This window comes from Eptesicus fuscus, chromosome 25 (genome assembly GCF_027574615.1).
Source record: "Eptesicus fuscus isolate TK198812 chromosome 25, DD_ASM_mEF_20220401, whole genome shotgun sequence".
Taxonomy (NCBI): Eukaryota; Metazoa; Chordata; class Mammalia; order Chiroptera; family Vespertilionidae; genus Eptesicus; species Eptesicus fuscus.
Genome location: NC_072497.1, coordinates 8,101,724 through 8,388,623, shown reverse-complemented (window position 1 = coordinate 8,388,623; position 286,900 = coordinate 8,101,724). Strand labels below are relative to the sequence as shown.

General features: G+C 47.6%; 5 protein-coding genes and 2 long non-coding RNA genes across 9 annotated transcripts; 4 read left to right on the top strand and 3 right to left on the bottom strand.

Moving 5' to 3' along the window:
* Window positions 1-7,161: 7,161 nt before the first annotated feature.
* FAM174B (family with sequence similarity 174 member B) lies at window positions 7,162-24,551 on the bottom strand. Its single transcript, XM_028132601.2, has 3 exons — window positions 23,953-24,551; window positions 14,321-14,452; window positions 7,162-7,802 (listed from the first exon to the last, which is right to left on the bottom strand). The coding sequence occupies exons 1-3, from the start codon at window positions 24,267-24,269 to the stop codon at window positions 7,799-7,801; spliced, it is 453 nt and encodes a 150-aa protein (XP_027988402.2). The 5' UTR covers window positions 24,270-24,551; the 3' UTR covers window positions 7,162-7,798.
* A 19,382-nt stretch (window positions 24,552-43,933) lies between these two features.
* On the top strand, window positions 43,934-44,469 carry LOC129148350 (60S ribosomal protein L23a-like). Its single transcript, XM_054713314.1, has one exon. It carries the CDS (start codon window positions 43,934-43,936, stop codon window positions 44,402-44,404), a length of 471 nt encoding a protein of 156 aa, XP_054569289.1. The 3' UTR covers window positions 44,405-44,469.
* A 23,931-nt stretch (window positions 44,470-68,400) lies between these two features.
* On the bottom strand, window positions 68,401-100,333 carry LOC114228044 (uncharacterized). Its single transcript, XM_054713182.1, has 6 exons — window positions 100,133-100,333; window positions 99,788-99,971; window positions 94,852-94,936; window positions 87,661-87,807; window positions 86,611-86,750; window positions 68,401-68,607 (listed from the first exon to the last, which is right to left on the bottom strand). The coding sequence occupies exons 1-5, from the start codon at window positions 100,331-100,333 to the stop codon at window positions 86,702-86,704; spliced, it is 666 nt and encodes a 221-aa protein (XP_054569157.1). The 3' UTR covers window positions 68,401-68,607; window positions 86,611-86,701.
* A 29-nt stretch (window positions 100,334-100,362) lies between these two features.
* LOC114228043 (uncharacterized) lies at window positions 100,363-115,493 on the top strand. 3 transcript variants are annotated; one of them, XR_008555416.1, is made up of 5 exons: window positions 100,363-100,760; window positions 103,123-103,191; window positions 103,755-103,838; window positions 109,627-109,695; window positions 115,117-115,493. It is a non-coding gene; the product is annotated as an uncharacterized LOC114228043 (long non-coding RNA). The 3 variants fall into 3 exon arrangements; XR_003614127.2 differs by lacking the exon at window positions 100,363-100,760 and adding an exon at window positions 101,088-101,108; XR_008555417.1 differs by lacking the exon at window positions 100,363-100,760 and adding an exon at window positions 102,096-102,119.
* A 2,236-nt stretch (window positions 115,494-117,729) lies between these two features.
* CHD2 (chromodomain helicase DNA binding protein 2) lies at window positions 117,730-204,571 on the top strand. Its single transcript, XM_008156467.3, has 39 exons — window positions 117,730-118,250; window positions 118,597-118,729; window positions 135,148-135,379; window positions 138,831-138,917; window positions 140,568-140,629; window positions 146,275-146,382; window positions 149,238-149,378; window positions 149,700-149,833; window positions 150,997-151,222; window positions 152,181-152,281; window positions 152,405-152,449; window positions 152,619-152,797; window positions 153,694-153,818; window positions 155,817-156,033; window positions 158,030-158,119; window positions 158,967-159,157; window positions 162,701-162,889; window positions 164,191-164,353; window positions 165,078-165,230; window positions 166,773-166,844; window positions 170,921-171,070; window positions 172,046-172,194; window positions 173,474-173,570; window positions 174,019-174,111; window positions 176,694-176,864; window positions 177,801-177,976; window positions 179,561-179,602; window positions 180,497-180,636; window positions 182,554-182,692; window positions 183,186-183,336; window positions 184,477-184,599; window positions 186,529-186,657; window positions 187,464-187,604; window positions 189,354-189,488; window positions 193,124-193,302; window positions 194,327-194,426; window positions 197,265-197,478; window positions 199,948-200,188; window positions 203,530-204,571. The coding sequence occupies exons 2-39, from the start codon at window positions 118,668-118,670 to the stop codon at window positions 203,861-203,863; spliced, it is 5,481 nt and encodes a 1,826-aa protein (XP_008154689.2). The 5' UTR covers window positions 117,730-118,250; window positions 118,597-118,667; the 3' UTR covers window positions 203,864-204,571.
* Window positions 204,572-213,642: 9,071 nt separating this feature from the next.
* RGMA (repulsive guidance molecule BMP co-receptor a) lies at window positions 213,643-241,708 on the bottom strand. Its single transcript, XM_028132579.2, has 4 exons — window positions 241,590-241,708; window positions 231,016-231,131; window positions 220,287-220,801; window positions 213,643-214,915 (listed from the first exon to the last, which is right to left on the bottom strand). The coding sequence occupies exons 1-4, from the start codon at window positions 241,601-241,603 to the stop codon at window positions 214,196-214,198; spliced, it is 1,365 nt and encodes a 454-aa protein (XP_027988380.1). The 5' UTR covers window positions 241,604-241,708; the 3' UTR covers window positions 213,643-214,195.
* LOC129148363 (uncharacterized) lies at window positions 235,274-239,856 on the top strand. The gene is made up of 3 exons (XR_008555427.1): window positions 235,274-235,350; window positions 238,386-238,477; window positions 239,574-239,856. It is a non-coding gene; the product is annotated as an uncharacterized LOC129148363 (long non-coding RNA).
* Window positions 241,709-286,900: the final 45,192 nt, after the last annotated feature.

The window sequence follows — 286,900 nt, the reverse complement described above, 5'->3', positions numbered from 1 at the left end:
TGAAAATCCAGTGTATTGGGAAATTGAACTTAATCTTCCCCATGAAGTCATTTCTGGCCAGAAGAAAAATTAAAGCTTCTGGGTAATGAAATGGTAGAGGGTCTTCATTCATCTGGCCAAACATATAAGGTACAAGTGACAGTGGATGAAGGAGGAAAACATATAATCCTGCCTAATAATAGACAAATATGCAAATTTACCATACCTCCGACACACCACAAGCCACGCCCACCATCCAATCCGAGCAAGTATGCAAATTAACCCAACCAAGATGGCTACAGCCACAGAGAGCAAGGTTTCCTAGGTAACAGAGGAAGCCAAGCTTTCCGCCTGCCCTTGCCAGGCCTAAGCCTCCACTCAAGCTACAAAGTTTCAATTATACAAGGTAAACAAATTCAAACAGAAATGGCAGCAGAACGGAGCTTGAGAGAGCAGGCCAGGGTTGCCGGCGGCAACAGGGGAAGCAAAGCTTTCCACACACCCTGGCCGGGGCCCATCCGCTTAAGCTACAAAGTTTCAATTATAACCCCAACAGAAATGGCTGCCGGCCGCGGAGGGAGCCCCAGGCTTGGCTCCGCTCCAGGCTACAAAGCTTCAATTGTAGAAGGAAAATAAATTCCAGATACCAGGGCCTCCGCTTGGGTTGCCAGGGGGCGTGGCTGGCCTGCAAACCACCACAGGCCCCTCACTCAGGCTGCCCCATGCCCCAAGGGAACCCCACCCTGATCAGGGACACCCTTCAGGGCAAACCAGCTGGCCCCCACCCCTGTACCAGGCCTCTATCCTATCTAATAAAAGAGTAATATGCAGATTGATCATCACTGCAACACATAATATAGCTGCCCCCATGTGGTCAAAGATTCTGCCCCCATGTGGACACAAGATGGCCACCACAAGATGGCCAGCAGGAGAGGGCAGTTGGGAGGTACCCGGCCTGCAAGGGAGGGCAGTTGAGAAGGACAAGGCCTGCAAGGGAGGGCAGTTGAGAGGGACCAGGCCTGCAAGGGTGGGCAGTGGGAGGTGATCAACCCTGTAGGAGAGGGCAGTTAGGGGTGACCAGGCCGGCAGAGGAGGGAAGTTGGGGGCAAACAGGCTGGCAGTGGAGTGGTTAGGGGGTGATCAGGCTGGCAGGCAGAAGCGGTTAGGGGCAATCAGGAAGGCAGGCAGGCAAGCAGTTGGGAGCCAGCAGTCCTGGATTGTGAGAGGGATGTCCGACTGCCCGTTTAGGCCCGATCCCACCAAGATCAGGCCTAAACGGGCAGTTGGACATCCCTCGAGGGGTCCCAGATTGGAGAGGGTACAGGCTGGGCTGAGGGACAACCCCCCTCCATGCACAAATTTCGTGCACCGGGCCTCTAGTTAGCTTAATAAAAAATTATGATAATACATGTAAAGGGTTTTTTGGTTGGCTGGGATACTTGTTCTCCTCAGACCCTTCTTTATCTAGTTTTAAACATTTTCTGTTTCTAATAGGTGTAACTGGTTTAATATTGTTGCTTTTGTTCCTGGTATGTAAATGTTATACTAGATGCAGAAAAACGAAACTTAAAGCGCAAAAAGACTCATGTGATGGTGGCTCAAAAATTAGAAATGATCCAGAATACTTTTTAACAAGGACATTTAGGATCTGACTGCCTCCCATTTACCCGCCTTTTATTTTGAATAATAATTAAATTTTAAATGCCAGCTAAGGTTATGGTCTTGCCCCATCCCCAGTGGTCCACCCTGTTCAGCAAGACAAATGCTGACACCGAGACTTCCTAGGAATGAGCCTTCCTAGCACCATGGGACTCCATTATCCAACCAAAAGCTTGGTCATCAATGCCACCATGTGCACCTTATCTCACTCAGATGACACACAGACATACCAGGAAACCAGAGCTTGCGGGGAAGCCAATCAGTTCAACCTGGAGAAGCCTGACCATGAAACAGCAGCACATTTTGAGACGCTTTACAAGCAGAGGCACGCCCAGGACTCTGTGGACCAAGGGCTCGGGGAGCAGTGCTGGGCAGGGCTCGTGACAACCACCTGGAATGTGGGTGTCCACTTAGTTCCCCACAATCCTGCAGATAAACCTTGTTTTCACAGGCTGTGTGCCGTGTGCACTGCGTCGACTGATAAATAAAAACCACAAGGCTGTTTCAAAACGCCGGCAATGCCAGGCCCAAGGTGAGCGTTGGTTCCCACCTGTCGCCCTGTCCCTGCAAGCAGCCTGGGGTCTCATTGGGGCATACTCTTTTTCTGCAGTGGGGGGGGGGGGGGGGTTGCAGCAGACATCTCCAGGCCACCGGAGCTCGCTCACCCCTCACCCTCAAAGGATGAAATCATTTAATTACTTAAGATAAGACTTAACCCTGATACCTTAATGGAAGCTGCGAATGCATGGCTCTGCTCCAGGAAGAGGTGTGCGGGGAGCCCGGGAGAGAAGGATAAGGATGCCGCCTCTGTGGGGTCCAGGGGCGACCCCTTTGCTTCCCTCTCCACCCCGGTCTCTCCCATCTCCTCCTCTTCTCTTTCCGAAAATGTCCCCATCTCTTGAAACGGCTGTGATTGCTCAAGTCTCAAATAAGTAGCAAGTTTGCAACACTGATACACCCCAGCCCCCACGTCCTGCTCTTCCGGGTCGTTTTCTCTGCATTCTATTAAAATTCTACCCAAACAAAGGAATCCCACTGAAGGGGGCCCAATTCCCTTTTGGGGATAAGGTGCCAATGTCTTTACAAAAAGTCATTTTGCAACAACCTCCCCAATCTCCCCCCATGCCCACACAGTGTGAGAATGGCCATATAATCAATACTTTTCTGGACAGAAAATGGAGAAAGGGGTAAAGATGGCGGGGCGCAGGAGGACGCTGAGCCCCCCTCCGTGAGCAGAACCAAGTCCCCGAGCACAGGGAGCCGTCACCCCGAGAGACAGCAGCGCGGAGTGAGGCTCCGACCACAAACGAGGGAAGAGACCACAGAGAAGCTGGGCCCCGGGCGCCCGGAGCGGCGGGAACTGGGCCTGAGGAGGCGGCCGTCCCCTCCGCCTCCATGGCGGCCGCCCTCTCCTGGGCCGCGGCCTACCTGCAGGGTCCCCTCGGCTGTCCCCGCCACACGGCCTGGAGCCTCGGGCCTCGGAGCACAGGGAGCAGGCGGAACCACAGGCGTCACCACAGCCGCGGCCTCACAGACCAGAGCCCTCCTGTCAGGCTCGTGCCCAGGAGCCTAGAGCGCATGCTCAGCTCCTGTGGCTGGCTGTGCGCCCCAGAGCGCATGCTCGGCTCCTCCTCTCAGGCTCACGCCCACCGCCCAGAGCGCATGCTCGGCTGCCTGCGGCTCCCAAAACCACCTATAACGCAGAGCCACGTGAAGGTAGCTTCTAGGTAGATCACTTTCAATGCAACAAACCAGAGAAAGGCTGCACAGAGAAGACCGGGGAGCCAGCAGGACTCTCCAGGGTTAGAGGGGCTGGTGATCTCCGTGGTTTACGTCCCTTCCACCTCCTTAGGGTGGGCGAGAGCCTGCAAGGTCGCTGCAGTGTGTTTCTGGACACATCGCTGGAGCCCATCTCAGCTGGGACAGAGAGAGCCAGCAGGGCCAACGAGGCATTACTAGGTACACCTGGTCTCCCCACCTGGAGCTGCTCCTGTTCTGCTTAGGCACCAACCGGTCTGTCAAAACCAACCCGCACAGAGCCGGTTTCTATATAAGGCCGCTTTTCCAAGACAGCTATTTTGTCTAATTCATATAAACAAACATAGAAAGTCAAACAAAATTAAAAGGCAGAAGAACATCTCTAGAAGGAATAAGAAAAATCCCCGGGGGGCGAGGGGAGGCGTACCCAAAGAAAACAAATCATTTGCCTGATAAAAGAATTCAAAAAATGGTCATAAGGATCCTCACACCAAACTTGGGGAGTGGAATAGAAGAACTTAGGGAGAATGTCAACAAAGAATTAGGAAGTATAAGAAAGAAACAAGCAGATCAGAAGAATACACGATAATTGAAATGAAAAACACAGAAATCAGCAATAGATTCGCTAATACAGATCAGTGCAGTGTGGAAGTCAACCAATCAGAAAAACAAAAAAATTAAAAATAAAAAACACACAGTGATTTATGGGACCTCTGGGTTAACATCAAGCACTCAAGTATTTGCATTATAAGGATCCCAGAAGGAGAAGAAAGAAAAACAAAGAAATTTTATTTAAGTAATGGCTGAAAACTTTCCTGACCTGGGAAAGGAAACAGACATCCAGGTCCAGGAAGCATAGTTCCAAACAAGATGAGCCCAGAGAGACCCACAGCAAGACAAAAGTTAAAGATAGAGGCATTCTGGAAGGAAGCATGCGAAAAATTAGTTACACAAAAAGGAAACCCTATGATACTGCCATCTGATTCCTCATCAGCAACTTTCCAGGCCAGAAGCGAGGGGCAGGACCTCTTTAAAGAATTCTTCATTTCCTTGAATGGACCCTGCTAACTTCTCCCTTGGAACAGACTCCAGAAGAGCCAGGTATGGTGAGTGGAAGCACCCCAACTGCTCCAGGGCTTTTACTCAGGTCTGTTTCCTGGTCCTTGGGCCACACTCTGGAAAAGCCTGTGGGAAACATCCCTGCTTCAGCGTCATCTTGCCAAGATGGAAGAGAGCCCAGGACCAGGCAGATTGGGTCAATAACTGGAAAAGGAGAATACAGCATAGAACCTCTGAGCAGGCGCTGTTTTCATCCAACGACAAAGTTCTTGATCAATTTTTTTTTAAGAGAGAGCATACAAAGTCGCAAGGAAGCTTGCAACCTAGAATAATTTACCCAGCAAGGAATTGAAGGAGAGCGTTTCCCAGACAAGCAAAAACCAAAGGACTTCATCATCACCATTAAACCAGATTTACAAGAAATATTAAAGGGTCTCCTTTAAGTAGAAAAGGAAAGGCCATAACCAGAAATAAGAAAACATGAGGGGAAAAAACTCACAGATACAGCCAAATATTCAATAAAGACAGCAAATCACACATTCAAAAAGCTACTACGATGGTTAAAAGAAAAAAGTATCAAGCTCAACTCAAACTACAATAAGTACTGAGGAGATAGACAACACAGAAAGATCTAAAATATGACATCAATAACATAAAGCATGTATAGGAGAGTAAAAATGTAGTCCTTACAGAATATATTCAAATTTAAATATCCATCAGCTTAAAACAGAGCGCTATAAAGAATGATATACATAAACCTACAAAAAATACACGAAGAGAAAGGAACCTAAACAAAACATTATAAAGAAAAACAGCAAACCACAAGGCAAGAGATCCAGAGAAGAATGGCACAGAGAACAACTGTAAAAACAAGTCAAAAACCAGGAGGAGCCCCCTGGGCCACGTTAGACGGCAGAGAGCAGGAGCAGCTCCTGGGGGAGGGTATGGCAGGCCTCACCCACCGGCTTCTCCATAATGTCCAAGGACCCCATGTTAGAATGGAGCCAATGAGCTTTTCTTTCTGGAGCTTGCTCACTGCCCATAAACACAGCCTGATCTTACCAGTTCCCGCTCCTGGAAAGCTGAAGCCTAGCCAGGTAGGAGGCAGTGATTAGCCAGCCGTTTTTGACACAATTGGTTCTTTATTCTTTGGAGATACCCCAAGACTCTCCAAACACAATGAGGATTCAATATTTAGCAACCAAAGAGGAAATGATTTATTTTTTATTTTTTAATATATATATTTTATTAATTTCAGAGAGGGAGAGAGAGATAGAAACATCAATGATGAGAATCATTGATCAGCTGCCTCCTGCACGCCTTGAGCCCACAACCTGGGCATGTGCATGTGCCCTTGACCGGAGTCAAACCCAGGACCCTTCAGTCTGCAGGCCGATGCTCTAGCCACTGAGCCAAACCAGCTAGGGCTTGGGAAGTGATTTAGATAGACCTGAAAATGTATGTGGAATAACAGCTTGTCTTTCCCCGCCCCCCACCCCCCTCCAAGGGCCATTTCATTTCTAAGCTTTCCTCTAAACCATCAGGTCCAGGCACATCCCACTGGGCCCCACCCCCACCTCTTCCAGTCTTGTGCCCTCATCCCCGATCACCAAAAGGCATCTTGCTGGCCTCCATCTCAAAAACATCCAAACCAATGCACTCATGGTTCACGCTGAAGGTTTTTTGTTGTTGATGTTTTTGCTTGTTTGTTTGATTTAAGAGCCTATAGCGTTGAAGCTCCACAATTTGGAAGGTCATTCTCCGCTGCGTCTGCCAGGCCTGGAGGTGAGCACCGGGCAGGCTGAGCCGGTCTTTATGTGTAAGGCAGAGGACCCAGCTTTCCCGCAGGTCATTCTGCGGGGCCTGTGGAAAAGGCAAGTGTGAGCGGCAGTTCCAGTTCAAAGGTCAGAGGGCGCACAGCTGCCATTTAGTCACCAAGTCTGGCGCATGGAGACACTGTGGCGGGGAGAGATAAAGCAGGCCCATCCCGCTGGCAAACAGGACAGAAAAAAAGGAAAAGGAAAGTCAACAAAGGAAATAAAATCAGGGAGGAGCAGGCATGGTGCATTCCATTCAGCAAGTTCTCTTCCCATAGTGGTCTCCCCACGGGTCCCCCCCTTTCCTGCAGAAGCCAATGTGCCTTCTATATAAGGCCAGGGCTTCAGTCCTGGAAACTGAAGAATCTGAAAAAGGGCTGAGCTGGGAAAGGCTAGAGTTTTCATCCAAGGCAATGGTGCAGACAATTAGCAGGCAAATACACAAACCCTGCAGGAAAGAGCTTTTTTTTTAAAGTACAAAACACGTTTGCAGGGAGAACAGAGTCCCCGGGCCCCAAAGGCACTGCCAGTCCGACTTTAGAAGGAGCATCCACCCTGGGAAACAGTGAAACGGGAACCCCCGATCAACCTGAGAAGTCAACCCAAGTCCCTGCTTCCAGAAGCTACCCGAACCCCTGACCCATACCTGTGGCACCCCGAGTCAGTGGGTTTCTAGTCCAGCTTTCTCAGCCAACCAAACCACCATGCGTTTAAATGACCACAGAGATACTTTAAAATTAGATGTGTGAGACCGACAATGTAAGAACTATGACAGGGCAGAGACACACAGGATGTTACTAACCAAAGGCTACCTCTCGTGCATTCTTTTTCCTTCAGACAAGAAATTATTTTTTTAAAAAAAGAAAAAGAAAAAAAATTATTTTAGCGGTACACACATATACACATATATTTTTTCCCTGATATTCAACATCCTTTATGAACTAGGCATGCCCAGTTCTGCTGAACCCTTTAAACAAAAGAAGAAAAAGAAAAGGAGCCACAAACACGTACTAATATACACTTCTGCTACGGGCTGACCAGCTCCAAGGACTTGCACTCTGAACTCTCACACAGCCATTCCCAACGTAAGGCCAGCACCTGACCAAACCCAAAAGTCCAAAGGGTTAGACATCTCGAACGTCCCAGATGCAGGAGAGCAGAATGTCAGAAATCCTCACTACACAGGTGGAGGTCCTTCTTGAGGTTCTTCATAACTTCTGATCTCTCCTACTTTTGTCGACAGTTGCTTTAAGTCAATGTGTTTCTACCCTGTGCCCCTTGGCAAGGCAGAAGCCCTCTTGCGGCGGAGAAAGGGAACATTTTAAAGTGGTGTCCAGAGGATGGGAGAGGTGGTTCTCCTGCGATGACATTCTGAGCAGACGTTCGACACACACAAATGTGCCCGAGTTTCATAAATAACGTTTGTTTTGGTTTCAACACCTCGGACAAGACGGCTTCCAGATCCTTCCCGCCCAGGCGCAGCTGACCAGCTTTCCACAGGATGCCAACACGCTGGAAAACAGGCTTTACCTAAAAGAAGAGGAAGAGTGAGTCAGTGCCTTCCTGCAGAGCCCCAGGCCCATTCTGACTCCTCTCTAAACAGTCTCCATCCTGTTGTCACACTCCCCAACCACAGGACCTTTGAACGTGCTGCTGTCTGCAAGGCGCACTCCATTCCTCCAAGTAAGGCCTCCCCTTCCCTCAGATCCCAGCTCAGCATCCTTTCTTAGTTCCCCACACGGACCCCCTAGCCCACAACCTCTTTTCTCTTTGTATTCCTCCTTCCTAGTACTTCTAGAGCTGTTTATGCCAGAGCTCAGCAAAAAATATAAATGCTGGGTTTTCTCTCCTTTTTTTTACGCACCTAGATTCTTAAGCAGCACTATAAACTGCATGTGTATGTAGGCAAGAACTGAATAAGTCAGACTCACTTAGCAGTAAATTTCATTGCCACACAGACTTCCTGTTCGCATAGGCTCGCTCCTTACAGACATAAAGCTCAAATGGTTTTAAGATGTGTGATACCGCAACTGAGAACTGCCCCCCAAGTGCCAATATTGCTTTTCAAACAAAATTGCCCCGGAAGGTAGGGGAGGGTGGGGGTAAGGGAGATGCATATAGGCCTAACCAATGGACACAGACAACAGCGGGGTGAGGGCATGAGTAGGGGGGGGTGATGAGGAGGCTAATGGGGGGATAAGGACATGTATGTAATAACTTAATCAATAAAGAAATTTAAAATAAAATAAAATACATTTAATGGGGAAAAAATTGCCCCGTGAGATGCCCACTTTTAACACACGCGCTCAGCCTTCTGCAAGGAGCAGGGCTGGCAGAGCTTTATTCCAACTGGTTTGGGGGTGCCCCTGATGCTGCTGCAGGCCCAGGTCGGATGCCCCAGCATCTGCGGGGAGTCTCCGACTCCTTCCAGGCCTCAGAAGCTCACGCTATCCATCGCCTCTACAGTCCACACACTAATGTTCTGAAGAGTTTCGTTCCCATCCTCAGAAAATGAGGTTGGCACAAGGGCCTTCGAGCCCAACCACTCAAGAGTGTGCTTTGCACCTGAACCCCGGGCCTCAGTCAAGGAATAAGCAAGTCAAGTCTGTTTTCTCCTACTCCCAGCCTAGTCTCCAGGGTCCCCTTGTCACCGACAGCCACCAAATGCCCTTTGTTCCAAAGACAAGATGCCAGGCATGGCCTCCAGTGATGCAATGGAAATCTTATAGTTTCTAATTAAATTCCCACACGCAGCTCAATCCACAAGAGGTGGGAGGCAGGCGATTGGAGAATACGTACCTGCACCCCCACAGGCCACATTTTTTCCTCCTGGGGGGAGGCAGGGCTGGCAGGAGCAGCGTGTTCTCGAGGCACCGTACCTTTGGGCAGCACTTGTCACCCTGCCGATGCCACCGACCAGACAAGCGGGAGAACAGCGGCATCTGCCTTGAATTAGGGGACGCCCAGAGGGTGTCACAAAAGTCTCCTGTAATAAGCCAGGGATGCAGATGGACCCAAAGCATCGGCCACAACTGTATGGGAGGCCAATCAAGCTCAAAACACGTGCAACCAGGATTCGGTCATCTTTTGAAATAAATATGGAGCCATTTCAAAACCTCCAGGTTCTCTCTGTACTCTGCATAGCCACCGTTTCTTCTTTTTTAATTAGCTTTTTAAAATATATTTTTATTGATTTCAGAGAGAAAGGGAGAGGAGGAGAGAGAGAGAGAGAAGCATCAATGATGAGAGAGAATCGTGGATCGGCTGCCTCCTGCACGCCCCCTACTGGGGATGGAGCCTGCAACCCGGGCATGTGCCCTGACCGGGAATTGAACCGTGACCTCCTGGTTCATAGGTTGATGCTCAAACACTGGGCCACACCAACTGGGCATAATTAGCCTTCTTAAGTAGAATTGGAATCTCATTTTTACAGGTCCCCCCACCACCAGCAGCACTCTGGCCCTACACTTTGGAGGTCTTATCCCATGGATTATAACATCCCAGGGATGGGAGCCTAAAAAGGAGGCTGCTGCAGCCTCGCCTGCCTGCCTTCTCTCCATTTCCTGCCTGGCTGAGGCTGCCGGAGCTAAGTCTCGAGATATCATCAGGACTACACGCGTATAACGGCAAGAGCCAGGTACTGCCTGGCTGCCCTGGCACCAAAAACATGACCTTCCTCTTCAAATTCACTCATGAAATCACCCAAGGTTACAATCCAGCCACATCCGATTTAAATGTACTATTTCCCAGATAAAAGACAAGAGCTGTGAACACATGATCACGTGTAGACAAGGAAGGTCTCAAAACCACTAAACTGAACATAAAACTGCCCCTGAAATTCGTGTTCTTTTCAAAAAATTGACCTGAAAAGTTGTTCGTGGAGTGAATGCTGTTCAGATGAAAGATGTTCCAAAACAGCATATGTTACATGGTCCTATTTCTGTAGAAAAGAAAATTCCACGTAGGTACTCACACACACTCTAGTGGTTGTTGTGAAGCAGTGAGATTACAGGTAATTTTATTTCCGCTTTTTCTTATCTGGAATACCTATACCACAGACTACACCTGTGATAAGGAAGGCCTCTAAGCCAGTGGTTCTCAACCTTTCTAATGCCGCGACCCTTTAATATAGTTCCTCATGTTGTGGGGACCCCCAACCATAAAATTATTTTCGTTGCTACTTCATAGCAACGGAAATCTTATCAGTTTCTAATTAAATTCCCACAGGCAGCTCTATCCACAAGAGGATAACTCTATCCACAGTTATTTTGCTACTGTTATGAATCGTAATGTAAATATCTGCGTTTTCCGATGGTCTTAGGCTCTACAGCAGGGTCGCCTAAGACCATCAGAAAACACAGATATTTGCTGAAACCGGTTTGGCTCAGTGGATAGAGCATCGGCCTGCGGACTCAAGGGTCCCGGGTTCGATTCTGGTCAAGGCATGTACCTTGGTTGCGGGCACATCCCCAGTAGGGGGTGTGCAAGAGGCAGCTGATCGATGTTTCTCTCTCATCGATGTTTCTAACTCTCTATCCCTCTCTCTTCCTCTCTGTAAAAAATCAATAAAATATATTTTTAAAAAAAAAGAAAACACAGATATTTACATTACGATTCATAACAGTAGCAAAATTACAGTTATGAAGTAGCAACGAAAATAATTTTATGGTTGGGGGTCACCACACATGAGGAGCTGTATTAAAGGGTCGCGGCATTAGGAAGGTTGAGAACCACTGCTAAGCAGTCTCTCTAAATGGTCAGTTGTCTTTGAGCCTGAGCACTAGAGCGGTCTTGTGTCTAAGTGATTCACTTCAAGTTCACTGACATCTGGCTATTACTTCAACCAGGAACAGCACAGACTTCTAACGTGAACTACTTGAAGTCCACTTCTTCCCAACACCAGGGAGGCAGGGTAGTGCCCAGCCATGATAAGGAAAGCCTGTGGGAGGCAGCTAGAGTAGATAAAGTTACAGAATAAACATTCCAGGAAAGACGGCTGAGAATGAATGACTAAATATTCAACAGAAGTTAGGGAAAAGAACAGAACACACCCAAAGAAAGCTTAAGGAAGAGAAGCAGAAATCAATTGAAAATGGCAATATATTAAAGAGGATCAAAGAAGCTGCAGTTTGTTCTCTGTATAGATGAATAAAATTAAACTTCCAGCAAGCTGGATTAAGAGAAAGGAGAAAAGGCAATTGTAATCAATGTTAAGGATATAAAGGGACCATGACCACACGTTACAAAGATTAAAAAGATGAGAATAAGAAAATGTTGTGTGCCCAGCCGGTGTGGCTCAGTGGTTGAGCGTCAACCCACACACCAAGAGGTCACTGGTTCCATTCCCAGTCAGGGCACATGCCAAGGCTGTGGGCTCAGTTCCTAGTAGGGACGTACAGGAGACAGCAGGTGGATGTTTCTCTCTCATCGATGTTTCCATCTCTCTCTCCCTCTCCTTCCTCTCTCTCTCTAAAAATCAATAAAACAAAATAAAAACTTATTTTTTAAAAAAGAAAGAAAACATTGTGAACAACTTTAGGACAACACATTTGAAAACTTAGATGAAAGAACAAAATCCAACCCATCAGAACTGACCCAAGAAAAAATAAAGACTAGATAGTCCTATAACTGTTCAAAGAACTGAACATCAACAGTTTTTTTAAATCTTTCCACAAAGAATGTATCAGGCTATTCCTGGCAAAGATAACCAAATAGCATAGCAGTTTTTATTTATTTCAGAAAGAGGAGAGGGGGAGAAACATCAATGATGAGAGAGAATCACTAATCAGCTGTCTCCTGCACGTGCCCCACAGGGGATTGAGCCCGAAACCTGAGCAAGTGCCCTGACTGGAATCTAACCATGAACTCCTAGTTCATGGGCCAATGCTCAACCACTGAGCCACACCAGCCAGGCTAGACTGACTACCAGTCTTTAGACGACAATACTACTTGTATCCATGTACTCAAGAAAGGGCCCCCTTTTCCAACTTACACTCAAGAAAGAGCCTGCATATAGAATTTCTGGACAGACTGATTACTTTATTTCTTTGTTGAGGATTTTTTCTTACTTAGTGAGATCTCAGGCTACCACAAAAATGGCTCAGTGTATCACAGTGCCCACAAAGTGGTTTTGGTCACCAAATATGGATGAAATTATTTTATTCAGTGGCTCAGAATCAAAACAGCACGTTGGTCCACTTAAACCATCAAGTGCTCTTATTGTACCCTACCCACTGGCCTGCGGGTGCAGCAGACCCTTTTTATTGTGACTAATGAGGAGGACACAGTTTTCTTCACATTATGAGTTATTTCTATGCATTGAATGTGCAGATAAAATGGCTTAGCAATAAAATCAGTACAATCACTAAAATGGCTTAGCAATAAAATCAGCACAATCACTAACTTTCTTACGTGTATATTATTTTGTAGTATAAATATTACTTATTCTTCTCAAAGGATGCTGCTCTTCACCAAAAATGTAAGTTCTAGCTAATGATTTGTTCCCCTCTCTGCTATCTATAACCAATCGGTGCTTTGTTTCTGTTTCCTAGGTGGGATTCATTGACAAACTATTTCCAATATCAGTAATGTATGTGAATATGGTAATACAGTCGTTTTTTTAGACATAGAGTCTAAGAAAATAGTATTTTTAAAGCAGATATGTCTCAAAATATAAAATACCTGAGAATACCGAATAAAAACGTGTAATACATTTATGGACAAATTTCTGAAAGTACTGAAAGACATTTTTGAAAATATCTAAAAAAAAAAAAGGAAAGTCATTTCATGTTCATGAACTGGAAAAGTCAACATAAAAGGGCTGATTTTCCCTAAACTGATCAATCGAGTCCATACAGCTCTAAACAGAATCCCACACATTGTTTTGCTGAGTCAGGAGGGCCAAGGGCTAAGTAGTGCCAGGGAGAAGGCAGGGAGGTGTGGGCGACTTCCCTGCCAGGTGTGGGAAAGCTGTGTGTGATGGTCAATTCCCTGTGTCCACGTGACTAGGTCACACGGTGCCCAGATATCTGCTCGCACAGTACTCCGGGCATGCCTCGGAGGGTGTTCTGGGTGAGATGAACAACTACATCCACAGCCCTAGGAAGGCAGACTGCCCTCCCCACTGCAGGCAGGCCTCGCCTAATCCGCTGGAGGCCTGAATGGAGCAAAAGGCTGAGTGAGGAGAATTCGCTCTCTCTACCTGACTATTTTTTGAGGTGGGACATTGGTCTTCTCCTGCCCTAGGACTGGAACTTACACCTTGGGCTCTCCTGGTTCTTGGGCCTCCATAATAAATCTCTTTCTATATATAGATATAAGATTATTGTCTCTGTTTCTCTGGAAAGCCCTGGGGGAAGCGGGGCTCAAGATTGGGTCCAGCCTGGATTTATGTCTCACCTTTGCCACTGATAACTGAGACCTAGGGCAAGCAACATCCCCTCCCTAGACCCCTGAGCACTCATGTCTAGACTACATTCACCCCCAGCTCCCACTCTGAGAATCCTACATAGCTGAAGTCTATCTCCAAAGGATCCGAAAACCATACTGTACCCCTGAAGTCACCACATCATTCCGACTTTGCTACAGGCCGCCTTGAGGACGCGCACCTGGCTTGGGATCTCATCAGTGAAGTCCATGCAAGGAGTAGCCCCCATTCCCACCCCATGCTCTCGGGAATCCATTTAAGAGGCTGAGAAATCTCCATTTGTGTTCACGGTGACTGGCAGATGGGACTGCTCAAACCAAGCCCCGCACAGCCAGCACATGGCCAACTTCCTGTCTGAAATTCAATCCTCCCTCACCTCCTGACTTTTCAGTGCTCACATTTGGGGAAAGTGAGGAATAACCATTTATCTGTAAGGATTCCCTGTTGGCTTTCTGGGTGCCATGTAGAGATCAGAGCAGCTCCCCCCATAAGCAGCACATCCCACGGTCAAACACTTGAACAGAGAACAAGGACGCACGCCTGGCCTTGTGGGGTTTTCAAAGGTGAACCCTCTCACCGCCCAAGCCCGGGAGCCCAGGGCAGCTGCCGTCCCCACCCGCACCTGTATTTGATGTCAAATACTGTGGAGTCTTCATCCTCATCATCCTCTTCATTCAGCGGGGCCATTTCCACGCGCTCAGCCGGGGTGGTGATGATGTCATACTTGCGGGTCTTCTTCAACCTCTTTCCGGACCTGAAAGAGAGGGGCATTCCTGAGGACCCCACCATCCCGAGGCAAACCACGCCCTGTCCCCAGCCTGGGTCCCAGGCCCTGGCGGATACCCCGGCTCCTGCACTTTCAGCCATGGGACCTCGGTAACCCTTGTGGTCCTCACCCACAAAACAGCGATGATCAGAGCTGCCCTGAGCACTGGAAAACCCAGGAACCAAGAGGAATAAAAGGAAATCCATGATGCACAAAAGACCAAAATGTTCAGTGAGGGCGGGATGCAGCTCTGCACTTGCACGGGCATGAAGCACCCCATTCCCTCGCCCCTCATCCCCTGCCCGGCCCTGTGGCATTGGAAGGTCACTGCTCCAAGCACAGAGGGCACAAGCTGGCATTAAGAGGACTGCCCTATGGGCCATCGGGTGGGATTTGGGTCAGAGCCTGGCCACTTTCTACCCGTGTGGTGATGGGCAAGTGAGTTCAACTCCCTAAGCCTCCCTCTCCGCATAAATAAAATGGGATAAGAATAATATGTGTCCCTCACAGGCGAGGGGGATGACATGAGATGATGCATGTAACAGGCCTACACACAGGAGGCTCTTTGCAAGATGACTGTGAGTAAATGTAACCAGCAGACAGAAGAGCTGCAGCCTCTCCGATACGGCCGGGACTTGTAAAAAGGAGTCAATATTGGCTCCATCAGGAGGATTTATGAGGCTGCTGAGTGACAGCACTAAGCTTTTACCTCTGAAAGCATAGAGGACCACTGCAGGCCACAGGGAACGTGCTGAGACCAGGCCTGCGTCCTCCAGCGTCAGTCTCTCTGCATGAAGGAGGCAGCGTTTATCGGGGAATGGCTGAGCGCTCAGGATGCCACTGGGAACACTGCTGCCGTTATGACTGCTGATGCCCTTTGCATTCATTTCTCCACTATCTGGACTCTTTCCCAAATGCCTTGCCTTCTCTGGTGTCCTGCCTTTTCTTTTTTTTTCTTTCTTTCTTTTTTTAATATATTTTCATTGATTTCAGAGAGGAAAGGAGAGGGAGAGAGAGATAGAAACACCAATGAAGAGAGAGAATCATTGATCGGCTGTCTCCTGCATGCCCCCTACTGGGGATCGAGCCCACAACCCGTGCATGTGCCCTTGACCAGAATCGAACCCGGGACCCTTCAGTCCACAGGCCGACAGCTCTATCCACTGAGCCAAACCAGCCAGGGCCTGCCTTTTCAAGTCTAGTCAATATGGCCCCATGCCACAATTCTCCTCCCCTGGAACAAGGTCTCATTGCCCCAGGAGGCCTCAACAAAGTGATGGCAACGGGCGGTTTTCAGTAAGTGTCCTCGTGGCCTTCACAGGAACAGGCCAGACCAGCGATGTTCTAGAAGAGACAACGGGTCCCTCCGCTGGAGCCAAAACACACATTTCTAACAAGTCAGGGGAGAAGTTCAGCATTCTTTTATTCCGAAACGCAATCCTAAAGCCAGGGGGTTGTTTACTCAAAGGCCCGCTCAACAGCTGGTGAGCCGCAGGTTCCCAGGGAGCGCTGGCAGGCACCGTCCACGCAGACAGAGGCGAAGGGAGCGGCGCTCAGCTGACCAACCGGAGAGAGGCCTTCCTTCCTCGCCCTCCCCACAGAGAGAAACAAAACTAAACAAGCCCATCAGGGTTGTGACTGGAAGTCCAATTTGGGGGTGTGGTGGTCAGATCCACAGACGGCACGTCTAGAGATCGGGGTTCAGATCTCGGCTCTGCAATTCCTTTGTCTCAGTTCCTCTGAGCAAGTCACTCACCCCGACCTCTATCCAACACGGCTCCATGAACACAGGTGTCTGTGACCTCCCAGGTGCCCCCAGCAGCGTCACCACCCCTCCCCCCTGTCCTGGAGCTGCCCCTCCACACCATGCTGGGGCCCCTCCACACCATGCTGGGGCCCCTCTGCTCCAACACCAGCACCCAGTCAAGCGAAATGACTCCCACAAACCCCAGAGCCCCATAAGCACAGAAACCAGTGAAGCGGGCAGGTGTGGCATAAACATTAGGACAAACACGGTGACGTTGGCCATCTGGCAGCCAACTCCCCGTCCTGGAGGCCAGGAGATACGAAGGGCGGTGCCACAAACCCAGCTTCCGCACCTGACTGTCACGTGGGGCAGAGAGAGGCCGAGCGTTTCCAGATAGTTCCACTTGTCAAGAAAAGCAGGCGACTCCCAATTTTTAAGTGTTCTCAGCTACCTTGCTAAAATCCCTGTGCAGATCAAAACAAAACCATAAAAACTTATCTGGGGGCCATCGGTTTGCAGCCTCTGACTCCGTTTCCTGGCCATGGTGTATTGGTCATGCGTGCCAAGCCTGAGTGCCATTGAATAATTCAGCTACAGCCATGAGGCCGGAGAGAGGGGCTGATACACAAGTTCAGCCAAGGTCCCCGCCGCTATTTATACACCCTAGGTGGTTCCCTCCCCTCTTGGGCACTGTCTGTCCCCTCGGGATTAGCAAAGGGCTACCTCGCTGATTGACCCCAACACCTGTGTCTAGCACACAACACACAGTGTGCCCAGTAGGGCTCATGCTTCATGTAGGATCACACAACACACAGTGTGCCCAGTAGGGCTCATGCTTCATGTAGGATCACACAACACACAGTGTGCCCAGTAGGGCTCATGCTTCATGTAGGATCACACAACACACAGTGTGCCCAGTAGGGCTCATGCTTCATGTAGGATCACACAACACACAGTGTGCCCAGTAGGGCTCATGCTTCATGTAGGATCACACAACACACAGTGTGCCCAGTAGGGCTCATGCTTCATGTAGGATCACACAACACACAGTGTGCCCAGTAGGGCTCATGCTTCATGTAGGATCACACAACACACAGTGTGCCCGGTAGGGCTCATACTTCATGTAGGATCACACAACACACAGTGTGCTCAGTAGAGCTCATGCTTCATGTAGGATCACACAACACACAGTATGCCCAGTAGGGCTCATGCTTCATGTAGGATCACACAACACACAGTGTGCTCAGTAGGGCTCATGCTTCATGTAGGATCACACAACACACAGTGTGCTCAGTAGAGCTCATGCTTCATGTAGGATCACACAACACGGGCCAGGCAGCCACGTAAAGCTCAATTACAAGGCATAGGGCTTTCCTCCATACCCCGGCAGCCCCCACCTGCTCCCACCCGTTTCTCTTTTCCTCTCTCAGCGCCTGAGGGCCAGACTACCTCTCGTTCTTCTAAGATGAAATGATCATACCCGGGGTTGACCTGTTTGAGGAGCCACATGAGATGTGGCAATAGCAATGCCCGAGACCTGTTCCTCCAGCTCTCAAGTGTGTTTGCCAAGGGCTGGTCCACTTCGCTGTGTGTGCGCTGCCAGCTGAGGAAAGCCAGGCTTGGAGCGAAGAAGGCAGCCTCTAGGGGCAGTGGCAAGATGACCAAGGGACTCTCTGGTGGACCCAGGGGACCCGACACAGCCTGGAAACCGTGGTCTCACTGTGCTTTGGGGCACACGGCAAAAGTGATCCGTTCGGCATCTACTTGTCCCTGGCACCGGTCAGTTCTTGCCACCACTACCCCCACTTCAGGGCTAGTTACTTCTCAGAGGAAGCTCCCAAATTGTCCACCTCAAGCCCAGATGTCCAGCTGCATGGCTAGCTTTTCCCCCAATTCAAATCTTAGTCAAACAACCAAAAATGACCTCCTTAAGAAATGGCCTCCTGATGTCAAACCAACTCCACAGTTCCTCTCAAAGTCACAGAAAGGGACTGAGTCTTCCAACCATGGCTCTGCCCAAAGCTCCAATTTATTAAAATAATACTAATATGCTAATGAGCAATAACAAAAAACGCTTCAGAATGGTAACTTTCCCCAAATCTTAACAGTATTAAGCTTTTATATTTTCTCCTGACTTTTATTATTTGTTTTAACTTATCTTCACTGTTGAAAGTATTACAGATGTCCCTTTTTCTTCCCCCATTGACTCTCTCCACCCCCCACCTGCTCCACCCCCAGGCCTTCACCACACTATTGTCTGTGTCCAGGGGCTATACATATATGCATATATTAACTCTTATTCTTATTACAAATGTCAGTACACAGACAACTTGGGGAAAATTTGGGAGTTCCAGGCTAAGCAGGAAAGTTTTCGTTCCTTTTCAAAGACCTGGCCGAGTAAAATGACGAGGCTTCCGTGCTTCCAACATCTGCAGGACACCGTGGCGTGCATCTTTGCCACCGATGCATGTGCGACAGCTGGCCAATGTCGGCTCAGCTAGAATCTGTGTTCCTCTCCATTCGCCAGGAAGCACCAAAACAAACCCTCCTTTCGGATCAGAGATTTTACAGAGCTTTTGAAATAAGAGGTGGCTGGGCATGGAGCCAACAGAGATCTGGGAGAAACGTGGCGGGAGCCGGAGAGCTGGGAGGCTCGCCAAGACGGGGAAAGGTTCCCCAGGAGGATAGGAAAGTTGTGGTTTCAGGTGGTGACTTGTCTCCTCCGTCTTTGTAAGACACCGGAAAGCCGAGTTCCATCCCCGCAGATCTCAGAGGGTAAAGTTAGACCTAAGAGGCCAAAGGTACTGAGTACAGCGGCCACTGGCGAATGTGCTGTTCCTGAATCCATGCTACCCCAGCAGATGCTCTGACATAAAAAACTGGAGGGATCAGCCCTGGCCAGTGTTGCTCAGTAGTTAGAACGTTGGCCCATACACTGAAGGGTCTCGGGTTCGATTCCTGGTCAATGGCACGTACCTGGGTGGCAGGTTTGATCCCCGGCCCCAATAGGGGATCATACGGAAGGCAATCAATTGATGTGTCTCTCTCACATCGATGTTTCTCTCTCTCTCTCCTCTGTCTCTCTTCCCCTCCCTCACTCCTTTCCACTCTCTCTGAAAATCATTGGAAAAAACCTCCTCAGATGAGGATTAACAACATCAACAACAAAATGGGGGAATGGAAATTTTCTACTCACTAGACACAGCCTCTTAGTTGCTTCCCTTCCAGCTCTCAGAAGCATGTCAAGGAACGACATGAGGGCTGGGGGAACGACATGGCTTCACTGTGAACTGGGCAGAACTGCACGTACAAAACGCACACGTACACAGGCATACTCTGGCCAGAAGGGCACTCTGCCTTCAAACTGCTGTCCCTCCTTCCCATTTTGTCTCATCTTAAAGTAGTTTTCCGTAATGATTAAAATAGAGGAAAAAGGTCTAAATGATTCTGCAGATGGATTAACCCTTTGCACTCACTTGCTTTTTTCTCGATTCCTTTATTCTACTCGGGATTTAATTTTTTAAACACCCCAGATTTTACAAAGCGCGGCAGTAGAATAAAAAACTGGAGTTTCTTTTCATACAAACTTATTTATTTGGATTTTTTTATATTTCAAATTATTGATACATTCAATAACCGTCACACTCGACATCCGAGTGCAAAAGGTTAATAAGTATGGGGAGAGATGAGACGGCTACTCAGCCTCATCAGAAACTGGGGAGATGCAAAACAAAGCAACGAGATACCCAATCACACTCATTGTGTTGGAAAACCTTAGCAAGTCTGATGATACTAATGTGTTGAACATGATGGGGGAACCTGAGAACCCACCCACAGGCACTGCAGATGGGAGGGTAAAATAGTGTAGACTCAAGCGCATCAAGCATGTGTACCCCGGGACCTGGAAATCCCACTCATAGGTGAACACGACGATGCTCTTATACAGGACTTCAGGGGCACACATCCAGGGATGCAGCAGGGAGCTGAGTGTACAGACGGGGAGAAATAATGAATAGATGTCCGTTTTAAGGAAATTCAATGTGGAAATGTATCATGAATAATAAAGATGTCATAAATAATCTACACATGCACATGTACCATGCATACACGTACATAGATTTCTTTGCACATTCACATACATAATTTATTTAAACAAACTATCCTAAACATGTGGTTTATAACCTGTTCCATTCAACAATATATAGTATTGTAGCAACACCATCGTTTTTAACAGCCATATAGTATTCCAGTGTAGGGATTACCATAATTTCTTTAACCAATGCCCAATTGCTGCAAACTTAGGTCTATTTAAACCTTTTGCCATCAAACACAACTGCTCTGAATTCCATTGCCCATGTATCCTTGCTTCCTCTCCTAATTAATACATTTAGTAGCAAAGACTCTGTATCACAGTGAAAAATGTGTGTGCCTTAGGAATGGAATTGCTTGGTTAAAATTTTTTTTCCCACTGCAATACACATTCTTTGCTTCTAATTTTAACAGTTTCCTTGGATCCACATTTTTTCTGTTGTCTGGCAAAGTGACTCCTTCAGGGAAAACAGACAAATAGGCCAGGACTGCCACTTTATAAACAAAAATGCTACACCCTTCCTCCCTTATCTACATCGTTACGAAAAGGAAAGTCCGCCATTCAAACAAATTGCTACCTCACAGGTTTCTGGCATCAGCATCTAGTTAGAGAGGACATTCTGAGAAGCATCAGCAAATGCAAACTACTTAGAAGTTCAACATTCATTTGCTAAAAATATCTTTATGAGATGGCAGCTTGTGCCTGGAGCCACAGTAGGTGTTAGAGAGACCAACGATGAAGGCCCAGGCCTGCCCTTGGGAGCCCTCAGCCTCCTGTGGCAAAGGGACATGTTAGTGACACTCCTGACTCCGCAGGAAACCCAAATCTCCAGTGTGCTCTGGGAGCACTGGTGGGCCCTGGAAGGGGAGGGTTCTCGCAGGAGGCAACGCCGGAGAGCAAACAGCAAGGAGCTGGCGAAGGGGACCCCAGGCAGAGGGTCAGAGTGGGGCAGGACACGCAGGCCTGAAGGGCTGGAACAGCGGGCAGAAGCAAGAAGGGACTCCGGAGGGAGGCAAGGCCCTGGTCATGAACAGCCAGCTCGCCCACATGCTAAGCAGAGGGGCGGTGGTGGGAGTAGGGACAAGGCTGGTGGCAGAAGACAAGGGCTGCGGCTCAGAGACAAAGTAGGGATTCGGGGCGGGCAGAAGCGCTGGCAGGTGGAGAAGTTTCCGGGGGTGGAAGGGCTGGGGCACAGGTGAGACAGCCTCAGGGTGACGGGGCGGAATGGCCAGGAGTGGTAACTGCCTGCTAAGAAGCTGGGGCGGGGGGCAGGTGAGAGGGATGCCCAGCCAGTGCGCAGGCCTTCTGGAACCTGTGGACTGAGCCTGCAGCGGACCAAAGGGGGAAAGGTCACGCCCAGACCACGAAGCAGTGTGATGGGGCACAGCAATGCCTTAGCCACAGACGTGTAGAGTGTTCTAGAATCGCACAGGTGACTCACGCCCTACCCGGAGATACAACTGTCTCTGTGCCAAGGAGCCCATGGGGACTGGGTAGCAGCCAGGCCCTTCCCAGCTGCAAATGCCATGAGTTCCTGTCTCCATCTGAACCCAGTTCCTGTCTACATCCTGTCCACCTGGTAGCTCACCCCAAGACTACCTTCTCGGGAAGAGAAGGCAGATCATGTCCATCACTGGCTTCTCTGTGGAGCCGGAACCTTCTCCCAACACTCCGCACCCAAGCCAATGAGGACCCATCCCGGCCCGGCCTGAATGCTGCTCTCCCTCCCCTCTCCCGCTCCGGGCCCTCACATCTGGCCGCATGCTGCTTGCTTTTCGCTCCCACTCCTGGATAACAAGGAGCAGACGGGCAAAATAGTTCAAATGCCTTTCTGAAAAGGCCACCGCCTTCTGGGCTCAGCGGCCTGTTTGCAGCTAAACGTTTCCAACCTCCAGGCTCAGAGTTGCTCTAGGCATCAACGTTCACTCCACCTGAACCATCAGGGAATCAGGCTGACGGAGCGTCACTGGATGCCAGGCCGGAGGGCTATGGAGACACTGGGCTGTCTCTAAGTACGGGGGGAGCTGGACACTACACCCAGCCCCCCAGCCCAGCAGGAGAAGGGTTGTATGGAGGCTGCACGAAGGCTAGGACTGGAGGAGGCCAGAAAAGGAAGCCAGGGCCTCAGGTGGTTCAGCCATAAAGTATTCCAGTGTAAGGATTATCATCTGGGAAGAACCATGGGGCCGGGCCTTGTTGGCTGCGTGAAGCAGAAATGGCCGGCCCAGGAGTGGAAACGCACAAGCCAGCACCATGGAGTGTAGGAAAAGGAGCAAATGACAGAGAGGAGGCTCGGGATGGCTGATGGCCGCAAGGCGCGCTGGCTTCAGTTTGTTAAGGGCCCCGCGTGCAATGCCCAGGTGATGGCTGCAGGGAGGTTTGTCAGCAGAGGCATGGGCAGTGGGGAAGGCCGGAGTCCAGAGGGGCCCAGCACTGTGAGGAACATGGCCAAAGCCAGGGCACAGGATGGTGGGGTGGACGGGGGGCCACAGTTCCCCCTTTTCCATTTTCTTAGGTCACTGCCACGTAATCCTACAGATCCACAAGGAAACACCTTGACTCAAAGTCACACCACAACTGCAAACCTATAGTAACGCCCCCTCCGGGTCTGGTTTCTGCTCCTGCTGCTGAAAATGCTCCCCAGGGGAGGGCAAGCCCCTGGCCCCAAACCTCCAACAGCTGATCAAACACCCAGCACACTGTGTACACTGGAAGGGGAGGGACTGGCCGTGAGTAATGATACACACACATACACACCCACATTACCCAGCAGCCTGCCCGAGTAACAGGACACATTTGCTTCCTTTCCTTCAAAGACAGGGTTTCCAGGCACGGGGGGGAAATATGCCCCTTGCCTCCACTGCTGCCTTCTCCATCTGCCTACTCCAGGCACCTGGACATCCTTCCCAACTTCCCAGATACTTTCTCCTTGAACTTGAGCAACCTACAAAAGCCTCTCCAAGATCTCTTATGCCCATGGAATCTGAACCAACTCCGTCAGGTAGGAGCACAGTAAAGTCGTCCAAATCCCGCACAAACAGAAAGTACCAAGGCCACCAGGAGTCACCAAGCATCCTTGGGGCGCAAAGCGCACCCCCAACAGGCCTCCTGCAGACATCCCCATATGCTAGATACTGCTTCCTTCAGTGACACAAGGAAGGAAAAGGGAAAAAAAAGGCAGGTTGGGGGTGCGGGAGCCGCAGAGGAAAGAAAGGATAGAAGATTGAAGTCAGACAGACCTGGCTGCAAATTCTACCTCCACCCCTGAGTTTACTTGGATAAGCCACCGTGCCTGGCAGGAGAATTTATCCTCATCTGTGAAACGGGTATAAAAATAAATTCCTTGTAAGATTATCAAAAATCGGAGCGCTGTTGTTGGTGCTCTGCATTCACAGAGTTGAAGGGAATTCAATATTTATATTATATGTATATAGTTAAGAGAGGAGAAATTTCCTAAGATGTTACCAGGGAAACCAGGCGAGCGCACCACCGCGGGGCGGCGTAGGGAGCGGGGTAGGAGCACAGCGGGCGCCCAGGTGGAGCCGAGCCCGCATTCGGAGCATCTGTGCGCGCAGGTGGCGCGGACGCGGTCACGGCCAATAGGAGGTGCAGGGGGACCCGCGGGGGAAGGGAAGGGGCGACGGGACCCACCTGAAGACGCGCAGCAGCAGGCAGGCGATGAGGAAGGCGGTGAAGGCGCACGCCACGATCACGGCCGCCTTCAGCGTGGGCAGGTCGCGGAGCAGGCTGGAGAAGCGGGTCACCAGCGCGTCGCCGCTGCTGTTGGAGCTGCCGCCGCCGCCTGTAACCGTCGCCTCCCCAGACCCGGTCCGGGTGGTGTTCACAGGCCGGGAGCCGGGCGGCGGGTGCTGGGGCTGCGGCACCGCGACCACCGGGGCTAGGCTCGCGCGGGCAGCGGGCGCGGCCAGGAGCGCGAGCAGCAGCGGCAGCAGCGGCGCGGCGCGCATGGTGCAGGCGGGCGGGGCAGGGCGCGCAGCGGAGCCCGGGTCCCGCACCCGCGCCGAGGCCTGCACCCCAGACTCCCGCTGCCGAGGCGGCTGCGCGGTGTTTGGCAGGAAACTGCGGCGCCCGGAAGAGCCCGCGCCGCCGCCGCTGCCGCCACTAACACGTTGCACGGAGCCATTCGACGGGCCGCGGCCCCACGTGGGCGGGGCAGGCCACCAGCCGGGGTGCGGGCTGCGCCCCGCTCGCTCACGCGCGGCCCCGATCACGCTGAGGACCTAGAATCCCTGGAAGAAGTAATGGCGGCCAGGCTAACATTTAATCCTACAGCCCCTTTAGGAGACAAGTATTTCTATTGTTCTCATTTAGTAGCTGATGTAGGACCCCGAGAGCCAGGCTAAGAATCCAAGACTATGTGATCTGGAGGTAAGTAAGCCCCACTCCACAGGTGGGACTCCGACGCCTGTAGTGAAGTGGGGTGCACCACGCCCTATGCATTGCACATTTCGGTATCTCCCCGTTTTCCCTCTTTCTGTCAAAAGTTCTTGCCGGGACCGGTTTCGCTCAGTGGATAGAGCGTCGGCCTGGGGAACTGAAGGGTCCCAGGTTCGATTCCAGTCAAGGGCATGTACCTTGGTTGCGGACACATCCCCAGTAGGGGGTGTGCAAGAGGCAGCTGATGATGTTTCTCTCTCAATGTTTCTAACTCTCTATCCCTCTCTCTTCCTCTCTGTAAAAAATCAATAAAATATATTTTTTTAAAAAGTTCTTCATCTCATGGCTTCAGGCATTTTGCACCTCTGCTTATGAACTGGGCTGGGCTGTGCATTTCGGCATTCATAACTTCGCTGTGGACAGCAGCTGGGGCGATGACTAGTCTCCCACCCAGGCTGAAGTTTCAGACCCCAGGGAGTAACTGCTTGGCTGACTCCTGTGCAAGCTAAATGGTAAGTGAAGGTTCTAGTGTGAGGCCCAAGGTGGGATCTGAGGGCGAACAGAGTGCTTTCCTGGAGCACTTTCTATGCACACTGAGGGCGGCAGGTTCCACCTTTCACTGGCTTCTGATGGGACCCTCCAATGGTGGAGTGGGTAAGCAGATAAACACACATGACAAGGACTCACTGACCTTAAACAGCTCACTCCTGGATCTGCTCAAGAAAAAGGCAGATAATAAAGATTGTAGAGTGTATTGGTTAGCTACAACGCGTAACAAATTACCCCACAACTTCACAGCTTAAAACAGCACACATACATTATCTCACAGTTGGTGTGGGTCGGGAACCTGACCATAGCTTAGCTGGCCCTCTGCTTCAGGGACTCTCACACGGGTGCAATCAAGGTGCCAGCTGGGGCTGAGGTCTCACCTGAATACTCGAATGGGGAAGGGCCTGCTTCCATGCCCAATCAGTGGCTGATGGCCAGACTCGGCTGCCCACAGGCTATTGGCCATAGGTCCTTACCATGTGGGTTTTTCTGACATGGCAGCTTGCCTCATCAAAAGGGGAAAATCTATAAGGTAAAAGAGAGTCAGCTAGCAAGAAAGAAGTCCTTATCTTATGAAACCCAATCACAGACATGACATCCCAACACCTTTGCTATATATAGGGTGTCCCCAAAAAAATGTATACACACTTTTAACCGCTGATAGCTCAATTGGTATTTCTTTCTTTTCAGATTTAATCCATTGAAGTTAATAATTATTCAAAGTGTGTATACATTTTGGGGGGACACCCTGTATATTCTCTTGGTTAGAGACAAGTCATAGATCTTGTCCACACTCAGGAGAGGGAATTGACAAAGCTGTGACTATCAGGAAGAGGGGATTCTTCCAGCAGCTAAGTAGGTGGTGACCACTATAGGTACTACATTTTTATTTCATGAAATGAACAATAATCAGGTTATCAGAAGTCATCACCCAGGAAGTGCTACCTAAAATGCACATTGCTTATTTGAGCATGCTCTGGTGGTGAGAAATTTGGACAAGTCACATGATTCAAGTCTCTTCCAACTCGAAAATACCACTTCCTGGCATGTCAACAATGTCGCTTTGGTATAGAGCCAGCTTTTTCTGTCATCATGATATAATTTACAAAATAAATTCCTAATGAACCATCTCAGATGTCCATGATTTTGCAGCACTGGCCTCTAAGGCATAAACCTCCCATCAGAGGTTCATGTGTTTGTCCTTATCAGAAATTCTTATGTGGTAGAGCAAAGAGGTACTGGGTTTGAGAGCCTCTCAGTCAAGATGAGAGAGAGGTTTGAGCACTGACTGAGTGGCCTTGGCCAAGGACTTAACCACCAAATTCAAGTTGTGTTTTTTTATGTCTAAAATGAGGAGTCACATTTAGCTCAAAAAGGTCACTGGAAGCAGCCATAAGAAGAGAGAAAATATGAGTTAGTACGCTAACCCTTCTTTTGCCACAATTCAAGGATCGGCATAGATTTGTTTGACTATATAACAGACTTAACACCACGAATACAGAAAGCATAAAGGTTGGATTTTTTTAGAAAAGTGAAATTTTAGAATCTTTCACCCTAGCCGGTTTGGCTCAGTAGATAGAGCATCAGTCCTGACTGAAGGGTTGCGGGTTTGATTCTGATACAGGGCATGTACCTCAGTTGCAGGCTGATCCCCAGCCCTAGTCTGAGCCCATGAATGAAGCAACCAATTGGATGTCTCTCTCTGTGTCTCTCCCCCTCCCTTCCACTCTCTCTAAAAATCAATGGGAAAAGATCCTTGGATGAGTATTTTTTTAAAAATAAAAATAGAATCTTTCATTCTTCCTGATTATCCGATCTTCAAATCATCACAACAAAGGACTTACTTACAAAATGCCCTTTAGAGTTCCTTAGACATTTTGATTCAACCAACCATAAACATGACCTTTTTAAACATGGAACAATGATGACAGGCAACAGAAACCCACTCTGGCTGATTTCAGAAAAGGGGAATTTATTGAAGCATGTTGGGCTGCTGCTAAAATCAACTGGCAGTTCTGAAAACGTGGCCTGTGGACTCCTGGAGTGCCTGAGCCACTTTCCGGAAACCCGCTAACTCCAAACTAGTTCCGTAATTACACTAAGATGTTATTTGGCATTTTCACTGATTTAACATGTGCACGGATGGTGCAAACGCAATGGTGATAAAACCTGATGGTACCCTAGCATAAATCAAGATAAGCTAGACTCATAGTAATTGGGTTCTTCACAACCATGCGCTACAGGGAAAAAGAAAGCCAGTTTCACTTTAGAATGTCACTGATCTATCCATGACATTATTTAAATCTTGACCCTTGAGAGCAGATCACGTTAATATTTTATGTGATGAAATGGTAAGTATGAATAAATCACGTCTGCTGCACGCTGAAGCACGATGATTGTCTCAAGAAAAAGCACCTGGGAAAGCTGAACTTCCCACATTTTTCAGGAACACCATTTTTAATCTGAAGTTTTTTCAACTTCAGACCTGGCTTTCGGGAGGCCTTTTCTCAAACATGAACAAGGTGAGCCTGTCACTTCAGAAATGACAGCTAACAGTATTGTAGCCAATGATGACAATCCAAACCTGCAAGTGAAATTTTGAATTTTTAGACAACTTGTCCATTTAGATGCTTTCTGCCATGAGCTGCCCTGCTGCTCATACTTCAAGACTTTTCTGATGAGCTTGGTGGTGATACTAAAAAGTGTAGGGTTTGGATACTGGATAATGAATTTGGAAGAGCTACGTCAGTCAGCACACCCATGTCCCCAAATGGCCAGTGCGCAATGTTACAAAATCTGGTATGGATAAAAGATCCATTCAAAATGCAAGAAAAACCAATGGATTTAGATGGAACAGAGTACAAAAGTTAATTGGTATGGTTCCAGATTTCACATTGCAACTAATGTTTAAGAAATGACTACTTTAACATTGAAATTGGGTCTCAAAAGAACTGTTGGTCCAGAAAGAAACTCACTACAGACTGATTCATTTGCCTGTCCGCATAACTATTATTGCTCGTCTAACATTCAGTTCTTATATCTCTAGTGACACATGATCTCGCTCATCTAGGGGAAATGATGAACAACATAGACTGAGGAACAAGAACAGAACCAGAAACAAGGAGGCATCGATCGGACTATCGGGCCTCAGAGGGAGGATAGGGGAGGTTGGGAGGAGGGGGGAGAGATCAACCAAAGGACTTGTGTGCATGCATATGAGCCTATCCAATGGTTAAGTTCAACAGGGGGTTGGGGCATCCGTGGGGAGGGGTGTGGGATGGGAATGGGGGGATGAGGACAAATATGTGACACCTTAATCAATAAAGAAATTAAAAAAAAAAAAGAAATGACTACTTTAGCCAAGCCAGTGTGGCTCAGTGATGGAGGGAGGGAGGGAGGGTGAAAGAGGGAAGGAAGGAGGGAAGATAAGGGAGTCAGAGAACATGAGTGAGAGGGGAGACTGAGCATCCTCTGAAGAGAACATCCTGCATCTTAGCATCAGCCCCTTCCAAAGGATGCAGCCCCATCCTCAGCTTGCTCCCATCAGCTCTCCTGGGGAGCTGACAGAGTACCAGCTGCAGCTCATTTTATTCCCCGCTGGAAATGAGGGTACTGTCATATGATATTCATGCCTATTTTTATAAATAATTCATCTTTCTTTGCACAGAAGTAAAACAGCCTGAAGCTAGAACATTTAAAAGGAACGTTGGTGCTGATTCATAAAATAATAATGTGCCGGTTTGCCAGGCGATTTGTGCAAGTCCCAGAGCTGAAACACACCGAGTTCTGGGTCTATTTTTAGCCTGGGGAGGGCCTCCCAGTGTCGTTCTCAGTTCACACTTGATAAAGGGCCGCGTTATGCTTTCTCTGAAACTGGGCTTTCCCAGATCAGTTACGTTCACACAGGGAACTCTAAAAGATGGCTTGGCAAGTACGCGTATTTACAAAGTCCAAGCCCCCGGTACACAAACGCTTATTTTAACTCTACAAAAAATAAAGTGTAAACAAAAGGATAATGGAGCCTGATCAGCCGCTGTGGGAAACAGGGCCACATTGTTGACATTGATGTGACTTCCCCAAGCCTGACAGGGAGACTTCTTTGACAGGAGGACAGCAATTCCAGAGCTGGGAGGGCTTAAAAACAATTGTTAAACAATAAGATTTGGGCCTCGGTGTTATTATGGGTCCCCAGTCCCCCCAATATCATGTGCTATTTTTTTTTGAAATCTTCATTTCATCACCTGTGATGATTTCTAAGATAGTCTGATTGCTCTTGTCAGTTTGTCTGCAAAAGGACGCACAGCAAACTCCTAATTTTGGTTCCACATACAGGGGAACCAACCAGTCTGCCAGGGACTAAGGTTCCTCCCAGGACATGGGAAGTTCAGTGCTAAACCAGAAAGCCCCAGGAAAACCAGGACCATTGGTCATCATACCTATGGGGAGGCACTCTGGGACGGGGCAGGGGCACAAGATAATGACTATACCCTTTCACATATTTGGAATTTATAAAAAATATGATGTTATTAATTTTTTAGAGAGAGAGGAAAGGAGAGAGAGAGAGATGGAAACATCAATGGGAGAGAAACATTGATCAGCTGCCTCCTGCACGCCCCCTACTGGGGATCAAGCTCACAACCTGGGCATGTGTCCCGACTGGGAATCAAACCTGGGACCTCTTGGTTCATGGGTCAATGCTCAACCACTGAGCCAGACCGGCCGGGCTTTATTTGGAATACTGAACCATGTGAGTTTATTACCTTTTCGAAAAATTTGATTAAAAATGTTCTGCCAATATGAGATGGGAGGACTATTTACATTAGTGGATCTCTAAGAATGACAAACAATAGTTTATTCGACCTGAGCAACAATAACATCATTACATTTAAGTGCTGCTTTGTTTATTCATTTGTTGCTGAAATATATCCTCCAAAAGACTTGACAATCACCAAAAGAACTAAAAATTTTGCCAATTTCTTTAACACTCATTCTCCCAACACCGGAAGGTAACTGGGGCTCAGGATTTTGTTCCGGATCAACAATTAGGGAAAAGAGAGGCCTCGTGAGGTTATCTGACCTGCGCAGGGTGGGACGTGAGTGAGTGACGGGCCTTCTCTCCCCGGGACAGGCCTCTCCTTCGCTGGCCTCCTTCACATCTGCTTAACATTGTCCAACCATGGAAACAGCGGGCTGTTGCCAGAGAGAAATATTTCTATCAAAGTTTCTCAAGTGTCCCCTAGGAGAGCCCGCCAACAACGAGGGATGACATAATAGTGGCTGATGGAACCCTCCCAGCCAATCACACTGCAGCAAAGGGTGCCACCCACAGAGCAAGTTTTACGGGCTTTTAATAGGACACAAAGTCCTCAAGTGCATCATGGGAGGAGGGCCCCAACCTCTGAGCGAAGGCTGGCCCATCTGTTGAGTTCCTTTTTGTCTAATACACATCAAAGTCACATTCATTCTTTTTCTTCTCAAAATGAAGATTTTGAGAGGCAAAGACCAGCTGGGCAGAACTAAAGGGGTACAGACTTCTTTCTCTAGCAAGGCTGAGGGTGAGGATGGGGGCAGCTCACCCTCCAGGGCTGTCTGTACAGTGATAGCCGCCGTGAGGCCCACTCCAGCCTGCCTGATGAGAACACACCAGCTGTCGTCTGAGTGTTTCCATCGGGGCCTGCAGTTCCAAGAGGAGTCACCCCATGTCCAGAGGCTCCCCCTCCATGCCTGTCCCGCTGTGACTCCCACGGTGGGTGTCACCAGCTTCAGAGAAGGCCTGAGTTAGGTTTTGCATTTGCACAAATTCCTGCTTAAATTCCCAGGCAGAGCTTTTTGTCTTTTTTGTTTTTTTAATGTATTTTATTGATTTCAGAGAGGAAGGGAGAGGGAGAGAGAGAGAGAAAGAGCAATGATGAGAGAGAATAATCGATTGGCTGCCTCCCATATGCCCGCCCCACCCCACCCCACAGGGATCGAGCCCACAACCGTGACCTCTTGGTTCCTGGGTTGATGCTCAAGCGCTGAGCCACACGTGGCTGGGCCCAGGCAGAGCTTTTGAAGGACGGAGACACAGGAAGAAGGTCTGAGATGGCCCCAGGTGGCACCTTCTCTCCTGCCCCCAGTGTGAGTTCCAAACCTGTGCGCCTCTGTGGCTGCCTCCTAGCCTAGCCCCTCCCCAGACCCTCGAATCTCCACATCCCTCCCTAGTCCTCTTCCTCTCTCCTTGCTCTGCTTCCATCTCAGGGATGTTCCTCCCATTCAAGACCATGCCCTGCTCCTTAGTCTGGATCGGTCCTCTGTCTCCTCTAAGGCTTTTGTCCCATGAATCGCCTCCACTTTCTGCTGTACCTCCAATCCTCTACTGGATACTTCCCATTCTGGTCTCTCATCACTTAACAAAATCCCCTCAACTTGGTATGTCGCCAAGAACTGAAAGTTGCCCAGAATGAGGGATGACTTTGACTCCTAAAACCACAGAGTCCTGGGCACCAGGGGCGTTTGGTCACCTAATGGCATTGCTCACATTTGGAATTAACTGTCTTTCTGACCAGACTGGAGAGAAGAAATTTTGCCTTGCTCATGTTCACATTCCCAACAGCTAACCTAATGTCAGGGACATATATGTCCATTTTCAAAAGTATTTGCTAAATGTGTTCATTGAGATAGCAATTAATTTAGCTCTTAGCGAAAGAGCTAAAGGCCACGGTTCAAATCCTGTTCCCCCTCCTGCATGACCTTGGGCGAGTTATTACTTTCATTTACATATTTATTTGTTTGTCCCTGAATGATTTCAGGCAAATTTCTTGGCCTCGAAGAGCCTCTATTTACTCATTTATAAAATGGAGATGATAATATCCACTTCATAGAGAACATTAAATGAGTGTGAAGTAGTTAACACAACACCTGGCATATAATAAGCTGTCAATAAATGTTAGATGCTAATATTATTTGTTATTATTAAAGAGTCAGCACAGTGCATTCAGTAGGGATCGGGTCCCTTCCCCCATGAAATAAATTAATACAGGTGGCCTTACACCAGAGAGAAAGCTTCCCCTAAAACAGCAGCTACACATTAGACTCCCCAAGGAGACTTTTACGAAGACTGATACCCCATCCCCGACCCATTAATCCAAACCTCCAGAGATGGTCCTGCATCAGCTCCTTAAAGGGCTCCCCTGGTGATTCTCATAGGCAACTGGGGGTGAGAACCTCTGCCTCAGGGCACTGGGCTAGCTGCTCTTCAGCTCTTAATTGCTGCACTGGGTCCTTCCCAACATCCCTAACTTAGCTCCTGTCAACATCAATTCCCTTTGCCCCCCTCCCTCCCTTTGTCTTCAGGGAAACAACTGGAGAACTCCAACCGCTCCAGGTTGGTACCATCCTTCCCAAAGCCCTTACCCAGGCCCCTGCTGCTCCCTTCCCTCCAGGATCTTCACAGCCTGATATTCCCTCGGGAATCTGAAGAAATGAAAAAGAGGCCGCTTCAGCTGTGTCTTCCTAAAGGGACAGATGGTTGTATTTTCCAGCCAGTGTTTCTCAAACTGGGCTCCACACACATCTCCCTGGAGATCCAGGAGTTCTGCAGGAGAATCATTTTGTTTGTGTTTTCCGTTTCCTGGTCATCTAAAGTATGACGAGTGTACATTCTCTGGTCACACCTTTATAAGAGACCTACTGCGCCCTAACCGGTGTGGCTCAGTGGATAGAGCGTCGGTCTGTGGACTGAAAGGTCCCAGGTTCGATTCTGGTCAAGAGCATGTACCTTGGTTGCGGGCACATCCCCGGTGGGGGGCGTGCAGGAGGCAGCTGGTCGATGTTTCTCTCTCATCGATGTTTCTAACTCTCTATTCCTCTCCCTTCCTCTCTGTAAAAAAAAATCAATAAAATATAAGAGACCTACTGCAAGATTGGAACGCCCAGGGTTGTGTTTCATGACATAAAGGCAGTGCACGTATACGGATTTTTGAAGTCCAAATAGAGAGACCACAGCGGGAAACGGAGTCCTCCCATGGCACAAGGCAGTAGAAGCAAAACACTCCAAGTGACCAGCCAATAGCCACTGGAGTTCAATTAACGACAGAAATACATGCAGTTTGTGGGTCCTGTCTTAGCACAGTTGGCAACAGTTTTGTAGCAGTAAATTGTAAGAGGAACGACATGAAGATACATATTATTTTCAACTGCAGACAACACATAAGGTTTCATTTTTCTCATGTAAAGAAGAATCCGGAGGTGGGTGATAGCTGGATAGCTGACACTGGTTCAGCAGCTCAGGGTGTTAGGGACTGAGGACTCTGGGCGTGTGGCCCAGGGGTTGAGCATCAACCTATGAACAAGGAGGCCATGGTTTGATTCCCGGTCAGGACACATGCCCGGGTTATGGGCTCAATCCCCAGAAGGCAGCCAATCAATGATTCTCTCTCATTGATGCTTCTCTCTCTCTCTCCCTCTCCCTTCCTCTCTGGAATCAATAAAAATATTTTTTTACAAAAACAGAAATAAAAGTGATCTCATAAGTTAATTCACTTTAAGATCCTAAGAACTGATCACTTTATCCTCCTGTCTCCTCAGCAGAGACTATTCAGAGAGGGCAATTCTTAAGAAATGAATCTGTACTGAGTGAAATTTCTGAATTCTGGGAGAAATTTTTATTACCTTAGCACAGAGCCCTAAAGCAATGGGGCCAACAGAGTACATTGTAAGGCTGATTTCTGGAGGGCTGGGATCTGCCACCAGCCCACAACTCTTCAAGGTGGCATTGTGAGTTTGTTTCCATCTCCCTTCTTCTAAATTGAACATATCGCCCTAGCCAGTTTGCCTCAGTGGATAGAGCGTCGGCCTGTGGACTGAAAGGTCCCACATTTGATTCTGGTCAAGGGTACATACCTGGGTTGCTGGCTCAAGCCCCAGTAGGGGGCATGCAGGAGGCAGCCAATCGATGATTCTCTCTCATGATTTATGTTTCTATCACTCTCACCCTCTCCCTTCCTCTCTGAAATCAATAAAAATATATTTTTAAAAAATTGTAATAATAAAAATAAATTGAACATATCAACATGAAAAAGCATACCACCTGCTAGCTCACCCCCACAATGAAGACAGCTCCTTGCAGCCTGGCCTCAGATGAGCATCAAAGTGAAATATTTATGTTCTGAGCTTTGCTCTCCCACCCAGCTGGAAAGAGTTCCATTTCCTGCCCCGCCACTACCGCCACGGGCAGAAGCCAACCTCTACCACTGCCCCCCTCTCTGCCTCTATGGCCACAACTGCCATCATCTTTCCAAGCAATACATGAACTTTTAATTCAAAATCCCGTTCTGGGTGACTGGCTCACTGGGAAACATTCAGAGGTTGCCAATGACTCACCCAATAAATTCGAGGCCCAGCAATTGACTTGCAGTCAGTGGCGCCTGACAGCTGCTCGGTGGCTGGAGGTGAAAGGAAGCCAAATTCAACGTTGGTTTATAACAGCTAAGTGCTCTTGGTCCATCTCATCTGAGCTGTTGGAGTGAAAAGCGGTCCATTAGCAGTATTCCTGGCTGCAGCCTGGCTCCAACAGGCCGAACTGAAGGTCAGCGGTGAGCAGAGGGAAGGACGTTTCATCATCTGAATATAAAAGAGCCCAGCCAGCCCGTTTAGCCTGGTGGATAGAGCGTCAGCCTGTGGACGGAAGGGTCCAGCTTCAATTCTGGTCAATGGCATGCACCTAGGTTACAGGACTGGGGTGCGTGTGGGAGGCAATCAATTGATGTGCCTCTCTCACCTCGATGTTTCTCTCTCTGTCTCTCCCCCTCCCTTCCTCTCGCTCAAAAAAAAAAAAAATAAAATAAAAAGCCCAGCCGATCATGTACACATCTTTATCTAGCATATTCTAACATGCTGGAAGACATTAAGAGTCACTACAAGACTACTGCCTTAAAGAAAAGAAAAAAAGAAAGGGAAAAAAAAAGACTTCTGCCTTCAAATTTTAATAATCTTGTGAGTAATATAGAAAATTACACAGAACAACGGGAGACAGTACAACTAAGTAGCCATATACCTAGCTGGCATTCATCGCTGTCTGGGAGAAAGTTTTGATAGGCCTAAATTCTACATGTGATCAAATGCCAACACCCACACAGAATCCTTCTCTGGTGACGTATCTTGGTACTCACTTTCTGCCTGACCCTTCCAAGGACTGACAGGGGCCTCCTGCCCTCCTGCTCTGGGACAGGAGTCAGCCCTCCCCTCATCTGATCCCTCCTGTAGGAGATGAAGATGAGAGGAGTCACGGTGGCCTCTGAGGGTGTCTCCAATGGGGTGGGAGCTGAGTCAAGTCCTCTCTCCAGCTCCTGGCTTCTGGAATCCAGTGTTATTTTGAGCAGCTGCCCCTGGGTGCATCATCAGGAGCAAGGACCTAACAAAATCATCCAGGATCAAAGGCAAGACGCTTTGCCTGGTGCCGCCAGACCCAGACTACATCCCAAGTGTTTAATCCCCACTCCAGAAGGTTAGGATCAGACTGCTCCGTCTGGACCGCTCAGCCTCATTTCTGTTACTGGGAACAATGTCGAAATCTTGCAGCTCAGAGGTCTAACAACTGCCACACACTGTTCCTGGACTCATTCTTCTCTCCCCTTGTTCCAAGCCTTCTGAGCGAGCAAATGAGGGCTTCCAGCCATATGTGATTGAGGTACCTAGCCAAACTGACCAGAAAAGGGTGGAAGCAAACAAAATCAAAGCTAAAATTTGAATTTAGCTAAAGGAATTGTACATCAAGGAATGCCCAATTTTTTCCACCGAAGAAAGCCAAAGGTAGATGTTAGGAAAATTAACTTAGGCATTTTTCATGCATCAGGGGCTCTATGTTAGCTAAAAGCGGGGTGGCACTGCCCAGCCAGCGTGGCTCAGTGGTTAAGAATCTCTCTCTTCCTTCCTCTCTGAAATCAATAAAAATATTTTTTAAAAACAAAGGAGGGTGGCATTGTCTTTAGAGACATTAAATGCTGAGAGAAGTCAGAACAGCCTGGCATGGATGAATGACAATGACCATGAATCCGGCTGCCTCCATGTTCAGCCACCTTGCCTTTGAACACCATGCTGAAACGCAACCCAAAGATAACAATTTCATATAAAAAACCATTACTAAGCACAACCACTGTACCAGTTAAGACACTTGGTGCAAGCAACCAAAACTACCTCTCTTAAGCAAAATGGGAATCTGTTGGAAGGATACAGAATGACTCGCAGGATGGAATGTAGAGTTGAACCTCTGCTCCTAGGAAGGTAAAAACCAGACCCGCTCTAGGAGTCTGGGAAGCTGGGCTGATGAACAAGTTCATCAGCGTCCCACTGTTGGGATAAATATGGCACTAAGATTTCCCCACAGTTCACTCCTACTCAGGATTAAGAAGAGCATACTCCCTGAGAGCTAACACCAGCTGTCAACCGAAGTGCCTTCCAGAGGCCCTGCCCTTCACTGCCATCTACGGTCCCTCTAAGAACTAAGGGAGAGGGAGAGGATGTGGCTGTGGCCTGCTAGTGCCCAGTGCACCTGGGAACCACTATAGCACATGGGCTGGTGATCCTGCCCCTCTCAGGAGCTTCCTGTCACATAGCAGCTATCACCAAGTTGTTGCCTGCCGCTTCTTTCGATTCAACACTCCCATCCCCACTATCCCCCAACCCCATGGTCCTCCGTCCAACCATGACCATGGCCTTCTCCTGGTCAGCTCCACCATTATCATCTTGAGGGCTCAGTGTAGCCACAGGAAAGGAAGTCAGCCATAGAGTCAACAGGGGGGCGAGGCTGTTGTGGGCACCTGTGCATGCAGGACCAGAACGCCATCACTGTCCTTCCTGTTAAGAGTCCTGTATATGCACATATGTATGGTTCATATAATTATTTACACACATACTTACGTATATTCACATATTTTAACTGTATAGAAATATTTAGTGCTGCTTATGGGGTTCAATGCTGGGTGGAGAAAAGTTACCAAGAGGACTAAAGAAGGTTGACCAGGAAAAGTAAATCATACTCTCTCTCTCTCTGGTCTTCCCAATTCTCTCCTTCCCTCCTTTCCTCCTCCCCTTCTCTTCCCCTCCTCCTCTCCTCTCCCCTCCTTCCCTTCCCTCATCCCCTCCCCTCCTCTCATCTTCTTCCTCCTCCTCCTCCTCCTTCTTCTCTTTCTCTGTATCTCTATCTTTCAATCTCGCTAGCCCGCCTCTGCCTCCCCACCCCCTGCCTCTGTTTCTTTATAGATCCCAAGTCATTTTATGACTTTTCCTCTATAGTTATATACACAAGCCTTTATATACACAAGCAATCTATCACCATGTCACCATTGTTATCAATTCCATTATCATTGTTCTTTAGGTTGCCAGTTGAAAATCTTTACGTAAAACCAATGTTTGCAAATTCTCACGTGTTCTCATTGACTTCCACTGCCACCTCAGAGCTAGGGTCCAACAGAGGGAAATACTGCTGCCGTATGTAGTAAAAACCACAGTTGGAAACGTCTACATCCTTAAAAGAATATGCTCCCTTTGACGACGATTTATGAGGATACGATTCTCCCACTGAGCATCTGCAAGAAAAGGTGGTCAAACAGGCAATCAATTAGAAAGAGTGCTTCATGTTAAAGTGTATTTATGTTTTATTAACCACCTTTTTTGATTGATTGGCTTTTGTTTTATTGGGTTTTCTCAGTGACCCGGTGTAAATCGACTACGTAATCCTTCACACTTGTAACCATTTGTCCAGGTATTCAGTGCAGAGCGCCTGGACGCCCTCTGGGCAGTGCCTGCTGAGAAACTCTCACTTCTCAGCTCCCTCCCTTTGTTCGTGGTCACTGTGTGCTGACTTGTCCTACACTCCTCCACCCCTTAACAGCTCCCTTGAGTCATGATACAGCCCTCTGAGGACTGGCCTTGCCCTCCTCCTCGGCCATTAAGTCACATTTACTCCTTGAATAATATCTGCTTCTGCCCTCTTCCTGCCCCAGGTTTCTGCCCAGCACAGGCTCTGCCCCCATTTGCCCTGAGGTCCATGCATTTATTCGTCAGATGCTCAGAGCAGAGTACTCAAACGTTACTCCTTCTTTAAGATCATGTTAGCATTGTGCTAGTAGCTAGTAGCCGATGATCTTTTTGGTTCTGGCCTTTCTAGGCAAAGATGCCCAGTCTTTCTGTTTGTGTTTGTTTGTTTTTAGTCCAATATTGTAGGCACTTGGCGTGCCTGTGATCTGTGAGGTGCATTCCTGCCCTAGACTATCAGATGTGCAAGAGCAACACGTCCCGGCAATCTGTCCCTGAAATAACCTCCTCAAAACTCAGGTCAAATAGCACCTGCTGAGGCTTCACAACATCCAAAATCTACACTGAGTGGCCAGATTATTATGATCTCTGAACGCATAGTAATCTGGCCACTCAGTGTATATCCTATATAATAAAAGGCTAATATGCAAATTGTCCTCTCGACCAGGAGTTCGACCAGCAGGCAGGCCAGCCAACCGACCATGTCCCCTCCCCCTCGCCAGGCTGGCCGGACCCCACTCATGCATGAATTCATGCACCGGGCCTCTCACATATATATATTTATATATACACTGAGTGGCCAGATTACTATGCGTTCAGAGATCATAATAATCTGGCCACTCAGTGTATATCTTAAGGGATGTGACCCTATTCCCGACCAAGAAAAACCAGAGCCTGGAAAACCGTATTAGCAGCACACTTATGTAGAAAGTTTTACCAAACAGGATTTATCCTTATATGAGGTGTGCTTTGATATGATCTATTCTATTTCATTTGTAAAAACTGGTTGCCCCCATTCAATTGATTTCACTACTGGGTTGTATCCCATAATTTTTAAAAGTACTGCTTCCATCAGTCCTGGCTGAGGAATTAAACTAGATAATGCCCCCATTTGACAGGTGAGAAACTGAGTGGGAAAACACTGAAGACCTGGGCCTGAGTCCCTGCTCTTTGACTGCCCTGCTGACCCGTAAAGGACAAATCACTTAGCCTCACTGGGACTCACTTTGCATCTCATATCAAGGTGCTGTCTGCTCTATCCTATACAGGTGTACCGGTTAATAATGCACACTTGGTGTACCGGTTAATAATGCACACTTGGTGTACCGGTTAATAATGCACATTTGGTACACAGGTCTCTTAGAGGGATCTAATGAAATGAAAACTGTAAGAGCACTTTAAAAATATTCAAGTACCATTCAAGTGTAAGAAGGTAGGGTGTCAGTCATTGAGAAGAAGTGACAAAATAATCTGCTAGTTTCCACATGCTGTTTCCCTACTACTCAGCTTAGTTGCTTATGGAAGACAGCCAGGACCTAGCGTCTGAAACCAAGAAGAGGAAGGAAATGAGAAAGCCTGATAAAGAGATAGAATAGAGCACATCCTGAGATAAGCATCGTTTTATTGGCCAGCAATTTACAACCAGGGCCAGCAACCTGGAGCCAGTGGCTCAGTGTTTTATATTCCAAGAGGCATCAAAAAATCCATACAAGTATTGTATGGATTTTTTGATGCCTCTTGGAATATATATATATATATATATATATACACACACACACACATATATATATATATATATATATATACACACACACACACATACATATATATATACACACGTACATACAGACTATATATATGCTGACACACATATATAGTATTATATGCAATACATAACATACATATAGCTTATACTCTAGAACATACTAGATAACATATAGTATATGGTTTAATATGATATATGTGCTAGTATACAGTGTATGCTAGTATATACTACTCATATACTAGTATAGTATATTACATATGGTAGTATATAGTGTATGCTAGTATATACTATTAATATGTAGTATATAGCATAATATTATATATGTTAGTATATATACATTCCAAACCCTGTGTATGCTATTAATATGTAGTATATAGTATAATATTAAACATATGCTACTATGTATTATATATACATTACAAACACTATATATGTAATATACATCCTAGTTCTCAGAGGCTTTGTTGCCAAGTTTCCTCACAGTGCTACTGATGCTAAGCTGATAGATCCCTCTCCTCACGATTCTGGAGCTCTCAAGAGGCCGTCACTTTGTCAGGGTGAGTGTGCCCAGCATAAACAGGAGGCGACTTGGCACATGCTCCATAATATTTGATCTGACTCCTGCCATCGATCAAAGAACACTTCTACTGGGCCAGATGATTCAGAATCTATAAGCCATTAGCCACCATTGACATAAGCCTCTGAGAAGCGATTCCTATCCCAACAAGACTTCTAGCTGAATTTCCCTTTACTCTGGAGATTTCGACTCCAAAGCCTGCGGGAGCCAGGTGTATTCCACAAATGGGGAGAGAGGGGCACGCTCCTCACTGGGCACGCCGCCCCATCTAAAAGGGCCAGGTCTTCCAGTGTTCCTAAAGGAGGGAAAAATCTGGATTTTTACATGAAATTCCCTGATGCCTCAATGGTTGCTCAATTTAAAAGAAAAAGACAAATAGACCTAAGAAAACTGCAAGTTCTACCTGAGAACATCCAGTTAATGGCCTCTACTTTTTTTCAAAAAAAGCATTAATTAGCCCTAGCTGGTTTGGCTCAGTGGATAGAGCATCGGCCTACAGATTGAAGGGTCCCAGGTTCGATTCCAGTCAAGGGCACATGCCTAGATTGTGAGCTCAATCCCCAGTGTGGGGTGTGCAGGAGGCAGCCGATCAATGATTCTCTCTCATCATTGAAGAAGTTTCTCTCTCTCTCTCCCTCTCCCTTCCCCTCTAAAATCAATACAATACATTTTTTAAAAGCGTAATTGTTTTCTATTACAATAGCTCATTAAAAGGTAAAAATGCAAATGAAAAGTCAAATTCATCTGGCGTTCTGCTCTTGACTTTCAGGCTGTCTTTGCCCAGGTTCTTTAAAGAACAAAGCCTGAGCCATAACTGGTTTGGCTCAGTGGATAGAGCGTCGGCCTACGGACTGAAGGGTCCCAGGTTCGATTCCAGTCAGGGGCATGTACCTTGGTTGCGGACACATCCCCAGTAGGAGGTGTGCAGGAGGCAGCTGATCAATGTTTTTCTCTCATCAGTGTTTCTGACTCCTATCCCTCTCCCTTTATCTCTGTAAAAAATCAATAAAATATATTTAAAAAAAAAAAGAAGAAGAAGAAGAACAAAGCCTGAGGCAAGGATTAAGGATTTTCACTGTATTTGGGGCATGCTGTCCCTGGGTGAGGAAAAAGAAGGGGCTGGAGAAAGGAGGGAAGCTGTACGAAGTTCACAACAAGCCACAATGAGACACACAGGTCATCTGCCAGGTGGACTCGCTCCACATGTGGGGCGAAACTGGCCCTCAGAGAGCAAGCAGTCCATGGGAAAAGGAAAGAACGGAGCTTAACCTGCCAACTCCAGGGCGGAGAAAGGGTGAGAAAAGAGAGGCGGCTGGAGTACAGGCGGGGCCTGCGTGGGTGACTTATTGCTTTGGGCCATCAATGCCTCCCTCACCTCACCCTAGTCCCGGCCCTGGTCAGCTCACCCCTGCTCCTGTTTCCCGTTAGTCAATGTTCGCCCCACAGGGTGAACCTCACCTCAACTTGCAGTTCCCAGATCCCATAACCACAGAGGTGCTTCTGTGTGTTCACGAGAACCAGAAACCCCAGGCATGTGGCCGGGCTGCATGCCAGCGGGGAGGAGGGCACAGCACTCTCTGAGCAGTGACTGGCTGGCCCACTGGTGTCTGCAATATGGTCCAGGTTGTGGTTGGTGGCTTTAAAAAAAAAAAAAAAGAGGCCACTGAGGAATCTAGGCTGGTACAGATAGTCTGTGTGGCTGCAGGGACATATCCAAAGAACAGCTATATTAAGAACCATCTAGTTAGATGAAACATTACAAAAGAAAGGAGGCACAAATTCCAGTATCAAAAATGAGGGAGGGACACGACTGCAGATCCTGCAGACAGTGAAAGGTATTTTATGAGCAATTCTTTGCCAAAAAGTACAACTTAGATGAAACAGGCAAATTCCTTGAACAAACTACTGTCATAACGATCCCTCTGTAAGGTGTAAATGTCTAACCACTATGTTGTACACCAAAACTAACATAATATTGTGTCAACTTCAGTTAAAATGTAAATTTTTAAAATACTACTAAGCTGACACAGCCCAAGGCTATAGAACAAATCTGAAACTTCCATTACAAACTGAGGGAAAATGCCATAGTTTACACATCTACACACTTCCTCACTTTCTCACTACCATTCGAGTCAGGACATTCATAAATTCACAAAGCCTCATAATTTAAAGTCAAATAGCAGTGTTCTTTAAGCCAGGGTCTTGGCAGAGAGACTCAAATGGAAGCTTACCCTCCAGGCTTAATATAAATACAGAAAGAGGGTTATAAAACCAGTCAGAGGAGTTGGGGGGGGAGGGCGGGGTAAGGGTGAGGCAAATCTGGAGAAGAATCTGAGAATAGTAGAACCATACCCTATTGCTCCAGAAAGCTTAATCCAGAAAAACAATGCAACGGCAGATGGTTGCCAGCTATTTTACATCAGAGGCAGACTCAGGCGCCTCCAGGGGTCAGAGACCCACTAAGACAACAGGCAGTGAGATGCTAAGGGCTGATGAGCCCCTTGCAACTTCCAGGCTCCATCTGGTTTTGCATCAGCGTATGTGCTCAGCATCTCCAGATTTTCTGGATTACTCTTTGAAATCTCCCATTGTTTAACCGTTGGCTCAAGTTTAAGGGGGGAGAAAATACTGTGTGAGCCAAACAAAACACAACAGCAAGCCAGATACAGCCTGCAATCTACCAATTTGTGGCCTTGACTTTGTGTTTTGGTCTTAGGAGGTGGAGTGCAAAGAGAGGAGGCTGGGAGGTGTGTGTGTTTTGTTTGTATGTTTGTTTGTTTGTTTGGTTGTTTTGGCTTTTTCCTACTTTTGGAAGATCAAGCTCTGGTTTCTTTTTCATGACCTCTGGGGGATGGGGACTTCAAAACAAAGAGAAACAGTCACCGTCAGACATTCCGGCTCTTTCTCCATCCTGCACCCAGGATCCAGCAGATAAGATGCTAAATCCTAAGATTTGAAGAGGTTGGGTTTCTTCTCTCCCCTTCAGGCTGCTGCCAACTCGCTGTCCTGCCTTCAGTTTTTGAAACACTCTGGTGATTTTGTTCACTGCTGTTTCCATATGGCTGCACTGCATGGGGTGCGGAGCGAGGGAGGGAACACTGAGGTTTCATTTTCCTGGGAGAAGATGTTATTCTGTGTCAGGAAACAAGATGAAAAGCAAACATGCCTTGAGATTCCTGGAAAGAAAGCAGATTCATTGTGGCCTCTGAGCCCGGGCAGCGGTGTGCTGAGCTCCTGGGCTTGTCAGCCATGGCCACCTGGTCAGGTCCAGTGAGCAAACCCAAGGCAGCTGCGCCTTCTCAAGGACACACTTCAAAGGCGCACAGCACGCTGCGCATGATGCCTGGCACTAATGAGCCAGCTCCCACCAGCACCCAGGCTCCCAGCGGCAGGAGAACTTCCCAGCATCACCCTGAAGCATGGTGACTGCAGAGCAATCCTTGAGATGAAAGCACTCAGGAGGGCGGGCAGCAGGCAGTGGGTGCATCCCCCCGACCTGCAGAGATGGGCGAGCACTCAGAAACGCAAGGGGCTGCCTTTTTACGAAGATGGTGCCGAAAGCTAAGAAGGAAGCCCCTGCCCCTCCCAAAGCCAAAGCCAAAGCAAAGGCTTTGAAGGCAAAGAAAGCAGTGCTGAAAGGCGTCCACAGCCACACAAAAAAGAAGATCCGCACGTCACCCACCTTCCGACGGCCAAAGACACTAAGGCTCCGGAGGCAGCCTAAATATCCTCGGAAGAGCGCACCCAGGAGAAACAAGCTTGACCACTATGCCATCATCAAGTTCCCCCTGACTACCGAGTCAGCCATGAAGAAGATAGAAGACAATAATACACTTGTGTTCATTGTGGATGTCAAGACCAACAAGCACCAGATCAAACAGGCTGTGAAGAAGCTCTATGACATTGATGTGGCCAAGGTCAACACCCTGATCAGGCCTGATGGCGAGAAGAAGGCATATGTTCGACTGGCTCCTGACTATGATGTTTTGGATGTTGCCAACAAAATTGGAATCATCTAAACTGAGTCCAGCTGCCTAATTCTAAATATAAAAATTTTACACTGAAAAAAAAAAAAGAAAAGAAACGCAAGGGGCTAAGAACACCGACAGAATGCAGAAGGATGCTGACAACTATCCTCACAGCCTCTCTCCAATGCACTTGGATCAGCTCAGCCAAGACCCCCAGGGACCCAGCCCCACTTCCTAAGGAGCTGTCTACCTCCTTTGTGGGTCCCCATCAAGGCCACTCAAGCCACCATTTCCAGGAAGCTTGCAGCAAGGGCTCTTCAACAGTGGCTCACACAGAAAGCAGAGGGTTTCCAAGGCGTCCTGCTGCACTCTGGGACTCCCGGGCTGGCTTCCTCTCCTCCGGGTCCACGGAGGGAGAGGCTGGACAGGCGCCAGGGCTTTAACAAACCCCAACCACGCTGCACCTTGGGAGAAAGGAGTCGGGCATGGCTTTCCAGGAAAGGCCAGCAGGGAGTTGAGGGGTTTCTTTCGAGGACTTGGGGATATCAAGAAAGGAAAGAAACAAAGATCCCCATCTACAGCGCCTGCCCAATTGATTCCCTGGGAGCCAACTGTCCTCAAAATTAGGAAGCCTTTATCCCTGAGATGATGTTCTCTTGAAAAATGAGATAGACTCCTCAGGGCCTCCTTAATGTTCCAGGAAAGGAAGAATTCAAAGAGGAAATAAGCAAAGACGTTTTCCTACTCTTCTAAAGGTCTACCCAAATTCTGGAAGAAGTTCCGCCAGAGATCAGTGTTTATAATGGGAAAAGTCTCCAAGTCATGGCAAGTAATCATACCTCGCATTGACAGTGTCTGGTGATGTTCTAAGATGTATGCGCTCTTTGTATCCCTGCAGCAATCCTATGCGGTAGGTCCTTCCACAGCTCCCCATTTGCTAATGAGGAAACCGGAGCACAGAGAGGTTCAGTGACTTGCCCACAGTCACACAGCTAATAAGCGGCAGAGCTGAGATTTGAACCTAGACCATCCAAGTCTATATGCACCGCTGACTCTTGCGATTTGATGCTATAAGTAATAATAACAAAGACACAAAGAACATGTTCTAATGAACAGAGTATTCTCAATTTTTTTATTTATCCCACAAATATTTTTGTTTAGCACTCACCAAATGCAGGTCCCAGAGGTAGAGTGCTGAGCGAGTGACTCCCAGGACCTGACCTCACAGTTCTCGAATACAGCAGCAGACAGACCAAGTCAAGGCTCCTAAAATTAAATCGGTAAGGGTAGCGGTAAGTGCCATAAACAAACACAGGGGTCATCGCTCTCTGAAATAAATATCATTTTCCTCCTTTAACAAATAAGAAAACTTAGATTTCAGGGTGAGATGCAGTATGGCAAAAAGAACCCACAGAATTTCTAATTGTATTTATTTTTGAGCAGCTATTCAATATAGCCCTATCATTTGACATTCAAAAGATACTAAAGGGTATGTGCAAAAAGCCTCCTTTAGCCCCCTCAACCCCAGCCTCCCAGCTCCCCTCTGCAAGGCAATCGATGTTGGGTCTCCTATTTCCTGGGTCCCCTCCGGAGACACTGGTAAGTCATCCAATAGACACACATTGTCTTTCTCTACACAAGTTACGGCACAATGAACACACTGTTCTGCTCCGGGGGCTTTTGTCTCTAACCAATACACACTGAGCTTCCTCATTTTCTCAAGCCTGCATGGCAGCTCATGGCACGGACGTGTAACTCTGACTAACTCCTGTTTCAGCCCGTCTCCTACTGGTGGTCATTTAGGCGAGTTCCAAACTAGCACAGTGATGCAGGGACCCGCTAAACGGACAAGCCATTTTTCACACACGTGAGTGTGTCTGTGTGACAACCTCCTGGAAGTGGGATTACTGGGTACATGGCCATGCATATTTGGAATTTTGATGGATAATAACCGTCTTGTCCACCACTGGGATGTCCCCAGTTTGCACTCACCCAGCAGTGGGTGGGCATGCCTGTTTGACCAAACCCCAAACACAGTGGAAACACACTGCTTGGAGAATCAAAGGACCAGGGCTCCTTCTGCCCCTCAACCATGGGGGGCCAACTGCAGGCCTCTCAACCTCTGAGCCCCACGGACCTCCTGGGAAAACCGGGCTTAGTAGTGCTCCCCCATGTGTGTTCCTGAGGCATCCGACCCACAGCCCTTTGGAGTCGAGGTGGGAGGCACTGGAGCTCCCCAGGAGAGCAGCTCACAAGAGATGTCCCCAAGGCCAACATCGCCTGCACAGAGCCAGGGCCACACAGGACACCTCAAAGCAGACTCCAGTGAAACGGCTCAGGCTCTGCAGCCAGACAGGCCATGCGCAAGCTGTGTGACCTTGGGCAAGCTGTGTGACCTTGGCAAGCTGCTTACTCTCTCCCAGGGAACGCCGAGAAGTCCCGTTCTTCAAGCATCAATGGAATCCGCTCCCAGGCTGCATCCTGGTGGGCAGATGGAATGTGCAAGATCCACAGTGTTGCATTCTAGCTCATTTCTAGAAATTTAAAAAACACCAATGTCCCAGCCAGGGTGTGGTGGCACTTGAGACAAATTAAGGAAGATACTAGTACAGACTCTCGGTTGAGAGCTGGTGGCTGGAAATGCGTCAAGGCTGTAAGACAAACTCTAACACCGAGGCAGGATGTAAGACAGCAGTGAGAGGGAAAGAATAACGCTAATGATGTGGGGGCTACTATCCATGCCATGCCCAAACCTGTGGACCGCGCTCTGGCTGACTGCCAACCGCAGTGTCATCTGTGCCTGAGGGCGCTCTCAAAGCTGCAGATCTGCAGGCCCTGCAGGAATCAGCGCCCACCAGCCTCAACCGGCCACTGGCACCTGTAGTATAAATACCCCAGCACCCTCACCCTTCAGGTGGGATCATTCTCTATCCCAGCCCACGTTTCCCACAGGATCGAGCCCCAGCCGCCCAGGGTGGGAGCTGGCTTCGCAACACCGCTCTCTGGCTGCCCGTGTGCCCGTGTCTCGTTTCCCCCAGCTCTTCACTGTGGCTCAGGATTTGCTCCTGGGGGACCTCTGTGTGCCAGGCACCGAGCTAGAGGCGTCACACACATGGAGCAGATCTGACATAGCATCTATCACGTAAGGCCTGCCCACGCACACAGGGAACGGCCAGGCCTGTTTCACACAAAGGCCCACGATGACAAAGGGAGAGTGAGCCAATTCCGAGGCCAAGCCAGGTGAACAGTGTGACTGAGCAGGTCTTTTTCAGGTCACGCTTGCTCCGACACAGAAACAAAGCCAACGGAGGGAGAACCAGGTCTCCAAGTCTGGTGCAGGCCCATTGTCTGGGGCTGTGTGCCCTTAAGAGGGCACAGTCCCCGGAGAAATCATATGCCCATAGTAGGCGGGGTTTAGTTGGCTCCACTTTTTTATTTTTACTTTATTTGTTGAAAGTATTACATATGTCCCCCTTCTCCCCCCATTGACCCCTTCTAGCCTGTCCCTGCCCCCCACCCCAGGCCTTGAGTCTGCTCCACTTTTGCAAATCTACCCCTTGTTCCAGAGTTGGCCTGAATTCACCCCACAGGTTCGGGAGTCCTGATCACCTCTCTCGGGAAAGGCAGAAGGGAGCCCTAGGTGAGTGTGGGAGCTGGATCATTGGCATCGCGAGCACAGAGAAGGCACGGAAAATCACTGCCTAAGCCACGAGCTCCGATTGCTGCTGTCCTTCTGGGCAGGAGGAAAACAGGCCATGCGCTGTGGCTTCTTGCAACAAAAAAAAACCCCATTCCTTAATGAGGTTTATTTAATTTAGGGCAGTGGGAAGCTTTTGGGTTATTAGGCCGGAAATGAAGGCTTGTGTTTCATTTAACTGCCCACTTGACAAAAGACACTTTGCTTTTGTAAATTAAGGAATTATTTTCAAGTGCTAGAGGCCACTGGATGACCTTGAGTAAAGCCTCAAACGTGCTCAGGTTTGGGTGCCCACTCCGTAAACTTAACAGATTTGGGCAAACAACCCCAAAGCCTTTATCTGGCTTAGCAATCTACAGTTCTGTTCACCTCACTCCCTTCCTTCCACAGAGGTTCCTTCAAAACCCATCTCCCAGACGTATTCAGTGGAAAAAGCAAGATATGAAACAGTATTATAAAATATTATCTTTAGTTTTAAAAACAAGGTGGGGCCAAAACCGGTTTGGCTCAGTGGACAGAGCGTCAGCCTGCGGACTCAAGGGTCCCAGGTTCAATTCCGGTCAAGGGCATGTACCTTGGTTGCGGGCACATCCCCCATGGGAGGTGTGCAGGAGGCAGCTGATCGATGTTTCTCTCTCATCGATGTTTCTAACTCTCTAACCCTCTCCCTTCCTCTCTGTAAAAAATCAGTAAAATATATTTTTAAAAATAATAAAAAATAAAAACAAGGTGGGCATTAAGAATGTGTCTCTGGCTCTGACCAGTTTGGCTCAGTGGATAGAGCGTCGTCCTGCAGACTCAAGGGTCCCAGGTTTGATTCCGGCCAAGGGCATGTACCTTGGTTGCAGGCACATACCCAGTGGGCAGTGTGCAGGAGGCAGCTGATCGATGTTTCTCTCTCATCGATGTTTCTGTCTCTCTATCCCTCTCCCTTCCTCTCTGTAAAAAATCAATAAAATATTTAATAAAAAAAAAGAACGTGTCTCTGAATTTTATATGCAAGAGAAACTGTGAAAGTGGGTATAGAAAGTACTTATCTGTGGGAGGAGGGACAGGTACTGGTAGTTGGGGTAACTTTTTGTTGCATATTTGTCCATACAGTGACTGTGTTATGTATTCAAATAATTACACCAAAAGAAAATGAAACAAATCCACATCTTAATTTCATCTTTCTCTCTAACCTTCAGCGTCTTCGGGGACTGCTGGGGACCACACATCTCCTGCCTACTTGGGATCCCCCCCGAAGTTCCCCATAGAGGGTCCCATCTACAAACAAGGAAGTTCAAGAAAGACAGCAAAATCTTCCCTGTGCATCCATGAAAAAATAATCACCTCTACCGGTTCCGTAGGTTAAGGCGCCGTGCGTGCATCATCCAAGGTCTTCTGGCTGAGTTAACACCCATCATCACTTCGGCAGGAAGCTCGTGGGGCCCGCAGAGGGGCAGCCCGGCATCGTGAAGGCTTTACAACTCATGCTCGTAAAACGTGATAGGAAAATTCATCTTTGAGGTTTACGGCCCACAACATCCTCGATGTCTCTTTTATGGATGCTTTTCAAGTTCTCTGCTGAGTGGTGAGTGGTTGACCTGTGCAAAAGTGGGGCTGAGCATCTTCCTGAATGGAAAGAAGAGGGGACGCTGCCTCCCCAGAAGGGGTCTCCCAGGCCCCCCTCCTCAGCCCCTCCGAATGGCTGAGGGACCTTCTACAGCAGCTCTCACCCCCCGTGAAGAGTTTCTTAGCAGCATCACATCTGGCAGCCCTGGTACCATCTGAGATAGCATCCTCAGCCCTGGTCTCTGCCCTTCCTTCTGGGCCAGCCTGTCCCTTCCTCTCTGCGCTCCTGCCCCATCAGCCGGCCCTCCCCAGCTCAAGCCTCCTCGGTGAGCCGGCCTGTTTCTGCTGCTCTCCGACTGCCCTGCGCAGATACTATCTCTTCCTTTAGGGACTGTTCCTGCACAGTAAACAAATCTCGTGGCAAAGATCCAAGAGCAATCATCCTGCACAGTAACCACCGGCTCCTTGAAAGGAAAAGGCCCCGTGTCCTGCCCTGACCTCTCTCCTCCCAAACTTCCTGGCTTCTCGGTGAACCTAGAGCACTATTTCAAAATACTTCTTGCTCTTTCAAATTGCAAAGGCTGAACACATTTACTTTTTTATTATTTATTGTTGACAGTATTACAGATGCCCCTTAGTCCCCCCCTTCTTCGCCCCCCTCCACCCAGCCCCAAGGATGAACACATTCAATGAAGTTCAAGATGACCCATTTCCTCCAAGCATCGCTCCATGTTTTCAGTAACAATGACACTTTGCCTCTTTATGAAGCTCACTGGCTTCTATGTTTCAAAGAGGAAGCTGAGCCCTGGCTGGGTAGCTCAGCTGGTTAGAGCATTGTCCTGATGCACCAAGGTTGCGGGTTTGATGCCTGGTCAGGAGACATACTAGAATCAGCCCTATCCGGTTTGGCTCAATGGATAAAGCGTCGGCCTGCGGACTGAAGGGTCCCGGGTTCGATTCTGGTCAAAGGCACATGCCCAGGTTGTAGGCTCAATCCCCAGTAGGGGGAGTGCAGGAGGCAGCCGATCAATGATACTCTCTCATCACTGATGTTTCAATCTCTCTCTCCCTCTCCCTCTCCCTTCCTCTCTTTAAAATCAGTAAAAACAAGAAGAATCAACCAATGAGTACATAAATGGGTGGAACAACAAATCAATCCCTCTCCCTCTCTAAAAATCAATCAATAAAAAATTTTTTTAAAATAAAAATTAAGCCGAAACCAGTTTGGCTCAGTGGATAGAGCATCAGCCTGTGGACTCAAGGGTCCCAGGTTCGATTCCGGTCAAGGGCATGTACCTTGGTTGCGGGCACATCCCCAGTAGGGGGTGTGCAAGAGGCAGCTGATCGATGTTTCTCTCTCATCGATGTTTCTAACTCTCTATCCCTCTCTCTTCCTCTCTGTAAAAAATCAATAAAATATATTTTTTAAAATAATAAATAAATAAATTTTAAAAAAATAAAAATTAAGAAAAAGAAGCTGAGCTGGGCAGGTGGGACAGTCTGGGTGTCATCCATGTGTCTTAATTAGTGTTCCCTAACAGGAGGAACCCTGGCATGGCTGTCATCCTCTGAAAGAATGATTGTGGGCCAAGAGCCCTGAATGGCTCCCAAAGACCCAGGGTGATGCTGGTGACACTTGGGAATTAACGGCTTAGTGAACCCCCGTGACAGTCTTAGACTCCAGCACTGAGAGGGACCCTAGAAACCACTTAGGGGAGGGCTCAAAGTGGGCTCCTCTCTACTAAAGATGTGGGGACAGGATATGTGCCATTTGGGTAAAAGAGGGTGTTGAGGAAGGGGACTGAATCCCTCTGTGGCCACATCAACTTAAGAGCCTCCCTGGTTAACTGCTCTAAGCACTGGGCTTCTCTTCACGTGGCCACTGGTTTGAGCACTTTGCATGCCAGCAACTGTGCTGAGCTTCACAGGTCTACCTTGTGGATTCCTCCCGCCAACCTGTTCACCCAACAGGTGGAGACACTGGCTCAGGGTGGCTGTGAGTCACCATAGCTAGCAGAAGAGGGTGCTGGGAGTCTCCCTCAGGCTGCACACGCCGGAACCCTAGCCCTTCACCACCAGGCCATGCAGCACAAGCTGTTAACAGAATATTCTGTGGCTTAAAAAATAAGTAAAAACCAACTTCTCAAGGAAACACAAATCAAAACCACAGTAAGAGACCACTTAGCTATTTCTTAAAAAGAAAACAATGTGTTGTGACGATGTGGAGAAATTGGGACCCTCCTGCACTGATTCAGAGACGTAAAAGGCCACCCCTTTCCACTCAGGTCTTTCTCCTGCCTAGAAGCAAATCCATCTCCACTTTGGCTCTCTGGTGCCATCTCGTGTTATTTTTTAAGCAGCCACAAAGTTTTTTTTGGCGGGGGAGGATGTTGTTTTTTGCTTCTGATAACATTTTTCTTAAGAACTTTTTTTTTAGAGAGCGAGGGGAAGGGAGATGGAGAGAGCGTGTTCGAGAGAACATCGACTTGCTGTTCCACGCATTCATGCATTAATTGGTCGATTCTTGTATGTGCCCTGACCAGGTATCGAACCTACATTGGGATGACACTCCAACCAACTGAGCTACTTGGCCAGTGCCTGCCATTATTTTTTAAAGGACAAAACAGTTTTCAAAGTTTTACTATAGAAGAATTTCTACTAAATTCTATACTGATATATTATTACATTAATAATAGTATTCTTGGAGAAAAGCAACTTAATCCATTGTTCTAGTAGCGAGGGACCTAGGCTTTTTCCTGAACATATTCATAAATATTTCAAAAATAATCTTAAGTGTAGAAGTTGGTTTTATTCACCTTACCTTTAGCACTGCCTTTGACAGCGAAACTATCTGTGAGATAAAAAGAAAAATACTTTTTGTGTTTAAAGTTTTATCAGACCTACAAGAGAAGCAGTGTAAGTAAAATACATTATAAACCAGTCTTTACCCGCTGTCTTCACACACAGCAAGTGGGTCCAACATAAACAGTTGCAAGTAGAATTATCTTGTTAATATAAACGTAAATGTAGTCCAGCAACATCCCACGCTGCTAATGACTGAATCTATGCCTGTGGATCTACTAGTGATCTATGGGGTGGGTTATATTGCTAAAGCCCAAATTGTTATCTCAAAGGGGAAGACGAGGGAATAAAGTACATGGAATTTCGAAGAGCAATCAATCATTTGGTTAATCTAGTAAATCTAATATCAGGATTTTAAGGCAGCACTTCAGAAGTTTTCATCAAACCCTTCTTTCTTTCCAAACCTTTCTTGCTCGTGTGGAATCACAAATCTTTCTTCACTCCACACAAAAATAAAGAAATGGAAGTTGCTTCTGGGAAATTACAGCTCAGGTTATGCATGTATTGAAAGGGCTTTAAAGTATCTGCTCTACTCACAGGAGGCCTTGAGCTAAGGGAGACTCGCAGGACTCAGAGACGCGTTGTCCCTTTTCCACAGGGAGCCCGCGGGAGTACAAACAAAACGGAAGTAACAGGACCCTGGGAAAGGAAAGGAAACTGGGGCCTTTCACATCTGTAGCCGATCTCTCCGCCAAAGGATTCATTTACAAAAGCCAGTCTCTACAACTTGAAGTAGAGACAGTTTCAGAAGGAAAACAGAACACATCCATAACGAGAAGCAAAGCAGGTGGAGGCCTCATTTAAAAAAATAAAATAAAATTATTTTCTTTAAATACGTATCACATTTCCCCAAAACACACGTGGTGCCATTCCTGAAGTAAAGGTCAGGCAGCCCCGTGTAAAGCCTGCCCGTGTCGCTGCTTGTGTGGTTTGTGCAGCTTCAGCAGCAGCCCCGGGTCCTGGGGCCTCGTGGAGGTTACTAATACCTGCCTCAGGGGATGGAAATGGGGACACGTGATGCACCCTAGGACAGAGCCTGCCCCAATCAGGTGGTCAGTAAATGACGGGTGCCTTCTTCATGACGATGATGACAATGACAATTACACAAATCTGCCCCCTCTTCCAACTGGCAGTCACATTCACTACTAACAACAGCTAACATCCAATGAGCACTTACTATGTGCCACGAATGTACATTAAATTATCTCACTTAAGTCACTTTACACCAGTGGTTCTCAACCTTTCTAATGCCGCGACCCTTTAATACAGTTCCTCATGTTGTCGTGACCCACAGGTTGAGAATCACTAGCAGGGTCGCCTAAGACCATCGGAAAACACAGATATTTACATTATGATTCATAATAGTAGCAAAATTACAGTTATGAAGTAGCAACGAAAATAATTTTATGGTTGGGGGTCACCACAACATGAGGAACTGTATTAAAGGGTCGCGGCATTAGAAAGGTTGAGAACCACTGCTTTACACTGTGAATTAAGTAAGGTCATTTCCTTACCCTTACAGGTAAGGAAACAGGTTCAGAGAGATTGGGCAATGTACTAGTCAGGGTAAGTTAACAGCTATCACCAACAACACTAAAACCTCAGGGCCTCAACATGGTAAAGGCCTACCTGTCTTCCATGTCCTTGTTGGCAGAGGGCATGAGAGAAAGGACTCATCCAGCAATCATTCAGGGACCCAGGCTCCTTCTATATTGTGGCTCCACCACTTCCTATGCCAGAGTCCACTGGATCCTCTGGAGCTAGCTAGCAGGAGAGGAGGAGAGGGTGAAAATAACCATGACTCTTACCTCCTTCAATTTAAAGAGACATGTGACACTTCTGCTCATACTCAACTAGCTAAAACTAGTCTCTTGGTTCGGAATGCAAGGGGCTGGGAAATACTGGTGTTCCCAGGAACAAGGTGGATATTAGCAAGCAACAACAGTTTTTACCACAATGAACTTGCCTAAGGTCACCTAGCCAGTAAGCATGGAAGTGAAATGTGAACGCAGGCAGTCTGACTCCAGCTCCTGATTTAATCAATGTTATCTAGGGAGGGAAGTGTGAAGGTTTTAAAACAGAGCCAAAAAACTTTTATCATTGCCCTAACTGGTTTGGCTCAGTGGATAGAGCGTCGACCTGCAGACTCAAGGGTCCCAGGTTCGATTCCGGTCAACAGCATGTACCTTGGTTGCGAGCACATCCCCAGTAGGAGGTGTGCAGAAGGCAGCTGATCGATGTTTCTCTCTCATCGATGTTTCTAACTCTCTCTCCCTCTCCCTCCTCTCTGTAAAAAATCAATAAAATATATATTTTTTAAAAAAAAACTTTTATCATTCTTCCAATCAAGAGGTGAGATCAAGGTTGAATCTAGGCTTTGTTAGTCCTTGACACAGACTACAGAAGAAATGACACTATGACATGTCCAGGCTCTTAAGACACTAGCAGCTTTTACTTCCTATTTCTTGAGATCCTCACTTTGGAATCCAGCTTCCATGCTATCAGAAAGCCCAAGCATGTCTACATGGGGAGACCACATGGAACAGCCACGGTTGGAGAGGTCCCAGTCATCAACTGTATCACCCACCAGACACGGGAGTGAAGATGCTTCCAGACGATTCCAGCCCCTGCAGTCAAGTCATCCCGATTTTAGTCTTCCCAGCTGATGCCCAGACATCATGGAGCAGAGACAATGTCACGACTGTGCCCAGTCTGAATTTCTGACCCCCACACTCTGTGAACATAAGAAAATGGTTCGTTTATGCCACAAGTTTTTGGGTGGCTTGTTATGCAGCAGTAGCAACTACAAAAAGGAACTTAGTTAAGAATTCCATGTCACTTAGATCCTGTTACTTTGGGGGGGGGGGGTACTTTCAAAAACTCTTTATACCATTCTTTTTATTTTCTTTCTATTCGATATTTTCCCAATTTCCCACAATAAAAATGCAAATTTTAAGTGATTCATCCTCTGCTGGTCACTAAACCTCACTGACTTCTGTGTGACCTTGTCCCTTGACTTTACTGGGAAAATGAGACTCCCAAGTTCATATGGTGAAGCTGATGGCCCTGCAGATCCCAGAGGTTTTTGATACTTGTTCCAGGAAGGAGCAAGCCCGGGACGCTGGCCACCTCCCCTAACTGTCCTCTCTGAAGCACAGCCAGCTTCTGAACGAGGAGGGGATGAGCAGGGACCTGGGTCTCTTACAACGTTCCAGGACTGGCTCAGCTCTACATACACACGCAGCAGCATCACTAGGAAGGGGGCAGGGATTATGGGGCAAATAGGCCCTAGGTACCCTCCCAGGCACTGAACTTTAACAAAGAAAGTTAAATGTCAAATGAAGTTTTACTGAAAGAAAAATACATAATCTTGAGCCACCTGAAATTGCCAACATTCAGTCATGTCTGACCAACAGCACAACAAAAAATGGCAACTTCGTATGGTTCAGCCTAGTCACAGAAAGACATTTTTCAAGCTCTTACTAAGTGTTGGGGACGGTGCTAGACATATATTATGAACATAATTAACCCTCCAGGCCTCCTAAGAAGGGTATCTCCATGCCCACTTCACAGATGAGGAACGCACTGGAAGAGGTTAGGGTTGCATTGGATGAGAACTTGAAGATCAGTCATCTGGTCATAAATTCACAAATGTGGAAATGACCGAAGAGATCAGGAGACCCTCTCCCCTTAAAGACGAGATGACCATGGCCTGCACAGGTCTGACTCACTGGCGATGGGAATGACAGTGCATCGGGCAGTGACATCAAAGAGTTCTCAGCAGACCGCTGAGTAGCCTGCATGTTTCTCCCTATGTCAGTGCAGGCTTCAAGGGGACACTACCAGCCACAGCACAGAACGTGGGAATTCCTTTCAAGGATACCTCCACCAGGGTCTCCCTGCAGTAGAATCAAAGACCCATTGATTATCAGCAATAAATTCAGTAGTGCAAGTGAGTTCCCAAGCCTGGCTGGCTGACTATGAGTGCATGAAACCCAGAGTGTATAAAATAAACATGGTTTCCTGTTGTATATTTTTAAATGAAAACATATAGATGTTCAATGCAATTTCACCATAGGTTAGTTATTTGGGGCTAGCCCAAGTATTGATATGTTTTTTTTTTTGATATGTTTTATCTGAGGAAATACGGCCCAAATCCTAAAATCTGATGGCAAAAATGAACAATCACTTCCTTAGATTTCATATGCTTACACTCTAGTAAATATAGCTTGTGAACCTTTATTTTTGAAGCACTAAAATAACTATATTATCAAGGAAGAGGTTAGCAATATCCCAAATGGAAGAAAATATGTAACAGTGTAGCTTCTGTGGCTGAAGGTGATGAGGCCAGAGACCAGCCTATTCAGTGTCCTCCTCCCTCCTTTCAGATTTCCTGGGATTCTCGGGGGGACTCTTGGGGCTCCAATGTCAAGTTCAAAATTAATCTACAGTTTCAAGATCCAACACTAGAGGGCCCAAGGCTGAGCCTTGGCTGAATGCTAGAGTCATTTTTCTTTTTGTGCCCAGCATGACAAAGATTCCTGTTGCAAACTACTTTTTTAAAGAGCCCATTTTCAGATCAAATGTTTAACTCTTTTGAAAATGTAGGCCTCCATTGAAGCAGAAGTTGTAATGTGTCCTGGAAAATTAAACAACTTAGGAACACCATACTTCAGTCAGATCAGGCTTCTGCAAACCTCACACCAGAAAACAGCTAAATAAATAGTCGATAAGAAGGCCATACATTTGGGCCTTAATGAGACACAAAGCATACGTAAGCTTAGAAAGCAATAAGAAACGTAATAAAATAATTGTATTACATCTTTAAACATAATGAAACCATCTCATTAAGCCTAAATTAATTTAAAGGTCAACAATGCATAATTTACATAGGCTCATAAAACTGCATTATGTAAATGATAATTAAATCAATAGCCCCTTCTTTTTCTTTTTATCTCTACCTATTAACTCTGTAAACACTAGAACACTGGTGTATTTTATGGGATAGTAACAAGTTGAAAGGATACCATGTTCTCCTGAGGCTGTATCTCTGATAAAAATAACCCAAACCCCACAGACACCTAATTGGCCAACATTTTTTCAAACTCCACAGTGTTGTCTCCCAGGAAATCAGCACTGCAGGGGAGGAATGATGGAAAAGACTCTACAGGAGTGATAAGAAAGAGCCCAAGAGAAACACGCCCGTTTCCGAGTATGGCTGGGAACTGCCCTGGACATATATTTTCAGTACTAGGGAGCTGAGCTACATGCGTCCCTAGGGAGAAAGAGACCCTGATTCATTAAGCATCATCTAGATTTGTTGGAATATAGATGTGAACAAAACACATAAAAATGCCTGTCTTCGCCCTAGCCGGTGTGGCTCAGTGGATAGAGCGTCGGCCTGCAGACTCAAGGGTCCCGGGTTTGATTCCAGTCAAGGGCACATGCCCAGGTTGCAGGCTTGCAGGAGGCAGCCAATCAATGATTCTCTCTCATCGTTGAAGTTTCTATCACTCCCTTCCTCTCTGAAATCAATAAAAATATATATATTTTTTAATGTGTGTCTTCATGGAACTTACTTTTGAGTACATAAAATAAACATTGTTTCCTGTTGTATATTTTTTAATACAAATATACAGATGTTCAATGCAATTTCACCATGGGTTAGTTATTTGGGGCTAGCCAAGTATTGATATGTTTTATCTGAGGAAATACTGCCAAAATCCTAAAATCTGATGGCAAAAATGAACAGTCACTTTCTTAGGTTTCATATGCTTACACTCTAGTGCGAGGAAAGACAGTCAATTAACAAGTTGGTTGTGAGCAGGAAGGAGATGAAGTACATCAGCAGGGATGGAAAAAGACTGTAAGAGGAGGGAGGGGTGTAAGAATTTATGATTTTAATTGGCTGGGGAAGCCTACTCCAGGCAGAGAGAATAGAAAGGTGAAAGGCCCTGAGACAAATGCAAAGAATAGGAAGAGGATCCGTGTGGCAAGAACACGGTGATTAGAATGGAACATTGTTGGACACCAAGCCAGAGGGGAAAGACAGAGTGGGGGTGGGCACAATGGTGGGCAACAGAGCGGACTGCAAGGATCTGGATTTTCATTCCGAGGGAGATAGATGGGTTGCCAGTGGCTTGTAAAGAAAGGAATAGCATCATCAGACTTAATATTCTCATAGGATTACTCCAGCTAAGAAAAAGGCCAACAACCCAACTGAAAAATAGGCAAAGCATATGAATAGCTACTTCACTAAAATTAAATACGTACAAGAAAAATGCAGTTTGAACCCCATTGAGATGCCATTTCTCACCTACCAGATTGGCAAAAACCCAAAAGTTTGACAAAACACTCTTTGTTTGTGGGGAAATGGCCTCACATACATTGCTGGGGGGAATGGGAATCAATAGGAGATCTTTGAGTGGCAATTTAAAATGACAAATCCATATACCCAGCAATTCTACATCTACAAATTATCCTACAGATAACTCACATGTGCAAAATGGCATTAATGTAAGGCTAGTCAATGCGACTTTTGTGACAGCAAAGTCCTGAAAACAACTCTAAAGGCCACCAATAGGGAATGGTTGAACACACTGGCACATCCATAAAATGGAATACCTTACACTTTAAAAAGACTGAGGAAGTGTTTTATGAGTTGATATAAGACAATTTCAAGATATATTAAGGAAAAGGGAAAGGTGCATAACAATGTGTAGGATGTATTTTTGTGTGTACATCATATATTCTTTTGTGTAAAGAAAAAAATGAAAGGAGTCCTGGCAAGCGTGGCTCACTGGTTAGAGTATCAACCTGTGGACCGAAGAGTCTCTGGTTTGCTTCCCGGTCAAGGGCATGTACCTGGGTTGCAGGTTCATTCCCTGGCCCCCAATCAGGGCGAGAGAGAGAGAGAGAGAGAGAGAGAGAAGAAATAGGTGCGGGGTGGGGGCAAGGATAGGAAGGATTTCCTCATAGAGCTTTTGCATTTTTCAGGCTTGAACCATATATTTCTATCACCTTTAAATTTTAACAAATCATTTTTTAAAAGAAAGGTCTTTAGAGGAAGGGTTATTTTAGGACTCTCTGGCTCCAAGATGACAACTGTAATGAGATAGACTCTTCATGAACCCACCAGGGCTTAAAAAAAAGGGGGGGGGGGGGAATGTCAGAGATTCCCATGGGCACTAGGAGATTCTTTCATTCAGACCCACACACACAGGTCCCACTGCCTTTCCCCATTATGCTCCAGGGGCTCATTCAGAGCTCAGACTCAAGCACCAGTGACATCTGGTAACATAGGTAACCGTGGGCAACCGGGCTTCTCACATGGTTGTCATAGCAACCGTGATGTTCCTACAGTTGGGTTTTCATCCTGAAGTAATGATCAGGCCTTGTGGTGGGCTCCTCCACATTTGCAGTTACTTACATCAGTGACAATTATGAATGAGCCTAAATTAGATGCAATTTCGACTGAACTGTTCAAGAGAGGCTGTGAATTGAGTCAGATTTACATGTCCTTCCATCAAGACTGGCAAATCTTTTGAGCTGTATGCCTGGTGCAGTTCAGGGACGGGGTGACCCCTGCACTGCAGCCATCAAAAGCCAATGGACGGCCAACGGCCTGCCATGTTTCAACCCAAGATGGGCAGTCCCTTTGCCACCCACCTTACAGCCCGTTCCCACTACAAGTAGTAGGGGCAGACCCCAAAGGCTATTGGTTTCAACCAGGAGGTCCCTGATAAAGTCATTTCATTCAACATCATTTCGTTATATCATTGATGAGATGCTGTAAGAACTTAACCCTTTGCACTCGCTTGCTTTTTTCTCGATTCCTTTATTCTACTCGGGATTTAATTTTTTAAATACCCCAGATTTTACAAAGCGCAGCAGTAGAATAAAAAACTGGAGTTTCTTTTCATACAAACTTATTTGGATTTTTTTATATTTCAAATTATTGATACATTCAAAGAGTAATTTTAATCTTGACATCCGAGTGCAAAAGGTTAACTCTTGTTTATAGCAATTAGCCTATGGGAATATTGACTTTGCTATTGTACATTATTTTGCTTGAAGCTGAAGAAATTAAGAGACAATGTTAACTGAGGACCCACTGTATACAGAGCAAAACTTTCTGGTTTATCAGCCCTGGTAAAAACCACAGTCCTATACAATTAGTCCCACTTGACACTGGAGAAACCTCACGCTGCCCAGAGTCCCTCCACTGGGAAGTGATGGTGCCAGGATTCATAACCACCTCTCAGAGCTGCTTCCACTCCTGCCACCTCAGTCAAAGGCAAAGGACGAACATTTTTTGTTTTTTGGAAAGTGACAATGAGTTTCATGAAATCCATATGCTTTACCACCAGGACATTAGGGCATCTCGGCGCCAGGACATTAGAAAGGACTTATGGGATTTGGGCTTGTGTTGAGCGCTCCTAGGGAGAATTCAAGGAAGTAGGGCTTTGCTCTGGATTCGATGCTGTCAGGAAGCCTGCACTTGAACAGCCTCTGAGAAGAACAGGGGATAAAGTCCAGGCTTTGTCCTTAAACGCATGTGAGTGGGGCTTTTTCAGGTCACGCCCTGAGTACTGCATCGATCTGATAACTATACTGTGGGTAAGATTCGGTTATTCTAAAAAAATCCCTGAGGTGGTCAAAGAATCTGACCGTTGGTTAATGTTTACTGAGAGTCAAGAGACTTAACCAACTGCATTTAATTTAATTTAGGTCTTCCTTGCTCGTGTATTGATTCCCTTCTGTGCCAGGAGTACAGTGAGCGATCTCACTAAGGACCCTCACTGAGAATGGGCCCAGGGGTATAATAGCATCAGTCACCACTAGATGGCGACAATGGTGCTAAGTAATTGGTTATTCAGCCGGGTCCTCAGAACTGAGCACTCTTTCTCAGTACTCAGGCATTCATTCAACAAATACTCAATGCCTGCTGTGTGCCTGGCACCACGGTTAGGATACAAGGATCAGCCAAGGAAGAGACGGTCCCTTTCCGTGGACCTTATGGTCTAGGACTGAAATGGACAAAGAACCATACCAATAACATACCATGCCTTAGTGTAAGTTCCGTGGGAGTGCAAAAAATGAAGGTGCCACGGCCCAAGAAGAAAAGGAGTTGGGAGGTGGTGGGTGGGAAAGGAGGGCTCAGGCAAAGGGAAGAGCCTGTTGAAGGCTCCCAGGCGAGTGGGAGGCGAGTGTCTGAAGTTCAAGAGTAGGGACCAGCAGCCTCAGGAGCCAGGCTCACTGGCGATTTGGGCTGGACCTAAAGCCCAGCAGGAGGTCGCTGAGGGTTTTTAACCTTCCAGGAGGGAGAGCTGGTGGCTAGATTTGACTTGCATTTGATAAGGTCAACTTTGCATTTGGACAGGGAGCCAAGGGGAGGCAGGACGATCAGTGAGCTAACTACCGCTGGAATCAAGGGAGGGAGGATGTGTCTTGGGTCCAGGTAGGGGCAAGGGAGATGAAGGGGAAAGACTGAGCAGCAGGGGAAAGTACCAGAGCTCGCCGGCTAGGGGTGGCCCAGGAAAGGGGAATGCCCGAGCTGGCCCCCAGGAGTCTGCTCAGACGGGACAGCAGATGGGAGGGAAACTGAAGGGGCGCAGGGACCTAAAATGGTGAGTGGGCCCTAACCGGTTTGGCTCAGTGGATAGAGCGACGGCCTGCAGACTGAAGGGTCCCAGGTTCGATTCCGATCAAGGGCATGTACCTTGGTTGTGGGCACATCCCCAGTAGGGGGTGTGCAGGAGGCAGCTGATCGATGTTTCTCTCTCATCGATGTTTCTAGCTCTCTATCCCTCTCCCTTCCTCTCTGTAAAAAAAAATAAAACTATATATATATATAAAATAAAACGGTGAGTGGGTAGCAGAGCCAGTCAAGCTCACTTGCAAGGGTTTTGAGATATCCAGGTGGAAATGCCCAGAAGGTAAAGGAACCTTTGAGTCTACAGTTCAAACGTAGAAGCACGTCTGTCTGCTGAGCAGGAATTCGGGTGAGAAGCAAGCAAGGCCCCCTGGAGAAGACCAAACGCTGGGGCCCTGGGACCAGCAACAGATCAACTAGGGATACGCCAAAGGGGGGCACTCAGAGTACTCTAACCAGGGGCAGAGCTCAGGGGAGAGACTAGGGAAGGTTTCAAGAAAATCAAAGCACACACACAAAAAAACAACAACAACAAAAAAAACCTGGAATATAATAGGATTAAAAGAAGCATATGATTCCGTTCCCTTCCTGGCAAATTGCTCCCACTTTTCCCGGAGCTCCCTCTAATGGCCCCCAACCCTTCAGGGGCTCCGTGGACACTTTGGCCCCAAAACCTGAGTGCTGGCATTCCCAGCACCTATCACACAATAGCCTTTGGCTTCGATATTTTGCAAAGACAGGGACTTAGCCTGGTAGGTCAGCTGCTCTGAAGGAGGATTTTTGACATGTCACACATTTCCCTTGTCCTTTCTTGTTTCAGTTTAGGCAAACTCGACTTAACTATTCTTTTTATTTCCCCCTCTCCCCCTTTCTTTTAATAGGGATTCACAGACCAACGTCCTGGGTTCAAATCCCAGCTCCCTCCTTTACAAACTGAGAGCCCTGGGCAATTATTTACCTCTCTACACTCTGACTTTTAAACAGGGCTGCTCTGCACCTGATATAAAAATGATAAAGCAAACGTGGCCAAATGTTAACAAGTGGTGCATCTAAGCTAAGGCGTGGTGCGGGCCCGGGATTTGCATTTCCATTTCCCAGGAGCCCCCTGCCGGAGGCTGCAGATGCGCAGGGTCCTTTGAGAAGTTCAAGGCCTGGTGGGAACTTAGATGCCCGAGAGTCAATGCCAGTTCTGCCACGGGAGCAAAGGGCTCTCTCTGGGCTTCAGTTTTCTTCTAATAAACGCAACACCTTCCGTCTCCGAGGCTGTTGTGCTGGCTGAACGGGATAAGCCATGTGCATGGGGCTTCGTCACGTGTGAGGACACGTGGGGAGGAGGGGAGGGGAGGGGAGAGGACGGGGGCGGGGCCTGGACCGCGTCCCCAGCCCCACCCGGGGCCGGCGGCGTCGCCGCAACGCGCTGGGGGGCAGGGGCAGACCGTCGAGGCTGGGGGCTCCTGGTAGAGACACCTATCACACGTACCAAAATCCCCTCCGTGCACGTGGGAGGCGGCTCACGTTTCCATCGCCCGTACAGACTCACGGCGAGCACAACCGGAAACGTGGGCGCGCCGGCCGGGGCGGGCCGAGCTACGGCGCAGACGCGCTGCAGGGCGCTGACGTGCGGCGGCCGCGGGTGGAAATGGCGGCGGGGCGGGCGGGCGGGGCCGGAAGTGGCCGGCCGCTAGGGGGCAGCTGCGCGTCTGCAGGCTGGGGCCGGCTGGAACCGGTCTGGCCGGAAGTTGGGGCGGCGGGGAGCGGGGGGGGGGGAGCCTGGGCTTCCGCAGAGACGCGTCACGTGGCCCGGCGGGAAGTAAACAACAAGATGGCGGCGGCGAAGGGTGCGGTTCGGGGCGGCAATCGGGGGGACAGGGCGGAAGGCGTGCTGGAGAATTGCTAGGCTGCCATCTTTGTGCAAACTTGGGGGCCCCCCCGGCCGCTCCTGGGCCGAGGAGCGAGCAGACACCGCCCGTGCCAGGCGGATCGGGCCCTGGGGATCCCCCAGGGTCCCCGCGGCGCGTTGCCAGCAGCCGCCGGCCTGTTTCTCGGTGCCCATTGTATTTTGTCCCCCCGTTTGCTGCGCCTCGCTAACCAGAACCAGGAACGCCTTTCTCTGGGCGGTTTCCTTTTAAGGGAGAGAGAAGGTGCAGCAGAGCTTGCCCTGGAGTCCCAGTTTGATTGAAATGCATTCTTTTTTTTTTTGCTGCAGTTTGGTTTACCATTTCCTGCCTTTGTTCGGAGGGTTAGAGCAGCCTCCCTCCAGATTAGGGGGGGTGGGGGTGGGAACACACACCCTGAATTACGTCGGCCTTAAAGTCGCTCCCCCGCCCTGCCCGAGTGTTTGCTGGAATCGGTTCGCCTTATACACAGGAGCTGCTCTGGGGCAAAGGTGTGACCAAGTCCGAAGTTCTTTTATTTTATATCACCACCACAGTTGTTTTTCAGAAAGGAAAATGTAGGTGATTGTGTAATGCTGGAAACAAGAAAGAATTGTGTTCTGCCGAAACCGGTTTGGCTCAGTGGATAGAGCTACGGCCTGCGGACTCAAGGGTCCCGGGTTCGATTCCGGTCAAGGGCATGGACCTTGGTGGCGGGCACATCCCCAGTAGGGGGTGTGCAGAAGGCAGCTGATCGATGTTTCTAACTATCCCTCTCTCTTCCTCTCTGTAAAAAATCAATAAAACATATTTTAAAAAAAAGAATTGTGTTCTTTTTTATGTTCCAAAGATCCAGCACAAGATTAAACACACACACACACTTAAAAAAAAAAAAAAAATGAATGGAAAATGTCTCCTATTACAGTCTTTCCCACCACTGCTTGATCCTATTCCGGTCACCCATAGGGGAGTTGGGGCTCAATAGACTCATCTCTCTTATCTGGCCCCACCCTATACTATCAGCCTCCTCAAAATCCTCGTATAGTTCCTGCTACTCCTGGCTTTTCACTGTTTTTATAGTTGTTGTTGGTTTGTCCTATTTTGTTCTTTTAAAAATTCACAGTGCCCTCTTGCTCCTTGCCTTTGTATATGTACTTCCCCCACACACACACTATTCTTTTCCTATTTCACCAGCGTAGTCTTCATTCAAAGTCACTTCCTCTTTGAAGCCCTCCTGTTTTTCCCATACCTTACTCAGATAAACTTAACTTGATGTTCCCATGGCCCTGTGATCAAACTTGTGAGCTGTCATTTATTACAATTTTACATGTTAGACCACCTGACAAAAATCAGTACTCTTCATAGAAGGGGATTTTTACTTTATCAGAATTTTTACTCTTCCCAGAAGTTATGCCTGACACATAGCAGGCATTCAATAAAGAATTGTTGCATGAATGTATGAATGACCAAGTTAAGAGTAAGCGCTCATACCCGAACCGGTTTGGCTCAGTGGATAGAGCGTAAGCCTGCAGACTCAAGGGTCCCAGGTTCGATTCAGGTCAAGGGCATGTACCTTGGTTGTGGGCACATACCCAGTGGGGAGTGTGCAGGAAGCAGCTGATCGACGTATCTAATTCTCATCGATGTTTCTAACTATCCCTCTCCTTTCCTCTCTGTAAAAAATCAATTTTTTTTATTTTTCAAAAAAAAGAGCGCTCATGCTACTATTTTGATGAGCTGCACATAGTGGTCATCTGTTACTTATTTGGGGCAACATATTTGTATGCTGTGTGTGCCAGTCACATTCCCATCTCAGCCTGGCTCCTTGAATTGGAAGCTTTTGGTGGTGTTTACCACTGTCATGCAGGCAAAGAAACCTAATTACATATGCCCTCCTTAAGGCCTTAAAAGTACAATTATATTTAAAGGTTAAAAATAGTTAAATTTCTGATAAATAATATTTTAGTGCAACTATGTCCCAAATATCACTTATACTAAAAAATTACTCATCGTTGATCAGAAATTCCAATTTCTCCAGATGCCCTGTATTTTATCTGACACCCCTACCTCAAAGGCTGAATTCCCAAACCCAACTTCCTGCACTGAGACCAAGGCATGCTTGGAAAATTTTATGAACTATATATTTTTATCATGTTTACTAAATAAACAGGCAACCAAAATCCCCCAGCTCTGCTTACTAATACTTTTACACGTATTTAAACACTTTGGTTTCTCCCAGAACTCTTCTATTATATTTTAGCCATCAGAGTTAGGTTCTCATTTACAGTAATGTAGCCTCTTAGCCACTTAACAGTAGAATTGGCTCAGAGGGAAAATTCAGGTGAGGTAACTCCATCTGAATTCTCTCTACTTTTTTTAAAAATATATTTTACTGATTTTTTACAGAGAGAAGGGAGAGGGATAGAGAGCTAGAAACATCAAGGAGAGAGAAACATCGACCAGCTACCTCCTGCAAACCCCCTACTGGGGATGTGCCCGCAACCAATGTACATGCCCTTGACCGGAATTGAACCTGGGACCTTTCAGTCCACAGACCAACACTCTATCCACTGAGCCAAACCGGTTTCGACTGAATTCTCTATATTGTATTCACTATTTCCTTTCCATCTCCATTCTGCAGATATTCTCCCCAGGAACAGTAGGCTCCTCTCGGTCACTGAAACCGAAGAGCTATCGAAACGGGACTGCCTGCACTAGTCTAGCTAGCAGCCATTAAATGTTATAAACTAGGCTTTCTTTCTTTTTTTAATATATATTTTTATTGATGTCAGAGAGGAAGGGAGAGGGAGAGAGAGAGAGAAACATCGATGATGAGAGAGAATCATTGATCGGCTGCCTCCTGCACGCCCCCTATTGGGGATCGAGCCCACAACCTGGGCATGTCCCCTTGGCCGGAATTGAACCAGGGACCCCTCAGTCTGCAGGCAGATGCTCTATCCACTGAGCCAAACCGGCTAGGTCTAAACTAGGCTTTCCACAAGACTTATTTTTTATTAATCCTCACCTGAGAATATTTTCCCACTGACTTTTATAGAGAATGGAAGGCAGCGGGAGAGATAGAGAGAGAGAAACCTAGATGTGAAAGACACACACCGATTGGTTGCCTCCTGCACAGCCCCGGCCAGGGTCTGCATCCTACATGCCCTTGATGGGAATCACACCTGGGACCCTTCAGTCCACGATCCAGCGCTCTATTCGCTGAGCCAAACCAGCTAGGGCTCCACAAGACTTGTATAAGTTGGAACCATCATCTGATCTGAAAGGGGGCATTTTCAGATCTCAGGTTCTTAGCTCTGGGAAATGACCCCAGAGGCCAAAAATGCAGGCACCAACTGCAAACGTTTTTGTTTCAAAGGCACAGTTCTCCCGACATGAAAGCTGCAGCTTCAAAGCAGATGACAACTCTACATAACATTGTGCTTTGTTACTTGTAATTAGTTTTCCCTGCGGTTCTAGAAAGTACAATAATATCACAAATGACATCCCATCTTTGACATCCGATCTTGAAAATTACAGGCTCAATGCTGTCCTGGCTGTCTAGATTCCTGCAAAACATGTGCTTAGTTCTCAGATACCACAGCTCTGCCTTCTGAAAAGCGGGAAATTACTAAGTGGTGATTGGAATGTGAGAGAATTTACATGGAGGATGTAAAAAGAGGGTTGAAGTGGAGTGTAATGTGGCTTAAATATAGCCAAGAAGCACAGTGATAACAGCTCAGTAGGAAAGTGGAAAATCAATTTGCCTGGGCCCTGATAGGACTGGAATCCCACCTCCATATTTCATGACAGTTCCATTCTGAAACCCATGGTAGTGTCTGCACTCAGCCTGAGTAGAGCAGGAGGGGATGGGTGTGCCTGACTGCAGTTTACAAAAAAGGGAAAAGAAACTGCCACAGAGCAAACCATCAGAGGAAGAACGGAGAGAAGGACAATCTTTTATCTTTTGAAGTGGACTGAAGAGAGATTTAATGTGTCAGGAGCTTTATTTCGGGACAACCAGTATTTTTCATCCAGCAGTTTGCAGTAAACATTGCTTGGTAAGGGGAGTAATTGCGGAGCCACGGAGTGAAGTAGAATATAGCCTAGATGTTTACATTGCAGAAACCAGGAGAATTTTGTTATTTCTTCCTTCAGAAAAGTAAGATAGCAATAAACAACCGCTTAACTTGTAAACCATAAAAGCTTCTAACATGAAGAAAAGTTCTTTGACAACTAAGAAACAGGAAAAAATGCATAGATTATTCTACTGTATAAACTGACCTATAACAAATCTGATGCATGCTGAACCCATCCTGTGGCCTCTTAAACTGGTTAATAATGCGGGTTGACTCTCAACCGGTTAAAAATGCGGATTTTGTAATCAAAGAAAACACGATAATTTTAAGAGAAACATCAAAAGTGCTTTATTCAAAGTAATGTCCATTGCTAGCTACACATTTCCCCCATCTTTCAGGTAACTTGTGGATACCATCCCAATAGAACTTTCCTTGTTTTGAGGCAGACCATTCAGAGACCCAATTTTCCACTTCTTCGTATGTTTTGAAGGGCTGCTCAGAAAGTGCGTGTGCCATCGATCAGAACGAGTGGTCATCTGAAGGAGCAATACAACAAAATAGCATACATATCAAATGGCATAAATATCAACATATGTGTAACTCCATCTATTGAAAAAAAAACACCCCGCATTATTAACCGGTACACCTAGTATTTTCCTAATTATAGAGGAGGCCTGCCTTGGGAATTGACTTCAAAGTTAATTTTATTTCCTCTCCAATGGTAAAATGGAGACCCCAGCTTCACATTTCTATTTAATAGGGTGACCAGAGCAGGAGATTTGGGCAGAAAATGCGTGGGTGCCTTTAAGAGGAACCTCTGTAATTTTCCGGGGCCTCCTCGGGCTGGCTGAGGGCTGGGCGCAGCGGAGTGCGGCTGCGCAGTGGGCTTGCGCATCTCGTTGCCTGGTTACCGCCGCCTCAACCTCTCCTGCACACAGCCCTTTTGTTCCCAAGATGGCTTCCCAGTCCTGTCTTAATGCGTCAGGAACAAAGCCCTTTGAACGCCCTGGAGCTTAGCAGAAAGCAAGAGTTGTACGGCTGGCTTTGAGAGTGTCAATGTCGCTATCCATTTACTTTGATAACTTTACAAAAGTCCTTTTGGTGAGGTTGCCTGGATGGGAGAAACATCAGAGAGGGCTTCAGGGCGTGTAAGCCATGGTCTCTTTCTAGCCTTTCCGTGGCAGAGCTTTTGGCTACATTCACGATAAGCATTCTGGGTTTTCCTGTTAAAATAGCTCAGAAGGAAGTCTTGAGATTTTAACTGGACTATAAAACCATGTAATTATGTGGAACGCAATTAGGTAATAGCACCTGCAAGTCCTCGCCCCTTTAGAAAGTACCTGATTCTCCTATTTCCCCACGTTAACCTTATGGTGTCATTATGATTATCATAAGATTGCAAACTCCTCTGGGCATAGGCACTGTATTTTATTCAACTTTGTATCCCAGAAGTGTTTCTGCCTGTCACAAACATTTTTTAAAATGTCACTGTATAGTACAAATTGACTAGTGAGGCTTTTTACACTGCCAAGCTCTGTGCTATGAAGCACATACCCCCACCCATTCTCTCTGCCATTTTACAGGCGGGGAAACTAAGGCACCAGGAGGTTCGGTAAGTGCCGGAAGCACAGCTAGCAGACGGAGCTGAGATTCACACTCGGTCAGGACAGCCTGTGCCGGGCTGCCAAAGAGCTCTCCTGCGTCTATAAATACCGCCGAGTACGGACCGCAGAGAACGCGATGTCTTCTCTTTGCAGCCCTCCCTGGGAGGGGCGTGGACGACTCCTTCCCAGAAATAGTTCCGCTTTGTTAGGAATAGACGTGCCGCATTTGCATCCCCCCAGGCGCCAATTAGATGCTTACCGTACCCTGAGCTGAAAGCCCTACACCAAGCCAACCTTCATGGCAGGTGTTGGGGGAATCGAATTAAAAACAAAATCGCCTGCCAACCTAAAAAAACCTCGCCACAAAAGTGGAAGAGAAAGAAAGCAGTTTTGTTATTGAATAGGCATTACGTCGAAATATGATGTGCAAAGACAGTTGGCCCTTATGGCCAAGCAGACACGCCACCTTGTTACCTTACATGTCATCGAGATAAATAACTCGTCCTCAGTTAAGAGGACTTGCCAGCGCCATTTATCACCCTAGTTCATTCTAAATTCACCTTGGTAATTGCTAGCTGGTTATCTGTTAGCTAACTAGTTTATCCGAAGAAAAGCTAAACTGGTATTTTTATAACTTGGAACCAAAGTTAGACTCCTACTCTCCCACAGACACTGAGAAATAGGGATGTTACCTTCCTTGGTGATTCCATTTCAAAGAGGTGGCTCCCAGGTCACAGAGAAAGAAATCCCTGGGTGGTTAAGCTGTGAGGAAGCTTCCTTAGCTTTAGAAAAGCCTTCCCGAAGGGGCAGAGAAAAAATCTGCATCACAAATTTTCTAAAGTAAATGCTGAAAGAAAGGGATGGGGTGTGTCTCTTTCCCTTTCTGAACTGCGGGCATTTGTTTATTTATTTAGATCTGTATTTACCGGAGGCAGGAGAGTACACGACTCAGGCCAGCTCTTTCATCAGAGTCTGCTTGCAGTCAAATGTTCACCTCACTGGACCATCCTTTCCACAGCCAAAGAGTACGAAGCCGGAATTGTATTACCAAGGGTGGAGGGTAATATTTTCTATTCGGATTCAAATTCTTACTTCGTGGTTTCTTTGAAATTACACCTAATTCCTAGCAGATGCTGAGCGAATTTTCATCCTGCACCAGACCATCAGAATGCATCTCAAACTGCCAAAGGGACCAATGGCTTTGATGGTCTTTTTTTTTTAAATACATTTTATTGATTTTTTTACAGAGAGGAAGGGAGAGGGATAGAGAGTTAGAAACATCGATGAGAGAGATACATCGATCAGCCGCCCCCTGCACACCCCCTACTGGGTATGTGCCCGAAACCAAGGCACATGCCCTTGATCGGAATCGAACCTGGGACCCTTGAGTCCAGGCTGATGCTCTATCCACTGAGCCAAACCGGTTAGGGCTTGATGGTCTTTTCAGTTCAGTCTTCAGTCTTCTCTCCTCACTTTTCATTGCACAGCCTTAGAGTTGCCTGACAGGAAAGACCTCTTCCCTCCACTGTCCTTCGCTTCTTTGACAAAAGGCTTGGCCTGCTGGTGGCCTCCGTGACTCAGCCTGGACCACCTTCCTCCAGTTTGTGCTTGCTTGGCTCAACTAGCAAGACAGCTCAGCTACACTTTCCTTCTGGATCCTTCCCTGACCCTCCTCCCTGATCACTCGCCTCTTTCTAATTTGGTCTTCTCTTCGCTCCCAGGCCACTTGGTCATTTTCCCTGGATGACACACACGACTCATCATGTTTAAGGTACTAGTTCATAAATTTCTTGAGAACAAAGATTTTTTTTAAAGAAAAATCTTGGTAGTCCTAACCCGTTTGGCTCAATGGATAGAGCGTTGGCCTGCAGACTCAAGGGTCCCAGGTTCGATTCCAGTCAAGTGCATGTACCTTGGTTGCGGGCACATCCCCAGTAGGGGGTGTGCAGGAGGCAGCTGATGGATGTTTCTCTCTCATCGATGTTTCTAACTATCTATCCCTCTCCCTTCCTCTCTGTAAAAAATCAATAAAATATATTTTAAAAAAAGAAAAATATTTGTATTCCCAGCACCTTACATCAGGGTGCCTAGGTGAGGAGATCTGAGATCTCAAAGTGGTGATCCGCAGGCCTCATCCAGCTCACCAAACTATTTTGGTTGGCTCTTTTTAAAATGTTGTTTTAAATTTCAGGTCACATTTTGAAATCTGGATTTACCTAAAAATCAGGGTCATTGACTTCTCTTGAAGAATAAGATGCCGGCCCCTCTCCCTCCCCCGCCCGCCCCAAGTTCCACATGGCATCAGGTGCCTGGTGCAGAGATGTGCCACTTAGATGGGACACCAGCTCTCCACTTTACCGCAGTCTCTGCCACTCCCTATTGCTTCCCCATTGAGGCTAGGTATGTATGAGGTGTCATTTATATTGAGTGTGCACTGATATTCATCTTGGAGTAAAATAGTTCTCAATATCAAAAGAGAGCAAGCAAGACGGTGTAAAGAAGCCTCTTTCAAGAATAATGGGAGAGCCCATTTCTTGGTGGGAATGAAAAGTTGTCTATGCCGAAACCGGTTTGGCTCAGTGGATAGAGCGTCGGTCTGCAGACTGAAAGGTCCCAGGTTCGATTCCGGTCAAGGGCATGTACATTGGTTGCGGGCACATCCCCAGTGGGGGATGTGCAGGAGGCAGCTGGTCAATGTTTTTCTCTCATCGATGTTTCTAGCTTTCTATCCCTCTCCCTTCCTCTCTGTAAAAAATCAATAAAATATATTTTAATGAAAAGTTGTCTATGTGTTTACTAGTATTATGCACACAAAATGCGTTTATCTCCATTTTTCTTAAATCCACTAGCTCTGCTTATTAGGGTATCTTACTGGCCCCATGGATAGTTGAGATTTTGACCCTTTAGATACTCAAAAGCTGTTTGAGGAAAGGAGGAAGGAAAGAAAAACAAGTTCAGCTAAAGATTAAGATTCTAAACTTTTAAATCCAGCTACTTAAAGAGACTTCGCAAATCATCACCTGTAGCCAGTCCTCAATTTTATCCTGAACATCTAACATTCGCTAAGGAAACTCACTGGCAAACAGGCCGTGTGTGATGTAAAACAGGCTCATTCAGAGCACTACCACTTAACTTGTGGTTAGCTGTGAGAAATCAAAGCTTCCATTATTGCCATTTCCCTAGCATGCTGCAATAATTGTGCCCGGTCTAACAAACCAGAGAAATACTTAATCTTTGCAGGTTTTCAGTAGCTTCAAAAGGGCAAATGCAAATATTTTGATACCCGATTTGGTTTTAAGGATACTAACAAGCAAAGAAAGACAGTCAGCCCTGACCAGTTTTGCTCAGTGGATAGAGCGTCCGCCTGCGGAATCAAGGGTCCCAGGTTTGATTCCGGTCAAGGGCGTGACCCTTGGTTTCGGGCACATACCCACTGGGGAGTGTGCAGGAGGCAGCTGATCGAAGTTTCTCTCTCATCGATGTTTCTGGCTCTCTATCCTTCTCCCTTCCTCTCTGTAAAAAATATATTTTTTAAAAAAAGACAGTCACTCTGCTAAATGACAGCATAGGTTTTAGAGGAAAGAGACATGCCCTTCGTAACTTTCTAATTCAGACTCGACATGAATTTCCATCCATGGGATAGAGTCACCCCGTATGTCTCAAGAAACCAGCCAAAGCCACACCAGTTTCATCTTCCTGAAGAAATTGAAAGGCCATTGAGCTGATTGCTATCCATTAAAATAAAGGCATTTACTGCCATTTTATTAAGCACCCTACTTAATCTCCATGTCCTGTGCATAGTCCCTCTTCTTTCAGTATCAAGTGCCATCATCTTTATTCCAAGTCACAGTGACTTGGAATCTATTCAGGGCTGTCACGTAATGTGACAAGAAGAACACTCTGCTGTGTGCTCTTCATTTGAGTTCTAACCCTCCACCCCCCCCCCATTGGAGTTAGATCCTGAATCTACACAGGCGTTTTTTCCTTTCCTTCCCATATTTATTTTCCCACATCTTCCTTTAAACACCTAAACATGTAAGTACATAGGAGGCAGGCAACGAAACCTGAGTAGAAAATGTGTTGTACATGATACACGAGCAGACAGGCAGGGAAGCGTGTCGCCTGCCTCTCAAGCTATTGGACTGAGACATAGTTATGAAAAGCAAAAGCTCCCACAGTCCAGGCCAATCTCCCAGTCCCGTTTCCCAAGAAGTTTAAAAATCGCTGAAACCAAGGAAGGGCACCATACCACGTACAGGACAATTGAAGGTGTGGGAGGGGTGGTTATTATTAACACGCTGCTTTAGAAATCAGAGTGTGAAAGACACATGCAGACTGAATGAGATGCACACACGTCTACATTCAGCTATGGGAAATGATCGGTCAAAATGTCCATTTCTACAAGACGCGAGTAAAATAAAATCTAGGGTTGTACCCAGTCCGACCGCAGGTGTAGGCAGACCGGAGGGGTCAGCTGAGTGTTCCAGGTCAGCCACACAGCCGCAAGGAAAAGGCCCCCAGGCTTTAGGCCTCTTTCTGTGTGTAGACAGTAAATGCAAATCCTTTGTCCCCACAGACCAATTCTAAGCAGTGACTGTGGCTACAGCTGCCGCAGGAGGAAAACCCTCCCCAGATTGCCAGGTCTATACCCAGTTTTCGAAAATTGGTTATGCTGAAAGGGAAAAGACCATTTGACGTTGCCTCTGTTATTGACACCAAGAGGCGCTCCTCAGACCGTGCAGAGGGGAAACAATGAGTCATTCATGCTGTCAGCCCAGGTGGCGCGTGGATTCCAGACGGAGGAGGCTGCAGAGTTAACCCCTGAGGCCTCCCTCCTCTCGCCACCGAGGCTCAGGCAGCCTCTGGGGGAAGCGGGCAGCCGCAGCGCAGGCCCGAGCTGGAGGGGAAGGTGAAATGGTAACCACGGCAGTGCCTCCCAAGGCCCAGTCCCTAGGGGCCTCTGAGCTGTTTGTCGCCGTGTGATTGGCTCCAGGAGAGGGTGGAGGAGTGGAAACACTGCCCAGGATATATTTAGTTGAAGTGCAGCTGGGCAAGCGCTTAAACAAGGGAGCTTTTGTCCTTGGGGCTGAAGTGTTTTTCCTAACTCCACAGGGCGAGAGACCTAAGCCACGTAGGGTACGGATTTCCCCACCCCCACCCTCACCCCCCACTCTATTTCTCTTCTTGGGGGAAAGCTTAGAATTTTCTGGGATTTGTTCGATAAGAAGAAACCGAGCAACCTGGATGGCAAGTTGACACAAAAATGTAAAGCGCACATCCTTCCTTGCAAATGACACCGTTAAGGCATTCAGATCGTTTCTTAACACCTTGCATTCTGATAATTAATTTTCTGTTGGTTCAAGCAGGAAGTGGGGTCTTTTCAAGCATCTTTAGTTGGACACATTTATGGAGTTAAAAACATAATTAAGCTTTATACGCGGCCAGAACTCTGCTTCACTTGAGTTGATTCGCATTTTCCGGCAATGAAAGCTTTACTTCTGCTCTGATGGGCGCAGCTTCTTTGCAACGGATTACTGCTGAGCCATGTAATGGCTCCTGGTCCCCTCTCCTCGGGAAACCACAGAGAACTGCCACCTGGTTGCAAGGCCCTCCAGCCCGTTATGCTGGATCTTCGGGGCACATTGTCTACTATTAGGAAGTAGCTCGGGAAAAACCTTGCATGAAAATTTCATTGGAAGTTATGAACCAAAGGCAAAAAGTCCTGGCCAAGAAGTCCATGGCTTTGGTAAGACTAGAATACCAGACTATGTGAGTCAAGGTTCTAACAAAGAAACCAACAGCATAGATGGATGGATAAATACAATTATTTTAACGAGTCGGCTCATGTACTTATGGAGGCCATCAGGCCCAAAATCTGCTGAGTGAAATGACAGACCGGTGCATGAATTCTGAAGGTCATGTGTGGCATAGTTCCCTCTTGCTCAGAGGAGGTCAGTCTTCATACTATTCGGCCCTACACCTGATGGGTATCTTACACGTACAAGAGCACTTACCACATCACCACTACTGGGTACATATGATTATCCTCAACCTAGTCCTAAGGAAGAGGAGGTTTCAAGAGTGGAAGAAGCCCTAACCAGTTTGGCTCAGTGGATAGAGCGTTGGCCTGCAGACTGAAGGGTCCCAGGTTCGATTCCGATCAATGGGCATGTTCGATTCCGAGCAAGGTTGCAGGCATATCCCCAGTAGGGGGTGTTCAGGAGGCAGCTGATTGATGTCTCTAACTCTCTATCCCTCTCCCTCCCTCTCTGTAAAAAATCCACAAAATAGCCCTAGCCGGTTTGGCTCAGTGGATAGAGCATCGGCCTGCAAACTGGAGGGTCCCAGGTTTGATTCCGGTCAAGGGCACATGCCCAGGTTGTGGGCTCGATCCCCAGTGGGGGAGTTGCAGGAGGCAGCTGATCAATGATTCCCTCTCATCATGGATGTTTCTATCTCCCTCTCCCTCTTCCTTCCTCTCTGAAATCAATAAAAAAAATCAATCAATCAATCAATCAACACAAAAAGTTTTAAAAAAATCAACAAAATATATTAAAAAAAAAAAAAAGAGTTGAAGAAACTTGGCTGTGGCCACACAACTGAATTTGAACCCAACATCATTTTCTTTGATTCCAAACAGGTTTTTGCTCACTTCTTTCTAATTTTATTACGAGAATGAAAGAAAACATTTTGGTCTAAAGTAAACAATGGAAAACATTCTAGAATGGGAGTTGGGAGACTGGGTTTTAATTTCTCACTGTCACTAAGGAATAGTCCCCCTGGGGGCAAGTCCCTGTCTGGACCACAGTTCCTTGCTATTAAAAATAAAAAGTGCGGCAAAGACCTTATCCAGCTCAAAAAATTGCTGTACACAAGGTACCATTCTAAGTATATTATATGTATTAACTTCTTTACAGATTATAAAAGCCCTATGATTTAGGTACTATTATTATGCCCATTTAACAGGTGAATAGACTGAGTCACAAAACTAGTGAATGGTATAGTTATGATTTATACCCAGGCAGTCTGGCTCCAGGATCCATGCTTTTACTAAGCTAGACAACATTTACTGAAAGCCTAATTTTAGCAACAACCTTATGACATCATTAGTAGCGGTATTCTCTCCCCCATACCCCCCTCCACCCCCGCTTCTTTTTGAATGAAAAAAAAAACTAAGGCTTAGAAAATGTCATGTCCCAAGTCTCACAGCCAGTCAATGGTGGAGCCAGGATGGGAAGCCCAGATGGCTTGTCATCAAAATGTAAGGTCAAGGTGTCAGAGTCCTAGCCAGTGACATCACAGCTTGCCAACCCTTGCCAAAGGTGCCATTGCCCTGACATGGCCACACCTTCCATTGCCAGCTGCAACCTGGCTGTGTTTTCCCCTTTCTTTTCCTCCCCTCTGACTAAACCAGGAGCCTGGAAACCTGAAATTAGGGCTGTTAATGCCCAAGGGAACCTGCCTCCCCAGCAGCCCCTCAATATCTGCTATAAGCTGGTCTCCAACCCTCAACATTCAGGCCCAATGTTAAGTTAATTAATTACCTGGGACTCTCATGTCAGTCGGAGAAAGCAGCTTTGGCCCTGCTGGCGTGGTTCAGTAGTTGAACTTCGACCTATGAACCAGGAGGTCAGGTCAAGGCACATGCCCAGGTTGTGGGCTCAATCCCCAGTAGGGGCGTGCAGAAGGCAGCTGATCCATGATTCTCTCTCATCAGTGATGTTTCCATCTCTCTCCCCTTCTCCCTTCCACTGTGAAATCAATAAAGATATATTTTTATTTTTTAAAAAAGAGGAACTTGGGCAGCCTGAATACTATAGTTCTGATGGTGTTGCTTTAAGAGTGTGGTTTTGTTTCTACTTTTTCTAGGTAAAAGTAATTTTTTAAATAGAAAATATACACATGATAACAAGTCAACTAACACAAAAAGCGTATTTTATCTAGTGATTATGATCCTTCATCTTACCCCTGCCCCTGTCTCTATCTCCTGAAACAGTCTCTTTCTGTCCACACAGCCAAAGATATTCTTGCATATAGAACCATAGAGGTATACACAGGGTGTCCCGAAAAATGTAAACACACTTTGAATAATTATTAATTCCAATGGGTTAAATATGAAAAGAAAGAAACATCAACTGAGCTATCAACTCAAGTGTATATTAAACATTTTGGGGGGACGTCCTATATTTTTAACCACACGATGGGCACCACACTGTTTTTCTATTTATTTTCATTTCTGATTAACAACGAAGCTTGGAAATTACTCGGCAATACCTACAGCACGCTCGCGCTTTTTAAAGGAACCGCGTGCATTTCTGTTGTAGGGCAGTGTCACAATGTAGCTCGCCGGTCCCCTATAATGCCTGATCAGGCTGCTTCAAACCGGAAGCTCTGACAAGCTGGCATAATGAATCTGCGTGTGTTTTTGTTGCAAAGCTCTGTAGGCCCCTCTGAGATCTCTTATGTCACAGGTATGGGGGAGGGAGGGAGCCGAGTTTATGGCAGTACACCCCCCCCCCCCCCCCCCCCCCCCCCCCGCCTTTCTCCTTTCCAGGCCAGCACGGCATAGATTACTGCTGGAGTTTCCTCCATGGAATGGCTGCAGTCAGAAGAGAATCCTATGGCTACGTGGAGAACAGCTCAAAAAAAAAAAAAAAAGCATCCACATGGCAGCTTGGGTAGCAGCAGCAGTAAAAACACACCTCGAGCTTTTCCAAATATGCCTGGGCAAATACGCCACTGTCATCTTTTCCAGAAGGACCTGCAGTCCCAGGGGCTGGGCTGGTTCTGTGACTCATGCAGCTGGAGGCACTGCTGCTAATTCAGGGCCATGTGGACCAACAGACAGAAAACGAAGGGGCTGGGGCTCTCCAAGGCTACCTACCATGGGCGTTTCTCTTGTGAGAAGACCTGGGCCACTTAATCCAGCTCAGTTCTCATCTTCTCTGCCCCGAGATCAAAGCTTTCAGGGCAGCTAGTGGTTCCTGGGAGAAAAGCCCACAGATGGGCATCCGCCTCTGTCTGGCTTTGTCTGCCAGCCCTGGCTGGGCCCCTAATGAAATCCCTTCCAAAGGAGATGCCAACACTGACCAACACTGAGCCCCCCGCTCCCCCTCCTCCCCTCACCCCAATGCACTCTGCCAGGATGGACGAGAAACCTTTTTCATATTGAGGCCATTGTCCCAGCCTTCCTCTTAACCAAAATTGGTTGAAAGTGACAAGTCATTGATTCCACACACACACCCCCCTCCCCCGCCGGCCACACACACACATTTTATTGTGAAAATTGCCAAACATACCGGAAAGTTTGAAAGAACTATGCAGTGAAGTCACCTATATTCCACTTAAAGTCTATAATTAACATTTTCCTAGATTTCCTTTCCTTATAGTATTTCATCTCTCCAAGCCACTGATGTTTGAAGGCTTCTTAAAAGCCTGAGTTCCCAGGCTTGTGGTTGAGTATCGACCTATGAACCAGGAGGTCGGGGCACAAGCCTGGGTTGTGGGCTCGATACCCAGTGTGGGATAGGGAGAAACATTGATCAGAGCTGCCTCCCGCACCAGGGATCAAACTCACAACCTGGGTATATGCCCTGACCAGGAATCGAACCAGCAACCTTTTGGTACACAGGAAGACGCTCAACCAACTGAGTCACAATGGCCAGAAAAAGAAAAAAAATTTAAAACCATGAAACATTATACCTCTTTTCAGGTTTACATTTGCAGGATAAACTAATCCAGTTGTTTTTTTTTAAGGCATGTCATTATCATTATCATTATGACAGGTTGTAAATTCCATTCCCATGTACTCGGATTGATGTAAGGTATTTAAAGCTCTCCATTCCCAAAGGTGAAATTTAACTTAACATTGCAGCGACTATTTTGCAAGTAATGCTGATTTCCCTTAACACATTTATCCCAATTGGCCAAATCATAGTTCACAAATGTCCTCTTGGCTGACTTGAAAGATTTCCTGTGTACCATGGAAAGGAGGGGGGATTATTATAGTCAGGTTCAAGTCCAGCGCTATTTCTTCATAGCTGTGGGACTTGTCCCTCCTTCATCTGTAAAATGGGGATAAAATACCACTTTGGGATTGTACAGAGGAGGAGAGATGACATCTGTAATTGTTAACCTCCACCTCTTCCTCTTTCCCATTCTCATTCTTTTTCTATGCTCTGCGAAATGAGAATTTCTTCTTTTGTCTTTTTCCTTGTTTTCTTTTCTCTTCCTCCTTTTTCTTCCTCTTATTTCCCTTTTTTTTTCTTTCTTATTCCTCTTACTGAAGGAAACACTGCTGAAGCCCCAATAAATACAATAGTCTGTCCTCTTTCCCTTAATGACAAGGCATACTCTCCAGACCTTACTAGGCCACCCATCCAGGCTAGCAATTGGCAATGGGCAATTTGTCAACTGTTGTACTGGGATCTTAATCTATATTTTTTAGTTTAATAAAATCTCCAATTTTCCACCCTGTATTCCAGCAGGTCTGTGGGTTTCCTTTCTTTCTTTCTTTTTTTTAAATTATTTTTAGTGATTTTAGAGAGGCAGGGGAGGGATAGAAGTAAACATCAATGATAAGAAAGAATCACTGACTGGCTGCCTTCTGCATGCCCCACACTGGGGATTGAGCCCCCAACCCAGGCAACCATGACTTCCTTGTTCATAGGTGGACACTCAACCATTGAGCCATGCCAGCCTGGTTGTGGATTTCCTTTCTTTATGGAATTTTGTAGCAAAGTCCCCTTCAACCAGCTGGGAGAACTTAGTTTTATTTTTAAATATATTTTTATTGATTTTAGAGAGGAAGGGAGAGTGAGAGAGAGAGAGAAACATCAATGATGAGAGTGAATCATTGATTGGCTGCCTCCTGCACGCCCCCCCACAGGGGATTGAGCCCGCAACCCAGGCATGTGCCCTGACCTGGAATTGAACTTGGGACCCTTCAGTCCACAGGCCGAAGATCTATCCACTGAGCCAAACTGGTGAGGGCCAGCTGGGAGAAGTCTGCTCACTGAGCCTGTTCCTTCTCGGGACCTTATTTAAACCTCCGTCTCCAAGTCTGTGTTTTCACACTGGACCAGCCTTTCCTGTTTGCCTTTTTCCCAACAACATCCGACATCCAACTAATTCCACCGTGAATTTCAGAAGCAAAAACAGGTCCTTTATTCAATAGTTCCTTCTCGTCCTCAAGCTTGTCCCAGCTTTGCACTTTGTATGGCATGGTGTCTGTACCTTCTGGAACAGTCCTGACCTGTCTAATGTTGTGCAATGCAGAGAATGCGCTGTCTCATAATCGTAAGTTGCTGGCAAAAAGAAACAAACAACAAAAAAACCAAGAGCTGCATTTCAGGAACTTCATTTAGTGACATCTACTCCCTTTGGTAGTTTGCCACCTGGTAATGAAAATAAATGGCTATGGTGTGTGTGTGTGTGTGTGTGTATGTAGTTGGTGAAGACAATCAATATACCAACTCAGGTGCCAGTTTCAACTGATGTCATTCATTTATGAAACTGCAGAAAATGAAAAAATTCACTGGTGAACACAACTTATTACCATAAAAACTTTGTTCCCTATTTCTCATATAGAGAAGAATAAAGCAAAATAAAACTGTGTTTCATGATAAAGGAATTGTTGTAGGTTTCAGACTCCTAACATATAGGAAAACAAACCTCGTCTCTTACAAATGAACAATCCCTATGTTACAATTTTTATTTTTGGCGATAACTAAAACCTTGAGACTGTCTATATGTTTCCTTCCTTGCTGTTGAGGTCTTTAAGTCAATTTAACTATTAAGATTACATGTGGAGTCCTAGCTGGTTTGGCTCAGTGGATAGAGCATCGGCCTGTGGACCAAAGGGTACCAAGTTCGATTCTGACCAAGGGCACATGCCCAGGTTGCAGGCTCGGTCCCCAGTAGGAGGTGTGCAGGAGGCAACCCATCAATGATTCTCTCTCATCATTGATGTTTTTTTCTCTCTTGAAAAAAAAATTACATGTGGATACACAGGAATTAAAAGGGAATTTTTCATTTCTCTATATAAAGTTTCACTAAAGAATGTCATCAATTATCTTGTTTTTCCCCTATAAATAAATAGATGTATATTTAGGCAGAGTAGCAAACTATGATATAAAATATACTAGTAAGTGATATGCTTTAAAATACACCAGTCAGCATTAAAGCAGTCTCCAGAGTCAGTGATTTTAACTTTCACTCTCAGGGTATTTGAGCACCAAATTACATTATTTTCTATTCACATATTTTTGAATACTCATTATGTGCCAAAATTATGCTAAGCACTATGGGGAAATGCAAAGAAATATGAAACAGTCCCTTCTCTTGAAGAGTTTTCTACATTCAGGAAGATGAGTCACCCATGAAATCACCTGAAAACAACTCAAGACATGCCTATGACAAATAAGATTAGATACACACTGTGCACTATCACAATGCTAACAAAATCCATGCGCATGTTGGTACAAAAGAGTATAGTTAGTAATTCTCCCTTCTACACCTCACCTAGCTCCTTTACCAAAGGCAATCTCTGATATGAATTCCTTATGTAGCCTCCCAGTTGTGTTATAAACATTCATAATCTATATATATAAAAGCCTAACCTTTTGCACTTGGATGTCGAGTGTGACTCAACACAGTTAGCATCAGTAGCAGCTCGTATGTTGAATTGTATTGAACGTATCAATAATTTGAAATATAAAAAAATAAAAAAAATCCAAATAAATAAGTTTGTATGAAAAGAAACTCCAGTTTTTTATTCTACTGCCTTGCTTTGTAAAATCTGGGGTATTTAAAAAATTAAATCCCGAGTAGAATAAAGGAATCGAGAAAAAAGCAAGCGAGTGCAAAGAGCTAAGTGACCCGACCCGAGGGTTACAACCAGTTGACCGGTCACTATGATGATGCACTGACCACCAGGGGGCAGATACTCAATGTAGGGGTTGCCCCCTGGTGGTCAGTGCACTCCAGCAGGAACCTCCCACAGTCCCTCTCCCTCCACCCCCCACCGCAGGCCAAGGCCTCTCTCACCCCCCTGGCCAGCCAGCCCCAATCAGCCCCAATTGGGACAGGGCAAGATGGCCCCGATTGGCCCTAATCACCGGCCAGGGGCCAGGCCGAGGGACCCCACCCATGCACGAATTCATGCACTGGGTCTCTAGTCATATATAAGCTTATGAATATATATACATCTATTTATTTATACAAATTCTACCCACATTCCCACATTTTATTTTTTAAAAAATATTTTTATTGACTTCAGAGAGGAAGGGAGAGGGAGATGGAAACATCAATGATGAGAGAGAATTATCAATTGGCTGCCTCCTGCACATCCCCCACTGGGGATCAAGCCCACAACCCTGGCATGTGCCCTGACCAGAAATTGAACTGTGACCTCCTAGTTCATAGGTCAACACTCAACCACTAAGCAATGCGGCCTGGCCACATTCCCACATTTTAAAAGAAGATACACCTAAAACAACTAGTCATTGTTTAGCAGTCGTAAGAAATGATCACATAGCAGGGACTCAGTAAGTATAGTACTTGAATAACTAAATGAATGAACCAGTCCCCTCCCTTTGTTCAGATATTTCAGTTTCTTGCTATTCTAAATAATGCTGTGCGAAACACTGTAATCATTCAGCCTTCCTTAGGTGGATTGCCAGAAGAGGAATTACTAAGTCAAGGCTTTAGGTATTGCCAAATTGCTTTCCAACAGGCTACTTACTCCTGTCAGCACCATCATGGGTAGCGTTATTTTTTTCTATTTTCGCCAGTTTGTTAGGTGGAAAATGCAATCTCATTGTGTTCATGCTCCAGTTTGCATTCTTTGAATTACATTGTACATTTTTTCAAATGTTTGCCAGCCATTCATATAACCTGTTTTTGAGAATTGTCTGGTAGAGTCCTTGTGCATTTAAAATTAACTATTTGGGGTTTTCTTACTGAATGTTATGACTTCTTTAAATAATAAGACTATAAGTTCTATTTCATATTATTATTAAATAGTTGCCCTCATTAGTGTTTGCCTTTTGAGGTTTGATTTAATTCACTTATTTATGGCCCAGAAGATGTAAAAAGATGTACATTTTAAAAATCTGCACAGTTCTCTCCACTGAGTCATCCATAATTCTTTTCATTGCTTTTGAGGCTAGAATAACCTACTTATTGCATCTTTTTAAGAACTGTGTAGATATAGAAGTCCACCTTATGCTTATAGCCTGTCAACAGGAAATTTTTCTAAGCATTTTTTATTGTTTAAATATTTTTTTTATTGATTTCAGAAAGGAAGGCAGAGGGAGAGAGAGAGAGAAACACCCATGATGAGAGAGAATAATTGATTGGCCACCTCCTGCACATCCCCTACTGGGGATTGAGCCCACCACCCAGGCATGTGCTCTGACCAGGACTCAAACCTTGACCGCCTGGTTCATAGATCAGTGCTTAACTACTGAGCACACTGGCTGGGCCTAAGCACTTACTTATATAGGTAGGCTGAGAACTCATCCCATCTTTGGATTTGAGGTATGTGGATTTAGGAAAACCTCTTGGAAGGACTTTTATTGCGAACTTCCAAGTGGGAAGCAAATTATCTGAAGTTGTCAAATGCCATTTTCTTTCTCTTCTCTTTCCCCAATATGCAGAGTGGAAAATTGCTAAAGACTTGGTCCCTAGCCTCTCAATTAGTTTATTTCAAATCCTTTATTCACACAGTTCATTAAGAATGGCCCTAGCCTGTTTGGCTCAGTGGATAGAGCATCGGCCTGTGGACTGAAGGGTCCCAGGTTAGATTCTGGTCAAGGGCATGTACTTGGTTGCGGGCACATTCCCAGTAGGAGGTATGCAGGAGGCAGCTGATTGATGTTTCTCTCTCATCAATGTTTCTAATTCTCTATCTCTCTCCCTTCCTCTCTGTAAAAAATCAATAAAATATATCTTTTTAAAAATGAGTCCAATCATATCAGTCAGGATTCTTCAGAGAAATAGGACCAATAGGAAACATCCATTCATTCTTTCTTTCTATCTATCTATCAACCTATCTATCTCTCACTCAGAATTCCTTCTTTTCTTAGAAACCTCCATTTTTGCTCTAAAGAGCTTCCCCTGACTTGGTGAGGCATTATTGAGAATAATCTTCTTTATTTAAAGTTAACTATAAATGTTTATCACATCTACAAAATACGTTCACAGCAACATCTATCCTGGTGTTTGACCACAGCCTCACCAAGTTGCCACATGAAATTAACCTTCACGTTGATCTTCTCATGGGATTGGGTTTCTTTCCTATATCACATATCCAGGGAGGCACCCGTCATCTCTTTATTTAAAGGTCCCTCTCAGCCCATGCTTTCATGACCCTAAGCTTGTCTGAGCATGGAGTCTAAGGATGGCAGTCTCAGGCTGGCTATGTTGACTCCTATCTGCGCATGCCCTCAAGCACTGATAGACAGATTTGAAAAAAATTTAAAAGACCTACAAGAATCCATTTTGTTTTTCTTTTCTATACCATTTGCTTTGCTAAGAATTCTGAGTTAGACCAATGTGAGTCCTTATGACTACTGTTAAGATTGCGAGATCTGTTGGGTAAATCTTTAGCAAATTTCCACATACTTTAGAGTACAAAGGGCCGGTGCTCCATCTTCCTAGATTCCCCCCAAAGAGATTATGCCATTTTGCATTGCATGAAGGCGCCTGTTTGTACATAGCCATACCAACGGTGTAAATATTGTCAACCTTTGGGGATTTTGACAATCTGTTATGACAAAGATCTCATCTCATTTACTTATTACTTTTCATCTCATTTATTGAGTTACTCTGAGCATCTTTTCGTATACGTAAGGGCCATTTATATCCTCCCTCTCCCCTGAATTAAATGTATGCCCTTTAAGGGGATAGCTGGGGGCATAACCCTTGGGACAGAAACATGACAAGGGGTATTCAAGAGAAGAACCTGGAGCACAACCTGGTTAGCACAAAGTTACCCCAATGTCAGTCCTAGCCTTCCCGGAGTTACCAGAACAATCTTTTCCTGACCCTCCTAAGTCAGCTTAGCCAATGGGAGGCCCTCTCTGCCTACTCAGAAGCTTCCACACCCACCTCTCCCCTCTGGACTTTGTGCATCTCTAGCTGCCGATCCATAGGAAAACCTCCCTGCATGCCCCATCACAACAGTACCAGCAGGACACTCACACCCACATCCGGCTCTCAAGTTGGCTCAGGGCCCACATTACACACAGCTCCTCCGGCATAGATAGAAATCACTTCTAACCTGGTTTGGTTTGGTTTTGACTCCACCCTCTTGTGTGGACTTACCTCATCTCTCTGAACTGCCAAAACATCACCTTCGTTCCACCTCCCACCTCTCTCCTTCTCTCTCTTCCCTCCAATAATAATAACAGCTCTTTCATGGCACTTTAAGACATACCAGGTACTCTCCTAAGGCTTTTTACATATTTACTCATGAATGCTCATAGCAACCCAACGAGGTAGCCATTGTTACCTGCATTTTAAACAAGAGGAAACATAGACACAGAAGGTTAAGCAGCTTCTCCAGGTCGTGTAGCTAGTAAGTGACACAGCCTCAGTTCGGAGCCCTGCAGTCTGGCTCCAGACCCACGCTCTCAACTCCTCTATGATCCCGCCTCTCAGATAACTTGCCCTGAGCTGCACATAGCCATGCTGCTAGGGCCCAACACACTGGGCTAATAACAAGCCCCTTCCAGGCCAGGGAAAAACAGCAGCATGAGAATCACAGCCAGTCATCTGCTAACTAGAACTTCTCCAACGGCAGGCATGTCCCAACCTCCTGAGCAGCCTTAATGTTCTCAACGATGACCAGAGGAACCACAAAATCCCGAAGGGCTTCGTGAACTCTTAAAAAGCAGACACACGATAGCACAACAATGTGAATGTACTTACTGTCACTGAATTGTACATTTCAAAATGATTCTGGTGGTATCCCTGCTGGCTCCGTGGTTGAGTGTCCACCTATGAACCAGGAGGTCACGGTTCAATTCCAGGTCAGGGCATCTGTATCTGTAGTATTTGCCACTAAATATCTGAACAAAAAGAACGGGAGAGTTCCTTAATTGTTCTACGGTGAGATTGAGGAAAAAGAAGGGTTAAAGGGTTCTTTTTAAGTAGCTTTCTTCCCGAAGTTTTATTTTACATTGAGTGGCCCGATTATTATGATCTCTGAATGCATAATAATCTGGCCATTCCGTGTATATATATATACATACATGCCCGGGTTGTGGGCTCCATTACCAGTAGGGGGTGGGTGTGCAGGAGGCAGCCAATCAAGGATTCTCTCTCTCTCTCTCTCATCAGTGATGTTTCTTTCTATCTCTATCTCCTTCTCCCTTTCTCTCTGAAATCAATAAAAAAAATATTTTAAAAAAGGCTTCAGGTGGTAGATTTTGTTATGTGTTGTCACAATTTTTAAAAAGCAGATACAATTTCATAGGAAGCATTTCTGGCATATATGTATTTTAGTGTGTCACATGCACCTTCCTCATCCCCATCACCTACATAACCTTTGGGGGGACGTGTTCTATTTTTCCTTACCCTCTGTGCAGATCCTGGGAAAATTATCTATCTCAAGCATCCAGTTACCACATGAAGCATGATTCTGAAGACCAGGCCACCCTCTGTGTAATTCTGGTTCAGAGGCAGCCTCAATGCTCACAGATAGCACCACGAATGTTCAATTGCCCCATTACACGTGGGAGCCAATTTCTCCTTCATTTGAGCCTTCGGACTGACTCACCCTCAGCCTTGTCGTCAGTCCCACCAGCTTGGTACGTGTGCCCTTTTGACTTCATGACAGCCTGCTTCTTCCAAAGCTTTTTTTCTTTCTTACGCTGCTGATTCTCAGCACCACACTTTCAGTCCTACAGGGAAGCTGCTCACCCTCCCCGCCCCCAACTTCTTCTATTCTACTTCCTCCTCAGGTATTTAAATGCCTACCCTCTGCTCTCAGCAACCAACACCAAACAGGTCTTTCTTGTCTCCAAGGCTCTCTTCGACTTCCTCTTTGGAAATAAATTTGGCTGCAGATCTTGTTCATGAATGCTGCACTCGTGGTCTGTGTCTGTAGTATTTGCCACTAAATATCTGAACAAAAAGAACGGGAGAGTTCAATTGTTCTACAGTGAGACTGAGGGAAAAAAAAGGGTTAAAGGGCTCTTTTTAAGTAGCTTTCTTCCCAAAGTTTTATTTTACACTGAGTGGCCCGATTATTATGATCTCTGAATGAATAATAATCTGGCCATTCCATATATATATATACATATATCACACACACATACACATACATATATATACATATATACATGTATATGTGTGTGTGTGTATATGTATATATACATGTATATATACACACATACACACACACACACACACACACACATTTATTTATTTATTTATTTATTAGAGGCCTGGTGCATGAATTCGTGCATGGGTGGGGTCCGGCCAGCCTGGCCAGGGGGAGGGGACATGGGCGGTTGGCTGGCCTGCCTGCTGGTCGAACTCCTGGTCAAGGGGACAATTTGCATATTAGCCTTTTATTATATAGGATATACACTGAGTGGCTAGATTATTATGTGTTCAGAGATCATAATAATCTGGCCACTCAGTGTATATAATAGTGGGATAGAAAGTCAACTGTGTGCTAAAGCAAACCCTGCCCTGGCTGGTTTGCACAGTGGTTAGAGCATCAGGCCAGCAGATGGAAGGGTCCTGGGTTCGATTCGTGGTCAAGAGCACATACCCTGGTTACAGGTTTGATCCCGGCCCCGACCTAAGTGGGAGGCAACCAATTGATATCTCTCTCTCTCACATCAATGTTTCTGTCTCTCTCCTCCTCTTCCCTCTCTTCCACTCTCTCTAAAAAGCCAATGGAAAAAATATCCTCAAGTGAGGATAAAAAAATAATAATAATAAAGCAAACCCCTTTCCTATTCTTATTCATTTAAATAAACAGACTGAACTGGATACTTCTGGCAAAGAAAGGGTTAACATTGCAGCCCTGTAGCATTTCAGAACAGCAGTAAAACCTTGCCTGCTGAGTTTAATTCTTGTCCAACCTTGCAGTTTTTTCTTCTAGCCTTCAGGCTTCCCTTCTTGCCTCTTCTCCCTGAGCAACAATCTTCCTTGTAGCCCTGCCCATATTTCCTGGACTTTACTTATCTTCCCATTCTGAGCACACTGGAAAATGTTAGCTCCTAGAATTCAACCCTTCTCTCTTCCTTTTATCCTTTTAAATCATGTCGGAAGGAGGAGCTGGCTAACGCCATCGACTACACCCTTAAATGTGGTCATGTCACACGTGCTTTCTGACCTTCAAGCCTGAGGCGATCGGTGATGGAAAGCGATTTCCCAACTTGATCAGTTGTGTTCATTTTTTAAAATGCTATATACAGCACTCAATATGAAGTATAGCTTGTCCCATAGCTTTCGAGCAAAACTGATTATCTATCATATAGTTTGCTGGTTTTATCTTCTTGTCTCAGGCTAGCTTTACACTGATGCTTCTTCTTTTTATTCCCATTTGAATAGCTGCTATGCCAACACATAACTTAAAAAAGTATGACTCTTCAAAAGCATAGTGTAGTGAGACTGATGAGTAACAGCCCAGCTACTCCCCTACCTCTGCTCATCCATGTCCTCACAGTTCAGGGTAAGTTCTCGTCTCCAAGAAACTCCTCCAGGCAAATCCCCGACCCACTCTGATCTTTCCCATTTCTGGACTTCACAGAGTCTTTATCATTGAACCCCAATGAGATCCTTGATCATATTTTGCTTTGGATTAGCCACGATCGTTTCATAAATGCCAATCCCGCACCCAACTTAGAGGCAGATTCTCAAGGTCAAGGTTGTTAGCGCCTATTTGTGTTGTATTCTCAGTGCTCCCCCAAGGTAGGGGGCTGCCTTGGTGGCCAGAAGAGGAAAGCAGAAAGGGCTGAGGGGCGCTGGGACTTCAAGGTAAAAGGACAGAACACCTGCTCTCAACGTGTCCAAAAGTCTAATTGGGCAAATAAGTGCGATAGCATCATCTTTAGTTATAATTACAGGAACCTGCTCTGGTTGGAACTCAGAAAAGGGGCCTATTGAAAGAATATGAGGGAGCACATGTGATCAAAGGGAAGTCTCAAGGGCAGATTCCAAAAAGACAAGAACTTGGAGGCTTGGGGAGTGGGTTGAACTATCTCCTGAGAACATTATTTCTGCAACAAATCAGTGACAGCTTTTCCCAGTCTTTTTTTTTTTTTTTTTAATAACATAGTCTTAGAAGCATCTTTTACTTGTTTTAATTTACTTTACATAATATAATAAGCTCCGTGTCCATACTCTGTTTTTGTTTTTAATCCTGACCCAAGGATATTTTTTCTTTTTTTAAAAAATATATTTTATTGATTGTTTACAGAGAGGAAAGGAGAGGGATAGAGAATTAGAAACATCGATGAGAGAGAAACATCAATCAGCTGCCTCCTGCACACTCCCTACTGGGAATGTGCCCGCAACCAAGGTACATGCCCTTGACTGGAATCGAACCTGGGACCCTTCAGTCTGCAGGCCGAAGCTCTATCCACTGAGCCAAACCGGTTAGGGCCCAAGGATATTTTTCCATTGATTTTTAGAGAGACTAGAAGGGAGGGGGAGAGACACACAGAGAGAAACATGGATGTGAGAAAGACACATAGATCGGCTGCCTCCCGCACGCAACCTGACCAGGACAGGGGATGGAGCCCACAACCAAGGTAGTACGTGCCCTTGACTGGAATCAAACCTGGAACCGCCGAAACCGGTTTGGCTCAGTGGATAGAGCGTCGGCCTGCGGACTGAAGGGTCCCGGGTTCGATTCCGGTCAAGGGCATGTACCTTGGTTGCGGGCACATCCCCAGTGGGGGGTGTGCAGGAGGCAGCGGATCGATGTTTCTCTCTCATCGATGTTTCTAACTCTCTATCCCTCTCTCTTCCTCACTGTGATAAATCAATAAAATATATTTTAAAAAAAACAAAAAAACCTGGAACCCTTCAGTCTGTGGAGTGGACAGTGTATCCACTGAGCAAAACTGGCTAGGACTTCCCAGTCTTTTTAATTCTCTGCTCAAGATTCAACTGAGAGGGAGTTCCACTTCCACTATGGCTGACTAAGTACACAATACAAAAGACAACACACGATGTTTGTGGAGAATGAACAAAAGCAGGCCCATTTTGAAAGGGGGTCAAAATTTGGAGAAAAAAACTAACTCAAGGTGAGTTTCCTTGCGGGGAAGGTTGGCCTGAGTAAAGGCTGTCGCCATTGTGCAGCATGGAGTGTCTTCAAGTCTAGTAGAACGCCTGCCATCTTTTCGGTCTAAGCAACCAAGGCAACTATGGCCATTAGGAATGAAGGAGGAGTCTCAGAGCAGAGAAAACCAGAGAAGGTGAGAGTCATGATGTTTTACTGAAGAGGAGGTTCAGAAACTGGCTGGGATCAGATGACCAGGGAATGGCCAAGTGCAGGTTGGGACCCAAAGCTGATGATGCGATGGCTCGTGGGCTTTGTTTGTGATTATACTGCCCCTACCCACCGTCTTCCTAGCGTCTACACCAAGTAAGGAGAAAAAACACGTAAAGGAATCATTCTCCTGCTCACTAAAACGATAAGAACTCAATTAAAATACCAAGGAGTTCTCAGGATGGAGACACTTCTGGTTGGCTGGTTAGGGACTGTTGCGTAACATGCCAAACATGCCAGAGACGCCATCGGAGTGCCAGGGGCAAGATCTATTTTTGACCACCAACATTCAGGGTGTGTCCTACTTTTAAGGAGCGCTAATAAACAGAAACCTGCATTTATACTAAAAGTACATTCAGTGGTGATGAGCTACTTTGGCTAAATCATGTTGAAGCTCATTCCATAGCAAGTTCTCCTAATTTGTCCAAAGGGATTTGATTTACAGTTGGAGGGGACTTGGATGGCCTGCTGGGTAGTTTTAATGCAGCAAATCTTTAACCAGCTGTTATTTGAGCCTCCATAACTGTGCAGTGGGGAACAAAGTTGAAGGCCAAGTCTCTACGTCCAGTAAAGCCACATGGAGTCTACTTAGGGACATGTGATCCATATACCAACAGACAAATATTAACTTATGATAAGAGCCAACTGAACACTGAATAGCACAGCCATTAAGTCACAGACATTCCAAGGAGGGAAAGCAATCACTCTGAAGGCGAGAAAACAACAGTTGGTATGAAATGGTTCTACCCACTTGGAGATTATAGGTCCTAAGAGCCATAACAGGTGAGTAGTCAGTGTGAGAGAAACAGGAGATGGATGGTCAGTTTTTTTAGGGGAGAGCAGGTATCCTGAAGACATAGCTTTAGAAGGACTGGATCAGTCTGTCTGATAATGAACATGTCCTGATTCTGCAATCTTTCAGCCAACAGATAATACAGAAGCACACTCTAAATCCATCTTAGCCCTAGCCAGTTTGGCTTAGAGGATAGAGCATCGACCTGCGGACTAAAGGGTCCCAGGTTCGATTCCAGTCAAGGGCACATGCCTGGGATCCCCAGGAGGCAGCCAATCAATAATTCTCTCTCATCACTGATGTTTCTATCTCTCCCTCTTCCTCTCCCTCTCTGAAATTAATAAAAATATATTAAAAAAATAAATAAATGCATCTTAGTAGTGTGTTTCTTGTAATAAAACCTGGAATGTCTTTGGAAGTGCACTTGGAAAACTTAGTTATATTAGCTGCTTTCAGACAGGGGTGCTGGAAGGACGTGACAGGTTTTTCACTATATACGATTTGAATTTTGAATCATGTCCACTATTAATTTTTTTTTAAATCAGAGGATAAAATACAAGTGTGCTGAACAACATAAATGAGTTAGGAACAAATGGTTTAAGAGCACTACCATCATCACAGGATGCTCCATCACAAAATAAGCAAACTCGTGCAATTTTTAAAGAAACAGGTTTATTAGGCATAATTGACATGCCAAGCTTTACATATTTAGAGTGTAGTGTACAATTTGATAAGTTTTGATGTACATTTGCATCTGTGAAGCCATAGAACAATAAAGATAATGGACATATTTACTACTTTTTAAAGTTTCCTCATGCCCTTTGAAATCACTCCCACCTCTCCCTACCCTCTCTCCCATTCTCAGGTCACCAAAGTGTTAGTCATTTTTCTATTAGTTTGCATTTACTAGAACTTCATATAAATGGGATAATAAATTCTGCACTCTTTTGTCTGGCTTCTTTCACTCAAGCAAAATTATTTTTGAGATTAATGATATTGAGCCTCTTTTCATGAGCTTATTTGCTGTCTGTATATTTTCCTTGGTCAACTGACTCTGAAATTTTTGCCCATTAAAAAAATTGGGTTATTTATTTTTTATTATTTTAAAATATATTTTATTGATTTTTTTTTTTTGAGAGAGAGAGAGAAAGGAGAGGGATAAAGAGTTAGAAACATTGATGAGAGACAAATATTGATCAGCTGCCTCTTGCACAACTCCCACTGGGGATGTGCCCGTAACCAAGGTACATGCCCTTGACCGGATTCAAACCTGGGACCTTTCAGTCTGCAGGCTGTCGCTCTATCCATTGAGCCAAACCAGTTAGGGCTATTTATTATTATTGAATGTTCAGCATTCATTACATATTCTGGTACAAGTCCTGTGTCAGATGTGTGATTTACAAATACTCTGTCCCAATTTGTGGCTTTTTCTATTTTCCTAACAATTTCAAGGAAGAGACTTTGTAATATTTATGAAGTCACGATCTTCACTTTTTCCCCTTCTATGGCGCATGTTCTCTTCCCTCTGGTACTCTGTCTTGCTATCTCCAGCCACCTTGCCTTGTCTGGACTCCCAGTTCCATCTCCTCAATTCAGGGAGATTGCTAGACTTTCCCTACTTACCCCTTTGCCCCCGCCCTGCGGAACTGAAGCTTGGAAACACAATCCAGGAAGTAAGCTGGGCAACAGCAGTGCTTAGCTCATGCTTCCTGTACTCAAGCATTATGGGCCTTCGTCTCCTGATCTCTAATGTCTTAAAAACGCTTGCTTCTTGTACTTGGTCTGTTTCGCTTTGTTTTGTGTGGACATGTAAATCTAGTTCCTGATAGCACATCTTGGCTGGGAAGCACAAGTCCCCTTATATTTCCTTGTGAAATTTAATAAAATTAGAGTTTCTGAGTAAAAGAGAAAGAGCATTTCCAATGCAAGGTGGGCTAGTGGACAACCATCTGGCTTCAAGAGGGAAATCTGAGTTCAGATGCTAAGGCCAAACCTGAGAAAGGATGCAGTCCTACCTTGAATGGGGTCTGTGGACCCCCAAATTATACGATGCCTTTTCCTGAGATGCCTAAACATTACATTAGAACTCAAAGGCTTTGCCTGGCCAGCATAGCTCAGTGGTTGAGCGTCGACCTATGAACCAGGAGGTCACAGTTTGATTCCTGGTCAGGGCACATGCCTGGGTTGTGGGCTCATTCCCCAGTGTGGGGCCTGCAGGAGGCAGCGGATGGATGATTCTCTTTCATCATTGATGTTTTTTTCTCTCTCCCCCTCTCCTTTCCTCTTTAAAATCAATAAAAATATATATATATTTTTTAAAAAAGAACTCCAAGGCTTGGATAATGCAAAAATGATTATTCACCACTACTCTAAGAAAATCAAATTTCAAATTATAGAGGGATTTAACTTAACATTTCCTTCTGAGTTTATGACATAAAAAAAGAAAGGAAATCTATGTTTAGTGCAGTTTGGGGATGGAGCAAAATGAGTGGCATGCATACCATCTGCCATCTTCTCTTGGAACTCGTGTGTGGATATACACATAGCTGCCTCCTTTGTGTCCTTCCTGCTTCGACTTAAATGTCACCTCCTCAGAGAGGCCTTCCCTGCCCATTCATCTGAAATTAGGCTCCCATCACCATGACACTTGTCACTACGTGGTATTTTCTGATTGGTGGATTCCTGCCCCATTAGAATGTAAGCTCCAGGCAGCCAAATGAATGATTCTCGCTCATCATTGATGTTTCTCTCTCTCTCTCTCTCTGAAATCAATAAAAAAAAATTTTTTTTTAAAAAAAGAATGTAAGCTCCATAAGAATAGGTACCCCAGTCCATGCAGTATCTGGAGTTTCTAGAACAGTACCTGGTACATGGAAGAAGCTCCATAACTGTGCTTGGAGATAATATTTTGAGTATCAGATGAGCTTCAATCCTGTTTGCGGTGCACCCTGGGAAAAAGAAAGAAAGATTGCCACTCGTGAAGGAGCAGGGTGTGGGCAGAAATGAGGCAGTCTGTGTAAGTCACTCAGAGTCTGAGCAGCAAGAGAAGCTGCAAAGAGCAGGAGGAGAGCTGCAGGAATCCGTAAAGGCCTGTATTTGAAAACTGCATCAAGGGACGCGAGTCAAGGTCATCCCTGAGCCTCTGTGATGAGCAGGGTTGACTCTCTAAAGGAGCGCGCCCCCCCCCCCCCCCCCCCCCCCCCCCCCCCCCCCCCCCCGCAAAGGTGGATACGAAGGAAGGGAAACTGGGAGGAAGGCAGACCCGCTGGGGTCTCCGCCTCTTCTTTAATTACTACCAGAGGCCAGGAGGGCAGAAAAGGGGGAACAGGCCTGGGAGCTGCGGGGAAGCAGGGTGAACGGCAGGAAGCCCTGGTCTGCGGTGCGTGAGGCCATGTCACATCGGGAGTGGAAGCTGCTCCCCCGTTTTATTTTTTGCTCCCCTATTTTATGTACCAGGAATCCTTATCATCAACCAGGGACATTTCAGGTCCCCGTTACATCCCTGGGGGTACTGAGTGTTATGTGACTTTTATTTCATAAAGAAAAAAACGAAGTTAAAAGGGGACAAATGCAGCTGACACAGATGATTAAAAAGTGGCGGTGGGATGGGGGTGGTAGGGAGTTATTTTCCTTTCCAATCGTGTCAGCTTTCAGTTCAGCAGATGATTTGAGTTTACATTTTTTTCTATTCTCTTTCATTAAAAAAAAAAAAAGGTAATATATTCACATAGTTCAAAATTCAAAAGTCACAAAGGGGTATAGCGTGAAAAGTGCTCTTAGACCCATTCTATTCTCCACCTCTCTCTGAGGTCTCCTTGGAGATGACCAGTGTCAACAGATCCTAGAATCGGTCCAGAAATATTCTCTTGGACACAATGAAACGGGACCAGAAGTACTGAGAGCACATGCAGCGGCTTTTCCACTAAGTGAGCCAAGGCTGAGGGCTCTTGCTCTTCATTTTTCACCGGGAAAGAAGCAGCAGTATTAGGACCCAGCAGGACTGGGGGAGGGAGGGATCTCCTCTTGGTTCATTGGCCGATCACTTAGCTCGGAAAGGAACTGTGTAGGGCACAGCATGTGGTCTGCCAGGTGTCAGGTGCTTTTAATCCAAGACAAAGCTAGTCTAGCTTTAAAGAGTGATGGCTAGCCTGGCCGGTGTGGTTCAGCGGTTGAGCATCGACCTATGAACCAGGTGGTCACGGTTCGCTTCCCGGTCAGGGCACATGCCCGGATTGCGGGTTCCATCCCCAGTGGGAGGCGTGCAGGAGGCAGCCCATCAATGATTCTCTCTCATCATCGATGTCTCTATCTCTCTCTCCCTCTCCCTTTCTCTCTGAAATCAATAAAAATGTATTTTTTTTAAAAAGAGTTATGGCTAAAGACACAAAATAGATATGGCAAAAGAAGTCATGACTGTCATGTGTGACAGAGAATCAAGTTTCAATGTAGCAGTTAAGGGCCTTCTCTACAGAGGTCCTTGTGTGGGGGTGTAAGCTTAGGAGAAGGAAGATGTTTTATGGAAGCCGCCCAAGGTGTATGTGTATTAAGGGGGTGTCACTCCACAGCTGAACCGCCGAAGACGGTCCACAATCAAAGAAGGAACAAAATAAGAGAGCTAGATGGTTCTCGGTTGGCATGCCGGGAGACTGACAATCACAGGATGGGGCCCAGGTCTGGGAATTAAGTTAGAAAGGGTCTGACATTGCCCATTGGAGGGAGGGCCCATTCTGAAGGCGGAAGACTTCAAAGAAGTAGGCGAGGAAGGAGATGGCAAATCAGGCAGCATCACACACCAGAAGACCCAAGTGAATCTATTTGGGGGCGAGGGACCATCTTCAAAAAAAGAAACTGGGCCCTAGCTAGGTTGGCTCGGTGGATAGAGCGTCAGCCTATGGACTAAAGGGTCCTGGGTTCGATTCGGGCCAAGGGCACATGCCGGGGTTGCGGGCTTGATCCCTCTACCCCCAGTAGGGGGTGTGCAGGAGGCAGCCGGTCAATGATTCTCTCTCATCATTGATGTTTCTCTCTTTCTCCCTCTCCTTTCCTCTCTGAAATCAATGAAAAAAAAAGTATATTAAAAAAAAACACACACACAACAAAGAAAAAAAAAAAAAGAATATGGTTCCTTAAACGTTAAAAAAAAAAAAAAAGGAAAAGAAACTGGGAGGGCAGGAGGGAATGGGTCTGGAGCCCAACTAACTACCTGGGCTCAATCCTGGTTCCAATACTTGTGAGCAGTGTGAACGTGGGCAAATTAAGCTCCTGTGTGTCCGTGTCCTGATAGAGATAATACACAGAGATAATAACAGTCCCCCATAGGGGTGTTGTGTGCCCAACTGAGCTACTCTACCATGAGGGCTTAGAACAATGCCTGGCTCATAGTGAACGCCATGCTACCTACTACCTTTTTTAAAAAATATATTTTTATTGATTTTTTACAGAGAGGAAGGGAGGGGATAGAGAGCTAGAAACATCGATGAGAGAGAAACATCGATCAGCTGCCTCCTGCACACTCCCTACTGGGGATGTGCCCGCAACCAAGGTACATGCCCTTGACCGGAATCGAACCTGGGACCCTTGAGTCTGAAGGCTGACACTCTATCCACTGAGCCAAACCGATTAGGGATTAGCCCCTACTACCTTTCACACATGGCGGACGGATCCCGGGGATTCTCGTGTTTTTCTATTACACAGCGTTTTACAAAGTCTCATACTTTAAAAAGATATTAGCTTGTAGGAACATGTCATAAATAACTTCAAAATGCAATGGGTATTTAATTTTAAGGCGTGCCTTAAACATTTACGTTAAAACGTTTTATTTTGTTTTGTACTCGTTCAATAGAAACTTATCTGGCCACTGGGTCAAGCTAGCAATGAAACCACTGGTCCGCAATTAAAAAAGGCCTGTCCAGGCCTGTTTTGCTGATATGGAAGTTCTTGGAGGTAAATCCGGAAAGGGCAGAATCACAGACGGACTCCAGGTGGTGGTAGGAGGGGGTAGAGGGCGTGAAGAATGGCACAGCAAGCACACACCAGGAAGAATGAGGGGAAAAGGGCTCAGGGTGGGCTGTTTCGGGGAAAAACAGCCTCTTTGCTGGTCTACCTGTTCCCGATGGTGTCAGGCGGGGAATGACTCTTAGAAGTGAAATGGAGAAAGTTCAGTTTCAGCTAAAGAAACATCCTTTTGTGCGCCCAACGAGAGCACAAATGACATTGCTAAGGAGCGTGGCCAGGGGACACAGAAGGTACCTAAGATCTATGTCGGGGGCATTGGGTCCCAGTCCTTGCTCTGCCCTAAGCAGTTGATGCCATATGGAGCCAAGTCAATGAACAATGGTGTCCTTTTAAAAAGAAGGGGCCAAACCCTGGCTGGTTTGCTCAGTGGATAGTGCGTCAGAGTGAAGGGTCCTGGCAGACTGAAGGGTCCCGGGTTCGATTCCCGGTCAAGAGCACATGCCCAGGTTGTGGGCTCCATCCCCAGTTGGGGTGTGTGTGGGTGTGTGTGTGTGCAGGAGGCAGCCGATTCATGATTCTCTCTCATCATTGATGTTTCTATCTCTCCCTTCCTCTCTGAAATCCAATAAAAATAATAAAAAAATAAAAATAAATGAAAAGCAGGGGCCAGAAATAGTTCCTAGGCCCTAGAACTGTGGTCAGCAAACCGCGGCTCACGAGCCACATGCGGCTCTTTGGCCCCCTGAGTGTGGCTCTTCCACAAAATACCACGGCCTGGGCGAGTCTATGTTGAAGAAGTGGCGTTAGAAGAAGTTTAAGTTTAAAAAATTGGGCTCTCAAAAGAAATTTCAATCGTTGTGCTGTTGATATTTGGCTCTGTGGACTAATGAGTTTGCCAACCACTGGGCTATAAGCATTACACATCCTTGGATTTTCACCCAGGTGTAGGGTCTCAAGAGAACTTAAGCCATTCACCTAGTCTCAAGACCCCTCCCCTCCAAAAAAAAAAATCTGTCAAAACGAAGAGTAGCTGGGGGTGCCTTTCTGAAAATGCTAACAGTGGGGGGGGGGGGGGGGGGGGGGGGGCGGGAGAGACACCTCTTTTTCTTTTCCCATTCAATTCAGAGGGAAATTTAGGTTTTCAGGTATTCCTGTGGTTTGCGTAGAGGCGCTTCCAGGTCCAAGTAGAAAGAAGTAATGAAAAAAAACAAAACAAAAACAGAGGATATTAAAGGAAAAAAACTCTTGTTTTGCCCGATTCTCTGAGAGAAGAAGATGGGGCAGACAAGACCGTGATAATTCAGGCTTCAAACCGCCCAGGTGACAAATATTGCCTAGACCGGTGGTTCTCAACCTTTCTAATGCCTCGACCCTCATGTGGTGGTGACCCCCAACCACAAAATTACTTTCGTTGCTACTTCCTAACTAGAACTTTGCTACTGTTAATGAATCGTCATGTAAATAAATATCTGTGTTTTCCGATGGTCTTTAGGCGACCCTGCCAGCGGTTCTCAAACCTGTGGGCCGCGGCTACAGGGTGGCCTGGGGCCCAACCAGGACGATGGGATCCTGACCCATGAAGGGCTCAGGACACCCTAACAGGCCGCCTCCTCTGAATGGGCAGCAGGAAGCTCACACACCCTCCAGTTCAAGCATCTCAAGTCAGAGGGGACCCTGAGGGACGGCCTGGCTGTTCAGAAGAAAAACCTCGGGTCCTATCCGTCGCTGAGGAGAGATGGCTGCTTGCCTTAGGACTAAGGAACCTGCGTCGTCGTGTTTGCTTGTCATCCTGTCAGTCATTTTTCCATTTCTAAAAAAAAAAAAAAAAAAAAGAATGCAAAAACCTGAATTCAGAAGCACCGAATCCTGAGCATTTTCCAGAGGCGAAGCCCTTATCTCCAGGTCACTGCACCAGTAATTCTGGCCTGGACACCGCGCTAGAATCCCCCCCAAGTCAGCCCTGAGGGGTCCGCACTGCGGGGCGCAGAGCAACTGTTTCCAACCAAAGGTTTCATCGCCCGCCAATCGCTGGCCCCGGCCGCTTCAGAAAAACCATAAACCCCTACGGGTAGTGAATGACACTAAGGCAAGCCTATCGGCGTGGAGAAAGTGGAAGGGGTGGGGTCAGAGCTAACCAATAGTATTGAAGCAGTTGTTGTTAAGGGGAAGAGAGACGCCCGCGAGCGTGCGTGAGGACGCTTGGGGGGGGAGAAGGGGGGCGTGCCCAGGAAGCGGGCTGAGCCAATGGCCGCGGTGGGCGGGCGGCGGCGCGCGTGCGCGCTGGGATCTGGGGCTGCGGGCGGGAGGCGGGCGGGTGGAGGAGGGGAGCGGGCAGGAACGCCGCGGAGCTGCTGCCGCCGCCGCAGCCGCCGCCGCAGCGAAGAGGCCATGTTGTGTGGTGTGTGGGGCGGGGGGGAGGAGGAGGAGGGAGTAAAGCCGAGAGAGGAGACGGGAGAGAGACACCACACACACACGGCACAAGATGGCCGGAGAGGCAGCAGCACCCCGAGCTGTCAGGCGTTCCGCCGCGGCCGCGGGACCCGCCGGCTGGCCGGGGAGCTGCGCCCGGGCGGCCCGCAGGCCCGCGGGGGCGAAGCGGCGGCGGCCGAGGCGAGATCGGCCGCGCGCCGCGGGTCGGATCCCCGCGGCGGAGGCGCCCGAAACGGCCGGGGCCCACGACGCCGAAAGTGCCGCTGCGGCAGCGGCCGCGGAGGCTCCCCGGGGTCCCGGCGGCTCGACCCGGCGCGGGCGACCAGGCCCTGCGCGGGAAGCGTGTGCGGGCGACCTGGAGGTGCCGGCGGCTTGCGCTCGGACCGGGTAAGGAGCTCCCCGGCCCCCTTTATTGTCCTTTGTCCTTGGGAGGAAAAGCAAAATGTCCTTGAACGTGCGAGCAGGAGGGGGTGGCGGGCTGGGCCTCTCGGCCGGCTCCTCTGCAAACCCTGCCGGCCTCGTCGGCTGGCCCCCCGAGCGGGCAGCGCCGCCGGGTCCAGGGCCGGGGATGCGGGGGGGGGGGGACCCCGCTGCAGACCCTGCGGTGGGCGGGGGGCGGCCTGGCTGCCCGGCCCGGCCCCGCCGGGAAAGGGGCGGCGGCGGCGGCGGGGAACCGCAGGCGGGAGCCCGAAGGGGGGACCGCGCGAGGAGAGCTGAACCCCCCTTTCCGTTCCGGTGAGTTTTATTTGGATGTTGAGGGTAAAAAAGAATCCCTTTTTCAGGGTCTCCCTACGGGAGAGCTTTTTTTTCACCTCTTTCCGGTAAGGTGGGAACTCATCTTGACGATCGAGTTTAAAAGAACAATGGAAACCCTGGCTACGTTGAAAGAAAAATAAAACTTGTGTGTGTGTGTTTTTTTTTTTCTTCTTCTTCTCCCTTTTGGGTGTTGGCTCTTAACTCTTTCAAAGCCGATTTTGAAAACGGCTGCAGTGATACCCGATGAGAAGGGACTTAATCGTTTAATGAAAAAACCTCGATGACGTTAAGGTTGTCTTTTTAAAAAGGCAAGTTGGAGGAGGAGTGCGTCTGGCATTTCAAAAATGGGAAAGACAAGTTTTCTGTCATGTCAGGGCTGTTTCATGGAAATAGATTTTAATGCCGGGGCTACGGCGATGACGTCTGGTGAATAGAGTTGCCTTTGCCGAGTTTATCCGGCTTTCTGATATTTGGAGAATGATTAAACACACCGTTTTGGTACTTTTGGAAAAGGTCATCAAGGAGCCGTTATCTGTAACTTCTCACACCTGAAATGCTAGAACGGACTTGAGTCAGTTCCCAGACTTTTTAAAAGTTTAAGTTCATCATTTTACGATTTTTAAAAAAATAATAATAAAGTCTGGATCATCACAAGCCGCGGTCGACAAAACTTTTTACAAAGGGATATTTGGACACCGAATCTCCTTTTGAAGTTACTTTCTCGCAGTGTAAATATTAAAGTAGGATTGCTCTCTGGTAATGGACGGAGAAGAGGAGCCATATTTGTTGCATTTGTTGCATGCATGAAAATCTAGATATTCTTAAAAACGGAACAGTGTTTTAATATGTTATCGGCTTCAGAAATTTTGCAGTCCTCTGCCTGTGGATTTGGAAAAATGTTTGAGAGGGAATTTTAAGTTTTTGGTTTGCACAAAACCGCAAGTGCAAAAACCTTTGTGTATTTTGGAATATATTTGTCTTCATTCTGCGGTATGTGTGTTGTAAAGTGCAGATTTTGCCTAAAAATACTGTTGGTAAATTACTCAAATTTACCCAGTACTTGTAAGATCAGAGATACTGCTGTAATCGACCGCATTCCGGAAGGTATTTTTGTCGGTAAAATTGTTTTATTTCCGAATAGCATTCATCTAGTGCTACATATTACATCAGTTGCGCATATCTTGATTTTACAGACTCTGTTGTTTAGATACCAGTTTTGTGTTTTTTTCAAATGAACGTTTTTGAAATTTTTGGATGCTGAAAGTGGTTTTAAATGAATATTCTGAATCTGGTATTTCAGAATCCTTTTTGAATAGTGAAATGCAAAATAATTGTTGGCAGTTTCTACCTCATAAGATCATTTTACAAGAGTAATGGGGGAAGGGAGAGACAAAGTGTTCAAGACCCTGGTTTGAAATGGAATAAATGTCATAGATACTACATGTTTGAAACTTGCTTAAAAGACAAAGCTAGTATCCCACTTGGTGAGATCAAATAACTTGTAATTTAAAATTTAAAGTAACCAGTGGCCATTTTAAACTTCACTAATTTCTCCTAGAAGAGTACATTTTTAATTACTCATAATTTTAAAAGGCATTCTTAGATGATAAGGAAAATGTTAATATTGGAGTCTTTGAAAATGGTAAAGTTTTCATTTTTTGTTGTATTGCCTGTCATCAAAAGAAGAAAAACAAAAACAAGGTCATAATCTTAAATCTGTCCAAAGATGTAAATCTTCAGTATTTTTTTATTTCAATGCCTTAGTCACAAGTATTAGTCTATGCATCCAAAAGGTGAGGAAAACAAAAGACTGATAGATGCTAAGATAAGAAATAAGCCACCTAAAATGTACAGGTAGTGTGTGGATGAGCTGTCTCTTACATTTATCCATAGATTATTGAATATTTTTTCTCATTGTTTCATCATACTGAAACTTAGGCCAAGAAATGTTTAAAAATCAAAACATTGATATCTTCCTTTTTTTTTTTTAAAGGTGACTTACAAGATTAAAATAAAATTTGGTTGATGATGGTTCTGAACAAATACAGCTCTTTTATTTGAGGTAAGACTGGGTAAATTTTTATTACTTTGACATAAAAATAAGCTTATTAGGTTTTGTTTTTATTCTTTGAGAATTTATATTTCCAGCAAGTAGTGATTATGAACATGAGTAAATATCTGGAAAAAATTTACAAAGCCTTTAAATCTTTTCATTGGGTAGAAAGTATATATGCATAGCCATTGTAACTCAACGGTACTATAGTTTGAATCACTGAAAGGTCCTTTACGCCTTTGTTTAATTTTGGGAACAAAAAAAGACTAATTATATTTTGAGGAAAACCATGAACCAAAGATACACTTTTTCTTTTTAGGTCCCTAATACACTGTGAAAACAGTTTTAATCTTTTCAATATGTAAATAAATAAATTTATTGGAAAATTTGAGCTAGTTATTATTTCTACTAATAGATTTTAGGGAAAACATTTTAAAAATCAAATTTTGTGAGCATAGATTTTAGTTTTTGTTTCTTTTACATAATAAAAAGTTTTAAAACACTTCTCCCTACTTGCTGTTGGCTGTTACATCAATAAATTGCTTAGAATATTTCTTTTTCCCCCCCAAAAGAAACCATTTTGAAGACTGAGACCATGGAGTTTTATATCTGAGGATAAAGGAAATCTTTGCAGAAGTCTGTATTTTATATAGCAAGTAAGTAAATGTTTTTACCCACCATCTGAAATTTAGTGCCTACCACAATTTGAGTAGGAAAATATCAGTAAACTTTGTCAATGAAACAAACGGTAGACTTTCTTTATCTTGAAAAGATGAGAAAAAGCCCATCAGATGCCATTTCTTTACATCAGAGCTCTTTTGTATTAACATTGTAATAGTTGACACATGTAGTTTCTATGAGAACAGTAAGACATTAAGTACTTTCCAATAAAATGGTGCTCCAGGTTAAATCAGTAGTTGAGTCATCAGAATTATCTTTACGATCTTAAGTGTACATTCCTTTTGACGATACGGATCACGTTTTCGAAATGGCCTAGAATTTTGCATTTGCAGATCTTCGGGTTCTTAAAAGAACTATATTTCTAAAACTAAATAGAAAATTTCATATTCTAGTTGCTACTTAATGGATTTTAAATAGTCGCTTTACCCATTTTCATGAGTTTTCAAACAAATACAAAATGACTTATTTTACAGAAAACTAGAATAAAGCATCCAAAGAGACCTCCATAGCTTAATAATTATTTTTAAGTCGTAAAATGAAGAAGTAATTTTCAATAAGCATACAATAATTTTACATCTTAAAACTAGATATGTGAGTGAAAACAAAATGTCCACTGATAATTTTCAGAAAGTATTCTTTATTCATAAGTTAATACTGAATGTGAAAATTAATGTCAAACTGATATTAGTAAGGGTTTGACAGAGAAAATATAATAATAAATATCTTGAGGAATGCTAAGAATTGCCAAATAAGCATTATAAGGTCAAGTTTACCTTTGTCCTTGAAATTTATGTGGAAAATCTTTTTCTCTCTTGGTATTTGCTTAGTCTATTGATTCAAATAGGTAACAAAAATAATATTTTTATTGCCTTTGCTTTAGTTTAATTTTTCCTTACCAGTCCTTTGCAATTTGATCAAATTTGTGTTTATCGTATGTGAAAGAAAACGGAATGTTACACCTTTATCTATAGTGTTTTAAAGGGAAAACACGCCACGCAAAATATTCAAACATGTTTAACCCCAAGCTTCTTTTTTTTAGTAACATTTTGCTCAACAGCTTTTATTTTATTTACTTATTTTTATATATTTTTATTAATTTCAGATAGGAAGGGAGAGGGAGAAAGAGATGGAAACATCAATGATGAAAGAGAATCATTGATGGGCTGCCTCCTGCACGCCCCCTACTGGGGATCGAACCTGCAACCCAGGCATGTGCCCTTGACTGGAATCGAACCCGGGACCCTTCAGTCTGCAGGCCTACACTCCATCCACTGAGCCAAACCAGCTAGGGCTACCCCAAGCTTCTTTAACACAAATGCCGATGTTAGTTTCCTCTCTATGCAAATGATTGTCATTCAGATGTGGTTGGCACTTATAAAATTTGAGAATTGGGCATCTTAAGACAAATGTATGTGAAGTGTGACGTAAGCTTAAGTATAAATTGGCAATAAATTTATAATGGCCGACCATAGGTGTAATTTAACCCATAAAATAAATGAACGGTTTAAGGTTAGAAATGTTAAATGAAGATTTTTATTTTTTTAGTATTTATAGAAAAATCTAAACGATGTAGTAACTTCTACTCCCGTCTAATGGAATACAAAGCTCCCTTTATCACCCACAAGATAAAGGATTATAATAGATTACATTTTAAGAAGGTTTTCATGTACTTCAGCTGACCTTCATGATAGTGCTTATATTGTTTTGTTATTTGGGGCTTGAACCAAGCTTGTATAATGGGCAATAATCAGTTTGATGGACAAAAATAATGGGCACATGAAGGCAAATATAAATGTAGATACTATTATTTTAAATTACTATATTTCATTAGGAAAGTAAATTATTTAGTTAATTAAATGCTATTTTCTGCTTAGCGGATCAAAGTAGTAAATGTTAAATATTCACTTTTCATTGAGCATTTTTAACCAATTCTTGAATCAAAAAATCACCCGATCAAATTGGTGATTAGTTTGGATTTACGTTTGTTATCATGGTAATAGCTGTTTAAAAAATTACATGAAGTTCCACAGAAGTGAAAGAAGCCATGCTTATAGTTAATTACAAGTTTTTTGAAAACCATGGCATAACACTTAGAGGCTAGATTATGAGAAATAGATAATTTTGAATATAAACATTTTTTCAAGGTTAGTTTACTGTTTCTCAGTTTCTTAATTATTAACATACCGGGACTTGGACAACAAATGAATTTACTCTTTCTCCTGTCTGTTTTAATTCTTTGTTGAGAGGCATAATGTAAGAGGCAAAAGATAATTTGAGGACATCTCCATCTTCTGCATTAATGAAAGGTAGAGGTGTGTGATAGAGTGGAAAATACAACTGAGATTCAGCAGTCAAGAGACCCGGCTTCTAATGTAAATTAGCTCTGTAATGTTGGCATCTTATTCAGTGTACACCTAGCTAGTACGAAGTATTTGGATTTTCCAATCTCTTTAAGATAACCATTTAGCTCTTAAATTCTGCTATAAAAATAATAGGAGTGTCTACTTCTCTTACAAAAAGTGGAGAATAGTTTTTAATTTTTGCATCGCAAATTATGTAGTTCTATGGTGAAACTGTTTGAATAAGACCAGATCCGTGCAATCGTGTACCCGGCATTCTTAATTTTAGGAATTTCCAGATATTAATAAACAGTATATACGAAGACATTGGAAAATTAATCTTAATTTGTTTTTAAACAATTAAGATTTAGGATGCTGTAGTAAAAAGCATTATTTGGAGTTTTAAAAATGATTATTTGATTAAATATATTTAAACTTTGGGCCCTGGTTGGGTAGCTTAGTTGGTTAGAGCACCGTTCCAATAGCCAGTTTCAGGTTCGATCTCTAGGCAGGACACATACAGAAAGCAACCAACGAATGCATAAATAAGTGGGACAACAAATCGATATTTCTCTCTTTCTCTCTCCTCCCTCCCTCCCTCTCTACATTAAAAAAAGTTTATTTTATCTAATGAAACATTGGGATTATAAATGATAATGCCTGGCAGAATTAACTTAAGAAATTTCTATATTTAGATATCATAGTTTTACCAGCTACCTTTCCAGATTGAGTGGCTTAATTCAAACTTGATTTTCACATTGGCTGTTTTTTTCTGAGTGTAAATTAACCATTACAATTTAAATGATTATTTTTACATAGCATTTACGTAGCATTTTTCCTTATAACAATTTGATAGTTGATTTAAACATAGTATAAAGCTAGATAGTTTTGTTTTTTGAAAAACAATCCTATGCTTTTGAAACTAAGCCATTTATATGAAATGAAATATTTCCCAAACAATAAATTATATAATGTGTACTATATAGTAATCATAATAATTTTAACTTAGATTATCATGTTAGATATTTTGCTTAACTTGAATGGTTTGTGAGTTGTCTTATGGTAGTTCTCTAATGACTATCACTACCTTATTTTTGTGGAAGATACTTCATATTTCATAGTGTTCTCAGATCTTATTCTTAGTTTAAATGTTAATTGTTTGAAGGGTTTTAAAAGGTGACAAGCTCAAATATAAGAAAAGCACAAATGGACTAATGATGATAATATAAGACTTGACCAAAACTGTCTTTGCCTTTTATTATAAAAGGCCCAGGTAGCAAAATGGTTATTTACATGGCACCTATAATTTCGTATTCAATGAGAATCTATAATACTGCAAAATATTAAAGATAGGTAGGAACATGAGCAAAATTATCAACTTGTGTAGTCTGCTTCCCCTTCAAAGGAAGGTGCAAAGCACTACGTAAATTTTTGGGAAGGAGCCAGTATGATGGATTATGTTTGTGTTAGCACAAAGTGAGATCCCAGTCCTTTTCTATATTTAGTGGAGGCTAAACCCAGAGGTACATACTTATATTGGTAGGTAGCTTTTTGTATAAGCACATTATCAGACCAATGTGACATTTCTTTCACCAGTATTCTTTAAATCAGTTACACCCTTCTCTTAGGGGTTATATAAGTTTATTTTACTTGGTTGATTTAAAATTTGTCTTTATTCAGAAAATCCTCTCTTCCTTATAAAGTCTTGACTAAATTGGAAGCTTAAAAATAAATAATTCCGTTTCCTGTAAATTGCTTTGTTACCCAGTGGGAAGGATATTTTGGCACCTTACTCTTAGAGGTAATTTTGAAGCCGTCTTTTGCTGTATTGATTGATTAGTCAAAATGACTAAAGGGATTTAGACTTGGTAAGAAAATCAGGAACTTGCTTCATAATTGGAAAATTTGAAATCATAGCCTGGAAAAGCATGTGGGTAGCTAAGTTTAACTTAAATCCTAAACTGTGCTTGGGCTTTCTAAAAATTTTTAAATTGCTATACTTTAATGCTGAACTTCTAAACAGCTTTTTTTGGGTAGGTCAACATATTGTGATTATTATAATCATACTTTGGAGCAGGAGTGGCTGAAAATAGTATTTAACCTGTATTCAGAAGATAAACATAGGAAACAACTCTTCCATGTTTAGTTTATGATAGTCTTAACTAGTGAAAAGCATGGATATGATAATTTTGTTATCAAGTATGTATTTTAGAAATGATTTGAGTTGAGTAGATCAGTACAATTAGTAAAAATAGTTTGAAATTGTGCCTAAGGATTCCTTTCCAACACTTTACCTTAGAATAGTATATACGTGATAATGTGGTAAGTACATGATAATCCTACCTTATAATAGACAAATATGCAAATTGACTGCACCTTCGCTACGCCCACCAACCAAGCCACGCCCACCAACCAATCAGGATGAGTATGCAAATTACCCCAACAAAGATGGCGGCTAATTTGCATACCAAGACATCATAGAAAGAAGCCAAGAGATGCTGAAGGGAGCAAAGCTGTGGAGAAGCAAGCAAGCCAGGGGAAGAAGGGCGGAGCGGAGGCGGGGCCGGGGGAGCAGGAAGGAGAGCGGGGCAGGCTGGTGGAGAAGGCGGGCTGGGGGACAAGGGAGGAGCGGAGGCGGGGCGGGGTAGAGTGCAGCAGGAAACCCTATTGCAGGATTTTTCCTGCAACAGGAACGCTAGTTTAAAATAATATCCTATATAATAAAAGCCCAGTGACCAAATGGTGGAACGACGAGAACGACCGGTCGACCGCTCACTATGACACACACTGACCACCAGGGGGCAGACGCTCAACGTAGGAGCTGCCCCCTGGTGGTGGGTGCTCTCCCACAATGGGAGTGCTGCTCGGCTGACCAGGATGAGCGGCGCTCCCACAGTGGACCCATCCCCGCAAGCCACGCCTCCTACTAGTGCATGAATCCCATGCACCGGGCCTCTAGCGACATTTTATAAAGTGAGAAAACAAGACCTTGTAGGTAGGTAATGCAAGTTTTCCTTTAGAACTTGTAAATGTAGACAAATGAAAGACCAGAAGATAAAATAATTTTGTTATATTAAGTAGTGATGTTGGCTCTACTAAACAACTGTGTCTCAACTCTTGCTGTCCATTTGCTCTACCTGGGGGAGGCCAAATTTTTGCCTTCTCTGTTGGAGTTCTTGGAGACTGAGATTTAGACATTCACGTTTTTTTATGGTAACTCATTTTACAGGTGAGCCTCTGTACAGCCAAATTTAAGATCCTCTGCAGTAAAACCTTTTATCTTCTACTTGTTTATATACATACACGTGTCTTGGTCTTCTGGCGAGTGATCCTTACAAGATGTTTCTGAATAAATCATGGCATATTAATACTATTACTTTTTTTTTTTTCTACGCATAAAATTATATTCTTTTTGTTTTTGCAGAAATGTGAATCCTGAGACTGAATCTCTAAAGGGCCTGTACAACGTAATAGATGTTGGTGGAAGCATTTAGTAAGTTTACTCAATTTACATGTTTTGCCTGTTTTTAATTTTAAATACGACTTCGGAAATTTTGAGTACCTGAGTCAGAATTATAAAAATACATAGGGATTTAGTGACGCTCAAAGCAACACAAAAAAATAAAACCAGCATGATTAGATGTGTGTGAAGTTTATTATTTAAATTTTGCTTATTAATTTATTCTAACCTATAATTTCCTACTTTCTCCACTTAAACTGAGGCAAGATGTACAATGCAGAAAAACCCATATTTGAACATGCTTCTAACCACCTTAGATTTGGGTGTTGGTAAACTCCCCCAATTTTTTAAAAATAAAGTTTTATTGGAACATAGCTCTGCTCTTTCATTTATACATTATCTGTGTCTGCTTTCCCACTACAACTGCAGAGTTGAGAATAGTTGTAGTTAATGGTCACAAACCCTAAAATATTTACTCTCTTGTCCTAGATCCATCTCAATTGTCAACTTGACCCTATGTATGTAGAAATCAGAAGCCCTTGGTTTCTCTAATAGATTTCAGTGTAGTAATGCTAATAAATTAAGTAATCCTGAACTTCCCTTTTATGAAAGCCTAATAATAATTTCTTCTGACATTGGGGTTATGCTCTGATATTAGAAGACTTGGTTACAAGTACTATGGAGCAGTTTTTCCAACTCCCAACCTGAGAAATAGTGGGAAACGAGTTAGTGGTGAGGCTGTGCAACTGAATTTGGATGAATCTCAAAAGGATTTATTACTGAAAAAATTTTACATATGATGATTACATACTAACTGTTTCTTAAATACACTGATTTTTGAATCACATTTGGAAATTAGATTCTAGATAAATTTTTTATTCTAATTACTATTTCAACTTCCATTGTATAAGTTGCCATTAAGGCCTGCAAAATCATGTCCTTTTTTTTTTTTTTATGCAAGTGGTGAGGGCAGAGATGAAAACTTTGCTAATATAGTACAATTATTGACCTTGTCTTATCAAATATTTTGAAGAGATTAATTGCCTGGCATATAGTGGATGCTCAATAAATACATGTTGATTTATTATTATATGAAGTGTCTATTAAACATTTATCAACTAGTGTTTGGGGCCTAATATAAAACACTGAAATTCATTATTGAAACATTAGTTTTAATACTTTTATTAATTTTTTTTAGTATGCCTGAAAGCTAAGACCTTGGACTCAGTAACAATTAAAACTGATAAGAAACTACAACTCTCAATCTCTTAAGCAGGTGTAGTCGACTATTAAACTAATAGGGGCAATGGGGAAGATTTCATTTGATTGCAAGACTTTAAGATGATTCAGTTATCATAATTAACAGTTCTGGTCTTTCTCAGATCATTTTGTAGTTAGTTTTCATGCCCACTTTATTCAGACCCAGACTTGTAAAAATATATATATATTTTTATTGATTTCAGAGAGGGAGGGAGAGAAACATCAATGATGAGAGGATCATTGATCGGCTGCCTCCTGCATGCCCCCTACTGGGGATCGAGCTTGCAACCCTGGCATGTGCCCTTGACTGGAATTGAACCCAGGGCCCTTCTGATAAAGTATCAGTCCCAAGGCCGACGCTCTATCCACTGAGCCAAACCTGCCTAGGGCAAGACCCAGACTTGTTAATATACTGTAATCCTATAAAGGATTTGAGCTCTTACTGAAGAGTGAGACAAAATATGTGAATATTCTATTAAATGTTTTCATATTAAAGACCAATACAAACAATATTGAAATCAAGCCATAAGCACCAAGAGCAAAACCTTAATTAATTACATTATGGGAAATATCAGTTCTGGATTATAATTTTATTTCCATCTGTTCCTTTGGTTTTGCAATAAGTGTTCCAGTTTTAAGATGATTTAGTATATTGTGGCATTATTAGAGTCCCCTGTTTTTAAAATTAAGAATCATTAATCACTTCTTTGTTTTTCTTCCTGTACCCCACGTTTTTGTTGCGCTTAGAAATTGGAGTTTGTTGCCGAAACCGGTTTGGCTCAGTGGATAGAGCGTCGGCCTGCGGACTCAAGGGTCCCGGGTTCGATTCCGGTCAAGGGCATGTACTTTAATTGCGGGCACATCCCCAGTGGGGGGTGTGCAGGATGCAGCTGATCGATGTTTCTCTCATCGATGTTTCTAACTCTCTATCCCTCTCTCTTCCTCTCTGTAAAAAATCAATAAAATATATTTAAAAAAAAAAAAGCACAGAAATTGGAGTTTGTTGGGAAGTAGAGATAAGGAGATTGCTTATTTTGGGGGAACACCTCTTAAACTCAATTCTGTAATGAGCCATTTACTTGCAATTGAGTTAATGCCTTATTTTACAATGTCTCAGTGTTTTTGGAACAAATTTACTGAATCAGAATTGAAACAGAAGATTTCCTTAATTTTATGTTGTTTTTTTTTTTGGATGTATAGGATTTGTGAATTTTAAGAGGAAGCAATTACTTTCTATTCTCTTAACATAGTAGCCTTTACTTTTGCTTGTGGGATTACCTTAGAACAAGCAATTTTCCATAAAAAGAAGACATAAACTAGTGAACATCATAGTGGAAAAGCCTAACTTTCCATAGTATGAGCTTGAAGCTTACCTTTTATGTGAAATAAAAGATTTGGGTCTCTTTGATGTTATTCTGGATCAAACCATCATCACTCCAGTATGTCTACAGCCATTTACACGTTACTGGAGAGACATAGAGTAGTAGGCTTTGATATCAAAACTCAGTTTTTTTGTACTGATGTTATTTTAGTGCAACACTAAATTGTCTTTTAAAGCAGAAAGTGTGTTAAGTAATTGACTCCATGATTCTATGAATTCTTCAGAGATTTCATTACTATTGAAATATAAGTTATATATGAATTTAGTAAGGTTAGTTTGTAGGTCCCCAAGTACTGCGATTATCGTGGTATATCAGAGTAATAGCTAACATTTATTGAGGTCTTTCTATATGCCAGATAATATAAATGCTATAAAGATGCTATCTCATTTAAGCCTCACTACTGCTACATGAGGTAGGTACTGCTATAACTCTTTCACAAATGAGCTGGATTTTGTTATCAAGAATATTTCTAGGCTCAAAGAACTCATGCCTGCTTTCTTTGTAATTTTTCAACATAACCGTGCTAATTAGCAATTTTAGGTTTTGTAAGAATTTGGAATTCCATGAAAATGAATGGCTTACTCCTAAATCCCCTACTTTTCTTTTAGGTGCTTTGATGCTTGACTGAGCATTTATACTTATTAAAAAGATTCTTTCTTTTGGCTTTTGATTGACTTTAAGGAGTACAGATTGATCATGGTTTTTAATGTTATAGAAGTGTCTGCTTTCTCTTAGCACTCTTTTTTTTTTAATTCCCAGCCCCCCCCCTTTTTTTTACCATCTTAAATATATGACACTATATGTGACAGAATGACCAATATGTTAGTTTTTTCTAATTTATTTTTATCACACAAGCTAGTGATTTTGAGTAATTTTGGAATGATTTTAATCTCATTAGGCTTGGTTTTTTTAATTTAAAGAATAATGTGCTTTAAAAGGAAATTTTATATGAAGTCCTGGATAAATTTACCTCTTATTCTGAGGCAGAAGAATATAGAGCATTGATTTATCATTTCATGTACTCAGTTGAATAAATTGCACCTATTGACATTGAAATGATTGTAACTTGATATCAATGCTTTAGTTTCATTGTTCATCGTCATAGTATATACTTCCCCAACTTCATTTAGAGCTTGATTTTGCATCAAAACAATAGAGATTGGGGGAAAATTGGTTTATAATTAACTCTGCAAGAGGAATGAAGGTATTTTTATAGTTCTATATAGAAGTGTATATCCCTTAATATAAAGGGATGAACAATTCAGATGGAAGATATTTTACTGATGTGGGGAATGAATGAGTTTCAGGCTGGAGAGAAATTGGCAAAATAAGGAGAAATACTTTTATTACTGATTCTTGACACTCATTTTGAGTAGTTTTCTAAAATATAGATGATAGTGTTTCTTGGTTAACTAAATAGTTTATTAAGTAGAATTTTTAATTGTATCCTCGAGGCCTGATGCACGAAATTCGTGCAAGGGGCTTGGCTTTGTCCAGAAGGATGTCCGGTCTAATTAGCATATTATGCTTTTATTATTATAGATTATTATAGATAGTATACAACAAATTCTAATTATAGTTTAGGATACAAGGTATTAACTACCTAATGAGCAAAAATGCTATTATATTTAATAACTTCTTAGTCACCCAGACTTTATAAATTTAGTTTGAGAGCTGCATAATTTACAGAGAAGACCAGGGCTAAAACTTATATTTGCAATTATATTGATCCTGATTCATCAGGATTATTTATTTAATGTTAAAATCACCTGGCTTCCCACTTATCCCTTTCATTCAAAGTAGTTGAGTAATATATTTGTCATTCTCTGAGAAACATTTGATATTTTGGCAGTGGGAGTATTTTATTTGTATATAATTTGCAATCTGATAGCATTTAATGGCAAATATCAAATAAGCCAAGCTGACACTTTGCCTTTTTTATCTTTTTTTACCCTAGTGGCTACGTATTTCCAGCATTCTCAGATATGTAGCTAAAGATAGTGGCATTTTTATTGTCTATTTGTGATATCCTAAGCAAAATTAACATCTGTTGGACTGGAAAACTATTGCTGTGATTGATCCACTGCTTTGTTTTCTTTTATCCCCTAGGATTCTTTTACATAATTAGTTTTTTTTGTGTGTGTGTGTGTGTGTTTGTGTTTTGTCTTTTTTGAAGAAGACTGGCAAGTTCTTCATTGAGATTTAAAATCCATATTGTTGCTGTAATTTAGCTTTCTGGGATTTTTGAATTTGAATTTTTGTCTTCTACAGACACTAAAACAGTATCACATTTAATTAGTAAAAATTTATCTCTTTACCGCTACTTTTTTTTACCGCTACTTTTTGAAAATATATATATTTTTATTGATTTCAGAGAGGAAGGGAGAGGGGGAGAGAGAAATAGAAACATCAATGATGAGAGGGGATCATTGGTTGCCTTCTGCACGTCCCCCACTGGGGATTGAAGCTGCAACCTGGGCATGTGCCCTGACCTGGAATCGAACCATGGCCTGATTCATGCTTAACCACTGAGCTAAGCTGGCCAGGCTACTGCTACTTTTTTTATGGTTACATGTGTATCTGTGATAGTAAAAGAACTTTGTTACCTGTGTACAGTCTTTGATTCTCTCATTGACAGTTGTGTGTGTAGTACATACAACTTTAAACGAGAGTTTCATAGTTTAAAGCTGCTACAAAATTAAAGCTTTGTGTATGGTAAGACTGTCTTCAAGGTGGGTGGATGTTCTCTGTTTGAAGGAATAAGATTATTGGTATTCCAACAGCGTTTTTTTCTTTTAATGTTTTCATCAAGCACCCAGTCAGCTTGAAGAGTCTCAAATGGACCCTACCACTGAGAAATCAAGATGGCAGTCCACTATGGGGAATAGAGGAAAATGGATTAATACAAGAGTGCTGTGATAACATACAACCAAGACAGGGTTCTTTTAACATGGATTTCATGAAAGGAATGAAGACAATAGGTTTCTTACCAACACAGATGGACAGTGGATTTGACTTTCTAAAGACTTTTTGTATCATTCAACAAGTCCATTTTTGACATTTGGAGATGAAAGATGGCACCTTAACAGAGATGATAGTTTGTACGTCTGGAATTTTTTTCAGTTTGATTTGTATGAATATGACCTTGTGAAATGTTAACTTTAATAAAATTTCTAACACTTTAAAATTTCTCAGTTTGGGCTTTTTTTTTTTTTTTTTTTAATGCTGAAGAGTCATTACATTAAGTGTTCAGTTATCGCCGGAAATAACAATTTGGTCTTTACAGTTGTCCAGCAGTGAAGTGTATTGAATAAAGCTGGTAAAATGGCAATGGTGTGCTGGAAAATATTTTACTTCGTTGATTAAGATTTATTTCCACAAGTTGTGGAAATTTATTTGTGCTTTAAGAAATAGGCGTTCGATTAAATGCCGTTTTATGCTTTCTCAAATATCTTGCAAAATTACCAACCAATAGGTAATAATAGAATCTTTAACTTGCCACATGATTTTAATGAACGTTTAAAACAAAATGCATTTTGTCTCAAAATTCAGGATGAGTGATACAGTATTTTTCTGAGTTTTGTGTTGATGAGAAGGTCTTTTTAATCTGCACTTGATATTGAAAATAAAACATCTTGCAATAGAATAGTCACCTGAACAAAACAGATGCCTCTTACTGTCTTTAATGTTAGGGGAAGAAATGTTGGATTTATTAGGGAAATGTCCTTTAAGATATTCATAAAAGGCCTTACAATTTTGGTGGCAATATTGTCTATAATATACTTTATGTAAATATAAAATAGGAATATTCTCTATTTTTCTTATTCTCTACATTTAGGAATTTAGAATAAATCACACCATGTCACAAAAAACTTATATTTGATTTCCATGTGAATACTGGCATTTCATTGATAATCAACTGATACTAAGTTTATAAATGGGTGGTAGGCTTTATTTTGATAAACCAAATCTATTGTTGATATTTTTCCATTACACATGGAAAGTTCAGCTTGATGTGTTTTTGTGTGTGTGTGAGAGAAAATAGCTAATCATACTGTGGTTTGTGATTAATGTCAAATACTATAGCACACATATCCATTATCAGTACATGTGCAGTGTTCGAAGTGATTGGTTTGCATATATCAAAAGTGGAATTTTGGATTTGGATTTTGGTACAAATTTACCTTTTGTAGAAAGCGTGGAATTGAAACTGGGTTTTGATTATGGCTTTTACGTTGACCTAGATGCAACTTGTTGCTTTTGTTGGGTATAAAGCGCAAGTGGATGTCATCCGTGAGGAAAGGATGTTGTTCTGGAAGATTATAATGTCAAGTAGGGAAAGTTTATTTGATTTCTTTTTTTTTTGATGTGTGAATATTTTCTTGGGTGCTTTTTGAGAGAAAAAGTCTTGAACCATTTGTTTTTGGCATTAGTATTAATTTTGTTTTCCATAGATGTTATGGTTTTGATATTAGGAGAATTTGCCCTGTGGCATTCATTACTTTGACACCTTGCTGTCAGATGTGTCCTATTAACTATTGTCAAAAATCTGAACATACTTAGACATCGATTTGAGATACAAGGGGAGAGTTGGGGATATATGTGTTGTGTTGGTTTTGGAGGTCCAGTTTCTTGGATTTGTTATTTGAAAGGACAATGGTAGTTCCATATTCTTGAGTTTAATAACTTTGTTTACCTGAATCAATGTGGGAAGTAAATATATTGTGATTTTGAGATTTGGGGAGGGGGTGTAAAGTTTGCAAGGTTATAGAATGGGTTAAAGAATTTTGTGAAAGTACAAAGAAAAATTGAGATTCTCAAATAAAAACTAGTTGCGTTAATTTTTGCTCTAATGCAACCGAACACTAGGGAGGCGCTCTTGAGTTGTACCCCTTTCGTCCAGTTGGGATGGAAAATGCCCCCTAATTTGGTCTTTAGATAATTTTAGCCTTCATAAAGAAGTCAAACTTGAAGTTAATTTATGAAATTGAGATTTTGCTTTTATTTAGAAACCATTTTACCCTGGGTGGGGTTAATTTTTAAAAAAGACTAATATGAAGATGAGCTTAAAATTTTCCAAGAATTATCCCTTTTTCAAAATGGCTTTATAAAACACCACTTCCTGTCCAGAAAGGAAGTTATTTTAGCTCAAGGACTGAACTATTTAGCAGATCTTTAGACAAAAGGAAGCAAATTACATTTCTTTCTGGCTTAAAAAGGGTGCTTGAGCCAGAGGGGGTTAAGAAACCCTCCCCCCTTCCCCTGATGGGGTGGTCTGGAGGGGCAGGGAGGTGTGGGGATGTGGGGTCCTCAGGCTCCCTGGGATGGAAGATCTTTTTTTTTCTTTTTTTTTTTTTTTGGTGGAGATGAAGGGGTGGGTCTATGGTACATCACCTGAGTTGTGGGGTAAATGTAGAGAGTGTCAATCAAAGGCAGAGCTCTCAGAGCTGGGAAGGAGGCTCTAGATGGCGGCTGTGCCTTAGAGAGAGCGCGCGCTGCTCCCTGCCTTCGCCTCACTTTACGCAACTTTCCCCAACTTTCGGGCCGCCTCAGGGGGCCCCCGCAGCCCCCTGCCTCTCCTAGAGACCGACGGGGGTCGATTCGAACCCCTTTTAGGGGGAAAAGCAGCTTTTTGGGGCTTTCTTTTCGTGCCTTGTTGGAAAGAAGCAGCCGTACTGAGAGCCCAGGTCGTTGTTTTTTCCAGCTTAGAAGCCATGGCGCACCTCCATTTTTGTGCGCTCTCCTAATGAGGTTTTTTTCCTTCCGCACCCGCTTCGGGATTAATTGTGGCTTTATTTTTTTTGACCAGTTAACAGATTGGAGGGTTGTTTTATTTATTTTTCGTTTTTTCACGGAGAATTTTGTTTTTATTTTTAATTGTTTGCGATCTGATCTATTTCTACTTACTAGATAGGACTCTTGCTTTGGACCTACTACATGGATCAGGTAAGTTCATGATCATTAGTGATAATTTAAAAGATTTATAGGTGAAAGTTGGCTTTATTTTCTGTAAATAGGAGAAATTCCTGGATGACGCAATAAGATAAAGAGCTTGTTATTTGTATCCAGTGTGTTACTTTGAGAAACTTTCCGTATTGATAAGAGATGATTCCCCCTGTTCCGTGTGTCCTGTTTTTTTTTTTTTTTTAAAAGGTAAAAGTAGAAATATGTTGTTTTTCGGTGCTTACCGCTGTTGTATTATAACAATATCGTTACATGGTCAGGACTTTGTTCCTGCTAATAAAACCATCGATAGAAGCTGGGACCTTACCTTTCTTTCAACTTTTGACAGTAAATACCTGGGCACAGGACTTCAAAGCAAACACAGATTTCCCCTCCCCCTTAATATTTAAGAATTAAAAGATGATGAGAAATAAGGACAAAAGCCAAGAGGAGGACAGTTCGCCACACAGCAATGCATCGAGGTATGGAGCTCTCAACTTTCTTCCTTTTTTCTTTTTTTTTGGGGGGGAAACCTCAGCTTACATTGTTCACCTTGACAGGCCAGGGTAGCTGTCTGTGTTGTTTTAAGTATTTTACTAATTTGGATTCGTTTTTTAAAGCGTGACCTTGAGATTGCTAATATGCCACACCCTAATTTTTTGGTAGCAATTTATGAAAGTTGAGTTGACTTAAGGCCTCTTACAGCAGGCTAAAGGTAAGGTACCTACATTCAAGGGGGACTTTGCTGTAAACTGCAGTTTTTCTGTCAATAAATTTCAGGTTTTAGGTTTTTTCGGGCTGTAGAAAAATGACCTTGTCGGTTTAGCCATTGCTGCATTGCACCATTTTACATACAAGGCAGATTTTTTTCTTTGAAAGAAACTAGGATACCCAAACTTGTAACCGAAGGCCATAGAGGAGCCTTGTGGTAGTAAATTATAGTAAATAGACATTTGAGAAAGTTATATGAATGAAAAAATGTACATTTTAAAGTGAATTTGCAAAAAGGACCCTTTGACTGATGCCTCTCAGTTTATATTTTTATTTCATTCTACATTTCTTTTGATACCTTTGACATTTTAAGACATTTTGATAGGATTTATCAAAACCTTTAGTCGATGGTTACAGTTCCTGCATTTATGAAATTAAATCTGATCCCAGAAATCCAGGAGTACTCTTTTAATATACGCCTGCTTTGTGATTGTTGCTGAGATTAAAATTGTATATTTTACTTGTAAAATATTTTAAGGTTTACATTTGTATGCTTATATTCAGACAATGCTCTTTCTGGTTGGTAGGTTTAGTAGTATATTATCCTGGCACTTTAGTTATAGCTGCTTTACATTTATTGATTTATTTCAACAGTGTCTCCTGGAATGCTTTATCTTCTGAAGCTTACACATGTACTGTTCAAATCATGATTTGTTTCACATTTTTGGAGTACCTTATTAGTGACTAAGTAATAAAGCTTCTGAGATGTTTTGTATGATCTGTATATTAATTTTAAAAGTACATGCATGCATTTCTTGATGTGTGTTGTTATAAATTGCCATTTTACCAATTTGAAATCATGTAGTTAATAAGGATGTGATTGATTATATGATTGTTCTTTCTACTTTTGCTTTTACTTTTGTAATCTTATATAAATAATACGCTTTTCTTTACAATCAGGGTAGTGAATATGAAAGTTTTTAACGTGGTTTATTACAAATGATGAATTTTACTTGTTTCGTTAGACCTCGCATATTTTGACCCTTGCTTTCACAAATACCTTTCCACATTCTTTTGCAAATTGAGTTGTCACCTAGTTTGGGCTGTGTCTTTTGAACTGAAATGCCCTTGTAATTACCTAGGTTAGATTTAGGACAGAAAACTTCTCCATTAATCCCACACTGATTTTTTTTTTCTGAAAAGTAGTAGTGATTTGAAGAAACAGGAATCCACACAAATACTTGACAAATTACTAAAGATTCAGTACCTATAATTGATAGTCCCTTGAGTATGATTTGCATAGTCTCACCTGGGGTTTGGCTTTCTTATGCAAGGTTTGTGGTTAACCTTGATCAAACTCTGCTTTCTAATTTAAAAAAGTCAAGCAGTGTTGTTATTCTTTTAATAATTTACTTCACCTGGAAATCTACTTTGAAGTTGTCCTGCATTTGCCTACTGTCAGTGGGGTGGGGGGCTGTCCTTTTAAATGCATTTTGTCAAGTACATTTTGACTCGTGTACTTGAATGCCCACAGATATTTGCAAGACTCCTTGATGAGACCATGGAGACTTAAATCTACTTGCATTACAGATACCCTAAATTGAATACCTTGACACATGTACATAATTATGACATCACTTCCTTTTCAAATTGTAAAGCTCCAGGATTCAGTGGTGTTTTATTGGAGTAGGTTATTTTAAAGGAGGCTGTCCCTAACTCTCACTTGGTTCCTTAATCCATCAGAATTTTCCCCACGAGGGACCTGATTCCATGTCACAAAGTCTGCTCTTCAGGGAATGCTGCAAAAACCACTTTTGCAGGAGAGGCAGGGAGAAGTTTGCAGGGTCAAGTCAACTTTGGTCTGAGAATTCCTTTAGGAGCTGAAGGGATTGAGTGCACGTTCCCTCTTTTTGGAAAGAATGCAGTACTTAACCAGTCATTATGTAACTTATTCTTCCCAGGTTAATATTTAAGCATAACGTTACACTTTGTATAGCATGACTTTGGAAGAGTCAAAAGTTCCCTTGCAAAAATAAGATTTTAACAGTATTGGGTACCTGTAAAGTTTCTACATACTTAAAACAAAGTTGCAGTGGTGGACCTGTATAGAAATGCACACCACAGACCTGTGCAAATAATAGACATTTTGGGGTAACTCAGTAATATCCAAGGATGGAAGCAGGAGCACAAGGGAGCCAGAATGGAAGTGTGTGTGCACAGAGTTCTGTGTTCTAGGGCTCCTCCGCCTTTGCAATTTATCTTGCACAACCGAGACCGTTTATTAAGTTTATCTCCAAATCGTCTGCCTTCGAACCAGATTTATTTTGATAAGCCGGGGTGTGGTGAAAACCATCTGCTTTCTAATCAGCTTTTAAGCAGTTAGCCTAAAACCCTGGGGATGTTTAGATAATGGTAAATGCAATTGCTTGTGGACTGTAAAAGTCAGTTTTTTAAGTGGCAGCCATTTTATGACACTGATAATTCTTACGGATCGGGAGTTTTGAGGAGATTGCAAATAAAGCGGATGGAAACCTGAAATACCAAAACCTCCCTTTCTCCCCCCCTTCTCCTCTTTCGGTTCTCCGGTGCTAAAATAAAGGGCATCTCGGTACTTAGCGCTGACAGCAGCTCTGTGAGCCCCTGGCATCTTGGTGCAGGTCCAGCTCAGTCACAAAATGGCTGTTCCTTTGTGCCGCAGCGCTGACAGACATACTGCATTGCACTGTGTACTCGCCAAACAGCAGGAAGTTGCCGTGCCGAGTTCAAAGGCCGGCCGGCGCCGGCGCCGAGAGCTGATTGGCTGAGCGCACGCCTGGTAACAGCAGGTCAACAGCGTCGGCCCCGCCTCCCGACGTCAGGCGTGCCGCCAGCCGATTTGCGCGGGCGTCGTGACGTCAGCCGCGTGCGCAGCCCGGGCGCTTTTTTACGCCGGGCGCGTGGAGGGCGGGAGGGGAAAGGGAAAGGGAGCGGCGCTCTGGCCGGGACTTTCCGGTGGGCGGCCACTTCCCTGAATGCTCTCGCTGCGGGCGGTTTTCCGCCCTCCTCCCCGCGGCCCACACCCCGCAGCTGGCATCCCTCTGCCCTTCCCTGCGAAAGGTTTTCCTCTTTTAGAAACAGCTTTTGTTTTGGTGAAAGTCAGAGGCCGGAGAAAGTAAAGCCCTAGTAGGAAACCTTCCGGCCGAGTTGACCATTTTTTCGCTTTCTTTTCCGCTATCCTAGCGGGCCTTATCCCCCCACCCCCTTGTCCCCCTTTTTTCTGTTCAGTGTGATTAGTGGGTTTAATTTTGTTACCATTGTCCCCAAAACCATTTCGCGGTCCGAGGAGGCCTTTTTATTTCAATTGAAAACGTCTTAGCACGTGTTCGTGCGGTTTGAACACATGGCCCTTAAACAAAGGGACGATTATTTGAACCTGTCCCCGTGCATTTTTTCTTGGTACCACACACTTCCTGAATTGGCATTTGATGGAAAAAAGCTCAGGTCAGTATGTGCAAAGTGATTTGCTTTCAAGATATACTTAAGTAGAAAAATAGCAGGAATTCTCACCTAACTGTAAGTATTAGGTTGACTTAAGAGTGACTACAGCATTAGGGCACCCATTATTATGCAAACAGATGTTAGGAAACCAAGTGTTAAACACGTGCTAAAGAAAAGAGACCCCCAAATTTAGCTTACAGTGCAGTCACTTGGCAAAAAATGTTGGAAAACATCTCAAGGAAATGTTAATTCAGTCCCCATTCAGGGAATTTTTATTCAGTCCCGATAAATGTGAAAATAACTCCGGTGATAATCGTGGTCTGCCTTGTTTGGGAAGATTTCTGGTTAAAAATAAATCTCAGTTCACCAACGAATGACATACAGGCACAAGTAATGAATTTAAGCATGAAGGCAAGACTATATTAGTGTTTTTCTGTTGTACCGGACGATAGGATTTTTCCTTTGTCATTGGAGTATTTCTTTTCTTTCTTTTTTTTTTTGAGCGTGACAGGAGTGAAGTTTCATGTAGTTGGCCACAGGTCAGCAATTTTTTCAGTAAAATATCTTCAAAAGAGATGTGGCCCTGCTGAGTGTAGGTAGAATGTTTACCTGGGCGTATATTAAGTTTCTGAATTAAGTTTCTAAAAGGTAAAATTCATTCTAGTAGGTTTTATAGGTTCTCACCGTTGTGGTACTTAGGCAGAATTCTTTGGATATTTTATGGAAAATGTAGGCAGAACTGGGTTTTCAGACTTGCTCATCAAAGGTCCTGTAAGTGATTTTTAAAACTTCACAGTCAAGTAAATTATAAGGCATTTAGTAGCCTTAGTGACAAGTTCTGTAGAACGTGATCATTAACTGGTGTTTCCAACCTCTTAAAAAGTGCATGTGCAGCAACAAGAGCCAAGGTTTTTAAAAATGTCTTATTGAGATTTGTTTGAACATTTTCATGTTTGCTAAATTCCCTTTCGTATTTCCTTACGTTTCTTAACTCGGGATAGAATTAAGTAGCGTTGCAGTCCTTTTCCGGGATCTAAACTATTCTGCTGAACAGGTGTCGTTACTAAGTGAGTTAAAATGCATCTGATAATATAGCAATTTATCCATGAACTGTATGCATGCCACTTGGGCCAGTTACTTACCGTTTTAAAGAACCAGCGTATTGGGTCTGGTTATCGAACCTTCTGTGTTTCCTTCCCGTGTTCGCCCTGGAAAAGTGTTGGCAAATCTCTCCTCTCTCCCTCTTTTGGACTCTTGCTTTGAAGACCAGCAGCTTCCGGAATCTGGAAGTTTAAGTTGCATTTTGCCTGACAGTATCTGAATCTTACATTTTTAACAATTAGTGCCGCCCCTCCCGCACCCTCCCCCCCCCCCGCCCCTACAGCAATCCCCTCACATTTGTGATTCATCTTGAGGCCACCTGAGATTTCCGAACTCCTGTCATTTCTCCCATAAAACGTAGCACAATAAACTTGTTCCTGATATAAAAATTGAGTAAGTGCTCTGGGAGACATCCAGTCAATATATTTATTTTTAACCCTTAGAATTCAATTGGCTTTCTTGAAAGTGGGGGTGGGGGTGGGGTGGGGTTTACTTGAGCAAAGAAACTGTTGTGTTTTTTTTTTTTTTGGTGGCGGTTTCATCGCTTGGTGTTCTCATTAACACAGACCACGCAGGTGAGTGTGTTATTTTTGTAAACACCTACGTTATTTTGTATACTAACACAAATAACTATGTTGGCTTACTTCTGCTGGGTGCTTAGCTCTGAGCCATTTCCTCCTGCATCCCAGCCTGAGCGGGCTTTGAAGTCAAGTTTGAAGTCGGCAAAATTGACTCATCAAATGCCAGGGTTGTAGCACGTTGTTTATATGTCTGTTAGGCCCTTCCCCCCCCTATCCGGTCTAAACTTGAATGGGTAGGGCACGAGAAAAAGCTATGCTGTCTACCTTCGTAGTTTATGAGGTGCGGGACAGGGCATTGCTTTGTGAAATAAATCCTGGAGAATGGAGGTGTATGGAAGCCATCATGCTGCATTTCTTTCTTTCTGTTTAAAGATATTTTTACTGATTTCAGAGAGGGGAAGGGTGGGGGGAGAGAAAGAAACATCCATGATAAGAGAAAATCGGCTGCATGCCCCACCCTGGGATCAAGCCTGCAACCTGGGCATGTGCCCGACTCAGGGAATCGAACCACTGAGCCACGCCGGCCGGGCCATGGTACATTTCTTAAACAGTTCCAATGTAGCATGTTACCGTTAACACGTTTGGCGAGGAGACACCATTTTTGGGTATTTCTTCGCCATCTTCTGGACTTGACTTCATACTGAAAGGGTTTAAATTCTCTTTCCTGGAGAGTCCCCATGGCTGGGGGATGGTGTGATCACCTGGTCTTCGTGGGTGAATGTTGTAGAATGGCCCCGGGGGAGGCATCGTGCTAAGGATAGCCCCGATTTTATACGTGGGATCCAGTTCTCCTGAGTTGTCTCCGAATTGGTGATGTGTTGAACTGTTCCTCGGTGCCCGGCAGGAGCCGTGTACATCATGGACACCAGTGCAGTGTGTGCTTCAGTACTGAAAGCTTTCACCCCGATTTAGGCCAATGGCGCACTCTGTTGCTGGACTTGGAATTCGCTCTTCTCTAAAACGTGGATGATCATCTTCCTTAGTTTATTCCGATCAAATAATATGCCTATGAAATGCTGAAACAAAGAGCGGGGCCCGGTCCATAGAAGGAGCTCCATGATTTCAGATGATTAGCAATGTTGTTTTATTCCCTGTGCTTCATCTTCGTTCTTAGCCTTTTGCACTTTTTTTTTAACTCCTCACCTGAGGATATGTTTATTTATTTTATTTTTTAAAATTGATTTCAGAGAAGGAGAGGGAGAGGGAGAGAGAGAGAAACATCAATGATGACAGAAAATCATGGATCGGCTGCCTCTTGCACGCCCCCTACTGGGGATCGAGCCCGAAACCCGAGCATGTGCCCTTGGCTGGAATCGAACCCAGGACCCTTCAACCCACAGGCCCCACGCTCAGTCCTCTGAGCCAAACCAGCTAGGGCACCTTGTATCTTGTATTTATTTTTTTAAAATATATTTTATTGATTTTTTTACAGAGAGGAAGGGAGAGGGAGAGAGAGTTTGAAACATCGATGAGAGAGAAACATAGATCAGCTTCCTCCTGCACCCTCCCTACTGGGGATGTGCCCGCAACCAAGGTACATGCCCTTGACCGGAATCGAACCTGGGACCCTTCAGTCCGCAGGCCGATGCTCTATCTACTGAGCCAAACCGGTTAGGGCTAGGGCACCTTTTACACCTTCTAAGCACCTTTATGAGAGCCAGGCTGCCCTGCGGGCAGTGATTGGTGTCCTGGCTTCCCACAAGGGTCTGGTCACGCCGGTTAAGATGCTTTTAGGGGCAACTCCTCTTTTAGTTAATTGAAACTGCGGGAGTTTTGCAGTCAGTCCTCTCCTAGAATTTTTTTTTTTTTTTTTTTTTCTGGAGGGAGCCTATGATTCTGTCTGGACTGGGGCAGCCTCTTGTTCGGAGTCGGTCTCATTCTGAGCAAATTCCCCTCCCCCCTCTGGAGCTAGTAATGACTGCCCTGGCGGAGGCGCCTCCTTTCCCTGCAGGCTGTGCAAGGGTGAGTAATGAATGCCAAGGTGCGGTGCTATTCGAGGATAAATAACAGCGATGATGTTTATTGCCCATGTTGATATTGGCCGCAGCCTGCTCTTAGTAACCAGTCTCCCCCTGAGCACTGCCCATTTGACGTCGCATAATGCCCAAAGTCCTATTACGTTAGAACTGTATAGTCTCAATATTTGTGTTTTCGGATTCCTCTACTTCCTTCATTTGCTTTATGGTTAACGAGTCAGTTGTGTTAGTTAGAGAGAGACTCATCAGGCCCAGAATAGAGTCACTTGTGCGAAAGCCCCACACCAGCAAACCAAGACCTAATACCTAACCAGTTACACTTGCAACGTTCCCCAGGAATGTGACTTGGCCAGCCGGCCTGGAATTTCCTGGTTAGCACCGGAGGCAGTCGCCTGATGGACCCTTCATTTCCCCTTGGGAGGAGGGGGGCGGTCCTTGTTTGACACAACCGATTTCCGGCTGATAAATTTCTTTTCTTGCCCCCCTTTCCGCCTCTCAAAGCTTTCTATTTTATACAACCCTTTAGAGCACCTCTCCACTCGCCTGCTGGGAAGCTGCCCGATTCCTGAATTGTTCAGTAAAGCCAATTAGGTCTTTAATTTGTTTTGTTAATCCTCACCTGAGGATTGTTTTTCATTGATTTTTTTTTTTTTTTAGAGAGAGGGGAAGAAAGGGAGGAAAGGAGAGAGACACATTGATTGGTTGCCTCCCACGTGTGCTCTGATGGGAGGGGATCAAGCCTGCAACCTAGATACGTGCCCTGACCAGGAATCGAACCCGCTACCCTTAGGTGTGTGGGACCAACACTCGCCCTGGAGCTACACCGGCTGGGGCTAGATGTTTAGATTTTACTTGGTTGGGTTTTCATTTAACAATGGAATTATTTTTCCCCTTGGACTTTGCCTCTGATTTGTTTTGTTGGAAACTTAGTTTGCAAATAGGCATTGTGTTACTTCTCACCTTTATTAGCTTTTTTTGGTTTTAATATCAGACCTTGAAGAGTTTGTAAAAATACCAATGGCCGGGCGGGGGGGAGGGGCAGGGGGTTGAGTTAGGGTAAAAGCTCACCCTGTGTTTCAAATTTGCATGTGTTTCCATCCGTATGCATGTGTGTCCATGGGTTTGAATCTTCTGATGCAGCATTGCTTGTTCTTATACTGTTTCCCAACTCGTGGTCTTTCCATTGCTTGTCCCATCTTCTCACTTCCCTTTTTAGGGCAGTTCTGTTCACAGCAGCTTGGGCTTGGAGGTCTGTATGGGGCTGCAGCAGTGCGTGTGGCTACGCTGTGGAGCCCTCAGCGTGGTGTTTGGTGAACTGGAACCAGCATTAAAAAAAAAAAGGCAGGAGGCTAGGATATGAAAATGAACCTCAGGGTTTTGCATCTCGTTGGGTGGCTAAGCCCAGCTGTGCCTGGAATGACGGCACTCTTTCGATTTGGAGTGACAGTAGCATTTGGTGAACAGTTTCTAGGAATATACCAGAGAAGATTTACATTTTATTGAGTGCTGACTGTATCAGCCGCGTTTGAAGAGATGTTTAAATGTAGATTTTACTTAATGGGGGTTAGTGTAGCAGAGTTGCTTAGTGACCTCCTTAGGGGTAACCAGTTCTCCAAATGAACTGTCAGGGAGCACGCTTCCTTTGCAGGCCTGTGGGTGGCCCTGCACCCCACTGAGCTCCTTTGTATACCCCCTTCAGTTGACTTGTATACTCAACAAGAATTTGTAGCCACTTCTCACCTTTATTAGCTACTTCTCACCTTTGTTGATTCGGCTTGTGCTGGTATTCCTGCATTTCAAATACACACCAAACCAACAGCAGAAATTGAGTGTGAGCGATGTTTCCGTGAAAACGAAGTTGATTTGCTTTGGGAAGATTCCATAATAGCTGTCATTAAAGTGCCGACTATGCGTGAGCCCGGGACTGGAGTCCTTTATTTGTGCTCCTTAGAGTAATCCTCACAGGCCTGTGAGGTATGATTATCATTCCTACTGTGTAGATGAGAAAACCGAGGCACAAGGTAGAGTAAGTGGTAGAATCGTAGTCAAACACTGGCGTTTTGGCTACACTTAAACATCTTTTCAAAAGTTGCTGTCAGATTAGAGGGATTAGAGGAAAGTATATAGGTCTAGAATATTCACAATTATCTTTTTTTGTTTGTTGTTTTTGTTAATCCTTTCCCTAGGATATCCCCCCAGCAACCCAGGTACCTGCCCTTGACCGGGAATTCTAACCCAGAACTGTTTGGTGCGTGGGCAGACGCTGAGTCAGTCACCCCAGGCAGGGCTGTCCTCTGCTTATCTTAACATTCCTTTTAAAGAAACCAGAAACTCAAAATCACCTCATTGTAAGTGTGAGTGATGCCAGAACACAGTGCTGTTCAAAAGGCTGTGATTTCACATCAGAAGTGGTTCCCACGGGGTGGTTTGGGAGGCAGCGTGGGGGTGGTTTGCCCAAAAGCGGGTGGGCAGGAGCGGGTGACCCAGGGACCTCAAAAGAGCTCTGCCCTTGTGCACTGTGACTCCCCTTGATGAAGATTGGACTTTGCCTCTGATTTGTTTTGTCGAAACTTAGTTTGCAAATAGGCATTGTGTTAGAATCACTTAAAAACAAAAAAAAAAGACTAGCACCTACCTGATTAGATTTTAGGGCTTTAGCAGTAGGTGTGTCCAGGTGGGTCCTTTGCTTGCTAGCATTGGGACTATGGTGTGCCCTTCAGGGAAATGGCTCTTGAATGTGTGGTGTGTCTCTTCCGAAGTTAGAATTAAGTAAAATAATATATCTGAAGCAGTGAATTTTCAACTAAGGACATCCCCTATCCTCCCGCTCCCCCGCCCCCCCCCCTTGACTTTTGGCTGGAGATATTTTTGTTTGGGTCTGGGATGCAACTGGCATCAAGTGGGTAGAGGCTAGGGATGCTTCGGAGCATCCTACAATCCTACAACGCCCAGCACAACCCCTCACAGCAAAGGATTTCTAGTATCTAGCCCTTGAGACGCTGGTCCAGAGCATGCAGCCAGGTGCTTGCCACAGAGAGTGTTGGTTGTTATTGAGAAAGTTGTCTTTTAACCTCGCCTTTCGTTTTTCTTTTCTGTGGCGTGATCCTGGGACCCCACTTCCTTCCTGCGACACGGCGGACTTAAGTGCTATTTGCTGCTATTGAGGTTAGCAGCCACGCCTTTTCAATCTCCTTTGACCTCCAGAGTTGCTGTGTTACAAAGTCTAAAGAATACAGCTTATTGGGCTGAAAGGAATTCTTGGTCAAGGATTAAACTGGTCCCATCTCTCCCTGGGGTTCTAAAGGGATGGGATTAAAGGGAGAGTAGTGGGTGCAAAGCTTTTTACGTTCTTACCTGGTAGAAAGCTGGCCTCGTGTTCTGTATGACCCTTAGTCCATTGCCAGACCTGGATTGGGTAGGTATTTGTTCCTTATCCGGGCTTCTTGCTATAATTCATTTTTCCCTAATGATATCCACGCTTGGGGGCCATGTTTGATGCGCCCTAAGTAGCATGATAAAGGTAAGATGACTACTGTCTAGCACCGGTTGGGAATTTTACAAACGTACTTCATAAAGGTAGGTTTTTTCCTCCACTGGATTTTCTTTCCCACTGGATTTCTCAATCTGATGGCCCTTGGCCGTTATCCCCTGGAACTGTAAGCAGCATTTTCATACATGTGCCTTTTTCTGGGAAGAGGATCCATAGGTGGTGTTACCAGTGTCGGAGTAACTTCCAGAAGAACTGTCAAATCCTAGGAAGGTCTGCTCTTGAATACTGATCATTCTGTAATGTTAAAAACAGCTCTTGCCCTAGCTGGTTTGGCTCAGCGGATAGAGCATCGGATCCGAGGACTGAAAGGTCCCGGGTTCAGTTCTGATCAGGGGCACGTGCCTGGGTTGTGGGCTCGATCCCCAGTATTGGGAGCGTGCAGGAGGCAGCCAAGATCTTTCTCTCTCATCGATGTTTCTCTCTCTCTTCCTCTCTGAAATCAATAAAGATATTAAAAAAATAAAACAAAAAACCAGCTCTTTTCTGCCCGGCTGGTGTGGCTCAGTGGTTGAGCATCAGCCTGTGAATCAGGAGGTCATGGTTTGATTCCGTCAGTCTGAAATCAATTAAAAAATATATACCCCCAAAACATAATAGTTTTGAAATTATCATTTATAGATCTAATTCACTCCTAGCCAGTCATTGTTCATGGCATAGTACGAATATTTCACTTTTTTTCGTTTTCACACACAAACGTTGAGTATTTTTTTTTTTTAATCTTAGGATTTCAGAACTTTGAACAATTTTATACGTCCTGCCCCTTTCCCAAGTTTGGTAATTTATTTAGATTACATACCACAGTTTCTTCTTTTTTTTAATCCTTGAGAGAGGAAAAGACAGAGAGAAACATCAGTGTGAGAGAAACATCAATTGGTTGCCTCCTGCATGAGTCCTGACCAGGCTGTGCCTGGGAGGAGCCTGCAACCGAGGTATGTGCCCTTGACCAGAACTGAACCCGGACGCTTTTGGTTCGAAGGTCACCACTCTATCCCCTGGGCCAAACCAGCGAGGGCTATACCCATAGTTTGGATTGCATGATTCATATGGATATTTTGAGGTTTACTGGATAATATCAAGGTGCTTTTCAAAGCTCCTAGTGATTATTTTTTCAATAATGGTATATGAGTACTATTTTCCTTTCTTACCATCATTTAATATTATCAGGCTCTTAAAATTTCTGCAAAGCAAATGAGTGTAAAGTATTGTTGTAATATACAGATCCCAAATTACCGATGAGGTTTAATTACCTTTCCATAAATTTATTGGCCATTTCATTTCTGTAGTTGCATGCCCATTTCCTTTGCCCAATTATCTGTTGTTTTTTTCTTTGATATGTTATTCTAATGTTGTATGTATTAGTATACATTTTTTGTTGTGTGTACATTGAGATTTCTTTTCTCTGTCCTTGTCTTTTAACCTCATTTATATGGTTTAGTGTTCAGAATCATAGGCCTTGAGGCAGAGGTGGAGATAAAGATCTTTGACATAGATGTGTGATTAGAAGGAATTGTTCTGCATCTGCCTTTGGGTGCATTAATAATCTGTTGAACTGAAGAATGTGCAAATGATTCGGGACAGCAATACCAATGTAGAGGTTGAGTGGTGTGTATTCCACACTCCAGACTGGGGGTGGGGATGATGACATCACACACACACTTGGGCTACGCCTCTGCTGTAAAATGAGGGTGATTATGTCTTCTTTGTTGAAGGATTAAAGGAGAGTTTTGCATGGATCTGATACATAAGTGCTCCAAAAATATTAGCTGCTCTACCAGCGATAGAGCTTTTAGTCTGGAAATAAGCTTTATGCAATCACAGTGTAGATTGCTTTGTGCTTTTACCTGGTTTTGCTTGCACCAGCAACAAAAACTAGCCCTGCCAAGCTGTTCAGCCATTTTGTTAAGTTTAGGGAAAAAAAAAAACACACCCTTCCTGCGCCGAAATGGCAGCTCTTGGGTGGGGAACCCACAGGCCTGCTCTGCAAGTGCAGTGTTGCCGTGCTGCCCCCTGGTGGCCATTTGGGAAGTGGCGATGAAAAAGTAAAAAAAACGGAACAATAGCTATTCATGAATGCTGGTGGCATTCAAAGTCTGTTTGTAAGAAATACTTAAATCACTCCATTTGCCAGCTTCAAAAAGGACTTCGAAATGATACCAACTTGTTTTTATTCACAAATGAACACAGTGCTAACGTTTTTCCATAAGCATTCATTTTTCTGTCGGAATCTAAAATGCCAGTTTGGACTTGAATCCCTTTCATTTGTTTTTGCGTTATATTTCCCTTGTATTGATTGTTCAATAAAATTTTACAAAACTTGTTTCCAACTTAGATTTTAAGTAATTCTTAGGTACTTTTTTTCCTTTAAAAATTTTTTTTACTTTTCCATTACAGTTTACATTCAATATTATTTTGTGTAAGTTTCGGGTTCAGGCACTTATTTTTCATGAGGATTCTGTGTGTATGGTGGATAATTCCTGACAATTCCATTTTTTAAGTTGCCTTATAACTATTCATGCCACCAACGGGCACTAGCGGGGAAGAACTTGTTATTAGGAGGGGAATCCGGGCCGGGATGTGAAATGCTAAACTCTCTGATGTGTGGGCAGTGAGGCTTCGGCGTTTACGGAGTGCTGCTTTCATAGCTGTCATGGGATGCCCTCATGACCTACAGGTAGAGTTCGGCACAGGTTACAAGGTGGCACAGGCCTGAGATGGGCTAGGCTGAGACCCAAGCCCTGGATGCCAGCCAGCCTTCCTCTTTCCTGGTGCCTGGTGCCCACCTTCTCTTTGGTCACAGGTGCTTTTACTGTGTAGAGCAGGGGTCCTCAAACTTTTTAAACAGGGGGCCAGTTCACCGTCCCTCAGACCGTTGGAGGGCCGGACTATAGTTAAAAAAAACTATGAACAAATTCCTATGCACACTGCACATATCTTATTTTGAAGTAAAAAAAACAAAACGGCAAAAACACCCACATGTGGCCCGCGGGCCGTAGTTTGAGGACACCTGGTGTAGAGGACCAAGGACTCAGTAGGTATAAGGAGGCCTTGGCAATACTGAGTCGCTGTTACGGAGAAGCCTGACGGGGCATAACAGGGATAAGATCTATTGCCCAAGTCTCTAAGGTTTTGTGCCCTGGTTGTAAAATAGAATATGCTCTTTAGAGCCAGACTTGGGGTGGAATCCCTGCCTCCTGGGGAGTAACCAAAATCATATCTATAAAGCACTTAGAGAAATGCCTGGTACCTATTAGCGATCATGCCGTTAATAAATGGCTTTTTACTTCTCCCTTTTGCAAAATAGAGACCTCCCCCTCCCCCTTTATTTTATTTTTTTAAATATATTTTTTAATTGATTTTTTTACAGAGAGGAAGGGAGAGGGAGAGAGAGTTAGAAACATCGATGAGAGAGAAACATCGATCAGCTGCCTCCTGCACACCCCCTACTGGGGATGTGCCCACAACCAAGGTACAAGCCCTTGACCGGAATCGAACCTGGGACCCTTGAGTCCGCAGGCTGACGCTCTATCCACTGAGCCAGACCAGTCAGGGCCCCCTCCCCTTTTATTGTCATTGCTTCCTCATCTTAGCAGAATGGCCCCTGTACTGTGTGCTGCTTACTATGACTCCCAAGGGATTTTTGTGGTCAATTCTACTTACCCTCCTGTTTTGACTTTTTGGGGTTTCATGCTCTGTCTTTTATCTCCTGCCTGCTAGACGCAGGGAGCTGTCTGTTAACATTTTTGTAGGTTCTGCCTCCCTTTCCCTGCTCCTTCTCTCCTGAATGGAAAGATCGTTTTTAAGCAGCGGAGTTGGGTGACCTGTGCACCCCCATTTCTTTCTCTGCCAAGTCTGTCCCCTTTATTTCTTTTTAAAGTGTCTTCGCTCCTCCCCGCATGTTCCTGAATTGCCTTCTCAAGCTTTCTCACGGTGGGAATTGCCTTCCAGGCCCCAAGGTTGATAATCTTCCCAGAGCCTTTCCTTCTGATTTTGTGGCTTGTGCTGTCCCCTGTCTTAGGTTGCCTCCTTAAGCAGTGTTTATTTTGTTGTTGTTGTTTAATCCTCACCCAAGGATATTTTTCAACTGATTTTTAGGGAGAGTGGAAGAGAGAGAGAAAGACAGAGAAACATCAATGTGAGAGAAACACATCGGTTGGTTGCCTCCTGAACGCCCCCCAGTCAGGGCCGGGGCCGGGGAGGAGCCTGCAACCAAGGTACTTGCCCTTGACCGGAATCAAACCCGGGACCCTTTGGTCCGCAGGCCAACGTTCTAGCCACTGAGCCAAACTGGGTAGGGCCCTGAGGAATGTTTAGAATGAGGAAGGGCAGGGATGTGTGGTGGCCAGTAGCAGTCTGCATTGCCTTAGGCCTTCCCCATAGCATCTGTATGTTCTTTGTGTTTATTTTCTTCTGTGAGGCCTCCTCCTGCGGGAGGTCCTCTGGTGTGGGGTTAATGTGTATGTTTTTAGGGCGCTGCCATGCATCTGATGAGCACCTGTTGTTGAGGACATTGATTGGAAAGTCACAGCCACACTGCAGTCCTACTTCTTGGGTAACCCTGCCTGGGTTTGTTTTTTGCTGTGTTGCATTTCCCTCTGTTTTTGTCTTGAAGAGGGAGGGATGATACTAAATAAATAAAACTTAGTGGATTCAGATAGATCGACCTGTTTCACCTGGGAGAATTACTTAAGTACTTCTGAGCTTCAGATTTTTTTCTTTTCATCTGAATGAAGGAGAAAATAATATTCTCCTTCTGAGTTTTTGTCAGAGAAACTAATCTATATAAAACGAGAGGCTCAGTGCATGAAATTCATGCATGGGTAGGGTCCCTAGGCCTGACCGGTGATCAGGGCTGATCTGTGGGGTGATCATGGGGTCCCCGCTGACACCTTCCTTGGCTGGCCTGGGGCCTGTGGGCTGGGGGCAGCTCCTGCATTGAGTGTCTGCCCCCTGGTGGTCAGTGTGCGTCATAGTGACCAATCATTCTGCCATTCGGTCGATTTGCATATTGGGCTTTTATTATATAGAACTAGTGGCCCAGTGCGCAATATCGAGCTCAGTAGGCCGCCCGTCGCTCCTTCCACGGGAGCTGGCAGGAGGGAGCCGTCTGCGCCCGCAGGAGCCAGGAGGGAGCCATGAGTTTGGGGAGTTGGGAGGGAATCGCCACTGGCGCCCGCAGGGGGGCGTCGGGGGCGGAGACCTAGAGGTGCTCCATGCGCGAGCAGCCTCAGTCGTTACTGGGACACCGTAATGGACAGTTGGCTTATTACCTCTTTACATATATAGATAGCTGGAATATACAAGCACTCAGGAAATGGTAGCCAATAAGGATGTTGAGAATGATACTAAAGATGTTACTTGCAATATAAGAATACAGAAGGAAATTTGGATTTTGTATCAATTGACTAGCCACTGTCCAGTCATTTTACTGCTAGGGTTTTTTAAAACAGATTTATGTGGCTGTTCTTAAGTCTTTTTAAATCTACGTGTATTTTTTCCTTATTAAGTAATTCAGCATCTGAAGAAGCCTCGGGTTCCGACTCAGGCAGCCAGTCGGAGAGCGAGCAGGGCAGCGACCCAGGAAGTGGGCATGGCAGCGAGTCGAACAGCAGCTCCGAGTCTTCGGAGAGTCCGTCGGAATCTGAGAGTGAATCGGCCGGGTCCAAGTCCCAGCCGGTCCTTCCCGAAGCCAAAGAGAAGCCAGCCTCCAAGAAGGAGCGGATAGCCGACGTGAAGAAGGTATCTCCTTTGCTGTACTTTGCCAGTCGCCTGCAGCTGGGGCCAGCTAGCAGCCTTCCTTTCCCAAGGAAACTCCTTAGGCATCTCGATAAGGAAGCCACAGCCCCCTTTTCTAATAACATGCTGCCCCTCGATATAAATGGGGACTGCTTTCTGCTCTACTTGCTGATCACAGGCTATCCTATATAATAAAAGCCCAGCTACCATAACGGCGGTACGACCAGAACGACTGCTCGACCACTCCCTATGAGATGCGTTGACCAACTCTCGGTCCCTTCCCCTGGTCTGCAGGCTCCAATTGCAGCATGGCGAACGGGGAACCATGGCGAACCGGGTGGGGGGCGGCAGGGCGGGACTGGGGACTGGCAAGCGGGCAGAAGATGGCCATGATCACAGGCTAGGCCTAGGGACCCTACCTGCGCGCGATTTCCTGCGCTGGGCCTCTAGTTAAAGGAAATAATTACATAAGCTATCAAATTATAGGGAAAAAGCACAAATTTCTATAATTTTGGTTTTTAACATTTTAAAAATGTGGTTAAGCCCCGCTGGTATAGCTTAACCTGTGAACCAGAAGGTCACGGTTCAACTCCCAGTGAGGGCACATGCCTGGGTTTCAGGCTCGATCCCCAATGAGGTGTGTTTAGGAGGCAGCCCATCAATGATTCTCTTTGATCATTGATGTTTCTCTCTCATCATTGATGTTTCTCTCACTCCCCCTCTCCCTCTGTGAAATCAATAAAAATATATATATTTTAAAAATTAAAAGGTGGTTAAAATTTTTTTTTTATGTACAATACTGCACAGTGGAGAGTTCTTTTTTTGTGGAGATGAAAGGAAACCACAGGAACCATGCATGGCTTGTGTAGTGTGTTTAAAACTTTGCTGAAATAGTGTTACTGTCTAGCATTCACCCCTGTTAGCGTACAAGACTGCATATATTTAAATTATTTTAAAAAGGTGAAGGGGGAACTCGGAAAGAGTCATTACTAAGACTGAATTTCAAGACAGAAATAAATACTTCAGGCAGAAATATTAAAATATACTTTTAAAATTTAGGTCATCAGTTCTAAAACGTGCATAAAGTTAACACGTGGATGGACATCACAGCCAGTTAGATAGATTGCATTGTGCCTCTAATGATTATTATTCTAAAAGGAGAGCTTTTAAAGAAGGTTCTTTGTTTTCTGTATACACATCCCTTTAAATGGTAGCTTTTCATTGATACCATTAGCCCTTAAAGGGATTGAGGTGATTTTAGGATGTATGCATTACAGTATACATATTGTAATAAAGTCCCAAGAGTTGAACCTAAATGCCTGTTTAATATTTATAAGTGATAAAACTGGTTGGTATAGGGACACAAAATAGTTTAGCCTCCACCCCCGTTACTTAAAGCTTCATGAATACCTGTGTTGAAGAATTTCACGGCCCTAGCAGAGGTTCAGAAGGGGGTGGGGGCAGGGTGGGCTGACAGAACAAGAGAAGAGCTCTCCCTCCTTCCTTTCTCGGCCACACTTGCTCAGGGTCCGCCCTCTGCTGCCTCTTTGGCCCAGAGTTCCTGCCACGCGGTTGTCCTAACGCCTTCCGGTTGGACCTTTTGTCTTCTGCCTCCCAGATAATTCCAAGGCCATTATGGACTTTCCACCTTTGTAAGCGGAAGGCACCGGGTCACAGGATTACATCGGAGTCTAGTTCTGGAATGCCTGTTTCTGGGCCATCTCCTTTGTTTTCTTGGGCAGCCTTGTTTTCCACAGCTGACTTGACGTTTTTTTTTGTTTTTTGTTTTTTTAAATATATCTTTATTGATTTCAGAGAGGAAGGGAGAGGGAAAGAGAGATAGAAACATCCATGATGAGAGAGAATCATGGATTGGCTACCTCCTGCACGTCCCTTAATGGGGATCAAGCCCGCAACCCAGGCATGTGCCCTTGACCTGAATCGAACCTGGGACCCTTCAGTCCGCAGGCTGACGCTCTGTCCACTGAGCCACACCAGCCAGGGCTGACTCGGCGTTTTTTAAAGGCACTGTTGCCAACGCCCTCCCTTGGCTTGGTGACACTTTTTTTTCTGCGTCGTCTTTCATCAAGTTTGTCTCCTTTGAGGTCCACTTTACACATACATCCCGAGTCTCGGGCGCTTGCCTCACTTTCCAAATATTTTCTTGACATTAGCTGTCACCCAGGTATTGATGACAAAGCCCCATTGCTATTCTGGGCTGTCAAGCACCTCTTTTGCGTGTTTATTCCATTTTCCCTTCGGCCTTCCACAGTTCGGTCCAATTCATTCCGCCCCCGGGACTGGTTTTCCTGAAAGAGCACAGGGTGCTTGGCCAGTGATCTGTTGGATGGAGAGAGAGATGGGGGGCTAGACTCCAATCACTAGAGGCTGAGGAAGGAGGAGCCTTGTGTATTTTCTCTACACGTTTGCTGGCTTGAGTCTTTGTAGAAGATGGAGCTAAAATACGCTGTGAAAAAATGTCCTCTTCAACCAGTCCCTCCTTTGAGCTTTAATTTGTCATCGCTGGTGAGGATTGTTAGTAAAAATAATTCTAAATAATAGTTAGTAAAAAGAGTTACAAGCTATTAATACTTATTGTTAGTAAAAATAGTTACTCCTAAGAGTAAAATGAGGTGTGCTAGAGAAAGGATAGCAGTGATTCTCCTTCAGAAAATTTCTAAATATTAGAAATACCTACTTTATATGTATCTGGCATCTTATACGTCCTGCGGGATTTAAAGAAATACACAAATGCCCCGATTCTGATTTGATGAGACTTGGTGGGACCCTGCTTGTTTTTTTTTAAATTTCTCAGGTGGGTCAATAACCAGTCAAAGCTGAATGGAAAACATTAGGGGCTTAAAATTCATCAGTAAATAAATTTGTCCTTAGTGGAAGCAAGTGTTCTCTTGCCATGTTGTTCAGTTGTAAATTTATGTTTTAATGATGGGTACGCAGTGTACCATGTGAGTTTAATAGCCATTAGCAGTGAAGAGGCATTGTTACACTTTAATGTGTTCTAGGATAATGCACCTTATTCTTTTTAAAGATGGGAGTTTATTTGTCTCATAAACAAAACTAACCAAAACAACCCCTTTTTTTTTTTTAACTTTTTAAAATTTTTTATTGATTTTTTTACAGAGTGGAAGGGAGAGGGATAGAGAGTTAGAAACTTCAATGAGAGAGAAACATCAATCAGCTGCCTCTTGCACACTGCCTACTGGGGATGTGCCCGCAACCAGGGTACATGCCCTTGACCGGAATCGAACCTGGGACCCTTCAGTCCGCAGGCCGACGCTCTATCCACTGAGCCAAACCGGTTAGGGCCAAACAACCCTTTTGATATTTAGTTCCTTGAATGCTCTTAAATTAAAATACATGTTGCAATAATGAAAATAGTAAATGGAGGGGGTGTCAGGAAAAAAGATTCATGCATGGTCTGTTAATTTTACAGATGTGGGAAGAATATCCTGATGTTTATGGGGTTAGGCGGTCAAACCGAAGCAGACAAGAACCATCACGATTTAATATTAAGGAGGAGGTAAGAAAAAGAAATGTTTTAAGGGGATGTATTGAAGCTCCTTATCTGACCTCATCCTTTCTGACTCTGGTATGTATTGCCATGAACAAAGACTCAGCGTCAGGGTGGGAGTTAAGTGACTGATGTGAGCTTTCTAGAACCTAGTACAGCAAGGAAAGCGACGTGGGGCTTTAAAAAAAGAAACTTACCAGAAAGAACATGTAATAGTGAATGTTTCAGTAGAGGGTTAAGATTATTATACAGAACTGGCCTTAAATTAAAAAAAAAATATTTTTTGACATTTCTCATAGTGAAATTGATTGTAGTAAGATACTTTTTAAAAATATCTAGGTCGTAAATCTCCTATATTTTTCGTTCACTGAGTAACTTGCCTGGTAAATAAATACAAAACAATGGAACGAGATTCAGGGTTATTTCTGAGAAAAGCGTTACTTGACATAAGTAATGTATTTTATCTAATTTCTTTACATTTGGTTTCCTGACTCACGTTTAGTGTGCCGTATAAAATGTTTTGCACGGATTTACTCTGTGGTCTAATTGTGAGAGATTGGTGGTTTTCAAAATTAGTACTACTTATTGGGTTCCGTGGTTCCTATAGAATCAGACTTTTCTTTGTCCGTGTGATATTTTTTTGTGGATTCTTACCTCCGTGTTAGGTTTATAGATTACATTCTGAAGAGATGCTTTTTTTTTGTCTCAATGAGGTGACCCCTGTCTCTGCTATTCTTAACTATATATCATCCTTCAGCTAAAAGTTAAATATTGATAGCCAAAGGTTAGTGAGTTGGGGTGGATTTTAGTAAGTGTGTTGGAAAAATCTAATTGTCGGTAACATTTGCATTGCCTTTACGGTGTTCTATTTTGACCTCTGAGCTTTAGCCTTAGCTTTCTTCCCCACAGCGTGTAGGACTGGGTCGCTCAACTCTCTTGGCCACAACCAATCACATAGTTGTCTGAGCCTTTTGAATAGCAGTTAACACGTTCTCTGTAGAGCACTGGAATAAGAGCAGTGGGGATGGTTTGCCATTTTGCTTAACTTTGGCGGAAAAGAGCTGTTCAAAGACGTCCTTGACTGTGAACTTCCCTCGGCCACGTGCTGTTAGCAGAGCACTGTTGCTGAGCATGCTCTCCGATGAGTCTAAAATGAAACCGATCAGTAGCCACCGCCTCTAATGACACATTCAGTGTTGTGGCGTTTTCTGGTGACATTCTAGATCTGCACGGTCGCCACTAGACGTGATGTTTAAAATTTATATTCACTGAAATTGAGTCAAATGAAAAACTCCATCCCTGAGTCCCACTAGCCCCCACTTCAGGGTCCCGGTGGTCACACGTGGCTGCTGGCCGTCATATCTGATGGGACTGCAGAGCAATGCCATCATTCCAGAAACTCCTACCGTCCTGCACGCTTGGAGGAGTCAAGCTGAGAAATACCACCTGGCATTAGATACAACTCAGTAATGACACACAAATTAATCCTCAAAGCAAAAGCAGAGAGGGCGCCACTGAGCGAATACTGGGGTTTCTTTCCGCCTGGAAGCTCATGTCGAATGATGTTATACTGAGTAGACTTGTTAACCAGGGCCCAGTGCGGACCCTGAGAACTGTGAATTAAAGTCTGTGCTCCTTTCTCCCCCTCCCACACGGAAGGCCAGTAGCGGGTCTGAGAGTGGGAGCCCAAAACGAAGAGGCCAGAGGCAGCTGAAAAAACAGTAAGTCTTTCCCGGGGGCGATGCCTTCACGTGGTAGATGGGGACGTGTCAGCGTGTCTGGGACTGCCTTCCTTGTGTCTCCAGCCTGCCCCAGGTCCCAGAGCCCGCTTCTCTATCTGACTATCTTGGCTCACTGTCCAGCTTGACCTGCTGCTGCAGCAGCAGCATTCAGAGCCCAAGATTCTCAGTGCTCGACTCCTAAGTAAGTATTTCCCTCCAGGCTGCTCTCCTTGGGGGCAGACCCCACCTTATTCCATCTGGGTAGCCCAATTAGTCCAATTATTATTATTTTTTTTAAATGTGCACAAATACCAAATATGTAGGCATTTGGTATTCTATTCTAGTCAAGCAAAGGGCAGGATTAGATTTGCCTTCATTTCCATTTGTTCTTTGTGTTGGCCTGACAATATTACATTGTTTGAACACCCATTTTGATAGGAAATTTCACATTGTCATTTCCATATAATTTTAACATTACAGTTCATAAGCCAGAGCACTTTAAATCTTGGCCTTAATGTGAAATTTCTTTATAACATGGATTGTATGCTCATTCTTTTAACATTTATTTTAATAATTCTACCTAAGATGTAAGATGCAACTATATTTGCTTTTTTTTTTCTTTCTTTTTGAAAAATAATTTTAAAAAATCTTTTTTTGGGGGGTGTGTGGATTCCTTGGAAAGTCTGGATTCTATAGCCCATCTTCTTAGGAAAATGTATAGCAGCATTTCAAAAAAAAAGGAAAAATGTAGATAGTCAAAACTTTGCACACAGATTTAGGGGTTTCTCATGGTACACAGTTGTCCATGGCCCTTATTAAGAGCCCCAGTTATGTATTCTCTGTTCTAAAACATTAGTAGTCCTAAGTATTTGGCCTAAGGCACAGTGATTTGAGTTTTTAAAATCCATTTCCTCATTTCCAAAATAGAGAATTGCTTATTCTGCCGACCTAACAGAAGTTACTAGAAAGTTTGCTAAGTCAGATGTTCCATATAGGCCTTAACACAGATGCAACTTTTCATCTGTGTTCTAGATAGCGAGTTCGAGTTAGAGAGGTGATGACTGTAGGCAAGCCTGCACGTGGTGTCTTAGAAGGCTTTGGTCCTACCTCAGTCCCATGGCCTGCTGGGGAGATTCTTCTCAGCCTCCCGGTCTCAGAGGCCTTTTGGGGGCCTTGGAGAAGCCCCTGATTGTTCTCTTCCCTCCACCACCCGGGACTTTGCTGGTCTCTTGACTGAGATCCAGGTACTGCTGCTGGGCTTAAAGACCCCGACTGCCTATTTTATTTATTTACTTACTTACTTATTTACTTACTTATTTATTGATTTCAGAGAGGAAGGGAGAGGGAGAGAGAGAGAGAGAAACATCAATGTTGAGACTCATTGATTGGCTGCCTCCTGCACGCCCCCTACTGGGGATCAAGCCTGCAACCTGGGCATGTGCCCTTGACTGGAATCAAACCTGGGACCCTTCAGTCCGCAGGCCGGCCGATGCTCTCTCCACTGAGCCAGACCAGCTCGGGCCCGACTGCCTGTCTTAATGGCCTTATCCCGGTGTGCAGAAGTCCGCATTTTTCAGCCATTGTCCCACTCATCGGTCTTCCCCTATACTTACTCTCCTTCTCCTGCCCTAAGAGCTCTCCAAGTCGGCAACTTTCAGAGGCCTTCAAGGACCCTTCCTTCCCCAGAGTAGAGCCGCTCGGTTCTGCACAGGGGGTGTCTCTGTAATGCCGTCCCCCTGCCTAGGCTCTTCCCAGGAACTTGTGTGGCCGCACTTCCTGCCGGGCCTGGGGAGCCGGCGTGGGGAGCCCTTCTCCTGAGTGCGGGTCATTAGAAAGGCACGGTGCTGGAGGCGCCCTCCGGGATCCGAGCTAGTGGGCAAGCCCAGTTTGTGGGGGGCGAGCTTCAGACTTGAGCGAGACTCAGGGAGGGGGACTTTGGAAATATCAGCACAGGGAAATGCTATTCTGAAACCCTCAGATTTTGAGACTTTTAAAAAGGAGCTATTTAGCCCCAGCCGGTTTGGCTCAGTGGTTGGAGTGTCAGCCTGTGGACTAAAGGGTCACAGTTCGATTCCAATCAAGGGCATGAACCTCAGTTGTGGGCTGCATCCCTGGCCTAGTCTGTCTCCCGCTCCCTTCCACTCTCTCAAAGAATCAGGGGAAAAAAAATCCTCGGGTGAGCATTCACACACACAAAAAAGGAACTATTTTTAAAAACTTTTTTAGGAATTAATTTCAGACTTTGTGACAATAAAAGCACAAAGACTAGACTGCCTGTGTACTTTACCATTGGTTACCATTCTCGCCCATTTCCTTTATTGTCGTGTTCTTTTTATATATACTAGTACACACGTGCAGTACATTTCTGAATCATTTAAGACGTACATGTGGCCTTTTACTCTTAAAATACATAAGAGTCCTAAGAATTAAGGATATTCTCTTTCATAAGCACAGTACAGTTTTAACATAAATAGATTTAGTATTGCTGAAATACTTTGGTCCAATTCATATTCCTATTTTTGTCAATTGACCAAAACTGTCTTTTCTAGGAGATCCAGTCAGCGGTTAGATGTTGTATTACTTGTCAGGCTCCTTTTATCTAGAGCGTTTCACAGGCTTTTATGACACTGACATCTTTGAAGAATAAGGCCTTACAAGGGACTGACTCCCCAGAGTCACGGTGGGAATTAGCATTTTGAAAGCTTAGAAGCTCCAGAGTGTGATGTCCTCGCACAGCGCATCTACAGGGCTGGGAAGTCATCCTCTGGTAACTAACCGACCACTCTTCACCGCACATCCCAAGCGACTTAATATTGCCGATCCTAACTTCACTTTTTCCTCCCTGTTCTTGAAAATGTAAACTCATCCACTATTCAATGTCAGGTACACTTCCACACAAAATCCGTGAGGCCTCCGATTACTCAGATCTTCCCAGTTAGGCCTCCAATTATTCAGATCTTCTCAGAATGTGTAAGCCTGGCTGGACTTTTTCCTGATTTTTTGGTTTTCAGGGTTGTGGTTGAGAGTTGGAGGGCGGGGGCTGTGCTGTAGCCAAACTACTTGTTTTCACGGGCTTCAGCGCTCTGGCACCTTTTAGGAAGGTTCTCAGGAATCCGCAGATCAGCCACCTTCGTACAGCAAGCTTCTCTTTGGCTTTGACCTGTTCTCCCATGAAAGTATCGATTTGACTTCGCAATTCTGCCACACTTGTCCTCATCAGAACCTCATTTCCTATACAAAGACCAAGGGACATAGTGGTAATTGTTTTATTTGCAGAGCAAGTACTTGTACTTGCTTGTAAGTTTTCTTCCTCCCTCTGTCCCCCCGAAATCCCCCCCCCCCCCGCCCCCCAGACATTTCATGCCCAGGGTATTCCTTCTTCCCTGCAGGTGAGAAATGAGCTAAATCCCTGTGGTATCTTGTGTGGTTTCCTTCTCGAGGAGGAGGCCTGTGGGCCAGTTGACTTGCTAAGTTTTTGTACGTTCTTGTCTTGGCAGAGTCTAAGTCCTCCTGGTTGTCCACACCTATAGGTCTCCCCTTTCACTAGAAAACTCGCCTCAGCACCCACTGCCAGTTCAGTCTCCTGAAGTGTAGAGGTAGACCTCCATTTGGCCTCTCAGTACCTGGTGGGGCGTGTAAATGACCACGCACACGTGACTGAGCATTTTTCTCACCTGATCTGCTGTCCCTTAGGTCTTCATTGTTCATGTTCTTTCACGTGTGTTTCCTGCCAGGCCACTTCTCTGCCGTTTGACTGTGAGCCCCTTGGGAAGCGCCATCAGTCCTGGACTTGGCCCCGGGGGGACTGCAGCCTCACGCGCCAGTCTCCCCGTCGCTGGAGACATCTTCCTGTCTTCCTTGCTGCCATCACTGCTAATCCTTGGATGCTCTAGCACACATCTATTTTCCAGTCTCTGGGAGAAGAGAATGAGATAGGTGCCCAGAATATAGGCATAAGGAGGTCTCGGTTTTAAAGAGACACTGAAGGGTTAGGCAGCGCTAAGAGGCCTTGGTGTCTTAACTCGCGTGCTTCCAGAAACCCCCTACCTGCCTGACCCATACACTGATGTGGCTCATTCTTTCTTTAATTTTCCCTTTACTTAACTAAGGCGTGAGTGCCGCTGCCTGCCTTTGAGCTGAGCTCCAGTACAAAGATGAGCATAAATGGCCCTGCCCACAGGGACTCAGCTATGAGGGAAATAGATGCGAAACGAACAGTGTCACTAGAACCTGAGTAATGGACATAAAAGGCTCCACTGCTTTTTCATGAAGGCTTAAAAAAAAAATATTTTCCCCTAAAGTTTACATACATTCAGGTATAGGGTGGCTCTGCTACCCTTTTTTTAAAAAATATATTTTTATTGATTTCAGAGAAGAAAAGAGAGGAGAGAGAGAGAGAAACATCAATGCTAAGAGAGAATCATTGATCGGCTGCCTCCTGCACGCCCCACACTGGGGATCGAGCCTACAACCCAGGCATGTGCCCTTGACCAGAATCGAACCCAGGACCCTTCAGTGCGCAGGCCGACGCTCTATCCACTCAGCCAAACTGGCTAGGGCACTCTGGCACCTTTTAGGAAGGTTCTCAGGAATCCGCAGATCAGCCACCTTCGTACAGCAAGCTTCTCTTTGGCTTTGACCTGTTCTCCCATGAGAGTATCGATTTGACTTTGCAATTCGGCCACACTTGTCCTCAGCAGAACCTCATTTCCTATACAAAGACCAAGGGGCGCAGTGGTAATTGTTTTATTTGCAGAGCAAGTACTTGTACTTGCTTGTAAGTTTTCTTCCTCCCTCTGTCCCCCCGATCCCCCCCCCCCCCCCAGACATTTCATGCCCAGGGTGTTCCTTCTTCCCTGCAGGTGAGAAATGAGCTAAGTCCCTGTGGTATCTTGTTTGGTTTCCAAGTGAACTTCAAAAACTGGGGGAGTAGTATAGGTATTGGGTATGGCTCTGTCAGGACTTCTCAAGTCTCAAGGATCCTAGGAACACCTTCCATGTCTAATAATTACGTCTTTGGCTGGACAGACAATTTAGTAGGTGGTAGGTTTATCACTGAAAAATAATTTTAGGGACTGTTTCCTCAAATGTATTCTGACGATGTTACAATATCCAGTATGAGTTCTCAGAGAGAAGTCTCTTTAACTGTAGCAGCAGCATCCGCACAAATTTGTTAAAACTAACAACTTAGGCCTCGCATTAGACCTCCTGAATCAGAACCCAGCTGGGGCCCAGAAATCTGAATGAACAAAGCCCTTTTAGTGACGCTGGTCAATGCTGAAATTTGAGAAATACCGATTGAGTATATATTATGGCTTCACTCTGGCTAGTGATAATAGTCAAATCAAAATAGAATATGAGAGATGTAATAGCATTTTTCCCCCAGAACAAATAGTTTTAAAAATACAGCCTTAGTTTAGTTTCCATTTTCATTTATTTTGTTACGAGAGATAAAACCAGGAGTAGATATTGCACAGCCAACATTTAAATGGAGCTAGAAGAAATCTCTTTAGCGTCATCGCTAACATACACAGGGTCTGCCTTTTGGATAGTTAGATCAGAATTGGTGTTGTCAGAATCTTCAAGCTAAACAATCCGGAAGCTTCCTGGAGAGAAAAATGATTCTGCTTTGCTTTTGATCACAGAGAAAAGTGGAAGCGCGAGCCCTCAGAAGATGAACAGGAGCCAGGCAGCGGTGCAGAGAGTGAGCCAGAGCAGAACACAGGGAGAGCCCGGAGGCCTGTCCCCAGAAGGTGCAGTGTTTGCTCGGACATCTCCGCCCCTGGTGGAGCGCCATCTGTGTTAGATTGAGAGGGCGCCGTGCTAGAAAGAGCCTTCAACGAGGGACACTGTGCGGTGCCTCTGGGTTTCCAGTGTCTTGCTGTTCACTTCTTGCCAGCCCGCATCGTTGGCCAGTGATTGCATGGCGGGGCGTTTACATGATATGTAGCTCAGAGTGACTCTTACTGTTTCTTACTCCATGGTGGATTAGTTATGTGGGAAGAGTGTGTCTTCTCTTTAAAAAAAGCTCCTTATGGCCCAGACGGACTGGCTCATTGGTTGAGTGTTGACCACGAGGTCACGGTTCCATTCCCAATCAAGGCACGTGCCTGGGTTTTGTGCTCGATCCCCAGTAGGGGGCATGCAGGAGGCAGCCCATCAATGACCCTTTCTTACCATTGATTTTTTTTTTATTGCTCTTCTCTTCTCCCTCCCTTTCTCTCTAAAACCAATAAAAACATTTTATAATAAGGTACCCCTTATTTTTAAAAAATGGTGCAGCCACTTTATTTTTATGTATTTATTTATTTTAAATCCCCACCCGAGGATATTTTTCCATTGATTTTAGAGAGAGTGGGAGAGAGAGGGAAAGACAGAGAGAAATACGACGTGAGAGAAACACATTGATTGGTTGCCTCCTGCACGAGCCCCGACCAGGGCCAGGGCCGGGGCCAGGGAGGTTTGGCTTGCACGTGGTTCTGAGCCCCTGATTATGCATCTGGTGGGCAGAAATAATGACCTGTGTCCCGTGGAAATCTGGAAGTCTGGTCTGTGTGGGTGCAAAAGCGCCCCTTTACCGTTTGTGCCCTTGACCGCAATCAAACCTGGGACCCTTTAGTCCGCAGGCCGATGCGTTATCCACTGAGCCAAACTGGCTAGGGCTAAAAACATTTTTTTAAAAAGTTTAAAAGCCTCCTTTTTGAGGGAACTAATTCTTCAGTTTCAAACACTGACTGGTTGAAAGCATTCTTCACTGTTTATTACCTTGTTCATATAATCTGTGTAACATCAAACAGAGAATCTAATGGCCGGAAAAGGATGTAGACCAACTGGCAGGAAAGTGGTACTTTTTGATCAAATGGACGAAAACATGTGATACTGGTGTGGGTGAAGGAGGGCGGGAGGCAGAGAGGCCCCAGGAAAATGCACGACCTTGCACTATGGTGTAGGATGCGGTTGGCAAGCGCAGTGGTCGGCAAACTCACTAGTCCACAGAGCCAAATATCAGCAGTACAACGATTGACATTTCTTTTGAGAGCCAAATTTTTTAAATTTAAACTTCTTCGAATGCCACTTCTTCAAAATAGACTCGCCCAGGCCGTGGTATTTTGTGGAAAAGCCACACTCAAGGGGCCAAAGAGCCGCATGTGGCTCTCGAGCCGCGGTTTGCCGACCACTGGGCAAGCGATTGCCTTGGGGCCAGATCCCACTCCCCACCTCGTTTTGTATGGCCCGCCAGCTCAGTGCAGCTTTATAGATGAACATTGGTAGTTTGACAATAGGCAACACTAAGTGTGAATTCCAGTTAAGTGATATGTTATCCCTTAAAGAAAAAAATACGCTGTTCTTCGTTAGTAGATATGTATCACAAAAAATATACTCAGTGATTATTACTTTATTTTCAATTTTGTCACTCAAACATACATGACAGTTTATTTTCTCTCGCTATGTAGTGGCCTCAGTTTTGTCTCTTGTCTGGGAAAACCAAAAATCTTCATCCCCTCTGGCTGTTTGCCTACCCTTGGCTTAGGACACTGCACTTGTCCCCCACCCCCACCCCCGCAGCGGAATTCAGCTGAGATGGTCTCCTTTCATCTGAGTTAAGCTCTGAAGATTGGGATGGCACTCCAGTTCCGTCTTCAAGATTTTATCCATCATTTATTGAATCCTGGGTCTTGAATCCTCTGTGTAGCATTGGTCCTGGTAGGCCGGAGAGAAAGAGATAGATGTGATTGCGAGCTTTCATCCTCCATCTTCTCCTTTCACCTTTTTACCACCGATAGAGGGGTATTTTGGGCATTTCCTTGTGTGAGCTCCCGGATTATGGCGCTCAGTCCTGGCCTTGGGTGGGAATCAGCAGAGGGCATGACCTCAGTCTGTTCCATTGGTCTGTGAAGGTCAGTCTCCCAGGTGGTCTTCCAGTACATTCTGTGCACATATAAGAAAAGTAAATGTGTAGTTACTCCTTATCCTTTTGCCATTTATACAGATTATACATTCCATGCATCTTTATATTTTTCTTTCATGATCTTGGCAATCTTTCTATATCAGTACGTGGGAATCCCCTCGACCCCCCTTTTTAAATGGCTTCATAATATCTTATTTATTGAACTAGTTCCCAGTTGATGGACACTTAGAGTGTTTCTAATCTTTTGTTATTGCAAATTATACTCTGGTGAATACCTTAATATGCCTGGATCGGTGTCTCTCTGTAAGATCAATTCCCGAAGTAAAATTGTGATATTAGTAAGTTTAGGAGATATTTCCAAATTGCCCACCAAAGAGATGCCACCAGCAACATGCTGAGTGTGTGTATTTTTATGTCCGGTGATTCCCAAGGGTCAACGGCAGACCATGGCCTCAGAACCCACTGTGTCTCCCGTAAATGCTTGCGGACTATTAGCATTGGCCTCACGTCCATGTGGAAAACGCAGATTTCCAGTGAATTAGAATCTCGGAGAAAAGGGGACCCGGGAACATACATTTCTAATCTTCCCCTGGTTAATCCTACGTATGTCCCCCTGCCCTGGGAAGAAGAATTACACAGATCTGAAGTAGACACCAATGACAGAGTAAAACTGCCATTTTTTTTATCTTCTCATTCCAGAACAGTGCCCAAACCTCGTGTTAAAAAGCAACCCAAAGCTCAGCGTGGAAAGAAAAAAAAGCAAGAGTCTTCTGACGACGATGATGAAGACGATGAAACTCCTAAAAGGCAGACTCGTCGCCGAGCGGCTAAAAACGTGAGGTAGGTCGTGAGGGTGAGGGCGATAGATTGATTGGCTTGCACGTGGTTCTGAGCCCCCGATTCTGCATCTGGTGGGCAGAAATAATGACCCGTGTCCCGTGGAAATCTGGAAATCTGGTCTGTGTGGCGTTGGCCAACGGGAATGTGGAAAAAGTAGCAATAGCTCCTTTCAGGCCTTCATTCCTATCAAGACAGCTGCCTCAAGTTCACGTCCTGTCGAGGTAGCGTGGTGATGTTATCTTCACTTCAGAACATCCCTTTTTAGGAGCGATGTTGGGGGGTGTGCTAATGCGTCACTTACTCAGCATTGTGCCTCCGCAGCTACAAAGAGGATGACGACTTTGAGACCGACTCCGACGACCTCATTGAGATGTCCGGCGAAGGCGTTGATGACCAGCAGGACAGTAGTGAGACCATTGAGAAGGTCCTAGACTCCCGGCTGGGGAAGAAAGGAGGTATGAGCCTTTGGCAAGCAAATTCCTTCTTGGATCTGCCCAGTCAGACCCCAATTTTACATATTTCAACTCTGAAACGATGCATTGGCAGTCCTGCCCATATTTGTCGTGAAATAGGGAATTTTTTTCTGACCCCCATCTTCATTATGTCAGAGCTGATTTTGAGATTTTAAAATGAAGCTAATAAAGATGGGTTACTGTCTTAAAAAACAGTGATGTAGCAGAGGTTCTTGCTCATTAACATTTTTTTAAAAAATTTATTTATTGATTTTCAGAGAAGGAGAGAGAGAGAGAGAGAGAGAGACATCCATTGATTCTTATTTTTAATTGATTTTTTACAGAGAGGAAGAGAAAGGGATAGAGAGTTAGAAACATCGATGAGAGAGAAACATCGATCAGCTGCCTCCTGCACACCCCCTACTGGGGATGTGCCCGCAACCAAGGTACATGCCCTTGACCGGAATCGAACCTGGGACCCTTGAGTCCGCAGGCCGACGCTCTATCCACTGAGCCAAACCGGTTTCGGCGTTGCTCATTAACATTTAGCTAACATGCCTTTCATTGTGTCTGAGTCTCCTTGTGAACAGTATGAAACTGATTAAATGCATATTTGGATGATGATGAAGATTATTTTATATTCAAATTTACATAGAACTCACTTTCTTTAAAATAATCTTGCTATAAAGGAAATATCAAGGTAACATCTAATGCATTTTTTTCTGTGTTCTTTTTTCCTCCAACCTCATTTGAGGTTATGAGTTAACAGTTAACTTTGGGTAGATGGTAATTGGTGGAGATACATTTAGTTTTTTACCTTATCCATCATATTCCTGGATGGATGGATTTGTTTTCTTAGTAGGGACCAGAATAAAAGGCTGTTGCTGTTTCATTTTTATTGTTTTGGACACAAGGATTTCTTTGATTTCACTGGCAAGTTTTGGAATACATTTTAAAGTATAAAAATTGAGTTTGCATTCTGAAAATATTTTAAATTATTGATCTCACTTATCCTCTATTGTTTTCAAATTTCTGCTTTCAAGTCCAAGGATTTTGGTACTTCATCTGAAAACAGACTCTTTAGACAGTTGAGTGCTTGGGAAACTTTTCAGTGTCTGGTTTCATGTACTTTATCTAAAATTTGTTAAAACGGAATCCTTTTGTAGCCACGGGAGCGTCTACTACTGTGTATGCGGTTGAAGCTAACGGAGACCCAAGCGGTGACTTTGACCCGGAGAGGGATGACGGCGAAGTCCAGTACCTCATCAAGTGGAAGGGTTGGTCTTACATCCACAGCACGTGGGAGAGCGAGGAGTCCTTGCAGCAACAGAAAGTGAAGGGCCTGAAAAAACTCGAGAACTTCAAGAAGAAAGAGGATGAAATCAAGCAATGGTACGTTTTCCATCCTGGGTTAAAGAAATACATTTGCAGCCCGAGGGACAGGAAGGTGCAGTATACCTGGACATCATACCTGTCCGTGTAATGTGGTCATGTTATTTTGTGTTAGGAACAGGGGCAGATGAGTCCTATCTTTTTTTTTTTTTTAATTTTTAAGAAAACATTTTTATTGATTTCAGAGAGGAAGGAAGAGGGGGGAGAGAGAGAGAGAAACATCAGTGATGAGAGAGAATCATTGATCGGCTGCCTCCTGCATGCCCCCTACAGGGGATCGAGCCCATAATCTGGGCATGTGCACTGACCAGGAATCTAACCAATAACCTCCGGGTTCATAGGTCGACAACTCTGAGCCACACCGGCTGGGCCAGATGAGTTATAATTTCTGTTTTACTACAATGCAAAATAGGCTACTTCACTAAATCACTTATTTTTCCTTTGAGTCAAAAACAATAATATGTGTCGTTCAGATAGAAGTGGCTTATATGTTTAAAATTTAAAATTCTCAGAAGTATGATGAGAGCTAACTTTAGGTGGCTGCTGTTGTCCTTTTAATGAGCTTCGGTGCTAAGAATAACTCGTTTTCAGAAAAGCCACATTTAATCACTCCTAAAGCCCATTATATGTTAAAAAAGGCATGTCATCTTTTAAATCTGGAAGATAGTTTTATTCTCTCGGTCTGTTTAGATATATTATCCCATGAAATTACATGAATTTGTCACAAAATAGTTATGTTTAGGTTTCTTTGTAAATCGGCCACACACAGGCATCCACGGTGTTGTGTTTTCTAAAAGTGTGTGTGTTTTGTAACGTCTCCGGCCTGCTTGCTAGATACTAAAGGGGCAGATGGAAGTGACGATAGCGTCCGTCCCTCCCTCGGACTTTGCTTTGATGGATGTCTGTGGATGCCCCAGAATTAACGAGCGTGTCCTTTTTCTGTCCGTCGTCTGTCCAGGCTGGGGAAAGTTTCTCCTGAAGATGTGGAATACTTCAACTGCCAACAAGAACTGGCCTCAGAGCTGAACAAACAGTATCAGATAGTAGAAAGAGTGATAGGTAAGAACATGGAAACTTACTTTATTTATTTACGTATGTATGCATGTATGCATGCATGTATGTGTGTATTTTTCTAGTGCTTATTATAGTGATAACTTCTCTCTCTTACCATCCGTTGTTTAGCTATGAAGACAAGCAAGTCTACACTGGGTCAGACCGATTTTCCAGGTAAGCAAGAGATCCTGTTGGTTAATGTGCAGCATTTATAAGCAGTGGCTGTTTTGCAGTGTTCACAGTTTTGCCACATGATACGTCATTGGTTATAAGTAACACAGAATGTCAGTCCCCTCCTGTAAGGGACAGTGGCTTAACCTGTACGTTTTTACACGTGAAACAGCTCACAGTCGGAAGCCGGCACCTTCGAATGAACCCGAATATCTATGCAAATGGATGGGCCTGCCCTACTCAGAGTGCAGCTGGGAAGACGAAGCCCTGATCGGAAAGAAATTCCAGGGCTGCATCGACAGCTTCCACAGCCGGAACAACTCCAAAACCATCCCGACGAGAGAGTGCAAGGTGTGCTGCTGGCCGCTTTGGTGTTTTCGGGGGAAGATGTATTGACACAGAGGACGGGTCACGTAGCTATTGGGAAGATAAACTGTTCCCAAAATAAGGGACACTTTCCATTTTGGAAATGAAAGAAGATGAATTAACCTTCACATCAAAGAAAAATAATTAAGAGGAGAAGGATGAGTTGAAGAAGGCTTTGCTGACTTCTTTACTCTTATAATTTATAGAGTCTTATCATTTATCGAATCTTATAATTTATATATCTAATTAGAGATATTGTAGAGAATACTTGAAATAAGTTTTATTGATTTTAGAGAGAAAAGAAGGGAGAGGGGGAAAGAGAGAGAAACATTGATGGGCTGCCTCCTGCACGCCCCCCACTGGGTAGCGAGTCTGCAACATGGGTATCTGCCCTTGACCAGGACTCGAACCACTGACCTTTGGGTGCCTGGGACAACACTCAACCAACTGAGCCACACAGGCCAGGGTGAAATAATGTGAACACTTTAAAGAGGAGTGATGGAAAGGGGAACATCTCTCAATTTTAAGTTAGATACTAAGCATATCAGCTTTTCTATTGGCTAATTGGTTGTACACGACCTTTCCCTTCGTTGGAGTTCATTCTGAAGTGGTGTCCTTGGCTCTTTAGTAATAAAAGTGCAGGTAAGACCTGGGCTCCGTCTCCGAGAGGTTGACATTCAGGCTTACGGCACCTGGGAGCCAAGTGGTTTTGGGAATATGGACCGCAATGAAAGGAGTTGTGGTGGGTTGCTGATTCAGATGTGAAGTTTGAATTTTTATGCTTTGGCGCTGAACACGTAACTCATGGCTAGTAGCATTTTAGCACAGGAGCAGGAAGAAAGTTTTTTTTGACCCGGGGCTTGGTTCCTTTTCTTTTTCAGGCCCTGAAGCAGAGACCACGATTTGTGGCCTTAAAGAAACAGCCGGCATATTTAGGAGGGGAGAATCTGGAGCTCCGGGACTATCAGCTAGAAGGTCTCAACTGGCTCGCTCATTCCTGGTGCAAGTAGGTAGACAGAGATGTCCGAACTTTGCTTCACTGTGTTTTTGGCTTCTTTATCGCTAGAGGCAGAGAATCCCTTCTTTGTACTGTGCATAGTAGAAATTTTAAAATTCTGTGATGGAGAGAAGTCTGCCGGTTTCATCGGAAGTCAAGAGTACAGTCAGCCTCTCAAATCCACGCAGTCAACCAATATTGGATTGAAGATATTCTGGGGGAAGGAGTTTGGTGAAAATTAACCCCGTTTCCTCCCAGTAGGGTGGAAAGACAAGAGAAATATGAGGGAAATTGCTCAGGAATACTCTGTATCTGAACAGTATGTTAAATAGGTGTATCCCAGGTTTATAGAGGTATGGCCGCCTCATTCTCCCTTCCTCAAGTATATTCTGCTTTGTTCTTTTGTGTACCTTTCCCCCTAAATTAAAATTTTAAACTCTTCTTGGTGAATCAAGTGTAATACTTTTCTTTGTTTAATCCTCACCCAAAGGAAGATATACTTAATTTTTAAAATGGATTTTAGAGAGAGAGAAGAAGGCGGTGGGGAGAGAAACATTGATGTGATAGAGAACCATCCTGTTGAAATCCACCCATCTGCTACAGCAGCGTTTCTCAAAGTGTGGTCCCAGGAATACACCTGCATCAGAATGTGCAGCAGTGCTTGTTACAGTGCAGATTCCTGAGCCCTTTCCCAGATACTGATTCAGGTGTAGAGTGGGATTCAGAAATTGCCCTATAGCCAGTTTGGCTCAGTGGTTAGAGCATCGGCCTATGGACTGAAGGGTCCCGGGTTCAGTTGTGGTCAAGGGCACATGCCCAGGTTGCAGGCTCGATCCCCAGTGGGGGGCATGCAGGAGGCAGCCTATCAGTGATTCTTGCTCATCATTGATGTTTCATCTCTCCCTCTCCCTTCCTCTCTGAAATCAATGAAATATATTTAAAATAAAAAAAACAAAAAAAAAAACCCACAACACCAAAAAAAAAAAGTCTATAGCTTATACCTGCTGTAGACGGTAGTGTCTTTAAAACAAGCTGTATGCACAGCAGCATGCAGGTCTGGCGCGTACGTAGTGTGGATAGCGCTGAACAACCTGGTGGCGTGCAGTGGCCTGGGTGGGTAATTCGAGCAAAGGCGCCTGGCTCTCAGGCTCCAGGTTCTCCAGTGGGGCTGGCCAGTCTGCCCCTGTTTCCTGTGTTGGAAGCCAAGTCCATGTGCTTGTGTACACCTGCTTTCTCTGTGACAAGGGATAGATGTACAAAACCATATGCAAGGTCAAGAATGTAGTCTGACGAGGCCAGTGATGGCGAACCTCTGACACGCGTGTCAGTGCCATTTCTGATGACACGCGGCCGCTGAGGCGGCTGCATGCCGAGGATGAGACATTTATGTTATTTAAACTATAAATATCGCGAAATAATGTTTTTTCCTCAAAGGGACACACTACCCGAGTTATGCTCAGTTTTTTGGCGAAGTTTGAAACACCGAGCTCAAAAGGTTGCCCATCACTGGACTAGGCTCTTGTAGTAATCCAAGTCCTTTTTTTTTTTTTTTAAATCCTCACCTGAGGATATTTTTCCATTGATTTTTAGAGAGAGTGGAAGGGAGGGGGAGAGACAGACAGAGAGAGAGAGAACATTGATGTGAGACACACACATCGATTGGTTGCCTCCTGCACGCTCCCTGACCAGGGCCAGGGATTGAGCCTGCAACTGAGCTACATGCCCTTGACCGGGAATGGAACCCAGGACCCTTCAGTCCTCAGGTCAATGCCCTATCCACTGAGCCAAACCGGCTAGGCCTAATCCAAGTCTTGATCATGCTTAGATCACTTGTTACTCTTTTGTAGCTTCCACTTTCTTATGTAGGAGATTTAATTGCAGGTGAGAGGAAATACAGTTGAGATTCACACTGAAGGGTTTTACTTGGTGACATCATAGGGCATTGTAATCCTTGATCTTTGTGGTTTTTTTTGTGTGAACTAATGATGTTTTTTTTTCTTCCTGCAGAAGCAACAGTGTTATCCTTGCTGATGAAATGGGCCTAGGAAAGACCATCCAGACCATATCATTCCTCTCCTACCTGTTCCACCAACACCAGCTGTATGGCCCCTTTCTTATAGTCGTCCCTTTATCCACCCTCACCTCATGGCAGAGGGAGTTTGAAATCTGGGCACCAGAGATTAACGTAGTGGTTTACATAGGTGACCTGATGAGCAGAAATACGGTGTGTAAACAAAAGAATTGGGGTAGAATCTGTATTATAAATGTATTTTGGGAATTGACCTAAAGCCATTAATAGTTTTTGGTAAAGTCATGATTCTGTGCTGTGGCCCTGATATTGGGGGATATATGTATCGCAAAAATGCAACCCAGATACTCTGTAAAACATGCGTATATTTAAGGAAAGTACATGAAGGGGGGGAATCTCTTAGTTGGATTGCAGTATTAATTACGTTTTTCTTCTCTCTGTGTTCTGGACTTGTAAGACCACCTTATTTTTGAAGGATTATAGGGAGTTAATACCTTGTGGAACGTTAATATCATTTTAGCTATTTGAGCAGAGAGATATTACTGAACATGATCGCGTTCTTAAGAGTGTCTTTCCCAATCTTTTAACATGGTGAGGTTGCAACTGTCCTTGAAAAAAATTTTAAAATTAAAAAAAAAAAAAAAGGAATTGAAATTGCATGACTTACAAGAAAGGAATAAGGGGAAAGGACAATGGGCCAGTCCAAGTCAGCAGAAGTGAGCTTTGCCAGATTTAAAGCATCAGAAACTTAAGTCTTTCCTTGGTAGTAACTGTTTTTACAAGCACCTGGTAGGTGTCATGCCCTGTGCTGGGTGCTCTGTGTATACAGCCTGTGATCCTCATGATAGCCTCCACAGTACACCACATTCTTTCCAACCGATGAAGGGGGTGACTCAGAGAGGTGAACACTTGCCCCCCCGCCCCCCCCATGCCAGCTAGAATGTGGGGTTGGGACCGATGTGTCTGGGCCCATACCGTTGCTCTTTCACCCCTGTATGGTAACTGTTTCTGGGGGATTGCTTATAATAAGAGCAAGCCATCAGGAATCCACAACCCTTTGAGAAAGGTTGCATATTGTGCTAATTGCAATTTATTTTTATTATATATTGTCATTGTGTAACAGAAACTCTGGCAGATTTCATTGTCCTAATTATGAGTTTCTAAGTATACAGTCGTTTTTAGCTTTGTTAATTTATATTTTTAAGCGTCACAAAAGAAAAAACAACTTCCGAGACTATGCACAATGGCTTTAAGCACTGCACTGCATGGTGAAGGAAATATATATTTTATTGATTTTTTTACAGAGAGGAAGGTAGAGGGATAGAGAGTTAGAAACATTGATGAGAGAGAAACATCGATCAGCTGCCTCCTGCACAGCTCCTACTGGGGATGTGCCCACAACCAAGGTACATGCCCTTGACCGGAATCGAACCTGGGACCCTTCAGTCCGCAGGCCGACGCTCTATCCACTGAGCCACACCGGTTAGGGCATCCTCTGGGAAGTTTTCTTAGTGGTCTTCAGTACTCCTTTAGCTTTGTTGTCTTTCTTCCCACTGGTGGGAGTCACCTGCATGTACTCCTTGCCCTGTTGTCATGACAACCAACTGCAGAAGCTCTGTCATGGGCATTGTGCTGCCTGGGCATCCAGTCACACCTCATTGTGAATGTGTTAGCTTCTGTGTTTCTTCACATGGACGTTCTTTTCATTTTCATTCAGGTTAAATTACATTTTCACAGTAAGCCTCCCTTTTTCTTGGGGCCCACATCTGTCTCCTCCGTGATTCATGACATTTCTGACCTCCCTAGTGGTTGGAGTTTGCTTGACTTGCTAATAAAAGTAGTGCCCTGTCCAAGAAAATAATCAGATTATATTTCCTTAGGAGAATTCTCATTTTGGGGCTTAAATTGCTGATGAAATGCATTTTTTTGGTCAGTTGTGTTGGGGCTGCAGGGGCGAAGGGAAATGACAATTGATTTGAATTCTGACAGTCAAGTTTTGGCTGCTCAGTGATGGATCTTTTAATTCTATCTCTTAACTGCTTTATACTTCTGTTGATTAGGTCATTTTAGAATGTATAAGGTATTTATTAAATTCTACAAGTTTTTTTATTGGGCGTGTTTCGGTTGCATCTGTCATAAGATTGGCTGGTAAAAGTAGAAATTGTATCTGAATTACCCTTTTCTTTTATAGATACGGGAATATGAATGGATTCATTCTCAGACCAAAAGGCTCAAATTCAATGCACTTATAACAACATACGAGATCCTCTTAAAAGATAAGGTGTGTAATTGGTAACTAAAAGGCTAAATTTTGTAGCGCGACTTGTCCAGATGGTGGGGTGTGCACTTCCCACTTGCCATGTTATTTTCCTCTCTCTTTTTTTTTAAAAAAGCAAACAAATGAACAGACAAATCCACAATGAATATTAAGGTTATTAAAAAACAACAAAAACAAACAAACGCACAGTTGAAGGGACCTTAGGTCACCTACCCTAGTCCAATGGAATTAAACAGGACAAAGGGGTATTGAGGCCCGTAGCTCCCCTGAGATTCTAGGCAATCCCGGGAAACTGGGCCTGGGTGCCATCCTCATGGCGCCGGCATTTCTCCAGAACAGCTGATGCGGGGGGTCTCTAAGGGGGACAGAAAATGGAGGCTCTTTAAATTACCTTCTTTCTACAGTTTAGTAGGAAATGCAGGTGGCAGGTGATCCCATTGGTGACTAAAGAAATACGTTCAGTTTGGTGGCTCTTAATGGTTCTGTGCTTGAGGGTTGGGCTGGAGAACAGGGAGAGAAGAACCTCAATGAAAGAGAGCAGAATCCCCTGTTTTTTGTTTTTCTTTTGCCCAGCATGCCAATTTTTGTGTTCTTGCTTCTGGGCATGCAGCAATACCTGGCCTGAGAGAGCCCCTATAGGTTTTAGAAGGAGAAAGTGCTCTTTTGAAAAGAGATCAGTCTGGCAACCAGCAGAATAAACAGAAGAGTCCTCGTATACCCTAAGCCTGAAGAATCGGTGTTTCCGTGTATACCTTCATGATGGTATTTTGTACAAAGATAATGAACACTTGAAAGTACTTTTGGGTTTCCTTCTGACCTGGTGGCTCGTTCTGTTTTGTTTTTGCTTTAGACTGTGCTGGGCAGTATTAACTGGGCCTTCCTGGGAGTGGATGAAGCCCACCGGTTGAAGAATGATGACTCTTTATTGTATAAAACTCTGATTGATTTCAAGTCCAACCATAGGCTCCTGATTACGGGGACCCCTCTTCAGAATTCCCTCAAAGAGCTCTGGTCCTTGCTGCACTTTATTATGCCGGAGAAGTAAGCTCCTTCCTGTGTATTTCAAAACACGCTAGAATGTCTGAAATGCCAATGCTTTCTCACTCTTTTTAGGAGACAGACCTTAGGGAACACGGATGGCATGTTTTGGGGGAAGCAAAGCATTAACTGAGGCAGGAACAGACGTATTAAGATGTTCCATCATCCGTGAGCGAAGGCATAGAAACAGCCTGTTGAGGAGAAAGCACATTGATTACCAAACATTTGAATCAGTTACTTGCTTTGGGGAAGTGATTAGTAGATAGGAAACATCAGACCCTCCTCACTGTTGTTACCAAGTAATCAATAAAATCGAAATGGCGTCTACAAGGTACACAACCTGTCTAATACTAAACATACCTTAAGTCCAAAGCTTTGCTAACAGAAGCATCACCGTTAAGCCTTCTTCAGGTCTTTAACTTACTAAAAAATTTGTGGGATGTCTCTTTTAAAGAAGATTTTTATGGGAGAGATGGTGTGCACGTTTTATCAAAGTTAAATTTATCCGGAGGTGTTTGGTGATACTTAACATGAAATCTAAACTCGGCCTGATTTGAAGAACCCTCTCAGTACCTGGACTTTACCCTGACTCATTGCGCACCACTTTCTCCATCACTCATTCTCCTCCAGCCATTCCAGCCATCTGCTTATTGCTTTAACGTGCCATGCCATTGCCAGTCCTTTGGTCTGGGACAGTGGTCGGCAAACTCATTAGTCAGCAGAGCCAAATACCAACAGGACAACGATTGGAATTTCTTTTGAGAGCCAGATTTTTTAAACTTAAACTTCTTCTAACGCCACTTCTTCAAAATAGACTCGCCCAGGCCGTGGTATTTTGTGGAAGAGCCACACTCAAGGGGCCAAAGAGCCGCATGTGGCTCGCGAGCTGCAGTTTGCCGACCACGGGTCTGGGGTGTTTTTCCTCCTCATCTTCCATGATATTCTTGCCTCCGTTTATGTGACCACTTCTTTTTAGAGGTCATCTCAGACCACCTGACCTAGTAGAGTAGCCTTTAGACATGCTTAGCATCCCTACCCGGTTTTGTTTTCTACACGGCACCTCTTTTCCCCCTCTTTATTTTGTCATTCATCACATGTCATTCAAATTCAGAGAAGATGTGAGTGTCTGCTCCGTGTCTGTCATAAACTGATCAAGGCTTTTCTGGACAGCCTAACGTCCAACATAGGAAATTGTCCCTTCCCCCATTTGTTGTTAGCTTTGAAAACTTCTTGAGATACACTGTACATACCATGAAGTGTACCATTGTAAATAAACAATTATTTTTTAGTTAAATTTGTAGAGTTGTGCAACTATCACGATAATCTAGTTTTAGAATATTTTTTTCATCGAGAAAAGTTCCCTCTCGCTTGTTCACACAAACTCTCTGCTTCACTAATCAGCTTTCATCTCTAGTGATTTACCTTTTCTAGAAATTCCATTTGAATGGAAGCTTAACACGGTCCTTCTATTTTTGGCTCCTTTCGCTTGGCATAATAGTTTTGAGATTCACCTTTGTCCTGGTTTATCAGGAGCTATTCTCTTATTATGCATTGTCCCAATCTGTGGCTTGTCTCTTCATTTTCTTAATGTCGTCTTTGGAAGAGCAAGCGTTTTTAAATTTGATGAAGTATAATTTATCGTTTTTAAAGGGATTGTCATAAAATGTGACATTTGCCTAACCCAAGATTACAGAGACTTGCTTTTTTATTTCTTCTAGAATTTCTTACATTTAGGCCTGTTTCATTTTGAGTTACTTTTTGTTTATAGTGTGAGGGCCCAAGTTCATTTATTTTTGCAGAGGGATTTTTGGAAATTGTTCTGGTGCCATTTGTTGAAAAGATGATCCTTTCTTCATTATATTGTCCTGGTACAATTGCTGAAAATCAGTTGAAGCCATAAATATAATGGTCTGTTTCTGGGTACTCAGTTCTGTTCCATTGGTACATATTTCTGTCCTTATGCCGATACACACTGCATTAATTACTAGCTTTATACCACTTGGTAAAATGGGGAAAATATAAATTCCAACTTTGTTCTTTTCCAGAATTAATTTGGCTATTCTAGATTGTTTGTACTTCCATATCTGTTGGAGGATCAGCTTATTAATTTTTGAAAAGAAAAAAAAAGCTGAAATATTGACAGGCGTTGTGTTGAATTTATTTATCAATTTAGGGAGAATTGTTATCTAAACAATATTGAGCCTTCTAAGCCATAGTCATGGCAAGTTTTCTCCATTCATTTAGACCTGTAATTTTTCTGTGCAGTGTTTAGTAGTTTCAGTGTGTAAGTCTTTATACTTTTGTTACATTTATTCCTCATCTTTTAATTTTGAGTGGAATTGTTTTGGTGTTTTTAATCTAATTTCCAGAGTGTACCAGAGAATTGAATTTTGTAGAGTGATCTCATAGCCTGTGATCTTGTAAAGATTATTCCCACTATTTTGTTGTTGTTGCTGACTTCTCCGTACTCTAGTACAGGGTCTCATCTTCTCCAAGTAAAGGTAGCTAGTTAGTTATACTTCCTTTCCTCGGTGTGCATGGCTGTCTTTTTTTAAAAAAATATATATTTCACTGATTTTTTACAGAGAGGAAGGGAGAGGAATAGAGTTAGAAACATCGATGAGAGAGAAACAGCCATCAGCTGCCTCCTGCACACTCCTACTGGGGATGTGCCCGCAACAAAGGTACATGCCCTTGACCGGAATCGAACCTTTGTCCTACAGAATTTTTGTAGCTCCCCTTTATCAAACTGAGGAAGTTTTCTTCTCGTTATAGTTTTCGGGAGTTCTTGCAATGGATGAGCGTTGGATTTTGTCACATGCTATTTTTCTGTGTATGTTGAGATGACCATGTGGTTTTTGTCCTTTATTCTGTCAGTATGTGGTATATTTCGTTAGTTATGTTTTAGATGTTAAGCCAACCTTTCATTCCTGGGGTTAATCTGTCTCGATCCAGGCAGAACAGTTTTGGGTGGCAAGTGCTTAAATTCCTTAATGAAATTTATGTGCCCAAGTTTCCCTAATATTAAATTTACATCGTTTGTATTGTTCTTGTTAGAGGGCTGTAGTCTTGTTTATTGTTATAACCATTAACTTTTTAACGTAGGGACAGTGACGATTACTGACGGAAATTACATAACTTTTACCTTTGAGCAGTGACAGCTCTAATACTGCCACTAATTATTTTACCTATGGACTTACTTTCCCAAGAAATTGCAGCTTATTAAAAGAATTAAGATTACGTTTTCTGCATATTTCACACAATAACTGACTGTGTTTGTGTGTATACTGATTGCATGATACACGAAAATTTTGTGAACTCTGAATGCTGTCTCAGAGTTGGAAACCTTTATGCAGTGTAGACTGATGAACTAATCCATTGGTTTTCCTCTCTTACATTCAAGAGCTAATAAATACTATAAAGTTTATCTGTCCTTGTAGGGAAGACTCCCCCCCCCCCCCATTTTATTTTAAAAGAAATTTTTGTTGCAAAAATGCTGTTTTTCTTTCTGTGTAACCAAGTGACACTGGGCTGTTCCATCCCCAGGTTTGAGTTCTGGGAAGATTTCGAGGAGGACCATGGGAAAGGGCGTGAGAACGGCTACCAGAGCCTCCATAAGGTTCTGGAGCCTTTCCTCCTGCGGAGGGTCAAAAAGGACGTGGAGAAGTCCCTTCCCGCCAAAGTGGAGCAGATCCTCCGGGTGGAGATGTCGGCCCTTCAGAAACAGTATTACAAGTACGTGACCCGCTGGTCGGGCCGAGTGGGAGTGAGGTCAGAGCCCTGAAGCCAGGAGACGGGCCGTAGACAAATCCAGTTTCTCTCAGTTGAGGCCCCAGCACAGATTTCAGTAGCAGTTTGTTGATGGTCAGAGGAACATTTATTATCTTTGCTTTTTAAAAAATACATTTGTATTGATTTCAGAGAGGAAGGCGGGGGGGGGGGGGGAGGATAGAAATATCAATGATGAGAATCATGGATCTGCTGCCTCCTGCATGCCCCACACTTGGGGATCGAGCCCAGAACCCTGGCATGTGCTCTGACTGGGAATTGAACTTCGATAGTTAACGACTCATGGCCAACCTTAGTTCAGCCAGATCTTTTGTATCCCCATTCCCACCCATGTATCATTTGAAGCATATCCCAGGTACATATCATACATGTTTCTACATGTCTAAAAGCAAAAATAAAACTCCAAGATAAAGTTTAAAAAATCACCTCAAGCTCATAGGTACAGAGAACACATTGTGTGTGGGGTGGGCAAAATGGACAAAGGGTTCAAAAGGTACAGACTTTCAGTTATAAAATAAGTACGTCCTGGGGATGTAGCATACAGCATGGTGACTGAGTTAATAAGAGAGGCTATTGAAAGGGGAAAATTGTAACTATATGGTGACGGGTGTTAACTAGACTTACTGTGATCATTTCACAATATACACAATACTGAGTCATAATGGATACCCTTGAAACTAATATCTTATATGTCAGTTATACCGCAATTAAAAAGAGTTAAGCATAACATCAATACTGTTATGCCTCACAAATTAATAATTCCTTAATATTTTTATAATGTCCAGTGAGTGTTTTACATTTTCTTGGTTGTAATAAATATGTGTGCGCACACTCACACATACACACACACACACACACACTCTCTCTCTCTCTCTCTCTCTCTCTCTCTCTCTCTCTCACATTTTGCTATTTTGCATTGGGATTTAAGTAAGCTCCATACATTGTGACTGGTTGGCATGTCCCTTAAGTTTATTTTAATCCATTTCCTCCCCCCCCCTCCCCCCGTCCTTGTAAATTCTTTGAGTGAAGAAATTGAATCTGTCGTATAGATTTTCCTCACAGCCTGGATGTTTGCTGATCCCAGCTCTGTGGCATCATTTAATATTCTACACTGGACACTTTGTTTCCTGTGCATTCACAGATGAGAGTAGAGGGTTCGTCAGACTCACATTCAATGTCAGTATTTCAGAGACGACCCCAGCTCTTGGTTTGAATCCGTTAACAACACTATCGTCTATGATTTGCAGGTGGATCCTGACCAGGAATTACAAGGCTCTCGCCAAAGGCACGAGAGGCAGTACATCTGGCTTCCTGAATATCGTGATGGAACTGAAAAAGTGCTGCAACCACTGCTACCTGATTAAGCCGCCTGAGGAAAACGAAAGGGAGAATGGACAGGAGATCCTTCTGGTGCGTGCTTGCCGTGTTCGCCATGACTTTCTCAGGGACAGTTGAGTTTCTGTAGGTGCTATCGAAAGAAGCTTTAAGCCCGAGCCAGTTTGGCTCAGTGGATAGAGCGTTGGTCCGCAGACTGAAGGGTCCCAGGTTCGATTCCGATCAGGAGCACCTACCTTGGTTGCGGGCACATCCCCACCCTGGTCGCGGTGCGTGCGGGAGGCAACCCATCGATGTGTCTCTCTCACATTGATGTTTCTCTCCCTCTCTCCCTCCCTTCCACTCTCTCTCAAAATCGATGGAAAAATATCCTCGGGCCGAAACCAGTTTGGCTCAGTGGATAGAGCGTCAGCCTGCAGACTGCGAGGTCCCGGGTTCGATTCTGGTCAAGGGCACGTGCCCAGTGGGGGGTGTGCAGGAGGCAGCTGATGGATGTTTCTCTCTCATCGATGTTTCTAGCTCTCTATCTCTGTCCCTTCCTCTCTGTAAAAAATCAATAAAATATATTTTTTAAAAAAAGGAAAAATATCCTCAGTGAGAATTAACAACAACAACAAAAGCTAGGAAAAACGTGAAAGTATTGTTACCGATAACAGATAAAGAGCCTTTCAGGAATTGCTTGTCAGCCAGGTGGCAGGAGGCTTCAGACAGCTTAACTGTGATTTTAAGCATTTGAACTCGTGGAGATGGAGGGCAGATTGGAGTGTCTTGAACATGGGGATGTCTTCTCCATTTCCAGTCCCTGATCAGGAGCAGCGGGAAGCTGATCCTGTTAGATAAGCTGCTGACCAGACTGCGGGAAAGGGGGAACCGGGTCCTCATCTTCTCCCAGATGGTGCGGATGCTGGACATCCTGGCGGAGTACCTGACCATCAAGCACTACCCTTTCCAGGTAAGGGCGCTCAGTGATTGGACGCTCTGCTCCCCGCCTCCCCTCACTTCCTCTGGGTTCTGTGCTTTGTTTGCTAAATTACCCTGAAGTAGAAAACGGGGGTTTTCTTGCTCGGAAACAAGCTGAGATTAACGTTCCAGGGCAGCCTTAATTTTGACTTCCATCCTTCAGGCCAGTGGTCGGCAAACTGCGGCTCGCGAGCCACATGCAGCTCGTGAGCCGCGGTTTGCCGCTCTGTTGACTGATGAGTTTGCCGACCACTGACCTAGACTCTCGATTCCAATAATTACAGGCTGTTGTTGTTCCTTGTGATTAAGCCCCTATCCCAGTGGTCGGCAAACTCACTAGTCAACAGAGCGGCAAACCGAGGCTCGAGAGCCGCAGTTTGCCGACCAAGGCTTCAGGCTAACCCTCTAATGAAGATGGTCAGGTGAGGTCATTCTTTTCTGGGGACCGAGGGGTGGGGATCAGAGAAAGGAAGACTGGGCAAGAGAAAAGTCTCTTGTTTTATCTCAAGCGGTGATTGTGAGGGAAGAAATACGAAAATGATTTAAAAGAGTGAAGTGCTTTAATTAACAGGTAATTAACCTTCGCTTTTTATTTTACGTATACGGCTTCTCTGTGCTGACATCTTTTGATGTAGAACTGACATACACGCTAACAAAAGCAGTGCCCTGGCTAGGAAATGCTTGAATACCCAATTTGGCTGCTTGAACTTTGCTCTGAGTGTACAGTGCAATTTTTGGAAAAGCTGGGCCATGTGATCAGCTTAATTTTTAACATTATCGATGTTGTGGCAAAGTGTTTCCCAAACAAAATGATGAAAATAATTTTGTGGCTTGTGTAGCACTTAATAACTGGGCAGTTTGCCCTGGCCAGTTTTGCTCAGTGGTTGGAGCATTAGCCCAAGGACTGAGGGGGTCCTACGTTCAATTCCGGTCAAGGGCGCCTACCTCAGTTGCAGGCTCGATCCCCGGCCCACGTGCGGGAGTCAGCCAATCGGTGTGCCTCTCTCACATTGATGTTTCTCTCTCTGTCTCTCCCCCTCCCTTCCACTCTTAAGAAATCAATCTAAAAAAAAAATCATCAGATGAAGATTAACCAAAAAAGAAAGGAGGGAAAAATAACGGGGCGACTTTAGTTATATTAGCCAAGAAGCATCATTTTTCGGCAGGAGCTGGTTATGAGGTGACCAGGGGTAGTCTTTCCTCGTCTCTTCAGTGCCCACGGATGTGGAAGCAGACAAAGCCTCGAAGCCCAGCTTGGGTTGCCTCTTCCTTATGGGTCCTGGCAGCCATTCTGATCCTGGGATAAACCCAGAGAGCCCTTTGATTCGCAACCTGCTGACCTTGAGTTTGTAACCGGAGAGCTTGGGCCAAGTGGAGTGGGCCGCTTAGGCACAGCCCCGCCAGCGCACTGCCAGTGCGTTCCAGCTATTTTTACCCAGCGGGTGTCGCGCCGATAAAGGTTGCAAGTCTGGTGTCTGTTCCGATTGCAGCTGGTCTTCCTGCCTTATGACTTCCTTGTGGCTTGTTTTTACAGCGTCTGGATGGTTCCATCAAGGGAGAGATCCGAAAGCAGGCGCTGGACCACTTCAATGCCGATGGTTCTGAGGTACACCGGGCGGGCACGGCTTTGTTACGGGGGGTCGATTGGGCTTGGTCTCCGGGGCAGAGCCTTTCTGGGTTAATACGTTCGGTTTCAGGAACAGTTCCCGGTGCAACCCTCCTGTGAGGGCGATGAGAAGTCGCTTCAGTGAAAGGTGTCTTTGCGTCTCCCGATCCCTCCAGGAGAGCATGTGCATGCTCTTTACCCCCGTGGTGTGGGCTAATGACAGACCTCCTAAGGTCACCGGAGTTTTCTCTAAGTGACTTCCAGATACCAAGTTTCTGGGCCTCGGAGAGCAGCCAGGCAGAGAGGGGCAGGGCTGGCCAGTAGGTAATATTGGGATACTAGAGGCCTGATGCACGAAATTCGTGCAAGAGTAGGCCTTCCTTCCCCCGGCTGCCGGCACCCGCTTCCCTCTGGTGCCCGGGGACCCGGGCTTCCCTCCGGCCGCTGGCAGGCACCTGGGACCCGGGATTCCCTCGCAGCCCCGGCTTCATCTGGAAGGACGTCCAGGTGTAATTTAGCATATTATGCTTTTATTATTGGGATATATGTTAATATCAGAAGGTTCTGATCTGTATTTTCTTGGTGACTTCCAGTCTTGAAAAGTACATTTGCCATGTCTCAAATTAGTTGGACCCTGCTGCACTGTGGCTTACTGTTTTTTGTTTTGTTTTTTTAAAAAATATATTTTTATTGATTTCAGAGAGGAAGGGAGAGGGAGAGAGAGAGAGAAACATCGGTGATGAGAGAGAATCATTGATCCGCTGCCTCCTGCACGCCCTCCCACTGGAGATTGAGCCCACAACCCACACAGGTGCCCTTGACCGTAATCAAACCCGGGAGCCTTCAGTCCGCAGGTCGGCGCTCTATCCTCTGAGCCACACCGGCTAGGGCTGGCTTACTGTTTTGACTTTGGCTAACAGCAGCATTTAGTTAAGTGTCCAGCTAGAATGTGGCATTATGGAGTATTGCTCTTTTTTTTTTTTTTTTTTTTTTTAAATGAATCTTTATTGTTCAGATTACAATTGTTTCTCCTTTTTCCCCACATATCTCCCCCCCACCCAGTTCCCCCCCCCCCCTCTGCCCTTACCTCCCCCCCCCCCCACTGTCCTTATCCATAGGTGTATGATTTTTGTCCAGTCTCTTCCCATACTCCCCACACAGACACCCCTTTCCCCCTGAGAATTATCAATCCACTCCCATTCTATGCCTCTGATTCTAATAAGTTTACCAGTTTATTCTGTTCCTCAGATTTTTAATTCACTTGACTTTTAGATTCACTTGTTGATAGATATGTATTTGTTGTTCATAATTTTTATCTTTCTTCTTCTTTTTCCTCTTTTTAAAGAATACCTTTCAGCATTTCATATAATGCTGGTTTGGTGGTGATGAACTCCTTTAGCTTTTTCTTATCTGTGAAGGTCTTTATCTGCCCTTCAATTCTGAATGATAACTTTGCTGGGTAGAGTAGTCTTGGTTGTAGGTTCCTGCTATTCATCACTTTGAATATTTCTTGCCACTCCCGTCTGGCCTGCATGGTTTCTGTTGAGAAATTAGCTGATAATCGTATGGGAGCTCCCTTGTAGGTAACTAACTGTTTTTCTCTTGCTGCTTGTAAGATTCTCTCTTTGTCTTTTGCTCTTGGCATTTTAATTATGATGTGTCTTGGTGTAGTCCTCTTTGGATTCCTTTTGTTTGGGGTTCTGTGTGCTTCCTGGACTTGTAAGTCTATTTCTTTCATCAGGTGGGGGAAGTTTTCGTTCATTATTTCTTCAAATAGGTTTTCAGCATCTTGCTCTCTCTCTTCTTCTGGTACCCCCATAATTCTGATGTTGGTTCGCTTGAAGTTGTCCCAGAGGCTTCTTACACTATCTTCAACTTTCTGAATTCTCTTCTCTTCATGCTTCTCTGGAGGAGTGTCCTTGGCCTCTTTGTATTCCAAATCTTTGAGTTGATTCTTGCAATCCTCTAGTCTGCTTTTGGGTCTCTGTATAATATTTTTTATCTCAGTCAGTGTATGTTTAATTTCTAGTTGGTCCTCATGGAATTTATCGGCCTTTTCCATGAAATTCTTGAAAAACCTTATAACCGTGGTTTTGAACTCTATGTCCAATCGCTTGTTTTCCTCCATTTCTTTGGTTTGTGATCTGTTTCCTTGCCTTCTCATATTCTCTGCTTCCCTGAGTTGGTAGGGTAGTTTTGTGTACTAGGTGTCCTATTGGTTCAACGGGTCAGCCTCCCAGTTACTTGAGGTGGACACTCTTGGTGTACCCTTGTGTACTGTGTGTTCCCCAGCAGGAGCTACAGCAAGGGCTAGTTTTCTCCTCCTTTGCTTGGGCGGTTTTGGAGCAGTCTGACTGGAGCTGCAGTTGGTTAAGCTGCCACAGAACAGGCCATTTATATGTAAAAACCGCTGTGTGGAGCCTGGGCGGGTTTGTAGAATGTGCGGGGCGGGGCCTCAGGGCTGGGCGGGGTCTCAGGGCGTCACTAGGCTGGGGCGTGGCCAACAGCGATGGCTGCCATCAGCCGTCTCTGCCTTTCCCGTTTCCAAGTCCCTGCGCCCCACGCTCCAGCGCAGTAAACAATGATTGCTGGGCGCACCACCGCAAAAAAGTCACTCTCACTTTCCGACCCAATGGCCAAGAGTCCAGCTTCTCCCCGTAGGTTTCTGGGTCCCCCGAGTGTCCCCAGAAACTGGATTTCAGAGTGATCGGGAGCTTGTCTCCCTGCGGGTTGAAGAAAAGCCGCGCACCCAGCCGCCCGCCGCGGGCCCGATTCGCGTGCCTCCGTACCTCAGCTTTTCAGCGATTGTGCTCCTTTCTGTTCTTAGTTGTCAGTCTTCCACTCAGCCAGCTTTCCCGTGGTTCTGGGTGGTAGACGTTTTTGTCTTTTAGTTGTGTTTTTGAAATTGTTGTGTGAGGCAGCAGATTAGTTGTTTAACTATGCCGCCATCTTGGTTCCTCCTCGAGTATTGCTCTTTTAACACATGCAGAAGAGCCACCTCAGACAATTCATGTTATCTTTGATGAAGCCTGCCGAGGAAAATGGCTTAATGATCAACCACACCCCAGATTTCACGTTGCAGGTTTCTCCTCCTAAAGTGTCCTGTCTCCCTAGAGGCTTCTCTAGAGTCTGGTGTCACTTGGTATTTCGAGCAAAGATCAGAGTGTGTGTGTCAACACATCTCCTAATCACTTCTTTATTTTAGTTGTTGAATGTGTTTGTGAGACAGCTCTCTCCATTTTCATTTCTACGGCACAGTGTTGGCCAGTGTGACTCTTAGTTAGACTGTGGAGGCCTTGTCATTCATCCGTGTATGTATATTGAATGCACCCATTTGGCAGAATATAACTCAGAACTGCCGGGTGTTGCGTGCCACTTGCGTGTTGTCATCCTCTGCCATACATGATCAGACTCCCTGAAAACAGAAATCTGACTTCTTCTCTGGCTCGCATAGATACTCTCTGCCTCCTGCCTGTGCTTTTCTGGGCCCTCGGACGCGGGCAGGCGTCTCGGTGGTCAGTGCTGTGGAAGCTGGAGTGTGTCAGGGCCGGGGTCTTCCCCACACACGCCCTCCAGCCACACCTGCTCTGGCTTTCTCGTGGAGGTCGAGGCTGCTGGGCCTCTCCACGTCCCTCACGGGGTCTGCGTGCAGAGTTTATTTTCCTCACGCACCTAGCAAATGGAGGGGCACGTGCAGAACACAGTTTCTCCGTTTGTCCTGACTGCCTTACGTGCATCATCCGCCTTCCCCCGGAAAACCGGTAGCTGGGCCACGTCCCCTTGATAATGAAGTGTGCGTGGGTTTTGCTATTGCTTGTCTGCGAGGCTCAGCCAGGTGGGAGCCCGAACTCTCTTGCTGCTGTTGCTCCTTAGTTCACTGCACCGACTCTTCCCTCGTAATCGAATGAAAATCCACTCTGCCACCAAGTCCCTGACATCCGTCAGCCTCCATGAAGTGTGTCCATCGTGTCTCACTTTTCTTTGCACCTGCAGGGGTTTTGGGGTGTTGGGGCTGATTGGATGGGACACTGGTTGAGAAGGCCCCTGCATAAAGTCGTGTGTTGCATTGTGTGCAGGACTTCTGTTTCCTGCTCTCCACAAGGGCTGGTGGCCTGGGAATCAACTTGGCTTCCGCGGACACGGTGGTCATCTTCGACTCCGACTGGAACCCCCAGAACGACTTGCAAGCCCAGGCCCGCGCCCATAGGATTGGGCAGAAGAAGCAGGTCAGTGGGAGGGGCTTCTGGGTGTGGCGTGGGGGAGCGGGAGGGGTTTGCGGGCCTTTCGGGATGTTTTGTAAAAGGCTTTTTCCTGTTTAGCTTCATTTCCCAAGGGGAGGGGTCTGTCTGTTAATTAGTGCAGAGAAGCCGTCTTTGGGGCTGCGATGAGCCTATTACGGAACTGCTCTCTTTCTCTGTTTAAAAAGTGCGTCACCAGCGACTTTCTAGTTTAGCCTAAAAAGATATATGATACAAAGACCTAGAACTGAGCACTTTCTCCTTTGTTACTATGGAAAAGTTGGTGGTAAATATTCTAACACTGTTCAAGATGGCCTGTTTTAACACATTGCGGACCAGCAGTTTTATTGCTAGCTTCACCCAGTGGCCAGATGAGTTTCTCTTGAACGAGTACAAAAAATATTTTACATAAATATTAAAGGCACACTTTAAAATTAAATACCCGTTGCATTTTGAAGGTATTTATTACATGTTCTTACAAGCTAATATCTTTTTAATGTGTGGTGCTTTGTAAAACACTGTGTAATATGAAGCGAGAATCCTCGTGATCCGTTCGCGATGTGTTAATTACACATGAACACGTTTCCCTGTGTTGGGGGAAATACACGCTTATTTCCTTTGTATGCGAATCTCAAAGTCGGTTCTAATAGAGGGTAACTCTCGAGTTTCCTGCTCAGCCAAAGACCCCGTTTTGGTGAAATGGATTATTCCTTAGTAAGATTTTTATGATTAGAACGAGGCCGTGTAAAAAGTCCTTAAAGGCAGTTTCATTTAAGAACGCACTCTGCTGCAGGTGGTAAAAGTACGGCATCTGCTTAGGTCTGTGTGGACGGAGGGCTTATGGCTTATAGTCCTTTATGGTGCGAGAGGCCAGGTATTTTTCATTCCCCTCCTGGCTTCAGACGGAGGTGACCTCCTTTTGTGTGTGATCGGGCGTACGCATGACATTTCCTTTCCCTACAGGTAAATATTTACCGCTTGGTTACCAAGGGGACCGTGGAGGAAGAGATCATAGAGCGGGCCAAAAAGAAGATGGTACTGGACCACCTGGTGATCCAGCGCATGGACACCACTGGCCGGACGGTCCTGGAAAACAACTCGGGGCGGTCCAAGTGAGTGCCAGGGCGGGGAGAGGCCAGCTGGTCCCATCCACACTCGGGGCCGTTCACTCTTCTGGGGGATTTTGCACAACAGACATGAGGTCTTTTATTCCTGGGAAACAGGCCACGCTAAGGCTGCAAGAGGATAGCGTTTCCTTATATTGATTTTTTTCCTATTTTTTCTTTTTTAATATATATTTTTATTGAATTCAGAGAGGAAGGGAGAGGGAGATAGAAACATCCATGATGAGAGAGAACCATTGATTGGCTGCCTCCTGCACACCCCCCACTGGGGATTGAGCCCGCAACCCGGGCATGTGCCCTTGACTGGAATCAAACCTGGGACCCTTCAGTCCGCAGGCCGACGCTCTATCCACTGAGCCAAACCAGCTAGGGCCCTATTTTTTCTTTCACTTTTAAGCCCTCTGCTTATGAGCGTGTTCTTCCCCCCCACATTCTCTCTCTCTCTCTCTCCTCTCTCTCTCTCTCTCTCTCCCCTGCCCTCTCTTTTTCTTTCATTTGAAAAATGTTGATTGTTGAAAGTATTGCCGATGTGCCCCCTTTTATCCCGATCTCCTGCCCCTCTCTTGCCTGTGGGTTTGGCTCTCCATGCGACATATGACACTTGGGCGTCCACCCTGACACAGTGTTGCCTTGAACATTTCCCCATGAGAATCCACCGATCGAATCGGCCGCCCTTCTCTTACTGTTGGTAGAAACGTTAGCGTGGAGGTTTGCGATTTTTCCTGTTGAAACAGAGGAAGGTAGTTACGTTTCGATGGGATGTATTTGGAAGCACAGCTATTTCTCTGAAAGAACGTACATTTTGACCACATTGTCGAGTGTGCTCTGTGGCGGTCTTGTAGCTTTGTTACAGGTGGGATCGACCGAGCTCTTCCCAAATAGGGTATTTTCAGATGAGTTGCCATTAGAGAGCAACCTGGGTAAAAGAAGCGTGGTTCTTTCCTATTGGACCACAGGCGAATGGTAACTTTCTGAGTCAAAGGACAGAGAGGGAACTGTCTTCTTTCACGTTGCTAATTACCCGTCTCGCCCAACCACGTGATCGGTGAGCCAACAGGAAAAGGATTGATGTCCTAGTCTTCTGCTGGCTTAGGTTTGCCACCACAGTCCCATCCTGTGGATAAAAACATGAAATGTTTGAGAGATCATTTTTCTTATGGCAGAATTTGCATTTTCACCAGTAATTGGGCCCCCTAATGAAGGGTAGATCTGTAGTAGAGCTTACTTGACGTTCCTGAGAGATTACAACTGCATTTTACTTTTACAGTTCAAATCCTTTTAATAAAGAAGAGCTGACGGCTATTTTGAAATTTGGAGCAGAGGATCTTTTCAAAGAACTGGAAGGCGAGGAGTCAGAGCCTCAGGTAATTAACAAGGAGGGAAAGCGTTTCTGACAAGTGTCACTTGTGAGCTACATTGTTTGGGAAGCAGATTCCGAGCCTGTTACGGGCTTCTGTTAAGCAGCAGTAATTACTTAAAGGACGTAGGTTTTTGTTTTTTTTTGTCTTTGTTTTTTCTAATAAAGTTCAAAGCTCTTATTGAATAGGAAAGAATGAGGAAAGAGCATTTGAGGATTCTGTCTTTGGTCTTTTTTATTCCTATTTCATTTCTTGTAATTTCGGAAGTTTCACCTTATTTGTATAAGTGGTAGTTTGAATCATTAAATGTAAACAATGTAAAGTTGAGACTAGAAAAGAAAATTAAAAATGGCATAACAGAAAAGAGAGCTGGTTTATTTGCACCAAACATTGTCAGCGCGTGCAGACCTTACTGTTGCCTTCTTACCTACTTGTGTTGCTGTTCTTCTCCTAGGAAATGGATATCGATGAAATTTTGCGCTTGGCTGAAACCAGAGAGAACGAAGTGTCAACAAGTGCGACCGATGAGCTTCTGTCACAATTTAAGGTATAAACATCCTCGTGGGAGGAAGTTCTTAGCGTTGATTCACTCTCCAGTAATAACTAACGCCTGATAGCACTTTCTGGGGGCCAGGCGCTCTGCTTAGCCCTTTGAGTAAATGGACTCATGCCTCAGTGTCATTCTCTGGAGTTTCCCAAGGATGTTCTGAGGGCAGAATCTGTAGTCCTCCCCATGCAGGTAACCATGAACGTGGTCCATCCTGCCCCGAGTCGGCAGGTGGAGGGAGGAAGTCTGTGAAGAGGAGGCTATGATGTCAGTGGGATTGGTGGTGACCCAGTTGGCTCTGGGGGCATTGGAGGGCTTGTGGGAGAGACATTAATGTCATAGAATCAGATGACAGAGCGGTCAGAGGTGTAAAAACAGAAGGTGACAGGAAGCTCTTGATGACTTGGCGGGATTTTTTTTTTTTTTTTTAAGGGTGATTACAGGGTGGTCAGTGGTATCTGACACAATACAAAATTAAATGAGATCAGGACTAAATGCAGGAGCTGGACACCAGCACTGAGTTACTAAAAAGCTAGTGAATTATAGAGAGAAGGTGCCCAGCTGGCGTGGCTCAGTGGTTGAGTTTTGACCTATGAACCAGGAGGTCATGGTTCGATTCTTGGTCAGGGCACATGCCCAGGTTGCAGGCTTGATCCCCAGTAGGGGGCGTGCAGGAGGCAGCTGATCGGTGATTCTCTCTCATCATTGATGTTTCTATCTCTCTCTCCCTCTCCCTTCCTCTCTGAAATCGGTAAAAATATATTTTTTAAAAAGAGTAGACAGAAGGTAATTTATGTGACAAAAGGGTCTAGCAAGACCATGTTTTTTATTCGTTTTGTGTTTTTTTTGTTTGTTTTTTTTTTTAAGATGTTGCCATGTTCTAGGCTTCAGAAGGTATTTGAGAATAGGGAGCTATTGAAGGTGCAGAGGAATGAAGGAACGTTTGAGGGCCCATCCATTGCCTCAGGGGAGACTGGAAGGGCCATCACCAAAAGCACAGCTGGAGGAGCTGCCTTGGAAAGAGAGGGGAAAGTACACTTAATGGCCAGTGAAATAAATGAGGTGTTTGCTGAGAAGTGGAAAAGATTTGCTACAGCCCTGGGTGGGGCCGGGGCTTGCCAGGAGGAACTTGATAGGGAGTAGAGCTGAATTTAGAAAATACGGCTTTGGCTTCGCTTTGGAGCCAGTCAGCAAGGTCATATGAGACTCTCCTGCAATCCGTGAGGTCAGAGAAATTGGATCAGCTGGTAATCCCAAGGTGAGACTGGCTCTGGAGGTGTAGGAGGGTCAAAAAGACAAAGGCTTCCCAGTTGCAAATGAGGCCCGGCCGGTGTGGCTCAGTGGTTGAGCGTCGACCTATGAACCAGGAGGTCAGGGTTTGGTTCCCAGTCAGGGCACATGCCCAGGTTGTGGGCTCAAACCCCAGTGGGGGCATGCAGGAGGCAGCCGATCAGTGATTCTCTCTCATCCTTGATGTTTCTATCTCTCTCTCCCTTCCTCTTTGAAAATCAATTAAATAAAAGAGAGAGGACCTGGTTGAAAGGATTGACCATAGTTAGTTTGATGCAGGTTAGAGAAGCAGGTTACAGCGGTGGTTAAGTGTGGTAGAGTCTACCGTTAGGATGGAGAGAGAACTGGGTGAAGTGTTTGGAAGGAAGCAGGATGGAATGAGGTCAAGGTTGGCCACAGGTAGAGCTGTCTCGGTGGAAGGAGCTGAGGATGGGTCAGAGAGCTCTCGTGTCAGATGTCATGTGTCTGAGGGTGGAGGGGAATTGTTAGTGTGTCCACCAGATCCCACTTCTGTGACTGCTGCTCCGTTCTTAAGCAGAAGTAATCTTCATGACGCTGTCCGGGTCAGAATATTATGAGTATTAAGTCACATTGCTGGTGACTCTGGCCTTTCTAAGGCCCTTTTTAAAAAAGATTGAATTTATTGGGGTGACGACATTGGTTAATAAAGTTATATAAGTTCCAGGTGTATAATTCTATAATATATCTTGTGTGTGTGTGTGTGTGTGTATGTAGAGAGAGAGACAGACAGACAGACATTGTGGACTGATCACAAGAATTCTCACTTCATATTACACAGTGTTTTACAAAGTATCATACTTTAAAAAGATATTAGCTTGTAAGAACATGTAATAAATAATTTCAAAATGCAATGGGTATTTACTTTTAAGGCGTGCCTTTAACATTTATGTAAAACGTTTTTTGTACTCGTTCAATAGAGACTTATCTGGCCACTGGGTAAAGCTAGCAATAAAACTACTGGTCCGCAATGTGTCAACATATATTTCAGTTAAACTTATAAGACACTTTATATCTTTATATCTGCTTCCCTACTTTTCAGTAAAATTTCTGATGAACTTGAGGATGTGGCAAATGGATTTCTGGGAGGTAAGGGAGAGATTAGTAGAAAATCGATTCTTTGATTATGTAATATCACAGGACTCCCTTATTAGTCATGGTATCTTACTTGGATTAAAAACACTGAGTTGAGGTTACAGTGGACGTTCTTTGGGAAATAGAGGAATTTCACTTGTGTGTTGCCAATTTCAGTTGTCCGTCGGTTGAAATTTCAGGTTGCCAATTTCGCCACCATGGAAGACGAGGAAGAGCTGGAAGAGCGCCCCCACAGGGACTGGGATGAGATCATTCCCGAGGACCAAAGGAAGCGCGTGGAGGAGGAGGAGCGGCAGAAGGAGCTGGAAGAAATTTACATGCTGCCTCGCATTCGGAGTTCCACGAAGAAGGTAACCAAGTGAGACGGAAGAGAGGAACCTCCTTCTCAGGCTTTGGACACAGGAGTGCCCGGTGTCCAAGGAAGGGGCCTTGCATTGCTGCCCGACCTGCGGGCTCCAGGGCAGAGTCTCGGGAAACCCAGCAGAGGAACAGGGAAGTGCCTGGGGCTCATGGCTCACCTCTGCTCATGGGCTGTGTGAGGCGGCTGAGCAGGATTGCAGTGTGTTAGAGACTGTAGAACCATTCTTTGCCGCAGGCACTATCACATTTGACTTTTGCAACAATGTTACTACCCAGTTTGTTGGAGATAATAGACTGTTACAATAATGTTACTACCCAGTTTGTTGGAGATAATAGACGGTTACAACAATGTTACTACCCAGTTTGTTGGAGATAATAGACTGTTACAACAATGTTACTACCCAGTTTGTTGGAGATAATAGACTGTTACAACAAGGTTACTACCCAGTTTGTTGGAGATAATAGACTGTTACAACAATGTTACTACCCAGTTTGTTGGAGATAATTATCTTCAGATGTAAAAGTCCAAGATCTTAGTAAGTCATAAATCAGTAGCAGCTAATAGTAGCTACTGTTTGCTGAGGACGCACAGGCCTAAGCTAGGGCATTTAAACTTACTGACTCATTTAATCCTTGGAGAACCCTGGTTAAAGGGGCTGTTATCCCCATTTTAAAAATAGCAAACAAAGACCAAGGAAGTGAACATAAACTTAGAATCCAAACACTTGCATTCCTTCTTAGAATTCACACTTCCCGGGAGGTGTGACTCTCCCTGTCAGGTCTGCCTTCATTTCCTGACACCTGCCTCCTTATGTCCCAAAGGAAAACGGACTTGTGTGATGTGAGGGCAGGTTCTGACTCCCAGAGAACTGGGCCTCAGCCCTCTGGCACCTGGCACTGGTGACAGTGTGCCTTTGCCGTTTCAGGCTCAGACAAATGACAGCGACTCCGACACCGAGTCCAAGAGGCAGGCCCAGAGGTCCTCCGCCTCCGAGAGCGAGACAGATGACTCCGACGACGACAAGAAGCCGAAGCGCCGGGGCCGCCCCCGGAGCGTGCGGAAGGACCTGGTGGAGGGGTTCACGGATGCGGAGATCCGCAGGTGCGTGGGGCCCTGCTCTCACTGGGCCTTGTGCGGAAGGGACGCTGTCAGTGACGACGGGGAGGGCGAGAGAGACCGAGTCGTACACCCATCGGAAATGCTCCTCCATCCTGACATCATTCTTATTTTTTTATATGTTGAGTTTTTGTGCCTTTTAAAAATAAATTTTTATTGCCGAAACCGGTTTGGCTCAGTGGATGGAGCGTCGGTCTGCGGACTGAGGGGTCCCGGGTTCAATTCCGGTCAAGGGCATGTACCTTGGTTGTGGGCACATCCCCAGTAGGAGGTGTGCAGGAGGCAGCTGATCGATGTTTCTCTCTCATCGATGTTTCTAACTCTCTATCCCTCTCCCTTCCTCTCTGTAAAAAATCAATAAAATATATTAAAAAATACATTTTTATTGACTTCAGAGAGTTAGGGAGAGGGGAGAGAGAGAGAAAGCATTAATGATGAGAGAGAATCATTGATCAGCTGCCTCCTGCACGCCCCACACTGGGGATCGAGCCCACCACCTGGGCTTGTGCCCTTGACCGGAATCGAACCCGGGACCCTTCAGTCTGTAGGCTGACACTCTATCCACTGAGCCATACCAGCTGGGGTGTCCTGATATTATTTTGAAGTAAATCCCGAATGTCTTACTATTTCAGATATAAAATGTCTCAGTGTATATCAAGGAGACATACAATATGAGTTGAGAAAGAATCCCAGGTTCATGTTCACATGTAACACTCTCCTAATCCTTGTATCCAGGCTGTTCCTTTCATAGAGTTTCTCAGCTGTTGTCACGTTCATTTTCATTTCCTTCAGTCACCGTGCCCTCCACCCAGTTTTTTCTCCCATAGTCTCTCTCTTTAGACTCTTACCTAAGCAGGTTATTTTAGTGACTGGCATGTCCCAGAGGCCCTGGGTGTGTGGTGACATCTTGCTTTCCATGGACAGTGGTAGTGGTTGGCACAGGGAGGGGGAGCAGGTGACACGGATTGGCAGGCAGCGTGGTTTAGGGTAGAGACTTGTAGAAGGTTAGGTCGGATTTTTGGTTGGAGATAAGGTTGGGCGGGAGTCAACACACTTTTCAAAATGGTTTTGCCTAGGAAGCTTGAAATCATATGTTTATTTTGCTTGGTCGCATTCCCAAAAAATATTTGAGGCAGTCCCAGAATTCGTATAGTTGTACTATTGACCAGAAAATGATGAAAAACCTGGAATTGAAGGTATCAGTAGTGGACTGAACAGACCAGTGAACTGTTCGGGGGTTTTTATGTCCAGAGTTATTGTGGTGATGGGATCATGCGTTACATAGACTTGCACATTTAAAAACGGATAACATGGGAGGTACGTCGTTGTTCTCCGTTACGTCCCTAAGCAGCTTCATGAGAAGAAAGTTGGTCTTTAGTTGGAATAGATTTCCAGTACTCATTCGGAAGTGGGGCGTTTGCAGAGGCATTCAGCATCCAAAGACCTGTTAGAAGGATCCGGTCCCGTCTATTTTTGACAGTTTTCATGTGGCTCATACTTAACACGTGTGTTTGCATTGACATAGCTGAAGTCTCTTTTTTTAACGTGTGCTATTGCTCATCTCCGTAGGTTCATCAAGGCGTATAAGAAGTTTGGTCTCCCTCTTGAACGGTAAGCTTAGCAAAAGTTCCTGTTGCCTCTTTTAATATGTGGCAGTTTGTTTTTTTGCTACTATTTTCATGGAAGGTCGGGCACCTTTTGACAGCCTGACTTGTAGACATTAATGTAGTCACATGCTCCGTATGACTTAGAACCAGGAGAACATATTGTAGAATAACTGTGATTTCCTGCGGGGAGCATCGTGATGAGTGAAGAAGGCTGGAGAAAGGAGAGTGGGCACTAAAGAAGCGGACAAGAGCTGTATTTTTAAAAAAATATATTTTATTGATGTTTTACAGAGAGGAAGGGAGAGGGATAGAGAGTTAGAAATATCGATGAGAGAGAAACATTGATCAGCTGCCTCCTGCACACCCCCTACTGGGGATGTGCCCGCAACCAAGGTACATGCCCTTGACCGGAATCGAACCCGGGACCCTTCAGTCCGCAGGCCGACGCTCTATCCACTGAGCCAAACCGGTTTCGGCAAGACCTGTATTTTTAAAATATGTTTTTATTGATGTCAGAGAGGAGAGAGAAACATCAATGATGAGAGAGAATCACTGATCACCTGCCTCCTGCACGCCCCACACTGAGGATCGAGCCCACAACCCAGGCATGTGCCCTGACCTTGATCTTCTGGGTCATAGTTCGATGCTCAACCACAGAGCCACACCGGCTGGGCCACCATTGTCTCTGAAATTACTTTATGGACTATGCCAAGGCACAGTTGTTCTGATGGAACATGAGTAACTTGGCGCTCAGTCAGTGTCGCAGGGTTCTTGTGGATGAAGGAACGCAGGGAAAAGTGTCCTGTGGGAGCCGGCCTATGGGAGACCCGTGGTGTTTCATGTGACGGGAGGAAGGTGGGCGCAGGGCCCTGACGTGTCCCGCGTTTGTCTGTCCCAGGCTCGAGTGCATAGCGCGCGACGCGGAGCTGGTGGATAAGTCGGTGGCGGATCTGAAGCGCCTGGGCGAGCTGATTCACAACAGCTGTGTGTCCGCCATGCAGGAGTATGAGGAGCAGCTCAAAGAAAACGCCAGCGAGGGTGAGTCCCCAGGCGGCCCCAGTGATCCTCCCAGGCCCGGCACCTGCCGACCGCACCGGGGTTCCTGTTGCTCCCGGGCTGTTCTTAGAAGAGGAGCCTCAGGGTTGGATGATGACTTGCGTCATCCCGCACATGTGAAGTGCTTCGCTCCGTGCCTGGCCTGCAGTGCTCACTACTATCGTCAATGAAGAAGTATCTGTGCTGTGGGATTTCCTTTTCAAGGATGTTATTAAAGTAATACAATTTAAAAATATATATATTTTATTGATTTTTTTACAGAGAGGGAGAGAGAGAAGGAGAGAGAGTTAGAAACATCGATGAGAGAAATATCCATCAGCTGTCTACACCCCCTACTGGGGATGTGCCTGCAACCAAGGTACATGCCCTTGACCGGAATCGAACCTGGGACCCTTGAGTCCGTAGGCCGACGCTCTATCCACTGAGCCAAACCGGTTAGGGCTAAAGTAATACAATTTTAAAAGTATCTTAAATAGAGTTAAGTATTTTCGGATGTAATTACTTTTATGTGTGTGTAAAACTTTAGTACCTTGAATGATTTGGGCAGTGATCCAAATGGGTGCTGCTATAGCACCCAGAATACATCTCAAAGGAAACCTTAAGCCCAGTACTTGTCTGTACTCCCCGAATATAAAGGGGATTCACTGTAACTTTCCCCCTTGTACCTATGTGATTTCATAGGTATTTTATATTTGTGATACACTTGGAGTTTTTCCTGGTCTACCCAGTTTTATTTTTCCTGTGTGGCTACTATATGTCTCAGCACCATTTGTTAAAATGGTTCATCTTTTCTCCACTGCCTGATTTTCTTTTTTCTAAGAACTTCATAATGTGATGGATATAGTAGTACTAGTGTCCTGTTAGTGGACATTTGCTTTCCAATTTATTGCTCTACAGCGTTGTGATAAATAATCCTGTGTATGTACCCCATTTCTCACCATCCCGTCTGACCAGCATTGAATGGGAAGCTCTGTTTTCTCTTAGTCTCAGCAACATAATATTTTCAATTTTTTTCTTTTTTCCTGACCCGATAGGGTAAAAGTGGCGCATGTATATGTGTTTAATTTGCATTTCTGTTATCACGAGTGAGGTTGAGTATTTTCCGTACGTTTAGGAGCCTCTGGAATTTCCTTGTTTGTGAATTGTCTTGATCCAGAGAGGTTAATAGCTAAAAGCGAGAGGGGAGAAGGCGAAGTGTGTGCAGATTTGGGAATGAGCCCCAGGTTTCTGGTTTTCAGAGCAGGGCCTGTCCCATTGACCACCCCTGTTCCAACTCCCCTCAGTGTTGTTGGGAAGAGCATTTTGTAAATGAAATTCTAGTGGATTACTAAAGAATCCCCATGCAGTTGTCTGTAATCATAGTGTCAGTTCATCGACTTACACACTTAAAAAAAGTGTGAGACCTTTCCTAACACTCAGCCATCTTTCCTCTGATGAATAAGTGTCCTTCTCATTGATTTATTTCAACTTTGGTTAGAGTTGGCTGGATTTTATTCTTCCAGGGGTGTTTTAATTTGAAACAAGGGATGACATCTTTTGTTCATCTCAAATGTGTTAGGTATAAACTTGATCTCATATTTTTTTTTAATAGAGATAATCTCTAAAGCACTTAAATAACTTTGTTAATAGAATAGTTAGAAAAACAAAAGAAAATTCTTTAGTGCTATTTCCTTCAGAATCTCCTTTTGTTAATGTTATGAATTTTGGAACCAAAGCATAAAACAAGTAGGAAGATTAAAATACAATTGTAGACACTAGTGTAACTGAGAGTCTTTTTGCCTTATAGGTTGTATCTTTGATTAACAATAAGACAGAGAGAGATTGAGGGAGTCGGCATGCAGGGATGGGCACCTGTCTCCTGTGGAACTTGAGCAAATTCTTATTTAACTTGCCCTTTAGGGAAAGGACCAGGAAAAAAGAGAGGCCCAACAATCAAGATCTCAGGGGTGCAGGTGAATGTGAAATCCATTATCCAACACGAAGAGGAGTTTGAGATGCTGCATAAATCCATCCCTGTGGACCCCGAAGAAAAAAAAAAGTGAGTGTGTTATGTGCGCATGCTCGGGTGGCTGAGCCGCAGAAAGGTAGACTTGAAGCTAGTTATGTGTAGTTACATAGTGTTTTCGTTGTCTTCTCTTCCTTATTTTTATTTTTATTGATTTCAGAGAGGAAGGAAGAGGGGAGAGAGATAGAAACATCAGTGATGAGAGAGAGAATCATTGATGGGCTGCCTCCTGCACACCCCCTCCTGGGGATGGAGCCTGCAACCCGGGCATGTGCCCTGGCCGGGAATCGAACCGTGACCTCCTGGTTCATAGGTCAATGCCCAACCACTGAGCCACACTGGCTGGGCTCATTGTCGTTTCTTTTTTTCCTTTTCTTTTTCTTTTCAGTCTGTAGTGAGTTTCTTTCTGCGATGTCGTTTCTTTATCGCAGCAGAATACTTTGTGTCCATCTTCATATGTGTCCATTTCCAAATCAGAAAGGGCCCCCCCACCTCTGATGTCCTCCTCTCTTTGAAACCCCTGCAGGTACTGCTTAACCTGCCGTGTCAAAGCTGCGCATTTCGATGTGGAGTGGGGAGTGGAGGATGATTCTCGCCTCCTGCTGGGGATTTACGAGCACGGCTATGGAAACTGGGAGCTCATTAAAACGGATCCGGAGCTGAAGTTAACTGACAAAGTAAGTAACTCTGTAAGTAGCGCTGGAGATTTCTAGAAGATTTCTTGCGTAACATTTTTACATTCATTATGTATTTTTAACTATTTTCCGGAGGGGTGGGGTGGGGATCAACTTGGAAATTATCACAGCAGCAAATTCCTGGGATTTCTTTATCCTTGGAAATGGTGTACCATCTCTAGTGGACTGTGACACTGTGTCATGGACGAAGGTGATAGCCAGGTAAAAATTTTGGGGGAATTATAAGAGAAATCTTAAGGTTCTGGTTTTTATTCTAGGTCAGTCTCATTGCAACAAATACCAGGGTCAGGTTCTTAATAATAAAAGCATCGCTCCGCCTTAGCTGCTGGCCCTTTGTTGCCATTGTATTGGAAACCACCACATTTCACTTCTATACCCAAAGGCAGAGTGAGCCACCTTGGTGTTTTTTGTAATGGAATTAAACATTGGCCGTACTTCTCCCACAAAATCGAGCCTCCCACCCTATCCGTCGCAAAGCGGGCTCCCAGGCAGTCAGGCCGTGCTCAGTCGTAAGCAGGGGGAGCTGACTGGCTCCAGTTCATTAGGATGTGCCCACGTGGTGCTCCTGGCCGGGCTTCTCCTGGCACGTCGAGCAATGCTCATCCCACACGCAGCGTCCCGAGCGGGTGACAGCACCCTGCCGTTAGCGCAGACCAAATCCATGGTGGCCTGAGAGGTCCCACCGTGGTCGCAGGGACAGCTCCTGTCCGGGCCTAGCTCCGTGCTCTCCGGCAATGCTCTAAGAAGCATTTTCAATCTAAAACGAAGCTTTAACCTAGCTCCAGGGATTCCCTGCTCCTGGAAGGAGGAAATCCGCGACGGCTGGGATGTTCTAGCAGATGAAGCCAACAAGCCCCTCCTACCTGAGTTGTTCTACCCTGTTAACAGCACAGGTAGGAGCCAGTGGGAGAGCTGGATTTCTCATCCCATTTTGTCAAACGAGAACGGCTCATGAGGGATTGGCAGTGACTGGGAGCCATGGACATGAGATAGGAGCTGAGGCTGTGTCTGTATTCCGGGCGGGCGGGGAGGGAGAGGACTGCTCAGTTCTCTGTCGTCTCCGTCGACCCTGATCCACTAACCGGGACGCGGGTGGTGGCGGGTCTCCCTTTGCTGTTGAAGATCCTGCCCACGGAGACGGACAAGAAGCCTCAGGGGAAGCAGCTGCAGACCCGCGCCGACTACCTGCTGAAGCTGCTCAGGAAGAGCCTGGAGAAGAAGGGGGCCGTGGCGGGCGGGGAAGAGGTGAGTGCGGCCGCCGCTGGCTGGGCGGCCTTCCGGGCTCTGGGGCTCCAGCCCTGCAGGTTAGGGAGGGCAGGCGCCCCCTGCGGCCGCCGCCCAGATGGAACCTCTCTGGTCAGGCGCTGCTTTTTTCCTTTTTTTTTCAAATAAGTTCTTACTGATTTCAGAGAGAGGAAAGGAGAGAGGGATAGAAACATCAATGATGAGAATCACGGATCGGCTGCCTCTTGCACGCCCCCTACTGGGGATGGAGCCTGCAACCGGGCATGTGCCCTGACTGGGAATTGAACTGTGACCTCCTGGTTCCTAGGTTGACGCTCAAACACTGAGCCATACGGCCTGGGTTCAGGTGCTGCTTTTGAGGTCCGAGTAGTGATGGTTGGTTGGTAATACTGGAAGTGTTCATTTAATGACTGACCTAAGCGTCTTGGCAACTTTCTTACAATATGGCCTCAAGAGAGTCCTCATCGCTCTCAGTGCCAGCTGGTTCTGCTGTTTCTTTTTTTTTTTTTTTTTAAATTTGAAACTACAGCCTTTTCTTTCTTTTTAAAAAAAATACATTTTATTGATTTTTTACAGAGAGGAAGAGAGAGGGATAGAGAGGTAGAAACATCGATGAGAGAGAAACATCGACCAGCTGCCTCCTGCACACCCCCTACCAGGGATGTGCCCGCAACCAATGTACATGCCCTTGACCGGAATCGAACCCGGGACCCTTGAGTCCGCAGGCCGACGCTCTATCCACGGAGCCAAACTGGTTTCGGCTCTGCTGTTTCTTTATGCCGCTGCCTGGATTTTGGAACATTCCAGTAACTCTGAATACCGCCGGGTTTGCCTGTAGTTACTCCTAACTCCGGGCTGCTTGTAGTAATAACGGGCCCAGGGATAAAATGGGTCATTGGGATCCACAGTTAATTCAACAGTGGGACTTCAGCTAGGATTGCCTTACCTGCTCAGCGAAAAAGACCAAGTGAGTTATTAGTGACTCGTCTGAGCTGTATCTCCTCTCCTTTCCCCAACTTTTCATTTCAATGCAGACCTAGAAAGATGGCAGGCACAGCTGGAAGAGGATAAGTTACATCCGGTCCTAGCAGCCTGTGTGTGTGTGTGTGTGTGTGTGTGTGTGTGTGTGTGTGCTCCTAGAGCTACGTCGTTCCTGTTAACTTCCCAGTCTTACAAACAAAATGAGTTTTAGGGGAAAAAGTTATCCTAATCCCATGCCTTGTCCTTTTTCATGTAATAGTATCACATAAGCAGTGTCAGGCTCCAGGTAATATGTTGAGTGTATACTGTCAGTTACGCTCTAGAGAGAGATTAAGAACATGTTTATACTCGCGTTAGATTTGATTGAGTAGATAAACACCTTTTCCTTATTTTTAGATACTGTGTGCTTCTGGGTGTTTTTTTTTTTTTTTAATTTTTTTTATTGATTTCAGAGAGGAAAGGAGAGGGAGAGAGATAGAAACATTGATGAGAGAGAATCATTGATTGGTCGCCTCCTGCACGCCCCCTACTGGGGATCGAGCCTGCAGTCATGGCATATGGTCCGACTGGGAATCGAACCGTGACCTCAAGGTTCATAGGTCAACGACCCTCAACCACTGAGCCATCTGACCGGGTCCTGTTTTTTTTTTTTTTTTTTTAACGTTACTATTCTTGTCTTTTGTGAATTATCTTTTACATAAGGTGTTTTTCCTTCGTTTGAATTACATCTTTAGGATGAATTCCTAAAAATGGACTCTGTAGGTTCAAGGCTCCGGGTGTTTCTGTGGCGTAGGCGTGTGTGAGGCCTCCAGCGATGCTGCCTTCCCCCCCCCCTCGAGTTCCTCCTTTGCCTCATGCGGCTGCTGCTGTTCCAGAGCGTCATGGTGGTGTTCGGCCGAGCCTGGGAGGGGCTCGGTCTGCAGTGTCATCCTCTCTCTCCGCCTGCAGGCCAAGTTAAAGAAGCGGAAGCCGCGCGTCAAGAAGGAGAACAAAGCGCCCAGGCTGAAAGACGAGCGTGGGCTCGACTTCTCGTCCCCCAGACACTCCGACAACCCCTCCGAGGAGGGGGAGGTGAAGGTGAGGCCGCCGCTCCCCGCAGGGCTGGTCCTGGCTGCGCTCGCCGTGCCGGGCGGCACAGAGCCGTTCAGATCGTGTTTGGTGTACACGTGGGGCAGATCAGGTCGAATACGTATGTCTTGGCCTCACCTGGGAGGGAATGTCGTTGTTCCTTTACGTCAGCGGCTGCACACTCACCGATAATGGACGTGACTGGGGAGAGCCCAGGAGGTCTCAATGCTGAGTGGCAGCCGGCACTCAGACTCACTGTTGGGGCGATAGGCAGTGGTGGGGGCATAACCAGGAGCTCCAGCTCAGTGAGCTGCTGGGCCAAACGAAACTCACTGTGGGTCAGGTTTGGCCCAAGGCTGCCACTTTGTAACCTCTGGGCTAAGCCAAGTGGGAAGGAAACCAGCATCCTTGAGTGAGTGGCAGCGTTCCGGGATTTTATTTTGTCTCTCTTTGAAATTCTGCTTTGCGATTAGCTCCAAGACGGTGAGCAGTGGGTCCGGGACTAGATGGATTTGAGTCCTGCAAACACGGATTCAAATACAGAGCTCTCACACATCACAAACTGACAGCTTTCTAACCTCGGCTCCTCGGTTTTGTCTGTCTGTGAAATGGGAATGATGATGCCCGTGTTGAAGGGTTGCAGTGAGAATTAGAGAGACCATAGACGTGAAGCCCCTGCTGGCTCACCTGGGCATCCCCAGAGTTTGCGTGTCGGTGCCATGGTGAGCCACGGGGGGCAGTGCTGCCTTCTCCAGGAAGTGAGTGAGTGCATAGAAAGCGTGCGGCCTTATCCCATAGCCCTGCTTGTCTTCTAGGATGATGGCTTAGAAAAAAGTCCGATGAAAAAGAAACAGAAGAAGAAGGAGAACAAGGAAAACAAGGAGAAACAGATGGGTTCTAGGAAAGACAAAGACGGGGACAAGGAAAGGAAGAAGTCGAAAGACAAGAAGGAGAAGGTACCTGTGTCATTTTACTTACCGAGCTACCCCGTAGCCTCGGACGTTCCCGTCTGGGATTTAGAAATAGAACGGGGTTAGGGCCCTGAAATCACCATCTTTTTAAGGGTCCATCCGAGAAGGAAGGGGCGGGGCTGCCAGCGTGAGGCCTGCACCTCTCCCTGCAGGGAGAAGGGAGCGTGAAGGTTTGGGCAGTTCTCGCATACAGAAGGCCTTTGCTTGCAGCTTTTTTACATGTTTCAGAGGGGAAATTTGAGTGAGATACACAGGTGAGAGAAATATGCATTTACAGGGAGCTGCTGGAGATACTTTTCACATTCAGGATATAGAAGAGCACAATCCACAGATGAATTTGAATATTTCAAGGGTTCAGGATTCAACCCAAATACCATCAAGAGTTAAGCTTTTGGAATAGAATTGGGCGAAAAGCCCTGCTATTATATAACCTTCCCTGTGGGGGTTTATGAAACTCATTCCCAGCCACAGAGTTCTGGTACAGGGTTGCATGTACGCTTGCTGACTGCTAATGAAGTTACTATGCAATTAGTCCCTAGTCATCATTAAAACATACAAGTAGATGCTATAATTCTACCATGCAGTCATAGCCCTAGTAGATTTCTTGTGAGTACCTTTGGAACTTCTGTGCATGTAAGAACAGCGATAAAATATACATCAGACCAGACTGAGAGCTGTTTCTCCCCACTTAGCAATATATCGCACACAACATTCCAAGTGAATAAGGAACATTTTTAATAGATAAGATTCTGTCTGGTTATAACAGCTTGGAAACAGTTTACGTCTCCCCACTCAAAATGGCTTCCCAATTTCTAATGTCGTAAACCATCCTGTGACGGATGGCTTTGTGTTTATGCTTCCAGAGGTACCTTGTTTTAAAAAGTGAAATATTTCAAGAATAAAAGAATAAAGGACGATTTTAAAAACATCCGTATATTCACTACCCAGATATTATAGCTTCTTTTGCTACATATTATATAATCACAAACAAAGCATAGTATTGTTTAGTGTTTTTAAATGTCCACACGTGCTATTTTATATGTATTTATCTATATATATCTCCACCCTTCGGCAGCCTTTCGTGGACAAATGCGATTGATCCTTTTGGATTTGTGCAGATTCAATCATTTACAATATTTTCACTAATAAAAATATCTAGATCAAAGTGGATATTCATTTATAAGCTGTGAATAAGAGTTGCTACATGTTACTGTACCAGATCTCTGCCAAGTTACACTCTTAGCCCCTTGATGACATTTTTGTGCCTTTTATGGACGAGGGAGCAGAAGCCAAAATAGCATTGATGAATCTGAAGTTAAAATTAGGCACGTTTGGAGACAGAAAAGGGAATGATATGTGATGAAGCTATTAATCGTGATTTCCCAGAGGACTTTATTTTACTTTAAAAAAAATATATATTTTTATTGATTTCAGAGAGGAAGGGAGAGAGAGCATTAATGATAAGAGAGAATCATTGATCGGCTGCCTCCGGCATGCCCCACACCGGATTGAGCCCGCAAACCAGGCATGTGCCCTGAGCAGGAATCGAACCGTGACCTCCTGGTTCATAGGTCGACGCTCAACCACTGCGCCACGCCGGCCGGGCTGTTGTATTTTTTTATAGACTGAGTCCATCCCAGTTCCCTGTGTAGTGCTGAGACATAAGTAGGAAGTCCAGACTGCAAGGCACGCGTGCACACGTGACAGTGACTCCTTGTAACTCTTCCTTAAAAGCCTAAAAGTGGTGATGCCAAATCTTCGAATAAAGCCAAGCGATCTCAGGGTCCCGTGCACATCACGGCAGGAAGTGAGCCTGTCCCCATTGGCGAGGACGAGGACGATGATCTGGACCAGGAGACGTTCAGCATTGTAAGTCCTGACACGGATCCGCTGCCATGAAGCTCTGTCCCATCTGCAGGTTTTATTTTTATTTATTTACTTATTTTTTTTTAACATCTTTGTATTGATTTCAGAGAGGAAGGGAAAGGGAGTTAGAAACATCAATGATGAGAGAGAATCATCAATCAGCTGCCTCCTGCACGCCCCCCACTGGGGAGCGAGCCCACAACCCGGACATGTGCCCTGACCGGGAATGGAGCTGTGACCTCCTGGTTCATAGGTTGACGCTCAACCACTGAGCCATGCAGTCCAAGCTGATCTGCAGGTTTTAAAGCTCAGAACATAAAATTGAAGCCCCCGCTGTCCCTCACCCTAAACCCATGCCTTTCCTGTGGTCCCTTCCCAGAAGTGACCACGATTCTAGATTCGATGATCATCCTCTCGGAGGATTTTAGACTTCTACTACTTATGTCTCTAAAGACCGAAATAGTTCCCATAAGCAGCCAGGCGTTCTCTGTATGCTTTCTGTGTATTTTTACCACAATAATTATATGACGTAGGCAATTAGCTCCATTTTACATGTTAAAGAATAAGGTGGGGAGAGTTAAGGGGCTTGTCCGGGGTCACAGAGCTACGATGTGGAGTAGAGATTTGACCCGGGCAGTTTGGCGCAAGAGTCTGTGTCCTGGTCCATCCTCCCACACAGCCTACGTGTGTCCATGACAGCATGTAAGATTACTCTCCACATTGGGAAGTGTTATGTAAGTGCCACACTGCGTGCATTCGGTAACTGCTTTTTTCCCTTTGCTCTGCGTTACGTTTTCCACAGTTTTATTCTTTTCTCCTATTGACGGACATTGAGGTTTTCACAGATGTGAAAGCTACGCGTAGGCGGTGGTGAAATTGTAAATATTTTCTTGTGCCCCATGTAAGAGCTTCTCTAGAGTGCTCGGCTTGAGCAGGAGCTGGGAGTGGCATTGGGCACGCGCGCCCGGCACTTGGTCAGATGTCGTAGAATTACTCTTCGAGGCCATTGTAGACGTTTGCGCTCCTGGCGGGAGTGTGAGTTCAGATCCCTTTCCCAGTCTCAGAAAGACTTGGTGATTTCTGACTTGGTAATTTTTGCTACTCTTCGAAGGGTATGAAATAGTGCCCGGTGTTGTAATTGATGATTTATTTTCATATTTATTGGGCATTTGTGTTTCCAAATGAATTGCCTGTTTGGGGTAATTTTTCTTTCCTTACCTTTTCTGTAGGAATTCTTTGTACATTCATAATACTAATTTTTTATCTGTCAGTCCTTACAAGTATCTTCCAGTTTTTGGTATATTTTAAATGCTGTCCTTTTTGTAAATTGAAGTACGACACTGAACAATAAAGAGGTTGTAAGTGTATATACGGCTGTGGGAATTGCCACAAAGTGATGGACGGTGAACAAGTAGGACGCTCATTGTTCTGCAGGGTCATGATCCTGTCACCTGCCTTATGGTTCATTGTACCAGAGACTCAGGGGCTGACAACCATGTCCTACAGCTTTTGTGATCATTTCCTCCTAAGTTCTTGGTTTTATCTTTACGATGCTCCTTGTTTTTGGATATTGGACTCTGGAAGTGGTCCCTAAGGTTATCTTTGATGGCTTGGTAAGCCTCAGCTGTCTAGTCTCTTTAATTTGTTTTCTGTTGTTCCTGTTAGACACTTCCTCAGATGCTCTGCAGCCCTAGTTGTCAGCTCACATTTAAGAGTGGAGACTAACCCTCCCATTGGGTGTGCTGAGCATGTGGGCGGGGCTTGATGGACTCCAAGCGTGTTCATTGGTGGCTGATGTGGCTGGGCTGCTTCCTGGGAGACTTCAGTGGGTATCAGCATCCTTTGGTTCTTCCTCTTGGGTGGTCAGCTTTTATGGAGAAAAACCTCTCCGTCTCGGGACTGGAGGGTGAAGGCCTGGCTTTCTTCCTCCTGGAAAGTGAGAGGCAGAAGCCTGGGCCGGGCTGACCAGTTGCAGATGCTCAGGTCATTCTGCTCTCTGAGTAACCTTGCCCCTCAGCTCCGCTCGCAGGGCTCAGGTCAGAGGCTGGCTTTCATCGTCTCAGAGCACAGACTTCCCTCTGTTTTGCTGGGTGGTGGTGGAGACCTGGGTGTCCATCATTGTCTGGTATCTCTTTGTTGTTGTTAATCCTCACCCGGGGATATTTTCCGTTGATTTTTAGAGAGAAACATCCATTGGTTGCCTCCTGCACACACCCCGATTGGGGGGTGGGGTGGGGCGCACAGATTGAATCTGCAATCCAGGTACGTGCCCTGGACCGGAATTGAACCCAGGACCTTCAGTCCTCGGGCCAACGCTCTATCCACTGAGGCAAACCGGCTAGGTCAGTGGTCGGCAAACTCATTAGTCAACAGTACGATTGAAATTTCTTTTGAGGGCCAATTTTTTAAAACTTAAACTATATAGGTAGGTACACTGTTATTAACTTAATTAGGGTACTCCCAAGCTGGCCTTTGCTAAAAACTCAAGGGGCCAAAGAGCCGCATGTGGCTCACAAGCCGCAGTTTGCCAGCCACTGGGCTAGGGCAGTCGTTAAAGAACCAGTTTTACTTTTAGCCCTCGCCCCTCCGTCTGCAGACACAGAGCTGGCCTCGGGCATTTTGGGATGTAAATGATGGGTCCTCAGCTCTCTCCGGGGGTAGGAAATACTGACTGGTGTTGTAATTGATAATTTATTTTCCTGTTTGTTGGGCATTCATGTTTCCAGTGAATTGCCTGTTCCTGTTCTTTGCCTGTTTGGGGTAGTTTTGTCTTTCACTGTTTTGTTGCTATTTACACTCCCATTTCCCTGTCTTTGTGGGCTTATCTCTTTTGTGAGGCAATCCCTTTACTGTCATTTTAGCAGATGTAGGAATGGGGAGAAAAAGACTCTTGTGTTCAGTTTACCGTCTTTATCTGGAAGCATCAAACTCCCTTAATTTCTTTAAACAAAAATACATTTTATTGATATTTTACAGAGAGGAAGGGAGATGGATAGAGAGTTAGAAACATCGATGAGAGAGAAACATCAATCAGCTGCCTCCTGCACACCCCCTACTGGGGATGTACCTGCAAGCAAGGTACATGCCCTTGACTGGAATCGAACCTGGGCCAACGCTCTATCCACTGAGCCTAACCAGTCAGGGACCTCCCTTAATTTCTTAAAAGCCTAAAGGACCTCTGAATATTTTACCCTGCACTTCCAGCTAGTTTGCGATGGGCGGTTTTCAGGCTAGACCTGTAATTTTCCTTCTCATTTGATCTTCACAAAGGCCTTATGGGATTCTCAGGCCCCTCTGGCAGAGGAGGAAACAGCAGCATTTTCAGAGACCAAGTAAGGAGTCCGAGTCCTGGCTCCAGGCCAAGCATGTCAAACTCGCAGCCGGCGGGCCGCACGCCTCGTTTAAATAAACGGCGGGCCGCGAGTTTGACACGCTTGCTCCAGGCGGTGGTGCTGGGATGTGCACCTCAGGTGTTTCCGACCTTGGCATCGTCCCACCGGCCTTGCCCTCCTCTCTCGTGATCACGGGGCACGCACGGGGTGGGCTGGGCGCGCTCTGGGCACTCGGGGCACAGGCAGCCAAGGGGGACACGTCCCGGCTGCAGGGGTTTCACGTCCCCGCCCTGCTGGCTGTTGCAGTGTAAGGAGAGGATGAGGCCCGTGAAGAAGGCGCTGAAGCAGCTGGACAAGCCCGACAAGGGGCTCAGCGTGCAGGAGCAGCTGGAGCACACGCGGAACTGCCTGCTGAAAATCGGAGACCGCATCGCCGAGTGCCTTAAAGCCTACTCCGACCAGGAGCACATCAAGCTGTGGAGGAGGTACAGCGGGCCTCCCGTTGCCCGGTTCGATTTGATAGAATGTGTGTGTGTGTGTGTGTGTGTGTGTGTGTGTGTGTGTATGTGTACACATGTGTGCGTGTACGTGTGTATATGTGTGCACACGCGCATTGCTTTGTTTTTGTCTTGTAAAGGTGACATATCCACCCAATGAAATATTTTTTTCCCCAACAAAAGCCCTTTTTTGGCAACATGCCTATAGGCTTCAGTTTTACTTTCCTGAAATAATCCATTCCACTGGGACCCGTCTTTTGAATCGGTTGGATGACATCATTAATTAATTAACTTTAAAAAATAGATACTTTTTTCCCCCTCATTTTTTATTAAGGTATTATATATGTACATATTTTACCATTGCCCCCCACCCCACCCCAAACATGCCCTCACCCCCCAGAGTTTTGTGTCCATTGCTTATGCTTATATGTATGCATACAAGTCCTTCGGTTGATCTCTTACCTCCCCCACCTCTCCCTAACCTTCCCGCTGTAATTTGACCTTCTGTTTGATGCTTTACTGTCTCTGTAAAAAATAGATACTTTTTTCACGTTTTTATTGATTTCAGAGAGGGAGGGAGAGGGAGAGGGAGATAGAAACATTAACGATGAGACAGAATCATTGACCGGCTGGCTGCCTCCCGCAGGCCCCCTCCTGGGGATCGAGCCCGCGACCCGGGCATGTGCCACGCACAGATACCCGACTGCGTGTGGGTCCTGAGCTGGGGCATGGCGGGGTCCAGAGTGCGGAAGGTGGAGGAAGACGGGACCCGAGTGCTGGGTGCCAGTGCGATACTTAGACAGAACCCTGGCTCCAGACTCAGATGCCTGTGACAGTAGCGTGTAAAGATGTGGTACTGAGGCCAAGACCTGAAGAATTGCTCTCTGCCACTTGATGTCTCCACTTGGGCAATATTCCACAGCAACGTTCAGTAGCTTGCCATCAGTCAAAAGAGACGAAGAAGTTATTCTGTAAATTCTGTAACTCACCAGCACTGCTGTTGTCTTTTTAGGAACCTATGGATTTTCGTTTCCAAGTTTACAGAATTTGATGCTCGGAAGTTGCACAAGTTGTACAAGATGGCGCATAAGAAAAGGTCGCAAGAAGAGGAGGTAAAAGACACATATGATCCCGGTTCGTTCAGACAGGCAACACCGGTTCCACAGGAAAAGCCCTTCCTCCCTTGCTGTTTTCCCCGGGAGGGGACCCTAGGTCCGTGGTTGCTGGTGTTAGAGGGCCGCTGGGTCGCTGCCCTCCCTGTGCGGAGGGGGGCGCAGGTCAGGATGGGGCAGCAGCCCCTCGGCCGCCCTGCCTTGTCCTGTGGCCCCTTTCTCCTGGGAGCGGTGCAGTTAATCAGCACGCTCCGCTGGGATCCGCCTAAAGGCCCGGTGAGGAAATGCCAGGACATTTATTGGCTCTTTCATACAGAGTTCTTCTGTCCTGAGCTCATGGAGTCACCAGGCTCGCTTGCTCGCTCTCTTTCTTTCTTTTTTAACCCTTTGCACTCGCTTGCTTTTTTCTCAATTCCTTTATTCTGCTCGGGATTTAATTTTTTAAATACCCCAGATTTTCCAAAGCGCGGCAGTAGAGTAAAAAACTGGAGTTTCTTTTCATACAAACTTACTTATTTGGATTTTTTTGTATTTCAAATTATTGATACATTCAATACAATTCGACATACAAGCTGCTACCGATGCTAACCGTGTCGAGTCACACTCGACATCCGAGTGCAAAAGGTTAAAAAATAGGTTTTTATTGATTTCAGAGAGGAAGGGAGAGAGGGGGAGAGAGAGAAACGTCAGCGATGAGAGAAAAATCACTGATCAGCCCCCTCCTGCACACCCCCGACTGGGGATGGAGCCCGCGACCCAGGCATGTGCCCTGACCGGGAATCGAACAGTGACCTCCTGGTTCCTAGGTCGACGCTCAGCCACTGCGCCACTGCGGCCTGGCTGGGCCTTTTCTTTCATGTGCACTTGTCTGGTTGTAGCTTACAAACAGGGATGACGGGATTGTGGGCAGGGAACGCCTTTTCTGTGCTTCTCTGGGCCATGTGAACGTGGTGTCCCAACAGCTCACGTACAGAGCAAACATGAGAAGGTGCCCATGACTTGGCCCGTGTGCAGGGCAGTGCCCTTGTGCAGACATGTCCACGTGCGGGTCTGCTAAGGGGGCACGCGGGCCAGCCTGGGAGGTCACCGCCTCCTCTGCTAACACGCCCGCCCCTGGAAGGTTCCACGTCCCTTGTCCTCTGCCGTGACCTCCGCCCCCGGTCAAGGCCGGCACAGGGCAGGTGCTCAGCGGTGCTGGTTGCATGCGCCTGTCCTCCGCCCAGCACTGTGTGGAGCTGGGGGGCAGCACCCTGAAGTAGCTGCTCATTTAATGGTCACGGGAGAAGGTGGTGTGTGATGTACAGCAAACACAGCCGCGACGCACTGACGTTGCTGAGCGTTAGTGTGAATGTTGGCAGGATAGGAAGTCTCCGGCAGAAAGGGCGGGAAGGAATGGAATCGTGGGGAAAGAGCGGAAGTCGGGTCGCGCATTGGAAGCTGGACACGTGATGTGGGTGTCGGAAGTTAGTGTCCGTTGAGGAACAGAAGCAGTGACCCTGTGGGCGGGGTAACCATTGCCACAGCCTTTCTGCGGAAGACTCACTAAGATCTATCCAAGACTACAACACGCAGGTTTCCCGGTCAGAATTTAGTTTACGGCGATAACGAAGGATGCAAACTTGTTTGTGGTGGATGACTTGAATGCTCAGCAGTAAGAAATAAATCACGATACAGCCATATTGGGGAGTATTATTCAACCGTAATCATAACATTGTGGAAATAAGTATTCACGTGAGACTTTCATAATATATTAAGTGAAAAATAATACCAAACAATATTTTATTTGATATACGTGTGTGTGTGTGTGTGTGTGTGTGTGTGTGTGTGTGTATAAAATATATTTTTATTGATTTCAGAGAGAAAGGGAGAGGAAGAGAGAGAGATACATCAATGATGAGAGAATCATTGATCGGCTGCCTCCTGCACGCCCCCCACTGGAATTGGGGGCCCGCAGCCCTTGACCGGAATTGGACACCAGTCCAATTGGGACCCCAGTCCGCAGGCCAATGCTCTATCCACTGAGCCAGACCAGCCAGGGCTACATATATATTAAAAACACAAAATGGCTTAGAAAGACATGGAGCAAATTGTTTACATATTTTTTTTGTTGGTGAGTCTTTAAGTCACTTCACATTTCTTTCTTACTGCCTTTTCTGACGTTTTGATGGCGAAGATTTTGCTTGTGTGGTGAAGTGGTGTTAGGCCCACATTGAGATGTCTAGTTTGATGCCTTCGGAAGAGGAGCTAGTTTCCCCTGGACTGGTTGGGGCTGGTGCTTAGTTAGCCCAAGGAAGTCCGTGGTTTCACACGGAAGAGGAGTGTCTGAGCACGCTGACAGCCCCCGCACCCGTCCATGGCCCGTGCAGTGACAGGTAGCAGCCCACACACGTGTTTTTGCGGGTTCTTGTCAGTGCAGTTGGCCTAGACCAGGGGGTGGGGAATGTCTGGCCCGCGGGCCGTATAAGGCCCGTAAAATCATTTGGTTTAGCTCTGTCAAGGCATCAGGGGCGAGTTAATGAAATGTTTGACCAAACAGAGCCGGCTGATTTTTAAGTTGGTAATTCTGTATGGCCCGAGAGTGATGTTATAAATATCCAAATGGCCCCTGGCAGAGAAAAGGTTCCCCGCCCCTGGCCTAGTCGGTCAGAGCAGCAGGTGAGCTCGGAGCTGTCCCTGTGGGAGCTCAGGGGAATGGGTGAGCTCGTTGTGGGAAGAAGGTAGTAGATAGCAGGTCAGAAGCCAGCAAGGGCCAGAGGGGAGCCTGAAGGTGGTGACCTTGACGCCGTTCTTGGGCAGCCAGCCTGGGACTGAGTCTCTGGTGTCCTTTTTTTTCTCCAGGAGCAAAAGAAGAAAGATGATGTGATGGGTGGTAAGAAGCCATTTCGACCAGAGGCCTCGGGCTCAAGCCGGGACTCTCTGCTGTCCCAGCCCCACACCCCGCACAGCCTTCACCCTCAGAAGTCTCACATGCCCTCCTCCCACGGCCCGCAGACGCACGGGCACCCGCGAGACAGCTACAGCCACCCCAACAAGAGACACTTCAGTAACGCAGGTAGGTCATGAGCGGGACCTGTTAGCAGAGGCGACAATAGAGCAGTCGTTTATGTTCCAGAGACAGCGGGGAGGCTTTTGTGCTGTATTTTTAAAAAGTGTTTTTATTGATTTTTAGAGAGAGAAGAAGGGAGCGGGAGAGAGAGAGAGAGAAACATCAACGATGAGAGAGAACTATTGATCAGCTGCCTCCTGCACGCCCCCCCTACCGGGTTTCGAGCCCACAACCCAGAAATGTGCCCTTGACCGGGAATCTAACCGTGACCTCCTGGTTTCTGGGTGGACATTCAGCCACTGAGTCACGCTGGCTGGGCTGTAGCCTTGACCATCATTTTATTGTCCTCTTTTTTTTCCTGAATGAGATCATGAAATAAAAGATCCGGAAGGATGTTCTTTCTGTTTTAATTTGTGTGCGTGGGGCTGGCCACATGCAATAAAAGGATGTTCTTTCAACTTTGACGAGAACATAGACCCCAAAGTAAGCAAAGGGCAAATGATAGACTGAGAGAAACAGTTTACGTTATACATGACAGTTAAATGATTAAAAAACTGTTGCTGTTGAAAGAGCCCTAGTAAACTGATAAAATGGGATGACCTGATAGGAAAATGGAGCAGTGTTCATTTTTTTCGGTACGTAGTAGTGATAGATATTAATGCATCGGTGGGAACACATTTCAGGTGTCAGATAAATTGAGGATGTTCTGCAGCTGTGCACGAATGCTGGCAACTGAGCAAGCTGTGACCGTTGTTTAAACGTGGAATGTTAAGCTTAGGTTTAAAGAGTAAAGCTGGACTGATCTTTTGTTATTTGCTTTAAAAAAAGGAAAGAAAAAGAAAAATGGGCCAAGGGTAGGAATACGGAATTCATACGGAAGAGGAAATTCAAAGGGCCCATAGGGCAAGAAGACCAACATTGCTACCAGGGAATGTCAATTGAAGCAACAATAAGCTAACTGATTTTCTTCACCCAGATGAGCAAAAATTAAAATGCGATATACACACAAATTGCTGTGTGTAAATGGCTACAGTCTTTCCAGAGAATAATCTGAAATACTTAAATCTGTCTCTGGGAGTCTGTCCTGTGGTAATAAAAGCACACATGTACGAGTTCCAGCCTTCGAATGGCAAACATCTGGAAATAACTTGGATGTCCATTAACAGGAGAAAGGTTAGATGAGTAATAGGACGTCTCTACTCTGTTATTACCAGTTAAAAAAGAATGAATTGGCTTTACGGAATTAAAAAATGAGGGGAAAAAGTAGCAACACACATAACATGAACTTCACCATTTTAAATGACCAATTTAGTGGCATTTAGTGCATTCATCATATTGTGCAACCAGTTACTTTTATTTAGTTCCAAAACATTCCCATGATCCCCAAGTGGAAATCCCATACCTATTAAGTTTCTCCCATCTCCCCTCCTCTCAGCCCCGGTAGACACCCATCTGTCTTCTGTCTCCCAGGATTTATGTATTCTGGACCCTTCTATGTGGAAACATGCAGTATGTGTCTGAATTCTCTCACTTGGCAAAATATTTTCAAGGTTCATCCATGTTGTAACGTGTCAATATTCAATTCCTCTTGGTGGCTGAATAGTGTTCCGTTGTGTGGATGCACCACAATTTGTTTATCAGTTTTGTTTTTATTTTTGGCTGTTTGTGAAAAACACTGCTGTGGAAATTTGTGTGCCAGTATGTGAATGCCTATTTTCAGTTCCTTTAGGTGCATATCTGGGAGTGGAATTGCTGGGCCGTGTGGTAGTTGGGTGTTAAACTTTCTAAGGAACCACCCACCTCTGTTTTCCGTGGGGAGTTTTGAATACTGTGCTTGTGCAAGCATGGGGAGAGATACGGAAGCTTACACACCACAGCCGTTGCTCTGCGGTGTGTGTTTCTCCAGCCGTGTCCTTAGCCTGAGCTCAGGGGCACAGGGCTGGCTCCCCAGTGGCTGCAGAAGTCAGCCCCTCCCTCTGTGAGGTTCTCTGCTCTTTGGAATCTTATTCCTTCTAGTCCTGATCATAGCTTTGGCGGCTCTTTGATGTCTTTAAACAGGTTCTTTTTTTGTTTATCTGGCCTTTTTTTAAAAAATAGTATATTTTTATTGATTTTGGAGAAGAATGGAGAGGGGGAGAGAGATAGAAACATCAATGATGAGAGAGAATCATTGATCGCCTGCCTCCTGCCTGCCCCCAGCTGGGGATCGAGCCCACAACCCGGGCGTGTGCCCTGACCGGGAATCGAACCGTGACCTCCTGGTTCATAGGTCGATGCTCAACCACTGAGCCACGCCGGCCGGGCTAATGTTTTGCTTTTTGAGTGACATCTCATTTTAATGCTCTGACCCAGATTGGAAGGTAAGCAGGTGGACAATAAGAAGCAACAGTTAAGATTTCAGAAGGATGTCTGTTTAATGGGAGTGAAACTTGGTCATCCTTCGCAGTCAGGAGACCTTGCTTGCTTGTCCTGCAGAGCGAGGAGACTGGCAGCGGGAAAGGAAGTTCACCTACGGCGGTGGCAACAGCAACCCGCCCTGGGGCAGCGACAGGCACCACCAGTACGAGCAGCACTGGTACAAGGACCACCACTACGGGGACCGGCGGCACGTGGACAGCCACCGTTCCGGCTACCGACCCAACAACCTGTCCAGAAAGAGGCCCTACGACCAGTACAGCGACCGCGACCACCGGGGACACAGGGACTATTACGACAGGTGTGCCGAGGGCCTGGGACACCGAGCTGGCTTCTGCCAGGAGCCGCGCTGTTTGTAAGGGGGGAGAGACGGGCGACACACGCACGCATGCGTTTATCTCCTCGTGTGCCCAGACGTGGGCCCAAGAGTGAGCAAGCGTCCGTGCCATCGGGCATCTTCGCAGGGCTGGGAGGGATCACGGTGTAGGCAGCTGGTGCCGTGCTGGCTGGGCGGTTGGTAGATAGGAGAGACTTCTGAGTTTTTCTTGAGGCTGAGGAAGAGGTGGGTGGGGCTGGTGATGCTTGATTTGGGCCCTGAATCGGCAGCTAAGCAGGGCGATGGCTGAGGCGTCCCGGGCCCAGGCCCAGGATGGGCCCCCAGAGGAACAGAGCGGACAGTTGGGAGGCCTCCAGGGCCAGGTGACAGGGTTACGTTTCCTTCTCTGGCTCGGAAGGAGCCCTGTGGCCCTCTGGTTGCCTCCCGTGTGCACTCTGAACGGTGTGCACTGAGGACTCAGGGAGGCCCTGCGGAGCCCTGAGCTCCTGCGTGCGGAACTCTGGTTTGCCTCCAGCCTGCGAGCTCCAGCTGCCGCGGTTCTGCTCGCACCCAGGCTCGCGGCTCAGGACGTCTGCTGGGCTGTGGTCTCCCCTTCCCCGCGTGAGGCCTGGGAACGGCCGCAGCACTGAGCCGGGCGGGGACAGGCTCATCGCACGAGCTCCCCATTCCGCAGGAACCACCGGTGTTTGCTGCCGTACATCTGACCTGGTGTCTTGAAAACCTGTGTTGTATACGTTTCGTCTCTTTCTGGCTGTTTCCGGCAGGAGGGTCAGTCTAGCCCCCAGCCCCCCACCTTGACGGGAGCCTGAAGTCACCATCCACCTCTTTATCCTCCTCTCTTCTTACAGAGGTGAAATTCACACCGCCTCAATTAACTATTTCATTTTATTTATTTTAAACATTTTTGTCAATTTCAGAGAGAGGAAGGGAGAGGGAAATACAGAAACATCGATGATGAGAGAGAATCATGGATCGGCGGCCTCCTGCACACCCCACACTGGGGATCGAGCCTGCAACCCGGGCATGTGCCCTGACTGGGAATCCAACTGTGACCTCCTGGTTCATAGGTTGACGCTCAAACACTGAGCCACACCGGCCAGACTAAATTACCTATTTTAAAATGAACAGTTCAATGACATTTGTACAACCACCACCTCTATCAAGTTCCAAAGCACTGTCATCACCCCAGAGAAAACCCCATAACCACTACGCAGTCAGTCACCATTCTGCCTTCTCCTGGCTCCTGGCAGCTACCAGTGTATATTCATTCTTTGGAATTTATTCTGGATATTTTGCATAAATGGAATCAGGCAAAATGTGGCCTCCTGTGACTGCCTTCTTTGAACACTTAGCATATAGAGGCTCATCCGCATATATCTACATACTAGTGGCTCAGTGCACGAAATTCATGCACTGGGGGGAGGGGTGTCCCTCAGCCCAGCCTGCACCCTCTTCAATCTGGGTCCCCTTGGGGGATGTCCGACTGCCGGTTTAGGTGGGATAGGGCCTAAACTGGCAGTCGGACATCCCTCTTGCAATCCGGGGCTGCTGGCTCCTAACTGCTCACCTGCCTTCCTGAGCAGAGCAGTTAGGGGTGATCTTGGCAAAAGATCACCTCTTTATCTTCCTCTCTTCTTACAGAGGTGAAATCACCCCTAACTGCTCTGCCTGCTGGCCTGATCGCCCCTAACTGCTCTGCCTGCTGGCCTGATCGCCCCCAACTGCCTCCCCCCCCCACCGCTGGCCTGCTCACCCCCAACTGGCCCCCCCTGCCGGCCTGCTCGCCCTCAACTCACCCCCCCCCTGCCGGCCTGATCACCCCCAAAAGCCCTCCCCTCCTGGCCTGATTGCCCCTAACCACCTCTGCCTCAGCTCAGCCACCATGGCTTTGTTCGGAAGGATGTCTGGAAGGTCTCCCGGTCTAATTAGCATATTATCCTTTTATTAGTATAGATATCAGACTTCATTCCGTTTTATGGTGAACAACATCCCGTTGCACTTAGGTGCCGCCTTTTGTTCATCCATTCGCCCGTTGGGGGCATTGGGTTGCTTCCACCTTTCAGCTGCTGTGAACCTGGCAGTGGACCTGTTGGTCAGGCGGTGCTTCTGTGCTTAACTTTTTAGGAGCCACCTAACTCCTTTCCACAGAGGCCGAGCCACGTTGCATTCCTACCAGCAGTGTATGAGAGTTCTAATTCCTCTCGTCTTCACCAGTACTAGTTTCCGGGGTTTTAAAAAAGGCAGCCATCCTGGTGGGTGTGAGCAGTATCTCATTGTGGTTTTGATTTGCATTTCTCTTACCGATTCACGTTCATTAAGGATGGTGAGCATCATCTCTTCGTGTGCTTTAGGGAGATGCTTACCAAAGTCTTTCGCCCGTTTTTGAATTTGATTGTCTTTTTGTTGTTGATCTGTAACAATTCTCTTTTACTAGGATAACAAGCAGTTTACCATGGTCCTATGTAAAAAAATTACTATTTTTTGCGTTGAGCCCATTTAAATAATATATTTTTATTGATTTTTTTAGAGAGAGAGCAAGGGAGAGGGAGAGAGAAAGAGAATCATCGATGTGAGGGCGGAACATCGATTGGCTGCCTCCCACACTCCTCCTTATGGGGGATCAAGCCCGCCACCCGGGCATGTGTCCTGACTGACTGGGAATTGAACCAATTTGTAAAATAATTAACCCTTCACCTGTAGTTGGATATTGAGGTGGATTGTAGCTTTTGCTGTTGCTCAGAAGTTCCAGAATCATTTCTGTGGCTCTTTCTCCTGGGCTGGGCCGCGGCGTATGAAAATGCGTGGAGATGGTGCGGGTTTTCCGCAGGGAGTAGGCGTGTGCAGAGCCATCAGTGATTCAAGTGCTGCTGTGTCGTGGCTGCTTCATGAGGCTTGTGTCATTTCAGAGGATGTGTTTTGCCAAGAAGTATAAAATAGCTCTTTGTGGTGACTTTTAAAATATATATATATTTTTTATTGCTTTCAGAGAGGAAAGGAGAGGGAGTGAGAGAAATATCAATGATGGGAGATAATCATTGGTCGGCTGCCTCCTGCTGGGAATCGAGCCTGCAGGTGCCCTGACGGGGAATCGAACCGTGACCTCCTGGTTCATAGGTTGACGCTCAACCCCTGAGCCAGGCCGGGGGGCGGTTACTTTTGCTTTTGATTCCTGGTGATGTGAGCACTTGCTGTGAGTCCTTTGGAAGTGAGCGCCTGAGGAGGAGCCCCGGACAAGGAAGGGGGTGGGGGGCGGGGGTAGGGGGTACCTGGCCGTGCCTCCAGCTGATCCTGCGTCTCTGTTTCAGGCACCACCACGACTCCAAGCGGAGGCGGTCCGATGAGTTCAGGCCTCAGAACTACCACCAGCAGGATTTCCGCCGGATGTCCGATCACCGCCCCCCGATGGGCTACCACGGCCAGGGACCCTCAGACCATTACCGCTCTTTCCACACAGACAAATTGGGGGACTACAAACAGCCCCTGCCCCCGCTGCACCCCGCCGTCTCGGATCCTCGCTCGCCCCCTTCTCAGAAATCGCCTCACGACTCCAAGTCCCCCCTGGATCACAGGTCTCCTCTGGAGCGATCCCTAGAACAGAAAAACAACCCAGATTATAACTGGAATGTTCGGAAAACATAGAGGACAGCCCGGAAGGAAGGGGAGCAAGAGTCATCCCGCACCCGGAGGATTGTGGTCTGATCCAGCGGGAGCCGGTTACCTAGACCAGTAAGTGGAGATTCTGGACACGCTGCTGCCGCCAGCTCGCCGGCTGAGGGGCGCCTCCGGGAGTGGGGGCTCGGTCTGGTCGCCCCTCCTGCTTGAGGCACCCCACCCGTTCCAGCCTGCTCTGGCCTCCCCCCGAGGGGTGCTCGGAGGAAGAGTGACTTCTGTGTACCCCCAGGGAGGGAGGAAGGGGTCTTAGGCGCGATTGTTTCATTGTCGGGGTCGCTGCCCAGGCCTTGGCACGGGGTCAGGGGAGGAAGGTGCGTGAGGGCCGCCAGGCCTGCTGGACCGTGCGTGTGCGGGTCACGGTGACAGACGATGCTGCTGATGGGAGTGGGGCCGGGAGTCGAGCGGGTGGGGTCTCGCATCACAGGACTTGAAGGGGGGAGCAGGTGCACCCCGTGAATGTGTTCTGGGGACCGGTGAGACCCTGGGCCTCTTTATGTGACACCTGCACACGTTGCAGGGGGTGGGGGGACAGAGAGGGGAGCAGCTCCCCGTGGCCCCTTCCCCACAAACACTAATTTTCCCACGCTGTCTGTACATTTCAAAGCTGTGGCCTCCGGGCCGGCTGGGCCCGGGGGCGAGGTCGGCGCGGCTGCCCTGAGGGCCGGGGCCGGGGAAGGTGTGGGTCTGGCTGGGGTGGGAGTGGGCAGGTTGGGGGCGTGTGGCCGGGAACGAGTCCCTGTGCATTTCTGATTCCTGGGACAGGAAGTAAAACTGCGGGGCCCGGTGGTGGGGGTTGGGGGAGCAGAGGCAGGCCTGCTGGTGGGGGAGGGGTGCCCGTGCAGGTGGGAGCGGGTTCCCCGGGGCGGGGGTGGCAGTGCCAGCAAGTGGGGGAGCGTTCAGTGTTGTGCTCGGTCAGCATCGGCCGATGGCATTTCAGTTCGACAGTCACAGCTCCCGATACCGTGTGTGTGTGGGGAGGGCCAGGCGAGAAGTAGGTTGTTACCTGTGTCACCATTGGAACGGAATCGGTTTCTTTTAGAGTGAGATCAGCTAAGTACAGGCCGAGCCATTTCTTCCCAGATCAGGCGACTGAGCCGCGGGCAGTGCGCGAGGGGGCTGGGAGGCAGGTGTCATGTCAGTGTCGGCTCAGCAGGCTCCTGTCGTGTCCCCAGCCGGGCCTTCTGTCCCCTCCCCTTCCAACAGCTTGCCAGTGTTGTTAGCGTAGCCGAGGCCTTCCTGGATGGACCCAGGGTAACCGCCTGGACTGTGAACCCCTCCATGGGGCGTGCGCAGCATTACCCTCCCGGGACTGGCCTGTGGGCGCTTCCTGAAATCACTACCCCTTACTCGCCTGGTCCCCGGGCAGCACCACTGAGGCCTTTGCTAACGACCCCCCGAGTTGCGTCCCGCCCAGGGAAGCAGGCGTGGCTCCGGTGGCCACGTGGCTTCGGTGGCCGTGGCTCCCCGCTGCCAGAGCACCCCAGTCCTGGCCAGGAGGGTTCCAGAGGAGAGTCCGGGTCCTCGCGGCTGGTGCTGGGAGTCAGTGGGCCCTCCTCCTCCTCTTTACCGCCTCCTGGTACTCAGTTGGGGTTCTTCACGCCAGGCGTGTGCCAGGCATCCCTGAGGCGGAGCCCGAGGATGACTCGGGAGGCCCTGGCTGCAGCCATCCCCCGGGAGGCGCTGTGACCGCTCAGTGGGGGGAGGGAGACAGGTAGGTCCCTGCTTCGGCCACCACCCGCAGCTCCTTGCTGGCAGTACTAACCCTGTGCCATGTTGGGGTCGCCCCAAAGAGGAAGGTGGGGTTGGCCTGCCAGGGCCTTGAGTGATGGGGGTGGGTGGGCAGGGGATGAGCCCCAGCGCCTTCCCCTGCGCGACGTGGGGTCACGTCACATCCTCGGGAGGCACGACGTCCCCCTTTAGTACGAAGAGGCCAGTCAGAGGCCCTGCATGGCAGTCAGGGACTTTTGTCGTCTATGGGCGATGGGCGATGTGAGTTCTTCCCGATGTCGCATCCTGAGGACAGAGGAACCCCCTTCTGTTTGCATTGAGGACGCTGAGTGCCATATGATGTCCCAAAAGGCAGTATCGGCCGGATCAGTGTTAACCCGATGAGGATTGCGGTATCCCCGCCAGCACCTGCCTCAGGTGTCACCGTGTGTCTGCGGGGCGTGCCCTCCTCAGGGACCGCGTCCGTGCGAAGGCTGTGCTCTCAGGGTAAACCCGAGGTCTGCGCAGGGGGACTTCTCTCCCTGGGGGTGGGAGAGGCTGCCCGGGAACCTGAGGACGGTTCCCACGGCGCCCGGCTTTGGCCGATTTCAGAATTGGGAAGGAAGAGCAGGATCCAGGAGGTGGGAGTTAGCCTCCCCTGAAACCCGAGCATAAACAAGGATTCACACGCTCTCCCGTCACCCTGGAAACGGACCCACGCGCCCACAGTCACCTGGAGAGACCCAGCCAGGCTCCGCGGGGCCCTCCTGACGGCCCGGCTCCCCCTCCTGTCACTCCCTGCGCCCCCTCCTGTCACTCCCTGCGCCCCCCCGGGAAGCCAGGCCCCCACTTCGCGCTGCAGACGTGCCCAGCACAACACAGAGCCCCCCACTCGCTGGTGTCTGGTCGCCGCATCGGGACGTGCGGTGCGGACACGGTCATTCTCACGGCGACGCTGAAACCCCGCAGACCAAACCCCAGCCCAGGCCTCGGCTTGTCGGGGGCCCGCCTCGGGCGAGGAGCGCCAGGCCGCAGTCCAGGCTGCTTAGTCCACCTGCGCCCCCCAAGTTTGGGGACAGGTGGTGTTTTTTTTTTTTTTTTTCTTGTAAAATTGTGGACTTTTCAAACCTGTTGACTAAACAGTAATTAATTTATATTTGTGAGAAATGCCACAGTCCTGGTGATTTCTGATGTAAATAATGTTGTTTATAGAGTATGTATTAAAAATTTTCCTACATTGTCAATCCGCTGCACTTTTGATTTCTTGGATATTACAAGGGTCCCCTGGGATTTTTAGACTCGGACGACCATGATGCAGTGCGTCGGGGTGCGCTGGGACTGGCCCCACCTCGTCCCCCTCCCCTCGGTCCCCCTCCCCTCGGTCCCCCTCCCCTCGGTCCCCCTCCCCTCGGCCGTGCGGGTTGTTGGACAGCACGACGTGGAGCCTCTCACGTGTGTTTTTCCCTGCACAGCACCCCCTGCTGTTGGGTCTGAGACCTCACACCGCGGGTTTCTGAGGTTTCCCCGAGTGGCCATGGCCGAGGCTAGTGTCTGAGCAGCTCTGACGGTCGCCTACGTCCCGCACTTGGTGAGATGGCCCGGGGGAGCCGCAGGTGACCAGAGGCGCCTCCGACGACCTGTGCCCGTCCACACGCATCTCCCAGCCCCTCCGTAGGAAACAAAAACACGACGCCTGCCAGCCCGCAGCCCGGCCCCGCGGGCGAGTTAACAGTTGGGTTATATATTCTTGAAGGGAGAGAGCGTTTTATAATGGAAACACTGACACGAATGTTAGCTCTAGCAATTTGGCACGGGGCAAGCCCAGCGCCTGCCTGCGAGGCCCAGACAGAGGAAGGGGGGCCCAGGCTGGGGGGGGGGGGGTCCTGATACTTCAGTGACCTGGACACCAAACGCCTAATCTTTGTGGCACTCTTCATTCTCGGTGCGTCCAGGAGACCTGGCCGCGGGGCCTCGCTCGGCGTGGCCTGGGCTCGGAGGAGAGCCGGGGGTTTACTGCATGTAGTTCTTTAGCGAAAGACTCGAAGAAGCCCTGGCCGGCGGTGTGGCTCAGTGGATAGAGCGTCGGCCTGCAGACCAAAGGGTCCCGGGTTCGATTCCGGTCAAGGGCACGTAGCTCGGTTGCAGGCTCCTCCCCGGCCCGGGTCCTGGTCGGGGGCGCGTGCAGGAGGCAACCCAGCGATGTGTGTCTCTCACGTCGATGTTTCTCTCTGTCTCTCCCTCTCTCTTACACGCTCTCTAAAAATCAATGGAAAAAAATATCCTCGGGTGAGGATTGAACAAAAGAGAAGAAAAAAAAAGACTCGGAGGAGAGTTGAGGCCCTCCTTCCTGCCGATACCCTCAGGCCGTGCTGCATGCAATTCACAGCCAGGCCGGACCGACCTACGTGGGGAGGTTTGAAGAACAAGTGCTGCAATCATCGGCTTACGATGATTTGCAATAGCAACGGAGCTTCCCAGCCTCTCGGCGGACTCCTGCCAACGCCTGCCTTTTACTGGAAGAAGCAGGCTCCCCACACGCCCTCCCGGCCCGCCCCCCCCGCCCCCCTCCACTCCGGGCCGGGCCTCGCACGTCTGGCATGGACGCAGGCCCTCAGTGAGTGCCAACAGAAAGGTCACCGAATGAAACGCAAGGCCCTGCCGTGTGCCAGCCCAGCCTGGGCTGCGATTCCAACCTGCGGCTCTTAAAGGAGCAGGGCCCGGCGGGGTCCCAAGGCCCCCGGACCCGCCCCCTCCCCTGCAGAAACCCGGGCCCTGGCGGCCCCTGCCCTCGGCGCAGCGCCGTGGCCGTGTGGCCTGGCTTTGTGTGGGAGCGTGGACCCGCCCGTGACCTGGGCTTCTCACCTCCAAGACAGAAGAAGAATCAGCTACCCAGGGCCAGCAGTCTCTGGGTCACACATGGTCTCTCTTTGTTTGTTTGTTTTTAATTAAAAAAATTAAAAAATAATAAAAATAAAATAAATAAATCTTAATTGTTGGGAATATTACAGAGGTCCTCCCCCCCCCCTTTTGTTTCTTTTGTGAATGAAGAGTGCACGGCCGTTAACGAAGCTCGGTTCTCGAGGACATGCGCCCTGGTGGCCCGCGGGGCTGGGGGCGCTGGGAGGGGCCGAGCAGGAGCGTCCGAATTGCCCCATTTGGGCCTTCCCTGTGCATGGCTGGGCAGATGGCCTTGTCATCATGTGCAAACGGAGGAGGCAGCTTCTAAGGTTCATGAGGTTTTTTTAGTTTTTTAATTTTTAAAATTCTTTATTGTTTAAAATATTACATAAGTCTCCTTCCCCCCCCCCCACCCCCCCATTGGCCTCTCCCCAGCTGCACCCCGCCCGTCTGTGTCCATTGGTCATGCTCATATGCAGGCATCCACGTCCTCTGGTTGATCTCTTCCCCCCTCACCCCCCGCCTTCCCTCAGAGGTTGGACAGTCTGTTGGATGCTTCTGTGACTCTGGCTCTGTGGTTCGTGAGGTTTTTAAGTGAGAGCTGCAGCCTACAAGGAGGTTTCTTCACCCTGAGGGCCACCAGGAGGGTGACAGTCCTGGCTGAGAGGCAAGGGTCCAGGAGGGGAGGTCTGGGAAGGGGGTACGGGACTTGCTGGCCTGGAGGGCGGGCTCACCTGGCGTCGTGCCCACCAGTCTTCACCCCGGGGCCATCGCACAAAGCCCTGCTCCCCGAGGACCAGGGCAGAGGCCTGCTGTAGGGGGCATGAACCCCCAGGTCCATCCTGAACAGCTGGGCCCAAACAGAAAGTATTTCCCTTGACCCGGATCTCGCGCCTCTGCTGGGGGCCCGGCCGTGTTCTTAGAGGAGCTGAGGTCACAGGCCGAACAGACCGGGAGGAGGCCCTGCCCTCGGAGCGGAGGATGGTGGAGGCAGACTCGAGGCGAAAGGACAAAGGTCAGGTGAGGAAAGATCCAGGGATAAGAGACCACGGAGGTGGGTGGAGGGCCAGGGTGCCGGTCGCTGTGGGCGGACTGTGGGAGGGGCTGGCCTGGGAGGTGGCAGACCTGGGTGCGAGCCAGCCTGGCGTGCGTTCTGTCTGTCCCTCCAGAGTTCCAGAGCAGGCAGGCTGTGGTGGTTTGGAGATGGGCTCCATCCCCTGAGTGAGTGTGCTTCTAGAACAAATCCAGCAGAGGGCGGCAGGCTCCCGCGGACGGCCTGCCTGGCCACCAGGCTCAGCCCCCATCCCCTTGCCGGGCAGGCGCTCCCCTCAGCTGCAGAGCCTGTGGGGAGAGCTTGTGTCTGCAGAAGTGGCCCAGGGCAGGGCAGGGCAGGGACGAGGAGCGGGGCAGAGGCTGCCGGGAGAGGTCAGGGGCTCAGCCACCCAGGCAGCAGGGCTCTGTGCCCCCCAGGACTGAAGGGCCTCACCCTCACCTCCAGCCAGGGGTGCACAGGCTCCTGCCCGCTCTGGGCCCAGCCTCTCCCCCCTCCCACTTGGGAGGCAGCCCCAGGACGCTCCAGTGCAAGGCCCAGACATCCCTGCTGCCCCCCCACGACCCTCGCCTTAACTCTTAAGATGCCTGGCAAAGTGGTCCTGCGGCCTCAGGTGCCGGAGCCAGACCTCCGCCCCAGGCCACTGCCCTCTCCCCCCTCACGTCACCTGTGATGCATCTGCTGAGTCTCCTTCATGCTCACGATTCAGTTCAAGCTTAGTTCCCTCCGAGCCGCCACCCTGGGACCCTGCTGCTCTGGTCCCCATTCCTGTCTGTTCCTTCCCTGGGGCCCATCGGAGCCCCTGGAACTCTGGTCCTCCCCTCCGCGCCCCCCCCCCCCCCCCCCGGTGTCACAGCTGTCTCCCCAGGAGTCCGGGGTGCCCTCTGTTGTCATTTTTTTTTTTTTAAATTGATTTCAGAGAGGAAGGGAGAGGGAGAGACAGAAACATCCATGATGAGAAAGAATCACTGATTGGCTGCCTCCTGCATGCACCCCTATTGGGGATCGAGCTTGCAACCCAGGCATGCGCCCCTCCTGGGAAACCGTGTGACCTCCTGGTTCATAGGTCGACGCTCAACCACGGAGCCACGCCAGCCGGGCTCCCTCCCAACCTCTGACCCACTTCCTTTGTCACGATGGGGCATTCGGTGGCACAATCATGTGTTTGTTTATGGACTTGTCCCCGCAAAGAGAATGCGAGTGGTCGTGAGAGGGTTGTCGACTGAATACAGGCTCCCACCCGCCGGCGGAGGGGGGCCGGATGCGGGGGGGGGGGGACCGCCGTTTCCGGGGGCCTCCCTGCGCCGCACCAGCGCCCAGGTGCCAGGCGGGTTATGAGCATGAGCTCATTGGATCTCTAGAATGACCTTGGGAGGCAGGCCCTCATAATTCCATTTTACAAATAAGGCATCTAAGCCTCCCCAAACCCAAGGCGGACCACACAGCGAGCGGCGGGCAGAGCCAGTTCGAGCGCCAAGTCGTCCTGCCGCCCGGGACCACCCCCTGCTCCCCGCCGCTCCCTGCCTGGCACCCCTCCGATGAGCCCCACTCCTGCCTCTCACCCCCCGCCACCCCCATGTTCTAATTCTTTTCACCCCAGCGTTGGCCCCCTTCCTTACAAACGCCCCTCCTTTGTTTTGAATAGCTCTCTCTCCTGTCTTCTCCTTACACATCCCTGGTCGCCGACAAGTGGGTGGGGACGGAGAGGGACCCGGGCCTCCGTCTGCAAATGCGTTCACCGCGGGCCGACGGGCCGCAGGCGGGCGGGCTGGCACGGGGACCTGGCCCCCACCCAGCCCAGGGACTGCTCCGTGGGCACCATTAGCTCCAGACTGTGTCCCACACGCACGTGACATGCACGCTCTCATGTTCACGAGGGCAACGGGGAGCGAGGTGCTTGGGAAAGAATCCCGGCCTAACTGGAGGGTCCTGAGCAAGCGCCAAACCGAGACTATTCCTGGCAAGGAACGTAGCGTTTTCGTCTGATGGTGAACAAGGTTTTGTGTTTTTTTTCCTAAAAAAAAAGATCCCGTGCGCCCGGCTTTTCAATAATCTGTTCTTCTGTGCTGGCCAAGTGCCCAGGACTCTGCCCCCTCCGTGGTGTCTCCCCTGTTAACTTCATCCTGGTTACTGCTGCGGTGGTGGGGGGCATGGGGGCCGTGGGTACTGACAGTTTGGGCCTCTGGGTATGAGTCGTGGGTATGTTCTGGCCTTGCTTTGTCCATTCCAAAGCCCAGACCAAGTTTTCTATGGAAACAGGAGAGTTGGGTTCTGGAAAGTTCCCCCCACTTTGAGCCTCTCTCTCGAGGTTGGGACCGGTGCGCACGCTCATTCCGGATTCCTCCCCTTGCTGGCCGTTCGGTTCATGTCCCGCCCGAGCACCCGGTCTCTGTGCGGCCCTCGCCTTCTCCTCCCGCCCACGGCCTGTCTCTCTGCCCCGCTCCTGCCCGGAGGATCCCCGCAGCTCGGACGCTTGCTCCGTGCCAGGCCCTGGCCCAAGCTCTGTGCAGGGACAGCCCGAGGGCACAGGCACTTCTCACTGCACAGAGGTGGGAACGGAGGCTCAGAGAGGGTGAGTGCCTCACCCCGGGTCACACAGGAAGGAAGGTGGACGGATGTGCCAGACGGTGGCCTGGCTTCACTGGCTGCTCCTCAGACTCGTGGCGTTGAGTGCTGAGAGCAGGAACGGACCAAACTGGACGCCTGGGCCCCGCCCTTGCTAAGGGATCTTGGGCAAGTCAACTCCCAGCGAGCCTCACTTTGTTCATCTGTGGAATGGGCGCGAATGTGTCTCCGGCTCAGTGGGTGGTTTTACAGGATGACGTGGAGGGACAGCCAGCGGGGAACCTGTCCCCGAGCAAGCCTGGGCCCTCCTCACACGGGTGGGTGGTGCCCCCCGTGGGGTCCTCACTCTCCCCCTAGGCTGCATGTGACGGGGGGTCCTGGGGGAGGGTGGCAGCCACAGGCCCGGGCCTGAGCTCCAGACTGACCGCCGAGATGAGTCATCCTGGCTCAGGCCAGCACGCCCGAGGCCCCCGAGGGCATGTGGTCCTTCCGCAGTGTGCCCGCCCGTGTCCTCGGGAGGGTTCCGGCCCCAGGGCCAGGGGACCGGGCCCTCCCGCCCCCAAGCAGCTCGTCGTAAGGCTCAGGAGTGATTTTAGAGGAGAAGGGGCTTCGGTGGTGACGCGGCTCTGTCCTCTGCACACATGTACAACACAGGCACACGCACGCACACGCATGCACACACACACACACATACTAGCTGCCCCCCAAACACACTGTCAGGGCACACGCACCACCCAAGCCAGCTCTCCACCCCGCAAAGGCACCAGCTGTCCAGAAAACAAGCTCCAACACGCAAGTCCAAAGGGAAATAACAAAACAAAACCCAAACTTTACTTGCATGTAGCCGTTAATAAATAATTTACAGTATGTACACGCGGGGACCCTCCACACAGGTCGCAGACACGAGGACGCAGCGAGGGGGTGGGGGGGTCCCCGCTTCCAAGCAGAACGCGAGAGCAAACACAACCAAAATAAAGTGCTTCACTTTTTCCTTCCAGCGCAGGGGCCTCCCGCCCGGGGGTTTGGCAGAGGGGACCTCTGGGAGGGGGAGGGGGAGGCGGGACAGGTCCGCAGCCTCCTGGGCCAGTGTATGAGAGGTCCCGGACAGCAGGGGGCGGGCGGGGATGGCGAGAGGAGCCCAGCTGGTGGGGGGGTCCCTGGAGCAGCAGCAGAGGCGGGACTGGTCTGGGCCTCCTTGGAGTGGCAGCCGGGGCTCCCGGGCTGGGTGGCCCGGAGGCTCATGGGAAGGGCCCCCACGATGGGGGAGACCCTGCCAAGGCCGCTCCCCTCCCGGATGCAGACCGGGGTGGACGGAGGAGCCGGGCTGGGGGAGCGAGCAGAGGATCAGGGCAGGCCAGCTGGCCCCGTCCACCAGGCCCCACGCCCGCGGCCCCAGCCCCCTGCCCGGGCTCCTGCCACCTGCTGGGCAGGAAGGATCATCAGTCAAAGGGTAGTTCTCCGTGTAGACATTTAGAAACTCAACTCGACTTCCTAAGCACAGTGGGGGGGGGGGGGCAGGGGGAGAAGGGGGCAGAGAAGGGCATCCAAGCCCATGAGTGGCGTCGCTCTGAGCACGTGCCAACACGCACTGTCCCGGGCAGGGGCCTGGGGTGCCCCGAGACCCCGGGGAAAGGAGGCCCTGCCTGGGGGTCCGGCCGCGAGGGTGCCCGGCCCCGCGGGCTCAGTGTGTGCGAGTGTGCTCGTGGGAGTGTGCGCGGACGGCGGGCGTGCAGCAGTCGCCGGGCGTTCAGTGCATCGCGGGGCGGGAGGCGCTGGCGTGACCTTCCCAGGGTCTGTGGCGGGCACGGCTCCCGCCTGGGGGCTCGGATGGGCACATTCACACGGCGGGGCGGGGGGCAGCTCTCCGGCCACTCAGCTGCACTGTCACAGCTGGCACAGCACCAGGGGGTCACCACAGCCTGTCGGGGCCCTCGGGAGGGCGAGGGGCGCCCCAGCCCCAGCAGCAGCAGCCCGAGTCAGCGCCCCGAGCTCACTGGCCAGCGCTGCGTCGCTTCTGGCCCCCCGAGACGGGGGCCGCCGGGAAGCCAGGCCCTTCTGCAGCAGCCGCGCTCTCCCTCCTATGCAGCAAGGGCCTCTGGGAGCACGGGGAGCAGGGCGAGCAGCAGGAGGCTGCCCAGGAGCAGCCGGGGGGCCGGGGCCAGCCCCGCAGCGGCCGCCCGGCCGGGGGGCTCCCGCGTCCTCTCGTACAGGTGCAGCTTGTCCTTGTCCGAGTGGAGCATTTTGACGTCCTCCAGGGCGTAGTAGGCGGCCAGCGTGAAGTTCACGTCGCCCGTGGTGAGCAGGTCGAAGACGCAGGCCTGGTAGTACAGGTCCTCCACGGGCAGCCGCTCCTTGCACTTGGCCACGGCCGTCTCGTACGGGAAGGTGTCGGGGGCCGCGGGCGCCGGGCTGGCCGCCTGGGGCCTGCGGGCGCCCGGGCCCTCGGGGGCGCGGAAGGCCTGGAAGTCTATCTGCTGGTTGAGGGGGCAGCCGCGCAGGCAGAGGTAGAGGCCCTGGCTGTCCCGGTCCTCCACCGCGTGCACCACCTCCTCCGGCATGCGCACGGCGAACGTCAGGTAGCGGCCCACCTGGCGCACCACGATGGTGGTGCCGATGTACTTGGCCTGGATCTCCACGTGCTGGCCCGACACCTTCTCCGTGATCCTCAGGCTGTTGGCCCCGTGCTTGTCCCCGCCGTTCTTGGAGCCGTCGGCAAAGGCGGCCGGGAGCTCGTCCATCTCGGCCTGGTACACCTTCTGGTCCACGCACTCCTGGAAGTTCTTGAAGATGATGGTGAGCTGCAGGGAAGCGGGCAGAGAGAGGGGTGAGGCGGGGCGGGGACGGCAGGGGGGAAGGCCCAGCCCCAGGCTCATGACGCTCTAGGATGGGACGCGAGGAGCCCCTAGGCCGCCCCAGATTGTCCCTTCCGCACTTTGGCCTAGTTCAGCACCACCTGCACTATTAATATTTTTCTTTAAAACAACTTATTCTTTTTACGTTAAAAAATGGACTTAGGCCCTAGCGGGTTCGGCTCAGTGGATAGAGCGTCAGTTTGAGGACGGAGGGTCCCAGGTTTGATTCCTGGTCAGGGCACATGCCCAGGTTGCAGGCTCGATCCCCAGTCGGGGGGGGGGGGGGGCGTGCAGGAGGCAGCCGATCAATGATTCTTATCATTGATGTTTCTCTCTCCCTTCTTCTCTGAAACCAATAATATATATATATATATATATATATATAATTGACTTAGAATAGGAACTTTAGATGATGACTCTAGAAAAACCCCCAGCTCATTAACTATATAGAAAGATGAACCATAAAAAGAAAAGCATAGCTAATTAAACACAAAAGGTCATTATCGGCTGTAATTGGCTGAATAATGGCCCCCAAGATGTCGGCCTCCTCCCTGCAGCCTGTGAATGTGACCTGCTGTGGCCAAGCGCTTGGCAGAGGGATTAGGTTAAGGATTCAGAGATGGAGGTATTATCCTGGATGCCCTACATCAGTGGTCGGCAAACTCATTAGTCTACAGAGCCAAATATCAACAGGACAACGATTGAAATTTCTTTGGAGAGCCACATTTTTTAAACTTAAACTTCTTCTAACGCCACTTCTTCAAAATAGACTCGCCCAGGCCGAGGTGTTTTGTGGAAGAGCCACACTCAAGGGGCCAAAGAGCCATGTTTTGCCGACCATGGCCCTAGGTGAGCCCTAAACGCAATCCCAAGAATTCCCATGAGGTGGAATGAGAGGAGATTTGACAACAGAAAGGCTACGTTTCCACGGAGGCAGAGACTCGAGTGATGTGGCCACAAGCCGAGGGATGCTGGCAGCCACCGAGGCTGGAAGAGACAATGAACGAATTGTCCTCTGGAGCCTCCAGAAAGACTGTCCTGCTGACACCTCGATGTTAGCCCTCTGAGACGCGTCCCTGACTTCTCGACTCGGAACCATAAGAGAACCAAGGTCTGTTAGAACCACTTATTCCGTGGTGTTTGTTACAGCAGCAAGAGAAAATGGATAGGGTCCACGGCCGTCTAATACCATCTCTCCCTCGGCCAGTGGACGGACCTCCAGCAGAATTCCTGAGAAGGCTCTGCCAGCCACGGCCGCACTAACAGCAGGTGGCAGAGAAGGGGCTGCAGCTGAAGAAAGGATGAGGGGTGACCTCCACCTCGGCAGGAGGACGCTAGCAGAGGCCGTGTGGGCTGCCTGAGGGGTCCCTGAGCCCGGCCTTGGAGGGGGCAGGAGGCAGAGGGGGAAGAGGAAGCGGCAGGTGTGCAAAACGAAGACGCGGTCTCCAGGCTGAATGTGAAACCCTGGCCAGGCCTGTAGCCAGGAGGCCCATTTCCACTAGAGCCTGCATTGGGGGGCAGGGCTGGGCCGAGCCCCCGATGGGCTGTCAGTCACCGTCCTCCCGAGAACCAGGGACACGGGCACCCTCGCCGCATCAGTGTCCCGGGCACCACGTCTATCACTCCTAGTCCCGCGTGGCACTGCAGGGGAGGGTGACATGACCTCCGATTTCTAGACCAGGGAACGTGGGCTCAGAGAGGTAAAGCGGCTTGCCCAAGGTCACACAGCCAGCAAGCAGCACAGCTGGGGCTGGACTCTTAGTTTCCAGCCCCTGTGTTTCTTGGGCCGGAAGCCCAGGGGGTGGGGGGCCCGGGAGAAGGATGGGTGACAAACAGCCGGGGGAGTGAGTGTGGGTCCCCTGCTCCCCACCCCCCATCCTGGCAGCGATGTCTGGCTCTTCCCCTCTACTCCTAACTAGGAGGCCTGTGTGGGCTGGAGACACAGCCGCTCTCGCTCCTGCGCCCGGGGTCAGCTGGCGCCCCCAAGGCCGATGCCGTCTCCCGTGCGCTGTGGGTGCCGTGGGACGATAAAGGGGGTCCCCGCCTCTCCATCCTGCTTCGAGCCCTCCTCATCGAACCTACATCCCTGGCCTATAAAAGCGGCGACGTCATAGGGTTCCCCCTCCTGCAGCTCCCCTCTCCCCGTCCAGGGCTCCTGCCCCGCTGGGAGGCCGCCTGCAGGGGGCCCGGCGGTGGGCCAGCCCGGGTGGTCCGGGCAGTGGGTGGTCCTGCCACTGGAGGATGGGGCTCGGGTGAGGGACTCTGGGGTCCCGGCCTCGTGTGCGGGGCCACACAGACACTGGGGGCGGGGCCGCCTTCCCAGTGCCACCGTCTCCCCGAACAGGAAAGGCTGGTTCTCTCTAACCGCCATCCGCGGAGACGGGCTCCTGGAAGGCTGACAGGCCGCCTGACTCCTCTTGGCACCTGTGCCAGGCCTCAACCACAAGTAACAGCATGACGGGGGCCTGCTGAAAGCCGGGCGGCGCGCGGCCAACAGGGCCCGGGCGGGCTGCCGCTCCTGCCTTCGCTGCCCCCCCTTCCGAGAGGGGCCTGGGCCCTCCCCACCGCGCTGGGTACGGGGCAGAGCCCGGCTTCACCCACATCTGCTTATGTAGCGCCAACGACATGCCAGGCCTGGCACCAGGGCTGAGACAGCCCGAGGCCCGTCCTCACGGAGGTCACATTTGGGGGGTCGCAGACCAGGCAGACAGATTATGCCGAGAGACAGAATGGTAAGTGCGACGGGGAACCAGCGACGGGGAGAGGGGATGATGGGAGGCAGAGACCCAAGATCCTCTGCTCCGCGAGCCTCAGTTTGCTCACCTGTAAAATGGGTGCTGCTAGCACCGCTGGGAAGAGAGGCATGGGAGGCACGCCCATGGGGCGGGAAGCTGGCTAAAACAGCCCAGATCCTGCTTATTCACAAGAACAGAGGATGGCCCGGCTGGATGATGCCATCACCATGGGAACGAGCCAGGGCCCTGGACCGAGGCGTCACGTGGAGGGCAGGCAGGAGGGGCGTGGGGTCACGTGAACAGGCGAGTCAGGCAGGGGGCTCCTGCCGGCCTGGAAAGCCCCCGGTGCCCCTCAGCCTGGCGATGGAAGCCCCCTGGCTTCGTGTCTTCCCTCCTGCAGGTTCCGGGCCACCCCCGCCTCGGCCTGGCTCTGCGGCTGCCCTCTCCCGGCCTAGGGCGGAGGGGGGGGCGGCGCGCTCAGGGCACGGACTCGCAGGCCTTCCCCGGTGCCCTGCTCAGAGCCCCCCACATCCTGCTACCCCAGCTCCATCTCCGTTATCAGCCTGGAAGCTGGGGGAGCAGGGCACCCCAGCACAGAGGCTGACACAAAAGATGCTCGGTAGACGTTTGCCGAGTCAGTGAGTGACCCGCACACACCTGCAATGGGAGGCCCCTGAGGAGAGGCAGGGCAGGCCCCGGGCGCTGGACCCAGCCACGATGCCCCCCCCCCACCTGTGACCACAGGCCCCGGTCTGCCTGACACCCGGGACTGTGGCACCCGCGCTGACCCTGTCACTGCTGCGCCTCCAGCAGGGCTGTGTGCCTCCTGCTGAGGGGACACAAAGCCGCTGAGCGCTCAGCCGGCTGCAAAGATCAAGGTGGCCCTCGTCACAGCAGAGGGGGCTGGGGGGCCAGCTCTGCGTCAGGGCCCCGTGTCCTTCTGGAACCTGCTAGAGGAGGGAGGCACTCCCAGCGTGTGCCCTGCAGCGAGCGAGCCTGCACCAGGGCTGCCACTGGGAAACGGCCGTCACGTGACTGACGGGGCACAAGCACGAATGATGAACCCATTTGGGGCTTGGACAGCACGGCTGGGCTCAGGGCCCAGAGTCAGCGGAGAGCTGAGGGCGGTGTCCGGGGCCCAGGCCACCTCCCCGCCTGCAGACTCCTGTTGCATGTGGCCTAACAGCTCTCGCTCCACCGCGTCACCCCGTCACGGGGCAGCTGACATTCCTCCCTGGCTCTGGGATCGCCTTCGGTGCTTCTACCCCTGGGTTAGGAGGGGACCCGGAGGCTGGGCCCCTCCCGGAGCGGGTGTGCTGCTGGATTTAGAAGCTGCAGCCGCAGGCTCCCAGCATGCCTTCCTCTTGGCTCTCGGGTGGGAGGTGTGTAGGTAAAGGGGCTGCAGAGAAGGCGGGGGGGGGGGGCTTGACGTGGGCCCCCTTCGGTCCGCGGAGGGCTGGGAGGGGGACAGGGCAGAGCGCGCGCCGGCCACAACTCTGCCGCCACTTCAAGGCCGGGCGCCAAGGCCTGTGAGGGCCTCCGTGGGGCAAAGGCCCGCTTGTTTCCTGCCCAGCGGCTGGTCTCAGAAGGAGGCCCCTGAGGGCACGCGAGGGCCGCTGGCACGGAGGGAAGTGGCGGGAATGTTCCCGCTGCCGGTCACCTCGCTGTCCTCCGGGACACAGAGGGACAGGAAGGAACGGGGGCCGGGGCAGCCTGGCGCCCTTGTGGGTCAGCCTGGCGCCCTTGCAACATGTTCTTGCTCGGAAAACAGACCCACTGCCAACCTGGGAACCCCAGGGGCCCGGGTGGACCCGGCTCTGAGGAGGCAGGCGTGTCCCCATCACCTGCACCGCGCCCGCCAGCCACGGGACACCCTCCAGCGGTGAGGGCGGGAGGTCAACCTGCGGTGGACGGGGCTGTCCCACTGCCTGGGCCACGGGTGTGCACACGTGAGCACACACACACACGCCGGTGCACACACGCACACTACAGAAACCAGGTCCCCTCCCACATTTACCCTTACCGCGGACGGTGCGTTAGGTGCGCCAGCTTATGCCCAATGAAACAAACCATATACGTCTCTTCGTGCTTGATGGCTCCTGACCCCAGACAGCTGATCTCACAAACCCCGAGTGGTGGTGGCCAGCGTTTTGAGAAACCCCGCACTCTAGGCAACATTAAGAATCTCTAGAACCTTCCTTTTAAGCAGGCGTCCTCAAACTACGGCCCGCGGGCCACATGCGGGTGTTTTTGCCGTTTTGTTTTTTTACTTCAAAATAAGATAAGTGCAGTGTGCATAGGAATTTGTTCATAGTTTTTTTTTTAAACTATAGTCCGGCCCTCCCACGGTCTGAGGGACAGTGAACTGGCCCCCTGTTTAAAAAGTCTGAGGACCCCTGCCTTTAAGTAATCTGCTCATTTACTAAAAATAACGAGAACACGGTGGGTGCAGGGGGCGTCTGGGTGGGCAGGGGGCCGAGTCTGGGCCCCCCTGTCAGCAGGGCCTGGGCGATGGGGCCCCACAGGCCGCCCAGCCCCGGCCCCGGCCCCGGCCCCGGCCCCGGCCCCAGCCCCGGCCTTACCTTGCTGGTGGCCGTGGCAGCCGAGCCGGGCAGCACAGGAGTGTTGGTGACCTGGACGTTCAGGTAGTTATTGTCGATGAGCGGCCAGGCCCCCTGCACCTTGCAGGTCTGGAAGCGGTCGGTGAAGGTCCTGAGGTGCGGGTCCCCAAAGAGGCCGCAGTGCGTGTAGTTGGGGGCGGCCGCGTGCTTGTGGAAGCTGCGCTCGTAGTGGCAGACCTCGGGGCTGTCGGAGCGCTCCTGGCTGTCCCCGGGGGGCGGCAGCGTGCGCAGGCGCGGCTGCGACGTGGGGCCATCCCTGGAGCAGTTGTGCTGGCTCATGAGGTCCTCGATGCCATGGACCGCCGAGTGGTAGGCCAGGTCGCCCCGGCAGGTGCGGGCCGTGCGCCGCGTGCACAGGGCGTAGGTGCGCAGGGCCGCGCAGAACTCGGGCGCGTCGTCCGCGGCCGGGGAGTGGCCGCCCGCCGTGGCGCTCCAGAACTCAGAGTTGCACTTGAGGATCTTGCACGGGGAGGCGGCTGCGGGGGAAGCAAGGGACACGCCGTCAGGGTGGGTGCACGCACGCACGCACCGGGACGCCCCATCCGAGCCGGCACCACCCACCACCCACTCTGCAAACGCGCACCCACCCAGATGGTGAAAAAACCACCCGCAAGCAGCAGTCAAGTGCGGGGCCAGCGCTTCTCGCTTCTGGTCCAAATCCTTCCGCGCGGCTCGAAACAACCCCAAGCGGCCAGGCACGCAGACCCTCCAGCTGCGAGGGCCCCTCCCCCAGCCCCCAGCCCTGGGGAGGAATGAATGGTCAGTGTTTCCGGCCAGCGGGGCCGTAGGCGCAGGCAGGCCACCCCTGGGCCTTTGGCATCCGTTTACATCTTTCCAGCCATCTCCCAAGAATCTGGCAAAAGCGGCAGGCATTTGGCAGGGAAGTGAGCCCCAAGGTTCAATACGTGCCCCAAGCTTAGCTGCTGTGTGACCTCCTGCAAATTACTTAACCTCTCTGTGCCTCATTAGACCCATCTGGGAAGGAGTAAGAGTCTCTAGCCTGTGAGGTTGCCATAGGTGTTAAAGGACTTAGAAAGGCAGCAGCATTTAGCTGAAGGCCAGTGCATGTTGGCTAGTCAGCCCCGGTCACGGAGGGCCTGGTTCTGGTCACCTCGTGGGCGGAGCGCCGTGCCCCTCCATCCTGCTCCGGAGAGCAGACTAGGAAGCACCTGGGAGGGATACCTGGATACGCCTCAATGTGGGGTGTGTTTGCCTGTTTGAGTCGCTCACAAGCTTTGGGTGACAGCTAGCTCCAAGCGGCCGTGCCTCAGAACCAGGGCTTTACCACACCCGACTTCCCGGGTGTCCCAGCTGCTTAAAGCCTTCGGCTCTGCCCACCTTCCTGGGAGTTTAAGAGGAAGCCCCAAACCTTTCCAGACGGAGAAGCTGTAGATCAGGGTGCGGGGGGGGGGGGGGGGGGTGTGAGATGGCTTGCAAGAGGCCACCGAGAGTGAATCAGGGACTGGACTTGAGGGCTCCTGTTCCCCTCTGCCACCTCTTCAGGCCCGTCTGCCTGGAGTGGACATGCACGGGGCTGTCCCTTCCTGGGGGCCTGGGGGGAGGGCGTCAGGGATGTCAGGGCTGGACAGTCCCCGTGGTGGTGAGATGAGGGCCCCCCGACCCCCAGGGAGCCATCCTGCCGCTCCATGCCCACTGCACTAAATCACGGGCCAGAGGCCTCCCCAGGTCAGGGCCCGGAATGTAACCCGGCCCGGCATCAAAAGGAAAAGCTCTCAGCTGTGGCGTCACCTGCCACGGAGACCCCAGAGGCGCTGGTTTTTATGTTCAGCATCTTTAATACAAAAGCGGGAGCCCCGGATTCCAGGCAGTAAAACCCTGGCCTTTGCTGATGTGAGTGTCCAAGGAGGGCAAAGTCTGAGAGCTGGAGAGAGATCCGATTGCACCGGGTGCGAGCGGGAGGAGGGCCACAGCTTTGCGGAGGGATCCACCCCGGTGCCTGGTGACAGAAGGCGGCCAGCTGTCTCACTCCGGCCTGGCTCCTGCAGGGGCCCCGTTCTGGCCTTTCTGCCACCTCTCAATGGACCGGGACAGCCAATAGGGGAAGAGCCAGGAAGGAAAGAATGGGTGGAAAATAAGACGTTTTCCTGAGCTTCATTTCTTTCTTTTCTTTTTAAAAAAATAATTGTATTGATTTCAGAGAGGAAGAGAGAGGGGGAGAGGGAGAGCAACATCAATGATGAGAGAGAATCATGGATCGGCTGCCTCCTGCACGCCCCACACTGGGGATCGAGCCTGCAACCCAGGCATGCGCCCTGACTGGGACTCGAACCGTGACCTCCTGGTTCGTAGGTCGGCGCTCAATCACTGAGCCACGCCGGCCGGGCCATTTCTCTTTGCCTATTTATCTTTACTACTGAAAGTATTACAGATGCTCCCCCTTCTTCGTCCCCCCCACTGGCCCCTCCGCCATCTCGGCCACTGTGTCCTGGGGCAGGGACGCTCTTGGAGCCTCTGCTCACCCTCAGACCCAGGGCTGCACCCCAGACGCCCGGGAAAATGCAGAGTCACCGCCCAGAAACGTACGCTCCTTTGGAGCCCATGATGCATGATGACCCAACCCCCCGAGACAGGACTGTCAGGATTAGCAACGGGGACAAGCAGAGGAGAATCCAGAGGCTGCAACGACCACGGGTGGGGCGCAGGCAGTGCCTATACGCAGGGCTCCCAGACTTGCTGGGGGTGCAGGGAACCCCTGGCAAGCGTCAGACCCGTTTTCTCTTGACGTGTGCAGTGAAGGCCACAGGTCCCTCCGCTGTGCCATCGACTTCAGCAAGAGCCTAAATGATCGCTCTGGGACCAACCTCCGTTGGCTTCTCGAGATGCGCCCCGAGTTTTAGAACCTGGGGCCAGAGGGCCGCCAGAGGTCACTGCTCTCCACCCTCAGACAGCCTCCTGGGCAGGAAACCTCCCCGCAGCACCCCTGCCTGGCGGACACCTGACCTCCGCTGGGCTGGCCCCTCCTGCCGGCCTCTCCAGCTGTGGACCCACATCTGCCTCCCAAGGACTTTCAGGGGCCTCCATCCTTCTGTAGAGCCGCCCAGAAGAGGCTCAAACGTTGCATCCTGTGTGTACTGAAGACGGCCCTCAGTTTCGCTGGCCACCTTCTCGGCCTCACCCCCTAGCCGCTCTGTGGGCCTGGCTGACCTGTCTCATCCACGGCACCCCGGCTCGGGGGCCACCTCCTGCCCTGAGTGCCCTCATTTTTGTCCTGGAATCCTTGGCCCCCACACGCCTCACTCCACGGCAGCCACATATGTAACATTTCTCAGCTGGGGGAGGTGGGCTCCAGACGGCCTCCCTCCTGGACGGAGACACAGCAGAGAGAGAACTCAGCCACACAGCTTGCCTGGCTTCATTCTTGTCCTTTAAATAGCAACCCAGCGCCTCTCACACGGAAAGAGGGAGGCAGGGAGCTGGGAGTCCCAGCTGCACGGATGAAAATATTTACGCGCCCGAACGGCATTAGCCGCTTTCAGAGACCTCCTTTGAACTGTTAATCAAGCCCAATCTTGGAGAAGAATAGCCTGATTATGACCGCCTTGTTTGCATGACAAAGGAGCCCAATAAAACTTATTTTGCTGCGCGCAGAGGGGGTGTGAGGGCCGGGCCCTGAGAACGGAGCCTTAGGAATGCGGTAAGCCGCTCCGCAGCCTGAACCCGGGAATAAAGACAATGCAATTTGCCACCAAGAAAAGCCCAATAGACCAATAAATTACCCGCGTGCAAGGGGATTAGATCAGGTTTCAGATGCCGAGCGGGAGGGGTGGGGTGAGCCGGGGAACAGAAAAACCTGCCTCTTCTTAAAGGGGTAAAGCCCGGTTTGAAGGCAAGCCCCATGGCCAAGCAGGCGGTGTCCAACTCTGGGGCGTGCATGGGAACGTGCACGACTTGCTGAAGGTTCTGGAAGCAGCTCTGTGCCGGGCACTGTGCTTCCTGCTGTTCCTGGACCAAGCCCCAGTGAGTGCCTGTGCTCAGGTAGAGTGAGCCACGGAAGCTTCCAGAATGCAGAGCAAACACGTCTCATCTGAGTACTAAGATGCAACAGAGATGGAAGAATGGAGGCTGGAGAGGGCATCGGGGAAGCGGCATTCCCATGAGGCCTGGAAGGGCAGCGGGATTTGACGGGTCCCAGGAACACAAGGGGCCAGACACAGCCGCGGCTGGCCAGACGCTAAGTGCTGGTTGGTGAGCGTGCAGCCGGGAGTTTGGGGCCAGACACAAGGGCCTTGAGTGCCAGCTGTGCCCCTGATAAAGCGAACGTCGGGCAGCTTCCCTCTGCTTCCCTCTGCTGCGTGGGGCTGGGGATCTGCAAAGCCCTTTTCTTGGGTCACCGGGCTCCCTGTTGGACTCCACCACCAGGGGGCACTAGACGGAAGAGGGAAGGCTGGAGGCGCACACTGGTGTACCTTCTGTCCCCAGGCTGTTTCTCTTTTTTCTTTTAAATATATTTTGGTTGATTTCAGAGAAGAAGAGAGAGGGAGAGGGAGAGAGAAACATCAATGATGAGAGAGAATCATGGATGGGCTGCCTCCTGCATGCCCCACACTGGGGATCGAGCCACAACCTGGGCATGTGCCCTGACCCAGAATTGAACTGTGACCTCCTGGTTCATAGGGCAACACTCAACCGCTGCGCCACGCTGGATGGGCCCCAGGCTGTTTCTAGTAACACCACTGGACAGTGGCCCTTGTCTCCCCTCCCCCATCACCTCCCCCCACCCCCCGCCCCCAAGCATCACTGGTGCCACTCAGAAGCACTGAGACACCAGCCAGGCACGGGGCCCTCCTCATGGACTGGGGCCCCCAAACCTCTTCCCTTTGTCCCCCAGCCCCAGGGGTGGAAACCACTTCCTGCCACTGTGTGCCGCAGTGACCCCTCTTGCCTTTCACTCCCCGACACCCCTCTGCCATCCCCTAGGTCAAGATCCCTCTGTGGACAGAGCCGTGTGGTTTTCATTCTCCTGACTGGACCCTGAGGCACCAGCCTGAGGACTTCCCACTAGATCCAGTTGATCGCGGCCCCCCTGCCCCCCCATAATTGCCAGTAAGGACAGGCACACTCAGAACACTATTTTGGGACACAGTGTAACTTAAGAGGCCATGGCTCCAATTGGGATGGCAGCAGGCGGAGCTTAGAGGAGAGCTCACTGCTCGGCCTCTGGGACTGCGTGCTGGAGTGGCCGTCCTGTGCCATGCCCCCCTATGCCATGTCCTGTCTTCACTGCCCACCCCCGGGGCAGCTCCTCTCTTTAGCAACAGGCCGGTGCGGGTCCTGAGGGTGGTCATGGGGACGGAGCACCAGCCAGGAGGGCCGACCTGCCTGCCGCAGCGTGACACCCAGCAGCAGCGGGAGCAAGGGCCATTCTGCACCCTCTCCTGTCCCGTAGCTCTGAATCTGGGAGGGGACGGCCCCCCGCGCCAGGGTCAGTATGTGGTCACCTCTGCCCTGGGCGGTGTTCTGGAGGCTCCTGGCTGGACAGATGCCCGGGGCTGCCTGTCTGCGTCCCCCTTGTAGGAATCCCACTCCGTCGCCCTGACGTAACGTGCAGGTGTTTGGCATCGGACACCGAGAGGAACACACCCAGGTGACGGCCTGGCTTTTTCACCAGCGACAGCAGCCGCCGCCTTACTGAACCTGCAAGCAGACAGAACTGGTCACCTTGCGAAAGGCAGTTCTCCCCAGTCCAGCCTACGACGGTCCCGGGGAATGACCGAGCCTGAGAGTCCACCCTGGAAGGCCCTGGGGACCTGCTGGCTCCTGCAGGCACTGGCCTAACGGAGAAAGAGCGAGGCCAGAGGAGTTTTCTCGGTGAGTTAGGAGGGGGGCGGAGGGGGGTTGGGGAGCTGGGGGTTAACTCCCTCCACACATGCCAAGTGTGGGCAGGGGTGGCTGCATGCCACACAGCGAGCTGAGGCAGCAGGCACTGCCCCCCCGGCCGCACCCAGCCAGGGCTGCTCTGCCCCAGCCTCCACACATGCCAAGTTGTTGCCAGAAACCACGCCGCCTGCCAAGGAAGAGGGCACACCTCCGCTTACACAGCGGACACCCTCCCCCAGCTCCCACTGCGGCCCCTCGGAGCCAGAGCCACGGCTAACAGGACTGCCAGCCAGGCAGCTGAGGGCTTCTCCGGGCAGGGGAGACCCGAGGTGGGCCAGGGCCAGGGCCAGGCACAGGATTCCATCCCACGCCATCCTGGCTTAGGGCGGAGAACTAAGCCAAGCTACCCGGGTTCCGCAGGAGGGTGGTTATGGGCAAAGACAGACATCCCTTCTCAGGCCTAATTGAAGCTTGCAGGTGAGCAATTTGGTCTTTCTGCTTGGAGGCGAGGCATAACCCTTTCCCCCCTTGAGTCTAGGACTAGCCCTCGAGATGCTAATTTTCCATCCTGGCTCTGCCTCCAGCAACGCTGGGCTCATCTGCTTGGCCACTCCAGGTCAACATTCATTTGAAGTGGCTTTTCTCCCTCACCACCATCCCGGGCAGGCCTTCCTCCTCCACCTTCCTCCTGCAGTGGGAGGGCAGACGCAGGCCAGCTGGGCACGTGCCCAGGGCGCGCGCACACCCACACCCACACCCACACCCACACACACACACATACACACACACCCGGGTGTGAGCCTGTGAGCCTGGGACACTCCGTAGCGGGGGGGGGGGGGGGAGCAATAATGGGCTCCTTCTACAGGGACCTGGGCGCAGAGGGATGGGTGGCTGTCCCAGGCGTCTGGGCATTCTGACTGCTCGGGCGAAATGGCGCGTGAAATGAATACATAAGCAAAACCCAGAGGACACAATCTGACTCGGGAAATGTGCACGGCGACAGCCCTGTCAACTGGCTTTCCCGGCCTGTGGCTGGGTGGCATCTTCTGCGGAACGCTGCTGAGCCAGGGGTGGAGAGGGAGCAGAGAGGAGCCTGGGAGGAGGCAAGATGGCCAGATCCCTGGGAAATGCGCTCTGAGAGAGAGAGAGAGATTCTCATCTCTCTGACCACACAGACACCCTTGAACGCTGCAGAGGGCTTGGTCTCCCAAGCCTTCGTTTCCCCACCGAGGACTAACATTTTAAAAATATATTTTTGTATTTATTTCAGAGAGGAAGGGAGAGGAAGAGAGAGAAACATCAATGACGAGAGAGAATCATCGATCAGCTGCCTCTTGCACGCCCATCCTCCCCGCCCCCTGCATGGGGATGGATCCTGTAACCAGGGCATGTGCCCTGACCGGGAATGGAACTGTGACCTCCTGGTTCATGGGTGGACGCTCAACCACTGAGCCCCACCAGCCGGGCGAGGACTAACATTTTAAAAACAGCTGCAGTCTAAGAGTAAAGGGGAGAATTCTTAGAGCAGCAATCTCCTGGCGCATCCGAACGGCCTGGAAGGCCCGTTCAAGCAGGGACAACAGGGTCCCACCCAGAGTGCCTGCTGCAGCGGTTCCGGCCTGGGCCCAGGACTCGGATTTCTAAGAAGTTCCCAGGGGAGACAGATGGGGCTGGCCCCGGGGGACCACACTTTGAGGGCCGCCACGCTGCACTACAGCATCCATATGTCGTTGTAGGAAACGCGCCAACATACCGACAACGTGTGCCTTGGATGGTTTCTCTGAGGAATCTGGTTTAAGAAGTCCCAATGGCTTCAAAGTTTCAGCCGCATCTATTACTTGTGTCTTGAAGAGGATGCTATTGGTGGAAGACGGTTCTAAGCAGTCTTTTCTGCCCTTGTCCCCCCTACCCCAGCTAGACCTGGCTCCTCTGCCATCCGTTAAAGGCACAGCGTCAGCCAAGCAGCCACCCTCACAGCCCACGGGGCACAACAGAGCCCCTTTCCCTTTACCTGACAGCAGATGCCAGCCTTGCTCAGAGGAGTCCGCGCCCCCCTCCCCGCCAGTGTCACTCAAGCCAGGGCACAGTGGGTGTGCCATCAACGCGGAACGAGGACATGTAAACAGTCTTAAATGACACAAGCCCTCTCAGTGTAGCAGCAGTCAAGGCATCTTTCTGCACGTAACTCCGTCCAATTTCATTTGCACCCCCCGGGGCTCACTCCTGGCGGCCATTCAAGCCGACGCGCATCGAACAAACCTGGGCTTTCAGTCCAGTCCACCTGTTTTCCGCGGGAGCGGCCGTGGCACCAGGGGTCCCCCCGCGTGTCCCCGGGCCTCACCCTTGGCCAGAGCTTTCTTTGCCCCTGTGACCTCCATCCTGCTCTCCCTCAGACCTGCAGGCCCTCTGCCAACGCACCAAAGCCCCTGAGGGCCCATCTCTGCTGGGGACAGGGCTCATTCCGTCTCTTCCTGGAGAAACTTGTCTTTCGACCCAGGTTTCTGGAGCACACAACTTTTCGGATTCCCGCCCCCCTCCGGGGCCTATTGAGTTTGGGGCCCTTGAAAGCTCTGATTTCAGTAAGGTGGGCAATTCTGCCTAAATGCAGCTGTCCGGGCCTCAAATTAGAAGCAACATTAGCCAGTTGGCGTGACAGTGCGGCGGCTATCTGTTCCATCGGCCAGGTTTGGGTTACGGGCCTCGAAGCCAAAAAGAAATGGGCCTCTTGGAAACCAGAGTGATGGAATTCGGGGGTGGTGAGTTACATAACTCACCCACCAGCTCTCCCCAGACTACCGGGGACACTTTAAACTCTGAAACAAGGAGAAATGAAAGGAAAAAAACCAACAAAACCACCCCCGGTAGCCCCCGCAGCTCCCTGCTGCCTCGGAGTTCCCCTGTCAGCCTGTCCTTTCTCCCTCTCTGGCCCGAGAAGTTAACAAGCGCTGCCACTTTAAGAGCAGGAAGGTGTTGTTTTAAGGGCCTCTAAGCCCCCCTTCTCAATTTCAGCTCGGAGCTGAGATCACATCCCCCCACGGCGGGGCAGGCAGGGACAAAAGCCATTTATCAACCCATCTGATAAACGCCCGATGGGCTGGATCTTTATCTCGGCCAAACTGAGGTGCGCACGCTGCAAACTCCACCGCCGCGCCAAAAGGGGAAATTGGTTTTCAAGGAGAGGGTCCTTTTTAATTTTTTTTTTTTTTTTTTTAGTTCTTGGGAAGGAACCAAATCAGTCTTTCAGCCAGACCGCTTTGTAGATGGAGAAACTGCCCTTTAAAAAAATGGGGTGGTGGGGGGGGGTATAGGACTCCCTGCTGTTTGACCCGCTGCGGAGATTTCAGTGTCCCCAGGGCCGGCCGGGGCGCAGGAGGTTCGAAGCTCTTTGGGGCGCTGACACAAACCACCCCCCCCCTCGTCCTTGGCCTGGGCCTCCCCAGTGGAATCCAGGCTGGGAGCAGGTTAGGGCTCCCCGGGGCACCCTCGGGGATGCAGCTGCTGAGTGCGGACTGAGCGCGCTGCACCCGGAGGCCGCCGGGGACACCCGAAGCAGGGCCGGGGCGGGAAGGTAAACTGATCCCAGGCCCTTTCCGCCGCCTGCGCTGCCTGCCTGCCTGCCTGGTCCCCCCGCCGCCTGAGAGCGGCAACCTGCAGCCTGGATGGCCCAGTTCTGCCAGTTCCCGAAACCCAGTTGGCTGAGGAGCAAAACAAAACAACGCAATCCCGGTCTCACTCAAGTCCTTTCTTGCAAAGCGCCGCGGCGCGCGGGGGCTGCGCATCCGTGTTGGGCTGCGGGGCGAGACGCACTCGCCTTTTCGCAAGAAGACGACACCTCGGAGCCTCGCCACACAATGGCACCAGCCGGGAGATCCCGCCTCCCCACAGGGGACCCTGCGGCCCTAACACTGGGGCTTATGTGTGTTTTTTGAGCGAGGAGAGAAAAACGGGTGTAAAGGGTTTAACTGGCGTTTCCCAGCTGTGAGCAGCATATGGCAAAAATGAAATCAAGTTTTATGAAACATGATAAAGAAAACAGAGCAGGGATTTAAGTTTCGGGCCTTCCCCTCCCCCCCGAAAGGAGGGAAGAAGAAGAAGAAAAAAAAAAGTCAAGAAACTGGAGCGTTTGGGAACGAACAAATGCTTCTCTGTGGAGTTGGTCTCCCTTCCCCCAACAAAAACAAGAGGTCCGGGCTCGGAGGAATTTGAAAGCAGCGATCTGCCAAAAACATTGTGAAAAACTATGGGGGATTCATTGGAAACAGATGGGCTTTTTCAGCTTTAATTCTGAAATTCTCTCCCTTTCTGACACAATAAAAACAAACAGGGGGCGACGCGGGATGTTATCAAACAGGGATACGGGCTGCTCGGAGCCCAGTCCTCGGGCTCCCGGCGTGGGGCCGCCGGGCCCCGCAGGAGAGGGCGGCGGGGACCTGGCCAGGACCTCAGGGGCGCCCCCGGGGCCACCCCTGGACGCCGGGCAGGTTTGCAAAGTGGTGGGCGAGGAGCCGGGGAAAGCGCCCCCTGCTCCGAGGCCGTGCCTCCCCTGCGCCCCTCCCTTCGGGGCCTCTAAGGGGCGCGTCCCTGGTCCCCCCTTTCTGGGAAGTTAGGAGGCACCTTCGGCCCAAGAGACCTTTTCATCCGGCTTCTTTTCAATGCAGCCCGAGTGGGGTCCCCCCTGGATTTCCCAGGGCATCGTCGCGCCTTCCGCGGGGAGTGGGAGAAACAAAGACCAGTGGAAACGGGAGGCCAGATCCCCCAGGGGGGCGCCACCGACCCGCTCGGAGACGTGGCGGGGGCCGCGAGGAGGCCCGGCAGCCGGCGGTGCCCGCGCCCCGGGCAATCGGTGCCTTACCTGCGGGGAAGCTGCAGAGGAGGAAGGCGAGGGTCGGCCAGAATCCCAGGGCTGATCGTCCTGCCCCTCTCCCCATACCCATCCATCCAGCTCGGCCTGTTACCACTAGCCTCTCCCTGGAAGAAGAGTTTAGAAGAAAAGCAGAAAATCAATCACGCTGCGCAGAAAAGGCAGCCTCGCTCCGCCGGCGGGAGCAGCGAGCCGGGCGGCTCGGTCCCCCTCGGCCGCGGGCGCCCGGCGCGCCCCCTCCCCGCGTGCCCCGCCCTCGCCATCCATCACCGGGTCCCCTCCAATGTCGGCCCGGCCCCGCCGCCCCCGCCGCCGCGCCTCCCGCCCCCTCGCGCTCGGGTTTCAGCGCCGCCCGCGACGGGTGGGGGAGCTGGGCGGGGACCGAGGCGCCCGGCTGCGGCGCTGGCCGCGGGGACCTCGGGGACCCCAGGGCACGGGGCGCGCCGCGGCTCCCCACGCAGAAAGGGCCCAGTCCCGGGCCGGCTAGCCCTGCAGAGTGCTAGGGCCGGCGGCGCGCTCCCAGATCCCCCCTTCAATCTCCAACCCAAGCAGAAACTGTGTTTGGAGACAAACCCCGGGTCCCCTTTCCAACTAGACTGCCGCCCCGAAGCCGCTCATGTCTCTCACTCGGAGGGGTTTCCCGGTGCAAGCGGCTGCAGGTCCGCTTCCCAGATTGTCCGGGGTTAGGCGGGTGGCCCTTGGGACCTCAGCCAGGGGCGCACCTGGAGGCCCGCCCGCCGGGCCCGGGCCACCCACCCCGCCCGGCTGGGCTGCCTCCAGCACCCCCTCCAGCCCCGCGCTGCCTCCCTAGCACTTGCCCTGGCTGCGCTCCGGAGCTGGGGGCCTGCGGGCCTGTCAGCGGCGGGAGGGCTGCCACCCCAGGGGCGGCGTGGAGACAGCGGTCCCCGCGCGGCTCAGGGCCCAGCCACCAAGGCGGCTCTCGGGAGGGCATCGGGGCGATGACTCCCTGCACGCGGTCGCCTGTTTTTCTAGGAGAAAAGTGCCTCCTCCCCAGGGTTCCCGAGCCCCGCAGCGCTCCTGCCCCAGCTCCTGGGCTATTTAAGAGACTGGCAGCTCCCCCTGAGCATCCTTTGGATGGAGTACAGCTACGCCAGAGCAAGTGTTTTCAGTCAAACCGATTCCTCCCTTGGCCCCCTCACCTCACATCCAAGCCTACTCATCTGGTTCTTTGGAAGGGAATTCCGAGTTTTTGTCCAATTTCGACGTTGCTCTTAAGCACTATCACAGTCCTCGCTCTCGCTGGAGGCCACACAGGCTGCAGGGCGCTCTGCCTGCCAGGAGGGGAGTCTAGCTCGGGAGGAGCGAGCTCTGGGCCTGGGCGAGGGGAGAAAGCCCAGAGACTGCAGGCACACCCCAATGCAGGCACACTTCTGAATCTGGCTCCAAAACAGGTAAGGCCTCAGCCAGCTGCTGTTCCCTTAGGACTAAAGGCCGTGAGGGCCCCTGCTCGCCTGCCTTTACAGCTGGGTGCCACCATCTTTCCCTAACTTTTCATAGTTAGGTCTCAGTCTAGCAGGTTCTGTCTAATTATCTCCCCTCTACACCGAGTTTCACCGGAAGCCCTGGTTTGCAGACCGCGCTACAGGTTTGCCCACTGAAATCCAGGTCTCACATGGCATTCCTCGCAAGGTTGGCCCAGCCTTGGGCCAAACCCACCAAGGTATTCTCCAGAAGCCGGGGACAGCCCTGGCACACTGAGGCGGGCACAGAGCCAGCCCGCACAGGGGCATCTTCCAGGGCCACCCGTTCACACCAGCTGGATTCTGCCTTTCGCAAGTCAGCCTGAGCCTCCCGCTCATGAGAGAGAAGGGACCCATTCGTATTCCCACCAGCAAATGCACCACCACCACCACCACCACCACCACCACCACCACCTCTGCAGCACCCCCAGGCCAAGAACACAGCAGAGACCTGCAAGCACTGGACTGGCGTGGCTCAGTGGTTGAGCGTCGACACATGAACCAGGAGGTCACGGTTTGATTCCCGGTCAGGGCACATGCCTGGGTTGCAGGCTCGATCCTCAGTGTGGGGCGTGCAGGAGGCAGCCGATCCATGATTCTCTCTCATCATTGATGTTTCTCTCTCACTCCCTCTCCCTTCCTCTCTGAAAACAACAACAACAAACAAAACAAACAAACAAAAAACCCCCCAAGCAGCCCCTTCCAGTCTTGCTCTGGCCCAAGATTGAACCTTTGACAACAAGACTTCTGGTCTCTATACCCCAGTTTCTTCATCTGTAAGGGGCTGGCTGATCATACAATTTGGGAGGGACACGGGGCCAAGGGGCCATTGGAACTCCGCAGCATTCCTGCTAGGTCAGTGGTCGGCAAACTCATTAGTCCACAGAGCCAAATATCAACAGTACAACGATTGAAATTTCTTTGGAGAGCCAAATTTGTTAAACTTCTTCTAACGCCACTTCTTCAAAATAGACTCGCCCAGGCCGTGGTATTTTGTGGAAGAGCCACGCTCAAGGGGCCAGAGAGCCGCATGTGGCTCGCGAGCCGCAGTTTGCTGACCACGGTGCTAGGGGATTGATCTGGACGGCAGAAACAATTCTTATGGCAGAAGCAAATAATTTGGGAAAGGTAATGCCAAGGGCTTTTTTTGTTTTTTTTTCCTTCTCACGAGAACAAATGTGTGAGGTTGAATCTGGACATGATGAAAGTGGAGATTTGGCCTTTGCACGGCGTGGAGTAGACTATCAGGAGCGCTCCGGCCCCATCGGAGCGGCCCGGGGCTGTGCTGACCTAGAGGAACCTGCCTCTCCTGGCCAAACGGCCCAGCTTGTTGACAACTCCCCGACTCCTTGCAAAAGAGCAAGAAATTCTTGAAACGTTGGGTTTTGGAACTCAGCACTTCGTTTGCCAGAGAAACTCCAAGTGTAGTTGACTTCAGACAAGCGGCTCCTGTTAGGCGTCTGACCACTTACGCGTTCTCCCCAGGCTGTAGCCCGGGCCTCCTGGGAGGCACCTTCTGAACACTTGGTCCCGCAGGGCCTTTAGCAAACAAACATTTTGCAAAGATCCCCTCCAGGATCCATTTTTCTTGTAATGTGGGTTATGTTCTCCTAAATACACTCACTGAGGCTGGCCCCTGCACAAGCTCAGTGTGCATTTGCTAGCTACCGCCTCAGCCCGTCCTGCGGTGAATCACCATTTGTTTGCCATCCGTTCCATCTGCAGGTCTGGATCCAGCCGAGCATTCTCTGCTTCAGATGAAATATGGACGTTTAAACCCAGCCTGGGAGCACCAGGGGCCCCTGGGGATCCCCGCTGTTTATAATTCCTCATCCAGAGAAGTACCTGTTTATCCTATTTTCTTTTTCTTTCCTGTCTCTAAGGACAATTCCGATCCGTGGCAATTTCCCCCGAGCTCTGGAGCGACTTGCTGTCATAAGTGACCCTGGGGGTGGGACTCTGTCAGGAGGAATTTTGGAAGTCTAAACAGAATTCATCCGTGGGTTTCTCCCTCGTCTCCGGGCCTGTCTCTATCTCTTCAGAGAAGATGGGTCTGGTTTCATGGTCTCTTCTCACAAGGTGCACTTGGCTTTGTCCAGTTAATGGGGACTTTACTTTTTAGTATACACTGAGTGGCCAGATTATTATGATCTCTGAACGCATAATAATCTGGCCACTCAGTGTGTGTGTGTGTGTGTGTGTGTGTGTGTGTGTGTGTGTGTATATGTGTGTGTATATATATATATATATATATATATATGTATAAGGCCTGGTGCATGAATTCGTGCATGGGTGGGGTCCCAGCCTGGCCAGGGGGAGGGGACATGGGCGGCTGGCCGGCCTGCCTGCTGGTCGAACTCCTGGTCGAGGGGACAATTTGCATATTAGCCTTTTATTATATAGAATATACACTGAGTGGCCAGATTATTATGCGTTTCCACCAAAGTGACTATTAAAAACGGCTCTTCCTAGATGGCCGGGCGCCCATTGTGGGCAGGGGGCCCAGTGTGTCCGTCCTCGGGCGCAGGCCTGGTATGGAAGGACGGTTGCTCATTTTGGCCACTAGGCACCACCGCCATCTTTAATGACCACTGGCCCCTTCCCTCCAGGTAGTCCCAGGGCCGATAAAAGCACATATAAAACCAACCAGTCAACCAATCAAGCTATCTAGCTACCTACCATTTTACCCAAAACTGTTAGCAACCTGCTGCCTGCTCCCTCCCCAGTGAGCACTTCCTGCTTTGTTCTCTCTCTCAGTTGGACGGTTCGATGCCCCCTTCCATCATGGCAGGAGCGAAGCAGTCGGGGAAGAACCGAGTTCACCAGCCAAAGGGGACGCACAGATGTGAGTACAGACAGGGTGACATATAAAACAGTCCACACGAGGAATGCCACGTGTCTACCAGCTACGTCCGCTCTGGGACTTCAGTTCCCATGGGAAGACGCTAATGTCCCTTCTCACTTGGAAGTCACATAACACGCACTGGTCTCGAATCCCACCGCAGAAGGCACGTGCTGACTTCCGGGTGACTCGGCTGTCACACCACCTTCAATGAGCTCACCAACTTCTCCCCAGGCACCGGAGTATCTGGGGTAAAATTCTCCTCCTCTAGTAACCCTATTCCATCCATGTGCTTTTCTTTTTGCTCTGAACAGAAGGACCCCCCAGCCTCAGCCCAGCTGGGGGGAGCCCGCTTGGTGGCCTGTGGCAGTTTCTAGGGTTGCATTTCCCTGATATTTGGGTTTAAGCCTCCCCCCTCCACCTTTTCACACCTTTCCTTCTTGACCTGGGAGTTTCTCAGTAAACTCCTGGGGCAGCCACATTTTTTTCTCTCTCTTTTTTTAAAGATATATTTTTACTGATTTTAGAGAGGAAGGGAGAGGGAGAGACAGAAGCATCAATGATGAGAGAGAATCACTGATCGGCTGCCTCCTCCACGTCCCACACTGGGGATGGAGCCCACAACCCGGGCCTGTGCCCTGACGGGGAATTGAACCGTGACCTCCTGGTGCATAGGTCAACGCTCAACCACTGAGCCACGCCTACCGGAGTTATAAACTCCTGTTTAACTGGAGTTTCATATTTAAATAAAAGTCTCCCCTTCTTACTTTCCTCTGGAGCCTCTTGTCTGAGACTCCAGAGCACACCTACTATCTGGTCATCAGCGCTGAGATGGAGACTTCTAGACATTGCAGTGGGTATGGAGAAAGAGACATGGGATATGGAGTGACTCCACCTCTGGCTCAGTAGCCCCTGGGTGCCCTGTCCTATTGTGACACCCTCAGCTTCTCTATTTAAAAAAATATATTATTTTATTGATTTCAGAGAGGCATGGAGAGGGAGAGAGAGATAGAAGCATCCATGATGAGAGAGAATCATCGATCGGCTGCCTCCTGCACGCCCCCTACTTGGGATGGAGCCCGCAACCCGAGCATGTGCCCTGACCAGGAATCGAACCGTGACCTCCTGGTGCCTAGGTTGACGCTCAACCACTGAGCCACACCGGCTGGGCTATACCCTCAGCTTCTCAACCTGCGGAATCATGGCCTGGCTGCCTCGGGGTGATCTTCTGGCTCCAGGGACTCCACATCGCTAGGGAGCCAGTGAACTGGTGTTGGCTGTGTACCTAACTGGCCTTGCCCACCCCTGACCACGTGAACATGTTGCTGAACAAGTGGGAGACGTCATTTGAAGAGTGACATTTTGTGCTCTCGTGTCAGCCTGAAATTCTTCAGTAATAAGCCCCAGCAATCCTCTACATACCTGAAGCCACACCTTGAGAAAACACTCAGTCGCCTCTTGTTCTAAAGCAGCGTTTGGGTCCCGGTGTCAAGACGCACCAGGTTCCCGTCACGGAGAACAGACAGCCCAGTGTTTACCTCTCCCCATTCCAGTCTGTTCTTGGGAGAAGAACCAGCTTGGAACCATTTACGCACCAAAAGGCAAGCGCTTGAACGGACAGTGAGCCTGTGTGTGTCTCTCAACCAGCAGAAGGCTGGAGGATTTGGATTAACGAACCGTTTGGTGCCAAGCACAAACAGCAGAGACACTTAGCAATGGGGAACAGATAACCAAGTTATTCATCAAGTTCAAAGTTGTTTAGAGTGGCTTATGCAAAGCTGAAGGAAAGAAGATCCCAGCTGATGGGAGGTGGGGAAGGGCGCCAATCCGGAAAGAACACACGTGTCTAATGTATGTGACTGTCCCCTCCACCTCCATGGCTTTCTTTTTAAAATCGGTTGGAACCCCGAAGTCGCCAAGAATAGAAATGGCAGAGAGAGGCTCAAACCTAGGCCTGGTGATGCCAAGTCCAGTGGTTTTCCCACCAGACCACAGCTGCTTCTCATCGTCGCCCGGGGCTTTTTATTGTTGTTGCTAGTCAAATAATACGCCTTGTACGTATTATGATGGATCATGAATTAGAAATGGGAGTATGTTTAGGGATATACTGTTTCCAGAAACAAATAAAAACCTACTAACATTTTAAGAAAAGTTTCCCTAAACCATCTCCCTCATCGCCCTAAAACCTTACTTAGTAAATGGAAATAATTATAGAATTCTTTTTCTTTCTTTTGGATGCTAAATGGTATTTTTAGGCCAAGTTTTATTTTATTTTATTTTTTAAAAATATATTTTTATTGATTTCAGAGAGGAAGGGAGAGGGAGAGAGAGAGAAATATCCATGATGAGAGAGAATCACGGATTGGCTGCCTCCTGCACACCCCCTACTCGGGATTGAGCCTGCAACCTGGGCATGTGTCCTGACCGGGAATCGAACTGTGACCTCCTGGTTCATAGGCTGACGCTCAACCACTGAGCCACAGGTGAGTATTACACACCAAGATGTTTAGGTAAATCTGTCCAAAGTATCAATCCATGGCAGTCCCTTCAGACCACAGGCCATTCAGAGCACGTCTCAAGTTCAAAGCTAGGTGGGCTTCTGCCCCTAGAGATGGGCCCTTGACCCTGGAAGGAAGGGCCTGGGCATCCCCTTGGCTTGGGTTTGCTTTGTCCTCACTACCTCTTGCTTCGGGCTCAGAATGGCAATATATTCCCTATCAGGTCCGAAGTTAGTAGATTCCAATAGCATCCACATACTCGTGAAAAATCAGACACTTGGAGTTTAGGGATCTCCTTTCTCAAAATGCTCTCAACAGGGAAACATAAAAGCAACATAAAAACCCTGCAGCACGGAAAAGACTGGCATCTGGCTTTTTCTGACCGTATGATCTTGAGATGGCCAAGATGCAAAGCCAGGTGCGCTTCAGGATAATAAGGGAAGCATCTGGAAACCAGTATGTTGAGAACTAAGTATCAGACGATGTGAGCTGCACTGGCTGATGTAAAAACAACATGAACTCCCATGTGTCCCATTTCAGGGCAAAATGACCCGCCAAACTCAGCAATGAGGGATGAGGAGCGGGTCCGGACCTGTGAGGGGATGCCCCAAGGAGCCTCATCATGTCTACAGGTGAGTCTGACCTCGTATGCACCCTTGGGTGAGGCAGTTCTTGCTTTTTTCCACTGCCCTGTTCACGTTGCTCCTTCGTAGCATTACAGCTAAGGGAAGGGAGGGCCAAGTACATAAAAAAATAAATAAATGCCTGTCATTTGAATGGGGCTGGATAGCAGACAGATGGGGAAACCTGGACCTCCCTTCCTCAGGTGGAAGTTCTGTTCAGTTTGTTGAGTGACTAAACAATGATGTTGTTTGGAAAACAAGGCCTTCGCGTACAGAGCCTCAGGAACACGGCAGACACGTATGCTATCTGACCTTCCCTGTGGGATTATAAGTCAAGTTCTCGGATGATGCTCTTTTTTTTTTTTTTTTAAATGGAAGATGACTATGGACTCTTACAGAGGAAGCAAGTGTCACTGGCCTCAAAAACTTAGATTTTTCAAACTTAGGGAATGCTATTTTAAATATATTTTATTGATTTTTTTTACAGAGAGTAAGGGAGAGGGATAGAGAGTTAGAAACATCAGTGAGAGAGAAACATTGATCCGCTGCCTCCTGCACACCTCCTACTGTGGATGTGCCCCCAACCAAGGTACATGCCCTTGACCGGAATCGAACCCGGGACCCTTCAGTCCGCAGCCTCACGCTCTATCCACTGAGCCACACCAGCTAGGGCTCGGACAATGCTCTTTAAGGGGGATTGCCTTTTCAGCGCACAGACATAGCAGATGCCAATGAGCCTGCGCTGGTTACTGATGAGACGTTTGTTGACGCTCAGTTTCGCGTGGGAATACCCCTTCCCTTTCCCTGGAGGCAGACTGCTGGGGAGATGGGTGATCACACCTCCGAAGGCGTGGCCAAATAAATTTGGGGGCCAACGCATGGTAAAAGCACGCGCTTGAGTTGAATGCATTGGGTAGCGAGGCTGTAGGGGGCAAAGCACTTTAGATCTGCAGACCCCGGGCTGTACCCCTACACCTCTCTGGGCCTCAGCTTCTTCTTCCGAGAAATGGAATACCAGCACACGCGGGGACACTGGGAGTGCGGCTCAAGAAACTCCCTGTCCCACTGCTGGGAATGCTCAGGACGTCTTCATTTTATTTTGCAGCTCCTCATCTAAGAATGCCTGCGCTGGCTCCCACGCTGGGTGGCTGGAGAGCCCCAGGAAAGGGTCGTACTAACAGGAGCTACTCACGCCTCCATTCTGTATTACTACGCACACCGGGGAGGCAGCGAGCTGTGCCTAGGGAGGCTTGGGAGAAGAGAAAGCAGACGGAGGTTTCTCAGCGAAGGCCACGAAGCCCTCCTTGAAGAAGTGCCACGTGACTGCAAGACCCTTTTGTGGGGTCACAAATCTGGTTATTGAATAAATACCTGCAAATGGAGAGACAGTTTGACGCAGTCTGGGGGGGGGGGGAGGCAAGCCATCCAGCTTTCTACATGTCCACGCAGAGAGGAGGCACCTGTCCGCCATCTGGGAAGGAAGGATGGCCGCAGGGCTGGTGAGAAAAGGAGACGGGGCCTCCCTTACCAGCTTCCCTGCGCAGAGGGTCTCATCCCCCGTGGTGCAGGACACTAACCTACAAGGAACCAACGTCCCTGCCAGAGCAGGGGGCACCCAGCTCACTGCTAAGACCAGCAACACGCAGCCGCGGAGAATGCGGAGCCCCCTGGATGTGGGTGCCCCGCCCAGGCCCTTCCTCTGCTCTGCTCCATACCCAGCGAAGTCTGCCCCTTGTTACTGGACCAAGTCCCTCAGAAGGGGGCTTGCCTGTCGCCTGCTGTGGCGGTGGGATGGCAGGAAACCTCTTCTTTGTCGATGGACAGATGGCTTTTCTGTGACACCGCACAGTTCCTGCACAGATTGGCAAGAGACCTCTCCAAGTTCTCTTCCATCTGCCCTCCCGACAGCCAACCTCCTTTCCAGGGATCGTGGCTCAGGATTCCCCGGAAAACCACTCGGGAGAAGAGCAAGGTCCGTGCATGGATTTTCCAGCTTTCTGCCAGAGGTGCCTGCAGAACGGGCACCCTCTTACCAGCAGGTACCATTTTCTGTTTCTGCTGGAGGACCCTAAAGCCAGATGGACAGGGGATGGATCTCCTTGGGGTGACCGCCTGCCACTCAGCACGACCTGCAATTCTGTCCCTTGAACTCGGAAGCACGGGACTGCAGACACACAGGGGATTACTCTCCCTTGGAGGCCGGTCCCGCCTCCCCGCCTGCCTGCCCCAGGAGATACCTTTGGTAGACAACACGCAACTTTGCAGCCTCAGGAGCTGGGAGCTCCCCAGTTCCTCTAGATGGCGCGATTTCCCCTAATTCGTCTGCAAGACACCCTATTTATAAAATACATACAACCTAACGCCTTCGGACACCACACGGCATCATAGCAGCTCCAAGGCCCCATTAAAAATCACCATTTGGGGGAACTGATTCTACCTCCGAGCAAAATGCAATGTAAATACATTAACAGGATGCGTCCCCTCTTGGGCCCTCCCCCTAAATACACCTGCCCCCCTGTCCGCCGTGGCAGGAGCTAGGCGCGGAGTCACCGCCTTGCATGGCCCGAACCGAAGGGTCGCTTGGGAATCCTATCCCTTAGCGCTCAAGCCGAGTCCCGCATTTCCCGGCGCACCTGCGCTCCCAGCAAAGGGCAGCGGGGACCGAGCCCAGACGGAGACCTGCCCCAATGCCCCGGGCACAGGCGCTCCCCTCCCGCTCTGCAGCCGGCTTAGGAAGTCTGCGCGGGGCAGGAGGCGGGAGCCCGGCCAGCCGGGACAGCCCGATGGCCAGCTTCGTCCTGGGCTCCCGGGAGGAGATGGTGCCGCAGGAGAGAGGGAGCTCCCAGCCCGCACACAGCGGAGCCGTTCGCCGGGCCGTCCAACCACGCGCGCTGCCGGCTGCCTGGGGAGAGCCTTTTAGGAAAAAAAGAGCGAACACCAAACCACAAAAACTTTGCTGCCAAGAGCGAAAGCCATTGAGGCGCAGCGAAGCTCCAAATCTGGGCAAGATGAGATGTGGGGTTGGGAAGGACCCAACCAGTGCGGGGGCCCCTGCAAGTGTCCGAGGCGCCTGGGGGAGCCGGGGCCAGCCGGGTCCCCTTCGCTCCCGGCCCGCGCTTACCTTGGCGGCTGCATGGGCGAAGAGTGGGTGCCGGGGCGCCGCTCGTCCGCCCCGGGGCGAGGAGGGAGGGGCTCGGCAGGCGCAGGTCCCCGCCGCCCCGGCCGGCTCAGCAGCGGACCGGGGTGCGCCGCCTGCTCCCGGGCTGCATGCTGGCGAGCGCCTGGAAGAGCCGGCCCGGGAGCGAACGGCTAGTGCGTCCTCGGCCCAGCGGCTCGGGCGGCGCAGCCCGCGCTCGGGAGACAACTGCAGAGTCGGATGGCTCGGGCCACCCCCTCCCTCGCCCGGCCCCCGCCTGCCGCCTCCAGTGCGGTGTCGCGAGGTTCCTTTGCGCGCAGAGGGGAGGGGGCGGGCCAGCGCCCCGGGCGCGGGCGGGGGGCGAGCGCCAGCGGAGGAGGAGGTGGGGTGCGGGTTCGGATTGCCCCGCCCCGCCGCAGCCGCACCCTCCCGCATCAGCAGGGGTTGGGTGGCGCGCACGGGTTGGGGGTGCGTGGGCCAGTGCAGCGATCCCCGAGACACCCCCAACTTTCCAAATCTCCCGCTGGGGTGCCGTGGACAGCACGTTTTGCCCCCGCAATTCCATGATGGTGGTGGTGGTGGTGGTGGTGGGGGGGGGTTACTGTGAGGTCTCAGCCCTAAGAAGTGCTGCTGCTCTGCGGAGACGCACCTTTGTTCTATTGAGATTTATTTTTTTAAGATTCTGATTTTTTAAAATGTATAGAATATGTGTGAAATGGGTAACACACGATGCGTTCTTTCTTAAGGTTTCACATAACTACACAACTCCGTCTTATCTAGAGTAAAAAGGAGACCACACCACGTCCCCCCTCATTGCAGCCGCGCCCTAGAGGTAACCCCGGGTCAGGGTGTGCCCCGTTGCGGGTCCCCCCAGCCCTTGTTCTGCACTTTTGCACGCACACGTACCGACTGCAACGGGATTCGCACGGGCTTTTCCAAAGGATGTTTTAGCATGCAGCGCATGCACACACCCACCCGCGAGAACACAGCCTCGTGACTTCAGCAGCGCTAAGTCCCCAGACGCTTCCAGAGTCCGAGGAAAGACCCTGGGGCGGGGGGGGAGGGGGAAACAGCGAAAAACCACCCCAACGCCATGTGCAAATGGGAAGAAACCCCGCCGGGGGGTGAAGTCAGCCTGAACACGCAGCTCACGCCCAAATGATCATCGCATCGCAGGGGTAGAGAGATTTGCTAGTGCATTTCAGACAGGGTTGTGACCTTCCGTTCTTACAGAAAGCGAACTGCCTTGGATTTTGATAGGCTGGGGGAATCTTTGGATTTGCAAAATGAAAAGACAGCATCCGCTTTAAAGCACGATCGTTATTGATGCTTGTGGTCTTGAGGGATGTGGTTTGAGCACCACGGCCTGCATCTTACGGGCCAAGTGTACTGAGAGAATCTATAGCTGGGATATAAATAAAATCCTGGGATTTAGCAGGAAGGGGCCGGGTATTGGGATGGCTGGTTTCCATAATTAGTTCTGACCTTGGGCAAGGTATTGGGCGAACTGGGACGCTAGAGGAGTTGTACTAGATGTTGGGTGAGCGTGCGCGCGCGCGTGTGTGCGCGCGCTCCAGCCCTAATATCTGGTGAATAGCTGATTTCTCACCTTTCAGCTAAGCTTTATTGTCAGTGCCTTTCTTTTTTTGTTAAATCCTCACCCAAGGATATTTTTCCATTGATTTTTCGAGAGAGTAGAAGGGAGGGGGAGAGACACAGAGAGAAACATCAATGTGAGAGAGACACCTCGACTGGTTGCCTCCTGCACACTCCCTGACCAGAGCCGGGGATCGAGCCTGCAACTGAGGTACATGCCTTTGACCGGAATCAAACCTGGGACTCTTCAGTCCCTGGGGCCGACCCTCTATCCACTGAGCCACAGCAGCCAGGGCTCAACTAAGCTTTATTATCTCCTTGGGAAATGGCTCTCCCAACACCTCATGCTTTGCTTCCTAACACGGATCTCACTTTGCAGTTATCCACTCGTGAGGGTGACCCCTCCCAGGTAGGAGGGCAGGACCAGGCCTGCCTGGGGTCCTCAGTGTATCCCCGGCACTTAGTACAGTGCCTGCTGGCACGTAATAGGCACGCTACAAGATTCTGGGATGCCTAGCACCCCAATAATAGATTTCCTAGTGCTCTTCCAATGTCGCTGGGCATTTTCTGGAAGATCTGTAAGTGGAAACATCTCATTTTAAAATGAACCCTTTGGGAAGTGCTCGGGAGGGTTTCCCCATCTTGGGGGACAAATAGCCCACCGTCTAGATGAGAACAGGCACTTCTCAGCTCAGCCACGGGGCTGCACAGGCAGCAGGCCAGCAGCTATTTACCTTGATGAGCGTGCGCTCCTGTGGAGAAGACAATGAATATTAATGCTGCTCATTAAGTCCTTGATTAAGTTGGAACCAGGCATCCGCAGTTGCAATACACAGATGAGCACTCAGAGCTGAATGAGGCCGTGGGGTGTGTTTAGGGTGCAAATTAACCAATGTATGGGCTTTCAACTGACAATCTAGAAACAACCCTAATAGAGAGTGCCTGGGAATGCATGCCTTCTTTACTGCAAAGGGGCGGAATTCCTTAGAAATGTGGACCGGAAATAGGCTAACCTGGGTTGAAGGGTTAAAACAGTAAGGTCATCAAGACACAAATGGTGAGGGGTGGATGAACTCAGGTCAAGATCAATGTCTCTATTCGTTTTTTCTCTCGTCCAATGAGTATTGTTGCTAAGGGAGGGGTTAAAACCTGGCCTCATATTGCCCTGGTTTGCTAAGGGAGAGGTTAAAACCTGGCTCAATGGTTAAGAGTGTGTAGGCCCTCCCTCCGAAGGGTCTCGGGTTCAATTCCCAGTCAAGGGCACGTAACTGGGTTGCAGGTTTGATCCCCGGCCCCTCTCCCCACCCTTCCACTCTGAAAATCAATGGAAAAAAATATCCTCAGGTGATACGATTAAGATCTACAGTTAGGTGACTTTACGTAAAGTAGGTCATCTTCTGTAATGTGGTGGGCCGCATGTAATCAGTTGAAGGCCTTAAGAGCAAAGAGTGACATTTTTGAAGAAGGAATGTTGCCTCAATATTGAAACACAGAAACCCTGTCTGACTTTCCAGACGGCTGTCCTGCTCCACAATTTTTTTTTTTTGGTCAGCTCCTACAAACATGTGAGCCCATTTCTTAAATCTCTCTCCATATGCATACTGCTTCTGGTTCTCTGGAGAACCCTGACGAATACACCATTCAAACAGGTCCTCTTGAGCTGTCTGAGAAGGATGCATTCGTTCATTCACTCCTTCATCTAGTTGGTAATTAACTTAATTGAGATAAACACATATATAGCATTGTGGAGGGCATTGTAAAACTTCGCAGGAAGTGTGATGGACTCATATTGTGTTTGCCTAAAAATGCCCAGGAGATCCTATGAAGCAACCAGGTAGTAAGCATCAATGCAGCTCAGAGATAAGGGGTCATTTGTCTATCAGTAGGTTTGGTTAGACAGTGGCCCCTTTTCTGGGAATTCCAGAGTCTTAAAATGCTAATGCCTAGGACAGTGGTCGGCAAACTCATTAGCCCACAGAGCCAAATGTCAATAGTACAATGACTGAAATTTCTTTGGAGAGCCACATTTTTTCAACTTAAACTTCTTCTAACGCCACTTCCTCAAAATAGACTCGCCCAGGCCGTGGTATTTTGTGGAAGAGCCACCCTCAAGGGGCCGAAGAGCCGCATGTGGCTCGCGAGCCGCAGTTTGCCGACCATGAGCCTAGGAGATGAGAAGTTTAGCAGTGTGTGCCCTAACAATGAGAACCTTCTTTTTCTCCTGGCTCCTTTTTCTCAGGGGGCACCAATCTTCAAGTGCTGTGATTTTAAATCTTTTTAATCCGTGAAATGTTTTAATGGGGCAAAATGACCTTGGGTTGCTCTGGAGATGGAAGATGGGGAAGGAGGAGGGAGAAAGCAGAGAGCGAGGAGCAGAGGACACTCACTGCCAGGTCAGAAGGATCTGGTTTTAAACCTTGGCTCTGGCATTAGCTGAGTGACCAGGGGGCCAAGCACACAACATCGTTAACTCTCATATTCATGTTTATAAAGTGGAAAGACCTTTCCTTGGAGGGCTGGTGGGGACTCAAGAAGCTAAATCATGTAAAATACCAAAAACGGGATCTTGAATTGGGTAGTGGGAATGCGGCAAAAGGCAGCCAGCATTTCCAGGTCTCCGTTCATCTTCTCCGAATTCAAGACGGCAAGAAGCTGACCTACTGTCTTAAAGCCAAACACAAGCCGTACTCACTGCTTCCAAGCTGTGGGTGACATCTCTCCAGAAACGAAGGAACAGGTACCACCAACGGACGCCACATCTCACACTCCTGCGGCAGCCCCTGTGAGCTGCAGAGCTTCTTAGCATTGATGTCACCCCGTGTCACCCCGGAGAGCCGCCACAGGCTTGGGGGGGAGTCAGCGCAGTACAGCCCACCAGCCAGGTAGCCAGGTGTTTGGCGTCAGGAATGAGCTTGAGTCCTGGTTGCTCGCGTGGTGTCTCGGTCTCAGCTGCCCTGCTGTAAACAGGAAAGTCAGGCCGTGTTCAGGCTGCCGGAGCTGACATTTACAAAGTGAACGCTGTTTCTCCTGCCATCGCTAGGGATTACAAAGGAACTCATCTGATTACAAAGGAACCAACAAGAGGACTCCCTGGGATTAGCACAGTTTGTTCAGGCATCTTGTTTCTCGCTTCTCAAACTTGGTCCGGCTTTAGGAGGAGCTGGCTGGGGCTCTTGTTAAAAGTACAAGTTCCCGCCCTAACGGGTTTGGCTCAGTGGATAGAATGTCGGCCTTCGGACTCAAAGGTCCCGGGTTCGATTCCGGCAAGGGCATGTACCTTGGTTGCGGGCACATCCCCAGTAGGGGGTGTGCAGGAGGCAGCTGAATCGATGTTTCTCTCTCATCGATGTTTCTAACTCTCTATCCCTCTCTCTTCCTCTCTGTAAAAAATCAATAAAATGTATTTAAAAAAAAAAAAAAAAAAGTACAAGTTCCCGCCCTAACGGGTTTGGCTCCGTGGATAGAATGTCGGCCTTCGGACTGAAAGGTCTCAGGTTCGATTCCGGTCACTACTAATGACCCCGTTAGTAGTGATGTGGCCCAGCCTTCTCTCTCCATCTCAGAGCTGCCACCTCTGACATTAAGCTGCCCGGACAGCCTCCTGGGCATCTCAAGTCTCACCTCCTTGGAGCATGAGGGGAAACTGGGACCTGCAGCCTGCCTTCCTCCTGGGGGGGCAAAGTATAGTGACGGGGGAGTTCAAAGGTCAAGACGGAAAGGAGGACAGATTCCCAAGGACCCGGTGCTCTTGCACAGCCATCTGCTGTTGCCTGGGGTCAGAGCCACATTTCCCCCCACATTTCTCCCTTATCCCGATTAGAAATGTCACCCTTGAATTGAGACAGTGGTTAAATACTTCTAAATAATTCATCATTTCTTTAAATTGCTGCCCCTCTGCCTGCTTATGCCTTTCTGGTTGCTTCTGCTCGTCTTTCTCTCTTTTTAATTCAAAAGCGGCATTAACAATTTATGAGCATCTACACGGTCCCATGTACCCGTGCTCACTCGCCTAGGGAGAGGTAGGCCTCCCCCCGCCCCCCCCTCCCCCCGCCCTTCACCCTTCAAGTCAAAATCAATACCAGGGCAAGTTAGAGGTTCCAACATCAGCCTGTCTCTTTCCCGCTCCTTTTGGAACAGAAATGAGGGCCAAATCTATGTATAGAGGTTTGGCCCGAATGAAGCTCAAGAGCTTTTTATTCCGTTCAACAACTCTGACAGGCGCTGGGTCCCAGCAGATTTTAAATAGAGCAAGAATACATTCTGTGACAAAGAGTACCGAGGGCAGAGAAAGTAGGGAATGGAAAATGGAATGCGACTTTTATTCTGCCGTGACTTCAAAAAGACGGGGAACAGGAGGAGGAGCTGAGCTGGTGTGGAAGAGAAAGCCCTGGAACATTGGGAGTCCTTCTTAGAAAAGTAGCTGACCCTGGAAAAGGGGGAAGGGAGGATCATAGGTGAATGTTTGAGTCTGCAACTGAGGTCCATGCCCTTAACCTGAAGGTGACCCTTCAGTCTGAGGGCTGATGCTTTAACCACCGAGCCAAACTGGCCAGGGCTAACTGCGTGCATAGAATGCCCCTTTTGCAGAATGTGCGAGGAGGGAAAATGATCAGTGGGATTACCCTGAGGAGAGGAACAGGGATGGAGGCCAGGTTAGGTGGGAGATTCATTTTTCTGAGTACTTTTCAGAATCTTAAAAATTTCTGCCATTTGCACGTTTTACTTTTTCAGAAAAAATAAAGGTAAACAAATACATACATGGGTACACAAAGTGGGGACTGATTTTAAAAGGTTTTTCTTTTCTTTTCTTTTTTTTTTAAAATTGATTTCAGAGAGGAAGGGAGACAGAGAGAGATGGAAACATCCATGATGAGAATCATGGATCGGCTGCCTCCTGCACGCCCCATGCTGGGGATCGAGCCCGCAACCCGGGCCTGTGCCCTGGAATTGGGAATCGAACTGTGACCTCCTGGTTCGTAGGTGGGACGCTCAGCCACTGACCCACACAGGCTGGGCAAGTGGGGGGCAGCTTTCAAGAGGTTTAATTTGTGGTGGACGGAAAGAAATCGGAAATGCATTGATTATGGATAGAGGGCACGTTCCTGCTTCGTAAATATTTGTATGTCTTACACGCATGGAAAAACCTGGTTCCATTACGCTGCACCATACAAAATGACTTTACTTGTAGGTCAAAAAAAAAAAAAAAGAAAGAAAAGGTAGAATCTGTACTATTTTACATGATTTAACCGAGGGCTTTTCACTTGGGCACCACAGTGGTCCCTTATTCTGGGGGATCCGTTCCAAGACCCCCCCAGAGGATGCCTGACACCCCGGATAGTAATGAACCCCAATTATACACAGTGCTTTTTCTATCCTTACCTTTTCACTAAAGGAAGCACGTGCGGCTTCTCTGGGGCTTTTCCGAACGGCCAGAGGCCATGATGAAGTAAAATAGGGACCAAGTGACCGCGAGCACCGAGATCCCGCCACCGTCACGTGACCACCCAGCCGCTCACGGCGCGATGAACGTGGGAAACGTCAGCCACGCGCAGCTGCGTGGAGGGAGCGTCGAGTCCCAGCGGACTGGACACATCACGCGGGAGGAAGCAGATCGCGCGGGACGGAGCAGGTCACGTCACGCGAGACTTCGCCACGCTTCTCAAAATGGCGCGGTTTGAAAACTTAGGCCTTGCTTCTTTGGGGAATTTTTCCTTTAGTATTTTCAGACCGCGGCTGTCAGCGGGTAAGTGAAACTGTGGATGGGGTTGTGGGGGGTGTGGGGGCACCATGTACCGACATTTTGATAATTGTGTTGTCTTGCGGGGCTGTCCTGTGAGGTGTAGGCTATTGAACAGCAAACCAGGCCTCTATTAAGCCAAAACCGGAGCGGCACCTCCCCAGTCACAACCTTTCATGTGTGTGTTTTTTTTTTTTAATTTAGTTAATTTATTTTTAAAAAATATATTTTATTGATTTTTTACAGAGAGGAAGGGAGAGGGACAGAGAGTTAGAAACATCGATGAGAGAGAAACATCGATCAGCTGCCTCCTGCACTCCCCCTACTAGGGATGTGCCCACAACCAAGGCACGTGCCCTTGACCGGAATCGAACCTGGTACCCTTCAGTCCACAGGCTGACGCTCTGTCCACTGAGCCACACTGGTTCGGGCCCTTTCATGTTTTCTCTGTCTCGGGCACACCTGCCAATGTAGTTTGTGGGGCCCAGTGCAAAATAAAAATTGGGGGTGGGGGGCTTGCACAACAATTAAGAATTTCTGGGGTCCTTCTAAGTGTGGTACCCATTCCACCGTGCACCTTACACACCTATGAAGCGGACCGTGGTCTCCAGACACTGCCACATGTGAGCACCACTGGTTTAATTGAATGTATGCAGGGCTGCATATAAACATGCTCCGAGGCCTAAAGCCCATCAATTTTTTTTTTTTTTTTAAAGTTGCACGAAGTCTTAAAAATGAGGTGGTAGATCCTCAAGGCCTGCCACCTGCTTTTGTAAATGGAGTTTTATTGGAAAACAGCCAGGCTCACTTTTGTTGACAATATTGTCTGTGGCTGCTTTCCATTGTGGCCGCAGGATTACGAAGTTGCAACAGAGACTGTATGGCCTGCAAAGCCTCACATGTTTATTATTTGGTGTCTTCCAGAAAAAGTTTGCTGACCTTATTGTAGACGATTGAGCGTTCAACCTGTGGTGCTGGAGGAATAGATAGAATTAGCTAGAGCAGCGGTCGGCAAACTGCGGCTCGCGAGCCACATGCGGCTCTTTGGCCCCTTGCGTGTGGCTCTTCCACAAAATACCACGGCCTGGGCGAGTCTGTTTTGAAGAAGTGGCGTTAGAAGTTTAAGTTTAAAAAATTTGGCTCTCAGAAGAAATTTCAGTCGTTGATATTTGGCTCTGTTGACTAATGAGTTTGCTGACCACTGAGCTAGAGTGTCTCAGGTGCAATCCTTTAGTCCTTATTCGCACAATCTAGAACAGTTATGGTTTTTGTTGGGAGGCAGTAGACAACTACTCTGGCTCGTTTAAGCAGAGAAGAATTTATAGATAGAGCATTGGGGTACTCAGAATCAATGGGTGGCTTAATTAATGCGTTGCGTGTGTGTGGAATGCACAAGAAATAATACATTGTCTTCTTTTGGGGCTTCTGAGCTCTGTTGGTCCTCAGAAAAAATTATCTGAGATACAATTTGCACGTGAGAGAAAATTGCCAGGATGGAAGCTATTTGAGTGTTAAAAAGAATCGCAGGCTAAACAAAGGTAGTGTCTAGGTTAGTCGTTTTTATCCAAACATGTCCCTTTTTATTTCTCATATCCTTTTACATTTGTTACTTTCTTTTCCTTCATTTTAAAAAGATTACATTTTGGGGGGGAAAAGTGTTTGGTGAAAGCAGTTGAAAGGAAGGAGGTCTGATGGAAACTCAAGTAGCTTTGCATGAGTAATAATAATTATTATGATGATAGGTTTTTTTGCCTAAGCCTTCTGGGTGGGTAGTATCTGCAAATTAAACACACTATAAAATATTCAACCCCTTGCCACATCTCGGTTGCTTTGCTTAATCCCCCTGCTCGGGCTCTCGGGCGAGCTATTCCCTAATTAATTATTAAATTCCCATTTGCACAGTGTGCACAGGATAATGAAATTCCAGCAGGCCCCGAGAAAAGCTAAGCATCGCCTTCTGGAGAAGGCTGCTGGCTTTCCCGGGCTTGGGTCCTTCTTCTAGCCACGGGTCCCTTCCCCTGTGTCTCCCTCAAGGACTCATGGAGGATTTGGCCAGTGACGGAAGCTGTTCCGACCTTCAGTAACCCAGGATTCCACGATTCTGGTCTCAGCCCCATCCCACCCACAGCTCGGCCACCGAGGAACCATATGGCTTTATAAGGAAGTTCTCAAACTCATCCTAGGCTTACTTTCCGGACGGCCCCTAAGGTTCATTGTTATTCCCCTATTACTTCATTTTTGGGTGCGTTTTTTCCATGCAGCAAAAGATCAGTTTTTCACCAGTCGTTCAGCAAGGTGTTGTTTGAAAGCCATGCCATCCTCCCTGTATCTCTGAAAAACAGACTCAGAGCACATGGAAAAGGGATGGTGGGCATCTTGGGTGAAGAGGCAGAGTTGCTGTGGCAGATGACATGGATGGCTGGGTACGGGAGCGGGGGAGGGAGCTGATGACCCTGGTGTAATTTGGGGCTCCCCAAAGCAGACTCACTAATGTGCAAACTGAGGTTTCTGAGACATTCCATGTGGTCTCCTCAGGCTGTTCTTGTTGGGAGCTATGTCTTTGGATGGAGATTTTGTATTTAAAAACCAGCGCTTAACCCGGTCAGTGTAGCTCAGTGATTGTCAACTTATGAACCAGGAGGTCATGGTCCGATTTCCCGTCAGGGCACATGCCCGGGTTGCGGGCTCGATCCCCAGTAGGAGGTGTGCAGGAGGCAGCTGATCAATGACTCTCTCTCATTGTTAATATTTCTATCTTTCTCTCCCTCCCTCTCTGAAATCAATAAAAATATATTAAAAAAAAACAACACCCAAAACCAGCACTCACTGGCCCATGTTTTCTAGAGATACACAGAAGAGAATTATTCGTAAAAAGGCTGATAGTTGAGATTTCTTGGGGTCATGTCAGAGCATCTCAAAGTGTTCTGTCCATACAAATCATCTGGTGCTTTTGTTAACATGCAGATTCTGACTCTGGGAGCCTGAGATCCCACATTCCTGGGGAAACTCCCAGATGTTGCTGATGCTGCTGATCCATGGACCACACATTGAGTAATAAGAGGTTGGGAGACAAGAGCAAACTTGTAAATAGAGGAGAAATCAGACTTACAAATGAAGGGGAAGATCCAACATGCTAAGCTCATGTGTACTTTTTTTTTTTTAATTAAAGGCATGATTAGCAGAGACTAGCACAAAGCCAGCGATAAACTTTTTTCTTAAGCATATTACCATTTTTACATTTCAACGAAATGTTAAAATTTAGAAGTGGATTTAGAACTGAGTCTGTTGTTGACCTGATGTAATTGTGAATCTGTTTTTATAGCAGCTGGGTGAGACTTTTAAGATATTTTATGATCTCTCTGACCTCTTTCTCCATCTGTTCAATGGGGATTTTAATAGGACCCAGGGAGGTTATATAGCTGGTATCACTGGTGTGGACCTTGGAATTGCTTTGATTTGGGTTCAGATCTTAGTTGAGTGTTGTTGTTTTTGTTTTGTTTTAATGCTTCTCTGGGCCTCGTCCTCCTCATCTGTAGTACAGGATCCCACTCGACCTGTCTTAGAGGATTGTTGTGAGGAATCAGTGGGGCCTGGTGCATGGCAGGTGCTCACCGTGGTAGGAACGGCTGAGGTCTGTCAGCCGGTGGAAACCCCGCCTTTCAGCTGGTCTAAGATGAAAATGCCTGCAAAGGGGCAGGGAGGAGAGGGTGGGTTGAAGGTTTGGAGTCCATTGTTCTTCTCTTTCACATTTGTGGAATGTTCACTATCGTACAACTATCATGTGAGGCTGTGGGGCACTTGGATAGCAATCTGAAAGGGATCCTGTAAGAAGGTAGTTGAAAGCCTGATGGAAACAAAATAAATGTCAAATCAGACACACGTTTAAAAAAATAGTCTCCTTCTGTGAGGCTGACTGATCTGAATGGCCCATTGGTTAACCAAAATCACGAGGTTATTCGACTGTGAGTTGTGAGAATAAAGGTATTATGGAGGAGCAAAGAGTTAAGTCGCAGTGGCAGCCTTATTGCTGACGGCCACCATTTCTGTGTTGGAATCCTCAGAAACTCCAGTTCTCCAACCGAAGTAGCAATCAGAGCAGTGCACGCAGTACACCAGGAAATGTGATATTCCACCCCATTTTCTACATGGCAAGACCGTGCCACGAGAGTGGGCAGGGGTGTTGGAGCTGAGTTAGATGAATTTGCATGGGCTGATGGGATGTTCAGGGAGTGGGCCTGCACCAGAGTTTGCAAACTGGCGGCCTGTAGGCCATGTTCAGCTTGCAGATGTGTTTGTTTGCCCTTAAGCATTTTTTTATACTTTGGATTAGCCACCAGCATTAAAAATATTGGAGATTTTAGCACTAGCTGGTTTGGCTCAGTGGACAGAGCATGCCTACGGACTGAAGGGTCCTGGGTTTGATTTTGGTCAAGGGCCCGGTCAAGGGTACGTACCTCGGTTGCAGGCTCAATCTCCAGTCCTGGTCGAGGCACTTGTGGCAGGCAACCAGTTGATGTGTCTCTCTCACATCGATGTTTCTCTCTCTCTGTCTCTCCCCCTCCCTTTCTCTCTCTCTAAAAAATGAATGGAAAAATATCCTCGGGTGAGGGTTAACAAAAAGAAATTTGGAAATTTTATATTAAAGTCTAGATTACCAACTACAAAAATAAAATGAGCAATTCTGGGCTGTGTTCTTGTGTGGTAGCAATCTGTTGGCTCTGAATAAAAGATGGGCCCATTGGGTAAACAGACCTGAGGTAGGTCAGAATCTCTGCCCGGATTGCTTCCCCATTCACAGTCCCTGCTTAGCCTCTGTAGGCATTTTAATTTGTGACTGTGTTGTATTTTTGTCAACTCTTTAATTTATCCTCTAACTTCTGCTTGAGGGCAGATACGCTGTGTTCTGGATTTTTGCCCTTCCAATATCTCCATTCCATTAAAGCCTTGTTACCAGGAGCCCTGGACAGTGAAAGGAACTCGAAATCAGAACATCTGGGTGTAGGTCTAGGTGTTGACAGTCTTTCCAAGTCTCAGCTCCTTTATTTATAAGATGGCAACTCATAACAATTAAGTGGGCAGTAAGTGGGAAGTCTTTTTGAACTCTAAAGTGTAGTAGAGTCAGAGAGAATCTCGGGAGGGAGAATGGAAATGTTTTGCCTCCAGACTGGTGAGGGAGATAGAATTGATGTAGACAATTATATAAAATCATATATTCTAGGGAGTTGTTTGGGGAGGGGGACAGATGCTTGATTCTGTCTCAAGGTGGAAGGCGATCCAGCAGGCTTCATGGAGGAGGTGACCAGCTGAGTTTTGAGGGAGTATTTGGCTTTGCCAGCATGGCTAGATAATCTAATGCTTCCAATAATTAAAATGTACAGGCTTCCAGGTAGCTTATTTTAGGAATTATTCTAGAGCCATAGATTGTCCACTGGCTGTGGGGAAGAGGGCTCTGGCCAGCCCTCAAGTGTCCCGCTGAAGCTGGCTTGGGAAGTTCAAAGTGACAGACTGACATTTCTCGCACCAAGCCTCCTCAGTTGTTGGTGAGAGAAGAAAATGAACATTTCTGAAAGAGGACCTTTATGAGAAACTTGAAGTAACTGGTTCATGTGAGAGTCAGGACAGAGTTAAAAGCAGGATTTTGGCCCTTTGCATCTGGAGCCATCACTGTGCATTGAAGACTGGAGAAAATAATGTAATCTGATTGTTCCATGGGGTCATTTCTGGGAATATGAAGACATTTTTCCCAAACTGGAAGTTCATGCACAGGAGAGCATCTCAGTGCTTTGTCCTGCATCCTTCCTTGGCTGCCCCTCCCGGGCCCCCTGCTCTATTCACAGCAGACACCAGTTCCCCCCGAAACTCGGCTTACTTAGATGTGACCCAGTTTTTCCCCCCTTAGAGCTATATTAAGGTTGAAGATGCATTTGGCTGCTCAAGACAACCCAGCCTGCTTCTCCTCTCTGCATTGCATTTGGCAAATGTCTTCTGCTGAAAGAATGCTGAGAATTTCCCTTTTCATCATGTCAGATCATCTGGCTTGGGCTGGCCCTTCCCCAGCAGCCCAGTGGATGCAGCTGGAGCAGGGTGGGGCCCAGGCGGATTGCTGAGCCGGGAGCGATGGCCTTCCCTTGGCTTGAAGGTCACAGTGGAGTAGGGCTGACCAAGGCCAGCGTGTCCCATGGGGTGGGGGAGACGCCCAGCCTGAGGCACAATTGGAAAGAGAGAGGGCACAGAGAGCTCTTTCCCAAATGTTCATTGGGGAGCCTTGACAGGTGGGAGAGCATGATCTAATGTCCATAGGGACATTTGTGGGAAGTTGTACACCTGGGGAAAGTCGGGGAGATCCGTCCAAAGTCAGCAGACGAGGCCAACCAAAATGCCAGGTGCAGAGTGGCAGGATACAATTCAGAGAGGTTCGGTTTTTGTTTGCTGTATTTTGCACCATCATTGAGAGGTTGAAAGTTACCATTTCAGAGCCGGACAGATCTGGATTTAAACAGAGGCCAAATTGCCTCTCTTTGCCCCAGTGGCTACACCATTTCTTCAGTTGAAGATACTGACTTCTAGAAGCAGACACTTTCCAACCCCTAAGTCTGTCCCTTCCCAGTTTTGAGCCTCAGATGAATCATGTTTTTGAAAAGTTATGATAATCAAAATAACTGATCCATGTAAAGTTTTATAATTTTAGACAATTCTTCAGGAATGAGATTGTGTAGACACTAATCAGTTAATACATACCACTTCCAGGCGTGATCTAATAGACATAGAAGAACCCCATAGACAGAAACAGTGCATGCTTTCCAGGCCCACATGGGGCATTCCATAAACTGACCACAGTCTAGGTCTCTGAGTCTCAGGCCCTAAGGACTCCATCCTCACAACTTCCCTGTATTCATGGGATGAACCCAGCTCCATTGCTGAGCTCAGTTATTGTTCTGCACTCTCAATGCCCATAGTTCTTGAAAACTTAATGTCAAATGAGAACATTAAGCTGCATAATCTAAATGTAATGTAATACAAATTATGTAAAATTTACAATATTATTTTTTTATGGATAAGTACTTGGATTAGTAAAAGCACAAAGACAGGGAAGGAAGAACTTACCCAACTAGGGATGACTATTTCAGAAGTTACTTAAATGGTATCAGAAATGTGATATCAATACTTCTGAGACAAAGGTATTATTTAAAAAATAAAAGATCTGAAATAAATGTGGCAAGTCTATATGTTAAATCTAGCCTGTGTATATTTAGAAGACTGTCCAATCCCTTCATATTCCTTTATGTTTGAGATTACTAGGGGAAAAAAAAAGGTGCAGTGTTCAGATGTCATTGGTGGTCAGCAAATGTTAAGTTTTGTCCAGACAAGTTTTAGTAGAGCATTCAGTGAGCTAAGGTGGGTGAGGTTTCCTTGGACAGTACCCAGGATGGGCTCACATCCTCCTTCCCTGTCTGTCTTCTGTGAGGTGCATACTACAGGGCCAGGCTGACTTTGGGGGTTGGGACGACAGCAGCACACTCTCCTATGGTCTGCTCTCCCACGATCTGGGAGGCCCCAGGGGTACTGGAACCATCAGAGGCTGGGGGAACATAGCTGAGCCTCATTTCCCTCCATCCAGGACAGCGAGACTCCCTACTGCCCAGCCCTGCATGTCACACCTGCCTGGCCAGTCAGGGAGTGATGGATACTCCTAGCTGCCCCATTTCTCCATTTTTCTGCTGTATTACTCATTAATACCCGCCCTGATCTCCCCTTAGGCTGTGGACTTTCTTACCTTTTCAGTATAATTAGCAAACCTATTATACAATAAAAACATGGCTTGGTTTCCATGGTGATTTGCATGTTCTGTCTCATGATGCTTTCTGAGGAGCCTATCTTAATCTTCATCAGCCCTACCGCAGCTAGTCTCTGCCATATCTCATTACAGGGAAAGTTTCCTTAAGAAAATATTGTATTTCCTAATGCTCCTTTCACCAGGGCAAAAATCCCAATGTATAGCATGGTGACTATAGTTAACAATATTGTATTGTATACTTGAAATTTGCAAAGAGAGTAGACCTTGAATGTTCTCAAAACACGCACGCACAGAGTATTAACTAGTAGTATGTGAAGTGATGGATGTGTTGAATGATGTTATTGTGGTAATCTTTTCACAATACATACATATATCAAGTCATCACGTTGTGCACTTTAAGTATATAATATTATTCATCAATTATATCTCTGTAAAGCTGGGGAAAATTTGCATTTTGGAAACAAAGGCTTCTTGGGTTCAAATTCATTAATTTGCCTGTAATGCAGCCTGTAATTGAGAGGAACTTGTTTCTAATCACGAATTTTATTATCATCAGCAGATTTTAAGCACTTAGCATACGTGCTGTTAAGAAGCTTCAAGACACCTGGGATGTGTGTCTGTGTGGCCACTCCATGGATTTGTGCAGCGAAACCTTGAGGACTGCATTCGGAGACCTGTAAAAACTGCACGTGGGATTTCAGTGTCCTCGTGCACAGTTTGCAGATGGCACGCATTGAGAAATGTCAGGTTGGTTGGAACAAATCATTTTGAGTCCTCCCCAGTGGGAGACAGGCAGTGTGGACAACCTCTTAATGAATATAGACTTGCACCATCCAGCTGCGTCTATGACTGTTGCAGTAATTTAAGGGAATTTGTTATGGGGTAACTTGACTGATTGCAGTCAGTAAGCAAGAAGCTGAGAAGCCAGCCTGAACTGCATGAGGGTCTCACGAATGACTTCTCTCCATTAACCCTCCCTGCCCCTGGAACATCTCAAGAACAGTCTTAAGAAATGCCTGCCAAAGAGTCCTGTGGTCTGATCCGGCACTGGAATGCATCTGGCAGGTTCCCTTCACTGTTGCTGCTCAAGGTGAGGTCCACAGAATGGCTCCTTCGGTTTCAGCATCAGCAGCATCTGGCCCTTGTTAGAAATAGAAACTCTCAGCCCCATCCCAGACCTACTGCATCAGAAACTGGCCCAGTAAGCTATGTTCTCACCAGCCCTCCTGAGAATTCTGGTGCACACACAAGTTTGAGGACCACTGGACTCGGGCGAGACCATAACAGAATGTAAGTAGAGGCCAGTTTTAATATCTATCACGCCTTATTGTGGTCCACGAGAATTATGAATTGCAAGTTATGTGTCTTCTCGATTCCCGTGCCCAGCCCCCTACCCCGCTTCATTCCTCCCAGCATCTTCTCTGCCTTAGCATGCCACATCCCTCTGGCTTCACACCACAGCTCCTCCAAACATAGCTCTCACTTCACACTCTGCGGGGAGAGTTCTGTTTCTGCACATATTGCAACTGCCAGAATTGACAGGAGTGACATTTATTATAAAACATGTATTTCATTTTAACACATCTTCCAACAACCAATATGACATTTCTTCCAACCCCAGACGAATCTAGGAATAGAAGGAGTTCAGCAAGTAGTGTTCGAGGGCGACATTTCATGATTACTCCACTCTCTTGTGACAGAGGAGTGGCTCTTACTTTGACAATTGAATTAATAGTCAGCATTTCATCTATTAGCATTTAGAACTAATCAGTATTTATAACCATCTCTCCCCAATACAACAAGTACAAGAGCCTTGGTGCACTTAAAAGTCATATATATATATATATATCAGCTTTTGTGAGATAGAATTCACATACAGTACAATTGACCTCCATTTAAAGTATACAAGTCTAAGAATTTTTTGTATATTCACAATGAATTTTAGTACATTTTTATCACCCCCCCAAACAAACCCTGGATCCTTTAGTCATCACCCCCAAATACTTCTTTCCCCCTAGATAACTATGAATCCATTTTCTGTCTCTGTGGATTCATCTATTCTAGACATTTCAGTTATTTCCAGTAAATGGGCGTACACAATATGTGGTCATCTATAACTGGCTTAGCATAGTGTTCGTCTATGTTGTAGCATGAATCAATACTTCATTCCTTCTCATGGCCAAATCTTTGCATTTTACTTCCCTACACCTTTATCATCACCTTGCCACTTAAAACATGGATTTTAGTTGTAGACAGTGCATAGTTTCTTTTTTATAACAATCAATAGTTATTTACAGTTAGTTTCAGCAGCATTATCTTCTCCCCTTCACCTTCCTCTCCTTCTCTTCCCCCCCCGCCCCCAACCTCATCCCCCATGGTGGGAACCAGATTCTTACACAGAGTGGTTATTAAGCGGTTCGAACCTTATTGCCAGGGAGACAGACTCCATTCTGTGGACGCCCTTTCTTTTCACCGGGGCAGCCCAGGGTGGAGCAGGTGTCCACGTTTACATTAAGCTGCATTATCACCTTCTGAAGAGCCCTGGCAGCCCATTCCGCTGCAGTGTTCCCTGATTCCTGCCTACCGGGCAGGCCTGGAAACGAGCTGCCTGATGCCACCAGCCGGGCAGGCTAGGCCGTCGCTGGTCTCACCGATGAAGACCGGGGGCCTGTGCAAACTCAAGTGCATGCCCCCTCACCCCAGCACCGTCTCCTCAGGCTTTCCACTTTTCAACTGCCCCACGCAGGTCCCTCACCACAGGTCACTTTGCCCAGGTGACACTTGATTGCAAAGGACATGGGAGAAGTGGCACAATTTTTTTCTCCCTCTGCTCCTTGCGATAGAACGGTGAGATCTCTCTTGAAGCCGCTTGGGGGAAATAAGACTTCGAAATGCCATAGAAATGGCAGGTTTGGTCAGCAACAACAGAGCCTGACTTTGCTGAACACTTCAGCGCACCGGCTGCATTCGACATGTTTCAGCTGCTCTGCTTACCCTGCAGTGATGAAAGTCTCTTGCAGTGTTACAAAGAATCGAACCCCATGATGACTAGATTTCCAGGGAGAGCAGGAGTTAAGGTTCCATGCAGGCTCCTTGGGAGGCACAGAACCCGTGCTCTAGCCCCTGGAGACCGTGCAGCCTCCACTCACCCCACCATTCCTCCAGTCCGGGCGTTCCCAGCCCTCCAACAAGGCCGTGCCTTTCTTGGTCCTTGACGCCCCTCGCCCTGCTTTCTGCCTCACTTCACAAATCTCGATTTTTCTGACCATCTCCTTGCTCACCCAGCTCAGTTTGCTGCTCCCTCCTTGCCCTCTCCTGGTAACCTGGGCATGCCTCTCTCTCAGCCCTGACAACTTCGTTGTCATTGTCTGCCTCTATCTAGGCTGTGAGCCCTGAGGGCAGGACCTCTGTCTTCTCAACTCCCATCCCGAGCTCCATGCTTGGCACAGAGCAGGCGCTCAGCAAGCACTGGCTGACTCACTGAGTAAAGCAGCCACATCGAAGATGTGTTCCCCTTTTCACCCAGGCCGCAGTGTTCTGAAGCCACAGTGACAGGGCTTGGTGGCGCTTGTAACCCTGATGGCTCGCTCACTCTGCCTTTCGTAACTCTAAAGCACGCTCTCTGCCCCACAAATCAATCAAGGCTCACGTGATTGTTGTGCACTTTGGTTAATTGCAAACCCTATCAGTTCCCATAAAAAGCTGGCATTTTACATAAAGTTGAAGCAGGCCACTGGCTTTGAAAGTGCACGTGATGCGGTTTCCTGATGGGTAAGGAACTTAGGGGAATATTTATGACGCTCACGGATGACATCCTAGCTATTGTCCATGTTCCTTTTTATGGCATCATAAAGATTGCTTTTTACGGTCAGGCTGGCTGACATCTTCATCAAATCCCCTCGTGCGCACATGCACCGAAGGAGCATTTGTGCAATGAGCAACATTTCAGCAACATTCAACAAAGCTTTATTGAGTGCCTGCTATGAGCCGGGCACTGAGTAATGGGGTTTGTCTCCAGAGCTTTCAAATCTGCTAAAAATATTCTCAATTTCACAAGCAGGGAAAAATAAATAAAGAAAAATCGTTTGCTCTAGTCTCCCCTGTGGGGCCCAACTGGGTGAAAATGCCCCTAGAGCTGGCCAGGGAAATGAAGCCTCTTTTCACGGACCTTCCAGAGCTCCTGAAAGGCCCTGTCTCCAGCTGGCTCTGGAGGACTTGCTCATTAGATTCTGCACACAAGCTCTGTTTCTTAGCAGCTGAGCCTCCGGGCACCCTGTGATCCCTCAGCCCTGGGAACTTGCCTCACCCAGTCCCAGAGCCTGGGGGAAGCACAGATGACCACCATCCCCTTCTCTCCCTACTTCAAAGTAATTCAAAGGGAGCCCGGCTGGTGCGGCTCAGTGGTTGACTGTCTACCTATGAACCATGAGGTCAGGCTCCATTCCCGGTCAGGGCACAGTTCAATCCCAGTGGGGGGCATGCAGGAGGCAGCCAATAAATGATTCTCTCTCATCATTGATGTTTCTATCTCTCTCTCCCTTCCTCTCTGAAATCTGTAAAATATGTGTGTGCGTGTGTATATAATTCAAAGGCACCTTCAAAGCAGAGGGAATAATACCATTAGTATTCCCCTTTGAACCCTCTTTTCTTCCTCTGCAAATGGGAATAGTGCCGCCTTACCTCCCAATCCCTCACTCCCACCCGACCCCGGGCTACCATGCAGCAGTGGCTGAAGAGATGGAGAAAGGGGACCGCCAGGGGAGGAGCCTGTCAGGAGACTCAGCCAGCCTCAGTGAGGGGCCAGCATGGAGGGGAAGGAAGACAAGGGTGGCAGTCATTCAAAGCTTCTAGCCCAGTGGCCATGTGGATGGTAACTCCATGGACCACAGCAGGAGTTGCTTTGAGAGCCCTTGGCTCTGACTTTGTTGTAACTTCTGTCCCACCTCATACCCCTTCTTCACTCACCAAAGCCTGCTCCCCCTTAAGCCACAGTGTTTCTTCCTCCAGGAAGCCTTCCTGGCCATTAGAGGGGGGAATAATCTCTCCCCTTAGTGTGTGTTCCTCACATCATTCCATAATCACTGATATTGATCCCTTTTCACTACGTAAAAATGATGTGCCAGGGTGCCTGGGACATGCAGGCAGAAGACAGATGGGGCTGAAAAAATCTAGGTGGTCTGTCTGGAGGCAGAGGTCTGGGCTGGGGAGCTGATCCTGGAGGCATCAGGATGAAGACATGGAGGGGATAATCCAGGGAAAGTATAGGCAGGAAAGAGGGGGGGTGCCATAAGTATCCTATTTAATAATCCTATCTAATAAAGAGGGAATATGCTAATTGACCCTCACGCTGCCACAAAGATGGCAGTGCCCACAGCCAATAAAGAGGGAATATGCTGATTGACTGCCCTGCCCTCAAATATGGTGGCACCCACAGCCAATAAAGAGGGAGTATGCTAATTGACTGCCCAGTCCTCAAAGATGGTGGCACTCAAAGCCAGTAAGGAGGGAATATTCTAATTGACTGCCATGTCCTCAAAGATGGTGGCGCCCAGTCCTATCAGCCCCGCCAGGGTGGCAGGTGTGCAGCAAGGCCTCTGGAGTCCACCAGCCCCCCAGCTGCCCAGGGTCGGCCTGAGGCGCAGGCAAGCCTCAGATGTCGGCTGCCCAGCTGCCCAGGGCCGCCTGAAGCTCAGGTAACCAGGGCCAGCCGAGGCTTGTGCTGCAGGTAGTGGCAACAGCAGGGTGTGATGGGGGCGTCACCTTCCCCTGATCGCTGGGTTGCCTCCAGTCCCTGAGGGCTCCCCGACTGTGAGAGGGGGCAGGCCTGGCTGAGGGACCCCCCCTCCAGTGCATTAATTTTCATGCACCGGGCCTCTAGTTGAGCATAATGTAGAATATATGTTGGACAACTGGCGATCCTTGCCCAGGCAGCTTTAGCGCTCCTGGGCAAATGCCTATTGGGACATTCTCTGTCCTTTCATCCTCCAGGGGTCATTGTCACAGGTAGCTGAAGCCTCCCTCTGCCCACCTCCACTTGCAATCAGTGCCACCTCTTCTTCGAGCACTGCACTCAGTACTATCTGCCTTTAATGACTGAATGGAACATGAAACACTCCTTTCAAACAGCAACATGCTTTAAACGTGTTTCTTTCAGTGCCTGGTGCACAGCCCTGTTTGTAGCCTACCCCTGTCATTACTGAGTAAAAGCATCTGAGGCAGAGCTGATGGGGACTTCTAAACTGGTGAGAAAAGCTATTGATTGTTGACATGCTGCTGGCTCCTTGGGTTTCAGATATCGATAGCTCATCCATGCCTCCTCCTGAGTGTTTAACAACTTGCCCTCTCTCTGCCGGGGCATAACAAGTGCAGCTCCCACCTTGGGAAAGAAAGCAGAGCTCCCCCGCGGCACAGGGAGCAGATTTTCTTTGTTTCAGATAATCTGGGCTCCACTGGCCCAATATTGATTAGGTGTTTTTTTTCACCTTCAAACACCCACTATGAGCTGTGGGGCTCCCCATGGCACCGTTTCCAGACGTAGAAGACAAAGTTCTTTTCACCCCCTCAGTCAACTCCTACAAACTCAGGTCTATCCTCTTGCTGGGGGAGGGGGGGGTAAGGTGTGGGGTGTTGCTTGCTCAGTGGCCTGCCCTCTTGGGCGAGGTACCAGTGTCCCTTGCAGGTGTCATTCAGCCCCAAGAAGTGCATGCGTCCTTGCTGCGCAGATGGCAGGAGTGTGCGCAGTCTACCGTGCCACCCAGAAGCTGTCATATCCTTTTGCTGCACTTACTGTTGAATCCAGTGTGCTAATGTTTAGTCAGGAATTAACTTTGTATCTTTATTTATTAGGAAATTAATGTAGTCACTTTCATATCATGTCCTTTTTTAGGTTTTGGTCTTAGTGCTCTGCTAGGTTTATAAAAGAAATTGGATTGTAGTCCATCTTTTTCTGCACTTGGGAACAGTTTACATAATGTGAGAATTATCTGTTCTATGAACATTTTTGAAAGAACATGCTGTGACAGCAGTCTGACCCCAAAGCCTTTTTTTCAGGGAGGCAGTTGTTGGAGATTCGTTTGCTTTCTTCCATGTTTATTGGTCACTGCAATTTTTTGTTTTTTACTTCTCTTTGAGACAAATTTACTAATTTGTCTTTTCTCAGAAAATGATTTGTTTCACTGAGACTTTCAAATATTTTAATATAAGGTTGTACCTCCATAATATTCTACAGTTAACACACACACACACACACACACACACACACACACACACACACACCCCCCCCCTCCCACCCCCCGTATCTCTTCTTATGTGTCAACTTAGCTAGGCTGCAGGCTCCAGCAAGTCAAACATGAAGCCAGGTGTTGCTGTGAAGGTAACCTGGAGATGTGATTCAAGTCTGCAGTCAGTTTACTTTAAATGAGGAAGATTATCCTAGGTCCGTGGTCGGCAAACTGCGGCTCTCGAGCCACATGCGACTCTTTGGCCCCTTGAGTGTGGCTCTTCCACAAAATACCACGGCCTGGGCGAGTCTATTTTGAAGAAGTCGCATTCGGAGAAGTTTAAGTTTAAAAAATTTGGCTCTCAAAAGAAATTTCAATCGTTGTACTGTTGATATTTGGCTCTGCTGACTAATGAGTTTGCCGACCACTGGCCTAGGTAATGTGGTGGGCCTGGCTTGGTCACTTAAAGGCCTTAAGACCAGAGCTGAGGCCTCCCTGAAGGAGAGGAAATTCCGCCTGTGGGCGGCAGCTTCAGCTGAAAGGTCAGCTGGAAGGTCAGCCCGACGCTCCTGACGGCCTGGCCTGTGGGTTTCAGACTTGCCTGGGCTGCCCCCATCATCACATAAGCCAACTCCTCACCGTAAATCTCTCGCCTTCAACTAAAACAAATGGTGCTCACTCCTTACTTCTGTTTATAATGAGCTTCTGTTCTGTACAATCAATGCTGGTCCAGCCCTCAAAATCGATTTTATATCCTATTGAAGGATCATAAGTTAGAGTTTGAAAAACTAGACAATATTAGTGAAGTTTCCCACCTCCCCCCCTCACTGGGAAAAAGACACCTTTCTAAAAGGAATTCTTGAGGGAAAATGCACCCAGCCTGTAACTAATGGCCCTGCCCACAAAGCAAGAGCAGGGCACTGCAGAGCAGCCTCGGGAGAAATGTGGGCGCCACCCCCAGGGGAGGGGGCAGTGCCAGAGTCAGTGACCTTGGGGCCAGCTGAGAGACAGAGAGGAGGTACCACAGCATGGAGGGATCAGGCTGTTCCTTCTCAGGAGCAGAGAACAAGCCGGGAAAACGCTGGCAGGAACCCAGGTGGGAACAGCCTGCCAGAGCCTTGGACCAAGGTTTTGGCAGTGGGGACACTGTGGCTTTTGGTGGCAGGCTTCCCATAGAGACAGTAACCCGGAAGGACCTCACCTGCTGGTACTAAGTTAACTGCACACACCTGGAATGGAGGGTGGGGTCTGAAGAACATAAATGGGAAAGGAAGTCTGAGGGTGTTAGCTTACCTTGAGCGCCATCTGAACCAATTGTGTTTTGTGTTGTTTTTTTTTTAAATATATTTCTATTTCAGAGAGAAAGGGAGAGGGAGAGAGAGAGGGAAACATCAATGATGAGAGAGAATCATGGATCGGCTGCCTCCTGCATGCCCCACACTGGGGATCGAGCCCGCAACCTGGGGCAATCAAACCGTGACCTCCTGCACGCCCCACACTGGGGATCGAGCCTGCAACCCTGACTGGGAATCAGACCGTGACCTCCTGGTTCATAGGTCCACGCTCAACCACTGAGTCACACCAGCCGGGCGAGCCAATTGTGTTTTGATAAACACTGACAGCCTGTAGGAGATGAAGGGTATTGCTTCTCCTCTGCCATCTCTCCTCCCTGTCAGCTCTCCTGAGTTTTATAAAGGAACAGGTTACTTATAATTCTCAAGCTGAAACACTTGTAAGGAAGGAATGTATGATATCTTGAATAAACCAGGAAGTCTGAAATTGTTAATATATAAAATAGGAGATAGTCATAAGTGTGAGCTTTTTAAATTTGTGTCTTCCTTAGGGAGCAATTTATTCATGCACTGGGCCTCTAGTTGAAGCATAATGTAGAATTATTTACACTTGACCTCCACATTGTTCCCAGGCCTTCAGAGAGCCAGGCAGCATGCGAAGCACTGGGGCGAGGAAACAGCATCACAGCACAGTGACGTGAAGGGCCGAGGAGGACGCTCATGCTGCGGCGCAGAGGCTGGCCAGGCCAGGCGGAGAAGGTAGGAAGTGGTGAGCACCTTCCACACACCAGGCACTGTAGGAGGCGTGGGGCAGTCAGCTGCCAGCAGGACAGAGGTGGAGCTTAGGGTCCAGGTGGGGAGGCGGATGATAACCAGTCACCCCAACAAGCAGAAACGGTCCTTGCCATGGGCACGCCCGGCCCTGAAGTCATGCTTTGTGTTTAGCGTGTGCCACGGTGCCAAGTTCAGGTGTCCCGTGGAATTCCCGTTCTGGAGGGGCCTACTAGTGCCGCCTTCTCCCCCTCTCCCTCGCCGCTAACCCGGATCAGATATGCGAGGAAGTGGCATTCCCCAAGTAGTGTCCCTGGGTGAGAGACATCCCTCAGGTTCCCCTTGACAGTCAGTGAATGCAGTTGGTGGGAAGCGTTCTGCTTGGTTTTAGAAGCACAGCACAGCTCTTTCCCTTTGTCCCTCCAAAGAGCTTCTTGGCCCACAGCACCCTAATCCTTGTTAGAGTTCGCTTCCCGACCCCCACCCTCCCTCGCTGTCCTATTTATAACTTTCAGCTGTTGGCAGGTCTGCAGTGCAGGCCTTTGGGGAGACATACGCACATCAGGATGCCTGTGAGTTGTCTGAGAACAGGGACGGGTGATGCAGACACTCGGGCCAGGCTTTGCCCTCGGAATTTATGGTGAACACTTGGATTTGAGAGCTGGGGGTTTGTGATGGACAACGGTCCTGCGTCTGTAGCACAGGGAGGTGGGGAAGGCACATTCCACTCAGGCCGGAACTGGCTGAAGCCAGCTATTTGACTCAGATCAGTCAATAACTTTCTAGCAAAAATTAGAAATCAGGGTTTCAGTTACAAGTTGCCTTAGCTAAAGTAACTTAAAACACACACATATACACACAGAGTGGGATAGTTGGGAAAAAGGGTTTTGGGCCCTGCTGGTGTGGCTCAGTGATTGAGCGTTGACCCATGAACCAGGAGTTCACGGTTCAATTCCCAGGGGACATGTCAAGGTTGCGGGTCCAATCCCCAGAAGGCGTACGGGGGCAGCTGATCAATGATTCTCATCATTGATGTTTCTCTCTCTCTCTCTTCCTCTTTCTGAAGTCAATAAAAATATATTTAAAAATAAATAAGGGTTTTGAGCAGCTGGACAGAAGATACAGCTGAAGTTGGGTCGTTAAATGTGTCTGGTGAGATGTGCCCAGAGGTTAGTGGAGGTGGAGACTGATGGATGTGTTGGGCTGGCTTAGGTTTAAATCATCCACGCTGGGCCCACCCTGATAAGTGTAAATAATTCCAACTTGACCTCCACATTGTTCCCAGGCCTTCAGAGAGCTGTGCATCCCAAATGCTTTTCCTGCTCATTGTCAAGGCCTGAAATAAACCCCATCTGAGAAATTGCCTCCAAAAGTCTGATTTTCCTCATCGAAAAAGCTGCTGGTGAAGTCCTTTCTTTTAATGACTTCCTTCGCCGCTCTATCAGTTCAGTTTGGCTCATGATTCTCTTTGGCCCGTGAATGCAAAGATCTTGCTGTGGCTCCATCATCCGATTCATTTCTTTTCCCTTCATGGAGGCCCAGATTAAAAAATGTGTCTCTGGTGCTCAGTATCTTGGCCTGTGACGAGCCTGCAGGGAGGCCCTCCTCCCCTAAATTTGTCTCAGACGTTAGCATGTCAAAGCTAGTTTTAGTCAAAGTCAGCAGAGCCCCAAACCTTCAGTCTGGGGGAGTGGGTGGGGAGTGTTGAATCATTGGCCCAAGGAGCTTGTGTACAGAGCTATCTGGTCCATGGACGGACCGAGGCAAAGTGCCTGGAAGTCAAAATATTGTATCCAAAGCCATGTTGAAATGTATCTGTGTTAACTGGAAGGGGAGAAGTGGTAAATTTTGTCCGCAGTCTTGTGGCGTCCCTGATGTGAACTAGACAAGCGTTGATGGCTCCCTTTCCAGTGCTCTTTGTTCAGTGGTTGGTTAAGTTTTCAACCCAGAGAGTCACTATTAGTTGTGCACGTATCTCTCTCTGCTGGCTTGTCTTGGCTTCTGTTTTAGGTCAGTGCTGTCATCAGGCTGATGAGTGAGGCATACGGCTGTTGAATGAGTGTATAATGGTTATATCTCAGCCAGGCTAAGAGATGCCCAGATAGCTGGTAAGTCTTTATTTCTGGGTGTGTCTGTGATGGTGCTTCCAGAAAAGACTAGCATTAGAATTGGTAGACTGGGTAAAGAGCACCCTCACCAATGCAGTGGCATCATCCGGTCATTGGAGGGTCTGAGTAGAAAGGTGGAGACAGGGTGAATTTGCTCTCTCTGCCTGGGCTGGGCCGCCCATCTCCTCCTGCCTGTACTGGTAGACACTGGCCCTCCCGGTTCTTCTCCAGTGTTCGGACTTGGACCAGGACTGACACGACTGGCCCCCTGATCTTGTGCCTGTGGACCCTGACTGAATTAGCCCACTGACCTGCCTGGTTCTCCAGCTTGCAGACAGCTGCTCATGGGACTTCTCAGCCTCTAGAATGGTGGAAGCCAGCGATTTTCGACCTGTGTGCCGCAAGAATGTTTAAAACGTGCAGTCCCCGACTAGTTAGTCTGGGGCACAGACCTCTGTTCCCTTAGATTGTCAGATAAAAAATGCCAACAGCCAACAGCCAACGCAACAACAGCTGTCCAGTGTGAATGACTCAAATTATATCTGTTTTTTGATGTGTCACAGAATTTTAGTAATTAATTAGTTTATGTGTGGCAAGAGATGAAAAAGGTTGAAAATAGTGTGAGCCAATTCCTATAATATGTGTGTATCTAAGTATCCACCTATGAATCTGCCTATGTATTCATGTATTTTAACCCATCATTCACCCACATCTTTCTCTTTTTAAAAATAGCAGTTTTATTGAGAAATAATTCACATAAATTTACTATAAAAGTATCCTTTTATACCATTACATTTTCCTTTTTACAGTGTGCAATCCAGTGATTTTTATTATATCAACATTCTTTCTTGATTATTATTATTTTTTTTTAAGGAACAGATAGGTTCAATTTGATTCTGGAAATAGAAGCATTCAGTTTAAGAAAGATTTTTTTTTGTCGTAAAATATACACAAAACTTACCATTTTAGCCTTTTTTTTTTTTTTTTGGTTAATCCTGCCCGAGGATATTTTTTTCCATTGATTTTTTTAGGAGAAAGTGGGAAGGAGTGAGGGTGGGGGAGAGAGAGAAAGAGAAAAACATCGATGTGAGAGAGACACATTGATTGGTTGCCTGCCGCACGTGCCCTCACCACTGAACCACACCAGCCTGGGCCATTTTAGCCATTTTTAAATGCACATAAGGAAGATTTTAAAAAGTCTTGTTATGTGCCCCAAAGTGTGCAGGCAGACTGGGGAAACAAATGAGGTGAGAGATACAGCCATAAAGCAGTGGTTCCCAAAGCGTCTGGGCTGAGAGACTAATGTTCACATTGTCGGTACTTGGCAGACAGATATGTGGTCCAGGTACACATGACTAGTCGCAGCCCGGGCCACATGCACCTCTGCACATGAGCTCAGTGATGCCCAGACTGGCCTACATACACCCTGGTCGACCAGCTGAACCCGTCGATCTCATGCTTGGATATCGTGGTAACTTCACATTGCAACACAAGTTCCTAAATGCTCACTCTCAACCTGTGGACCAACTGAGACCGGCACTGGTCCATGAATCACACTTTAAGCAATACTTCACGGGAGGAAACTTCTAGAGCCCTAATAGTTTTCTTCTTAGTTCTCTTCGTTATACACAGATGCTTTTCTCCCAGAGGGGTCCCAGTGCCTGAGTCACCTCCTGGGCTCAGCTGTGGCCTCTGAGTTTCCCAGCAAAGCCACGCTGCCTTTGGTCGGTAAGTCCCGGATCCTGCTGACAGGTGGTTTAGGGCTGGAGCTGGCATGTAGCCACGAGCCTGCTCCTCGTCTGCAGGGCCAGGACCTCTCGCACAGCCTCACGTGGTCTCGGCTCCAGTTTCTCGGTCTCTGTGGATGCTCATGGCTTCCCAGACACTCAGCAGACTAGGGGCCGGTGGGGGAGTGGGGGAGGTAGCAGAGCGGGAGCTCCCAGGCTCCCAGGCAGTTGTTCAAGAGAGGGCAGTGGCCAGGTGAGGACAGTTACAGATACAAACTCGTAATAATAGCCGAGGACTGGAAAACCTTTATTGAGATGTAGCAGTCAAACCACAGAGTTGTTAAACAACCATAACTATGTCTTAAATAATCAGTTCAGCTGGTCTCTATTTAACATAATAGCTGCCTATTAAACCTAAATTAAGTACAGAGTTAAATGTCTGTAGGACACAAAAACCCCAAAATGACTGCCAAACCCAGAACGAAACCTCTAGCTGGCAGGAGCTGGGGAACGTGTCTGCCTGGCCTGGGTGTGCTCCGGCCGGGATGAAGCGGAGTGCATCCCGCTGCCCAGCTGTCTGTGCTCGACGAACAGTGTTTCCCAGGGTTGGGGTGGGGGCAGGACACGCTTTGTAATGCAGCTCCGTCCTGACGATGCCTCAGAAATGTTTTAGTTTCATAGACATTCTCAGATATGCAGAAATATGGGAATGCCCCCCTGTGGCCTCGGATATGCCGGAAGGATTGTTAGTTCTGTGTGCCTCTCCGTTCTTCCTCCCTTGCTATCGACAGGTCCTTATCCCATGCTGGGGCCATAGTTAGAGCCTTCCAGCCCCTGCAGCCTCCTTCCAAACCATGCTCTACCCTTCCACGGTTTACCTATTAACCTGTTCATTCATTCATTCATTCATTCATCATTTACTCATTCATTCATTCACTCGAAAAATACTTCCTCTGCACCTATTTTGTGCTAAACACTTGAGTAGCAACACGGGGGAAGCAAGCAGAGACCCTGGGGCTTGTGATTTGGTGGGAGCGGCAGCCATTGGTCAAAGTGCTCCTTCTAAGAAGCAATTCAACCCTTAACTCTCTGGATTGTTTCTCCCCGGATCTCTTAGCGCCAAGAATAAAAGGTCCTATTTCTGTCTCCTTTCACTTCCTGCATCTGCCTCCTTCCTGCCTAGAGGCCAGCCAAGCCTGCCCAGTTAGTTTCGTTTTTCAGGGCACCTTCTTAGGACCACCTACTTAGAAATTGCCTGGGATGGTAGCGAGACATGCATATTCCTCGGTGCCTCCCAGATCTAGTGAAGGAGATTGGCAAAGTCAAGTATTCCTCAAAGTTCGGGACAAACAAGGAATATTATCTCTTTCCTCTAAGGATAGTTTCATTGCATATGGGAAGATACCTTTCTTGGGGGATGGCTTGGACCACTGAGGCAGGATGGCTTGGACCAATGGCATTAAAGTCTTGGTTATTCTATATCTCCTGTGAATGTATTTATTTAACTCTTATTTAAAAATGTCATCTAGAAAGAACAAACCTGGATAATACATCAAACTAGATAGAAGCATCTGATTTGTTTATTAGGTCTTCTAAGTATATTTATCCATAAGCATTTGCATATTGAAATTTATAAATTATTTTATTTCTTATATAGGACATTAGACTTATTTTTAAAATTATACACTTTGGTAGGTGATACATCTATACTTTCATTTAAGGATAGCCAAGGGGATATTGCAAAATATTTGCTGCAAAAATGGGATGTTGGGTTGACTAGATACTTTTGAGTTGTCATATTTTAGAAAAATGCAATGACAGCAAATACAACAAAAAGGCCAGCCAGAACTCCTAACCAAAGAGATTACATATGCCCTTCATAGTGGCAAGCTCCCCACTCGCTTCATTCAAACAAATGCCAATTACATAGCCCTCCATGTCTTCATCTCCACTGGGACTTGAGTCCACCCTCATCATCTTCCATGGCAACCGTTGCTAGGAAGATGCTCCTTCTCAAGCTGACCTTCCAAAGACTTCAGACCACAGCCGGTTGTTTTCCCGCTGAAGGGGATATCAAATATGCCCACTAGAGTGATGGGAAAGCATGTGCAGAGAGCACAACTAGCAACAGCGTGCATAGGAAGCCCGGCATGGTATATATAAGGTATGGTTATCAGGAGGTGTTTGGTAATTGGCTGGAGAGATAGAAGTGTGCCGCGCCAGCACAGCCAAGGGTTCGGCGAGCCTGAGGGAGGGCCAGTGAAGGATGAAGACAAGACAAAGAGAATAAGCTGGGTCTAGGCGGATCTTCTGTGCCTTGCTGAGGCCACAGAACAGATGCAGACGGCAACCTGAGCCTTTATTTTATAGTCAGAGGTAAACAAGGTAATTTACAATGTTCTTGTAAGTTTCACTTGTTTTGGCAGCACTTGCTGCACCGCCCACAGCCCATTAGCTACCCAGGAAAGATCTAGGGAGCAGTCACAAGATCAAGCTTAATTATGCTAAGCGGGCTGTGCCCTCTAAGCTGGGACTTGTTTGTGGCTTTGCCAGCAGGTCAGTCCGAGGCTTAACCCTATAACCGCTCCCTACAGAAAAGGACCGTTACACATCTATCCATGCACTTTCTTGTTAGCACAGTGACGGAAGCTCTGCGAGGGAACCTGCTAATTTCACCCCTTCCATTAAGTCTGTCGGCAGCGTGCACATTTCATTGCTTCATTCTTTTGATATAGCTGAATAGTGATAATGATATAGCCGAATAGTGATAGTGATAATCACAGCCACCATTCATCAATTCTTGCTTTGTTCCTGGCTTTGTCTAAGTGCTTTTCATGAATTACCTCATTTAATCCCACAGCAACCGTGGGAGGGAGCTATCACAGGGTCCCTACTGTACGAAGGAAGACACTGAGCAGTGAGAGATGAAATCGCTTGTGCAATTCATGTAGCCAGTGGGCACGGCCCTGCACTTGGACCTGCTTGATGTTCTCTGCTTTCTTCACTGAATTTGATCATTTGCTTTTGGTCTGACACATACAGGTGACAGTGCATGCAGTGAGATTCACTCATTCATACATTCATTCATTCTTCACCAGATGTGACCCAGGCCAGAGGCCACGCTCACTGGGAACTTGGGTGAATGCTGCCCACACCCTTCCCCAGGGAGCTGGGATTCGGTTCCGTGCAGAACTGAGCTTCCACTGTAGACTCTTCAGTGATTCTGGCTTCCCAGCCTCTCTGAACCTGTCCTTTAACATTTGCTGCTGAGTTCCTGGTGCTTTGGTTGAAAATCTGATTTGGTCTGGTGGCGATGAGGCTTGCCTTGGGTTTTAGACTTGTTCTCTAAATTATGAGGGATTTCCTCATGGTAACTTTGGAGCAAGGCAGAAGGAAGTTCTTGGTCTGTATTAAGGAGAAAAGGCTGTATTTTTGTTGTTCACTTTTGATTCCCGTAGAGCAAGGTCTCAACAAGAGCCAAGAAACCAGCTTCCCAGAGCAGAAAGGGAGCTCGGAGGAAGGTGGGGAAGCTGGAAAGGAAGCCACACTGTGTGTGGAAAGCTAAGCACTAAGAGGCTGGCAGTGGGAAGGACTGGAATGCAAGGAAGGTGGGAACGCCTGTGTCTGTTCACGGTGGCGCTCTCTGGCCCTCCCGGAGCCTGGCTCGGTGTTCACCCAGAAGAGGGGACTCCTGCTCAGGTCCCGTGGAAATAGACAAGGCAGGGTGGTTTGGAAAGCTACACTTGGGTCACGGGGCACATGCTGGGCTGGCTTTATTACAGGTCGTCTGAGAGTCTCCTTGTGGCTGTGACCAGGCCTGCCAGTCTCTTCTTCCTTTCTTTTTCTGACTTCCTTTCACACATTCTGGATCATATGGCTTTTCAGGTCAGACAAATAAAAATGTTTTATGTCCCCTCTTTGCTGAGCTTGGGATGTTACTGTTTGCACACAGTCTGGAAGCAGATGGAGTCTGATAGAAATCCCAGATGATAACTCAGACTCAAGAGCTCTGAAAACACCCACGCAGCATAAACACCTCTGAGCGTATGAGAGACGGGGAGAGAATGAGATAGAAATAGAGAGAGACAGAGAGGGACAGAAACACACAGAGAGAAAGACCAAGAGAGAAGTAGAAAGAGACAGGTAGAGAGACAGAGACACACAGAAGGAAAGAGAAAGAGGGAGAGAAAGAAAGAGAAATAGAGACAGAGAGGGACAGAGACACACAGAGAAAGACAGAGATAAATAAAAGAGACAGAGACAGACACAGAGAGATAAAGATGGAAGAAGAGACAGAGACAGAGTGAGACTATGGGAGAAAGAGAAATAGACACATGCAGAGAGAAAGAGACACAGAGACACAGAAGGAAACACTGAGAGATAGAAATAGAGACAGAAACAGAGACACAGACAGAGACAGACAGAGACACACAGAGACACACAGAGATAGAGAAAGATGGAGAAAGAGAGACAGAGAGAGACAGTGAGACTGAAAGAGAGAAATAGACACACACGGAGCCAGAGATAAAGAGACAGATAGACAGAGCATCAACTGATACCATCAGAGTTTACACTTTTGGGTCAAGTTGTGCCAGGTCCACCCCTCGGCTTTCAGTCCCCGACACAATCCTCAATCGTCTCTGTTCCTTGCAGCTGAAAGAATGTGATGAAAACATGCAAAGCACTTAGTGGAGGGTCTGGCATCTACTGAGTGCTCCAGGGTAGCTCTTCTTTCCACGAACAAGAGCCTCTCTCCTAGTCACCGCTTCTTGTAATTCCTCACTTGGATTTATAAATCGATCTCTCTGAATTTCTCGTTCAAAAGAGGATCTTAGTGTTCCATACAAAATGTAACAATGTGGTTTTGTTAAGAAACGGAAATCCAGGACATGGAGGAGGAGGCAGAATGACTCCTAGGCGCTGGGCGTGGCAGGTCACGTGAGCATGAGGGCAGGGGTCCCTGGTGCCCTTCCTTGTGGTGGTTCAGCCCTGAGGGCTGGGGTGGGAGGGCAGCGGGCATCAGGGAGTGCCCACCAGACACGGGACCTTTCCACTGGCTCTACTGCCTCATCCTAACAAGAGCCCAAGTGGGCCTGGCCGGCGTGGCTCAGTGGTTGAGCATCGACCTATGAACCAGGAGGTCAGGGTTCAATTCCTGGTCAGGGCACATGCCTGGGTTGTGGGCTCAATTTCTGTTGTGGTGCATGCAGGAGGCAACTGATCCATGATTCTCTTCCATCATTGATGTTTCTCTCTCTCTCTCTCTCTCTCCTTTCCTCTCTGAAATAAAAAAAAAAAAAAATTTTTTTTTTAAAAAGAGCTGTCCTGTCCCCACCTCCCTCGTGCAGAGGAGGAAGGGGAGGGGTAGCTAAGAAATGACAGCACAGGATTCGAACCCAGGATTCGCTGGGCTCAAAATCACTTGATGGTTTCACACCACCTCGTTTCCCTCAGAGGCGCAGGAGCCCCAGACAGGAGAGGGAGTTTTTCCAAAGTAAAAATAGCGAGAAATGAGGGGAGAGCTGCCACCCAAACACACAGCCCCGAAGACGCACAGAGGTGCCTTTGACCACCCTCCAGGCCGCATGTCTCTGCCGCTGGGACAGGCACCGCAGGCATCTGCCTCCGACTGGGACGGCCCGCGGCCCGGCAGAGACAGGACGCATACCTGTGGTCCGGGGCCTCCCTCCCAGCCCAGAAATGCCATTTACAGATGGGAAGACGGGGCAAGAGTGAGAAGACAGGAAGGAGAAAAGTCAACAGACACATGGTAGGCATCCTGGGAGGTAGGGTCACAGCCTGGGGAGAGAAAATAGGCCTCAGCCACGGGTCAGGGCGTCAACAGGCCCGGGGCCTGGTTGGCTGGGAGGACCGCGCTGGGCTGGGCGCGATTGCCATGTGTGCTGTGGCTTCAGAGGAAGCGGCTGCTGGGGGTGGGGGGGGGGGTGCTGAGCTGAGAGAAAACAGGGGAGCCATCTCTTCCTACTCAGCCCTCCCACTGGTCCAGACAGGCCCCAGTATGGGGCCAGCAGAGGCCTGTCACATTGTCGGGAAGGACATCTGGCCAGGAATGACCCAAGGAAGAGATTCTCGGGGTCCTGGCAAGCACAGGGAGAGCCCTGCACCCTCTTTTTCGTTTCTGCCTTTTCTGGTTAAAAACGATGCTGATGCTTAGAGTTGCTTGTCTGGGTGTGGAGATGGCTTCCAGCAGCTCTTCCTGCCTCCAGTTTGGGACTGGCTAATTGTCCACCAGGCAGCTAGTGCCTGCACTGTTTAAGAAAGCGATGGAAGAATAAAGCCAGGCCCCTCAGTTAGCCCGGTGTGTAGGGGCAGGTCTTCAGCGTCTCTGCAGATCCTCTGTGGCCTGTGAGAACCCTCATCTGGGATTCATCTGCCATTTATACCAGGGTTAGGGACCAGGCTTATCACTCACTGCCTCTAACCACTGAGCAACGCCAGCCGGGCTGCCTCAGTGGTTCTTAACCAGAGGGGCTTTTGCTCTCCCCCACCCCCCTGGGACATTGGCGATGTCCGGAGATATTTTGGGTTGTCACAGCTGGTGACATCTAGTGGGGAGTGCCCAAGGATGCTGCTAAACAGTCTGAAGTGCACAGGACAGCCCCACCACAAAGAGCTGGCTGATCGCAAATGTCAGTGGTGCTGCAGGGAGAAACTGCCACCTGGACAGGAAGGAGGCTTGAAAGTGGAAAAGATAGAAGCGTTAGAGTCTCTGAGACCTGGGGTGGGGTGGGAGTGTGAGGGGCCACGGGGGTGCTGGGAGGGCAGGGGTGCCTTCTGCCTCTACATGAGTTCGTGGCGGGGCCCGGAAGGAGTTCCCAGCCCCTGCGGACACTGCATTACCCATATGAAAGCCTGGAGATGAATAAAGCCTACTTGGAAGGGTAGCTGGAAGTTATTTGAGCTAATGCTCACAAAATGCCAAACACAGTGCCCAGCACGAGGTAAATACTCAAGAAATATTAATTCTTCCTTCCTGCCTTCAATGGGAAACAGTTTTTCATTCTCCCTTCAGCCCTCTCCATCAGCAGGAAGATTCCTGGTGTGTGTAACCTGCCACTGTTGGTCTCATTTTTCAATTCTTTAATCACTTTCGTGGTGTTGTGCTGAATTCTGTCCAATATTCTCAGTCCTTCTGTTGTGGAACTGGACTCAGACTCCCCAGGGCCAAGGAGTGGGAGAATGATTGCAAAATTCCTGCACTGACACTACCTTTCTACGCACAAGTGAGTGCCTTCTGAATGGCACCCTCATCCTGCTGACACGTCACCAGCCAGCCCCGTGGGCCTGCCACCTGCCTCCTCAGATACGTGTGCTTTCTTTCTAGTTGTACAAGTCCTCTGTCTCCCAGGTTTTTATAAGGAGGAATTATCAGTAGTAATTGATAAGGAGGTATAATTTTTTTTAAAAAGTTCAGGCGATAAATATAGAGGCACAAGAAAGCTATAGTTTAAAAAAAGTATCTAGGCAGGGGGAGGCGGAGGGGGGGTGGGGGCTGAGAAGAGATCAAAGTACTTGTATGCATATGTGCATAACCCATGGACACAGACAATAGGGTGGTGAGGGCCTGGGCTGGGCGGTGGGGGTGGGCTGGAGGGGATCAATGGAGGAAAAGGGGGGATTTGTAATACTTTCAACAATAAAGATTTAATTAAAAAAAAAAAAATACCTAGGGAGGCTTTTGGTAGGAAAGAGAAGGTAACTAAATGAAAAAAAGAATTGTGTCCTAAGTTGAAGGGTAACTTGGGGTGTTGCTAACCAGCCTTGACGGTGCATTGAGCAGGGATGGAAGGGGGAAGCAAGAATGCCAGTCTGCCGTTTGGACTCGTGGCTGGTCTGCCCTTGGGAGTCCACAGTGTGGAGCCCTGAGGCCTAGCTCCCTGGCAGGAAGCAGCAGGAGAAGGCAGTCATCAGAGCCTGGGCTCTGGAATCATCTAGACCTTGGTTTGATCCTGGCTTCTCCACTTAGTGCATTGAATGACCACGGGAAAATTATCTCCCTTGGTGTGGCTCAGTGTTGAGCGTTGACCTATGAACCAGGAGGTCACAGTTCCATTCCCAGTCAGGGCACATGCCTGGGTTGCGGGCTCGATCCACAGTAGGGTGCGTGCAGGAGGCAGCCAATCAATGATTCTTTCTCATCATTAATGTTTCTTTCTCTCCCCCTCCCTTCCTCTCTGAAATCAATAAAAATATATATATTTTAAAAAGACTCTAATTTGGCAAGAGTAAAATTGTCAAATTGGCAGTAATGATACCTCTTCGTAGGAGTGTGTTGTAACCCAGTGCATATAAAACATTGAATGCAGGGCTGGACACCTTGTAAATGCTCAATAACTGTTACTGATGATGAAGAAGAAGATAATGACATGATTGTCCACTTAGAATGATCTGCTCTGGTTGTCTGGTCTGGTTATATATGCATACAGACAGGACTGCATGTCCATGAAAAGCTAATGCATACATATACTGGGTTATACACACATACATATATATGAATGCTAACACGCATTCTAACTTTCCATGCACTGCAATTATGTCCTGGAGCTGGCTTATGTGCATCTCTTCCCACCTCTGGGCTCAGTGACAGTATGCTGGTACTTGGCCATCATGGGAATATTTTACAGTGTGGAAATTGGCAAAAAAAATAAATAAATAAAGCAAGTTCCCCCCCCTCCCCCACAGAGAGCCAGTTTACCGGCACATCACCGTGTGTATGTACCTTGCACCTCCAATCAGACTCAGACCTCCTTTAGGCTCAGGATGTGGGTATCCCCCTTTGGTCCCCACAGGCCTGCATGTGTCTTTTGTACAGCGGGCTTCAAAGGTCGGTGTGAGTCCGTTGGACGGAGGGTGAGGGGATGAAAGCAAAGGAGAGGAGGCAGCAGGAATGGACTTAACAAAAGCGGAAGAAAACTTGTTTCAGAAAAACGGGTCGATGAGTAGCCAGGCAGGGGCCGAAGGATCAAGAGAGGGAGTGCTTGGATGGATGAATGGCTTGGTGACAGGAAAGAAGGAATCTAAAAATAAACTCCAGAGAGAAAATGAAATTTAGGACAGAAGGGTATTCCACATGATTTCAGACCACTGTGGGTCGTGTATTTTTTGAGTTCCATTCTTTCAGGTGAATGGCATTTGTTCAAAATGTTGAGAGAACCAAGCAGTTGAGTATAAGAGCAAGAAATTGGAATCCATCTAATGTCCAAGAGCTGTAAAGTAAATCGGATACATTTATTTTATAGAATATTTAGAAGTCGTAGAAAGTGATGGAAAGCTCCAATAAAGTGCAGTCAGAGCGATGATGACAAGCATGCAAACAAGGATGATGTTACTCACAGTGTTAAGGGGGGAAAGGGAAGGCTCCAAACAGTATTCTAGTCACGTTTTTTTGTAAGTGCGTCTGCATAGAGGAATGTCTGGCAGAGGGGACCTTAGGACGCATGGCAGTTACTTCTGGCGGGGTAATGTTTTCTCCCCTTTTTGCTTATTAGCGTTTTCTATTTTTTATTTTTATAATACTTCTTTAATTAGAAAACGGAAACATTTAAAATGTTTCCCTCCTCTCCCCCTAAATACACACACACACACACACACACACACACACACACACGATGCATCCAGAGTGGGGAAAAAAGTAGGTTTATGGTTATATGTAAAACACAGTTTATTCTTGTACTATTTTTTAAGTTAATTATTGTATTAATTCCCATACAGACAACTGTAAATTTACTTTTGCCCCATCCTGTATTTTGTATATACATGTATTTATATATATTTCACATATATATTTGCCTTTCCTGACTTTTAAGATTGTCAGCAAACTAAGCAGAGATCTGTGGGCCGTCAAAGGATTTTCTCTGCTGTGTGAGTTTATCTATATAAAAAATCATACATTGATTTAACAAAGCACCGCTGTAACTCTTAAACACTAGCACATTGCGGTTGATTGGCATTGCTTTGATTGAGAAAGTGTCAGCCTCATGACTTTGGGATTACAGAGTCTGCACCGGTCCTGGGGAGCGGGCTTGTTGCATTGCTGAATGGTGACTCCCCAGAGCAGCTGGAAAAGCTGGAAGGTCCCATCAGAATAACAAGACAATTCCACACATACCAGCCTCCCAGAAATGCAGCGCTGGCAACGCGATGCCCCCCGATCCGCGGGCAGCTCCTCTGGATTCGGTGCCTAATGAACGGCAGGTGTTAGGATGTGGCAATCCTGACTCATAGATGGACGAGGCATTGCTGCCCTCAGGGAGCTGGGTTCGCGGGAGGGAGACCTGTGAGCGGAGATTTCCAATAAAGGGTGAGCAGGGCCGGCTGTGAGTGAGCAGACAGGAGAGAGCTCAGCCCGTCTTCTAGGACAACAGTGGAGGTTGGGAAGTTGCTTCAGATCGCTTTCCTGAGAGGGAGAATGGCATAGTGGCAAAGAGCCTAGACTCTGGAGCTAGAGGGAAAGGATTTATGTTCTGGCACTGCGTGCATATTGGGTAGGTTACTTAACTATTCTGCACCTCAGTTTACCAGTCTGTGAAATGGACACAGCCCGAGTCCCTGATTGGAGGGTTACTGTGAGGATTAAATGAGGTAAATACTCAGTAGAGCAGAGTCTGGCTCCCAGGAGGCTGTGGAAGTGTTAGGTGTATGATTATCCCTCAGCTGCTCCTTCCTTTCCTCTCCTGCCCTCCCTACCCCCCTTCTTTCGTCTTTTTCTCTCCCCCTTTCTGTTCCTCTCTGCTTCTCCCATCCTTCCCACAAACTAGATTCCATAATCAAAGGATTAATCCCTGCATTCTGAAAGAAAATGGAGTCTTTGAGACTTTTCCCCCCTTTGTCCCTTCCTCTTTCTACTCCTCTACTCCAGGGACAGAAGCAGGGAGCAGACTGTTGAATCTCAGAGGGAAGGCAGGGCTGGGTGTGTAGGTGGGAAGAGATCAACCAGAGAACTTGTATGCATATGTGCATAACCCATGGAAACGCCATCTTGGTATTAAATTATTAACTTAGTAAGGAAGAAGAGGATGCCTGCCCGGCAGGTGGTGGGTGGACTCGGGCAACTCTTTTTAGTATCCCTCAAATAGTTGCTTTATTTATAACATGGGGAAATGGTGGTTCCAAGCTCAGGTTTGCCATGGGGATTAACATACATACGACATGTATGTTAATGCCTTGCTCTGAAAGAGATCCGTATTTTTGTTATTGTGTTATTTTCTTTGTTGTACTATGTAGACTGTTTTAATCTACATGTTCATGCCTTTCTTCCAGTGAGCATTTTTTCTCTGTTGGTTTTCTGATTTTCCCCTTTCCCCATTTTCTCCTCCCCATGAACAGAAATTGGATTTCTTGGAGATTCTTCAAACATCTTGACTTTTCTCTCATATTTAAAAATCTTCCCGTTTATGTGCTAGGAGATTTTATTTTGATCCTCATTCTTCACACAATTGCTTTTCCTTAAGTATCTAGGGATCTCATTTGTTCCCTGTATCCCAGAATTTCTTGCTGTTTCTGGTCTATGGATGGCGTGCCTTCTTGTTTTCTAGAGATGTTCTGAATTCCAAAAACAACAATAACAAAAACAACAAAACTGTTCTTTATCATCTTAAGATATATGGGCCAGGGCGTAAGCAGTTAATATTTTAAATCATCCCTTTGGTTCCATTTATTGATTCCTTCCCCAAAGACCCTTTTAAGATAACTTCTGCATTTTTTGGTAGATTCCAAAATTCATATTTTCTGTAGAAATTTTGGAAGGTTAGAAGAAATGCAAGTAAGAAATAAACATTACCATGAATCCTGCCATCATTCCAGAGATAATATTAACATTTTCTTATTTATACTTACAGTTTTCTTTTTTTAATATATTTTATTGATTTTTTACAGAGAGGAAGAGAGAGGGATAGAGAGCTAGAAACATCGATGAGAGAGAAACATCGATCAGCTGCCTCCTGCACACCTCCTACTGGGGATGTGCCCGCAACCAAGGCACATGCCCTTGACCGGAATCGAACCTGGGACCCTTCAGTCCGCAGGCCGACGCTCTATCCACTGAGCCAAACCGGTTTCGGCAATTTCCTTATGCATATGTGGAAAAGTGAAATCCTACTATACAGTTTTTTAACATATTATACTTGTTTTACACATATTGTAAACATATTACATTTATTAATATTCTAAACATTTCTTGGTAAATGTACGATATTACAGGTACATACCAACATTTATTGACTCAATCCCCTCATTGTTGAACATTTCTGTTTTTTTTAAGTGCAGAAATGTGCATCCTTTTAGATAAATATTTGCACAAGTCTTTGGTTATTTTTTTTAGAATGCATGAGTGAAAGGTCTTGCAGAGACTCTTCTCCTATAATCCCAAAAGGATGTCCATAAAAAGTCCTATGAAATTAGGATCCTACCAGCAGCCAGGGCTGTGATTAATGTAATAATTCCTTAACTTTGCTGGCGAATTTGAATTCAGTACAATGCCTTCCAAAGCTGGCTGGTCATCAGAATCGTCTGGGTGCGTATGCATGTATGTATGTTTGTGTTTAAATTTTTTTGGGGTAGGTGCATATTTAGATAACAGATTCTTGCCCCTGCCCCTGGAAACTTAGATTCACTAGGTCCAGTGCTGGGCCATGGAATCTATTTTTAACAACTCCAGAGGCTCCTAATGATGAACTGGGTTGAAGAAACATTCTAGCAACTGAAGAGTCGGGGGGTTGTTGGGGAGATGCCAGGGTGCCAGGTGTTTCCCAGGAGGGCAGGCAGTGATGGCGAGAACAGAAAAGGGGCACTCTGAAAGTAGGACCATTTTTCTCTTAGTATGAAGAGCGAAAGTACAAGCTCTCAATGAGGACTGAGGATTTCGAGCACGTGAGACTTGAGCAGCTCCCTTTGCATCTCTGGTCCCCAGTGTTTGTGTCAACTGAAATGGTGGAACCCATCGGGGGCTTTTCAGACCGTTGGAGCCCAAAGCCACCACGGTGAAGGGGGTGGCTGAGTATGCCAAAGTCCAGGCTTTGCCCAGCCCACCATCCCTCAGCGCCCCCAACTCGATCTACTTTCTATGGGGGTCCTATTTAAGATTTTGTTTGGAGAAATATTTGCTGCTGCCAAACAGTTGGAAAATCTCCAGACTAGATGACCTTAGTGCTAAATGCCAAAAATTTTTGTAAATAAAGGCTGGGGGAAGAGGACCAGCCCACAACATGGGAATGGGTAGAAGAGTACGCCAGAATGGGCATTTTATTTATTTATTTTTGTTTAAAATATATCTTCATTGATTTCAGAGAGGAAGGGAGAGAGAGAGAGAGAGAAACATCAACAATGAGAGAGAATCATTGATCAGCTGCCTCCTGCGGTCCCCACACTGGGGATCGAACCCACAACCCCGGCATATGCCCTGACAAGGAATTGAGCCATGACCTCCTGGTTCATAGGTCAGCGTTCAACCACTGAGCCACGACAGTGGGGCCAGAATGGACATTTTATTATTATTTTTAAAAAGTATTTTATTTTTAATATATTTTATTGATTTTTTACAGAGAGGAAAGGAAGGGAGAGGGATAGAGAGTTAGAAACATCTATGAGAGAGAAACTGAGAGAGAAACATGGATCAACCGCCTCCTGCACACCCCGCACTGGGGATGTGCTCGCAACCAAGGTACATGCCTCTGACCGGAATCGAACCCGGGACCCTTCAGTCCGCAGGCCAACGCTCTATCCACTAAGCCAAACCGGTCAGGGCCAGAATGGACATTTTAGACCTCATTTTAATTTGGGGCTGACCTTTGGGTTTGTGGTAGTAGCTTCCAGTTTCCACCTTGCTATCAGTGTATTGCCTGGTCACCTCCGTGTGACCTCCAAGGAAAATTCTGTCTGCCTTCCCATCAGATTCTTACATTACATTTGCTGCGGGAAGTCCCTTACTCCACAGGACCCTGAGGCCCAGAGAAGTCAGGGAGGGCCCTCTGCTCATACTTCGGTCATGTCTTGCTGGTTTAAAGGTTTTCAACAATAGAGTATGTTTGACCTCCCTTCAGCCTCCTTTCAAGCTGAGAGTTGAAGGTGTTCTGCTGAATGCTGAGCAAACAAAGCTTTGGCTCACTTGCTGCTTTGATCTCAGAGAATTCATAGGAGCAAGAAGGGAGGAGATGAGCCAGGGGCCCTGGAGGGATTAACTGTGAAAACCTGGCCAGGCTTTGTTGGACGGGGAAGCTAGGGTGGGGTGTCGGGTGTCTGGGGAACAGATGTGAACCTGACTTGATCTTCTGCAGCTGCAGACAGAGGTTTGCCAGAGGTGAACACAGTTCCCGCAGAGGCCAGAAGCCCACTCGGGGTAGCCCGCCAGTGGTCTTTCCTCCCACCAGAGCTGAACTCAGTGCAGGGTCTTTGCAGTTAGATTCCAGTGACTATGTAACAGGTTGGATGAAGAAAGGGTTTCTTTTGAGAAACCAGTTGGTGGATTTTATCTCTATGTTATTATATTCATTTCTCAACATCCCAGAGAGGTGGTGGAGGGACATCACCAGCCTTCCTGAGTGACCTTTCACTGCTTTGTGATCTCAGATAGAATGATGGGCTGGACAAGGTGGGGCTGGGTCAGAAAATGGGCTGTTTCCTCTGAGCAGCATGTCCCTGAGTTTGTTCCAGGGAATATCAGTCCCAAGAGATGTTCCAAAAGGTTCATGATCACCCAGGGGGCGAGGCTCAGTGATTGAGCATTGACCTATGAACCAGGAGGTCATGGTTCGATTCCCATTCAGAGAACATGCCCGCTTGCAGGCTCCATCCCCAGTAAGGGATGTGCAGGAGGCAGCCGATCCATCATTCTCTCTCATCATTGATGTTTCTTTCTCTCCCTCTCCCTTCCTCTCTGAAATCAGTAAAAAATAAAAAAAAAAATAAAAAGCAAACAAAAGGTTCACGATCCAGTAGGGTTTGGGAAATTCTGCATGCTGTTTTCCTCTGGAGACTCCTAGCACACATTGGAATTCTAAGGCTCTGACATGTCCTATAGTTAAAAATATTCTCTGACTTTATTGAGCCCCAAACTTCTTAATCAGCCAGGAAATCATGATCTTTTTGGTGAATCAGTATCTTTTTTGAGTTATCCATTACTAAGTGAATCACACTTCAAGAAGGCTGGTCTGTGGGTTGGGGAAATAGAGGGTTCCACTTGGCACTCACAGGGTGGGGGTTCCTGAAGCCTCTCGCATCAACCACCTGCGAGTTCTTTCTTAGGAACCCACTCTCCTGCACTGTTCTAGGTACATTAGCTCTGCTTTCCATTTCATTTGGAGAAAAAAATGGAAAAGCTGAAAACACAGTTGAGTCAAATTTCTACATAGAGGAAGACATTTTACAACTTAGAATGAAGGCCAGGCTGGTGTTGCTCAGTGGTTGGGTGTTGACCCATGAACCAGAAGGTCATGGTTTGATTCCCGGTCAGAGCATATGCCGGGGTTGTGAGTTTGGTCCCCAGGAAGGGGTGTGCAGGAGGCAGCCAATCGATTCTGTCTCATCACTGATGTTTCTATTTCTCTTTCCCTCCCCCTTCCTCTCTCTGAAATCAGTAAAAACATATTTTAAAGAAAGACTTAGAATGAGGCTCTTTCTAATTTCTAGTTCCATATTTCTCCCCACAGAAGGAGCTGGAAGTGGCCAGAACGTGGCATCCTTTTGGTCACAGTAAATGTCTCAGGAATGGGTAGTTGACCCATAAGCCAATCAGGCGCCAATAGAGTTCACCTCAGGCCTTTTGGTTGAGTGACATATAAATGAGTATTGTTTTCCCACTGCACTTAGAGCTGTGAGAATGCGAGCCTGAGGCTTCCAACTTGAACTCAGGACCCAGAGCTGATACCCTAGACCATGCTGAGAGCCTCCAGGACCTGAACTCCCGTCATCTGTACCAAAAGCAATGCTTGAAAGCTGCATTCGACCCAGCTCAGCTTGTCTGGAAATTTCTGAGAAGGCCCTTTGAGTTTGAAAAACTGCATTTTTCATTAATGATGGCTCCAGAAGGTTTAATCCAGACCCGGGTTCCCTGTGGACGCTCAGTGAGAACCTGCTGATGGATGTGTTATGACACCCCATCACGTTGCATTTTGAGTTTTGAAACAGCTTTGTTAGAGATGTCCAGAACCCCGTTCTCGGACTTTATTTTTATTGGAGTCCAGGAATCAGACAATGACGCTGTTTGGTCCCCAGCAGCCTAGCAAGGCAGCTCCCTGAGCGGTTCGTACAGGCTGCACTCGAAGTGAGCCCAAGGCAAACATCTCAGTGAGAGGCCCACCCCCTTTCATACACGGTTCCCCGGGGCCTCGTCACCACCAGGCTCTTGGCCAAGGTGTGTGCTTTCAGAGGTGTAGAGGAGAGCTGTTTGCTGAGCCTGAGACTCAACTGCCGGACTGGGCAGAACTAGAGTCTGCTCAGACGAGAGGCTTGGAGTTAAGTAAGAGCCACATACAACTGTCTGATATATGTCCATAATGAATTCTCCGATCACCTGTTCAAATGATAGTCATTTTCAATATTCTATAGAGGAAATAGCAAATATGATTAATCTTCTAGCATGGTTGCAGGGCTGATAGTTTAAAATTATGTGTACTTCACTCTTCATTATTAGAAATCTCTCCTTTTCTAACATACGTACTAAATGCTGGGCATTTCCTCTAAGCATTGTTTTTGCTGCATTCCACAAGCTTTGATAAGCTGTATTTTTATTTGATGGCTGCTCTTAATGGGTCCTCCTTTTCTTTTGGTTTTCTGCCATTCCGTCATGTTTTGGGAAGGTTATCCTGCTTGAGATTTGTTGCAATTTCTGGGTCTGAAGCTTAATGGCTTTGAACAAATCTGGAAAATTCCAACTCATTATTTTCTCATGAAATATTACCTTTTCCCCATTTTCTCTGACATTTCTTTCTAGTATTATGATTTAAATATTCGTTAAACTTCGTACTCTGTCTGCCATGTCTCTTGATGTTAGGTTCACGTTTTTCAAACACGTTTCTCACTGTTGCATTGTGGATAA

Bases quoted from the DNA above. Each gene is read 5' to 3' on its own strand.
- CHD2 (XM_008156467.3), top strand. From the start codon at position 118,668: ATGATGAGAAATAAGGACAAAAGCCAAGAGGAGGACAGTTCGCCACAC. The intron at 174,112-176,693 runs GTATAAACATCC...TTGAAATTTCAG, and splicing joins AGCTTCTGTCACAATTTAAG to GTTGCCAATTTCGCCACCAT. The intron at 200,189-203,529 runs GTGTGCCGAGGG...TCTCTGTTTCAG, and splicing joins CACAGGGACTATTACGACAG to GCACCACCACGACTCCAAGC.
- LOC129148350 (XM_054713314.1), top strand. From the start codon at position 43,934: ATGGTGCCGAAAGCTAAGAAGGAAGCCCCTGCCCCTCCCAAAGCCAAA.
- LOC114228044 (XM_054713182.1), bottom strand. From the start codon at position 100,333: ATGGCCTCTTCGCTGCGGCGGCGGCTGCGGCGGCGGCAGCAGCTCCGC. The intron at 99,972-100,132 runs GCACGCTCGCGG...GGCCGGGGCCAG, and splicing joins CCCCCCCCAAGCGTCCTCAC to CGATTGGCGGGCGATGAAAC. The intron at 94,937-99,787 runs GTTTTTGCATTC...TCTTTTTCCCAG, and splicing joins TTCGGTGCTTCTGAATTCAG to GGTGCACCGCAAACAGGATT.
- RGMA (XM_028132579.2), bottom strand. The intron at 220,802-231,015 runs GTAAGGCACCGA...CTTCCCCCGCAG, and splicing joins CCTCTGCAGCTTCCCCGCAG to CCGCCTCCCCGTGCAAGATC. The intron at 214,916-220,286 runs GTAAGGCCGGGG...GCTTCCCTGCAG, and splicing joins CTGCCACGGCCACCAGCAAG to CTCACCATCATCTTCAAGAA.
- FAM174B (XM_028132601.2), bottom strand. From the start codon at position 24,269: ATGCGCGCCGCGCCGCTGCTGCCGCTGCTGCTCGCGCTCCTGGCCGCG. The intron at 14,453-23,952 runs GTGGGTCCCGTC...CCTCTCTTTCAG, and splicing joins CTGCTGCTGCGCGTCTTCAG to GTCCGGAAAGAGGTTGAAGA.